The sequence below is a fragment of the Sphaeramia orbicularis genome, chromosome 14 (assembly GCF_902148855.1).
Source record: "Sphaeramia orbicularis chromosome 14, fSphaOr1.1, whole genome shotgun sequence".
NCBI classification, from domain to species: Eukaryota; Metazoa; Chordata; class Actinopteri; order Kurtiformes; family Apogonidae; genus Sphaeramia; species Sphaeramia orbicularis.
Window position 1 is genome coordinate 31,602,502 of NC_043970.1, and position 267,155 is coordinate 31,869,656.

The following is a 267,155-nucleotide window of genomic DNA, read 5'->3' on the forward strand; positions in this document are numbered from 1 at the left end:
CAGATGTAGTGACACAGCCCTGCTCATCGAAGACCTCAAACAGAAAGCTGCAGAGTATCAGGCAGAGGGTGAGGAACTGGGATGGATGAGGTCAAAACTGGACTGAGATCAGAAAAAAACCTCTTACTAGTTTATCAAAATGTCAGGAACAGTCCTTTTCTGCAGAGGAGAGAGATCAACTACGGACCAAAAATCCTTTATTATAGGTTATTATAACAAGCTGATTGAATACTAGGTGTTTTTTCCTTATCTTTAAGAAATATACTTTTAATAATCTGTCTCCTTTGACTGTTTAGATAATGAATGTATTGTATGTAATCTCACACTATATCACTTACATTACACTTTAAATAATACACATTTTCACAGACCTCATGTGTATTTCGATGTTCTAGGGGTTCATTTCCAGGATGTCCTTCTACAAGGAGTTGGTCTGTCGTGTGCAAGTCTGTCAAAGGCCTCCACAGACTACCTGTCTGCTTTAGTGGACAATGCTATGGTACTTGGAGTCAGAGATACATCACTTTGTAGGTATGCTGTCATTAAAATTGTCAAGGTCAGATTTATTTGTATAGCACATTTACAACAACCAACGATGCCCAAAGTGCTTTACAGCCATATTAAAAGTTCCAATGCAGAAATTAAGAACAACACTAAAACAGTAAAAACAAATACAACAGGCAAATAAAAACAGATAAAATGTCCTGCTGAGCTTATGTTAGAGCAAGTGCAAAGAAATTAGTTTTTAAAGAAGATTTAAAAATGGTAATAATTAATAGACTGGGCTTTTCTGATGTCCAACAGGAGACTGTTCCAGAGTTTGGGGGCCGCAACAGTAAAATCCCAGTCTCCTCTGATTTTTAGCCGTGATCTTGGAACATGTAAGGTCAGCTGGTCAGTGGACCTCATTGTTCTGGCAGGAACATGGACTGACACAAGCTCAGAAAGATAAGACAGAGCCAGCCCATTAAGACATTTAAAAACCAATAGTAAAATTTTCATATGAATCCTGTAGCTGACAGTAAGCCAGTGCCAGGAGGCCAGGATAGGAGTTATGTGCTCATACCTCTTGGTGCCTGCGAGCAGTCGAACTGCAGAGTTTTGGACCAAGTGCAGGTGGTGGACAGAGGCCTATTCCGAGTTGCAGTAGTCCAACCGGCACGTGATAAAAGTGTGAATGGCGTGTTCAAAGTCAGTTCGTGGCAGGTGAGGCTTAACCTTGCTGAGGACACATAACTAATAAAAACAAGATTTAACTACCGAACTGATTTGTCTGTCCAGTTTAAAAGAGCTGTCTGAAAACACGCCAAGGTTTTTGACTGAGGGCTGGCAGTAGTTTTTAAGGGGCCCAGGGCAGCACTAGAATCTGGTTTTCCAAAAACAACAATCTCAGTTTTGGATTCATCAAGTTTTAAAGGATTAGATTCCAACCATTCCTTCACATACTGAAGACAGTTCAGCAGGGTAGGATGCTATTACATCACAAATAGAGCTGTGTATCAGCCAGAGTCAAGGAGTAAATCAGTCTTTTGTGATAATATTAAATTAAATGATTGACTGCAGAATAAATAAGGCTACATTCACACCGCAAGACTTAATGCTCGATTCTGATTTTTCACTGAAATCTTTTTTTTTTTTGTCCACGTGATTGTTCACTTTACAGTTTAAATGTGACTGTCGTCAGACTTGTGTGTGAACAGTTTATGACCCTGAAATGACCCAAATGCACAGAAGATGTGATGTCACATGTACCATACCGTGTTTACAAAAGTAAATATGAATGTCATTGGGTCCTGCTCCTTGCAGTGCAGAAATGTGACTTATGTTGCATTTCAATGATGTAAAAGTTGGATAAGATGTGACATGACTGTTCAGACTGAAGTTGCATTACAAAACATCAGATATGCATCCAATTTAAGACCATGTATGAAAGTGGCCTTTGTCTGATTTTATTAAAAAAAAAAAAAAAAATTAGATTTGTGGCATTCAGATACAAATCAAATATGGGACATATATGGGTTAAAACATCAGGTTTAGGCCACTTTTGCCTGCAGTGGGAACGTAGCCACCCATTATTTTTGAGGATACAGTGTATTGAATTGTCAAATGATGTTTCATTTGCAGTTCTTTTACAAAAAATAAGACTTCTTCTTTAAGCTGATAGAGAAAAGTATAAAATTGGTGAATAAAAATTTAGATAACTAAATAATTAAAATTACTGAACAGTGCACATAGGTTCCATTTCAATATATTTAAGTGTCAATTCACCGTCCATTACTTTTTATGTTAATCACTAAGTATAGTGTTCAAATATTCGAGTCTATCAGTATTTTCTTCAGCCCTAAGTATAAGCTTTTACAAGAACCCTGAATTTTGATGTCTTGTCTAGTTTTCTGCCAGCAATCAACAACCACACCAATGTACTTCTGGAAGCAGAGAAATCAAACAGGAGACTTGAGAGGGAGCTGATGACCCTCAGAAAGAGACTTAGTACTACTCTGGTCCTGCGGAGCAACTTACAAGAGTAAGTACATATTGTGTGTTCAGTCAGTTTATGTTTTGCCAGACCCGAATCACAACAGAAATAGCTCTATTTGTGTTTGATACTAAAACTGTTGTGCCTTCAGGGATATCAATAAAACTGTCAAAGCTCAGGCTGTGGAGAGCGCTAAAGCAGAGGAGAGGTTACTCAACATGGATTTTGTGACTACAAAAGCGAAAGAGCTCAGCAACAGAAGGGAGAGGGCAGAGGTATGTACTGTGCATTACCATGGGAATGAGACGTCACATGTTTAGAGTTGATGAGTTCTGTGTTATAGTCATGTACAGTATTGTTAGTGTCAGAATCACAAGGAAAAAACAGCTCATAATAGTACAAAGGTTTCTCCGCAACTCATGAAATTAAAAATGTGGCAGGGCTCATTTCGCCAGTTACGGCTCATGCTATTTCGTCTAAAATGCCCTATGGAGTCACCTGTATGATTTTGTTTAAAGTGACAGACACCAGTTTGAATCCGCAGCTAACGTGGGTATCATATAATGCTTTAGAGCACAGAGATGATGCCAAGGACTCCTTCAACCATTAAGGGGGTTCTATTTAGTACTATCCAGTATTTATGTAGTATTTGTACAATTGCTGAAGAATGGGGGGGTCACGTACCAGAACACACTGATTACTACCATAACCACTAATGATTCAATGCAACACCTCCACAGATTGTATCACTCACTGAACAATATGTGAAGCCCACAGTTTAAAGCTGTGAACATCTGTATTATGGTATTTTCAAGTTTTATCCTTCAAATTAAAAAAAAAAACAAAAAAAACTCACAGCTGGTTATTTTGACAGCTGGTGAACATAACATAACGACATTAGGGGATTGTTTACATTCCTGCTCTGTTAGCTTATCTCCGTTTTCATGACAGAGAACAGCCACAGTAAAACCACAAATCACTTCTGTTTTCTGTACAGTTTGTGTTGTCAATAGCTGCAGTAAAGATCTGGTTGGAATCATCTAAACGCAGTCAGAACTATCTCAGTTTATTCTAAACTACATATCAACAAACAGCAAACTTAGCAAAGATAATAACATCACATAATCCATTTTTACCTTCATAAGCCTCATAATAAGACTCTCCCATGTAGAAGAAACACTTCAATTTCAGCATCAAACTTTATTCTTTTCATTAACAAAAACAGTGCAGTCGTAGCTTTTATCACTTTGTCATTTTATTCGAGTCTAAAAGTTGTTTCTGGTGGTTTTCATCCCCATCTTCTGACACTTCAAAGGCCCGTGGTGATAATTTCTATCATAATGAGAGACTGACAGTGACTCACTAGTCCCTCTAGTGGTCACATAAATCCATCAGACAGTTTGGGTGAATAGATTCAGTGCATATTTCTAAAATCTAAAAGGGTTTATGTGGGTCATTAAAAAGCATTAAAACTCATTAAATACATTTTGTGAAAATTAAGGCCTTAAATGGCATTAAAAAGCATTAAATTAAATGTCCAGAGGCATTAAAAATTTAAATACACTTGATGGAAAAAAAAAATTGTTATTCATGATTTATTTTGATTATATAAACATTAAATAATTTTGATCAGAGGTATAGTGTGATGATTGACAGGCAGAACCCTTTAATTGGCTATTGTTTATGCCCGATACACAGTCACAACACCAGATACTTGGAATGCAACGTGCTGTGAGCAGACTCATGCTGTAGCGGAAGAGTGGAGGGAATATTAGCAAATGTCGGGAAAATGCAAGTTTCAGCAGAAGTGATTGGAGGAGGAACTATTCAGAACCAGGTTAAAGCGTGTCGACGGTAAACTGTCATAAAACTGTATGTGCAGTTGGACATGGGCATTAAATTTGTTTAAAGTGGCATTGAAAAGCATTAAATTAGATTTGCTGATACTGGGAAAAACCCTGAAAATATGCTCACATTTTTGGTACAACTTCAGGACTCTTTTATTTTCAACACTAATGATGCGTTTAGGTCATATTTGAATATTTTCATCGAAACTATGACGTGTTTAGCACCCTGTTTTAATTGTGTGGCTTTTTAATCTATTCTTGTATTTTATTCTTTTTATTTGGGTTTTATTTATTCTTCTGTGTAGAACTTTTTTTCTTTTTTGTACAGTTTCTATGTCTTTATTCTGTATTTTATTCTTCTATTTTGGTTTTAATTATTCTACAGCACGTTGGTCCACTGCAGTTGTTTTAAAGTGCTTTACAAATAAAGTTGGATTGGATTGGATTGGACTGTTTATCAAGAAGCAAAGTATCACACTGTTAAGGAGCTTCACTGACTGTTTAATTTTGCTCTAAAAATCCTCCAGGCTCAATTTGCATCCAGAAACATGGACGAGTCTCTCACCCACCAGGCCATTGTGCAGCTCTCAGAGGTACCTCCAGCTGTCACTGCCACACACTTCAAAATTAGAAAACATAACATGCTCTTTATTCATTGCTTTAAATGAGTAATATTATTACTACTTTTGTTTTTTTCTCTGTAGGAAGTCACTGCCCTGAAGCAGGAAATAATGCCCTTAAACAAGAAACTGGAGCCTTACATGGACTTGAGCCCAGTATGTTTTTTTTTTCTTTTCTTTTTTGAGTTTTTCATTGATTTGCAAAGGTCTGAATGACCATTAACAAAAAGACACTAATACGTTAAATTATCGGGTAAAAAGATGCTTGAAAGTACCATCAGAATTTAGATTCACGGGTGAAGTTGTGAAACAGGTTGACAAAAAATGGTCATATTATGTTACATTTAGAAACAGGTGTGTGTTTTTGTATTTGTCTTTAATAGATGTCTTTTCTTCATTGTAACAGAGCCCCTCACTTGCTCAAGTGAAAATAGAAGAGGCAAGAAGAGAACTGGTGAGTAGTTAAAAGATGGTGCAATGATGGCAAAGATAGTTTCTTTTTTTTTAATGCTTTTTTTTTTTTTCTTAATTTCAGGCTGCAATTGATTCCCAACTTGAGATGGAAATGGATTTCAAATAAATGGATCATGTGAAATGTAATATTTCCTGTTTATATGTTTTTGCTTTTGATAATAATGTAATAATCTAACCCTTAATTGTGTGTCTTGGTATTTCAGTGTCATACACCTGTATCATTCTACAAGTATATTAAAATTATTTTGAAAGGCTCATATTTTGCTAAACCCACTTTTATTATTCTTTGGTACATTTATTGTGTATTTGGACCCTAATAGTTCTAAAAGTTTGAATTTGAGCCCTCCAGGTGCTGCAAAGCTATCTTTATAGTCGTTTTGGCAAAAATTGAGTGGATTTCGACAACCCGTTTTAATTCCTGCTTAATTTGTTACGTCTGTAACTAGTTACGTCACAACATTTGCACAAATAAGGTCCAGACTTCGGATGAACATTTCTCAGAGTACGCCATAATTGTTTGTCAGCAGATTGTTTGTCAGTTGTAGTCCAAACTGAAAATATGTCCAAACTTTGAGCCACTTACCTAAAATGTTCAGTTGTTGGCTGAACGGGACAGAGTGCAGAGCCAACAACCTGGAGGGGGCGGGGCTTGAAGTGGCTCATTTGCATTTAAAGGGCCAGCGCTCAAAATGACCTTTCTGGTGTCATTTGTCAGAAACAGGGTTGAAGATGGACATGTGGAGTTGATTTAATGAAGAATTCAGACCCAAGCATAGCATTTACAGTTTATGTAGACCACAGGGAAATGTTTTAAAATGCATAATTCCATTTTAAAAAGCAAAATATCACTCCTTCAATTGAAAGTCATACTTAATATTGTAAATATACTTATCACTGCAGTTTTTAGCCTCTGGTTAAGTGTTAGTTGAATGAATTAAACACTGGTACTATATAGGTAGAAACATTTCATTGATCAGATGATCAGAAACCATCACTTGTTTTACTTTCATAGAATGAAAATGAAATGTAATTTGTTTTTATATTCTGCTATAAAACCTTTCAACCTAAATCTCTTAATTTGTTTCTATATTTTTTATTCACCTATATATAAATGTCCAATCCTCATCACAGATGTTTAGGATTAGGAAAATAGTATTATGTAACTGATTACTCTATGTTTCTGAAAACAGCACAGGTGTATTTTCCTCTGTAAAAAGAAGTAAACTAAAAGTCTATATCAGTATGTACAGCAGGTTCTCTGTCTGGTCACATTTGTTCTCTTGCATCAGTCTTTATTTGTTCCTCTCAGGGGGAATCTGTTTTACCTCCCCTGCTTCCTGTTTGCTACAAAACATCATTAACACTAATCAAATGTTGTGTCTTTATTTTGTAGTTACCGCTAAAATATTTAAATCTGTTTTTTCCACCACACCTCAGAACATCAAAAATACATTTACTCAGCTACAAAATTACCAATTTCACCTTCCTGTTTGACCATCACATGGCTGAAACCCGCCTTAAAAACAACTTCTTGGAAATTTTTGAAGTTGACAACAAAATTCCACAGGCTTTGGAAGGATAAGGGCACATGAAAGGGTTTTGGAGCCACTCCCTAGGTGCCTAAAGCTAAACTCCAGCTAGGAGGCCCGCTGTCCAGTTTGTATGCAAAATATCACCCCTCACTTCCTCCTCCTGCCACGTCTCCCCCCTTAGATTCAACCATGGAGACCCCGACGTCTCTGTCAGTTTGACTGTTGTCGGTCTGCGCTGTGGTCTGACATGTAGATTGACTGGTTACCATGGAGGGGGTCATGGATGTGGGAAGGGGAGCAGTGTACCCAACAGGCCCCCTTCTTCATTCAGAGGGGCACTGTTTGGAGATCTACATAGAAATCCTAGAATTAGCATTTAACTTAGTAATCCTAGAAGATCTATTTAGTTATTTGTCCTTTTTTATATACTGTGTCTATATTATTCAACTACAGCCAGTGCATTTCTATCAGCTCCAGATTCAGTTTAAATCATACATGTGTTATAAACAAGTAATAATACTGAACAGTGCCGCATAAGGTTTGTGATGAAAAAATACACAACATGCAATTGTATGCCAAAGTTGGATGGTCTTTTCTTTTTATGAGGTGTCTAAAACATTACATTTTATTTATTCACAAAGCACTTATTGGTCTTTTCCCTCCTTCTATCACCTCATTATCATTTTTTAAAACAGGCCCTCATAGAAAATGGCCAAATGGTTTTATTCTGTTATAACTGCCACCTTTAGTTTTACTTAATATGCACTTCCAATATAGAACAGTGTAGAAAATAATTATTATGGCATCACTTGTGTCTTAATGTTGTTAAACTCTCAAGGATGTAAACAGCTGTCATCAACCGTACATATCATAGCATTTGTACTTTTACTGAAGGAAATGACCCTACCACTTTTATTCATGTGTTTCTGTAGCAGGGCTGTGGTCAGTTCACACTGGAATCTGATATTGGTCACATTAAAGAAACAATAATAAGGACAGACAAACAAAGTAATCATATCTCAGCTGTATATCAGAACTGAGCACTAAGACCGACAGTATACATGTGTTTGAAAACAGTGAGGTGATGATTAAAGGATAAATTGGGATATTTTTCTCTCAAGACCATCATGTTTCTTAGGTTTGGTAATGGATTTATAAGCTGTGTAATTTATTTACAGATTACATTCATTTATATACAGTCATGGAAAAAATTTATTAGAAGGATTTATTACAAGGATCTACAGGAACAGTAAATTAAATATAGGAAAATTCTTGGTTTCGACTGAACCCCCCCCCCCCCCCACACCCACACACACACACACACACACACACACACAAAATACAGAGGATAATATTAAAATGAATAGTGACAATTTACTTAAAAAAGTTTAAACAGATAGAAAAATTCATTTAGGACCTGCCATTAAAGTGACTCTGGGTTTTAATGGGTTAAGAAATATCACATTTTTGGAAAAGCACCAAAAGAATAGTGTGGAAAATGCAGACAGAAAAGGAAAGCTAAAAGTCTGGAAGCATTTGCCATAATCCAAAGCGTAAACATGTGCTTGGTATGGGGGCCGGGGGTCGTGCCAGTGCGTCATACCGGAGTGCGTCGACCCTCTTCCCTTTAAAATAGTTTGATCTGCCACGCCCACTCCATAATTTCCTCTCAGCTGTTACTGTAAATCGCTTTCAGTTTCCTCATGCATCCATTCACAAATCGGTGTTCTTGAGCAGGAGGGAAAGTCGGATTGCACGTTTCACCCCCGCGTCGGATTAATCAGCTCGTCTGTCACTTTGGAACAACTTGTTGCGCAGCTGCTATTTCCAGCCTCCTCTGTGGTCCAGGGCTGCACACAGACGAGGGGATACTTCCATTCTGCAGCAAATATACACCCTGTTGTGTGTTCCTGCTCTGATCTGGACACTATAGTGGACTCCTGTGGGAGCTGAGGCATGGATAAACTGGTGCTTCTGGTGTCCAGGTCACATACGTCGTTTTAACGCGCAGGCCAAACCTCTGAGCGTGGATTTGGTGTTGAAATAAAAATGAGTTTCAGTTGAAGTCCTGTAGTCCGCAGTGAAGTTTGGAGTTTTGTTCTAATATGATCGCAGTGAAGGGGGATGCGAGTCATGAGCTGGACGCGTCCTTTCCACGGACTGGACTGGAGCCACAGCCTCTTCTACCTGACTTTACTTCTGTGGACCAGACGCATGAGTGGACTGGCTGACTTCTCAAGTAAGATGATGATGATGATGATGATGATCCAATCTTTTCACTTAATCCATAAAGACCCAAGCATCCACCAGAGACCTTTACCATCTTCTGATCTAAACTGTTTAACACCTGTTGATCCGCTAATCTAGTGGAGTACTCTGGAAGTACATCTGTCTCAGCAGATTTTGAATCATAAAAGTCTTTGCATTTCTAGCACTTGAATTTTTTTTTGCACTGAAATTAAGTATCTGAATTTTTTGTCTCTCAATGTAACTATGTTGGTAAATTTAGAATAAAGAAAAATTCAGATGCAAAAAATTCAGAAGCAAAAAATTCAGATGAAAAAATTCAGAAGCAAAAAAATCAGAAGGAAAAATTCAGATGAAAAAATTCAGATAAAAAAAAATCAGATGAAAAAATTCAGATGCAAAAAATTCAGGTTAAAAAATTCAGACGTAAAAAATTCAGAAGCAAAAAATTCAGATGAAAAAATTCAGATGCAAAAAATTTCGAAGCAAAAAATTCAGATGCAAAAAAAATTCAGACACAAAAAATTCAGAAGCAAAAAATTCAGATGCAAAAAAATTCAGAAGCAAAAAATTCAGAAGCAAAAAATTCAGATGCAAAAAATTCAGAAGCAAAAAATTCAGAAGCAAAAAAATTCAGATGCAAAAAATTCAGAAGCAAAAAATTCTGATGAAAAAATTCAGAAGCAAAAAATTTAGGAGCAAAAAATTCAGATGCAACAAAATTCAGATGAAAAAATTCAGAAGCAAAAAATTCAGATGAAAAATTCAGATGCAAAAAATTCAGATCACACATCTGGGACTCCAAGGATAAGCAATGGATTCTGTTTCAAGTCGAACCGAGAGTCAGCCAATTGAGTTACGTTAGGTTGGTCATGTGACGCAGATGCAGGAAGACAGTCAGCGCGGATGTGTGATCTGAATTTTTTGCATCTGAATTTTTTTTGCTTCTGATTTTTTTTGTCTCTGAATTCTTTGTATCTGAATTTTTTGTATCTGAACTTTTACATCTGAATTTTTTGCTTCTGAATTTTTTGTATCTGAATTTTTTTACATCTGAATTTTTGCTTCTGAATTTTTTGTACCTGAATTTTTTTATTCAAAATTTATGAACATAGTTAAATTGAGAGACAAAAAAAATTCAGATACTTAATTTCAGTGCAAAAAAAAAAATTCAGTGCTAGAAATTCAATGGCTTTTATAATTCAAAATTTGATGAGACAGATTTACTTCCATAGAGTACCCCCTGAAATATACTTTTTTAGCCAAGTACCCCCAACTCTCACTTCAAATTTGTCCCTGTGCCAAAGATGTCTGTTTATATTTTCAAAACAACATATTTTTAACTGTAATATATACAAAAAAAAAAAAAGATTTTTTTTTTTACAGTAAATTTTGTGTGCAAGATATAAACTGAAAAGTGCCCTCTTTCATTGATAAGAAAAATAAATAAATTGGTCATTAATTAATAAATGAACCTTTCATCACCAAAAAATAACAAGTGTTCAGAGAATGCAAACCTCCACCAAGCACCCCAAACAGTGTGCATGTGTGGATCGACTATTTCTTTTTAAATTAAACAGTTTCAAGGTTGTTCCATACAGCAAAAAAAGTTGAAGCTTGGTACCAGTCATGTGTTTGTCAGATTACATTAAATTCCAATCAAAATTTGTTGAGTTATAATGAAAAATGTGTCGGAAATGGGATTTTCAACGTTAAATTGAAATGTCCACATAGTCCACATTCCACAGTGGGTGTGGACAATTTTGTTCCAGATACAAGATATTCTTATAAGCTACAAGTGTATCAAATTGGAGGCTAATCAGAGTCATTTTAAATTTTTTATGAATTTTTGAAAATTGCTCAATGATGTCAGATAGGAAAATTGGAGATTTTGTGACCTTGCTGTGACCTTGAACTTTGGCCTACTTGGCCCAAAATTTAATGGGTTGGTCCCAGGGCCTAGGCCTATCTGTGGGTAAAATTTGGTAAAGATGGTTGTAATAGTTTCCCTGTAAAGTTGCTAACAAACAAACAAACACACAAAGCAAAGTGATCACAATATCTCCTGGCGGAGGTAATTACTTAGCTCCTCAAATAAACTCATTTTGAATAATATAAAATAGAAATGTTCTTAAAATGTTACCAAAGCTTAAACAAGATGATCGACAATAAAACTATTATCTGAATGTATTTAATGTGTTTTATCTTTCAGCATTAATTCTCATTAGTACATGATGACTTATTTAATGTATTTTTCCAAAAAAATGTTCAAGTACCCCCTGGGCTTCTTCCAAGTACCCCAGTTTGGGAACCCCTCCACTAATCCTATCAGTACATGTAAATAAATACAGTTTGTCATCTTTTCATGGTCATCAGATATGACCCATTTGGACGTTCAGAGGCTCAGTAGTGAACATGGAAACACCATTATCTTCTACAACATTGATTCACCAGTAAAACCCATAAAGTCTGATAAATGATGGATGGAGACACTTGGTTTATGTTCAGGTAATGATATATTCTACTGAAAAAGTCACTACTTCTTCAGTTTTCTCTGCTTTTTGATATAGTAACCCTCAACTTTAATCTGAGTGTTTATGAACATCTATATCATCAATAAATTAAATATTGGAAAATACCTGATTTTTGCTGGAAAAATGCAAAATACCGTGGATTATTTTATAATAAATGGTGACAAATTACTTAAGAAATGTGAAATATAGAGGAAAAAAAATCATTTGGGAACTACCACAAAAGTAACACTGGGTCTTTATGGGTTAAATGTGTGACTCAAATCTGCTTTTTCATGACACCACAAACCACATGGAACCTAGTCTTTTCAGTTCTGATCTGGTCCACTTCCATATGTGGTACTGGATCAGATACAGATCTGATCTTTTTCAATGTGAACTCAGTCTGAACAGCCAGATCGGAATTTCAGGAGATTTGAAGATTTGGCACAACTCTGCACTGAAGTCATAGACCTTCACATGCAACATAGATATGAACGTAAGAGTTAAATGAATCCTAAACATAAACACTGATATTAAAACACCATTTAGCCTAAAAATATGGTTTGGTTACACAACTTTTACTTGTGCTAGAGTGCATTAGTACTTTTACTGAAGGAAATGACCCTACCACTTTTATTCATGTGTTTCTGTAGCAGGGCTGTGGTCAGTTCACACTGGAATATCATATTGGTCACATTAAAGACGCAATAATAAGGACAGACAAACAAAGTAATCATATCTCAGCTGTATATCAGAACTGAGCACTAAGACCGACAGTATACATGTGTTTGAAAACAGTGAGGTGATGATTAAAGGATAAATTGGGATATTTTTCTCTCAAGACCATCATGTTTCTTAGGTTTGGTAATGGATTTATAAGCTGTATAACATATTTACAGATTACATTCATTTATATACAATCATGGAAAAAAATATTAGACCACCCCTTGTTTTCTTAAATTTCTTGTTCATTTTAATGCCTGGTACAACTAAAGGTACATTTGTTTGGACAAATATAATGATAACAACAAAAATAGCTCATAAGAGTTTAATTTCAGAGCTGATATCTAGCCATTTTCCATGTTTTCTTGATAATAACCAAAATCACTTCAGTTCTTACATCAATAACTATGGCATTGTACTGACAAAAACAGTGCTTTTAGACATTCCGTGTTTTCTTTACTGTCTGTTTTAGTCACATGATACACACAGGAGTTAGTACTTGATTGCATAACCATTGTTTTTTGATGACTTTTGATGGTCTAATAAAGATGATCATTATCTTATTCACATCTCTCTGGGTCCTAAAGCATCTGCACACAGTTCAGTCTGATTTTTTAAAAATCATTTTCAGCAATTTCATTGATTGTTTGGTCATATTCAGCTTCTGTATGTGTTTATTGTAGCTTATGTGTATGATTGTTTTATTACAGATACAGATGAAATTGGTTGATCCCCAGGGGGAAATTCACTTTTGTCATCAGCCCAATAAAAGAAAAGAAAGAAAACTAAGCAAAAATGAGCAATCACCAATCCATGAATCATCAGACTGAGCGGTTCTGTAGTCGGATATTACTATAATAATGGATTTGTTGACCTCTACAGTGGTGAATTTGTCTTGATATAAAACTAATTATTATATATTTCACAGTTTTCTTTAACTGTATTATATTATTTTAAAACCTCATTCATCACTTTCCTGTATGTCCCTGTTTCTGACCATGTAAATCACAGTGGACTTTTTTTCCAGATGCCATGTTGCTGGTGGGTCTTGCCCCCTGTAGTTATTTTTGATGAATGCAGCTACATGTCGAGTTAAAGTTTTTAAGTTTGTATTTCCCTGTTACAGATTACCTCTCCAGAATCATCACCAGTCACTCTGCTCACGCGTGTGACGGACAGCCTTTACGCCTTCACTGTCCACGTCACTCCACCATCTCCATCCAGTCCGCTTTCTATGGCAGCGGTGAGGCCAGGCTGTGCAGAGCAGACCCGGACCCTCCACTGAGAGACCACAACCACAGCTGTTCAGCTTTTACTGCTCTACAGGTGCATTTTAAGTATAGTATATACAGCGTTTTTCACTTTAATGGGTCAGCAGTGAATATGTGGGTGTTTTCACAGTTTTAGTAATTTTATTTCGGGATCGCTTCCATATGTTGTGATGCTTAAGATATGTTAACCCTTTCATGCACAGTGGTCACTCCAGTGGACAGTTATTCTACAGCTGTTCTTTTGTATATTCACAGGTTTTGTTGTTTTAGTTGCATAATCAGCCAACAGTGGATACTATGCACCATCCAATACACTGACATTCATACCATTACTGTAACTTTACTGTTCTTGATAAACCTGATCTAGAGTGATTTGTTTGAGTGTAAATCAATTGTTAATTGTTAGACTGTAATTAACAGTTTTTTTAAAAAACAAAAAGTTTTTTTTTTTTTTTTTTTTTTTTGCATATTATCTCCATGAACTAGGAAGATTATTACTGTTATTAATTATTTAAGGAGAAGGGGTGGGATTTTATAAATTATGCTTCTTCTCACTCCTTTTCGAATATATATCATATGTCTTATGTTTGAGTGTTTGGTTTATTTATTTTCATCTGTTTTGACATTCATATTCGAAATAAATACATCAATCAATCAATCAAATCAATCAATCAAGTGAGTCATAACTAGTATTAGAGTATGTTAAAATGTGAGAAAACATCAGATTAGCAGCATTAAAAATGTTTTTATTTCATTGTTTTTATATCACTTTCTGGTATTGGGCTTTAAATACATGTTTCTGTGCTTCAAAAATAAAATGCATGGTGTAGCCACGTGGACATTTTTGTAAATCCATGAAAAAAAAAAACAAACTCAGTTGCATTGTTTTGTCATGCCTAATGAGGAATAAAAACACTCAAGAAAAGATCTCGACAAAGGTTCTAATAATTCATGCATGAAAGGGTTAAAAGAATCTGACCTTTCAGGGTCCCTTAAAGGGGTCATTTTTTGCTAAACCCACTTTTATTAGTCTTTGGTACATTTATTTGTGTATTTGCACCCTAATAGTTCATAAAGTTTGAATTTGAACCCTCCAGGTGCTGCAAAGCTATCTTTATATTTATTTAGGCAAAAATTAAGTGGATTTCTACAACTGTTTTAATTCCTGCTTTAATTGTTACATCTATAACTAGTTACATCACGACATTTGCCCATATAAGGTCAAGACTTCTGGCGATCATTTCTCTGACTGCACCATAATTGTTTGTCAGCAGCAGCAGTTGTAGTCCATACCGAAAATGTGTCCAAACTTGGAGCTGATTACCTCCAATGTTCAGTTGTTGGTTGCATTAACGAACACAAGTGGCTGAATGGAACAGAAAACACGGTCGACAACCTGGAGGGGGTGGGGCATGAAGTGGCTCATTTGCATTTATAGGGCCATTTTTGGTGTCATTACACAGAAATAGGGTTGAAGATGGACCTGTGGAGTTTAATTAACCCTTTCATGTATGAATTATGAGATCCTTAGTCGAGATTTGTTTATTTTTTACTGTTTTTCTTCCTCTTTAGGCATGAAAAAATGATGTGATTCTTTATTTATTTATTTTTTTATGAACTTATTTTTCATGGAGTTACAAAAATGTCCACACTGCTGAACACCATGCGTTTAATTTTTGAAGCAAACAAAACATGTATTTAAAACCCATCATCCGAAAGTGATATACTGTGTGAAAACTATGAAATAATAATATTTTTCATGTAGCTGATGTTTTCTCACATTTTAACATACTCTAATACTAGTTATTACTCACTTCATGGAGATGATATGCAAAAAAAAACCCCAACTTTTTGATGAAGACAACTTTTATTATTAGTCTTATAACAATTACCAATTGATTTACACTAAAACATATTACTGCAGATCAGGTTTATCAAGAACAACAAAATTACAGTAATGGTGTGAATTGCAGTGTATGGGATGATGCATGAAGTATCCACTGTGTTGGATGATATGAAACTAAAACAACAAAACCCATGAATTTAACAAGAGAAGAATAGCTGTCCACTGTAGTGACCAGTATGCATGAAAGGGTTAATGAAGAATTCAGACGCAAGCATGGCATTTACAGGGAAATCATTTAAAATGCATAATTCCATTTAAAAAAGCAAAATATCACTCCTTTAAAACATGTTGAATAGAGGATCAGAGTGTACTGCTGGTGTTTTGTAGAAGGTAGAATGCATGTCTTTACAGCTGTAATGTTTGATACAAGAAGAAATTCCCCACTGCTCTCTTGGCACAGACCTAATTCGTTGCCATATTTGTTTGTAGGTAGTGCATGTTTGGTGTTTAAATTTACCATCTTATGTACACTGTGTATCATCATCATGTCAGCTTCAGCCTAAATTCTGTCAATGCTCTGTGGTGTTCTGTGGTGTTTGTTGTGTAGAAGCTGCTGTCAGAGTGTCAGAGCCATAGAGACTGCCAACTGCCTGTCACCCACCTGCTGTTTGGGCGAGACCCTTGCCCTGGCACCACCAAATACCTCCATGTGGACTACAAGTGTAAACCCAGTGAGTTGAGGAGCTTCAGTTTTTAACATGGCATCTTTCCCAAGTAGGCTTATTTCAGCATTTATGCAACACTTAGAAATGGAAAGCAAATAGCACATACACAGAAATGTAGTCACAAATAGGATATGCAGAGATTGTAACAGAGAAGAGTGATTTACAAATTCACTGTGACTTGTATTTCATTGCAGACACTATAAAGCAGTGGTTCCCAACCTGTTTTGGCTCGTGACCCCATTTTAACATAAATTTCTGGTGACCCCAGACATTCAAAACAGAGATTTTTTTTTTTTTTTGTTGGTTAAAATTAATTTAATTTTGATCATGTAATAGTTTGCTATACTATGTTGCAAATAAATGTTAATTTTAGATGATATCTAGTCTATACATGTTTATTATTATGGATGGAGGCAGAAAAGCCAGGTGTAGATTACTGCACAAAGTGAGAATTTTATTTTCCTTGGTCAGGATATGTACAGTCAGTCCAGCTTGGATCTGACAATTAATACTGAACAAACAATAACTCAAACTATGAATTATGAAAGAGCTGCAGCATCTTAACCCTTATGGTCTGAGCCTATTTTGGCCATTTTTGAGTACTTTTGATTTTGCCTTTATATACTATCTAAAGAAATGTTTACTATACCCATGTTTGATATCTTTTTTTCCTCAGCATAACTTCATCTATAACATCTGCATATTATTTTTTCACTTTAACCTATTTGATCAACACAAAAGGACAAAAAACACACAAAAAATATTAAAATCTGATTTGAAAAATGTATATAATCAACAATGAACATCTGAAAGATAAACAGTACCATAGTGCTTCAGTTTCAGCTTCAGTTTGTCATGTCTTTCATGGGTTGTGATTGTCTCCCTCGACTCACCATATATTTTTTATTAGTACATTTTTTTTTTCTTTGTATATAAATTACTAGAAATTTCAGGTGACCCCATTTGAATTCCAGGCGACCCCACGTGGGGTCCCGACCCCAAGGTTGAAAAACACTGCTATAAAGCCACATATGTAACATTTTTTTCAGTGGACTTCATGTCACATCCATTTGTATGCATAAATTATCATGGGGTCAGTCTAAGATGAGAAAGAAACTGATTATAAACATCCATTCAGTAAAAATGAGAATAAAGACAGGCTGACATTTACCAATTTGCACAGAAATACATTAGAATATCACTGAAAGGTTCCACAGAAAAAACAAAAAGAAAATCATTTGGATGTTTCAGCCTCTATAGCCCAATTTACATGCGACAAATATAACCTGTGAACCCCCATGTCTGTGTTTAATGCTGCATATTTATACATGATTTGTGAGGTTTGTTTTTCACTCAAATTTACTGACATTATTCCCCAGTTCTGATGTCAAAGCTTAATGCTTACAGATCAAAATGTGTCTTACTATAGGTGCCATGGATGTCATACATCTCACCATCTTTTGAGATTTTCAGAATGATTTAAGTTTGCTCTTTCAGTGAGTTTACATCTGAATTCCCAGTTTTAAAACTTCAATTTATTGTCACCTTACACATCCTCTGTAGTCATTTACCAGGAAATAAGGTGAATAAATGTGAACTTTTTTTTGTGGTTTGGTTTGTACATCAATCATTGCACTTTGTACAATAATTATAATAAACATAAAAACCAAAAAAGGAATAGGCTAGAAGCAAAAGCTTATTTTTTTGCCTATCCATTTCACCTGATACACTGCTTACATTAAATCAAATGTGTACAGCATCGAGCATTCACACCATAAACAGAAAAAAATCAACAACAAAAACATATTTACCATTTCAATTCAATACTCCTAAATAATTTAAAACTAAAGGCATTTTTTTAAACTTTGCCAAAGGAGTGAATAACTTAAATACTTAATGAGGTCCATTCCATAATTTCACACCCATTGGAAACAAAAACCATTACAGATCACTCAGAATCATACAGATGTCGATTCACACCGAACCAATATACATGGAATTCTTACTGTTTGATTTCCAGACATGGCAAATTGGCACAGGAGTAAGATCACGGAAAACCTCCACAATTTTTATAAATAAGCAGAGGTCCAGAGGTAACAGTAGGCCTGTATGAATAGGGCTGAAGTTGAAGAATATAATAAAAGCATCATCTGAACACATGTGATCTCCCTTCACTCAGAAATCACCGTATCAGGAACTGTCATTTTTCTCTAAGGATATAACCACATGAGCTCTGGACAGTCCTACCCCCTCACTTTCCCACCATTATATCCTCCTCCTCATCCTTTCTGCCTTTTCTCCTCATTCAGCTGAACACAAAAGACAAGTGGCATGTGACGGAGAAACCATGGTCCTGCGCTGTAAGCCCCCCAGGGTGCTGAACATCTACGCAGCTGTCTATGGCAGAGGCCTGGGCCAAACTGACACCTGCCCCTCACAACTGACAAGACCACCCCCATTTGGTGAGTCAAAGGGAGTCTCTATATATTGTGAATAAGACTAGTTCCACCACTATAAGAAAACATAATGAAGAGGAAATGAATCTTTACAGCACTGAAAAGCTCTGTGAATGAATTATTTGCTTTTCCTTAAATAGGATTTGACTTTTAACCCTCAAAGACCTAAATGGCCGCCAGTGAACGAAAGCATCTGTTGAACTCAATATCTTATAGACCACTGAGTCTGTCAATGCTTTTTATTAATTCAGATAAAAAGCAGTTTCTCAGCTTTTCAGCAGCTCCCGATGTGTCTATTTTGGATGTTCAGAGGCACCGTAGTGAATGAGTGAATGAACAACTGTTTTTATTATTGTGTCTTGCATAAAAAACATGCCCAGCCCTTACCTGGGCTTATAAGACACCAGAAATACAAACCAAAAATCAAATACCGGACAATAGGCACAATAGATATGAACAAAACAAAGTACTGACCTATGTAAACAAACACATCTGCCGCTTTTTCCAGGCTTTACGAACAAATAATGCTAATTTATATACATTTGAACTAAACAACCATTTCATCTTGTCATCATCAGTGGTCCAGAACATATCAGGATTTCAGATAAACATATCATCAAACAAAGAGGCTCTCAGTTCATCATATAGAGGACAATAGAAAAGAAAATGTGATTCATTTTCCACTTTCCCCACACAGTCCACAAAGTCTGTTTTTGTCTGGGGTTTGGGTATATCTCCCAGTTTCTAAGCCAAGGGAAGGATTCCTGTACGCAACTAAGTTTGTGCTGACATAAAACTCTGTTTTATATGTGTTTTTTAGTTGAATGTATGTCCGCAGCTTCAGTTTAGTCAGGATCCCATTCACCCATTTTTCTTCAAAAGCAGACATTAGGTTAGCTCTGATCTTGTTAATGCTACATGAAAGGTTACTGTGAAATATTGAAGTTGTGCTTCTGCAAAGACAGCTCTGACCTCTGCCGCCCAATGGGACCTTGTCTTACCCCAGCCAAATACTTTTTTGGTTATTCGATATTCTGGTATATTAATAATATGAATAGCAAATGTGGATACTCATCATCTGCTGCAACATTGATTCACCAATAAAACCCATGTTCTTTATGTTCAGTTAATGATATATTTAGCTGAAAAAGTCACCTTTTCTTCATTTTGTTTTGTTCTGATATAATAAGCTTTGAAATGACTCTAAGCTTTTATGAATATCTATATTATCAGCAAATGAAATATAGGAAAATACCTGATTTTCATTGAAAATGCAAAACTAAGGAAAATGTATATAATTAGAGTCAATAAAGAAGTCCGATAAATAGTAATGATTCATTTATCAGTCATTTACAGGAATGCAGCTGCAACAACTCTCCACTACGTAGACACAGTCTGTCATAGTGCTTTATGTTTCATTACAAATGCTGCATTCAGGACCCATCACTGTGACCTGTACATATGGTCTCCTGGCCTTCACTAAGGCTCAGGAGGCAGTGGTATTGGCTTGTATTTATCTACAAGGCTGTATAGGGCAAACTACCCCCATATCTCTGTCGTCTCCTGTCTCCATACACGAGTGGATACAACTCCCGCTCATCACATCGGCTCCTCCTTAGAGTCCCCAGAATCCACTCAGAGCTTGGTAAAACAGCTTTTTCCCGTGATGGACTTTGGTCATGGAACAATTTGCAACACTCAGTTCAGCTTTAGCATTTTATTACCTTGGGTGAATTCAAATCTGTTCTGTCAGACTGTCTAACAGAAGTGTGGAACTGCTATCCTTAAACTGGTTTTCAGTTTTTGTTTTTTTTTGTTTTTGTTTTTTTTTAATCTTTTTTTGCCATTTTATCCTGTCTTAATTGTATGGAAGTTTTCTTAATTGTATGTAGGTTTGGTGTGTTAGTTCATTTGTATTGTACTGATGTGCCTCTTGGTTAGGTCTCCCTCAAAAAACACATTTTTTCTCCAGGGACTTTGTGGTTAAATAAAGGTTAAATAAATAAATTATAAATAAATCATTCTAAACTTCCTTCCACTCCTTTTCAAATATTTCAATTAAGCCATTATGTGATCAACAGTTTATTTTCTGCAAAATATGTTATGTTTATATTCTCTTATATTTCTCCTTGTCTGTAAATCTGTATTTTCTCCATTGTTTTTCTTCTACTTCTACATGTTAAAAATACATTTCATTTTAATAATAAAAGATAAATCACTTAGGAAGGATAAATGGAGGGAAATATTCATTCCAAGGTTCAACTAAAGTCAAACTCCTTCAAATCAAGGGACTGTTTTAAGTGTCATAGTTTTATCTCTATGTTTTGTGAGCATTATCACGCTCATACTTAGCTGCTGTCTTTTCCTTTTCTTCCCCCTGCAGAGTGTCTGAACCATGAAGCCTTGCATTTAGTGTCTAAGTCCTGCTACAGCAAACAGAAATGTGCCGTTGCCGTCAGCAACCAAACTTTTAGGGACCCCTGCTTTCCAGGAACCAGGAAGTACCTCAGTGTCATCTATTCATGTGGTAGGAATCTTTCTGCTTTCTTAGACATGCAGTGTTGTTGTTATTGTTGTTACAGGCCTGATGATAAATGACAGGTTTTAAAATAAGAACAGGCTTATGTGGTATTATGGGTAGTTTACGTCACCTCTGTTCTTGCTTTATTCATTATGTTACTTCGGACTCTTATCCTCTGATCTCACCATCAGCCATTCTTATTGTATCACACCCCCCTACACAGTAGCCGAGGGTAATAGATTGTGAGCTCAGATTTGCGTGTTGAGACTGACATCCTGGTAAACTTCCTGTGATTGGCTGAAAGGCCAGTGAGGTCATCCAGCTGCACTGTTCACACATCATACTCCATGTGAGATTTGACTTCAGTCGGGTGCTGAAAGAATCTTTTTTTTCTCTGTCGGCTCAATCTAACAAACAACAATGAGAGTTAACCTTGTGGACCGCTTATCAGCACAATTGGACCAAATGTATTCATATTCATAGTTTGAGAATGTGAGTCATAACATGGGTCCAGAGTGCAGAAGTTTAGATGTGGGATGAATGGTGCACTGCAAACTCAGTGAACAAGTCTGAGTCTAAAGCATCCAAGACCAGCATTGGGATCATCTCCTTTAACCCATAAAAGACCCAAACAGCCACTGGCAACCAAAATCCACTACTGGTCTGAAATGTTTAATACCTGTTTATCCATTAAACCTATCAATACATGTAAATAACTGGTGTAAAATGCAGTTTGACATCTTTTCGTGGTCGTCAGATCAAGTCAACTTTATTATAAACCACTTTAAAAACAACACAATAGGCCAAAGTGCTGTGAACAGACATAAAAACAAATAAAACACATAAAAGAATGAATAAAAACAATAAAAGTAGTTATACATGAAGACAATAAAAGCCAACCTCAAGCAAAAGAGAAAAAAATGTGTTTTATGAGAGGATTTAAAAATAGAAATTGAGGTATAACCCATCTGGACATTCAGAGCCTCCATAGTGAACATGGAAACACCATCCTCTTCTACAACATTGATTCACCAGTAAAACCCATGGAGTTGGATATATAACAGTGGATGGAGGCACTTGGTTTATGTCCAGTTATTGATATCTTTGCTGAAAAAGTCATTTTTTCTTCAATTTTCTTTAGTTTTTGATATAATAACGCTCAACTTTTATTTGAGCTTTTACGAACTTTATGATCAGTAAATTAAATATAGGAAAATACATGATTTACACTGAAAAATGGTAATTACAGAGGATAAAATTATAATAAATGGAAATAAATCACTTAAGATAGGTTAAATATATAGAGAAATTCATTTGGGAACTGCCACAAATGTAGCTCTGGGCCTTTACGGGTTAAAATGCATTCCACTGTAGATAACAGAGTACATGTCCTTAAATATAATTTGTTAGATATTCTGTTACATTGACTTAGACTACATTGCTAAACATTGATTTTGCTAGGGGGAGAAAAAAAAATTCAAATCTGAAATCAGAATTTTTCCAGCACAACAGGACTTTGAGATATGCACAAGTCACTATACTTTAGCAGCATATTATGGGAGTGTTTTAGTTTTATAAGTTCTAAGTGACCAAACTGTATGTGGATTTCAATGCCTGAGAGAAAGATCTGGTGCAGTCCACAGTGATGTAAAGCTTTTAATTTGATCCCTGATTGGAGAACCCATTGGTGATTCTGTATTATCTTCTAAATTCCGCTCTAAATGAACAAGGAGTTCATCTGTGCAAGTGGTGCAACATTTTCTGAGCCACGATAGTTAGAGATAATTATGATCAACTAGATGAGGATGTGATGAATGTATAAGAACAGATGGGTCACAGAATGTTGCTCTGTCATTTCCTCCACTCACACCTTGATTTTTTCCCCACCAAGTTTGGGTGATGTTAATGATGAGCATGGTCAATGTTTTCATCTCACAATCACACAAGTGAGTGTAAGAAACATTTTGGAACAATTCTGAGCTAATTTGACGGATTCTGATACTGACGTTTATTCATTATTGGTTCATTATAAGTAAATTTGCCCAGTTTAGTACATAGAGTACATATAGCTAGAATGTGAACACACAATAAAAGGCCTTTAATTGGAAAATTGCTTTTGCGATCACATTCCTGACACGCTAGAGAAATGCTGATTTCCAATTTAGAATCAGCATGCTTCATTTTTTTCACTTGTAGATGAAAAGATTTTTTGTTGTCCTTTTTTTTATTAGAGTATCCCAGGATTCTTTCCAAAAGTATTTGAAAAACGTGTTTGTAGAGATAGAAGTTGTAAGTGTATGTAAAAATAAAGCCATTTGGTATGTTCTCTGGCAAAAAGGATTAATATCCTATTTTTCTTTGGCCTTAGATTTGTAGCATCAATTTAGAGTGAAAACTGGAAATGAAATATGAAAAGAAAGAGGATTTAATTTAATTTTTCCCTGCATTTTATTAAAATAAAAACGGCCATTTGGTGCTTTTGCTACAAAAACAGAGACAGTAAAAGTGAGTGTTGTTTATTCTTTGTTCACATTGTATGATATATGCACTTTTTTAGCGCTTTGTTCTAAGATAAAGGGTACTGACGCCTAATGAGGAATGCCAGTAATCTGTTAGTTTCAAGAATGTAACCATATTCTGATTCTGACCTTTTTAAACTGTAGCTAAATAGTTGCTCATATTTTGTATTAAAATCACATGTTTTCTGTTAGTTCCCAACTCTATTCAAGACCATCCTTTCTGTTTTCCTTTCACTAGTACCGCAGAATTTACTAAGGGAAGCAGACCCGAGCATATTCAGCTCCACGTCTTCGCCTTCTGTGGAAACTGAAAAAGGTGACGTCATTATGCAATTTGCTGTAGTTTCAGGTTTTCCTGTGGCATTTTTTCTTAGATTTTCTCCTCCTGCAGATCTGAAGGAACCTTCTCCCAAAGGTTCACCAAAGCCAGACACCTCAGGAGCTATGATGAGCAACTCTCTCCTAACTTATGCTTTCATCAAAGGTAAAGATAACTTTCAGATTCTTTATTACCCCGTTCTGAAGGGGAGGCAAGGGGTCTTGTTTTTGGTTCAGTTTGTGTGTTTGTTTGTTAACACTCTAGGAGCAAAACTATTGGTTGAATTCATACCAAATTTGGTTGTAGATTGCCAGTGACCCAGAATAGATCTCATTACATTTTGGGAACAGTAGATCACAGTTCAAATTTTTTTATGAATTTTTTAAATCTTTTTTTTTTTTCCCCAGTTACTTTTAATCTGCAAAATTTCACATCTGTAGCAACAAAACTATTGGTTGAATTCATACCAAATTTGGTTTATGGATTGCTAGTGACCCAGAAGAGATGTGATTACATTTTGGGAAAAGTAGGTCAAAGTTAAAATTTTTTATGAATTTTAAAAATCTTTTCTCTTCTCCCATTTACTTATAATGGGTGAAATTTCAAATGTCTATAAAAACATCAATTTTGATTCAATTTACTTCAAACTTAGCACATATATAGAAGCAACTGATATGCTGATATCAGCACATGCATAGACATGATGACATCAGCTGGATCGATGCTAAAATAAGCTACAATATGTGTGAGGGATGAGGTTTGTTATGCCTGGCACCACTTGTTTGTCATGTAAACATTTCCATCATAGGTGTAATGTAAAGACGAAACGATGATGCAGTGGTCTTTTTAAAAAACACACGGATATAACAGAATGAAATAGTCAGTATAAAAATATATAAAAATCCATAAATAAATGATGCACAAAATAAAATCTGTGATAAAAGAATAAAAAAAGGTATTAATCCAATGTTAAAAAGTATTGCACTGAAATAGCCCAAGTCAATCAATATTGTACAAGGTTGTTAAGATCCCTCCATATAATGCACTAACACACGAGAATACACAACACAGAGGCCTCATCCAGGTTTTATTACATTTCCTTCTTTGTTTTTTTACTCCAGAGCATCCAGAGATGGCAGCGTTATTGTTCACGTCCAGCGTGTGTGTTGGTCTTCTGCTCACACTGTTGGCTCTGTCGGTCCGAGTTACCTGCCAGTGGCGCTCACCCCGAGACCACAGACTCACATCCAGATCTCACAGGCAGACCACCGGCTCCCAAGAGGATGATGATGATGAGGATGATGATGAGGATGAAGAAGAGGAAAGAGAAGATGATGAAGAGGGAACAGAGAGCTCTTTAATCTCTGCCATAGAGAGGAAGGCGATCCAAGGTTGGGAGGAGGTGACTTATGTGTGCGAGGCGGCGGAGCGGGCTGAGAGGATCGAGCGCAGAGAAATGATCATACAGGAGATTTGGATGAACGCTTATCTCAACGGCAGCTAAACTGTGACCCTACGTAGGCTGCTCAGCAAATTCAGGATGTTTTTCAGACTTTCTACAACATTTCCAGCCTCTGACACTGAAGAAAGTTTTGGGTTTATTTTCATTGTTGTGCATTTTGAAGTTGCAGTCATGAAGTACTAGCCATTTTTAAAGGATTAACACCTTTATGTTTGATTTGACTAGTTTAGCTAAATGAATACATTCTGTGGTTAAGAGTTTTGTTTAATCACATTCACCACCAAATTAAGCTACATTTTCAGGTTGACACATTGTTTACTGCTGCAGAAAGGGGTGTATTCATTGGGAACAACAGAGGTCATGAAGCTACTTTGTGTTATATTAGAAATAAGAAAAAGTTCCACGAGCAACAGTGTCAGTGAAAATGATAAATGACTACTTTACCAAAGAGCATGTCATGTGACCTGAATGTGATGTGTCATGTGACCTCAATGGGAACGTGACCTGCCATAAAACCTACAAAGGGACTATGAAATGTTTCGTATATATATCTCTATCATCTCTTAATCTGACCAATCTGGGCTTTTACGCCAAGACTAGTTTTAATTTTAGCAACATGAAACTTTTCTAAGAATGTTACAAATGTTTCGGTTTCCTTTTACAAGTATTTAGCCACAGGCACTGTCTTGGAGTATGTGCAGGCTGGTCCAGAGTCAGTTCATCAGTTTCCTTCATTACAAATTTCACACAATTCACCGTTTCAGTTGAAACACTTGCCATGAACTTTACAGCTTCCCCATCACTACTGAGACAAAAGCTGGAACAACGATCTAGTATGTGTCAGCTTCCTGCCTCCGAGCAGTAGCGTCTTTTAGAGGTGCGTGTGTGTGTGTGTCAGTGACACAAGACAAAGAAAGGAAAGGTGTTGCATCCTTATCCCTGCACTCCAGGGGATGTTAAAATAAGCTGAACTTTGATTCTAAGACTGTATTAAAAGTTGCCCCATCCTTATAAAAACTGTGTTAAATATATGTTTTGTATAATCATGGCTCACTGGAAACTTTTAATAGTTTTTTTTATTTTTTATTTTTACACACAATAAAATTTTAAGACAAATTTAAAGTGTAATGTATTTGCACAGCTTCAAAAATGTTGCTTTACAACAATAAGATGGTGAAAGAATACAAAGATCACATTTCAGTCAAAATAAGCCAGGTTTATAGTGACATCATATGTGATATCATTACCTGTTTCATAATACATTTTTTCCAGATGTCTTCTTCCATTTCAGTTTGACTGTTGTCCAGAAACCCATAAATATATTCACCCTAAGGACAACATCTTTCAACACCTGCCGCAGTGAATGAACACAATAAACACAAAACAGATTTTTACATTGTGATAAGGCATAGTAGTCAGTTGCATACAGAACGTTAAACCGAGGTGAACATCTGAGTGCTCATGGTCCTTATCTCGGTCCCCATTTGATGTTTGATAGGCCTTGAAATTGTCTTTTGAGTGCTTGTCTGTCCGACCAGTCGGAGTCAAGGTAGCTATCATCGTCAGCTTCTTCCAGTTTCTGGAAACGTACCAGGAGAAGGTTAGACACTGAACAAGGAAGTGGTCTGTAAAAAATGTGAAAGAACATGTATTTGTGACGGAGTCTCCACCTTGAGTTCCTCCTGTCTCCTGTAATAATGCATCATCATTTGTTTGTGCTGCTCATCTGTGACCAGAGGTTCTCTCGCTGGTGCCCCCTGGCCTTTCTAAAGGGAACAGAGTCAAAGTGTGCATTAATAAGTGAAGACTGTTAAAAAGCAACTAAAATGACTACAGAAAAGCCAAAAATTCTGCTGTCAATAGAATTCTAACCTTCTGTATTTTGACCACAAGCTTTGTCTTTTCATTTTTGCCGATGTAGTCCTGCAGTTTCTTCCCTCTCTGCATCTCTTTGGCAGCCCACCATAGCTGGCACTCGTCCTCAGTGATCACCTGTAGGGATGCCTGAGGTAAGAAGACAGATGGCAGATGAATGCATGGTGACAGAGAAAGAACATCAAGGAGAAATTAACTCAAGTCAACTTAACCTTGAAAATTATGGAATTATTTAAGCAGCTTGTTAATTCAAGAAAATATGATACCTTAAGTGTTTTACCTGTGTTCCTGAAAGGTCTTCCCTGTCCTCCAGCTCCATCCTGACAGGGTCATGAGGAGGCAGACCCATTGGATATACGATCATAACTGCACCCCTTAGCTGGTCTTGGGCTTCTTTTATCATCTCCATTGTGAGACAAACGTTAGCTTGTACTTGATTCTGCAACATGGAGAGAAAGACAGGCTACATAAACATTTATGACCACTAACCAAAACAGCAACTGATCACTTAATATTTATGCTCATACTCACCTTTGAGATGACTGCCTTTGCCTCATCCACTGTTTTAATCAGGACCTCTTTCATTTTGTCATTTGGAGCTGGTATAAGATAGACAGATGTCTTTGTGAGGATCTATATCTTATCTACCATACAAATCCAAAATTCAGATACTGTTGAGGAAGACCTAGATGGATTCTAGTGTTGCAATTATTCTTACTTTATCAACACTAAATAGACATTTGAAGGGTTAGTATGCTATAGACATTTTTCGCAAGTAGGTGGTATTTCTGGATAGATTCTGTGCAGCTTCACTTTTGAATAGTGTAGCCTATGTAGAATTTTAAACTGGATCAGACGGTGTTTAGCATTAAGGGAACAGGTATTTACATACTGTGAGCCCTAGTCCCAGACATCCTCAGCGATTCCCATTCCCAGTTCTTTTTCCCAATCCTTTTTTATGCGATCCATGTTCACCTGTCCATATTCTTGTAATATTTAGTATATATATGAAATTGCACTTTTTTCTCCTCTACAGTCTCTAAGACATTGATCTAACTTATCTAATATTGCGCTCTCAAAATTTTTGAGGTGAGTCTTTACAAAATGTCTAATCTGGAGGAATCTGAAAAAATCTGTTCCTGGCAGGCTGTATTTTTCCTGCAGTTGCTGGAATGATGCAAATGTACCTTGGATATATAAATCCCCAACAGTGTATATTCCACTTTCCTTCCACCTGTCAAAGCCTCAAACAGAGGGAGTAAAAGAGGGATTTGCTGACAGGGGTAATGCAAAGGATAGTGGATTTAACTTTAGCTGTCTTCTTATTTGTTTCCAGATCTGAATGGCACTGTGAAAGATTGGATTATAATTGTAGTTTGATTTCTCGAGAAGTATGCTACAGACAAAGGGTTAGTCTTACCTTGTCCGTTCCTCCTTCCAATTTTGTCCTTCCTAAATACCGCTCCTCCACTGGGTATGCACTTATCCTCCCATTCATCTTTAAGTTTCAGCTCCACAACCTGCTCCTCTGTCAGCCCCTGCATGTTGACTGGCAGTGTGATTCCATGTTCTGCCAGGTCTGAGATCTCTGTGGGAACATGGATGAGCAAATTAAGTCTAGAAATATTTTCAAACTCAGTAAGATTGTACCATTTTGAAAGAGCAGAAAGAGATTTTTAGTGGCTTTCAGGAGTAGCAGCACTTAGTGTTAATAACTTACACAAGCAGGATGAGAAAAGTTCATTTGCTACATGCAATACGTTTCAGTAACAGTTTCTACCAGAGGCATTAACTATGAATGGAGCCTGAGAGCTTTTCAGTTCCACACAATGTGTACAGACAGTACTGAGAGTATCATTTTCACCTGAACATATTCTGTCCACTTTGAGTCTCGCATTGTAAATAGCTGCAATTTGCTGGATCAGAGTCTCCAGAGGCGCGTCCACTGTGGTGTTGAACAGAAACTGGCTTTCATCTCCGCGTTTCACATGCAGCTGCACCATCCTGCCAAGTGGGCTAGCTCACTGTCACTTCAGCGTTACCTGAAAGACAGACGGTTAGGAGCGAAAAGGCCAAACCTGTCTTTAATAAAAGAAAAGAAATCTGTAACAACACGTATCGAAAGACAAAAAACCGTCTGGACAGTGTGAGCCAACAGTGTAACCATGGCAACAGTACTACACGCTTCTAGAAAACACGACTGCTAGCTTTTAGCTAGCTAACATGTGTGTGTTCCCATGTAATTTCTCGTTTACAACTCACTTATGTTAATCTTTATGTAGTAAAAATATTAGCAAATACCTTTATAGTGCAGCGACTGTACAATACAGTTTATTTACTGTTCACAAAGTACCCATGCTTTATTTAGTACCAATAACGTTATTAGCTAATAGTTGGAAAGTCAGACCAGCTTCTTCTTCGAGTGAATTTTGTAATAGTCTAGACTAACAAAAACACCAGTGCTGCCCTCTAGAGGTGAATGTATTTACATACAGGAAAGGTAAGGATCTGTTACTGATAAATACTCAATTTTAACTTTTTTGTTTTGTTTTGTTTTATTTTTTGTTTTTACGTTTTTACCCCTTTAGAGAGCATTTAGCATCTGGAAATATAACCTTTTCACATTTTAAGGTAGAAAACTGGTATATTTGGTATCATTAATTTCACTGACCTACAAAGAAAATGCCTCCAGGATAAAATAATTGAATTTTACCAAGATTCAATCACTAAAAAAAAAAAAAAAAAAAGAAAGAAAAAGAAAAAAGTAAAACAAAATGCTGATTGGTTGTCGTTTTCACAAAAATTGTCTTGGGTCAAAATATGAAATTCTGAGAATAAATGAATGAATTAATGAACCCCAGAGGTACCAGATCTACTTCAAAACAGTCTGTACATCACAATACATTCACTTTTTAGGTTATTTCTAGTGGTAGATTTATGAATCCATTGTAGAAATGAACATAAACTAACAACACTTCATCATAAAATATTAATTTGTTTTCCAATTCATCTTGTTAGAGTGTGTAAAGTGTAGCACATTCAATGTCTGAGGCAGATTATTTCTAAAAAAAACAAAAAAAACCCCAAAAACATTGTAAACCAGTGTTTCAGGCCATGTTATTGTCCATTGTGGTTCACACGAATGCCCTCCTGGGACAACAAAATGGAACAGAACCATTAATGTTACCATCAACACCTGTGCTTTGCCTGCTTTTACACAGGTGTTGTGAAAAAGGTTTACAGCAGGGCATACAACCCTGGCTGAACTGCAAAAATATAAAGTCTAGTCTGTTGTACATACATAATAACACCAGTAACAAACAACAGCATGACAATAACATGAGATAATTTTACTCTATTTGCAATGTACAGTCAAAAGAAAACAAAAGTCAGTATTCAGGTCAACTTACATTTATTTTGCATACATACAACATAAATTGCTTCACACATAAATGTGCAATCAGCTGTGCACTTAAAATATGGAACCTTGGATATTAACATGAATCGCAGCTTCATGTTTTCACTTTGATACGTACAGAATATGTTCAACAACACAGACTCTTATTTACTATGGATTATAGTCATAAAAAGGGACACCGACCTCACAAAAGGAGCAATTTGTTTCCTATAAAATCTCATCTTGAACATGACATGACACGAAGCGCTGGCTAGTCACCTACTGTTAATGCAGATACAGCACCTACTGCACACATTTGGATAACACAATTAATGCATTTTAGAGATGACACTGACTTTGACCTGGACATGTAAGCGAAGGCAACATTAACACACCTGCTTACATGGCTACTGCTTTTTAGTGCAGTGAATGAAGAGTATTATTTACTTTTACTTATTTTACAAGGTGTTTAAATAAAGCGCAGAAGCATCATTTAGCTGGTCCTTTCTCAGGTCTGATGTTTTATCCTCTGTGAACCATCAAAAATGTTTTTAAGACAAGACTTTTCAGGCTGTTAACATTTTAAGATCGGAAGAAAACACCTGATTAGACTACAACAGTGGGTGTGTTGTAGGGAGGATTGTAACGTCACTGATCCTTTTGTGAAACTATTGCTCATCATTGCTGTCAAACAGCGTCAACACTGACGCTGACTTTTAAAACTTAACAGCAGTGAATTAGGGGAAAAAAAAAATACTGACACGTCACCTCTGATGTCACCACAGACAAACCTTACGAACCGTCACAAACTCAGCAAAAGTTCAGTAATGACTACTTTTAACAGGAGGAAAGAGTTTCTAAGTTATGCATCACAGGTGGATCTGCAAATGCTGAAAGGAGGTTGAAACCCAACACTCTACATTTGAAATCACACTGTTTGGAATGTGGGCCAAGAACAGAACACAAAGTCAACTGGAAACTGTCAACTTGTGAAAGGTTTGGGTCAGAATTAGCCCGGTCTTCAGTCAAAACTGTAATGAAATACTCTCCCACTAGTGTTGCTACAGTGAAATTCTCTCTCATACTGTGGGTGCTCTGGAGGAAAAGTCTTTTGTTGTTTAGTACTGTTAATATTTTTGCATACAGTGACACCACTCTGTAGCCCCTCTGGTGAACGGGGGAGCAGAAATACACTGTTACAGCCCCGAGTGAGTGAATACAGTGGTTGTTATTTCAGATCCTGTAAGCAAATACACGAGAAGACTTCCTGAGGGGGAAAAAAAAAAGTCCACTCTGCTATTCCGCTGCCAACTCTGCACACACACTCACATCCAACCACAAACACAATCACATACAACAACAGACGATATGCACCTCAAACACGGCACGTTACTTGTTACCACAGTATTAACAATAGATCAAAGTTTCTCAGAAATTAAAAATGTTTGTTGGAATTAACGAAAGTAAAAAAAAAAAAGTTGTAATGTGTGACATGTACTAGGTGACATGTCCACAGACCCAAATGCCAGTCTTGGTATTTAACAGAAGTATGCACACATTCACACACAAACCACATTCTCTGATTTTAGAACAATAGTATTATATGATGCTTTGGATGAATCAAGAAGGATCAAAACACTACAGAGGTTGAACAAGTTAGCCCTCTCATCTGTTCAGTCCACAGGCTCTCACTTCTGTCACTCCATCTATAAGAATCAAACCAAGAGAGCACATACAGCATTTCAGTGCATTTCAGTTACATTGTGCAAACCACTGATACGGTCATCACAAACACACACGTACACACATTTAGCGAATAGTTTCCATATTGAAAACTTACATTTATACATAATCACTATGTATAGTTTTTGATATAGAGCTACAAAATATAGTTAGCTAAGCGTAACAGCCCACAGACAAAGAACAATGACTGAACAGAGAGAAGAAAACGACGACTGCCAAGTGAGATGGTGTTGGAGCGTCAGTCCAGCAGCGGTGAACAGTGTAGACTGACTTTGAGAGACTCGTACTGCTGTTGTTCACACTGTGGCATCGGCAAGGAGGCAAAGACAGAACCCAGTGCAACATAAAGTACATTCATGGTAAAAGCACACCTACAATATGACTTTTCAAAGTGAACCCTTTTAGTCACAAAACAAAAATAAAAAAATCAATGCCAAGTCAAAGCAATCTGATTGCTGCAGAAAGCAGCAATTCTAGGGGTAAATGTATAACCTGCAGTGCATAGCCTTCTACCACATTAAACCTGACAAAATTCAGAAAGAAGAATATTGCCCTCCACTCTAATAATCCCTCTGTATGTGTGACGTACAGATCAGTCACAATGATAGATATGATCTGTAAATGTAATGCTGATTAAAGTGAAATCTTGAATGCAGTGCTGCACGGCCACACAGACATATTTGATATTGCACAGGTGGTTACACACATGATTTGTGCGTATAATATTTATATATATACTTTATATAATTATATACTGTAGACACAGGCACATGTTTGCTGCCAAACAAAAAACAAACATCAGAATGATTCATATTAAAATAAATGCTGATATCAGAGAATGAGCAATCATCTCTTTTGTAAAGTTAAACACGTTTGGGCTCATACATGTCTCATGTTACTGTTGGATATAGAAATCCTGTCCTGTAACTCAGTGGGTGATCTATACTTCTTAAATACTGTCTCTTTTGTACATACACACACACATATACACATGTATCATAGATCTATACACATCTGGATATGCCCTTTACATACTGAGGGTGATCCTATCTCTCTGTCGACTCCCTAGAGAAGAAGCAGCTGTCACTGGTACCGTCTGGGAGCTTTGGGTTATTGGCTGCAGTCCTAGTGGGGATAGGTGGAGGAAGGGTAGGGAATACTGAAGAAGCTGGGGATAACCAGTCGAGCTCCGAGTTAAACACAGAATGAGAAGGCTGAGCCTGCGTTTGGGGCATTAGGGTGTTTGAAGGGAAGACAGGGGCCTGCGGTGTCTTGGTTGATTGGGGAAATTCCAAATCCTCATCGAAAGTAACCCACTGCTTGTTTGGTTTCCCTCCTGGGGGAGGCAGCTGGTGACGAGGTGCAAGGGCAGGTGGGATGGAAGAGGGTGGTGCTAGAGGTAAGGCAGGGACATGAGATGGATCAGAGGCAGGTGGAAACAATGGAGCAGGTGTAGGATTCAGAGTAAGTGGTGGTCCAAACAGGGACGTGGCTGTTTGGAGTTTTGTGGTGGGTGCAGCTGCAGGGGTGGGAACAAGTGGCTGGGTCAGAGCTGACATGGTCCTCTGAAGGTTAGCTGCAGGAGCCGGACGCTGGATGCTGAAGTCTGGAGTGAGCGAGCGCTGCTGTTGATGCTGCTGTGCGAGTGGTCCGGTGAAGGGATTGGTGCTACTTGGTCGCACAGGAAGAGGGTCAGCTGGGAAAGGCCCTGGGGAGGCACGCAGCGTCTCCTGAGAGCGGCTACGAGAAGGAACTGGAGGAGGAGGGAGCAGGGACGAAGCTAATGGCGATGGTGTGGACAGAGAGGATGAGGAAGAGGAGGAGTCAAGTCCCAGCAGGTCTGACAGACCGGAGGACTGGAGAGAGAAGGATGATGGGAGAGTGCTGGTGGAAAAACCAGATGCAGGAACAGCGGGAGGAGCACGCAAAGAGGAGCCTCTGGTCAGGGACTGGGTGTTGTGCCAGGTGGATGAAGAAGAGGAGTGGAAGTCAGATGTGAGACTGTCGAAGGGGTCGGGCTTCCATTGTGCTTCTCTTTGGATTCCATTTAGTCCATTTGTCTAAAGAGGAAAAAAGTGAAAATGCCATTGAAGTATCACACTAAATACAGGAATAAAACTGTCTGATCCTTTAACTAACTAATGGGTCATATCTATATACTATGATGAAGATACCCTGTGGAGACTTATTACAAATAAACAGCTAGATCAACCAAAGTTATCATTTCTTTGAAACCATTTTAAGAGCATGACTAAAACCATTTCACATATTGTCAAACTGGGGCTGATGCTCTGGATGTGAATACAGAATTATACTGGATAATGTTTGCTGGTCTTTGTTAACAGCAGCTTTATGCTTTTAACACTTCCCATGTGACTTTTCACATTAGTTATTTCAACGTTTTCCCTGCACAAGATACAGGATCCTTTAAAGTAGTTATTTTCAAGATGCATTCAGTTCTCAATACATATACAAATAATATTAAAGACATTTTAAGGCTTAAAATTCAGGTGAATGTTTTTTAGACTCCTTACACTCTCACAGAAACCCTGTTTTGTCTTTCTCATAAAGCACTGTCAAGATAATACTGATGTTAGCATTGGTGAGCGGCCTTATTCTTCTTTTTTTGACAACATTTTTTGCTTCATAAGCTAAGAGATAAATAACAATTTACCAACACAGTGCACAATTTGATGCACAGACTTAGAACTTCCCACCCTGTATATGTCTATCTTCCATCCATGTAGTCTTCTTGTCATATTCCAGTTATGGAATGGGGTCATGTGTGCTAAACATTTCTATTTTTACCTTTTATAACATAATCCACAGTTATGTATTTATACATATCTCCACAGAGCCCAAAATACAGACCAAGCAGCCAGCCAAATCCAAGGAGTTTTCCCACTCTTCAAGTATTCTTTATCGTGCCAATAGCAGTCATGATCTCCACAGGGTATGTTTAATATAACTTACTAAATGTAAACATTTAAAACCACATACTGTAGTCATTTACTACACTGACTACTGCTGAAAACGGGTGTATGTTTAATTGTACACAATCACTATTGCTAATACATACAAGCAAAATAATGTCAAATTAAATTATGGGGTCGTTACATATGAGCTCACTTGAATAAGAGTGAGCAAATATGAAAGGACCAATGAGGGAGGCGGCAAAGACCATGTAGGTCATTATGGCGTGATGTGTTGACCAAGAAAAATAACTGTCCAGTGAACTTAACACAACACAACACATGGCCTTGAGGTGAACTAAAACATCTAGGTTAACATAACTCAGGAGGAGATGATAAAGGCAGAAAAGTAAATGATGAAATAAAAGAGAAGGGGTGGTGATTATCGGGTGTATGAATGAGAGGGAATAACATCAGAGTAGAGGGCTGTTGTGCTATGGAGGATGAGACAAAGAGGGGGTTTAATATCAAGTACCTGTCACCCTGAGGGCTTCTCCAGCTTGTGAGAGAGAGACAAATGTATCAGCGAGATAAAAGCAGGAAGAAAGAGACACTACGCTCATCTGATGTGATATAACGGAGCAGAAAGAGGCTGTTCTCCTCTTGTCACAGTCTCTACTTCCCAAACACATTTGCATCAAATATACGGTTTAAAAAGTAGACGCTGAGCAAGAATCTTTAAAATATTACATAGGAAAGTTTGAGCTCAATTACAGTTCATTTTACCTCAGTGGCACTCACCTGGGCAGCCGGGGCCGTATCAGATTTGGCAGCATCAGGTGGCAGAGCGTGAGATGAGCGTGATCGTGGTGGGGGTTTAGGGGAGGCTAGAGCCTGTGGGGGCCCAGGAGGAGCAGCGGCACCAGCGGCAGGAGGAGGTCCTGCTTTAGGACCTGCTGCTTGCTGTGGTTGAAGTGGAGCTGGAAGGGTGGGCTGCATTGGTGGTGGTAGTTGGGTCTGAGCAGAAGGTGCAGGAGGTTGAGGCTGCATGGGGGGCTGCATGGGGGGCTGCATGGGAGATGCTGCTTGTGACCTCACTGGAGGGGTAGGCCCAGTGGGAGCTGGTAAGGAGGGTGGAGGACCTGAAGGAGGTGGCCCAGATAGAGGGGGGCCTGTAGGAGGAGGACCTAAGAAAGGAGAAAAAAAAAAAAGCAAGTGATTACATTCAATTTCATATTTAACTTGTTTGTGATTTCTCAGTTGTGGGTGCGAGATCTCCTCTGGACTCCCATTCCAAGCCAAACCAAACAATGACATCTTGGTTGAATGGAAAGAGGAGTCCAAATAAAAATGGAAAAGGAAACCACAACAGTAGTACATAACATGAGGATAGGGGAAAGTTTAAAAAAAATATATGACAAGATGAAGAATAGGATTCAAAGCACATAAAAATACAGATATCTGTCATATTTACAGAGAAGCAATGAGAGGACAATACAGCAAATCCAAATGAAAGTCTAGAAACTGCAGTAACACATTTGTTCATTATTGTTTCAAGTTATTGTTTTTGCAAAATTGTAACCTCAAACCAAGACTAACTAGAGCAAATGTACACAAGGTAACAAAAACAAGAACTAGGGTCAAGTAGGTTTCAGGTGTAAAAGGCCCTAAGAATGTAACCGCCTGCCTAAACACATTTTCTCACCCAGAGGCAGGTCAGATGGTTTAGCCTGGGGAGTTGGCACAGGTCGTGGGGCTCCAGGATGAGTGTCTTGAATGGGTCGAGGGGCCCCAGGATGCACCTCAGGGATTGGTCTGGGGGCTCCGGGGTGGGAGGGAGGTGGTGGGCGAGACTGAGGGGGCATACTAATCACCCCCGCTCGAGGAGGAATATTCTAGAGGATCAAAAAAGCAGAGAATGGTCACCATTGTCAACAGAGACATGATCGAGATGGATTAAGAGTAATGCAAGGGCAGAGAAATAGAGACTCACGGGTCTGGGGGCACCTCCAGGTCCAGGAGCTCCTGCAGCAGTCTGACCTCTACCTGCAAGAGATATGATACATGAGCAACTGTAATAAAAAGGGATATAGACCTGATTTAATAACTCTGAGTCAAATATAAGGGGAAGCAGGAATGCCAAGGGACATTGGAAGTTCAGGGACTAAAAAACCTAAAGGATAACTTTTAATCACCCCGAATTTGATTGTAAACCCACATAGACTCATAACAGACAATTTCCCTTTGGCTGACTTCATTATTAATGATGAACCGGCCATTCCTGAGCTGCAGAGGGTCTGGAAGAGAGGCAGGCCTTGTTCTGTGAGATCCAACAGCTTACCACACAGCTCCAAACACACCTTTTTCTTTCACTATTCTCTTGCTGAGACTCTCTGTGAGCCTGTGAACATGTTCCCACGCGCCTTAGATGTCTGCTTCTGTGTAATACTTCACTGTACAGTCACCAAACGTAAGTCAAGCCTGCTAACCACACACACCCTTACTGTGACAGAGGGATTCAGCTAACCACACACACCATACAAATAGGTCAGGTGAAGACAAGCCAAGTCACCGATAGGCAATACAGCCAAATCCCATCCTGCACCCTGAGACAGGCTTATTTTGTGTCAGTCCATAAACACATAACACATGATCACAGCAGATGGAGACTGGTAATCTCAGCCCCCTTTCACTTCCATGTAAGTCCAAAACAAAAATGGCCTTTCATGGGAAACACACAAACCTGCACAGTGAGAAAACCAACACAGTGCACAGGTAAATTATTGCTCAAGGGGTGGGGGCTACTTCATGCTTTGTGGCACTCACCTGCTGCAGCATCTGGCCGAGGAAGAGCGGGACTTTTTGGTCCTTTGCAGCACAAAGGAAACCAAACCACATTATTGTTATGTGCAGAGTACAACACTGGCCACAAGAAGCAGGCGCTCCCACTGACAACACTTCACAAAAAGCACTAGAATAGCGTGTGTAATTATGCAGCAGAGAGGTGAAGTCTGAGTTGCTGTGAGCCTGACTGTTTCCCTCCTTGAAAAGGATTTCCCCACTAATCATGAGGGATTACCGAAGTCAAACTGACTTAAAGACCAGCGTGGACTAAAAGGATTTTCCTTTAATACACATTACTCCCTAATTAATTAAACAATAGAATTTGGCACCCTCCTGGGCAACATAATGAACTTCAGGCTTTCCCATTCATTACTCTGTAAAATTACATAACTCAAAGTATAGCTGTACGCTGATCTTAAATGTCTTTTTTTTTATTAAGACTGACACTTCTGGGATTAAGTGGTGGTAATGTCTTTTTTTCCTGTCTGAAATTCCCACCAGATTATATTAATTGTCAGATGATAAATGGACACCACCCCTTCATTCCTTTAGCCTTTCTGCTGTAAGTCAAACAAAGTCAACCAAATACGCTACCCGTGATTGGTCAGAATTTTACAAAGCACAGTCATAAAATTAACAAGATATATGTTTCACAAATACACACATCCTAAAACTGAGATAATCAGGAAACTGTCAACAATGCACCATCAATGTCAGAACAAGCATTGATGACTGAATGCAATGCTATAGGGATCAGACACTTGTAAAGCACACTTCCTGGCCAGTTACCTTCACTGCCTCTCCTACCCAACAGCGGGCTGGGACATTCACCACAGTCTTAAAGTCAAAAGGGGGAAACATTTTCAAAATCAAGTACAAAGTCAGTTCCAAAAGCAGCGTTAATACCTAACTTTATCCCAAAGGTTATGGATAAATGTATTCAACTTCAGAAAAAAACATCAGTGACAGTCATAAACAGTACTGTAAATCCATTTTTTTTCTTGTAGACTTAAGATTATCACCAAATAAACACAAGAAACAAGACTACAACATTATGAGAAGTGGTTTAAATAACCATGACAGATTAGTGTTTTGGGTTCAACTTTTACCTACAGTAAGCAACCGCTCATCACCTCTCAACACCTCTAGTTACAAACAAAACTAGTAATAAAGCATAATTAAGGATCCCAATTCTGCTTTTATCATCTTATGACTGTATTAAACTTATATTGGTGAAGAGTTCAGTTTTAAGAATGTGTCTTGTAATGACTACATCCTGACTTTCAACAATAATCTATGATATTAGCATAAAGGAGAGAGCAGATCATTTTGTTTAGCGTTGAAATGGATTCCAGCAGGCACTACTAACAAATGCAAACATTACATTACTCTGCAAATTACATGGTTTCAGCAATATAAGCACACAAGCACACAATTCAGCACCCATCACTTTACCTCCAGCGTCCTTTCTAACAGGCAGAGGGCTCATGCCTCCTTCAGAGGAATGAGAAAAGCAGTGGGATAAAGGTGACAATGTTAACACCATATCACACATTACCTGCCCATCTGCTTTAGTGTCTCGGGGCTGATACTGTACCTGAAGGTGGTGGTGGGCGTTGAGGAGGTGCTGGCCGTGCTGGAGGGGCATTGGGACGAGGTGGAGGTGGACGTTTGGGCTCCAGAACTTGAGATGTGGGGGCACCAGGCTGGAAGTCAACAGGAGGTCCTGCAAGACCAGAGATGCAACAGTTACAGTTACAGGTGAAGAATGTAGTATTTCTTGCTTGTGGTTATAAACAATTTGTTCAAACCTGACTCCTCTACATAATGAAAGAGACACAGAGTGGTAGTCAAGGGAGCAACAGACTATAAGGAAGAGCGAGTGACCATGGCAGGAAAAGAGCAGTGAAACAGAAAAACAAAATGTTATTTTCTTTCTATTTTTTGTTCCAGCAGTTATGCTCTAAAACACACATACACCTGCCCACTCTGTTGCATAACTCCAAAGGAATGTTGTACACTCTTCATTTTTCTGTGTCCAAATGACATGTATGAGTGTCTTTTGCCCCGAGTATGTTTTCCAAACAGAACTATGCCATGTTATGGGCAGTGCATGGATTTAAAAGAGCAACATGAACTGGGCAGTGTTTCCACTGGTGAGGTTTTGCTGTGGCTCTGTGCTACGGCAAAATCCTTGCCACCACACCATAAATTCGATACAAAAAAAAATCATCACCATCTCATTAGACTTATTATACATAGGTATAATATATAATAGGCCTACTATTTTCAATAAGAAGCTGCACACGCTCTGTGCCGCTGTACAATTTTTACCCTCCTATTTTTTATTTTTTATTTTACCCCCTAAGAATTATGAGCATGCTCCAAACCGTCGGGCATGCACAACCGCATTCTTTTCAATGTAAACATCCAGTAGTGAAACCTGTTGTATGAAATTTACCCTGTTTATTTACCCTTTACTATAGTAAATTTCACTTTATTTGGATGTTCAAATCTACAGTCAATGGGGGTAAAAATAATATGGCTGTAAAACCAGCACGCTGTGCACTGTACCAAGTTTACCCACATAGTGTGCATGTGGGAAAACACCGTAAGTACAAAAATAATATGGGGATAAAAATTGTACGTGACACCACACCTTTCTGAGCTAATCGGAAGGTCGGTGCATGAAGGACTTTTTTTATACTGTGTAGGCCTACTTATTGAGTAAGTAGGACAGAAACTGGCCGACCCGTGTGTGCTCCCACCTGTTGATTCGCTGGAAGTATAAATACATTATCCAAAAGTCAATAAACAGAAACATCCCAAACACAGCAAAACTACAGGAAAATAGACAAAAAAGGGAGAGGGCAGAGTCTCTACAGACAAAAACAACACCACACACTGACAGTGGGTCAGAAGTAATGATTGAGAAGGATTATTATTTCATGAGCCTATATCATTAATTTATTTTATCAGGTAAAATGTTCCAAATGTTCCAGCCTTGAACCATGAGGAATGGCCAATGTTTATTTCAGGAAATGTGTGCCCCAATTTAATAAACATTTGTTTTAATCACTGTCCCCCTACCAAAGGGCAGAATATGATGCTTTCTTTGAAAGATCTAAATGATACATCTTCAAAAGTAATATGCCGTTTCACCCTAAAAGTCCAGTCTCTAAACCGTTTGCAGAGCTTAAGGCCTCTGTGCCAATAGGATGTTTTACAGCCTCAGTGCCAATAGATCTTGATTCCAATAATGGCTGATGGATAATATCAGGCATCTCAACTGGAATTACTGGGTTTGGGGAAAATAACAATTAAAAACAATAACAATTGGTTCCTTTTTACAGTTACTTTGGTACTGAGCCATTTATTTAGGTATGAACTTCTTTTCAGTCTCTAGTTTTCCAATTTCTGATAGTCAAAGACGAGAACTCCTGAACACTCCTCAACAAGAGTGTGATATTGATCTATGCTTATAACATAGAGCAAAACATAACTTTACATCAGCCTTAAGTTCAGATCAAAGATTTACAATGCAATGACATCATCTTAGAAAGTTACAGAAAAAAGGGAATACAAATAGATGAAGGCTAATCTTGTTTTTTATTCTTTTGTCATTTTACCAAAACAAAGAAATTTGCTTGTATTCAACTATATGAAAAGCCAACAGAGAGAACAAAACTAGAGTCATTGCTATGGAAACAACACACTGTCTTGGCAGGTTTTCAGACACATTGCAGACACAGTAATCAGAGGTTTCAACTCATTTTGTTGTAAATCTTTGGTCTGAACAGAGTTTTACATATCTATGATACAGTGAATCATGGAAAGTATTGCATTAGTCAGCTGTTAATGTGCATGTTAAAACACACTGCAAAACCTCTAATACAAAACATAAACTACATCTTCACACGCTACTGTTTACCTGGTATTTCTTCACTGGGCGTTGATGGACTTAAGTCTGCTCCCATGCATTACACATAAAACAAAATTACTGTTTACACTCCAATAGAGTAAAACTGGAATATAAGTGGACGACTAAATCTGTACCTAGTTACAGCTGTGCATTTACCTTGTGCCGGTCGAGAAGGTTGTGGGGCACGGCTTGGCCTGCTGGGGGCTGCAGGTTCCCCATGAGTGGGGGAGGGGCAGGGACTTCCACGGGGAGAAGGCAATGGGGATGATCCAGGGCCACAGCCTGCTCCCGGCTGCAGGTGCTGAGGAAGAATCTCTTCTACCTCTTCATCCACGTCACCTGGTAGAAAACACAAGAGGAAAGGAGTTCATACTGGTAAAACCTACTGCGCCCCATCAGCACTAATATACACATAAGGATGAAACCTGCAAATGATTGGTCATCAGTCCTCACCTTCCATATCGTAATCATCATCACCCATGTCAGTGTCCTCCGCTAGCAGCGTAGAGCTGGCAGAGGTGGGAATGCTTCCGCAGATCCTCTCCACACTCATCTCCTCCTCCAGACTCTTGATCCAGCCTGGACTCTTCAGACGAATGTCGATCACCTTACCAAGGACCTGTGCGGTCAACAAGACACCAAGAGAGTGAGAGATTCAGATCATTTCCTGCAAAGGCCTGTATAATGAAATAGGATTTGGGGGGTACAATGTAACTTCTGATTTAACCCTGGGTTTCCAGTGCCACTCGTACTACACACCTACACTGAAGTACTGGGTCAAAATGTATAAAGCACCACATATTGACCACTACTGACCAATCCATAGGTTTTACGACTATCCTACAGAATTTGGTGCATGGACTATAAAATGTTTAACCGAATGTTGTACTTATTGACTGAAATTATTTGACAGAAACGTGAATTTGCAGTTTGAATTTTGTTTTTATGTTTGTTCCTACTCCTAGATGGTGGCAACTAAAACAAAAATAAGACTAAAATTGTCCTACATGCCATAAGAATACACCTAAGCAACACAGCATATACAGCCTTATATTCAGATACAAGTATGTCTTACTGACGTGATATTGATAAAACTATGAAATCACACATTCACTCAAGGGCAGTTTGTTCAGATTTCTGTGATTTCAGTGTTGCTTTTAGCCTGCATTATATATAGATATTTAGGTTTGTTTAGAATTATAGTTAATTCTTCTTCTGAGAAATATGCAGCTATAAGTTTGTCCTTGTTTGCAACTAATGATAACCATCATTGTTAATGCACTTGGTGATTTTTAGGTTTTGTCAAATCTGTTAACAGAGGACATCCTGGGTATGGTGAACATACATTATAATTTACTGATGCTTCAATGTGACAAACATAAGTAGGGATGACTTACAGTGGAAGCACTGAGAGACAGGGCAGCAAGTGCAGAGTAACCTTCCAGGAAAGTGACCCACATCTTCTCCTCAACGAACCTGAATGAAGAAGGACATTGTCAGGGTATTCAGTCAGTCTGAAGGGCATGCTTGACTGTCTTAAAATGTCAGACTCACCTAATCAGGATGACTTCTCCAAAATTAGCAAATTTGTCCAGCAACTCATCTATGAGTGCATCATCAAAATAATCGTCAGGGCCAGAGGTGCAGAGTGACACCAGGATGGTGCCGTCTGGTGGACCCTGCAGGGCAATGACATCTTTATAAACCTGGTGCCGAGCCTCTGGGTCCACTTCAAGGATGTCCACGTCTATTACTGCAACCACAGGCCTAGAGACAACAGGGAAACATAGCATACTGGTTCAGACAAGGATGGCTAAACAACTCCATTTCTTTATGAAGAGTTGGTTGTACTTAAAATATTGGGTTATTGCAAATGCATCAATGTGATATAAGAATGACATACTGTCAATTGTACTGAAGTGAATCTAAAATATCATCTATTCACTCCAGTATCCTCCTAAAGTTACCTGTGATCTGAGGTCTTAAGCTCAGCTCTGCCGTAGTACTTCAGTGTCCCAGGGCTCCAGGGGTAATTTGGATCATCTTCATTCTCCGTAGAAGTAGAAGCTGCTCCTACTACATTCATTTCCTCAGCTACAAAGCACCCACAAGCACATTCATGTTTAGAAGCAATACAATAGATACAATCTTTAAGATTCTTAGTTCATCACACAAAGTATAGAATAGTTTTGTTGTGATAACATTAAGTTGTTTCAAGGCAAAAGGTCTTCTCACCTGTTTTGTCAAAGTTCCATTTTCTCCTCTTCCACAGTATGCGGTCAGTCCAGGCTGGTGTGCGACACTTTTCGCTTGTGTCATAATCATCGGAGAAGAGGTCATACTTATAGGTGGGGGCAAAATCCAACTTTCCCTCAATGAACCCTCTGAATATCTGTAAAACAGGGATTTTATTAGTCATTTAAAACACAAAAAAATTTATGTTAAAGTATATGGTCCATTTCTCCCATGCGTCTTTTAACATTATACACTAATGGGAAATAGGCTCTGATATCCAAAAATATGGAGAATAGTTACTATTATTATTATTATTATTATTGCTTTGTGTAGGTTAATATGTAAAGTGCAATGTAAATCATACCAAACCAGCATTCTTCTGGTCCAACAGTTGGTCCCCAGCTGTCAAAGCATCCAAGTTCTGCTGTTTGATGAGCTCCTTGACTTCTTCATTGGGCAAGCTGATACGATAGTTGAAGTCTCCACACCAAAACACGTAGTCATGTGAGTACAGCAGGCGACCCTTGGGGACACAGTTGATGAGTTAATTGTGTATGAAGATAGCCACATGGTTTTTAATTTTAATTCAGTCAAATCACAGTTATTACCATTGGGAAGCTCAGTCTACGTGTGATCTCATTGTAGTCATCGTTCCTCTCCTTGACCTGTGATTGGCCAGCAGCAAAGTGGGAGCAGACGAAGCAGATGCTGGTGGTGTGGAACAGCAAGCGGATGGCCACACCACCTTTGTTGCCTGTGGCTCCACCCATTCCAGTTTTTACTGTATCTACAGCAACATCCCTGGAAAAGAGGAAACATAAATATTACATCTCTTCCTGCATCTTAATTTTGCCTTTCAAATGTAATTTCAGCAGGTGACAAAATAATACTGTGTCTATTATCGTATGTGATCACTCTACTCATTTTCAGTATATAATATAGTTGTATCCAATGATTCCTGATGTAAGTCCTACCTGATAAAGGGTGCGTGCTGCGGACGTATGAAAACAAACAGACACACTCCGACCAGTTGCTCTGAGGCTAACAGCACATATTTATGGTCCCGTGAGATGTTTTTTTGTAGCTCAGCTGCCCACAGTTTCTGGTTGGTCGTGCTGAGAAGAACACAGAGGTGTAGCAGAAAAAGAGTCAGTACTGTTCTTTAAGACATTGTCAACACACAAAAATCTGATCTTTATCTGGGTCAAATATTTACAAACACAGCATTTCAGGCTTTTACATGTTTCATGTTTGTCATTACTTATTTAATTAATGCATCTACTTCTTTTTTAGATCATCCTCTTTCTTTCTTAGCTTCAACAATGTTATTTTTCATGATACTGTCAGAGCCAGCTGGGTAAAGAAGAAGTATGTCCTTTTGCACAAAGGTCAATACCTCTGGTATGCTGTGAGCTGATGAAGACAGGTAAGTTATCTCAGTCTGGAATGTAGCACACATACCTGGCACTGACAATGTTTCCAGCGTTCAGTTCAACCATTTCCTCAAAACCAATTGCAAAGATATCTATAGGGTTGGCTTTGCTGTCTGTAAGGAGGAAAAACACACACTGTTCACAGGTACAGAAAATACAACTTTAGCTTAGATCCTAAGATTTATCTTTTGTTAAAGTTTACTGATAAGACTACGGTGTAGTACACACTTAGTATCAGCTCAGGGTTGTTTCAGCTAATGGTAGGTGGGTAGCTGCATGAGTAAGCAAGTGAATAAGTGAATAATTCTATCTTTAGAAGATAGGAATATTTCTTATTCACTCAGCATAAAGCCAAACCTATGCTCACTGTATCTTCAACTTCATTAGCTGTCTTATGCCAGATAATAGTACAGATAAATCATGACATACCCTGAAACTCAGGATGTCCTGCCTTCTTTGGAGCATCCAACAGCCAATCATTGAGTGTCTGGTTGCGAAAGGCGATGCTACGAAACTGTTTACCCCCGTTGACATTCCAGGTGCCAACACACACACGAATCTGCTTGGGCCTCGTGTATTTCTGGTAGCTTTGACACATTCCCAGCAATACTCTAGGGGAAGCTGCAGTACAGATGAAAATAAGATTAGAATGTTTACTGGTTGAGCATGCATGACTGAGGGAAATGTGGGATACAGGGAACAGAGTCAATGAGGGAACACCTAAGTAGAACAGATGACAAAAAATGTCCTAAAACATATAGGAAACTAACGAGAAAAATCCTCACTAGGGTACAGATAACATTCAGTCAACCTTGGTAATGGTTCATCTTTAGTGTGTAAAACTATGTTTTTTGCAGAATTTAGTGATTTCTTTGCTTTAATCACTATTGCAGGAGTTAGATGACATGCAAAAGGAAGATAAAACCACTACCAATGCTGAATAATAAATACACAAATGAATGAAAAACCAAAAACGAGCAGCGAATATGCATGATATAACAACAATGTGACAGGGGATGACGAGAACCCTCCACTGGGTGATTTCTAACAGTTACTGTACCTGATTGTAAGACCGGCTCAGTGACTAAGATTGTAGGCAAGAGCAGCAGGGAGAGAAGGGAGAGAGGGGTGGGTTAACCAGTGTTTCAGCAGATAATGTTAGCAGAGCAGTCAGACAGCTTTAATCTCACTGGGACAGAGAGCTGACACATAGGATGACACATCCTACTTGAAGCAGAGCAGACAAACTGCTGTGTTCTGTATTGTAGCTTCTGATTAATCAAGCTACAATAAAAAAAAATATGCACCTGAAATCTGAAAAGAAACTTTATCATAAGCATCCATGGAGTAAATAATTACCGTAAAGACTGGAAGTGGTGAGCAATGCCCGAGCTTTGTCTGCCAGATCGCTGTTGAGTGTGGAGCCCAGCCTGAGGATGTCTATAGCCTCCTGCTTGGAACTGTCAAAGAAGTTGTTCTGGATGGTTCTAGTCACAGAACGAGCTCCGTCTTTCAGCTTTCCAGCCTATAACACAGTCACATCAATAAAAAAAATTACAAACTAAAAAACATGCTGTATGCTTCCCACTCCAAACATGGGAAAGAATAAAGGAAAGAAACTTCAAAGATCCAAGAAGTATAAATGTTGGAAATAACTGAGGGATCAAAAGTCAGTCAAAATTTCATGACTGATGTGTGGTGTGGTGTCATTTGTTGCAGCATGTTAAATTTGATTGAATTTCAATGATGACAAAAGTGGAAAATTTAGGCAATGATTTGGCATAAAGGAAAGTTGTACTCAACAACACAGCACCAATGATTCATTTTTCTTGATATTTCTGTGGAGCAGGAGGGAAATCTCAATTTCGTATTCACGGGTAGTCAGGGTAACATTAACATCGCCAGGCTTCTTCGAGGGAAATACAATTTGCTTTAATGAAGAGTTCCCACCTACTCCATACTCCATCATGATCTGAACTGAACCCAGAGACACTGAAACCAATATTGCACCAGAAATAGACCCACGGCTCAACAATGACACCAACGGGGGGTATTTTCACTTACCACACAGGAAGAGAAGTCCAGAGGACAGCAGAAAGAGATAGCACACAGGGGTTAAGAAACTGAAGCACACAGTCCTGAACACACAGGTGATCATCTAGTCATGCAGAGCTCTGTTATCACATGCAGTTACCTTTTATATTTTAATTCTAATTTTTCTTTAAAGATTTTTAGCTTTTCTGTGCAGTGAACATTTTTCTGCATTTTGTAAGAGGATTTATGCTTTTATAGACTACATAATACTTCCAATATTACACTTTTCTAAACAAGCTTTAGCTTTAACTTAATAGTTATTTTGCATTTTGTGCTCTGAGCATGCTCAAACTTAGAAAACAGGGCATATCATTGAACTGTGTAGGGCTGGGTAATCATTTAAGTAAAACTGTGAACCATATATAACAATTAAGAGAATAAATTTGCCTTTTGTTACTGATGAGTAGAGCCTCGGTTTTGACCTGTTTAGTCACTTCTACACTAGAAAATGCCTTACAGGCACTTGTTAGAAATTTTAAATAAAAATCCACATAATGACAGCTGCTTGGGTTAATTCTTGATATAACCATAATAATAAACCACATTAGATGTCTCCTTATACAGTTTTCAGCATTATTTCTTTTTCATACCCAAACTAAATTTGTATTGTAATTGAAAGATCTCTAACTGAATAAATATTGAATCTAAATGAAAAATCGAATCAAAGTGGGACCTTGTCAGCTGCAATAAAACCAATTAAAGAAGTCAGTGGTGCCCTTCCCAACAATTCAGCATTACAGGCAGCTTCAAATACACATTATAGTGTAAACATTTTGCTTTGTGCCACTGTGAAATGTTTATTTAGTGTGGCTGTATTGTGTACCTTAGCCTTGCCGTCCAGTGCACCGGTGCCTGCATAGATCTTACTAACGGAGTCTCCATTCTGAGACCACATGGTACGGAAAACCTCCTGAAACCTAGCCACCAGCTGTGGTTTTTCAGTCAGACCCATTTCCTCGAGCTGCTTTGACAGCATCTAAGGAGAAGAGGTTCCAGAGAGACAGACAGAAGGAACAGACTAAGACAAAGTAAACACATATTTTGTAATAAAACAAAAGCAGACTGTATAGTATCAAACCTCGAGGGCAAAGAAGGCTTGAACACTGTTGGTTCTATCCAAACAGTCCAGACAGTTGGTCCTGATGGTCCCACTTTGAGTCCTAAATGAATGAGTCACAGTGTTAAGCAAAAATGAGAGTAACTGTGTCTCTCTTCCTGCCTTGAGCGACACATTAGTTACATTTCTCACCTGGTAATACCCGTCTCTCCTGAGTAGTAAAAGAACCCACACTCCTCTGTGAATTTGCTGAGCTGAGGTTTCAGGACACTGTGAAGTTTGTCTGCCTTGCCCCCTTTTACATTTTGGTGGTAGTCGAAGTTCACCATCTTTACGAATGATGCATGCTCCGATGCCTTCAGATGACTCTGAGAGTGACAGAGAAAAGGAGAGGGTTTATTTTTCAACAACTTAACCTACTTGCAAACATCAAGATGTGACAAATGATTCCACCTACTGCATCGAAGTATGACTTTTCTATTATTGATTCACATGATTACTCCAAGTCTCAGGAAATCTTTGTCATTATAATTATAAAGACTGTTTCCAGACTTGTAACCACTTTAACTATAAATTGTGTTTTATAAGCTAGGTTTGACATGACAGGTTGATTGACGAAACATTTTTTAGCTTTAATTTTTTCTGCCAGACAGATGAATTGGTGCTAACCTAGTGGACAACCTTTTGTACATCTTGATTGTTGGGAAAGCATGCACAGCAAACCCGATACAGAGCTCATAACAGGACTGTGGCTTTCTGACCGCTATTACAGAAGAAAATGTGGCCTGTGTCATAGTGCTGCCAATCTACCCACTCAAAGAATTCTTAAATACTGCTAGTGTGTGGGTTTGCACTCACAGGGAATAAAAGAAGCAGCTGTTTTGGTACATGATATATGCAGTCATTGCATACTGTATCGGTCAGTCTTTTTAATAAAAGATTAAACATAATTCTTCAATGTTAGAGGATATGAAGCTGTTACTCTCACCTGAAATGCTTTGCTGAGCATGTGTTCTCCTTCTTTACTCCCAAGAAGGTTGATGATCACCTGTTTCCCATACAGCCTCCGCAGAGCAGTGAAATGTCTAGAGAACACATACAAAGTTGTAAGAAAACAGATAATGGGATACATATTACTATAATAGTGTTCTTGTTTCCTACCGACCCCTTCAGGAATGTCAACAGAGGAATGTCTAAAGTTGAGTAATTTCCACAGGCACTAACATGTTTCAGTAACCTACTGAATCAAGTTACTACTAAAATGAACATCTGTGTATGTTCTTTACTGAACCATCTGGAACTGACAGTCTGCAGATGTCTGAGGTAGATGTAATTTTTTAAAATATGTTTTTTAAATTATGTTCATCAGTTCCTAATATAACATATTAAAAATAATGCTTTTACAATTGTGTTTTAGTTTTTGTGGTGCAAAAAATGCATATAACTGTAAATCCACCATAAATGGAAAAAATATGGTTAAAATTTAGTTTTGACTCAGTTATTTTTATTTATTTATTTTGCCATTGTGCCATTTCTGCCAATTTTTTAAAAATCCTATGAAGATCAAGGAACCTATACTGCATTCATGCTTGGAAGTTGGTGAACATGACTGCTCTGAGACTGAAATGGCAGCTACAAAAAGATAAGGATGGTGCCAGTTATGCCATTATCAAGGTGTGGCATGGAGATTAGGGTCATCTTTCCTCCAGGGGGCCTGGTTTTAGGCCTCAGCGACAACCCATTAAAGCCAAGTCTTTAAACAAAAAACACAATCCTTACCAATTCTAAAATGGTACTAGTCTGCTGAGGGAGGCAGAAGTGTATATCATTATATTATCAGTTTAAAAGTTAAGGCTGGAGCTGAGCGATAAGGCAAAAATACTGTACTGATATCTCGATATCCTTAAGAGAAATAGTTAAATAGAATACAATATATATGTGATACAGTGATATGCATTTTATTTGTAACACCAAAACAGGACATTGTTTGTGTTAATAGAAAAGACAGTTACCAAATGCACAGTCGAATGTGTATCTTACATTGTATTTCCTAAATGTTGCTAATTAAATTGTGTAATAATATTTAAAGACTATAGCATAATTTAAGTTTAAACATATTATTACATTATTACATACTGGATGTATGAGTTTGGCATTTAACGTGTTTATTTACAGCTCCCTTTTCTGAAAATAGCTAACTTATATGTCATTGTTTCTGGTTTAACAGATATAAGCCTGACGGTGTTTGTACAATGTGTCCTGCTGGGGTAAAGATGTGTTGTTACTGTCCTGCTATGTTGGTGTTGAATAAAGATAAAGTGCTCAAACAAAACTCAGAATGACGGGATAATGCGACCAGCAAGGAAATCAGAGTCACACTAGTAAATATCAGAAGAGTCTTTTAGTGTTCAGATGTATTTCACTAACTCTTCAAACTGAAACGGCTGTTATTTGAGGTGGTAACATGTTGCTGTGGTTGCAATTTTCTTGTGGTAAAATTTGCACAACACTGTGCTTGGAGGACGGTGGTCAAAGAAAGGAAAAGGTTACAAAAAGCAATGCACACGTTTTTAGGAACTAACAGGCCATTTTTCTCTGTTGTTGACTCAGTTTCATGAAAGAGGTCAAAGGTATTACAGAATGTGTCTGAGTTTGCACACACCAATAAGACAGAGAGGACAGAAAAAAGTGAGTTTTCTGTTCAGCTGCACCATTCTCCCCTGTGAAAACTGGTCACTTTAAAACATAACATAGGTAGTATGAAATAAAATGTATATTCAATACAACAAATACTGTATTTCAATAATATTGATATCCCACCCAGTCCTTGTTACAAGTTTCTACTAGAATTAAGTGAATAAAATTGTACAGTAGATTTTATTTCAACCTGTAATATGTTCATTCATGGGCCTGAAAAACCCCAATGAGAATGGAAACTGTTGAAGTTCTATGGGAAGACAAGACAAAAAAGTAAATTATGTGTTCACTTGTGACTAGATATGGATAGCTTTACTTTGTCAAGCAGAATAGGGCTTCAGTAGCCTCGTCTGATTTGGTGATTCATCATAGTTTTATCTGTGATTTTCGTACAGCTCAACTACTTACATTGTTTAATATTATGTATTTACAAAAAGTTCAAATTCATGTACAAAAATTCATTTTAAAATGTGCATGATTAAACTTAATAGCAAATTTAGAGTTATTGAGATTGCCATTCTGTTCTCTGCAATAAACTCCAGGGACACACTTCAATTAACATTTATTCTTTCAAGAGTCAGGATTTTTTTTTTTTAGCATGTTTTCCAAGCAGTGACTCAACAGAGACATAGCATTATAATGTCAAGTCCGAAGAGAAGTGGCAATCTATGTCAGGCCAGATGAAATCAAGGCGACACATACATGTTTACACACTTCAAAGATGATTTTAATTACCTTTCAAATGCTGGTGCATTTGCCTCAAATCCTCTAGAAAGTTTGACACGATGAGAGCCAACCTATAGGGCACAGACAGCCAAAGAAGACAAAGAAGATGCAAATTACAGTGTCCTTTGGAACAAACTAAATGGAACAAAACCAAAACACATATTGCAGATGGCCAGGAAACCTGGTGAAGAATGGATTTAGGACAGAACTTCAGGACAAAGTTTGAACTGTGGAAGTAAGACCTTTATAGTGGCAAAAAATGGCGCAGGACAAATTTCAACACAGGGACAGCGAAGGAAGATTTGGTCGTACAGACAACAGTGAGCAGCTAAGAAACCTTAATTTGAGGTCTTTACAATGTCTTCAGGTCATTCATAATTACTTCCCTACCGTGTGTCACTATTTTTCCTCCATTCTTTTATTCTGACAGTACAATGAATCACTATAAACCCACAGGAGCTTCACAGAGAAATAAAGAATGGCATCAGAGCAGCTAACACAGGATCAGCAAGACAAGTTTCCACTTGTTCCCTGGTTCATCTCTCCCTTTGGATACACATTTTCCCAGTTTCATTAATCTTCCTTTCCTCCTGTAGTAGGATTTAAATGCAATAAAAGAATGCCTTGTCCTATTCTATTTGCATGACACTCTGTACATTCCTCAACACACACATTCTTGTACTAACCAGTTACTCCCTAACACCCTACTGCTCTGCTCTGGAGATGATAATGCGTCCCCAGAGTGCAAGTCAACCATCACCTTCCTTGTCCCTTTTGTCCTTGTAGGGTCTTTCTCCTCCTTTCCAACAACTCCAGTTTTTTCACATTGTCTCTCCCCTTTCGTTGACTCATTTCTTTGAGTGTGTCTATGATCAGATGTTAGCAGGCCTGTGTTTGGCAAGACTAGACATTTTGCACCAAGCTACTGCCATTTTGTCACTCGTTCCTCTCTCTACTGTTGCAAGTCTATGCAATGCATAATTAATAACTTCCTGAGATGGCATCTGACAGGACTCAGGTTACAGGAGCATACCTAAGCCCAAAACCTACTTACATTCACCTCCTCCGGCTAAAAGTTAACCCATTTTACCTTCAACAAAACTTACACGTCAATAGTTTTTGTCTATACTTCCCTATATCAGTGAAAAACAGAGATAAGTGCTGCCATGCAGGATTGCTGTAAGTAGGACTATGATAATAACTTTTAAAGAAAACAATATGATTAACGCGAGATGTGATCACTTCCAAATAACATGTTTTCCTACTGATGCTACATTTACACAAATAACCATAAAAATGAGGGCAAATGTGTCATCAACCAAGAATCTAAGAGCTAATTAACAAACATAGAGAAGCCCTACAACTTAACTGATTTCCCTGTGGTATTTCATGATACTACACTACAATATCGCTCAAAAACTATGATCAAATATATTCACTAATGCTGCACTGCTCTGTAATTCCTCTTCTGGACAAAACTGCAGCTACCCTGCTCAGGGAATGGTTTAGAGTATGGTGAGGAGAAAGGAAGCCTACAAAGCCACAACTGGTCGAAGGGGCTAACAGCTAAAGCAATGCTGTAAAGCAGGAGGACTACAGTTTTGTCTGAAAACAACCCCAATCCCACCATCCTATGTTTGGAGCAAACCAAAGTAAAGGTGACCTGATATGTTCTTGGTTCCTTTGACACTTAAACATCTCATTCTACCATATTTATCAATTAATAGCCATCCAGTAGCCTAAGCAGCATCAGACCAAGTGAGTGACAAGTGGTTGGGGGGTGTTTTCAGACCAGGCTCTCACCTGACCAAAGATGTCTGGGAGCTGAGGAAAACAGAAAAATGCCCTTTACCAACTGCTACAACTATAAATAATGTCCCCCACATCTGATTCAATCCACCAGTCTGTGCAATGTCAGGACAAGGGCAGGAAAATCCCAGTAACATTATTTATGGTGTTGCAATTGAGGGCGGCCCTAATTCCTGCTGTAAATTTCCAGGATACTGGGATGAGTATTGTAACAGCAATATACATACGAGGGCCGTTCAATAAGTTCATGGCCTCACCCAGAAATACTGGTTGTTATAATACAGGATGTTACATTCTTTCGTGATGGGATAGTGATGCTTGAACATCGATGGAGCAAGTGCATTGCTGTAAATGGAGATTATGTTGAAAAATAAAATATAAATTATCAGTCTGTGTTGTTCTGTTCTGGGTGAGGCCATGAACTTATTGAACGGCCCTCGTAGATGGAAAGTGTTGTGGTTGACCTATGACATTGCACAGACAGTCCTATACGCAATAATGCCACGTTTCCACTACGTGGTACCAGCTCGACCAGACTCGACTCTGCCTTTTTTATATTTCCATTACAAAAAAGGATCTGGAATCTGGTACCCAGTACTAGTTTTTTGGTATCACCTCCGCCGAGCGCTGACCCATCGTTTTATTAAAAAAAAAAAAGATGCGGAAGTTTACAGTAAATATAGCAGTAGGTTAATCCACACGATGACAGCCCGCAAAACTACACCATGGTCGGTCGTGAAGATTCAGATGTAAAAATTCAGCATGAGCTTGACAAGACAACACACAACGAGCGAGTTTATCAGCAACTCTCTGAGCAGATGACACGGAAATAATGCGCTGCATTGCTATGACGTCCAGGTACTCTAAAGTTGGTAGTATCCTGTAATGGAAATGGTCTCCAGGAATAGGACCTGGTACCCGAGTCGAGCCAAGTCGAGTCAAGTCGAACCAGTTCCACGTAGTGGAAACACGGTACAAGATAGCACCAATACCAGCAGAGCCAAAAAGGGAAATGCACATTTGGAGAATTGAAATTGATTATACCAGATGGGGGTTCTCATCCAGTCCATTAGGGTGCCGACTCTCATTCAGTTGCAACAAAACACCCTTAATAGACTTTTTCTAAACACAGCACGGACAAAATATGTTAAAATAGACTAGATATTTGACATCCAGTGGTATGTACCTTGAGAATATGCATGTACATTGCTTAGAATTTTATATTTTGTATGAGATAAGTTATAATAAAATTGATTAATTTCAATTGCCAGACCTTTACATGGATTTTGAGGAGACTAACTACAGAGTTTTAGCAGTTTCTTTTTTTTTCTACACAAACACTGAAATTCATAAGACACATCACCAAATTAACACACTTCCTGAACATTCATTTCAGGGAGTTTACTTTCATTACCTGAATTCCTGGCTGTTCCCAGAAAAGTGGAATGGACCCACGGATTTGTATGAAGGACGAGACTTTATCATCCAAGAAAATAACCTGTTAGAGGAAAGAAAAAGCTTTGTTTAGCTCATTAGAAATACAGAAGTATTCCTGAAAACTGTGTATTTAAGAACTGAAAGAATCTAAATGGGGTGGACAATGCAGAAACATAATGAAAACCAAAAAGAACTAACAAATGGTTGTTCCTCTCTGTGTGAAAGGGAGGGGAAACACCTCTAGTAGTGTATAAACACATTATTACTAGCTTATTTGTATGGCTGACCTCTGGTCAGAATACCAAAAAGGAAGGAGAGTCTCAGAAGCAGTGTGGAGAGGCATTCACTGACTTTTCTGCGATTTTCAGTGAGACAATAAATTGCACTGTTGTTGATGTTGGTGTTGTTATATTGTAATTGTAGTAATTCAAGTCAGCATTCAAAGGGTAGCTTTATGAAATTATAAAAACAGTCAAAATGCATTTGCATGTTTTGACATGGAAATGTTTGGCCTCTAAATTCAACAAGGTTCACAACAAAATGATGTATGATCATCAGATTAACAGCCTTAACATAAACAGAAGTAGCCAAGTTCATACAGGCAGATTTGCATGTGTGCAGTATGCAAAGATGTTATAAGCATATTACAGCTTTTTGCATGACTGCCCACAGCTTTGTGCTTGTGAGGATATGACTGTTCATCAAACGAATCTCATGCATCTGCTGGATCAAACATTTTTCAAACACCAACCTATAGAGAGATTGTAAATCAAGATGAATGAAACTCTCAGATATTAGATTCACCTGTTCAGTCTCCACAAAGTTGGCCACCTGCCCATCATCATTTGTTCCCCTGACGTTGAATCGTGTGCCGGCTCTTTCTGAGCTGAGGCGGGAAAAGATGCAGGCCTTGGCCTGTTTGTGGCCTGCGTAGATGGTCCTGACCTCAACTCCACCACACATCAGCCTGAGCAACCAGTCATCACAGTTTACTCCGTAGTGTTTCAGGTGCAGGTGCAGTGATTGGTTCCTATTGGTTCATAAACACATTAAACAGTAGATGAGTGGAGCCAGTGGGCACATGACAACTTACACCTTGTTTCCAAATCACAAATAACAATTTTGTCCCAAATGGGAGACCATGCTGATTGCAGATCCTGTACTTAATTTTCATATATAATACTTCAAATATTTTAAAAACCACATGTGGTATTTTGAGCTGAACTGGTTAGTAATTTTAAAAAAAATAGGGATTTTTAATTAATTTTGAGGTATACTAAACATATTTAAAATCTGATTGTATACTTGTATAAGCTTGAATAGGAGGACTACAACTGAAGCAACCAAATATGTATGGCCTGCCAATAGTGATGAATATTAACATATAGACAGAATATCACTGAGGAACACTAGAACCTGTCTTCAGACATTATTTTCTATCTACTTGATCAAAGACATCTTAATCTTCAAAATCAACAGCCAATTAGTCTATCACGAAAACTGTGAGATGCCGACTTTGATTAGATTATACAGGTGTACACTTGATTATGTATATTAACTAATTCTGAGTCCCTATAAATGGAGTTTAGACATCGATAATGAATTAATTTAATGCATTTACCAGAAGAAGCGGTTGTCTGTAGTGTCTTCTAGGATCCGGCGATGTGCATTGAGACTCAGGTCCATGCTAATTCCAGTGGCAGACCAGGCAAAATAGAAATGCCCTGAGTTAAGGACCTTTCGCACCTCAGAGATCCGGTCCTCATCTCCTGGATCATTCTTCAGCGATATAAAGTCTGTTTGTGTGACTCTAAAGACCTCTGAATCCTGGACCTTCCCCACTGAGCTGCATCCTGTAACTACTACCAAGCTGTGAAGCATGGAGTCTCCTGCAGAAGAAAGGTGGAGAAAATGTACATATGAGCATCGAGAAATTATACATGGTATAATTATACAGAGAACAGGAAGGAAAAAAAGGTGTGGCAATAAAGAGGATGCATTTAATTATGAGAGGATACATAAAAACAAGAGGCTAGGTGAGAAACTGTTAACTAAACTTCCATGCCACTACTTTTAGGAAATCATCAGTCAATCTAAGACTAATGTTTAATCTTTAACAAAGCAATCCCTTTGTTGTGATAACAGAATCTGTCAAGGTCATGTAGAGGACAAGATAAAGCAGCTTATAAGTAAGCAGCAACAGAGCCACAAACAAGAGGAACTTCAGTCCAGTACATGGACAGTTTCTGAGAAACTTCAAAAACAAAGTACAATAAGTTGTGAATTAATTTTTATAACCTACCCAGGTTTAGGCGGAGCACACCCAGAATCCCATAAGCATCAACAATCCTGGTGTATGTGTTTTTAATTGCCTCCTTTTCTGCTGCAGCTAGAACACAAATAAAAGCAACACAATGTCACAATAATGCTGTTTATTGCTTTTCCTCAAATATCATGGTCAATGTAGCCAACTTTAGTGACCTTGGCACAACATAAAATGACAGTCATTATTTGATAATCAGGGATGTAATATAGTTCTACTGGAGCTGTACTATTTTTGCATCATTTCTTTCCAGGATGCAATATTGTTGAGTATACAAAGCATTCATCATTATAGTGCTATTAATCAAAAGGTCTTACACAAAACAGCAACAGCCCCTGATTCAAACATCAGGCATTCTTCTCTGGTCCTGGTTTCTACTATGACACTGTAGGGGGGTGGGTCCAACTTGTGGTAAATGCGATAACCTTTGCTGAAGGCCATTGTCGATCCAAGATAAAATAACCTATGTTGTGACCTGGAATAAAAGAGAAAATCAAGAAAGCACTTTTCAGCATCATTCATCACACACAAATGTGCAATTTGTAATCACATCTGTCATTTGATAATTACAAGAATATAATGCTGTATTGATATACTACTCAAGGAGAGCTGATCTGACTGTACCATATGAGTAGACATTTACAGTAATGGTTTCAAAGCAAGTGGATTATGATGGGCCTAATGTATGAACTGCAATACACGTCAAAACTTCAGAAGACACTGTATCAAAACTAGGAGATAAGATTATTATTATTACTAGTTTTGATTACTAATGAACTCCTTATCGGATATTATCATATTAGGCAACGGATATTTCGCGCAAGTGGGTATCTTGCGAAATCACACTTAATATACTATCCGTTACGGAATCTGTAGCCAAGCCAGACCCATATATATAGCTATCTAATTTGATATTACAGGTAGCTCTGAGTGGTTTAGGCCGTTTAGGCCAGGGTACTGAGGTATCATCCATCCCTGAACGGCCAGTCACGACTTATAATGCAACTGCAGCAGGCAACGCTAACGCTAACATTAATCCACCAGCTAGCTGTAAGCTACATTTTGTGTAACTGCTTGGTACCACGGGGAATGAAATAAACAATACAATAAAGCAAAACCAGCCTGATTTTTAGTCACTCTTGTTGCAACGCTAGCTTATGGTGTGGAGTTAATTAATCACAGGGATTGTTAAGACTCGTTAGCTTTCAAAGGGTATTTTGATGGTGGTACTAACGTTACCTGAATCCTCGGGATGGTAAGCTGTCATTAAGGGATACTTAAGTTTGAGTTATTTACCGAGCTAAAGCATATAAAGCCGAACATCTATGCGATGAAAACTATGGTCTTTAAAAAACAATTTAAGACGTCAATTAGATAGAGGAGGGATATTGTATTTCGCCTTACCGTCCTCCGCCGCCGGGATCTTACTTCGCTGCCTGTCACAACAAAATCCTTCCCGGTGCGAAGGTAAAATGGTACATTCCGACGCAAAGCACGTACTCTACGTTACCGTGGTATATCGAGCGATACAAGCGTTCGTTTAATTTTTTAAAATAATACATTGACTTTTTACACGTAAAAAAGCGTCCACTTTAATCCAAAACACTTTATTTTAGAAAAATCATAAACAGTCGGACACAAGAGGGGGAAAGTTGATCTCGTCCACTTTGACTAATGACTGACAGAATGTTCTATCCAATAGATGGGCACCTGGCATATCATGTTCCAATCATGTGTTACAAGGGGCGGGGCATTAGCATGACACTGCACTGCATCTCAACACATAAGACAGCCTGGACGCGAATCTCTAATTAAAAATATGGGACAAACTGTTCTTTAGAGATTACAATGTGATGCTAGCGACTTTTTAACAGGTAGGTAATCTTTCTCGCTTTTATTTGCATGTCGAGTCGCACAGTGAGACCAAGCTAATGTCTCTGTTACTGTCACATAGTTTGTGGAGCGTGTTTATGAAAACAGAAGGTGTAATGCAGGGTTATCTAACGGTGACACGTTGAATGTCAAACTAAGACACTGCAGTCGATAATGTTGTCCAAACTTGTCTTGAAATGATCGAATTGTAAGAATAACCAAACAAATGCGATCGATCATTCCACAAAGAAATGTTGACATGACTAGCATTTTGCACTATTTAAAAAGGAGGGCTGTAGATGTTGTTTCCATCTGTCTTGTTCCCAGGAGCTTAGTTACATTGCTCAAGGTTACAGTAAGAAATAAATGTATTATTAATTGTATTTTTGATTCCACTGTCTTAAAAGATCCAACTATAATGTCTTTTTATTATCTTTTTTTCTCCATGTAATATTGCAGGAATACAAAATGAAGGGACTCTTCCTTGTGGAGCCTGTGGTTGGCCTTTATGCTTTCTCCGCCTTTCTCATCTATCCCCTGGTGCAGCAGTATGTGTACCGAAGGCTCTGGCAGGAGCTGACAAACACCACCTACCCAGCATCTGACAATACCTCCAGGTGTACACCAAGCAACAGCACCAACCACTCGAGCTATCATGAGGTTAGTTATAAAAGTGACTAGGTGCAGGAAGAAAGTGCTGTATGGTTGAGTTAATCCAAGATGAATTGAGTATTTTTGATGAAAGATTTGCATTTGTTGTCTGGACTCTTTTTACATATTACTACTAAATTTACTTCCATCATCTCCTGTAACTGACCCAAGTCACTAACTATTTAAAAATGTATTCTCTTGAGACCCATCAATGCATTTTTGTCCTCTGTTGGGGATAATAGCTTTACTGAAACAACAAAACAAAAATGCTATCTACTGCAAGGGACATTCCATAAAAAAATAGAAGATATTGTTGCATCATACTGTTTACAATCAAGACAATTATTCTCAGTTATTGAGTGAAAAAAAGCCAAAATGTTTACTTTTCTCTGTCTCGGGACACATTAGCATGTAAAGTATGATTTGTTTAAGTATTATTTTTGCTTTAGAGAACTGGCTACTGATTACTGGCTATTGGTTACTTTTTAAGAGTAAGCTTGAGTAAACAGAAGTGAAAGCCACCAGGGAAAACATGCATGTATCTAATTCCCTCCCCTACACCTGTTACGGCACAGAAAACGATGCACTTCCTTTTTCCTTGAGCAAAACAACTTAGTCACAGTTGGTAATTTTTTTCCACCTTAACCTTGTTCTGCTGCAGGTGCACTGTTAATCATATTTAAACATGTATATTTAGTCATGTTCTGTCTTTCTGTGTTTCCAGGAAGTGCAGAGGCAGGCATCTCTCTTCTCCCTTTACACAGACCTCTTTTCCACAATACCTTCTCTGGTTGTCACCATCATGCTGGTGGCATATAGTGACCGTGGCGGGCGCAAGATTACCATCCTCATGCCCTTGATTGGCACATTGATCTACACCACATCCTTCCTGACAATTTCCTACTTTGAGCTGAATGTTTATTTGCTCATTGGCGCCTCACTTCTCAGTTCTCTGTGTGGGGGCTTGGGTACTTTTCTGGGAGGCTGCTTCGCCTATATAGCAGACCTGTGTGAGACTGATCGACAGAAGACGCTGCGCATGGCTGGACTGGATATGATTATTGGCCTGTTAGCAGGGATAGCATCCTTATCAACAGGCTATTTCCTGAGAGCTGCAGGATTTAACTGGCCTTTGCTGACCTCTGCTTTGTGTCAGTGTTTGGTTTTACTTTATGTAATTTTTATCCTAGAGGAAACTGTGAAGAAGGCTCCCACTGATGCCATTATCCTGGACGGGGCTCCCCAGGGCTCAGCTTTAAAACAGATGTTTTATGGAGTCTATCACCTGTTTGAAAGGGCCAGTAGCAAGAGTAGAACTGTTTTGGTTCTACTTATTCTCACATTCATCACCTTTGCATTTGCTGAATTTGGTGGCCTATCCATAGTGACGCTTTATGAGCTCAATGAACCCCTGTGTTGGTCTGAGATTTTGATTGGTTACGGCTCAGCACTATCCACCATTGCGTTCCTGACCAGTTTCCTGGGGTTGTCAGCATTCATGTACTGTGGTATGCCACAGCTCGTCATCGTCCTTGTGGGAATTCTGTCTTGTGCATCAGGCATGGTCCTGGTAGCTTTTGCTAACACCACTCTACTGATGTTTTTAGGTGAGAAAAACATTCACTACATCTGTACTGTTTAAACTAATGCTTATAAGATCTGATGTATTTCAACCATGATTAATTTATGGCCCAAGCCTTGATTAATAGCACTCACGAATATCCTTCATTTTGCCCATTTGTTAGAAAATATCAACAGTGATGAGATTCATTTTAGATAATTTTCTGTATTGCATGTACAGGGGTTGGACAAAATAATGGAAACACCTTCACCTCAAGATGATAATGCCCCAATCCATACAGCTAGAATTGTTAAAGAATGGCATGAGGAACATTCTAATGAAGTTGAGCATCTCGTATGGCCGGCACAGTCCCCAGACCTCAACATTATTGAGCATTTATGGTCAGTTTTAGAGATTCAAGTAAGACGTCGATTTCCACCGCCATCGTCTCTAAAAGAGTTGGAGGGTATTCTAACTGAAGAACGGCTTAAAATTCCTTTGGAAACAATTCACAAGTTGTATGAATCAATACCTCGGAGAATTGAGGCTGTAATTGCCGCAAAAGGCAACCTACACCATATTAACTTATATTTTGTTGATTTTTTAAGGTGTTTCCATTATTTTGTCCAACCCCTGTAGTTGATTGAAATCCAATTGGCTATCTATGAATAAATGTTTCAAGTAATATGTGTGTAAAAATAATGCTAATGAAAATAAGTTGTAAAATATTACATTATGGTCTAAATTACATAATCGAACATAGACATGCTGCACCATTTACATATTTACAAAATCTACCAATTTTAGTCCTAAATATTAATATTTGGGCTTTATTCTGGATCTTATAATCTACTGTACACTGATAATAAAAGTACTGTCACTGCATTTTTTTATCACTATGTCACATTGTGTTTCATGCATATTGTTTTGTTAATCAATGTCTGTCCTCTATTATTTTTTTTCACTATAGCAAGAATACCAATGCTCTTCACTATCATGCCTTTCCCTGTCCTGCGCTCCATGATGTCAAAGATTGTTTCAAAGTCTGAACAGGGTAAGTGGTTCAGGGCCGTACAAGCACAAATAACTGTTTTTTTCCCCATGTTTGTAGAGTCGGAGTCCACCGAGACTTTGCCTGTTCAGCAATCTTGAAGTGCACTTCAGTACAAAGCACTTAGAGATTCACTGGCTCAGAGTAACAAGTGCACTTGAAATAAAACTCTGGTTTTGTTAGTCATTGTTGAGTAAAAATTGCACTTCTATTTGTAGCCTGTACTGTCTGAGTTACCTTAATTTATAACTCATTCTAAATTGTTTTCTTGTGTCTGTTTTTTTTCCAGGAGCGCTGTTTGCCTGTGTTTCCTGTCTGGATAGTTTAACCAGCAGTGTGGCAGTTGCTGTCTTTAACAGTGTCTATGCTGCTACAGTGACATGGTTTCCTGGATTTATTTTCTTGTTGGCTGCAGGACTCTTTGCAATCCCACTGACATTTCTAGGGTAAGCCAGTACAGATAATAGTGCATCAGAATGAGCTCTATTCACCAAGTATGTAAACGCATACAAGGAACTCTCTGCTGGCAGTTGTCTGTCTAGTACAAATAAATAAAATATGTAAGAAAAAGTTAAATAAGAAACTCTATGTACACTACGTATAAAGTGTTTATACATAAAAACAGAGGTATCTACATACATACAATACATATAAATGCCCCAATGGTTGTCATACTTGCAGTCTGTTTTTGAAAATGCTAAATTTTCAGATTCCAACTGGTCTCCATTTTAATATGCTATGTACGTAGATATGCTTCAATTCTAGAGCTGTACTCTAAAGGTCAGGTTGCATTACAAACTATTAATATCTTTTTTTCTATGAAAGTGCTGACTAAGTTTGCTGAACAAAAAAAGAAATGTGGCTTATTGAAGTACCAAGAAGATGAGAACACTCAGTTCTGCTTTCTTAAAGCATTACATTCAGCTTCCCCAACAAATGGGTTTGCTTTTTATAAAATAATATAAATCGCACAATTTTTGTCTTTGTATTTTGAATAATACACAACAATACACAATACTGGAGCTTGGTTAGAGTTGTAGTACATAATCCTTATCTGAGTACACTGATGCACAGTGACTCTTAACATTTTTTATTCGCCTGACTTGACAAAGTAGTGGTGCTGAGTCAGTCTGTTTGAAGTAGCATGAAACATAATATTCAGTGGAGTCACATGCTCCGCCTCATCTGTTACATATGGGATGTTACAAAAGAAGTTTATTGCTTCAGCACTTTTTCTTCCAACTGCCTTTGCTTGTACACTACCTATGTTAAAGAGTTTCACCAAGCAGTTGGATCCAAAGCTTTTCTTTTGCTAATGTACTGTTGCTGAAAAAATTATTAGACCATCAAAAGTCATCAAAAACAATAGTTATGCAATCTAGCACTAACTCCAGTATGTGTGTGTGCGCGCGCGCGTGTGTGTGCGCATGTATGTACGGAGCTGGGCCAGAGCTGGACCATTTCTGTAGAAGATTCGTTTTGCGGAGCAGTATCTGTTTTGGCCTTTGGCGTTTGGACACTGGGACGGATCTGCCAAGCGGTTTCAGGCCGAGTCGGTCAGCGATTCTGTTCCAGATCCGTCCCAGTGTCTCTTTGCTATCTGGGGTGACTAAAACAGACAGAAAAGAAAACATGGAATGCCTAAAAGCACTGTTTTTGGCAGTACAATGCCATAGTTATTGATGTAAGAACTGAAGTGATTTTGGTTATTATCAAGAAAATATGGAAAATGGTTAGATATCAGCTCTGAAATTAAACTCTTATGAGCTATTTTTATTGTTATCATTATATTTGTCCAAACAAATGTACCTTTAGTTGTACCAGGCATTAAAATGAACAAGAAATTGAAGAAAACATGGGGTGGTCTAATAATTTTTTCCATGACTGTATTGTAAAGCCTGGCTAATGCAATGGTGCATTTAGCTACCTTTTAAAGATGCTCAAGTAAAAGTGTCATTCCACTGAATATGTATGCTCAAGCAATTTTAGATGTTGTTATTATTTTTTAATACTTTTAATAATTTTCATGTTTATTTTACCTTTTTGATTTAGGGAAAATACACTGTTACATTTAATTTGACATTAATGGTACATTAGAACAATAAATTTGCCTTAGACTTTGACAAACTGCTTCAAAATATATGTTTTAGTGTTTTGTTTAGTGTGTGTATGTTTTGAAAAACACATAGGAAAGTCCAACCCGAAGGAAAGCTCACATAGTTATATATTTTTTTTAAAAAAAGCTATTGTTTAGTTGTTGTTGGTTGAGATGAAACTGAATCTGTTTTTTGTTTCCCTCTCTTCCATCTGTTTTCTATGTTTCAGGGTGTTGGGTGTAATAGGACTGGATGTTTCCACAGAGGTCGAAGAGTCAGAGCCGCCGAACTCAGGAGAGGAGAAGCTTGCTGAAGATCAGAATGACAACGGACGTCTTTTGATCTGAACCACACAGGCACTGCCAAAACTAGCCAGCACTTTGTTAAAGCTTTCTTTAGTCATTCAGTTTGAATTACCATTCCCAAAAATACCTCAGTGACTCTTGTTTTCAGGCTTTCATTGTAGCAAGTAAATAATGCAGGTTACAGAAATATTTCTCTATTAGAATTAAGGGAAACTGATTCTAATTGAAGTTTTTGGACTGTTTTAGTAAAGGGATATGTTTAAACTTTGATAAACTTTAAATATCTTTAATTTGGAAATATAGATGCATTTTTATACAGACGTACCTCAGAGCGCCTTTACTGTGACATAATGTACTAATATGCTCAAAGGAATATTAGGGGTTTTTGTATACTGTGTGATATGAATTATTTTCTTTTTTCTCTGTATATATCTTTCTTAATGATCTGTGTTTGTTGCTCTTTCACATGCTCTCATATCAAGTAAGAAACCAAATATGCAGTGATATGCACTTATTTTTAAGTATGAAAAGTGAAGCCCAAGTGTATTCTCAAGAAAACCACTGGGGAGTTTTTTTGTAAGAAATAAGGTTTTTGTTTACGTCCAACAAATGATCAGAATACAAATGGGAAACAGCAGTTGATCAAATGACACCAAGTTACGATTTAAGGTTTTTCACACAAACCTCAAAGGAGTTTCATGTTCTGTCTTTGAAATGGTGTTTTACTCATTTAAATAACAGAAGAACCCTGTACTTTTCATGCTGGCCACTAGGTGTCACACATGCTTCACACTGAACTAAAATATCTTTAGCCATAGGTCTATTGGTCTAATTTAATTGCCAGTATGTCATTGCTTTTCCACAGGTAACAAAGGGACTTTTGACACAAATTAGACCTTCATTATGTTCTCCAAAACAAGAAAACTCTTATTTTGTGCCTAAATAATGGAAATATCCCATCTATAAGCTAAAGATCTATTAATATGTAAAAAAAAAAAAAAAAAAAAAAAATTGTGGTTGTGATTTTTTTTTGATTAAAGTAAGCTAAAAAAAAACAAAAACAACCTTGTTTCCATGAATACATGCCCCAAACACTTCATCATTTAAACTTAACAGTTTCTTTTGCTTTCCAGTCCAAAGTTGTTTTATTTTCCTGTCCTGAATTTTCCACTTCCCACCTCCTGTCTTTGTCCTTTTACAGAGAAGGGGTGTTAGCGTGCACATGGATCTATGCGGAGGTATTTTTCTTAGACTCGCCCTGTCTCTGGGAGAAAAGTGAGATTCTAGTCTTTGAGCATGCAAATAGTGTGTGTCATACGGATGATGAATGGTCATCAGAAATCCAGGCACTGATCCCATCAGATTGCATGGCTGCTTAGCTACAGGACCACTGGGTTGGTATGGTAACAGAGAAGTATGTAAGCAATGTCTGCCATCGTAAAAGATGAATGAGATGGCTGAGATGTAATACAATTCCCCCACATGAATCTGCATCAAATACGCTACGTGAAATAAAATTAGACACACACATGATGCTTCACAGGGTAACGATATCAGATTTGAGCTGGAGATGTTTGTAGTTATTGGTTTGCTTTTGCTGACAAGTGATTCTGTTTGTTCAAGTCAACTGTTATAGTAAACTGCATTGAATGTGACTTAAACAGTAGCTGTGAAAGAAGTTAGAAGTGGTGTGATGGACATGGTGCTCTTTAACTATTACTTTTGTGAAAATTAAAAAAATATATATTATGCATCAAGGTGAATTAAGTTACCATATTTGGCTCCTTACCCATAAGTGGTAAAAAAAAAAAAATCAAGAAGTATATATGAAAAATGCAAGAAAAACACACGTAATGTGAAAGGAACATGTATTTTAGAACATTAGAACATCACCTTTAGAACATTCCAACAACATAAATGCTGATCCAGACCCCTGTCAACATCCACATTATCCCTTTGAACGTCGTTCCTTACATTAGTACCATTACTTCATGGTACTGAACAAAGCAGTTACACTCACTGTTCATGCAGAGGTGGACCTTACAGACTCTGTAGACCACATTAGACCTGAGACTGTTGACTCACTGTCCTCACTGTAACTGTTGCTGTCACTGTCTTGTAATGCATGCGGAAATTCCCAAAAATAGTCACTTGCCCAATAAAGGGTTAAATAAGGACCAAACTGGTTCCAAGTAAAAGCCTGTAGTAAACCTCCTTACTCACAAATGGAAGAAAATTGTTTCTTTTGAACACTGTTGTAGTAGAAACATGCCAGTGAAAGTGTGTGCAATTTCCTTTTTTTACTTAAACAGCACGTCAGTTTGAATTGGCTTCGTGCACGGAAACCCAAATGACGTCGGATCATAATGTGTAGTTATTTGATTTCCATCCTCAGTTCTTGAGATCCTTGACTGCAGCTTGATTGTAAGGTAAAGTTAAAACTGAGGTGGAATTAAGCTCCATGCTGGAGGTTACACGAGGGATCATCTGTGGAAGGGGCTCGCTTGGCACCAAAATGTGAGGTTTTTGGTCAAATTAGAAATGGAGGTGTGGTGAGCAGTGACGATAAGATGCAGAGGCTGCAAGCAAGAAGAAGGTTTTCCCAGGGGTCACTGGGTGGTGGTGGTGGTGGTGGTGGTGGGGGAGGGGGGTTAGTCGTGGTGGTGCCGGCTTGTGTGTGTCTGGCATGACTGGGGTTGCTGAGGATGAAAGCGAAGTGTGGAGTATGGTTGAGGTTGGAGGCAGGGGTTCGAGGGTCTTTGGTTTTTGGTTTCCAGATTAGCTGAATCAGCAGTACAATCATCTGCACCGTACCACATCACATCACAAACTGCCTATCCCATGATGTTGATCCACTAAGTTGCTAACAGACCTCTCTTTATCTCAACCTTCTGCTCCCTTAGAAGATAATTCACTGTGATATAAAAATCCATTTGAGGTGGTTTGTGTCACTGAGGCAAAGGGGAAAATAAAGACGCTTCCCAGTCTGGATTGATTTGATCTATGGAGGCTGATTTGATCCACAGCATATTTATTCTCAGGTTTTATGCTGTGTGATTTTGCTTACCGCAAAACAGTTTTTCCTCATATTTCTCTCTTGTTCATTTGCATTTACATGTAAACTGAAAAACACAGATAAAGCTTTCAGCTAAGTCGCTTCACTGGAACCGATTCAGCTTCACTCAAAGGCACCTTGGCAGGGGTTAAGGCAGAGCCAAGCTTTACACACACACATACACACACACACTCAGAGGGCATTTCCCGGGCAGGTTGTGAACTTAATGGTTTCATGCCTGCATCTCTGTAGTTCCCTGAACCAGAACTGGGACTAAACTGATTTGTGCACTGGCTTTTTTTTTTTTTAAGTGAGTTTGTGTATGTGTTTTTATATGTGTATATATGGCAACTCACAATCCAAGACTCTGTGTTTGCATATTTTAAAGGATACTGTGTAGAATAATGGTGTGTCGACTTTGACCCTTTCACTTAATGTTGTTATGGGGTGGCCATGGCTCAGGAGGTAGAGCAGGTCGTCCAATAACCAAAGGGTTGGTGGTTCGATGTCCTAGTCGGTCCATTGTGTCCTTGGGTAAGACATTTCACCCTCCTCACCTCCATCGCCACTCACACTGGTGTATGAATGCGTATGAACGGTGATCAGAGGGGCTGTAGGCACAAATTGGCAGCTACGCTTCTGTCAGTCTGCCCTAGAGCAGCTGTGGATACATATGTAGTTTACCACCACCAGAGGGGGAATGTGAGAGCGAATGAATAATGTAAAGCGCTTTGAGTGTCCCAAAAATCACTATTGAAATCTAATCCATTATTATTAAATGTCATGTCAATGTTTGATTCAATTCTGTGTATAAGATTTAGGCTGACTGAGGAGGCGCTAAGTACAGAAATGGGATATACTGTAATATTAATAATCATACCTAATATCTTATATTGGGAAAAAAACACACTGAGCTCAAATTATACTCCATGCTACAACATGATTGAAGGGAGTCTACAACCTTTAGAGTCCTGGAACTATTTGTGTGGCAACTTACAAATGATGCTTTCTCTACATTTAACCTTTCATAAGTGATTTATGACTATTATATTATCATCTGCATTTTGCATTTGTCAGTGAAAATCAGGTATATATTTTCCTATATATGACTAAATTACCTTGTACAGGTTTATGAAATCTCAGTATATTCAAAGATTATTCTATGAAAGTAGAGAAAACTGAAGAAAAAGTGACTTTAGCAAAATGTTAATGTAAACACAAGTGTCTATACTACCGTCATGGGTTTCATAGACGATTCATTGTTGCAGATGATGGTGTTTCCATGTTCACTAAATACACAAAAAAACACTAAAATGCTGTTAGACATCCAAAAACGATGAAAAATACACAAAAAACCTGCTAAAATGCTGTTAAATATTCAAAAACTATGAAAAATACACGAAAAACCCGCTAAAATGATGTTAAATATTCAAAAACTATGAAAAATACACAAAAAACACTAAAATGCAGTTAGATATTTAAAAAATCTGAAAAATACACAAAAAGAACACTAAAATGCTGTTAGATATTCAAGAACTATGCAAAATACACAAAAAACCTACTAAAATGCTGTTAAATATTCAAAAACTATGAAAAATACACAAAAAACATTAAAATGCAGTTAGATATTCAAAAACTATGCAAACTACACAAAAAACCCACTAAAATGCAGTGAGATATTCAAAAACTATGCAAAACATAAAAGTGCTCCTCATGCAATTACAGTCTTTTCAATAAAGAACAAATACAAATACATATACAGATCAACTTTATTTATCCCCAAAATGAATCAGGCATCAGACTAAGGTATTTTATAGTCCGATGATACTGATGGCTCTTCTTTGACATTCATTTCTGCAGTGTAGTGAGGTGGGTCATCCACTTGTTCTGCGTCTCTGGTTGTTTAGACTGTGATGAAGAGGATGATCTGAACTGTGCAAGATGTCCTCCACCTTATTCAGTGTCCATTTCTTCAGTCCAGCTTCTATACAAACACTGAGCCATCTTTCTTTATCAAGCAATTCTGTTGCATACAGTAGCACTCACTGCCACTGATAGGTTAAACATGTGCAAAATCTTGGTGCAGATGTCAAAGGACCTGAGCTTGAGGAAAAACCAACACTGTCCTTTTGATACACCGCATCCGTGTCCAGGAACCAGTCCATCTTGTTGTCCAGATGCACATCAACCCCACCTCAGGGTTGACTCGCTGAAGGGGGGCTTTAGACTTTTGAAAGACAATTATATTCCAGTTATATTGATATTCTCATGTCCTGTACTCCGGATGGTTGAATGCAGGATTGTGTTTTGTATTGTCTCCCCTCTGAGTCCAAAGTAATTGGTATTTAAGGCTTGAAGGCTGTGAATGTAATTCTTGCTGAGCAGTATTCTTAGAAGCTGGAGCCTTAAGAATGGCAACCCCCACATTTTGAACACAGTGGCAAATAAAAGGTCACTGGTTAAAATCAATACACTCCGTTCATGTGGTTCTGCCTCAGTGCATCAGACTAATCAGCCTCCCAGGACTGGATGAAACCTCAGGACCTGATTTTCACAGCAATGGAAAGAAGGAGGCTTGACTAACAAGTGATAGTGCATATCTCCCTCATTCAGAATCGACACTTTTAAATGATAAAAAGAGGAATTTCCCTTTGACACTATTGTTGTAATCATCTTAGCCACGGCTTCATCACAATCATCCTCATCTTCTTTAAAACCAACGAGCATAGATTCTTCTCCCTTCTTTAAATCTACAATCTTTTTCCTCTGGTTTCACTTTTCCTTGTAAAGATTTTACTGCTTCTTCGGGTATATTAACAGCACCGTGTGTCTTAAGTGGGTTCACAATAATTGCATTTGGTCGGGGCGTGCTCTTAAAAACACGCAGACACATGCACACAAACTAAGTCAGTGAGGTATCTCTGGTCAAATCAGAAGCTCTCCAGTTTCACTCTAACATTACAGGAACCACAGAGCCAGTAAAACTCCTCTTTTGCCACACTGGCAAAAAGTAAGCCAGCACTCTGTGGAGTGATGTGAGAGCACACAGTCACATCTGTGTTTATCAGCTTTTCTCTGACCCAGCCCATGCCTCTGTTCTTTACAGTGAGCTCATTTTTATAGCCTCCTCTTGGCAATGTCTGGTTTTTGCTGGTCTATTAATAGGAATTTTCATTTTATTTCACATTAGCACGATTTCCGCAGAACACACAAGCATCGAGTTTGTGATTATGGCTTTGGATTTTAGATACTCAAAAAAAACCAAAAAAAAAAGACTTCAATATTAAACTACTATCATGCAAATTATTCCAAAAATTCTGACTATTATATCATAAAATTACTGATGCATTTAGTCTTTAAGTGTCAGAAGTAGCTGGTTATGTTGATTAATTTGAGCCCCTTGCAAATCCTACAACACTATTTATACAAGTCATTACTTTATTGTTGTAATTTTTCTATCTTGAATGTATTAAACATAAAGAGCATGTTGCTGTAGCTAAACTATTTGTAGTTTTGGGCATTTCTAGAAATGCTTAAACCATTGTTATGGTTAAGTTTTTTGTCAAGGCTTCCACAACAAACAAACTCTGGCAACAGATTATATGTCGCAGACCCTTTAGGCATTATTGTTTTGCTTTCATTTGTCAGAGCGAGCAAATCCCTCCGTGGTGTCAAATGATACATCTGGACCATGTTTTGAGGAGATCGGTTGTTTTAGATGGACTGCATTTTGTCTGTCAGCACTCTGCCAAGAACCCAAACATAAGGGAGGAAGTTCCTCTATCAGATATGGTATAGTTGTAGATGATATTAGTTTTTTGGGGGGTTGGAATAAAGACGTTTCAGGGGTTATTACGGTGTATTTATTGTCAGTGCGTTCCCAAGGGGCTCCTCCCACTTCCTTTCCAACAACAGGAGAAAGCTCGGAGGGGAACTCTGAGCTGGAGTGGGACCACCGAAATGTCCTTGAGCCCGTCTTTGTTCTGACTGTCATCTGGTTCTGACAGAAGCCTCCTGGACTTTGTTCAGCCTCATAGCAGGGGTATTAGCAGAGGCATATTGGCTTCCTAAAGCAGAGAAAGTCTATCCCAAGGGCTGTCCTGCCCTTATCTTCTCTTCAAAGGTCTTCTCTGCCAGCTGTTGGGACTTAATTGTGTCTACTGGAACACATCTAACATCTGTCCCATGTCTGTCAGTGATTGATGGCAGGCGTGTGAGTTATGTCAGCAATATCACAAACGCATATGATCAGGAAGTGTGTGTATGTGCAGCACATGAGAACATATATGCCTGAATGCATTCGACTAGACACACTTCTTCAAATTGAGCTCTTATTTTGGGATTCTAGGATTCTTTTAGAGCCTTTTTTTTTTTTTTTTTTTTTTGATAGGTTCCTGTGGTCAATTATGTAGACATGAGCTGCTGCCAGTTTTTGGATTTCCAATTTAAGCAAGAATAAAAGCCATGACCCTCAAATTTCTAATTATTGCAGTTTAATTGAATTGTTGTAGTTGCCCAAACAAAGCGGTAACCCTAAACCTAACCTTTAATTAAGCTGTTAAGGTTGCCTAATCAACATTTCCCCACAGTTATTTTTCCTGTTGAAATACAATCACAGTCTGACCCTTCACAATCCACTGTCCCAGATATTCTCACTCCTGTAACCAGTATGGGATGTTCTCAGTTTTTGTTATGAGGCAGTGATGTAACCTATGTTTATGTTCTTATGGAAGTAATTTTATTCAGTACCAACTCATCAACACACACAAAGCACACAATTAAAAGAGGAATTAAGTACAATAAACAGCTTGACATTGAGATATTGCAGACCTTCACCCCATATGTTACAAAAAAAAATCCTTAACTCCTGGCATATTTAGGAATTAAATGAAAATACACTCACAGTTCTGTATTGTCTGGCAGATCAACAAGACATTGATGTTGTAGATATTGACATGCAGCATGTGTGTGATTTTTTTTTTTTTTTTCCCAAGCAGAAGCTGCCTTTTACAAAAACACCTTAAAATGCCCAATGGTGAAGGCTTTTTTTTTTTTTTTTTTTTTACAAAACAGAACAAAACAAAACAAAAATACTACTCTACTCTACTACTCTAAACTACTCTTTAACAGTCAAAACATTGTATGTTAGTTAAACTAAATCAGAAAAAAAGAAAACATTGGCATCTCACTTAAGTGTTTACTTTTTATTCACTTCTGAATCTTTTTAGGGTGATGACATCACATTCCCAGGTTACATTGAGTGTTAAGGTGCATCAATTTATTTAATCTCCTGTGCAAGAATGACAACTAAAAACACAGTCTGGTCAATTTGACATCATCACACACACACACACACACACACACACACACACGCACACACGCACACACACACACACACACACACACACACACACACACACACACACACACACACACCAGTCTTCTTTTGTATTGTAATTTTACCAGCATCGCTTGCCGTAGCTCGCTGTTTGGACTTGCTTCTCGGCAAAAATAAACACAGATCTGTCGCTGTAAACCAAAAACTGACCTGAAATAACCTAAAACATCATTTATCTTTTTGCAGCCATAACAGTTCAGCCACTCCCTCCTCCTGCGAGCCCCACAGAGTCACCATCTTCATCATTCTGTTATAGTGCTGCAGCTTGATGTATATACAGCGTTCAGTTTGTCTAGATGATGCCAGGCTAAACAGATGACAGCTGGTGTTCAATTGGGAGGAAACCTCTGGTCAAATACCAATCTGTGTCAGTCTTCTTCTCTAGTTGTGGCTGAAGCGCTTTAGGAATAGTCTTTAAGACAAAAGACACATATATGCACACAGACTCACATACAAATCAGACTGGACACAGATTTACGGTGTCTTATGCACATGCTTCACCCTTCAGTCTAATGGCCTTGACTGTTGGGTCGAAGGTGCTTTTGACTTTCCCGCACCTGGAAATGTACAAACTCTGCCAAGATGTTTCCTGGATTTCAGCTGTAACGATCCAACTGCCACTCCAGGGGGTGGAATAAATGCTTTAAGCTGAACAATTTAATCCTTTTCTTCCAACTTTCTTACTGATAAATCAGGAATGACCCACAGCACAAAACCCCTGAATAATGAACTAAAATAAAGCCAAATCCTGCTAAGTGTTTGCAATCGTACCTTTTTTTAGCCTAAATGTCTTCATTTTGAAAAATCAGTTGGGGTTTCCATCAATTATTATGAAATATTTGTTCCTGAAAATATCCTGGATACTTGTCAGGTTGAGACTGTACATGTGTTGCCATTTTAAAAAGTGAACTTATGTGACCCAAATTACCCAGCAGTGCATGCATTCTATCAGTACCAGATGCAGATTTGTGATCGAGGTTGCTTGCTGCTGACTATGATATTTAGCAGTGATGCAGATAGGGATGTTTAGCCCACATTTGACCTTATTGATTATCCCTTTATCATCCCGACCCACATGTATTTTTTGGAGCTGCCCTATTGAAAAAGTAGATGCCCAGAGGGGCAGTAAAACACTGAATTTAGACATTTCAGAATAAATGTTTTTTTTTTTTCTTTTAAAGATGGTAACAGAAGTAGACAGAGACACTAAAAAATTTTCCATGTGAAACCCTGACCAGTGCTTTTAATCATTAGATCTGATTATTAAGCCAAACTCTCCATAAAGGAAGGAAAGGTCATTTTAGCTGTGATATAAAAGAAAAGCAATATACGCCATTGGTTTTTCCACTCCTACTGCTGAACAATGGTTATGGTTTCCTAAAATCAGCATTCTCAATCTGTTGAAAAAAAAAAAAACAGAGAAGTTTTTGGAGCCAACTACCTTCTGGTCCCCAAGTCAGCCCTACAAAGAGACCACAACGCTATTGTTTTTCAAGATTTATGGACAATATGTCGTTGACAGACACACTGAAATATTTCCTTCCACTTAGTGACTGAGTCTGGGGTTGACCTCTCAAACTGGGCTCAACAAGCCTTGACTAATTAGCCAAAATTCCTGTAAAAATGCATTGTTTTCAGCAAATGTGTGTTTTAGGCAAAGAACACATTAAACTTTACCCGACCTGCATGAATGTCACAGTTTAAAACACTTTTCAGACCTGATACCAGAACAGTAGGCTCAGACTTTACAAAAACATACCCTGACCAATCGCTGTTTTGTCACAGTTTTGAGATTTTTGTGATTTATCTCATGCTGCATTGTTACATGGTAGGTGTGTGGATCTCTTCATGTGTGTTTATAAGAAGGTTTCTCGAGCAGACATGACCTTTGGGATACACTAGGGAGTAAGTTTAGCAGGCAGCCAGAGTTTACACAGTAGTCAGAGCTTTGATGAGGTCTGTTGCTGCCCTCTGTATATAAAAAATAGCCCCATGCTAAAAAGCCAGGCATTGACCCTGCTCCAAGCACACATCCTAAACACAGATTTTGTAAATTACAGCCTATGCACAGACCTCCTTTGAAAGGCTAACACTCACTGATGCACTTTAATGGAAAGCAGACCACATGCCTACATACATATACTGTATGTATACATGCAGTGGACTAGGGTCTCCTGAGGTCAGCAGTGTTGTTATAGGATGTCCTGTTGATGTCACTTGAAGGATGAGGATGGTGTTAATAGGGAACACACAGCTGGAGCTCCTAAGAGTGGCTCTTTGATCTGTATGTTTGTGGGCAAAGCCGAAGGTGCAAATTTAATATCTCTCAATCAGTGTAATTCTTTAATTTAATATCACTGGCAAACTGAGAACTTGAAATCTCAAACAACACACATGAAAAAATTATTTATTATCACATGTCTGCGGTTTTTAAGCTGCTATATGCAAACCTTGAAGTAAAATGAGAGGAAACCAACAGAATAATCACAGACCCAAATTGTTCCAAATACCTGGCTTAACCCAAAGGAGATTTTTTTTTTGATAAGACGTCCTTGATCCTCGAAGAAAGAAAGCTTTTCTTTCTGGCTTCGTTTCCCGCTGCTCGCTCTAATAATTCCTGTTCAGACTTCAAATGTTGGAACCTAGAGAACAGCAAACCAAAACCTTGTGCTCTCTCTGATCATATTCATTTAATTGTGTTGTAAATATCTGTAAAGCTATGCACTGGAGTCATTCAAAATGCAGCACTCCTGCTATCTCCATGTGGAGGTTGTATCTGGAACAGGAATTTGATTGTAGAGGATGAAACTTTCCAGACTCCTTTGGTCCTGCACAAAATGAAATGATATAATTAGGTGAAGGAGAAAGAAGAAACAGATACAAAGTCCGTCGACACAAACTCGTCCATGGGCTAGCGTGCCCAAACTATTATATAAACAAAATTTGATCAGTGAGCTTGAGTTTTGTTTTTTGGATTCATCTGTGGAGACTTGTTGTTTTATCTCTTAATAACAGATTGGGGTTCAGTGAGTGATAGCCAGATTTATCAATGACTGAGGATGAGAAGATTTAATTTGTGCGTACATGGACAGTTTTGCAGCCACACACAACATTCTGACTATCTCACAGCAGTGGGAGCTTACTCTGACCACATTTTCCATAAACGTCTTTCCTTTGCTTCGTTGGTTTTCTTTGTTTGACAGTGATTCTTTGCTTTGCCGACAAAGATACAGGCGGATGTCACTAGGGGTCTTTTAACCCCCCCATTTGTCACAATATGTAACTATTGCCCTGTTCACACTGTAGGAGCTGAACCCTCTTCTTAATTTAAATCATAAAACGACCCATGTGGTGAATTCTAACATGGAACACAATTTGAGAAATTAGTTTAGACAATGCTCAATTCTCAGTCACAGTCCTTGTTTTCTGTTCACAGAAATATAAAGGCATTTTTTTACTTTGACCCCGCGATGATTTGTTGATGTTAAAATGCAACACTTGGCACCGTGTTAAAGCTCCTGAGTGTAACTTATTTGTCATCACTCATGACTGACTGTGCCTTCTTTTTAGTTCCACTGCACAGAATTAGAGTGGCGCAGAGATGAAGGAAAGAAGGGAGAAAAACAAGACTTTGTAGAGGGTAAGTGGGGTCATGAGTTAGGTAATGTTGAGGAGGGAGGGGTGTGTCCAGGAGAATGGGGCCAGACAGCCAGAGAGGACAAGAATCTGAGGATGATACTGTCACTAAAATGAAAACCACCTGTGAATTAAAATGACTGAGGCAACCAAATCTTCCCTGTAGCCTGGGACTGATCACACTGTGGGGGTTACATTCGCTCTACAGAATGAGCTCCAAATTAAACTCTCTCACACTAACAGACAGATACACAGCAGGAATGAACTACTTTACCGAAACGAAGCTGCTGTATATTAACCGTAACACGCACACATGCAGAATAAAGGCACAAAACCTGCACGCACAGGCAATATACAAAGCCATGTTGGTATATTTTGGGTAAACCCCTTAAGGTTTTGTGGACCCTTTCTTCACTTGCCTATTATCAAGTATGATCTGAAATCCACTTGCTTGTCCCCCCCTTCAATATACTTTTTTTTTTTTTTTTTGGTGAGTCACCCTCAGAGAACCACCACATCAGAAGACAAACAGGCCTTAAGCATTAGCCAGAACTGAACAATGCTGGCATGTTCGACAGTGTGACAGATGGACAAAATGAAAGAAAGAACATGACTACCCACAAGCCATATGAGGGGTCTCGTAAAAATCACAACCCCTTACCGGCTTTATTGGGCAGCAATCATCACAGCGGCTGCATGAAAGCACGGATGCCTGATAAATCTTCATAGAGAAATATGTTGCTTTCAGTTTTTCAAATTATTTAAACCAATAATGCAGTGAAATGTTATTGCATGATTCAATTAGTATGAACAAGAAGTCCTGTGTTCAGAGATTTTTATGGACGCGAGAGCACCTGGAACATGCTGTGAGGTGCCTCTGGAGTCATCAAAGCTGTTGCAGTGTGTGTGTGGATCTAATGGCGTACAAATGAGAAGGTCTGTTAGGCTTCTTCTCACACCTCCAACCCCACATGGCAGCCATATTTCCCCTCACCCACACTCATACAGGCATAGAAAAAGTGCTTGCTTTGCACAGTAAAGTCATAACTATCAAAGACTTCCACTTCTCCAACTCTTTCCTGTCTTTGTTGTCAAACCCACCTCGGTACTCTCAGATGTGGGGGAAATTAACCAGTTGCATTGCAGGTGAGTGTGTAGCTGCTCAGCCTGAAAAGTGATTAGAGGCCTGGTCGCTTGCTGGAAAACTAGATAAAACGGACAGAAAAAACACCCAGTAATCACCTTAAGTGATGGCATGTGGTCAAAATCCATACCACAAAATTTCACACATAACCAAATGAATGGAGATGTGAGAAGAAAGAAAGAGAGTGTGAATGATGCTTTCAGTTCCAGTCTCTGTTCCAAACATGCAAAAATGAGAAGCGATGAACAGAAAGTGATGTCTTGCTATGTGATTCATTTATTTAGTTATATTTTGGTGTGGAAGCTAATCATCAAAAATGAGGGAATCGAAACATGGGTGCAGCCTCATTTAGTGACTATTCCAACACTGACCCAGTTCCTGCTGAGCTGAATCATTACATGCTGATGTTTTCCCCTCAATTATTTACACGACCATCACTGATAGTGCCAGAGCAGATTCTTTCTTTTTTGGCATGATACAAATGCCATCTGCATACAGACTTCTGGAGTTTACCAGAACTCTGGATCTTTTGTCTTATAAACAAGCTCTGACATGAGGTGGTTATATAAGGATGAGAGAAAAATAGCTTAATATATCCATCATGCAGTACAATTTCATTGTAACTTAGAAAAAATTCCATGCAAAGTGGAAAAAGATGCATGTCTTCTTCAATTGTTTTTGTTGAAACATTACACTGAAGTTATGCTGAAGTTGTGACAAGGACTATATTTTGTAGCTGTGGTGGATAGGAAGCATCTGACAGGAGATGTAGCAATGTCAAGGAATGCATGTTGAGGTTTTCAGCTCAGATTTTTCTGTTTGTGTGTGAGAGCGTGTTTTCATAGTTTATTCCCCTCCCTGATGCTCTGAGTGATGGTCCACATGTTAACTATATATTTCTGTGGTATATCTATGCATATGTGGGTGAGCATATACAGCATGAGTACCAATCTCTCATCAAACTGACAGATGATGGAAGCCACATTTAATAAATGTCACTCAGTGTAGACATTCTGACAGAGTTTTCATAATTTTATTCATTAAAGAAACTAATTGCTGGGTTGGACTGACTTCCATGACAGTCAGGACCACAAACTCTGCAATGAATTCAACTTTGAGAAGACTTTGGGTACATTTATGGGTCTATGATGCATATGTGTGCCTGACGGAGCGTAAACATTTAACTGAGTCAGCTTGTCATTACACTCGACTGATTAATAGTCAATGAAGAACAAGTCATCAGTTAAGCGTCCACAAATGAGGTGATTATGTGTGAGGGTAAAGTCGAAAAGTCATCTTTGCTCTGCTTGTGTTGCTCCCACGTTAACATCTACTCGCTCTCTACCATAGGCTTTTAATAATCACTCGCCGTTGCACACAAATACACACCCGCACAGCTGCCACCGCTCTTCGACCGTCATGTCTAATCTTAATCTAACTCTGTTTATTATTCCTTACAAGCAACTTCCACCCTCTCCATGGAAACGCTCACTATCCCTGGCAATTTGCTGTCTAATCCATAGTCCAATTGTACCAGAATAGCCCAGTGTACGGTGATTACAGAGCTCAGAAATCAGTGGTCACTGTGATGTGGACAGCCGGTGGGTATCCTAAGCGGTGCAGCAGATTTTCTGGTTGTGGTTATAAACACACACACCACCTTGCTTTTCCATTTAGGGTTATCTATGTATGCAGAGAATGATGGGAAATACAGTGACCGCTCTGTCCCCATGTACGCCTGCATGGCTTACACCGCTGACTCTATGGGGATGATGGAGTGCACATGTATGGTGGATGTGAGTGTGTGAGAATGAAATCTGCAAGAGCTAAATATCAAGTGGCTAATTCATGGAAAATTTGAGAATAAAACAGTGGAAAACCTGTTAAAGATGAACTGCACCTCTGTGCCACAACCTCAATAACCCAAAATCCCTTCACTTCACACCCGACACCCTTCTCCGACGTAAAGCAGACGCCACAAAGGGATATTTCAGCAGAAAACATTAATCAGTGCCTATAAGGCAAACTCAGGGAGAAAAACAACAATTAGGCTAGGAGAGAGTGACAAATGAGTAAGGACTTTTTGAGCAAGGCAGAATAAAAGAGCAGAGGGGTGCCAGGTGGTGCAACAAATGTCAGGACCCTTGAGCATCCACGTTTGCAAATCTCTCTGACTTCCACAGACTGTGAAAAGCAGAGAGCAGGCAAAAATGAAGTCATGATGATGTCAACCTTGTGTTCAAAGGTGCCTGGCAGCTTACTGTCTGCCTGATAGGCACCATCATTACAGTACAGGGACCCTGGGAAATGAAGTCTGCCTCATTAGGTTTCATGGAAAGGATGAAGAAATGGGTGGATTGCGACCAAAGCATTTAAAATAAACAATACAAAGTAATTTTCTCACAAAATAAGCATTAGGGTGGATCCCACACACACAAAAGGAAGTTCAGACATCGCGTGTTGAATTAAAATAAGCCAGTGGAATGTCTTTTGGGAAAATTAACACATTTGACTTGGTGGTACATACTATCAGTGTTAGCTATTTAGTACTGTATGACACTAGGCACAAATAATGTTAAGTTGCATCCTCTATAGTGTATATATGGTAGTAGCATGCATTGTACTGACATCAAGAGATATTTGACAAATGAAAGTAAAACCAATCCTGCACAAAACTGATCAAAATGCTGTCGTACAACTTTGTCAGAGTGACCTTTTAAGATATGTAATATCTTAGATTTGCTGACCCGTGTAATCGTATGCATTATGTTGCAATTTCAGGTGTCAGTACTGGCTTCATTAAGTGTTCACTTATTTAAAAGAAATACCACAAAAATAAGAATTGTTGTAAAAATATTAAATTACTGCAGAACACACCCTAATTATTTTCCCAGGTTCTGGTTGTAAAAGAGTACTTGGAGCACTTACATACTTGCAAACTTGAAAAGCTCACTGCCATGTGTTGTAGCCTGACTTTTCATGAACTTGTAGATGAATGCATGCTCAATACAAATGTTCAATAAAAGAGAACTACGACTGTAAATCGGGGAATATCTCCCCGGTGGTAAGTAATCACTGGTAGCTCATACAGTGCTCTTTGTAAAGCCAAAGGCTTGTTTCCAAAAAACACCTCACCACACTGTCTGCTCCAAGCATACCTGGACCTTGAATCGTGCAAAAGTAGTGTTTATGATTTCCTCACTAGTCAAAATGGTTTACGGAGAGTATTTAACAAATGTCATACATGCATCCAAAGGCTCTCTCCGTCTGTTCTGAATCAAAGCCATGGGGACTATACAGTTGTTGGTGGAAAATGCTCACAACTTGGCCAGAACCTGCAGTACTCTTTTTGTCTCTGTGAAATGAAGCGTAATTGAATAAATATGTCATGTAGAAAGGGTGTTTAGATGGCAGACAAGACGTTGTAAATATTTAGGTCTCATGACTGCCAAGCTGCCAGGAGAGGAGAGAGTTAAAACCTCTGAGGACAGCCTCACCGATTGAAACTCAACATGAACTTGGTACAGTTCCATTTCATTATATCTAAAATCATACAAATATGTTCACTGATCTTATTTTATTCATTAGACAATACATATCGAGCAACATTACTGTAAAACTGTAAGCCCTAATGGTCAATATTCAGATGTTGTCTCTTGCCCAAACATGAAATTATCCATAAAACATTCAAAGGTAGTAAAAGAAAAAGCAGCCAAATAAAGACGACGGTTTAAAGGACTGAAAAAGGCAACATGAGGTGCAAAACAAATATAGTGTACATCAGCATCATCCTATACTAGAATGTGCTATGAGTTTTAGTCATTTGCAAGTGGACTCTTCGTAGTCTTTTTTTTTAAAAGAACAAACAGAAATGGCTCCTGTTTGTCTCCTGCTCTTATCAGTGTGGAGTCTGGACTTAACCTTGTTTACGGTGTTTACTATGCATCCAGACCCATCTAAATATGTTTAAAACATTAGGTTTGTGACTCTCTCTTTATGCGTGTCCATGAACCGTTTAGTAAAAGAAGACTGTGGATGATGCAGACTCTACGGTCAAGGTCACATGTTTTGAGGGTCACATGACTTGTCTTCAGAGATGTACACGATAAAGCATCGATGAATAACCCCGCTGTGCTGAAGTCTACAGGGGCACTCCAAATGGCTGTAGATCCAACAAAAATTCTTTGCATCGCTCTTTCCAGAATCAAAGTAAATCAGTCTCAGCTTGTTATTCGTGCTCGGTTATCGGCCTGTTGTGGCTGTTATTTGGTCTTCTTCCTCTGTTTCCTCGTGTAAACTTTGTTAATGGCTGCAGCCTCTGAGAAAGCAGTGAGTGTTTTGTAAGAGTGGTCCAAAACAGATAAAACATCCGGCTTTTGAAGTGGAGGTTCTAGAGGTTCTCACTGTACAGATTTACAGTACATATGTGCAAAATCTGAGCTGCTCAAGTTTGACTTATTTCTAGCTGTAGCCTCAACTTAACTTTACTGTTGCTTTCCATCTTTCTCCAAGTCTCCATATAGGCTACTTTTGTCAACTCGCCAAACTAGCCCAAACATCCTTATGAACAAATATGACCTCTGTTGGAGTGTTTCCATCCCCTGGCTTTAATCCCACTAAAAGCTCAGAAAGCCCTTTCTAATGTAAACATGTTGTGACCCTTACTGTGTGTGGCACTGGTTTGGAAACCTGCATCACCTTATCTTGATTATTGTTCTCCTCCATCCAGTAAGCAGTTTATTGGAAAAGTAATTCCAATCTCTTCCAAAAAACAAACAATCAAACAAAGTCCGACCACTGGGAGAATCCTGGACTGGACATAAATCACACTCTAGGAGGACCGTAGGAAATTCTCCAGCTTCTGCCCTGACTCCAGCCACAGACAGCTGTGAGAGTTACAGAGGAGATTTTAGTTTTTCTTGACTGTTTTCCAGACTCAAAGTGGCCTTAAGTTTCTGGTCTCTGATTCCAAGAAGATAGGCAAAGTTTGAGAACACTGTATCATAAAACTTTGAATACAATCCATCAACTCCTTCTGGCTGAAGATAAACTTACGCTCTCTCTACCTTACTGAAAAAATAACATATTGTGTGAAAGCGATAGCTTCCTATGCTCGGCGCTGAAGCCAAAAATGTTTAATACATGATATGAAAAATGTAATCAGATCTTTTAAAAATAACAAGAAGGTTGCATTAATTCAAATATACCTTACTAATTTATCATTATTATAAGCAATATATTGGAACCTGAAATAAAGGTTAATTCACGCTATTATGATTGTGTCTGCATTTTTCCCATCCTAATACACACTGCACTTCACATTAGCATTAGTGATTAGCATAATTTAGCATTATCATTTAGTACATTAGCAGTGAGCTGACGTTGAAGGCGCTCAAGTAACAACTTCAAATCTTTATCAGTACCTTGGTCAAGGAAAGTGATAAGAGAATACAGCTATGTATACCTGTTTTTAACAACAGGATGAGGAGGAAACCTGCGTCGAAATTTTAGCCCACCGCGCTGGCCCAAAAAGATAAAAGGTTGGTTTCAATGGCTGACAAACATTGGAGATTTTGCCACTCTTCGATTCTTCCAAGCATCACCCCATTTAATAATCTTTACTTATAGAGAACTTTTAAAACAATGAAAAAACTAAGGGGTAAAAGCATTAAAATACTACATAAAAACCATATAATAAACATGAAGCTCAGATATAACCAGGATTTGCTCTTCAGTAAAAGTATGTTTTAAGAAGAGATAGATGCAGACTGGCTGATGTTCTTGGGTAGGTCATTCCAGAGCTTGGTTCCCTTTAGTTTTTTGGCTTGAACATGGGGATGCACACAGAGAACCCCTGCCTGAGGATCTCAAGCTCCGCATCAATTGATACGGAGTTAAAGGTCTCAAATATATTCATGCACCGTGAAAAGATGAGCTTTAAAAATGTTCAGTCCATCCTGAAACAAGATAGGTAGCCAGTGTAAAGAAGCTAATATGGAAAATTTTCATGTCTTTTTGTCCTGGGTAAAAGTTGAACAGTACTGGTGACACTTCCAGGACGTACCCCACCTTTGCCCATTGGTAGCTGGAATAGGTTCCAGCACCCCTGCAGTACTCTCAAGGACTATGGATGGATGGAAAATTCGACCAGCTGAGTTCTGTACAGTTTGTAAGCATTTCATGGATTATTAGTCAAGTTTTGTTGAGTTAACAATGACTTCTGACACCTTTTACTCCAACACACTCATGTCTGAGGATGAACTAACACTGATTTGTTACATTTTTGACACAGTACACACTAATGGAACTCCATGTAATCATAATATTACAGCATGGTCCACTGTGATGTGTCCAAATATGAGCAGATCCCAGGTCAAAGTGGCTGATATATTAAAGATTTGAGCCGCTGAACAATATGGCATCCGTTACAGGATGTGCTTCTGTTCCGCTGGAGTCAAAGTGCAAAGCCTTGTTATCTCTGTAGGACAACACTTCAGCACAACAATAAATAGGAAGCAGCTGATCAACGACAGCTACGTGAAGGATGACTTATCTCCCCCGACGCACTTGACCTCCTCATCTTCCTCTTCCTCTGAAGTGTCTGACACACGCTTTTACAGCCCTAGCCAAGGTTCATGTATCCCAAAACATGCGCACTGTACACACGCATGAACATAAACAAAAGAGCAACTGCTGTCACATAAAGCAGCAAATTTTATAACGGAAGGAAGGGAGTGTGTCCATGTGTAACGCTCCACAAATCCTGTCCAGAACATTAACCTTCGACATGTAAAGAAAATTAGATAAAAGGGAAAAAATAACAAAATAGCTCAGAGCCAAACATCAGCCTTAACAGTCCAACTCTCCAATAGGCATGCATCTATATGGGCCATTCCACCGAATGGGTGCCATTTCCGTCCCCAGGACATTATATGTATAAATGTGCATGAAAATCAACTCTAAAATACATTTTACTATTAAGCAAAGTGTCCTGCACATTGATCTAATTGCAAATTTCAAATATTTATTTGAAAACATTAATAAAAACTACTTAGAACACTGAAAAATAGCATTTGTTGCCTGTCCCCACTCTCTAATGCTACACTTTACCATGAAATATAATGATTAAAATACTTCAGAAAATTTTTTTTTTGCATTGTTGTGTGACTCCATATTCCATCTATGCTTTAATACATTTTTTTCATGAGAAATCCATAATATTTTTGTGAAAATATACATTTTAGTCGTGTCCCTGGGTTCTCATTCAGTCCTGTTACCCTAACACATTCTCCCCTCTGAAAAATTTGGAATATTCCACAAGTCCCATGTTCAGCAGGAAGTTACATCAGCTGGATTTTCTGAAGGCCATGGGAAGATCAAAACTAAGTTCTTTCATTTTTTTTTCTCTATATTTGATGATACTGTAACTGTGACTGAGAAGGTTAATCTCAACACTCAGTCCTGTTACCAAAATTATTTCTTAGATGTTATTTGTTTATCTTAAAAATACATATTTTTTGCAAATCACAAGAATGTGCTCGGTGTCCTCATGCTATTACCATGAATGCCATGTGGCTGTATTTCATGAACTTGCTAATTCTATGCTAAAAACTCATTCATTCAAAATGCAATCATGTTCCGCTTAAAAACCTTGTAAAAAATGAAATAAAGTTGCCTGAGATGGACCAATACACATTTTGAATAGTTAAATATGTGTGTTATTAGATTCAGTCTTGAAAAAAGATAAAAAATGAAGTTTAATTTGCAAGAGTTATAACAAGCAAATGACACCCATTCGGTGGAATGGCCCATACTCTCACTATCATTCTGTCATTAACTCTAGAGAAAAGAATATTTGTAGCACAAAATCGGCGCAAAACGACAACACATGTGCTTCAAGACACCCATTAAAACTGTCCCAGTCTCTGCTGCTTTATGTATGTGGTGAGTGAGCGAGTGTGGCGCGTAGAGGTGAGACTCAGCCTTTCCCACGATGCCGACATCAGCAGGCCAGAGGCGGGGAAGGAAGCAGAGGGGATGGAATGCTGAATGCCAAACACGCACACACACACACACACTGAAGTTTACCACACATTCATACGCAGGTGCACGCATTCACACACATTCAGGAACCTCCGGTGCCCATAGTGCAGAAGCTGGCCAGTAGATGGGCTTATACAGGAAGTTCTCAGCTCTGGCCACTTCCTGTTTGCTTGACGCTTGTATTAGGAGCACATTGTGAAGCAAAAAAGGCTTTCAACAGCTATTCTGTAAGTGTAATGAACCAGTGTATGTGTACTGACCAGGACTAGTATGGACACAAGTGTTCATGTAAACATTTATCTATGATCAATGAAAGTGACCATAAACTTTCTTTTCTTTTTAGAACTCAATACTGTGAAACACTAAGTAATGTAAAGTAATAGGTTTAAACTACCTATTACATCTATGAAATCATTATTTTGCCAGCTGAAATCTTAAACATGTAAAAGAGGAAAAATAAAAACCACAAGCTAAAACAAAATACAACTGCAGCTTTAGTTTAATTTTATTCTCATCAGGTAAAACTGTTGTAATTTCCCTTAATGTTAGAATAAAATTAGTTTACACACAACAACAATTTTGTCATTTTAGATATCATTCAACTTCAACTTCTACTCTATTCAGCTTCGATGAATTAAGGATTTTTCATTAATACTGAAATTAATAATGGAAACTAAGCTAACAAAAACTAGTCAACTGAAAAAATCCAGACAAAAGTAAAACTAAAGCTATTTATACAGTCATAAAACTAAATAAAACTAAACTGAAATCAAAACTGAAAAACTAAGAATGAAACTTGAAAAACTACTGTAACTTTTGTTTCTACTAGAATATGCATTGAGCTGTGTGATGATGCGTATATGTGTTATAGAAACCTATTAATTAATTAAATAAACAAACAAGTTTAAGAATTAAGAATTTTTATTTGGTCACACAATGAAATTTGTCTTCGACCTTTAACCCATCACTAGCTCATGCATGCATGCATCACACACTGCATACTAGGAGCAGTGGGCTCGCCATATCAGGTGCCCGGGGAGCAAATGGGAGGGTTAAGTGCCTTGCTCAAGGGTACATCAGCCAACACTTCCCACAGATGCTCAGTTGTCTTTAGACTGGGATGTCCTCCCTTAGTTCATTTATAGTCGGTACTAACTCCACTGCAGACCAAGAACACCTAACAAGATCTGCAGTTATGAGATGCTCTGACCCAGTCATCACTGTTACAATATGGACCTGGTTAAAGTCACTCAGTTCCTTACGTTGCTTGTTTTGCTGCTTACAACAAAACAGCTTCAAGGACTAAATGTTCACTTGCTGCTTAGTATGTCCTACCCATTTACAGGTCCCACTGTAATGAAATAATCAATATGTATATGTATATATGTATATCAACATAATATCTCCCCTCCTCCTTCACACACCCACCCTCACCTACACAGGACTGCTCCAATATGCAATATAACTGTACAATATTCACTACTGAATATAGTTTTTTTTTTTTAATCAGAGAAACATATTTTTTTTATACTTCACACATAGTTTTTATATGCTTATTCATTCTATCCTGTGTATATTATCCTGTATATATAGTGCCTGTTGTATTTATTGCTGCTACCTGCTATGCTAACTGCATCGAAATGTCATTTTTGATGTAAAATCTGTAATGACAAGTGAAGTCTATCTATGTCTATATGTATATGTATACGTATATAATAATAATAATAATGGAAGGCTCAGAAGTAAAAAATAATTTATGTTGAAGGAATGTAAGGTTTAACAATGGCATAAATTACAGGGAATAAGTTAATTCATGTATTTGTTAAAAAATATATATATATTGACAGTGTTTACACAAATAACTATTTACATTTATGTTTGCAGAATTATTATTTACACATATACACATTTAATTATTTTCGCTTGTTGTATATAAGCAGCTAAAATAACCTGTTGAATGTGCCTTTTCTAAATCACTTACAGTTATTGATCTAGGTACTGTTAGTTCCTGATTGGCTGGTTCGGTCATGTGAGATGATGTTTTCAGGAAGTGTAGTTGTAGCTGTTACGGTACATGAAAAGTAGAGCACTGTTGTAAAAAGAAATCTGTCTCCATCCTGCAGTCTCATTTTATAAAGAATGAACTATTAACCACCAGCGAACCCTCACGTTACAACAACAACAACAACAATAATATTAATACTACTACTACTACTACTACTACTACTACTACTACTACTACTAATAATAATATAATAATACATTTTATCAATTAGCGCCCTTCATGACACTGTACAGCTAACGATAAAACAGACAATGCATATAATACAAAGAAGTAAACAAATAGATAAAAGAGTAATTACAATACATAAAAATAAAGAAGTGCAGTACAAGGTAAAATGGAAAGTATAGATATATGTATGCATGTATTTATGTGTAAAATTTGTCTGCGTTCCTTTTGTTTTCTAATTTCATATGCTTGAAATGAATGATAAATCAATCAATCAGTCGAAGGTGTTTAAGATTAATGATATATTAGGGCCACTCAGTCATTGTATTTTAATCAGGTGTCAGATCCTGGTCATGTTGAAATAGTGGATCAGCCTGCTTACTGCATTTGCTTTGATACTATAAAACATTGCGATAGAAGCAGGAAGAGAGATCTAATGGACACATAAATTAATGAGGAAAGGAAGAGTCAAGTACAGAGCAGGAGGCTAAGATGCAGTCTGCAGGTACTGTGTTGATGTGACTCCATGTCATACCGAGAAAAAGTCAAGACGTGATGAGAAAAGAGGAAAAGGAGGGAAGAGGTGAGCTGTAAAAGGTGTCATCGCAAAAGGATTGTTAAGCTAGGGGATGTACAGTGTTAGTAGCCAAAACACCTCTTAGATCATAGATCATTGACACTGATATTTAAACCAGCTTCCGTGGATTCCATCATGATTTCCTTGGAGCAAATCCCGACCTTTTCACAACAGCTAAGGGATTGCACAGAAATGCTGAGGATGTCAAAAGCAGAAAAAATGATTAGTGAGATGAGAGAAACAAGTGCAATTATCCTCCCAAGAACCGAAAAGAACCACGGATTGATTTTGACATTTCCTCCATCATACAAAACCTGGAAGCTCGTCAGAGGAACAGTTGAATCTCCTGTTTTGATATCGGCCCGAATGTAAAGATAGTAAGAGAGTAGAGGGCATTAGAGCTGCAGAGCAAAATCTGGACTTTTGCTTTCCTGTTTTCACTCTCTACCTCATGATCGTTTCTTGATAGGAGACAGTTATGACCTCCATGCTTGAATGTATGAGATAAGTTTCTGAGTAACTGTTTAGCTAATGCAGGGAGGCCTTGTTCAGGTAAGGTTTGCCAAGTGGAAGTAGGCCAGCCTCTGAGGTTAGAACAGTTGCTTTACTTAAAAACAGATTTGAACATTTCTCTCAACTCTATGCACATTATAAAGATGGCGTAATTCAAGATAAGGTTAAGATACAAAGCCTGGAATTAGCAGAAATCATAGCTGAGTGAAAAGGGGATTTAATGATGAATTTTGGAAAGTACTGTATGTATCAGGCTTTTAAGGGGTGAGTAGCAGCCTTGATGATATCACTAATTTAAAGTATTTCTTTTCAGACATTATATCTGTTTGGATGTGGAACATTTTGTGTGATTTAATTCAACAAACCTCTGGGGAAAGATTTTGAGCTCCTAATAACAATGCCATTTTCCTGCTCTGTCATCTCTGTCTATTTATCCTCATGGTCTTTCCCTATTTAGTCCAAAAGAAAGGAAAACTGACAAAAACAATGAACATGTAAAAGCTCTGCAAAAGCTAAAAAGGCAGCCCACTTCTCCGGAGGAAACCACATATAACCAACAGGAAATGGGCTGCTAACACACAAAAAAAGGAAGCACTTTTTTTTCTTCTTCTTCTTCTTTTGGGTTAACAAAATCAATTCTCCTACACTCCAGATTTACTTTCAATTGAATTCATTCTCATACACTTTCCCTTTTTAGTGACATCTGCAAAAATGCACAATAGTAACTTTGAAAGAACAGCCAAAGTCATTGAGCCGGTGTGTGGTTGCATGGTAGGAAAACTGGCCTCAGAGTAAAGGAGGCTATAATAATCTCCCTAAGAATACTCTGCAGGCACAGAAGAACACAAATGCAACACTATTTGTTACCAGGAGAGAGGGAAGACTCCTAAAATAAATAAAGAAGCCTGTGATAGTGCACATAGAGGTATAGTGTGTTAATGAGTTCAAATAGCACTGTATCAGCACTGTACCATTTTGTACTTTATCATTATAATATAGGCCTTTTATCATGGCAAAGTTTGTTTTCATGCACTAGTTTTATGCATCTAAATCCCATAATATAAACTTATTTGTACATAGGTTCAATAAGCCTGAACTTCTCTGTTTTGCTACGTTTTAAGGCTAATTTGTGTTTTTAAGATTTTGATTTACGCTGCTGTTTTGCTAGTTTAAAGTGTATTTCAAATAGTGCTGCGTTCAATGGACATAGGATCTAAAAAAGATTTTTAACCCATAAAGCCCCAAATCTCCACCATTAACCAAAAGCTTCTACTGATCTAATATATTTAATAATTGTTGATTCATTAATCCTATCAATACATGTAAATAATTGATGTAAAATGCAGTTTTTCATTTTTCATGGTCATCAGATATGACCCATTTGGACGTTCAGAGGCTCCATAGTTACCATGGCAACACAGTCATCTTCTACAACATTGATTCACCAGTAAAACCAGTGGAGTTGGATCAATGACAGTGGATGGAGACATTTGGTTTATGTTCAGTTTGTGATTGATTTGCTGCAAAACTCACTTTTTCTTCAGTTTTTGATATAATAACCTTTGAATTAACCCATAAAGACCCAGTGCTACTTTTGTGGCAGTCTCCAAATGATTTTTTCCCATCTTTTTTTTACTTTTCTTAAGTGATTTATCCCCTTTTATTAAAATATTATGCTCAGTATTTTGCATTCTTAAGTAAAAATCAGGTATTTACCTACATTTAATTCAGTGATCATGATTGATTTCCATCAAAGCTAAAATTAAAGTTGAGGGTTATTATATCAAAAACAGAGAAAACAGAGGAAAAAGCAACTTTTCTGGTAAAATCTATCATTAACTGAACATAAACCCTGTCTCTCCTTCCACTGTCATTCATCAAACTCCATGGGTTTTACTGGTGAATCAATGCTGTAGAAGATGATGGTGTTTCCACGGTAAGTATGGAGCCTCTGCACGTTCAAATGGGTCATATCTGATGACCATGAAAAGATGACAAACTGTATTTTACACCAGTTATTTACATGTATTGATAGGATTAATGGATCAACAGGTATTTAACTTTTTATATCAGTAAATGATTTTGGTCACCAGTGTATGTTTGGCTCTTTATGGGTTAACTGAGTTTTCTTGAATACGTAAATCAAATATAGCAGGGGTGTCAAACTCATTTTCTTCTGGGGGCCACATTCAGCCCAATTTAATCTGAAGTGGGCCGGACCAATAAAATAATAGCATGATAGCCAATAAATAATGAAAACTCCAACTTGTTTTAGTGCAAAAAATAATGTTCATTAATGCCAATATTAATGTTTACAAACTTTCCAAATAAAATGGATGTGAATAACCGGAAAAAAAATGCAAATTGTTAAGAAATATAAGTAAAACTTTATCAATATTCTGCCTCAACTTATGATTTGTACATATGCATTACAGATCAGATCTACAAAGGCACAAAACATTTAATAACAGGCAAAATATTGTTAAAACTGCACTTAATTTTCTTTAGACATTTCAGGTTGTTCATATTTGTTCAGGTTATTCACATTTTATTGTTAAAGGATAATACAAACATTTTCATAATTTAATGTGTTTTGCACTAGATCAAAGGGAAAAAATGGTGTTGTCATAGTTATAGGTTATTATGATATTATTTTTGAGTTTGATGCCCTAACTTGCACTTCCCAAATTCATCTTGCGGGCCGGATAGGAACCTTTGGCGGGCCAGTTTTGGCCCCCGGGCCGCATGTTTGACACCTGTGAAATATAGGAAGTTAAATATAGGAAAATACATCATTTACAGTGAGAAATGCAAAATATAGAGGATAATATCATAAAAAAAATTAGATAAATCTCTTAAGAAAGGTTAGATAGAGAGTAAAATTCACCTAGAAACGGCTACAATAGTAGCACCGGGTCTTTATGGGTTAAAAAAAGCATTGAACAACTACAATGGTCCCTAGTTCCTGCAATGCAAACACCAGTGCAGAACCGTCTAATGCCAGAAACACATCCATTTCTCAACACTGGCTGACTTATTCTATCTTTAGCCCTATGATAGTCAAAACATTTACAAACTGTTAATAACCCCCTAAACAGCCATGCTTTGTAGTATGATAATGATTATAGCAAATGCTTCTGAGATCATAGTAGAATCGGTGTGGAATATTTTCAGCTGTGGATCAATGCACACATGGCAGTGCATTGAGCAGCACAGTGTATGTGGGATTGATTTAAAATACTTGCACATATTTATTGTAATGAGGGAACGTGTCGCCTAGTGCAATAACTCATTCATATTTTGGGAGAACAATAGAGCTCTTTGTGGAATGAGCATTAGCCTAACACAGTAGCTACACAAGAATTACTAGTTTACTGGATTAACTCAGTATTTGTTTTGGATTTTGATTTGGTTTCTTTTGATTCTGATATTGCCAATAACATGTTTTGCGCAGTTATTTCTGAATTAAACCTTTTTTAAGGACAGGGAGTGATATTTTGGCCATGGGAAAGGAAGGTCTGATGAACCACCACTGTTTCCTGTCTTGGCACAAAGTCAGTGAGTAAAGCAACGACCTCATCTCATCCTGAAGCACAGGAAAGGTGATCAGACAGCTGGGACAGACACCTGCGTGGGCACAGGGTCATATGTACGCTTAAAAAAGAGACAGAGAAACCCAGAGGTGACAAAAAAGTTCACGCATGATTTGCACTTGTGCGTCAGGAAAGGAACTGAATCCAGAGAGATGAAGTGATAAGAGCTAAATGAAATAAGACATGGTGGAAATAGACCCATCAAGCCCCTTTTTTGGATAGAGCTGCCAGGATATACAGGACTCAGATATAGTGTTGCTTGCCAGTAGGAATTATTTAAGAAATATTTTCCAGAGGATTTTGCTCAGAGGAAGAATAAGTGTTATGTTAAAGTCTTCATCAGCCTGTTATTAAAAAGAAAGAGATGTGATGAAATCTGAAAATTAGCTTTGGGCCAATGCATATGTAAACATGTCCATTAGCTAATTTACTGGTTTGATTAACATCAGAGGCATCACAGTCCTGCGGTCAACTGTGTGTGTGAGTATTTGTATAGAGAGAGGAAGAAGCCCAGCCAACAAGTCCAAGTGTACAGCCAACATAGACAGGCCCCTCCATTAGCTCCTAATGATTCATTTCCAAATGACCTCACAGCTACTAGTTGTAAAGCTAACCACCAGCATGTCACTGTTATTTATATGTTGTATTCATCATAAAAAAGGTCAAATCCAAAATTATTGAAATTGGTGTAGTTGGAGACGATGGTTGAAAAATCGGATTTACTCATTTCTAAGCGGTTTCCGGGAATAACTCTGTAAATGCCGGTTTAATTACTTTTGTCGTGATTGTATGGAGTTGGAAGAAATGCAAATCTTATCTAAGTCTTGACACACTATAAATCGGAGAAGTGTGCTGAAAGTTTGCAATGTGGGCTGGGGGTTATCATGGTCATGGCTGTGGATTTTTAGGTTAGAGGGAGGAACTGACAAAACAGGATAGACACAGGAGCCAAATGAATCCTTTTACTGTATTCGCTGTTCATGATATATGTGTATGTAAGTGTATGCATATGAGCGTGTGTGTTTGTATTTGACGTAGAAGCAAAGGGTGATTTTACACTTACGAATGTGTGCGGCTGTGTAATAAATCTTGCGCTGGTTTCCGCCATCGACGGGAACCCCACCAAAAGTGTCACTCCTCAGCCATCTGCTTTCAGTTAAAGCTGTGTAATTGCGACTCTGTGGCAAGTGTTCACACAACAAGATCGATGATGAATAAATTTGGCTATGCACACAAACACATGCAGTACATTTGCTTGCACGCAGGCACACACACAGACAAACGGCATCCCTACAAGTACATGAGCGGCGACGAGATGTGAGACAGTATTTTGAGTATGTGAGATCAGCAAAAGAAAAGGCATGTTTGTTTACATATTTATTCATTTATTTATTCAGTTGGGTTAAATCTAAAGACGTTATTAATTGGAAATTAAAGAAAAAAGATCAGTTCTTAAGCAAATGCTGACGTTTGTGAAATTAGTAAGAGTTTTGTGGATTTGTGCTGCTGGATCTTCTTTCCAAACAGTCTTTTAATATTTCCAAATGTCTACATGTCATTTATAGATAACAGATGCAAGTCACAATGAAGTGGTGGATCTTCCTCTATATCTCTGTAATAAATTTTAACTTTTATGTTAACCCTTTAGTATGTTTTGTCTTTTAGCAGTACAAACATATTGGTGGCCTGGGGTTCAGTTAAAGAGTGAGAACGAAAGGAGAAACACCAGAGTTTTATCAAGTGTTAGTCTTATCTCCCACATCTCATCATCACAAAAATCTAAAATGAGTTTGCAAGGATAGAGATTGCCTCTAGCTTAAGCCCTCGGCCATTTGTTTATGGTCGGAAACATTTCAACACAACACAAAACCATGGATTAGTAGAAAACAGAGGGTTCATTCATATAAAGACAAGTTATGATCAGAAAACAGCAAAGCTAAGACAACATTGATAATCATCACTTCATAATGCAACCTTTATTCTTGCACTTCTTTGGCATGTTCAATGAGTTTTAGTGTTGCTTAGTGTTAGCTTAGCGCTGCAAAGTTTGTCGCATTAGTCTGTTTTATGAAATTATTCATAACATATGCTGATGTCAGACTGTTTGCTTGTTTTATATATTTGCTCATTTAAGTACTTTTTGTTTGGGTTGTGTTCTGTTGTCTATTGGTTTTGTTGAGTTTTTAGCTGATATTCCTATGGTTACATAGAGTTATGGAATGTGTATATTGCTACAAGTGTTGTAAAGCATTACCATGGCAACACAGGCGGAACTGTGTCTGCCCCTGATGCTGTGGGCAACTGGGCATAAGTAGTCTGTCCAATGCAGGCCATTTATGTGTTCTGCTGCAATGAAACAGACTAAATTCATCCAAAAATTAAATATTCTTACATCCAAGAAAAACTTTTCACTTCTCACACGTCTGTGATTTAACTCATTAGTTCTTATTTCACTGTTTGACTTACTGTTTGTAAATTCACTGGAACTATTTCTTGTATTAATCATTTTAAACATTCATTAAATCATATTCCTCTTCGTCATGATTTTATCTGTTCTGTGTTTTCTTCTCGGTATTTCTATCTTTATAATTTTACTGTCCTCTGTGTTCCTTTTATTTATTTATAAGAATATTAAACTGCCTTTGCATATGAATTTCCACATATAATGTAAATAAACCTGTATCATCTTGTCTAATAAGATCACCTCATAATTCTATTTGTCGGCATTTTGCACTGGCTCTTTATTTTTCTTCGTCACTGAATAATTTGTGGTTAAGACTGGTTCATTTTCATTTCATTTTAAACAGACTTGCGCAGAGGATTGTGGGTATTTCATCAGCACTGAGAATCCATGGATGTATCTTTGAAATTTCTCAGATGGTGGAACCCATTCCTTGGAAGGATCCTACATACTGGAACAATCCTCCAGATAAATCTGATGACGTAGCTTTATGTAAATTAATCCTTGAAGGAGCCTTACTTGAGATTATGAAACAGCCAATACGCTATTAGAAAAGTGGAAATATTCAAAGAAAATTTCAAAGTTAAGTGCTAAAGCAGCTAAGCACAAAACATATTCAATTGCTAATGGTCAGTAGAAATGGCGCCACAGTTTCTAGGTTGTTTTTACAGATAACTGAGAGTGATTTTTTTGCTGAATTGGGTTCCAGCTGTGGTAAAGCTCTGAGGTTATTTCAAAACTCAACTACAGTAAGAGCAATAAATGTGATTTCTTGCTATAAATTTGTTTTATCAAAACATAGTGTTTAACAGAGCATCAAACCTCTTCTTGACTTAGAAACTCTTTTTATACTATGTTCATTTTACACCATGTGATAAATGGCTTCTTTCCCTTTAGCCCGCTGTCACAATGTGAGAGAGCACAGACGTTGTGTTTGTTGCTTTTCATAGATTATTGCAGTTTCTGTTGTTAAGTGGGTCTCCTGCAGAGTTAAATGAGCCTGAGTCCACGGTGTGTGGTCATCATGTCACGGTCAGTGAGGTAAGTATATATACGCTTACCACTAACAGTGAAAATGTACCGTTTCTCAGACTTCAACACACTGGCTCATAGGGGACACGGATTCGCAAAGTAAAAGGGGATGGATTGATTGCTGTCCTTGTCCACTGACACCATCACCCTTCACACCCACTCATACACCCCCCCCCCCACCTCCCTGCCCCATGTTCACACCTCCCACACCCACACCATGACTCCCTCCTCCATCTCCTGCGCTCTGCTTCAGTGATGCAGGTGGAGGCTTGACCTAAAATCTAGGGTGATGAATGACTCCCATCTTGCTGATGCTAGCAGTCCAGTGTGTATGAGCGTGTGAAAATAGATTTGTGTGTCTGAGCCTCAGCCTAACCTATTCTTTTGCTTCTTCTTTAAGGTTATGCTCCTGTTATATCCTTCTAAACCTTTATGAAAGTTAAATTAATACAAGAAATATAGACTTATTGGACTATACAGCTTAATTTAATGAGGTTACTTATTAACTTTAACTAAATTAGATCTATATAGATTTAAAAATATATATATATGTACATGTGTTTACTTGTGACGGGAGGTACAGACTTCCTTCTTACAACACGACAGATCAATTAATCGGTTTGGCTGATAGGACATTTTTGAAAGCAGTTAATGTCAGCAGAAGTTGACATCAGTCGGGACTAATGGCTAATGTCAGTCTTCTAAGCAAGAAACACTGACTATGAGCAAAATAAAAGCTCATAAGATTAAAAAAAACTAACTATCACACTGATTTATTAGTAATGAGTATAAGCATTTATGACTTGGACTTAGACGTTAATTTCAAAAGTTTCTCATGACGTTTCCTTTTCAAACATGCGTAATGTGCTTTCTGTGTCATTTTTTGGAAGCAGCAGCAGCCAGGATAATATTGACTGATTAATTAATACTGGCCTCTTCCCTCTTCAAACCATTGTTCTTATATATTGGCTATTATATTAGATTTAACAGCAAGTTTTACACAAGTGCAATACTGGTACTGAACACATTACAGTGACAATACCTCAAAAAAGGATATACATTTAACATATATCCTCAGTGTCCAGCCAGGGTCAAAGTGCAATATATGTTTATCTCTTCTGTTACTTGGTTGGTTGATGTGTTTGTTTTTATTCTGTAAATATATTTACACTTTTTTTTGTTTTAAACTGTTTTGCACTACGCACCACAAGATAGTTGTCTCTTTTAATTTCATTGTACATATGTTAAATGACAAAGGCATTCTATTCTTTTTTTTTTTTCCTCCAGTGTTTTTATTACATATTGAGTCATCCAGAAAAGCATAATACAGTCATTGTTTTTTGTTTTTTTTATACCCAAACCCATGAACATTCCCACCCGGTTGCACCATAAAAAAGATAATTGGAAAAAAAAAAATAAAATAAAATAAATAAATAAATAAATAAGGGACACAGATATTAGTCACAGACTCGTATTAATAAGACTCCTCTGGAATAAGTGAAGGATCTACCTCTTTTATGTGGTTCAGAACAGGTTGCCAGGTACTGACAAACTTATTGGCACATCCTTTTATAGAATATCTATTTTTTTCTAATATTAAATGATGTAAAAGATCCAGAATCCAAATTAAATGTTTAAATGTTGGAGGTTGTTTATCTTTCCATTTAAGTAGTATTAGTCTTCGAGCTAGAAGAGTGGTGAAGGCAATCGGATTTTTAGATTTTTGGTTTAAATGAAAAGAATGTGATGTTATGCCAAATATTGCCAAAGACATTCTATTCTATTCTATTCTATTCTATTCTATTCTATTCTATTCTATTCTATATTAGCACTGTCATATAAATTTCATGCATATTTTGTGGCTTTTCTTTTGTGCCACATGGTTTGACATCTGAATATTGCAATTTTTAATAAGAAAAGTTAAAAAGCCCCAAAATCTTAACTGAAGTCATAGTTGGAATAAACCAAAAATGACATGTGGTTTTTATTTTGTCTTCATTAGTAAAAAGAAAATCATGAAAACATATTTGCAGAGTCTGACAGTGGAGTGTGGTTTGCATGCTTTTCCTGCAAAATTACCTTATATCTGCAAAAAACAGAACACAGACACGGTGTTATTAATGAGTCATTTCCATGCATAATGTGCCAGGCTGATCTGAAGTCGTCTTTTGATGGTGCATGGTGCTCCTTTGTTCACAGACTACTTCCACTGAGCAGAGCTTGGGGGCACCAAAGTCTGCTCTCCAATCTCCTCCCTACTGTATTCCACAGCTACTCTCTCCTCCGTCCGTCCCCCCCTCTTTTGTGTAGCTACCCGAATAAATTAGCAACCCTAGTCGGAGGAGGGAGGAGGGTTAGGGAGAGCAAGAGAGAGAAGGGGGGCTGGGCCTTGTGGCGGAGGAGTCGGCTTTCATTCGGTGAGGTGCACGGTGCCCTGGAGCGGCTCTGTCTCGCGCATACACGCACCGCGTCTCTATGGGTGAGTGGATGCTGAGAGAGAAGAAGACTGTGACTGAGAAGAAATAAAAAAAAAAAAGACAGAAAGAGGAGAGAAACCTTAAAGATCAGCGACAGACCGGGTAGAGCATTGCGGGGCTGGTTTCTGCTGCAGACTGTGTGAGGAAACCATCCCAGCTGATCCAAACGCGCTCACCTGACAAGGGGAACGGAGACGCAAGAATACCCTTCATTGGAGGAGTAAACCCATCCTTACCCCAGATCTGTGGAATGGGATCAGCTGTCATTTTTGGATTGGATATTATGTAAAAAAAAACAAAAAAACAAAAAACAAAAAAAGAAAGAAAGAAAGCGCAGTCCAGCTGGCCAGAGCGGCTCCATTCAACATTTTGTCCGGGAGGATTGTCTGTCGTTTGGGGGGGAATTGGAAACCCGTTTGCATACTAATCAGGTTTTGGAGGGGATATCCATAGCGCACATCCAGAGCAGCGGAGTGGGTCAGATGAATGTAAGTGACAGCTCCTTTTATTCTCATCTTCTGTGCGTTCACGTTTCTGTTACGAATTGATGCCTATGATCATAAGGGGATCAATGGAAATGAGAAATGCGCTCTGGTTTTCCATACTGAGGGGTGCACCCAGCATCTGCAGCTCACATGCATGATCTGGCTGCTCTGTGATGTGGGGGACACCATTCCAAACGGACTACTATAGTAAACCATGGTGATGCTGCATAGGCTCAGTATTGATTATTGATGAGCATTCACAGATTGGAAAGCTAAACAAACCGGTTTGAATAAGACTCTCAAAGTGAAGATCCTTCAAATGTAAGCTAAGTATGACAGGGAGTTTAGTCTAACAGGCCGGTATATGGGCCTGGTGTGTGTTACAGAACAGTTTAATATCAGTGAGTCAGTGGTTTCTTCCTCGGGGTTGCCAGTTTAGAATGAATACACTTTGTTTTGGAAGGGGGACAGAAACACTTAATGGGAAACCATGAAGTGCACAAAAGTAGCCACCATACTTTGAAGAGACCCAGTGATGTGGAAGGCTGTGTAAAGAAGGGAAAAACCTTTAAGCAAGGCACTTTTAAACTTTCTCTAACAAGTCTGCACTGATGATGGTGTACGGTAGATGTGCTCTTTCCTGTGTGACTTCTTCCAAACAGAGAAAAGACTACATTCAGAAATAAGGAGTACAAGATGATTGCTACCCAGCAAATCAATTCTGACACAATTGTTTTTTTTCAAACATACAGTGTATTTATAGCAGCTACTTTTGGTTGTATATGTTTACATGGCCAACAGCTAAAATGGAAGCCCAGAGGTATATTTAAGCACCTGACCACAATAGTTATTCTAGTCATATCTGGTGTCTACTGGCATCCGCAGCTCCTGGTTTTGTGCTGTAAGAAGGGATACGGATCTTTGCATTATTACACTATCCACTTACATGGTCCAATGTGATCCAGCTTTGCAGTACACTGGCCTCAGCCTCTGGTCTGCACACAACCATTAAGAGTTTGGTTTCTCCAGAGCGATGAGGCATGCAGCAAGACGGTTCTAACAGGAACCATATGGACAACTGTTGGTGCAGCTACGACCAGGCATAGCTTATGTTTGTACAAACAACTTATAATTACTCACATCAACTCCATAGAGGAACAGGTTCTCCTTTACAGAAGCTGGGCTCAAACAACATCAGGATATCCTCAGGGTATTTAGTGAAATTACTTTTAACCCATGAAGACCCAAACAGCCACTGGCGACCAAAACCATCTACTGATGTAAAATGTTTGTAAATACATTTATATAATTGGTGTAAAATACAGTCTGTCATCTTTTCATGGTCATCAGATATGACCCATTTGGACGTTCAGAGGCTCTGTGGTGAATGTGGAAACACTGTCATCTACAACACTGATTCACCAGTGAAACCAATGGAGTTTGATCAGTGACAGTGGATGAACACACTTGGTTTATGTTCAGTTAATGATAGATTTGACTGAAAAAGTCACTTTTTCATCAGTTTTCTCAGTTTTTGATATAATAACCCTCAACTTTAATCTAAGCTCTTATGAACATCTACATGATCAATAAATTAAATACAGGAAAGTACAAGATTCACACTGAAAAAATGTAAAATACAGAGAATAATATTAGAATAAATGATGATAAATCATTTAAGAGAGGTTAAATCCAGAGAAAAAGTCATTTGGGAGCTACAACAAAACATACTGGGTCTTTATGGGTTAATTCAAGGAGTCACAACGGAAATTTTCAGTGGTTTAAACCATGAAAGTGGACATGAGACTGTGCATTTGTAATATCCTGCCCGTAGTGTCGTAGACAGAGGTCCGTTGATCAGCTCAGTGTCAAGTCCTTCTCTAGAGCTTATCAGCAGAGTAAATAGTGGCCTGTTTACTTTGCACTTCATATGGTTCTGCTGAACAGTTAGAGCATCATACAGACTCTGCCAGGGTCAAGGACTTGATTAATGTCAGGGTCATACTCTAAAAATACACACTCTTTAAAACACAGCATCTGCATAAAAACCTCATGTTACAGTTTTTGGATGAGATGTCTTAGTTGTGTCACCCATCACCCTCTGACCCCCCTCCCTCTTGTATTGTGAATTGGATTATTTGTGGTGCATGCTGGCAGCGTCTTGGCATCAGACTTGGCTTGGATTCTGCATCTCATTTGATTCCTTGAATCTTGGAAACTTCATTTCTCATATCTGAACCAGAGTCCAGGCAGACAAACATTCTTAAATGTCTGCTTGAAGCTTTCATCAGTTTGGACTATTTTGAAGATTAAATATAATACCACCATTCAAAGTCTTAAGGGATCTTTTTGTGTTTATTCTAATGGTTTTCTTTAGGGGATGTACAAGTTGGGGTTTTATTCTTTGCAAATCTCATGCAATCTTGAGAGTTTACTTTATGCACTTGAGATATACAGTGTAATCAAATTGCACATTTGCCACCCACATTGACACTCCAATACTGCGTGTGCTCTATCCACTGTTGTCCTTTTTGTGGTTGTCACAAAACCCACATAAGAAGAAAAAAAAATGTCCAGTATTATGATGTGAATAATTTTATCCCAAACCTTTCCCAACAAAGTTATAAGTTTGTTTAGCTAATTAAAAATATAAGGACATTTGGAGAAAAGCTGATGGGACAGAAGGCTTTTGTATAATATCTGCTTCAGCTCATCAGCTCAAATCATGGATAGCTGCCAAGAGAGAAAAAAACTGAGGAGAAAACAGAAATAGAGCATCTTCCCACCCAAATGTTGCAGCTCAGACAAAAATCGGTCTAATTGTATCGCAGAACTGTATTTCTTTTCCTGGGTTTTGTTTTCACGCATGGGAAGTAAGTCTGAGTACAAATATCGGAAAGTGACTCAGACTCTTTCCCTCTTTTTTCCCCCCACACATTTCCCTCAGTCCATTATCTGCTTAACAGTGACTTGCACACCACGTAAAACTAAACCCTGACCTCAACACTAAGTCCTTTAAATACTAAATTTGTATCTTGAAATGAGCACAAGCAAAACATCCATCTGATCCTCGCAAGTATGGAAGTACACACATTTGCCACAGTGTTGAATGGGTAGCAGATGACAGCCAACAACAAACTACAGTAACATAAATAAGATTGTTTTCCTCCTCCCTGGCTCCACAAGTAGCTAGTGGAAATATTTACTCTCCATCTTTCACTTACTGCACATTGCTGATGCCTGGGGTCTGTGTTGGTGTTTGTATTTACCTCTCAGACCACCATCCTAGACACAACACAAACCAAACACTCGATATGGACAGGATTTCATGTAATTTAACTTAGCACGTGACCTATAACCAATGTTACTCCAGAACAATGTGATGGAGCAGCTTTGGTTTCCTGAAAAGCTGCTTCTTTTTGCGTCATCCATCCACAGGAAGGCCACGCGGTTATTAATAACTTTAGTAGTAGAGTCAGAAAATAAGATTCTCATTGATAAGGAATTCCCATTGCTGATTGCTCTGTATTTCATTAACTTCACCCTTGGGGGGATCTTGGTTACCATGGCAGCTACAATCACTATGTCTGCATTGTTGCTGATTAGAATCGTGAAATTTAATTACAGTGCGCAATTGTATAATTTGTGTTGTATGTGTGTGTGTGTGTGTGTGTGTATGCATTGAGGGAAACTTTCCAAAATAGCAAGAAAAATATAGTGTTATCATTGCAATGACTAGCAACACATTGGTTGACAGACAAATTGGGCCTATTTATATCAAATGAGAGTTTACACAGCATTTATCATTCTTGCTCCGTTGCTTTCCAGTGTTTGGAGACAAAGCTTAAAATATGGGGTACAACTTTGTATTTTGCGGCTCTTTAAAAATCATTACATGCGGTCGTAACACACAATAATTCAGTGTAATGCATACAGTTACAGAATGAACCTATTACTCAAAATGTTAAATGTTTTATTCAGTGTGCAGTATGTCTCTGTACAGTCTAACCCCAGATAGTTGCAGACCTCACCTTCCAACAGCACACACAACACGAAGACCCATTTATCTGCAGCTCTGGAAAAGATATTACAGGATGACTGACTCACCCAATCAAAGGAAATTACTGGAGTCTCCTGTCAGATGTTGAGTGATTGACTAGCTGGAGCTTCGAGATGTTCACTTTTTGTTTGTTCTGAGGCCCAGTTATGATGTAACCACCGTCATCATTATTCATGGTCTTTGTCCAGTCGGTCGAGCTCTTGCTGGTCAAGTCAGCTGCACTGGAAAGAACACAGACAGTGGCCAAATTATGAAAAAAATAATACAGGACAGTAGGTGGGTGGACCGTCTTAGCGGCTGCTCAGAAACATTAAGTTTGGATTTTGTCTAATTTTCAAATGTGATAGCAGAAGTTGATCCAAACCAGCCACCATATGCAGACTAGGACTTTAGCTGGCTCATGATTAGGATCATGGATAATAACTGCTGGAAATGGGTTGTTATATTCCTGGAGGAAGCTGCAGATGGAAGTTCTCTATAACGCCTGGTGTCTCATGTTTCCCCATTCTGTACCGCTTCACAGTGGGTTGGACCTGTGACATTGGCTACTGACTGCCAAGATGTGGTTAGATCATTGGAACTGTGTTTGGTTTCTTGCTGTAGATGAATGGAATAAGTGTGTCGGACTGCGCTTGCATGTGTGCATCCTAGCACGTGTGTGACCTTAGGCTATACCTTTGAGCTGATGAAGATACGCTAGATCTGCACCAAACTGTTTTCATTCTGCATATACATCTCTTTTTTTTTTTTTTTTTTTCATCAATATAATAAAGTGAATAAATTGCCAAACAACTGAAAAGTTCCGCAGAATTTTCTCAGAACCTAGTAATTTAAGTCTTCAAAGTAGGGATTAGACATTAGAGATCACTTATGCGCCAATAAAATTATTGGATCTGATATTAAGACCTTTTAGAATTATCAGTATCAATCATTTTTAATGTGCTATCTGAATAAAAAAGTTGAAATGGTTTGTTTTGGCTCTGATGCAGCCTCCTCTTTCTCTGTGGTCTTGAGCAAAGTCCCATCTGCAACTTGACTGGTTATAAACCACATGGCTTATCAGCGCAGAAAGGAGAAAATGGCATGTGTGAAAACCTAGAATGAATATAATTGAAATATTACTGGATTGTACTTGATTCAGCAGTCATCTTAAAGGCATTTCAAAAATTTTTTTATTTTGGAGTCATTCATAGACTGTATGTAATTAGTGAACAGTGGGATTGTGATTCATCCATTGTTTTCTTAAGCCTTTGAACGCAGTAGTTTGCTATTTTGACTTATTAAAGCTAAAAGTGACCATAAGTGGACAAAGAATCTGAAACTATAGGTGCCCAGTGGGTCAGAAGTGAACTAATGTAATGCAACAAATGGATTTTACAATGTTGTTTAACCACACCTGAATTTGAGCTGTCCATCTGGGAAAGAAAGAGTTTTATTAAGTAAAATGAAACACTAAAAGTCTGACTCAGTAGCAGTAAGCTGTCAAACAGACCTGTCAGTCAAAGTCTGACATGGCAGGCATCAAAACCTCTATTTGACCTGAGATCTGGTTAACAGAGGAAAAATGTAAAGGTGGACCACCAGATCACTATGGTTTCAAATGAAACAAATGAGGCCAGAATGAGTCCTGGAAAAAATTATGGTTAGTATATTTAGTGAAGTTCAGTGTAAGTCTATGGGAGCTATGGCTTTTTGGACCATCAGCGCTGTTACAAGCATAAAATGCTTCCATATTGGCTTTTTTTTGGAGCTAAGGTCATTGCCCTTTGGAGCTGCTTTAACCCATGAAGAACTAAATATCCAATGTTGACCCAAAGTATCTACTGTTCTAAGATGTTTAATACCATGTTGATCCACTAATGCAATCAAATACATGTAAATAATTAGTGTTAAATAAAGTTTGTCATCTTTTCATGGTCATCACATATGACCCATTTGAACTTTCAGAGGCTCCGTAGTGAACGTGGAAACACCATTATCTTCTACAACATTGATTTACCAGTAAAACCCATAGAGTTTGATAAATGACAGTAGATGGAGACACTTGGTTTATGTTCAGATAATGATAGATTTTTCTCAAAAAGTCAACTATTCTTCAGTTTTCTCTGTTTCTGATATAATAACTGTTGAATGTACTCTGAGCTTTTTTGGAACATCTACATGATCAATAAATTAAATATAGGAAAATGCATGATTTTCACTAAAAAAACCCACAAAATACAAAGAATAATATTGCAATGAATGGTGATACATTGCTTAAGAGAGGTTAAATATGGAGAAAAATTCACTTGGGAATTGCCACAAAAGTCGCACTGGGTCTTAATGGGTTGAAATGAACCACAAAGATTTTAATGTTAATTGTAAAGTATCCATTTTCACTGTTGTATATTACAAATAATGAGTGTTAGCCCTGAGGAAAACATCATCTATCCCTATTTTTGTCAAAACAGGAGGTTTCTTCAGTTAAAACAGAAAAAAGAGAAGCTGTATCCCCTCTGTGGCTTTTTTTATTGTTATTGATCAAAGAATCAATAAATTGAAACAGTTTTGTACCTTTGATTGATTCGTTCCCTTATAGAAGATGATTGGTTGAGGCGTGTGTGTATGCTCATATGTTTCCGGATGAAGTGAGGTATTCATTTCATTAGTCATATGAAGAGATAAATGTAGGCATGACTCACAGCGGGGATGAATGAAACATGGTAACTGCTGCCTATCTGGGTGCTTGACAGATGAAGAAAGAGTCTAGGCTTTGAGGCGAACGAGTTGAGTAGAAAGAGGAAGAGGGAGAGCCTGTCGGTGTAGGGTCTCATGTGTTTTTAATGAAGTAAGTGAGATGATCTGAGCTTCTGGTAACTTCAAACACTCGCAACGAGCTGAAAGCCGCATGTAGGGCATCGCAGCTCAGGTAGTGCAATGTGTTATGTAAGTTAAGGGATTCAGAGTCTGGGTGTGTGTGGGTGGTGTGAGAGAGGGGTGGAAAAGGAAAAGTGAGATGAAGTTTTTTTTATTTTTTGGTAACTTGGAGAACAGGTATGGCCTTAAGTAATATCAAAGATGCATTTCTGCTTGTAATTTTCTAATTTTTATTCATTTACTGACGGATATTGCGGCCTGTTTAATCCTCTAAAGCAAATTAAAACAAAGACAGACAGACTTAATTCCCAGACTTACCACAAGAAATGTAATGGAGTAACATAATACATAAGCATTCTCTAGCTGAGCAGCTGTTGGCGCGCCACTAACCAGGGAGTTGATGGAGGATTTAATAACTAGAAAGCAAACTCAGTCTTCCATATTCATTGGTTTGTGATGAGTAATTACAAATTTAGATAGTTTCCCAGATCTGTCAGCTAAAGAAGAATAACCAGTTGTCGTCTGACTTTGTGAAATTAAGTATGTCGTATTTCTTTTAGGAACATGACCCCTTTTCACCTCAGTGGAATTTACTCTACTAGCTGGCTATCTTTTCAACAAAACATTTTATCACTTTAATTAATATTTATGTGTTTTCTGAAACAATAACATGACCTGGTATGATTGGTTGGCTGTAAGTCCATCGCTGATTAGCTCATTGGGTGGAATGCAGAAGAGATTAAAAAGTGTGTGTGTTATTTTGTGTGTTACACTTACAGGATGGCTCTTTAGTTTCCCTTCTCGTAAGTCTGTTTTGGCTATCAGAAGAGTGTTGTGTCTTTGAATGTTTCCTCTGTTTGTTTATCACTGAAACCTGTGATTTTTCTGACGTGATTGAATGTATATTAGTGTCTTTAATGTGTTCAAAACATAATGGAAAAAAAAGACATATTGCCACATATGGGGACTCACTTTATGTGTTTGGATAGAAATCTGGTCTTTATAAGGTTAGTTTGCTTTTTCTATTAGAGACTGGGTTAAGGCTCAGGTAGAGGTTGAATTTAACTATTTAAGGTTAGGGTGAGTTCACATGGGACTTCACCGGGGAGTGTGTTACAGTTATTGAGGAAAGAATAATTACAGTTGTAACTCAAAATGTTGGGGATTACATAGGAATTACATCTGTATGAAGGAGAATCAGGAATGCACTGAAAAAAAAAACACATTTTGTGGCTGAATATAATGAAAAAAGACAGAAAAAAGTCATTATAATGAAAAGAATAAAGGCATAATTATTGAGAAAAAAGTAATTGTAAGAAAGGAGTGAAAAAATATGTCTTGACAGTGAAAACCAGCTGAACCTGTGAAATCTGTGAATATCTTTGCAACTTAACTCCTAAGTCCAAAAAACTGACTATTTTTTTAGTTGTGAAACCTATAATAATGGATAATTTGATCAAATACTACACAAACAACACACTATTTCTCTGATATTTGCCCTTCTTTGTGAGTGTATGCGGTAAAATACTACAGCATTATGACTTTTTCTTGAAATATTCTAACTTTATTGGCAAACGATCATATTTTTCAATCTTCAATCTGGCCTTAATCCTCCTTAGGACATCTGAATATATTCTTTAAATTCAAAACTTCATCCATATATGGAACATAACATGAATTCTGTTGCTTTGCATCTTTTCAACTTCTTCTGGCATATGTCCAGGTGACATAGGTTAACCAAACTGTTGGGGCAAATTTGACAAGTTAATATAAGTTTGACACTCAGACTCAGTTTTATTGTCATTCGATAAATGCTACATGATAGAATGAAATGTAGTTACCCAGGTCTTGGTTTGTAGCATAAGAAGGTAAGACTAAAATCTAAAATAGAATATATAAATGGCAAGTAGGGTAGATTAACTACCATGAAAAAAATATGCAAAATGAAAAAAAAAAAAAAAAAAAAAAAAAAAAAAAAAAAAAAAAAATATATATATATATATATATATATATATATATATATATATATACATATATATATCATGGATTTAATTCTTAATATGTGCAAAATTTCACAGTATGCAGGAACAGTAACACTAATCTTCAACTGTGATGACAAAATAGCTGGTTTAAATTTTTAGGTTTTCATCACTTAATTTAAAACTTTTGTTAGAAAAGTTATCATAAGGTAATCAAATATAAGTTCCTTTGACAAAGAAAGTAAAATAGGTACCTTACTTTTTAATAAAGAAACTACAACATATTACATTTCCAAATACTGCACATAATTATGGTATAGATTTGAGTATATTCATTATCTCCAATAAGGAATATTTGTATTTGCATCCCATGTGCAAGATTAATCTCAATATATATAATGGCAACTTATTTTTTTAATTAGTAACAAAAGACCTAAACACTAACAAACAGCCAGAAGCAGTGTGTGTGGGTGTGTGTGTGTGCTTCGTCGAGTGTTATTTTATTCCAAATAGCCAAATGGAGCCATAAAACCCCTGTGTATTTTAATGTCTTCCACATTTCACACTGATAAGACTATTTCCTGATGTTTAATTGTTTCCAGTCAGCGCTCTGCTTGTCATTACAGATAGACATGGATGAAATGATGTCCTGATGCATGATTGATGCAAAAATTTCCATGCATAGTGAAATCATTTGTTTGGGCCCCTATAAAGCTATTTATCTCAGTTTCACCAGTGAGGTAATAGTGTTTGACACAGTGTCACGGTCAAGGTTCAGCTCAACAACTTGCCCTTGTGGGATTCAACATGCTCTGATGGTTAGGCGTGATGAGTGATGGTAGATGGCAGCTGCAGACACACCTTGAGGGACATCCAAGCACGCCATCCTTTTTAAGTTTTGGCTGTGGTGCTCATCTGCTGTTCTGTTTTGCTTCATTCATTGTTTTACTCTCTGTCTTTATATAAAATTTTCTTGGCCTGCAATCAGATACATGCTCATACAACGTGCACAGTCACTTGGCAGCACGGTCGAATGGGTTCAGGAGTCACTTCACGCTGTGTTTTCTCTTGCCCTTTGGTTTCAGTGAAGGTTCAGAGGGTACATTATTTATGTGTGTGTGAATCAGCGGCGTGTCTGTGTGTCAGCGCAGCTACGAAGGTATTGGTTGTACTCCTTCAGCTCGCTGCAAAGTTTTTACTAAAACTGCACTCAGGATCAAACTTTTGTTCTTTGTTTCTACTTCTTTTGTTCCTCTGCTCCATTTGCATTGTTCCTTCTCCTTCTGGCCTGTCGGGCAGTAAAATCTAGGACGTTTTGTCACAGGGGACATGGTGCAAGTGTGTGACTGTATTCCAGTTTGTCAGCCTCTGTGTGAGTAAATAAACAAATCTGAATCATCGCACCAGCTTTGAAATGTCATGCTGATGCTGCCACAGACTTTCCAAGTCTTCAGCAAGTTGTTTTTCCCCAGTTAATATCCCCGCAAAGGCAAGGAGAAATTTTAGTGGAGGAAAGAGAAAAATTCAAACATCTCAAACTTCTGTAGAAGCATCATGTGGCAAATTGAGGCAGATTTGATAACATCAACCTTAATTTAACAGTTGTGTCTTGTCATAATGCTACAGAATAAGTTACGGTTGTCAAAAATAGCCTCATTCTCAGAAGTAAAACACATTTGTAGTGAAAGGCTCCCAATCATGAAACAGAAAATGACTGTTATACTGTTATACGCTAGTGTGGGATGTAATTTTATAGAAAATGATTCTAAATGCATTTGAAAATAAATAAATACATAAATGCAACCAGAAACTATGTTTTATGGCTTAGAATAAAACACAATTTTAACAATAAATCAGCACTTGAACCTCATTTTCATTGCATCATTTCTTATCCTAATTAAAGATATGCAGCCAAAACCATGAAAAAAAAATCTCACTCCAAATTCCTTTGGATTGGAACTAAATTGTTACCATCTGATCAACATTAATTTTCTTCACCAAGAAATTGGTCAAGTGTCTTCTGTTTTACTCTGTTTCTTTTGTTTTGATTGTGCTCTGCAGAAAGGGTAAAACCTGCAGTATAAAAACAGTGTAGACTTATATTTATGGCCACAGTGGGCTTTTGGCTCTCTCTCAGTCTTAACTGACTTGCCTGCACGGTGACGTCACCTGGTGCAAACTCACTGATGTCACTGACGTCAACATTTATAAAGGAAATAGGTAATAAAATAAAACTCCAGACTAATATTTTATGGACAGGGTTAAAAACAAGGGTTTCACAGAATTGCAGTAATCTGAAAAAAACTGAATATATTCCTGAATTAGATACATAAAAAAGTAGTTACACAGATATCAAGTGTGAGATGAGAAACAGATCATTGTTTTTTCTGAGTGAAATTTGAACCTTCTATGAGTATCCCTGTGTTGTAAATATTTAAAACAGCAGCTTGATTTGTCGTCAGTCTGTATCAGGTCAGGCAGGTGAGCTACATCTGTGGTCAGACAGTCTTAACTGTAACCATGAAATGGTCCTCACTTCATCATAATTAATTCAAACTTACTCACTTAGTTTTGACTGCTCACCACAATCTAGATAGGTTGGGTTTCGCAAGTTGTGAAAGCATTTACGGCTGCAGGCTTCCCTTGGGTGAATTAACCCAGTTGAATGGCACAGTCATGAACTCTCTAAGTGCAAAGTGGTATTAATATTGATTGTGCTTTGGTGCAGCACATACATGTATATTTCAGTGTGTGTAACCTTCCAGACAGTGGCCGTCTGGCTGTCTGAGAGGCGGGTGCTGAGATATAATAACAGGATTAGGGTCTATTCAGTTTTAATTGAGTCAGTAATGGAAATAAATTGAAACTGATATCCACCATCAGTGTGGGCGCCTGAAAGGAGGAAAAAGTAAAAGGGGAATTGAGGAAACGTGTGCATATGTGTGTACAAAGGGACTTAAATATACACACAGATAACACACATACACACACAGAATGCTCACAGCGCTGGTGACAGCTGGGGTTGAGAACAAGACGGTGAAAGGCAACTCAAGGGGAGACCAGGGTCATAGTTGTCGCCCCACTAAACACACACAACCAAACGACATGAAAACTGAGATGCAAAGCATCCGCCCCCCTCCAGACTCTCCACTTTCCCTCCCTCAGAAGACTTTTTTTATTTCAACAGCCTGACTGTTTCACCACAACCTGCCCAAACCTTTCATTCTCAGTCATTTAAAGATTTGGTGTTGCTCCAGCCACCCTGTAATTGTACACTTGCTAAGAACTGTCATAAAAAATGTTTTTCTTTACACCAGGCTCATGCATGACACAGACTGAAGGCTGTATGGCAAAGAATCCTACAAAAATCTGACTTTTGGTTGTTGGAAGGCAAGGCTGTGTCTCATCTTTGTCTTGACGACAGCCACATTACAGATGAAATCCTTTGCGTTGTATTTTGACAACTTTTCCCCATTTGACTTTCTTGTCAATCACAGTGCTGGCCAGTGTTTGTTCTGGGTGACATAGAAGTAGTTGCAGGGCTAAATGAGGAGCTGCCAAGCATCTACACGGAATGCCAGACCTCTCAACCACTGAGGAACTCGCTGAAAGCATCCAATGTTTCTGTGTGTTGTTCTTTAAATGCACAAGAAACATGGCAGAGACAGAGGCAGGATGGAGTGGCCGTTTTTTACTTGGAACTTTGTGACTTTGGGTGCTGTTTAGCTTGGCCACGGGTATCTGTGGCGTGCCCAGTTAGATCTGCTAAATCCATTAGAGGGGACGGACAGAGGGAAGAAGGAGGGGGCGGACACGGGAGGGATAGGGAGATACAGAGGCCTGTTTGGAATTGGCACTGCATGAGGAAAAGCTATTCCTCACGACTGAGATATGACAATGTAAACACACTTGCACACAAATCCTTGGACACATACAATGGTGCTTTTAATGGCCATATCCTATAGAAAACACTATGGTTTTCTATTATATGTTACAGCACTTAGAGTGGAGGCCCATGTATTTGAGGCTTTGAGGCTTGTGTGCAGCACAGGCAGATTATGGGGGTGCAATGCCAGATATAATGTGGCTGAGACTCCATGGAGCCCTTTAGGCTAGCCCAGCCATGCTTAGTGTGGTCGCAGAGAGATGATGTCACTGCAGATGTGCAAACATCCTGTAAATGAAATTTAGTCACTTTTTAAGATGGCTCTAATTTATCTTCTTTATCCCAGTAATAGTAAAAACATATAGTGAGAAATATCCTAAAATGTATTAATCTAATGAGAAATCTATTTACTTACTTACTGAGCAAAAACTCTACTCCTTGTGCTCCATGTGGTGCCTTTTCTCTGCAGTCCAGTCTGATGTTGTATATTTTATGTCATTTATCTTGTTACATTTGTTGTGCATGATATGGATGCACCTAGGCATCGTCTTTGTGTTAGTGTCTCATTTATGTAAGTTGTCCCTCTAAACCAGTGGTTCCCAACCTTTTTTGGCTCATGACCCCATTTTAACATCGCAAATTTCTGGCAACCCCAGACATTCAAAACAGAGACATTTTTTGGCTAAAATTAATTTGTTTTTGATCATGTAATAGTTTGCTATACTATGTTGCAAATAACTGTTAATTTTAGATGACATTTAGTCTATATAATGTATATTATTATGGACGGAGGCAAAAAAAACAGGTGTAGATTACTGCACAAAGTAAGAATTTTATTTTCCTTGGTCAGGATATGTACAGTCAGTCCAGCTTGGATTTACAAGGCTGACAATTAATACTGAACAAACAAGAACTCAAACTATGAATTATGAAAGAGCTGCAGCATTTGAAACCGACCACAATGAACATTTGACAGATAAACAGTACCACAGTGCTTCAGTTTCAGCTTCACAGTTTGTCATGTCTTTTATCTATTATGATCGTCTCTGTCAACTCACCATATATTTTTTATTTATAAGTATTTTGTTATTTTGATCAATTACTAGAAATTTCAGGCGACCCCATTTGAATTCCAGGCGACCCCATGTGGGGTCCTGACCCCAAAGTTGAAAAACACTGCTCTAAACCATCAAAACCAAGAGACTGTTGCAAGCAGGAGCCAAAATCAGGGAGGAAAAAACCACATAATTTGATAACACTCACCTTCCTTCTGCAGCGTTCCTCTTCTCTTAGCCCAAGTCAAAAGACTAAACATAAAGATAGTTGAACCTGACGTCATTTCATGCTGTTATGGAAAAGTGAAGCAGTTTTTCCAAGCTTCCATGTCAAGATATGGAACAGAAGAGTAGCGTCCAGGTTGTGTCTGACAAAATCTATCAATCGGTAATTAACCTCACACCTGTCTGAAAACACTTGTGATTATACAGACCTCCTGAAGTGTCACGCCCTCTTAAAACACTTGAATTACCTAAGGCTGGAAAATAACTAAGGAGTTTTTGCCCAATGACGCTTAAAAACCATCAATCACTGCCGGTTTAAAAAGGGAGTAAAGTAAAATAAATACAGCTGTAATGTACAGATATCTGAAAATTCTACTTATACTTATTTATTTCCCACCTCAGACTCCAGAAAATGTATTACAGTTGCTATAGCTGAATTTTATCAATCAGTAAATCACTTTACTGTGTAGTACAATTCATCATGCCTCACAGATGATTTATAGGCAGATAAAAAGGCTGAACAAACTGTAATAGAGTGAGCTGAAATAGATTAACATGACAATAAAACTAAACTGAAACATACTAAGGCATAAAGAGTAGAATAAAACTAAATAAAACAATGACATAAAAAGTATAAGATCATATTCAGTAAAGGAATGAATGTCTATAAACCATAAAAGAGAAGAATAGAATAAAACATTTGAAAAATAAAAACAATCCAATACAACATGAACACAATAAAGTAAGTGTGTAAAATGTGGCCTGTGATGTCTGTAAACCATGCCAAACCACTAAAGCCATAAAAAGTGCCACTAGGGGGAGTGAATCAGGTGGTTGTCTTTTACTCAGGCCATCTGTTAAAACCAGTTTCCTTGCAGCGTTAGTTATATTTTAAGCCTCTGCTCTCTCTGTTCTTTTCCTCACCGGCCTGTGTTTTCCAGAGTAAACACAAGTGTGTTACAGCTCATGTCAAACGGGAGATGATGTCATGGACCGACTCCTCATCGACAGTGATAGACTGCAGTCGTGCAATCCGCTCATCAATACAACCTTTCACTGACACACATTACACACACTTTGGAATACAGACTCTCTGACTTTTTATTTCAGTTGTAAGTTTCTCCCACACAATTCAGAGGTCTCTAAAGACAGTAAGGATGTGAAGCCAAAGCAAATGGACTAATCACTCCTCCGAAAGTTCCTTTTTTTATATCACAAATCCACCCTTTCCCTCTTCATGCTTTGTTCTTTTTGTGTTCTCCATCACCGTTGTTCTGTAGTCTGGGTTTATTTCATCAAAGTGGGGTCTCTGAAGACTCAAAGTTTTGACTCTTAAGTTTCCCTTTATGCAGCACAAGAACGTCTTTTCATGCTCCCACCCCCATTTGTCTCTCTCAGACCTCTTTTTTCAACTTTTCTCCCTTCTTTTCTCTTTCCCTAACGGTTTTGTTTAAGGCCGGCAGCTCCACAAACACAAACACACACAGACACGCAGCAAACAGAACAAAAGGGTGAGTGTGCAGACTCTTTCCAGCCAAAGCCCTGCTTCCTTTTTTTTGTGTAGGAGTGCAGCAACTGTCCAGAGCAGCCGTCTAGACCAGATGTAGAGGTCAGCGACCATACCAGTGGGGCCAGTATCAGTGTCCCTCTCACTTTCCCAGTGGAGCTGTAGACTTTATTAATCTTTCCTCCTCGAAGGTCTCATAAACTACCGCAGGAGGTCAGGGTCAGTGGAGAAACTAGAGGGGAGGATGATACCAGAAGGATTCATTAGATATAGAATAATGTATTTTATTTGCTTTATGTGTTACATACAGTCTAAAAAGGCTTTTGGGAGACATGTAAATCTAAAACTAACAACAGAGTTACAGTCACTCAATGGACAGAGGTTTTTTTTAGACACAAAAAGAAAGGGAAAACCCCGCTCAAAGAAAAGCATATAAGAGGAAACACAGGCATATATTTCAGCCCATCTATGTTTGTTCTTGTTACATTGACTGATCTGCTAAGTATGACATGCCAGCGTGTCCATAGTTGAGCAGGTCATGACCCACAAGTTAGATTTTATTTGTGACACCAGATAAATTTGCATTCCAAGCATTTCTGTGCGCTGAAATAGGTAGGGTAGGTGGAATTTTGTGGTGGGATTTTTAGTTTATGAATAACAATCATGGAAAATTCACATGGAATTAAGATCGCAGACACCCTCTGCAGGTATTAAAAATTTTCTGGAGTTTACAAGTAACACTAGTCCAGTGTAAGTAGGGCTTTAATGCATCTATTGCAGTGTTTTTCAACCTTGGGGTCATGACCCCATGTGGGGTCGCCTGGAATTCAAATGGGGTCCCCTGAAATTTCAAGTAAGCAATAAAAAAATTACAAATAAAAAATATTTTTAATGATTCAATATATATTTCATCATAAGTAAAAAGATTTGGAAAGATTTGTTCGCCTTCCTGGCCCTGCTAAGTCATCTCCAAGGGAAACTGAGAAGTGGACACCAAAAAGATGCATTATATAGCCTAAATGTCATCTAAAATTCATGCTTATTTGCAACATAGTATAACAAACTATTACATGATCAAAAATGTATTTATTTTAGTGAAAAAAAAAAAAAAAGGTCTCCGTTTTGAATGTCTGGGGTCACCAGAATTTTGTGATGTTAAAATGGGGTCACGAGCAAAAAAGGTTGGGAACCACTGATCTATTGGGTTGCAAAATGTATTTAATGTGTATTTGTTCTCATACATATGCATAAAATGAATGAGGCCTATGTCTCTTAGCTGGTTTACCTCTTCGAGACATTATTAATGGTCCTGCAAAAATGCCAATAAAATGGTCAGGAATGTTAGTTTTAAACATGAATTCACACCTTTGTGTGTAATGTGATTATGTTTTGGTAGTTTGTCAATATTACAAAAAAGTGGGTTCCCTCAAAAAATGTTTGAGAAACACTGAAGGGGTGATGAACATTGTAAAGAAGGTGGTTTTCATGGTCTTGTAGAAGATAGCAGTCAACCTTACTAAAAACCTCAGCAGAAGAATCAGTCTGTGGTCTTTTGTGAGTGTGTGTAAATGCCTCAGTTCAATGTATGTGCAAATTCTGCAGCCGACTGCAGGCTGGCTTTCTCTCCAGAGGTGGAGGACATTCCTAAAGTTAACTGTCCAGATTATACTTGCACTGAGGGAGTGATTGTCTGGGTGAATGTGGCCGGCCAACAAGGACCAACACCCTCCATCTACAACCAACCTCCTGTCTGCTACTGGCCGGATGCCTGCACCACACATCTATTTGTTTGGCTTTGATTCTTCGACAAAATATTAGCTAATACAGGCAAGATTCATTCACATTCCACACAGTTCAGGTATTGATATTATTATCAATGCAGGAGATTGTTGCAAAGCCGCATCCCTCTGCTCGCAAAGTGTGATGAATGAGCTATGTCAGCGCTGAATAGTTCTCCTCATTGTGGGATGTTTTGAAGAGTTATGTGCACAATTAATCTTTCCTTATAAATACGCAAGGAATATGCATAAACAGTTGTTCTCATTTGGAAAATAAACTAAATATTTGTAGACCTCATCAAGGAGTAACATGTGCGTCTACCTCGTGAGAGTTTAGAAAGGCTGTAAAGGTTTAACTTGCCAGAACAGTTATGAGTGTATTTGCAGAATTTGGTAGTGTGCGAAAGTACACTTGTCAAACCTGGGTCAAATTCCATTTGCAAATAATTATTGGTGTTTGTTTTAACTTGCTAGAAGTACCAGATGTTGGGTTTGCTGTAGGATAAGTGTGTCAGGTGGGTTTTTAAACTGGTGATAGCCTTTCATGAACTCAGTATGACATGTAGTGATGCACTTTCTCTGTTTCAGCACAATGAGCAAACTTAAACAAATGTTGACAAAAAGTGTTTGATCCTGGGCTTTTGGACAGTTACATTATGGGTAATCTGTTTGTGATTTGGTGCGGTGTATGACTGATAAGATTGATTTAACATTAGCATGAGGAGGATATTATCTTTATAGATTTGTGCATGATTTAGAGTTTTGGGAACACAGAGTCTAAGCTTACAGTCTTAAATGACAGCCTTTCCCTATAAAAGCCTCGTTGAAGCAGCTACAGACCTGTTTTCCCATGCATTCCATGTGTTTGTGTGTGTGTAGTGTGTGAGCATTTTCTAAAGTAATCTCTGCTGGAAACAAAAATCTTATTGAATCTTGATGCCCATTTTGGTGTATTTAATTTGTTATCCCTTTAGATTTTAGTGTGACTGTTTTAGATGCTTAAAAATGTTCTCACCCAGTGGATAAAACTTGTTATCCTTAAGAAAAATATAGTTTATGATTCTGTCCTCAATGTAGTTCAAGCCGATGTGGATCCTGGACAGACTCAGACTGCATTTTCATGTTCTTTCAGGTCATTCTGATCCAGCTAAGGGGCTCTTTCCAAAATATTATATATCCATTTTATGAGGTTAAAAACCTGAAATTCATCAGGCACTGTCTGCGATACAGGTTCTGGATTGTAAAAGTGTTAACGCATTGTCATGGAAGAATTTAAGATGCATATTCCACTTTGAAAAAAAAAAAAAAAAGATTTGTTTTCATTTTGTGTTAAGAGAGCAAGTGAAAACTCACATGTAGATATATTCATATAAAGAATTCACAAATCATAAAATACATCTGTTCTTCTGGAAATAAGTCACTTCTAACCATTGACTAAAGCTTTTCTCTTTTTTGCTTTTTCTTCCTTTAGGTGTAGCAGAACCCAGCCATGCAGATAACAAGTAAAGGGTCAAGACGGAGGCCTTGGGTCAGTCTCTGGCAGAGGAAACAGCTTTTTTATTTTTGCATCACTCTTGTCCTTGTTCAGTTCACAACAGTCCATGGAACATTGGAACTCCAGCTAGATGAAGAACAACCAGCAGGAACAATCGTTGGTGACATTAGCGCTGGGTTACCGCCTGGAGAAACTGCAAGCCTTTACTTCATCTCAGACCATGAGGGCACAGGTGTCGGCAGTGACCTTAACATCGACGAGACCACAGGCATCATTACCACTGCCCGACGCCTGGACCGAGAGCAGAGGGACCACTACAGCTTTATCGCCGTGACGATGACCGGAGTCACGATCGAGGTCTCAATCACCGTCAACGACATCAACGACCACGCACCTGTGTTCCCCAAAAAGAAAGCTCTGTTAAAGATACCTGAGCACACAGCAGTAGGGACACGGTTTTCCCTGGAACCGGCAACTGATGCAGACAAGGACCAGTTGACCACCCAAGGTTACACTATTCGAGAAGGTAACGTGGGCCAGGCGTTCAGACTGGAGACCAAGAGAGCTGCTAACAAGGTCCTGTATCTAGACCTGGTGGTCAATGGACCGCTGGACAGGGAGAAACGCTCAGCATACACCCTTGTCTTGGAGGCCTTTGACGGGGGTTCACCCAAAAGAATGGGATCCATGACCCTGGACGTGACTGTGACTGACATCAACGATCACGCTCCAGTTTTCAATCAGAGCCGATACCACGCTATTATCTCTGAAAGTCTCCCACAAGGAAGTAGCATCCTACAGGTTAGTGCTGTAACTAAGCGCATTATATTTGTGTATGTTCGATATTAGTAAACATAATGCCAAGTTGTTTTTTGTCTGAAATATCTTTTCAGGTGTTTGCAGCAGATGAAGATGAGGGCGATAATGGTCTAGTGCTTTATGAAATCAACCGCCGTCAGAGTGACCCTGACCGCTACTTTGTGATGGATGTTAAGTCAGGGGTCATCACACTCAATAGACCCCTGGACTATGAGCTAAAGAGGGTCCATGAACTAGTGGTTCAGGCCCGTGATAATGCCAGCCATCCTGAGGTAAGTGCATTATGGGTATTCAGCATAGTGCATTCAATTAAATAGGGGTCAACTGATGATAAGATTGTTATTTTTTTACGAAGTAGAATAATTAGAAAACTAGTTGATGCTCAAATTTCAGCACAAACATAAGTAATACTCGTATTTTTTTTTTAGTATGTACTATACTACTAAGACTTGAAGAACTGATCTGTTATCTTAATTTGATTAGTACTATTTACAGTTAACTGAGCAACAATAACATAATTCTGTAAAATATCATCAGAAATTACATTATATCATTTTTACTGAAGGAGAACATTAACAACAATATTCATATTATTGAATAATGAATTATTTGTGTAATGTGATGAGCATTATCATGACTATGCTCTGTCATCCTTCCTCAGGTGACCAATGCATTTGTGACAATTCATGTCCGTGACTATAATGACAACCAACCCACCATGACCATCATCTTCCTCAGTGAGGATGGGTCTCCAAGGATCTCCGAAGGGGCTCAACCAGGCCAGTATGTAGCTCGGATATCTGTCACCGACCCAGACTATGGAGAGTATGCAAATGTAAATGTGTCCCTAGAGGGCGGCGATGGGAAATTTGCTTTAACCACCAAGGACAGCATCATTTACCTGATATATGTAGACCAGGTTTTGGACAGAGAGGAGCGGGATTCGTATGATCTCAGGGTGATGGCCACAGACTCCGGCACCCCTCCCCTCAGAGCGGAGTCATCCTTCACCATCCAAGTGACAGATGTCAATGACAACCCCCCTCTGTTCGACCAGCAGGCCTACAAACAGACCATACCTGAGGTTGTCTATCCGGGTTCCTTTGTTCTCCAGGTTACTGCCAGGGACAAGGACCAAGGCCCCAATGGAGATGTCCGATATAGCCTCCTCAAAGACAAAAACTCGCACTCTGATTGGTTTTCCATCGATCCAGTTACAGGGATCATTACCACAGCCACTGCTCTGGATTTCGAATCAGAGCCTGCACCCAGCATCACTGTTGTTGCAACAGATGGTGGACGCCCGCCGCTGTCATCCACAGCAAAAGTGGACATTGTGCTTCAGGATGTTAATGATAACACACCTGTGTTTTCCAGCAACTTCTACAATGCCTCCATTAAGGAGAACACCCCAGCTGGGACCTGCTTCTTAGAGGTAAGGGAAACCCTGAAGAAGAAAGTCTTTCTGCAGCCTTCTGCCTCTGTTTCCTTAGTAGTCCTCTTTTATCTTTCTCCTCTACTCTCTACACTCTACTCTTCTTAATTTTTCAGAGAGAACTGACATTTTTAATTCTCACGGTGCTCAATCTTGTAGTATGTTGGCCACAGCACTATTGTCCTACTTATGAAGCCAAAACCAAGTATTCACTGTCTCCCTTGTCCTCTCATCTCTTTATTCACTCTCCTTTTTCACTTACACCCTCCCTGTAAGCTCCCTCTGATTACTCCCCTGGCAAAAGCCTGATTTATACATCAGTATAAATGAGTCTGGAAATCAAAGTCATGCCTTAAATGAAAAGCAGCTTCAAAGTCCTGGTGCAGAAAAGGAGGGTGTATTTGGAGGCAGTGGCATTTTGTAATGTGATTCATAAAAAAGTGGGCTCTGAGAGGAGAACTGCAACCATTCAGTGTTTTCATTTAGGACTGAAAGGAGATTTATAAAGGTAGGAGAAGAGAAAGACAGGGAGGAAGGCTTCACCTGCATTCCTCAAGCTACTGTGAGGAGATTTACTCTGTGCTGGTATGTCCTCTCTCTCACCTCCCATGGTTGTCACGGTAACCAAGCCAACAGCATAGGGTGAGCGCTTGGTATCGGTGCAGTATCTCGCAGCAGATTGTCTGTTTTTGCTTTTATCTTGATTCCAGCTCTTCTGCATAAAATGGACCTCTCCTGAGAAATGGACAAGCATGACGACCTGTTTGACTTCCAGGAAGATATTAAATGGCTACTGCGCACCGTTCTCACCAACCGTTTGTACAGGGCAGATGGGGGGAATAAAGGGAATCAAAATTAAAAATTTATGAACAGTTTTCATTCATCGATTCAGTTCTGGTTAGCAAGATCAAGTAACTGCTGCACTCTCTGTTCTAATAAATCGTATATGTTGTTAGTTGTTATGCTTATTTTACTTTTTTCCCAGTATTAGTCAGCCTGTTAGACCATTTACTGATGAGTTACTGTTGTTTATAATTGTTGAAAAGGGAGCTGGATACAAATGCAGCTATAGAAACTGAGGCTTAACAGTAAAGTTATATATGAGCTCATTATTTGGCAAACAAGAGGTTGCTGTTTTCCTTTTTTTCTAATGCAGTCAGTAATGGTTTATAAAGTGTTTACAACCTAATTAGTAAGGGCGATCTTATTATCAATCAAATCAATCAATCAAATTTTATTTATATAGCACCGAATCATAACAAAATTTATCTCATAACACTTTACATGTAGAGCTGGAGTAAACCTGACTCTCATTATAAAGTGGTAACAAAAACAGCCCTTTTCTCATTCTCAGATGTTACTGCTAAGGTTGCACCAATCTGATATTAGGATTGGATATCGGACCCTTTATCAACATTTTAGCTGGATCGGGGATCGGTAAAAGCAACCGATCAGTTAGACCGATTCGTAAGACCGATCCTTCCCCTTTAAATTTTAGCGACACGGACTTCATAATGCATGCTGAACGTAATTCTAAAAGTAACACGATGGACCTGTATGTGGAGGATGTGGTGGATTATATAGCTCTGTAGATAAAGCTGTGAGAAAATGAAGGTAAAAGTGAGCTCCCTTCACGTTATCATTGACAACCTGCTGTCCCCCAAAAACAGATTTGCGACTGGGAGAGGGACGATGTGTCGGACAATATGCCAGACCCCCCCCCCCACACACACACACACACACTGACTGATTTATACTGTTGGGATGTACAACAGTAGTCGCCATTGACTCATGCCCCCCCGGGAGAGTGTGTCCCCCAGTTGAGAATCTCTGCTCTAAATCAACGATATTGGATCAGTATCGGGTATCAACCGATCGGCAAGGTCCCAGCATCGGTATCGGCATCGGAACAACACTGAAAAAGTGAGAGTGGTGCATCCCTAGTTACTGCTAGAAATACAGGGTTTGGGCAAAATAATGGAAACACCTTAAAAAAATCAACAAAATACAATTTAATATGGTGTAGGTCCGCCTTTTGCGGCAATTACAGCCTCAATTCTCCGAGGTATTGATTCATACAACTTGTGAATTGTTTCCAAAGGAATTTTAAACCATTCTTCAGTTAGAATACCCTCCAACTCTTTTAGAGACGATGGCGGAGGAAATTGACGTCTTACTTGAATCTTTAAAACTGACCATAAATGCTCAATAATGTTGAGGTCTGGGGACTGTGCCGGCCATACGAGATGCTCAACTTCATTAGAATGTTCCTCATGCCATTCTTTAACAATTCTAGCTGTATGGATTGGGGCATTATCATCTTGAGGTGAAAGTGTTTCCATTATTTTGTCCAACCCCTGTAGATCTTCAAGTGCAGTGATTTTAGTTCAAACTCAAGGCCACATGCACAGATTTTCAAAGTCTATATTTGCTGACCATTTTGTTGGTTTTGGAACTGGCAGAGGGGTCTGTAATGACTGATGTAAAGTTTGAGAGGGAATAATAAATAATAGTGATATGAGATGCAAATAGAATAAAAGGAAATAAAATAGGGGAAAGATGTGGATTAAGTGGCGGAAAGAGTTTAAAATGAATGAAAGGATGCAGATAAGTACAGCTTTAACATGATTGATTTCCAAACTGTCTTCAGAATCACATATACAGCCTGTCTGTTGCAGAATTATCGAACCCTGTAATTTGCCCCAATTAGGCTGCTCTGTTGAATTATTATATCCCTCAGCCTAATAAATAAACCCCCTGGACCTCAACTCCAGTTGTTGCAACAGTTGTAATCAACTGTTAGTCGTTTTTTTTTAACCCCAGCCAGCAGTTATTCTGGCACTTTGAGCAGGCCAAATCCCATGACAGACATCACGGGTGGTTTTCCACTATGGCAGATCGAGTGAATAGGCTTGATTTTCTCATTCCGGCACGTTCTTAAAGGTTTGCTCTGACTGAGCCAAGACTCTGGGCGAGAGTCCCCCCTCATGAGGGCTGTGATTTGCACGATAATGGTAGATGTTTGGTACTTTTTTTTTCTGGGCCAGTGGAATATTGGGCCACTCACATAGGACACACACACAAATGATGTTAGACCTGACATCATCTCCTAATGGATATCGTTTCATATTTGTTCTGTATTTTCTCCATTTGCTCGCCAACCAAGTGTCAAGTTTATGGAGCGTTTGGTATTTTACTCTGTCAAGATAGTGACAAAGTGAAGCATTGGGTCAGCTGGTCCAGAAGGCCTAGTTTACATTTTTGTGTGATGTGTATTTGGCAAATAAGTTCAGGTTATGAAGTTTTGTCATGTGACTAATAGTGTCAAGATGAAGGCAAAATGTTCTCACAACTGCACTAATATTTACAGTAGATACGACTGTTAGAGTTGTGGGAGTGTTATTGGTCTGGCTGCATTTTGGACATCTCATATAAAAATATAGGATAAAAAAAACAAATGACTGATATCTAATCATTAAACTGTGTCATAAATATCATAAGTGTAGCATGGACAGAGTGGACACATATGCTAAGTGGCTTGTTCATCTCTTTTCTGCTTTTCTTTTCCCTTTTTTTCTCACATTTGCTCAGTCTGTTTCCAATATTTGCTGTAATTTTCTTTTACTTTTCTTTTCATCGTGCCTCTTTTTCTGTCATTACCTACATGAACACATCAAACATATTATGCAGTAATAGTGAATAAGAAGTTTCTTATCAGTTCAACCACGATACTAATCTGTAATGTGCTGAACTGTTTATTTAATCGTGACACAAAGGAGTTATTTATTTCTTGGTTTCCCTGCTTTCCTCTTCCTCCGCTTCCTTTAAGTATTTCCCAGGCAGGAGAGGTTACGGTGCCTCTGTGTGTGCGTGTGTGTGTGTGTGTGTGTGTGTGTGTGTGTGTGCTCACACATCCATTCATGTTTATATCCTGTGAAGGTAGAGGTCATGAGAACATTCTGAATTAAGACTCGTGATGAAAAGTGACGAGCATAACACAAAAACATAAAATCTAAAGGTACATTCAGCTCGTTTTTTTACACTTTATAATTTCGTGCTGACAGATACGTTTAATACTGGGGTGGAGAGTGTGTATGTAAAATTCACACGGAAAGAGTATTTGGTCTGCGCACGCTCTGTGTGAATGATTATAAATGGTACTGAGTTGATATGATTGCTTTGAGGTCTGTCTTTCTATTTCTTGGGCATAATCTGTGATTCAGAGTCTAAACCTCTTTTCCTCTCTGTGTGGGTTGTGCCTTGCCGAGTCTCTGCCAAATCCAATGACATGCTCACTTCTAGCATGACCTGGCCTCTGGGAAGCCACCGCTGATCTCTCAAACAGTGACACAGAAAATATCAGTCGATAAACGGCAAGGCCAAAGGAAGACATGAATATACATAAAATCTGAAAAACATGTTAAAATCTGGTTACAAATAATGGGAATCTGCTTATTGCTGTGAGTTTGGAACACCTACATAAAACAGGACTGCATGAGAACCTGCAACCTAGTTAAAAACAAGACAGTAGTACAGGAAGCAGTGCTGTCACAGCCTGTATGCATCAACATCACAGTATCCATGCCTGCATACATGTGCATGCCTGTATGTCAAACATCTGTGTATATGTTCTTGTGTACACTGGTAGAGCCAAGAAATCACTTTCAGCAGGTGATGCATCTCCCCTGTGATGTTCACCATGTGTTTTCCTGGTCAAGCCTGTTAAACAGTATTCAATCATTTAGACAGACACACAGATGTGCACAACTGGGAGATGTACAAAGGTAGGGAGGGGTTTGATCTACAACAGAAATGCATTTGGAAGAATATAGTTAGACGCAGATTTAACAAATGAGGAAGAATAAGAAATAATGTATAGAAAGAACATGAATCATTCCTTAAGGGCTTAAGTCTGAGCTGTTGCTCAAATGTTTAAAGAGCTAAAAAAATTTTCATGATCCATTCCATTGATTGAGCATTAATTGGCAATTATTTTTGATAATCTGTCAATTTTTTGGGCTGCTTTCCAGTCCTAAAATACCAAATATTGATGCACCTATGTTCACAAATTTGACACAGTACTGTAGGTTGGTTACTAGCCAGTATACTAACAATAGTTTTTAAGGAAAAATATCAACCCTGGAAAAATAGTAAAAAAAAACAAACCAAAAAAAAAAAAACAACTAACATAAATATACAACAAATGAATGGATTTTTATAGACTTCAGTCTACTTATTGCTAAAAAATGCATTTCATTATTTTGGAAAAGAACTCATAAACCAACTGTTAGTCAGTGGATACAGCAGATGCTTTCTACCCTTCCACTAGAAAAAAATTCCAATATTCTTAAGGGCAAACAGGACTCATTTGAACGTGTTTGGAATCCTTTCATTGTGTATGCTAAGAATCTAAATTTATTGGAGGACAATGCAAACATTTGAAAAAGTTACCACTGTAGCTTCTAAAGGTGGATGCTCAGATTTCTGTATTTTGTATATATATATATATATATATTTTTTTTTTTTTGGTAAACATGATAATGTTTGTGTTTGTAGTCAACAGGTTGCTTGGATCTGATATATGCACTGTTTGTTGTATGTTTGTTAAAATGATAAAAATTTAAATAAAAACATTTTGGCAAGAAAAAAAAAAAAGACTAAAATATCAGTAACTTCATCATAAACTAGATTAACTACTGAACTGAATTATAAGGTAAACATAATAAATACGTAACTGGATAATTCAGTAAATAAATCTCTGTCAATAAACATAAAATCTTACAGCAGTTATTCAATAAATCTTGAATTGAACATCAAACTCACTGCAGAAGTGTAGCTAAATCTATGTATAATATTTGTTTTTATGCTAATTCCTCTTGAGAAGCCTGGTATTAGCTGATTATTAGAGCCAAATTCTGCTGCTACTATTAAAATATTAATGTAAAGTGTCCTATTAGTTCTGATGAATATGTTTTGTCGATTCAATAGGATATCTCAGACTGTTAGCTGAACAAAAAACGTGTATCTGTGACACAAAATAAATGAGAGACAAGTGAAATTCAACATATGGTGTAGCCTTATTACACAATGACCTTCACAGATGTTTTTAAGAAGTGCTGGTTAAGAGGAAAATTTGACCTTTTGGAGGCAAATCAAGATCAGCTATTGGAGATATCTCATTCTGTGACAAATAGATATCATCTCTCACCTACTCAGTATGCTTTGCAGCTAATGAAAGTAAGAAAAAAAAAGTCACGAAAGAACACGTGAGTGTGGTGTGAAGGTGACTGAAATAGAACAAAAACATGTAAGGAGGGAGACAGGTTTTCTTTTGACAGGTGGAGTTAGTCCTTGTGAACTTCCTGTATAACCATTTAAACAAACACAGCACGTCTGTCAGAGCGATCAGCCTTTTTTGGTGTGAATATACATCGCTGCAGTCCATAAAGCCCTATAAGGAAAGGCCATTTATATTTACAATCCACACAATGAGACTAATCACATTTTCTAGAGCAGAGATAGAATGGTGGCGTTCAGGTTAAGCTTCTTGTATCGTTCTTTTCCTGGTTTCACTCTGAATCTGAACCCTGTGGAAACCAGCGCCAGACCAAACCACAGCTTCCACTTGGAGCTCGCACATTCTCCTCCAGGCCAGACTCTCAACACGCACACTCTAATTTTTATTAAGCTTGAAAATGTAAGGGGAAGATTAAATTTATTGTCTGCCCGCTTGTTAATGTACAGTGGCAGCCGTGCTTCAAATACAGGGCCCGGTGTTGAAACTTTTGCCGCGTGTGTTTTAATTATTCTGTCAGTGTGTTTAATGTGCCCGGATCAACGGTTGATTGAAGACGCTACAGGTTGGAGGCGTCACTGCCACCACACGCCTACATCCAACAGGTGATCGGCGATGACAAATGGACGGGTTAACGCGCAATCAGCCAAAATTTGGTGAATCGTCTCATGCTGTTAACAGCTGGCCCTTGTTCTGACACGCTTGCACTCTGTCTCGTCGAGTAGTTTGTGTCTCTGTCCTCCGCTCATTCCCTCTGACTCGGACGTCTTTCAGCTGCCAGCTTGGCCGACAGTATGTGTGTGACGAGGGATCAGGATGGGGTGTCTGGTATGCAAACTATTCTCATAACATCCATCATCACTCACTGTGTATTCGTCACCTGTTTGCTACTGCGGGCTCAGTTACCAGGAGTAACATCCATCCTGGTTTATCCATCTGGGTTTTCCCCCCTGGTTTCTACATAGTAAGATGGGCTTTACTGGTTAAATGTAGGATAGATCTAAACTCATGAGATGTTATAATCCCCCAAAACCCCATTTTCAGTACGACTTACACATATGGTAGTTTTGCAGGGTATTTATTTATTTATTTATTTCTGTTTTGGTTTAGTTGTAGTTTTGACTGATTGATCCAGGATTTTTACAGTTAGTATGATGGTTCATTCAATTCCACTTTAGGGTTGTGTATCGGCAAGAATCTAGCAATATGATACAAATCACAATAGTAGGATCATGATATGATATATCACGATATATCATGATACTGTTAAAAAGGCAATTTTTACCTCCGCCAAGTAGGTTATGTTTTTGTTGGCACTGGTGTGTCTGTCTGTCTGTCTCTCTGTGTGCAGGATAACTAAAAAAGTTATGGACGGATTTGGATGAAAATTTCAGGAAATGTTGATACTGGCACAAGGAACAAATGATTAAATTTTGGTGGTGATGGGGGGTAGGGGGCACTGATCTGCCTTGGTGGAGGTCTGCGCTCTCTGAGTGCTTCTAGTTTTGTTTGTTTCTTTTTTTTTTAAAAGATTATTTCCTGGAAGAATTGAATTACATCAGAAATATGTACAAATGCTAAACACATTTTTATTTGACCAGAACAGGATCTAATGCTATATCACAATATTTTTCCAGTTCTCCTAGTTTCCAAAGGAACTAACATCTGCCTCTCTCAGACAGTAAAAAGTGCTTTTAGGATGCTTCAAATAACCATTATTTCATAAAACAGTGTTAAATAATAATAAATAGGATATTAACAATAAAGAAAAACAACAAAAAAAAGAACCTGTGCCATATCTGCATTTGAATAAATACCTAAAAATATCAATGCAGTACTTTTCAATATCGATACAGTATTGTGAAATGAAATATCACGATATATTGCAGAACTGATATTTTCCATATTTTCCAATACATGTCGAACATCCCTGTTCGACATGTATTGATTTATTAACTTGAGTTTTATTTATTTATTTAGGTTTCATCACTTAAATGTTATGTATCTGTAATTTGTAAGATTGTGTAGGAAAAGCTATAAATGCATTGTCTCTGGGGTTTAGTTTACCAGCAGGTTAGATAAGGATTTCTCCTATTCTTCACTATATGCAGAAAAATATCAGAACACATCACATTTACAACTTGTACAACTTCCCATTCCTGTTGCTTTGCAATATCAACCTAAAAAAATGTTCATCTCAGTTCAGGTCAGTAATAATAATGTGTCTTGATAAATGTCAAATTAGTATTTCTTCAAATTTAAAGTCTCATATTTCCTCCTGAGTGAGAGCTGAACAAACCAGTTTATAATGATTATTTATAATCAGAATTTGACAAATATTTTGGAAATGTAGAGATACAACATTTAAAACAATTATAATGATTAAAAAAATCAATGTTGAGCAAAACTAGATGAAATAAACTGAAGTATTTTGTAAGTGTAAACATATATAAACAAAATTAATACTAAACATGAATGATTATTGTATTATTTATCACAATAGTCAGTCATATGATGGCATTTATCATCATTGTTTTGTAGCTTAGTCCCTTGTTAACGATGAAATATATGAATTCAATATGTCCTAATGTGTTTGTCTTTATAGTGTATGTCTGTGTTTGTCTTTATAGTGCATGTCTATGTGGTTGAATCCATCATAACTGTAAACGAAATTTGACATTTTGATGCAAGACCAGTTAGGTAACATTGCAGTAGATCATCCACAGATGTTTCAATAACTTTTTTTTCCCATTAATAGTTCTCATAGATTTCACATAGAAAATGTTATTCTTCACAGGTTTGTTTTTGTAAGAGCATTTCAATCAGAGTCACTGTTGGGTGTTTAATTCTGGCACAGGTCGAATCAATTCCCTTTTTCTTCCCAGAAGCAGTAGTTTGGTTCCATATCACTAGCTGTTGGCATATGCTGGGTTTTAAACCTATCAGAGTGTTCATTCATGTGTAATCTGACTGGCCTATGCCTCTGCGGAGAGGATGGCCTTACGCCTCATTAAGCCCAATACTCTGTACCATATGGCAATGAGGGGCTTTCTCCACTCTCACTTTCTTTTTTGCTCCCAATTTACTGGTTTGTGTTCCATTTCTTCATCTCATCTGGTAGTGAGTAACTGCCTTTCCATTCTTTTCATTTTTTGCCTTGGCTTTTACTCTCATGGCTCCGCAACCGATCTTGGCAACTTTATCTTTTTTGCTTTTCTATTGGACATATGTGCAGAACTTTACTGATATTTACTAAATGTCGAAAAGTGCATAGTTTTTCCATTAAATCATTAATTTGTTTATTCATTATCGTGATATGTCACAAGAAATCATTCCATAAACATGGCAACAAACATAAATTTATCACATTGATTTACAGATATATTTATTAATATATTACCCCTCTGTTCCATACTAAATTCAAAAAAGATTCAGTTTCCTTGTGTGTCCACACATACCATGTCGTGTTTGTTTTAAAACTCTTCTTCTTCACTTGTTGTAACATCCATCAACACCCGTTTTTTTTTTTTTTTTGGTCATGTGAGGTCTTTCAATTGCAGTTTTGCGTGATATATAAATTTTGCTATGCCTGAAAAACCACTTCTTGCAAGCGCAAAAACTTTACATCAAAAAATGAGCGTTTTGGTGAGTTTTCATTTTTCCATTAGGCAAATTTTTATGTGCAAGTTATATTTGTGCAATTTAAGGGTCAAAGGAAAAGTGACTAGAGATTGAGGCAATAAAATATGGGATTAATTTATTCCTTTGCACCACGCTGCTTCTATGTGTTATAGTTTGCAATAAAAAAATACTTCTACATCACTGGAATCATCACTTTTCCCTGGAATACAAACCAGCTGGGATGCAGTTAACCTTTAAAGACATTGAACTATTTTTGAGGCATCTTCTAAAATGTTTTTTTTTTCTAGATTTAGCCTTTTCTAAGTGATTTATCACCGTTCATTATAATATTATCCTCTGCATTTTAAATTTTTCAGTCAAAATCAGGTGTTTACCTACATTTAAGTTATGGATAGTGTAGATGTTTGTAAAAACTTAGAACAAGTTATTATACCAAAACAAGTTATTATACCAAAATAGAAAAAAATTGAAGAAAAAGTGACTTTTTCAGCAAAATATATCATTAACTGAATGTAAAAACCCAACTACCACCCATTGTCAAGCATGATTTTTGACAGTAGTGAATCAATGAGTCTCTGAAGTCCAAAAACGACACATCTGATACTGCTGAAAAGCTGAGAACCTGCATTTTACCTGAATTATTAAAATGTACTGATAGGTTTAGCGGTTCAAAAGTTAGTCACTGTTTTAGATCAGTAGATGCTTTTGGTCGCCAGTGGCTGTTTAGGTTCTTGAGAGTTAATGAACAGAACAGATTATCAGGGAAGTAATTAATTCACTTAATGTTTCAGCACTGCAAAACTGATAGAATAAAGAAGCTAGACTCTGGGCGCCCTGACAGACGAGTGGTTAGAGCAAATACCTGCTGCAGTTCATTCCCTTACTCTTCTTTTTTTTTTTTTTGCTCTTTTTCCGCCTTGTCTCCTGTCTCTATCCAAGAAAGCCGTAAAAAAATTGAAACTACAGTCTGTTCTCAAATGTACAAGATAAAAGTGGTGTTTCTGAGTATCAGCAGATTTTCTACTGAGCAATGACAAAGAAAAAGTTTGGCGAGTTGCAAAGTCAGTCGGAAACTGACAAGGTGGACAAGTTCAGTTCTACCCAGAACACTGTTGAGATAGCTTCACCGTGTAGCTCACAGCTATCAAACAACTGCAGGCACAGGAGTTCCATACAAAACCCAGACAACAGCGTACACACAGACACAAACACACACAGATAGGTTTTCTATCAGTCTTCCCTCTTGCCTATCTCTTTATTCCAGCTCTCCTGTGCCGCTTTTATATTGTGCGTCTGTACAAACTTATCTGCCGTCCAGATGTCTCCTCTATCTCTGTCTGGGCCTCCATTTTGTCACCGTCTCATCTCTTATTGCTTAAATCCGACTTCTGGCTGCAACAATGGAGTTCAAGAGGGAAAGAAGCAAACTAGCAGACGTACACACACAGTTAGGCGTTGTGCTCAAATGCATGCGTACACAGAAAAGTGCACGTATATTCTGCACATGAGCAGCAGGTGATCCCGAGGCCCTTTGCAGTTCATTAGGTCACACTAATCTAATTTCATGACACATTGAGTTAAGTTGGTGTAAATTATCATCCTTCCTGTGTTTTTCTAAATTGTGTTTGCTTTTGGAGGGGCTCTGCATTTGGGACAGCAGGTGGTCAATAGGAAAGGGGTGAGGGGCGATGCAAGTGCTTGTTTCCCAGTGTATCGAATTCTGTCATTTTGGCTTTCCATAGACATAGATGTGAGACTGGAGGACACTGTAGTATGTGATCAAGACATTTCTCTATGAGTCTGAATGGGTGTCGACAACATCTGTGCGTCAAAAGATCTGATTGATTAAACAAAGCCATATCTCTGCATTGCCTTTCGCAGTGCTCTAGGGCATGACTTCCACTAGGTGTGTTTGTTGCAGCAGCAGAAGCTCTGCAGTTGTTATCTGGCTGACTCTGCTCCTCTGGTGTTGTGTCTATGTCCCAGCTCTCTTCACTCTATTTATTTTCCTTTCGGGGGTCAAAGGCAGTGTAGCTACAGATATTTGTTTTCCCAAACGAATCATCCATTTAATCATTTCACTTGTCGTCTTCTTTTTTTTCTCACCTCAGGAGCTCAAACGTGGAAAAAGATGCTGAGTGAAGCAGAGCAAAACAGCAATGGGGGAAACCTTAGTATTCCAGATCTAGTGTTGCGTTTACGCTGCCAAAGACGCAGTATTAAACAATACCACTGACCCCACCTGGTCAATATGAGATCACAGAAATGGCACCAACCAGTAAAAAGCATTTTATATTCAATATGGTCCACATCACATCTCCCGCTCTCTTTACATCTCCCAGATGCATTTCTTTCATGCATGCTCCTCATATTGTCTTTTCCTTGGACCTCAGCTTTTAAAGGGATAGTTCTCACCAGGAGATGTCTATTAAAGGTTAGAGAAACATCAGGAAGAATGAAAGAAAGTTTCCACTCTCCTAGAGTGGAATTTTTTACAAGGAAATCTCTTACTACTTCCCACCTGTCCACATTAAACTCAGCTACTCCTTTTTGGATCCTTTTTTTTTTTAACTCACTGAGCAGCACATATATGCTGAAGGGAGTTTTTTTACACCGCACACATAGCCTGGAAGAGAGATTTTTTTAGATGACAGTAGATGTAAATGTTTAAATTAAGAAAATACATCAACAGACATAGAGAGGAAAAGAGTTTGTGCTTTACAGGCTTTAAGAGTATAAACCACAGAAAAGTCAAAGACTTATTTCCAGTGTGGGCCTCTGCATGTGAGTGTGCATGTGTGTTTGTGGTCGCTGGCTGCGGTCTGTCAGACAGGGTTGGAGAGGCTGTCGGAGTGGAAATAACTTTACTGTTTGCATGGGCAACTGCTGTGATTTGTTTCGATGAACTGAGTAAATCTTGAAGAGTGAGGATGGCGGGATGGGGATGAAAAAATGCAGGGAAAAAGTGATGACAACAGGAGGAGACGTGATCAGAAAGATTATAAAACAGCTGGAATAGAAAATCAATAGAAATGAGGAAACTGATTTATAGAGCCTGATTATTAACTTTTTCTCCCTCTCATTGTTGCTTCAACTGAAACGGTCCCGTCTACAGATATTCTCTGGAGGTTAGTCAGTATTCCAGCTTACCGCACTCAGTGAACCCATGCATGTAGGGAGAGTATTAATTTAATAAGCAGCTTGAAATGAGGTCTAAACCTCAGTGTTTTTTCCTATCTTACAGGCAACCCGCTCTATGCCCACCAGTGTGCCAACTGCAAAAAGTTTCTCTCATGTCTCTGTTGATGCTTATTGGGCTAATTCATTCATTCAGTAATAATAATAATCATATGTTTGAGTTTAAGCAAAGACAAAGTATGTAGATTGTTGATATTTTCATCATTTAAATGGTCAGCTGCTTCAGGGTGGTCTATCCTTTTCTGACCAGAAATACTATAACGTTATTAAGGAAAAAAGATTCTTCATCTTGCCTGTCACTGAGGTTTCCATCTGCAGTTTGGACAACATCAAGCTCACACAGGGACTATGACAGAGGCTTCTTTTATTGCAGCATGTCTTGTAGTCAGATTACTCTTAAGGTGTTTGTGTTGGAGTCATGTAAGGACTCAAATATGAATCTTTCTGACATGAAACAGTAGTAGCTACGTGTTGTTTTAACCTCACACTGAGTACATTTACAGGCATTTGGCCTGGCCTATAGGTGTTGGCTGAGGTTAGGTAAATCATCTGATTTGGACTGTGTTTTGTCTTGTAAGTTATAAGTGATTTAACCTTAAGAATAAGGATGTGTCAGATTTAATGTCAATTTAGGAGAACCAACGTTTCTTCTGCATGTCGCCCAAATTCAGCCCTGTGGTTTTGGATCAGATTTACTGCGGCCAAACACACCCTGGTGTGCAGTGTGCAGTTTAGGAAGTTTATTCTACTACTTGGAATAAATCTCTGGGTTTTGAAATAACATGTCCATCTTGCAGAATTCAGCAGTAAAAGTGCCACATGTTGATGTTCTACAGTTGTACAGTGCACACAGACATGAGAGAAAAAGGTAGAAGTAGAAATTTAACAGATGAAAACCCACATTTTCATTTTCAAAGTTACTTTTTTTTGCTCTATAGTGGTGGAAGACTTTTCCAAATGCATCAAAGGGATAGCAGCAGGGAGTCACTTCAGCCATTGTTAAATGTCCACATCTGGTGCTTTAGCTAATGTCAGTCAAACCAGATTAAGGTTTTCACATCATGGCTCAACAGAAGGATTTTTGTGGCAAGCAGGAGCAGTTGGTTGGGTGATAGATGAAAAGATGTAAGAAAATACAATACATTTATCACTGAATCTGACACACAGAAAGAAGGGAAGATTTAGTTCTGGTCTTGTCAGGACCAGTAGAAAAAAGAGATGTCTGCTTAGTTTAGTTGATGTTCTGAATGACAGTTGTGGCAGCTTGGTGCAAGATCCACCGCAGAACTGACTCTTATATCTTGTATCACGATCTACAGTCGTGTCTGTGTCTCCTAATGCTTGTACAAACCATTCATTTTGACTTGGATTCTTAATGTGAGACTCCTCTTTTGCTTTCGATGCACAGTCTTTCATAGTCTTTCTCCGCCTCTGTGTCTAGTCGAGGTAGACACTGGTATCTTGGCTAGAGTCCTACTCCCTTCAGGGAAATATCAATTTAGAAAGCTGAAAGTGCTTTCTGATGTTCACACACACACATGCATTTTAGGCCCGTGCATATATACATGCTTCCTTACAAATTCTCAGACACGTGCACAATGATAAACACTCACACCACTGGCGGGCTGTTGAGAGTATTTTGTGTCCTGCTCCAGGGGATGATTATAGAGGAGCTGCTTGATTGCAAGAATCTTAGAGAGCCGGATCTGCCTCTCTAATACCGGATACAAGGGCTAATGTGAATCCATCGAAGAGTATTTTCTCATCTAAAGCCTTTATTTCTTATCTTAAGAATGGTTCTTTCATGTCATGCAGACGGAGAAACCAAGATTGCAGGAAGTTGACAACAGATGATACTGCTTACTCTGTAAATACTGTGTAACTCAATGTATACTTTGCTGTGTGTTCTAATGAGGCGTAGAATGAGATAATGAATTGCAAAAGACTGATATGCACTCATCAAAGACATCTGTTACCTTCATGCAGCTGTTCTAAAGATAGTAAAATGATAAGGTTATCGCTGTGCATTCAAGAAAATAGAAAACACACATGTTTTGCCTTAAAAATTACATTTTCTTGGAGCGGTTTATCTAGTGCTGGCAAGAAATGTCATTTTAAAAGGAAAACTTGAATAGTGTTTTTTTATTTTTTGTATAGTTTGTATGTTGGAGAATATTGTGGTGAGTATATCTAGCTTTGGTTTCATGCTGTGCAATGTGATATGAGAAATTACAGAGTAAAGCAAAAGCTCACAATTATATGTTATTCACACTGAATACTAGTTAGTGCCACAGCAGAGAGTGTGAATGGTGCAGCTGACTTTTACAGGCACCATTTTGCTGATGTTTTATCTTGGGTTTCTTGTTCATCACATTCTGACCTAACCAATACAAGCAAAACCATGATTTTCTGGACTCCGAAGCACCAAATATGTATAGAATCAAATGGACTTTTATTCATGCAACACATATTTTGATATAAGGACAATTCATAGGTATCAGGGAGAGATGATGAGTGAGATGCGGTGCAAAAAGAAGAGGGAGTGATCACACTGATTGCTGCAATGTGGTATGAAAGCAGGAATGCAGGATGCAGTGGAGGTGTTGGCGGTTACCATGACAATGAGAGACGTGGAGGGGACAACCATACGAGGCGGAGCCAAACCAATTTATCACCACTTAGTCTTGCGGGTGTGTGTAAGCTTGGTTTGTGTGTGTGTGACTTCACCTCTATCTGTCTGAGTACGCCCTTGAAACAGGCCATTTCTCTTTCTCCTACCTTGCTTTATGCACACATTACGCACACATTAATAAAAGTAGAGCAGGACAGTGGAGAATTGGGTATCAGGCCAGAGCAGAGTGTATGGAGAATATAGTGGCCAGACAAAGGTGCAGGTTGTCTACTTCACATTTTCTTATATTTTCAAGTGATTTTCAGTCTAACCAGTGTTTAAAAGACATTATCTGACAGAAAATGCCATAAGGCTACACAAGAAATGGTATTGATTATATGATAATGGCCACAGTGAAGGGAATTTAACCTATCTCGGCAAATTAGCAATGACTAGTGGGGAATGAGTGCAGATTTGACTTAGCGTGTGTGTGTTGCTACAAAGGATTCTTCCATCGAGAGGTATTTTTCATTGCTGTCAGGGGGAGAGTGGGGTCATGTTATTGTAACTGGGCACAGACAAGAACAGACAGACAGTCTTCATATGAACACTCACCCATGTGAAGGATGGGCTCCATTACTTCATACAGATAGCATGTGCGTTTGTGCATGTATGTCTGGTGTGGGGGGAAGCATGATGATTTCGAAAAACGGTTTGGAGCCATTGTGCAGCGGTAACCATGGCAACTGGACTCTCAGGACCACAGGGAGGCAAGAGGGAGGAGTGGGGGGGGGGCAGGGTAGACAGAAGAGGGAATTATTGGGTGTCGGGGTTGGCATCTGTATCCTATGATAAGCAGAGATGGAAATCTGGGTTTCACAGAGTCAAAGTGGAAATCCATTATGTTTGTCTCCTCATGTGCAAAATTAAAGTGACATTTGAAAGAAATTTCAATTAAAGGAGGATTTGCATGGATCAATACTAGATGACAGATGTTAAAGTGTAGTAATAACTCCAAACTATGCTGTAATTGAGGTTTGTTGGGTCACATGGAACATAGTCAAAGATAAAGACACTTATTCTAAATTATGTAGCAGTTGATTCTACCTTCAGGTGAGTGTAAAAATAAGAAATGCTTGACAAAAAAAATTACTGTACTTTTCAACCACTTTCTCAAATATTACCCTTTTTAACTTTAACTGATGATTTTTATGGTAGGTTTCTGCCATAGTGTAGAGTGAAGGGAGTAAAAGATGTTCTTAAATTCTGCCTACTGATGTAAAACAGCTCTTCAAATTGGGTTGGTTAAAGCATTATAACACTGATAGTGTGAGAAATGATGATATAAAGCATTCTTTTGGTTCTGACATGAATTTGTGGTTCGAAGAAACCCAAAAATTTTGTGAAACATGTTTTGTCTGCCTATGTGTGCAGTACTTGTGTAATATTATTTCATGCACACTCGCAGACTAAATAATGTGTGTGTCCATGTGTGTAAAAGCGTTGTTTCTTTTCCAACATCCAAAGTGTGACTTAATGTGAGGTTAACGATCCTCAGCCAGCTAGAGAGAAACACCATGTGCGGCTTTTATTTGCATCACCTTTAAATCCCTGCGGTCTGCCGCTGCTTTGAGGTAAACTGAGGTAATGCTTTCCCTGCTTTCCACAACTGTAAATATGCTAAGCATGAGCCAGATTGACTGGCACAGCTGTGGATCGTGTGTGGTGGTTTGAATTAGCGGGAAAGTAAATTCAGGTTTAAATTCATACTGTTTTTGTCTGCTTTTTCTCACTGCCTCTTTTGTTTTCTCACTTATCTAAACCGACAGCTCAGGTTTGCTCCAGCTTTTTAGGCTTCTGCATCCACAATACTTCCCCTTCTGTCTCTCTCAGTTTGGTGGAGGATCTTGACGAACACACACACTTGTACACGCAGTATACACAACCTCCAACTGTGGCTCTAAATGGAGTCCTTTGTTTTCTTAATTGTCAAATTAAACATGTCACTCGACTTGAATGGGACTCACATATGCCAGCTGCCAGCTCACCCTATGGAGATACAGGGGGTTTAGGCCTCATCTATTAAAGATACAACCCCCCCTCCCCTGCTTAAACTACTTGAACATGCTAGATAAAAGTATTTTTTCCTCCACACATATGCATAGACACATACTCCAACAGGCACAATGAGGAAAAGTCTGTGCAATCTTTTGTCTGTCACAAAGTGAGGCTGGATGGACAACCCCCCCCCTCATCTGGTTACAATCACCTCACAGGCTGCCTCAGTGTCTTGCTTGCGTTAGCATGTGCAGAGCCCATGAGTATGTAGATGTTAAAGAAGCGTGTGTATGTGTGTTTCTAATCCCAGTGTGCCACTAGAAAGCCCCATCCATCCCAACCCTGTCTGTGAAATATGAAGGAGGAGGAGGGAGGGCCCTTTCCTTTCAAAATGGAAAACTATAACATGGAATAGAGTGGGTGCTTTCTTTCTTTTTTCCCTGTGGGTGATTATTCTTTTATATTTATTTGCCCAGCAGACACCCTGTTCTTGGTTCAATCACACATGCTCCGTTCTACACATTAGCCCGGCCTTTCTTCCAGCTGCCTCTCTCACACAGTGAAGTGGACGTGAACCCTGCAACATTGTCTCGGCTGCCCACTGCCTCATACAATGCACACCTATATTTCACGCAGCGGGATCAGTTCTCCTGCTTGTTCCTTGATGAATGCTTCGAGATGTTTTGTAGTGGCAGGATCATTTTGCTTAGTTAATGTCCTTCTGCTGCACGGCCCTGAAGACACATAATTAGGGCTTAGGATTCAAAGCAGCTTTTATTGGTTTAGATTCAAGAGGGAGGACTTGAACTTGAGCTTGACATCCAATCAGTGGCTCATTTAGTATTTCTGAAGCAGGTGTAGGTTCTCCATGTGAACCATTGTGCAGAAAATGAAGGGTCAGGGAGTTAAAGAAAATCTTGAGTTAAAATAAGACCAATCAATCTTTGGATCTGGAAAAGGTGATTTTTCACTGAGCAACTGGGTTTAAGCCATGTCCATTCACTTAGGCTTACATTTATTCTAAAAACAAAACAGGTTCTACTATTTTTGGAGTAAAAGATTCTATTTTCCAAACCACCCTTTTTCTCATTTTCTCTTTTTGGTTTCACTCATGGTTCACTCTGCTTGTGCACTGTGTAATAAAGTGATTTGGCTTCTTCTTCTCCCTGTCATTTCATCCCGGTGATTTAGAGGGCTGTAGTCAGGTCCACATTTTCACAAGGTTAGGTTTGATGAATAAGACGTCTCCTGGCACAGCTCTTTCTGGGCGTCTGAGAGGGGCTGTGTGTGTGTGTGTGTGTGTGTGTGTGTGTGTGTGTGTGTGTGTGAGCTTTACCTCTTTTCCTTTCGACTTACATCAGTGAGGCATGATATACACCAGAGAGCATTTGGCTGAAATCCTAAATGACATACACTGAGTCACCATGGTAGGTAACAGATGAAATTATGCCTTAATCTGGACAGGGGAGTGTGGAGCTGATACAAAAGTGCTGATACATTTCCGAAAGAAGACCAAAATAACTGATGTAAAACCTGCAATCCAAAAAGTTAAAAATAAAAACTAGAAAAGCACTCGGAGAGCGCAGACCTCCGTTTAGGCAGATCAGCCCCCCCCCCCCGATCAGCACCAAAATTGAATCATTTGTTCCTTGTGCCAGTATCAAAATTTCCTGAAAATTTCATCCAAATCCGTCCATAACTTTTTGACTTATCTTGCTAACAGACAGACAAACAAACAACCTCCCCCCTACCCGATCACCACCAAAATTTAATCATTTGTTCCATGTGCCAGTATCAAAATTTCCTGAAAATTTCATCCAAATCCGTCCATAGCATTTTGAGTTAACTTGCTAGCAGACAGACAAACAAAAAATCCACCCCCCCATCACCACCAAAATTTAATAATTAGTTTCTTGTGCAAGTATCAACATTTCCTGAAAATTTCATCCAAATCCATCCATAACATTTTGAGTTATCTTGCTAACAGACAGACAAACAAACTAAAAATCCACCCCCCCGATCACCACCGAAATTAATCATTAGTTCCTTGTGCAAGTATCAACATTTCCTGAAAATTTCATCCAAATCCGTCCATAACTTTTTGACTTATCTTGCTAACGGACAGACAAACCAACAACCTCCCCCTTCCCCGATCAGTACCAAAATTTTATCATTTGTTCCTTGTGCCAGTATCAACATTTCCTGAAAATTTCATCCAAATCCGTTCATAACTTTTTGAGTTATCTTGCTAAGACATACAGACAGACAGACAATTAGACAAACCCTGATGAAAACATAACCCCCACCGTTCCTTAGCAGAGGTAAAAAGACTGAGAGATAAAAACTGAGGTGGACAGGCGTGCAGGTGGAATCGCAAACAGACCTATTTCAGCTTTACACACAATTTCACGGTCTTTCTGTCTCAGTATCTTAGTATACAAGGTGAACTCAATGCTGGTGGTCTGCATGAAGTTAGCGTGCTGAGTGTTCCATTAATCCTGCTATGTCACACATAACCCGGTTCAACACGCAAACATACGTGCATGCACGCACAAACTGAACATCCAACAGAGGCCAAGAAAGAGGCGAACTGTGGCAATTATACACCTAATAAATCAGTCACTCACTCATTTTTGTATGTATGTGCTCACTGTGCAGCCACCCTCTTACCCTGACACTGCTGACCTTCACACACACACACTCATACATATTTAGACACACATATCTACTAAAACGGCTCACAAATATAGAGGCTCATAATTGTGTTCATTTAGAGGTCTCCTTGGAGTGAATACAAATAAAAACTGGTTTATGAAGTGACTCTGAACCGTGGTATCATTTACGGTACAGTTCTGACATCCTTGTTTGTTTCGTTTATCAACAGACTGAGAAATACAAGTTTAACATCAAAATTTAGTGTTTTTAATTCTAATACACTTGTAATTCACTCTGGTAGTAGATGAATTTGCCTTCTTGTTTTTGTTTTTTGGTTTGTCGAAATCACATGCTAGAAAAAAATAATAGTATAAAGCATTATGGAGGATAGTGTCGATGTTCTGGTGGTTGAAATTCCCCTGTCCCTCTGTCAAACTTAATGTAGACTGAATGATTTTTAGGGGCGGCTTGAACGGAGACAGATGGAATTTGCGGCTGCTGACATGCTTCATAGCATCGGGCTAAAAAAGAGGTGAAAAAAAGGGTACTAGGAGAAGTTAGCCTTTAGAGCCTTCTACCAAATAGGCTGAAAGCTTAAAGCTGGTGAAGAAACACCAGAATTTTCCTTCTGCATCTCTCTCCTCTTGGTCCAAATCAAAAGACTAACTGTAAATGCAAATGACTCTTATGCAGTTTCACCTTCTTATGGTAAAGGGAAGTTGCTTTTCCAAGATTCTATGTTGAGACACAGTGAACAGTAGTAGATTGGGGTCTAGCTTGCATTGTACAGAATCTCAATTATGGATTTTTTTTGCCCTGTGACACTAAAAAACGATCAAACACTGCAGCTTTACAGTTTGAGAAATTAGGGAGAAGCTGGTGATCGTCTTGAGAAAGTACAATTTTTAGACTTTGACTTGTATTAACTTGTTTTTTGGTTAAATTTTGGCACCAAAATATTTAATCAGTTTTTGTCAAAGATCACAGCTCGCGTTAAAGTAGATCTTAAAGGAGTGATATTTTGCTTTTTTAAATGGAATTATGCATGTTAAAACATTTCCCTGTGGTCTACATAAACCTATAAATACCTATATAATCCTATTTTTGAGTAATGATAGGAAAAAGGTCATTTTGAGCGCTGGCCCTTTAAATGCACTTGACCCCAACCCTTTCTAGGTTGTTGGCTGTGCGCTCTGTCCCGTTCAGTCACTTGTGTTCGTTAATACAACCGACAACTGAACATTTTAGGTAATCGGCTCCAAGTTTGGACATATTTTCAGTATGGACTACAACCACTGCTGCTGACAAACAATTATGTCGTACTCTGAGAAATGTTCGTCTGAAGCCTTAACCTTATATGTGCAAATGTCGTGACGTAACTAGTTATAAAACGTAACAAATTAAGTAGGAATTAAAATGGGTTGTAGAAACCCACTCAATTTTTGCCAAAATGAATATAAAGATAGCTTTGCAGCACCTGGAGGGTTCAAATTCAAACTTAATGAACTATTAGGGTCCAAAGACACAAATAAATGTACCAAAGACTAATAAAAGTGGGTTTAACAAAATATGACCCCTTTAAGACAGTGGTACAAAAACACTTCTACCAGAGATTCTTAACGGCAAATTTGTCCCATTAACCCTTTCATGCATGAATTATGAGATTTTTTTCTGACTATTTTTATTCCTCTTTAGGCATGAAAAAAAAAACAATGTGAATGAAATTTTTTTATGAACCTATTTTTCAAGAAGTTACAAAAATGTCCACTCATCTGGACACCATGTGTTTCATTTTTGAAGCGACATACTGTGTGAAAACTATGAAATAAAAACATTTTTAATGTTGCTAGTCTGATATTTTCTCACATTTTAACATACTATAATACTAGCTATTACATACTCAGATAATATGCAAAAAAGAACATGTTTTTTTTTTTTTTTTTTAGAAAAACTGTTCATTACAGTCAAATAACAATTACCAATTGATTTATACTCAAATGTGTCACTGCAGATCAGGTTTATCAAGAACAGGAAAGTTACAGTAATGGGATGAATTATAGTGTATGGGATGGTGCATAAGCGTTCACTGTGTTGGCTGATATGGAGCTAAAACAACAAATCCATGAAAACACAAGAGAACAGCTGGAGAATAACCACTATGCATGAAAGGGTTAATGACAAAAATCAGACTCACTTCTTGGTGTCTGTATCACTGCTGATGGGAACTGATGCAATAAACATTGGTGACTAGAGCAGCATCATTTCACCTGCAAATATATCGCAATTTTATCAAACTGAGCCTTGTCACAGTGAAGACAAATAAGTAGATGTATGTGTGGAAATATACTCCACTGGATTCCGTTGTTGGGTGGTGCAGTGCAGGACTGAGTATCAAGAGATCTGGTTCATGGGTGTAAACATTCTGCCTGGTTTAGCCATCAGTCTCTCACACTTTTAGAAACTTAGAAAATAGGTGGGGTTTTCCTTGTGCCTTATGTTAAGCCGAGGGTTTGGCTGAACTGGACAAAACAGGATAACCGAGTCAGAGGAACCTGGATTTCTCAGGTAGGTGAAACACAAAGGTACATTTACATCCCAACACCTGCGACAGAATTACAGCTGACAGCTCCGTCCTCAGGGCTTAGCCACAGCCTCCATCCAAATTCATATCCATTCTGGACAAACAGGGCTGTACTGCAGTATGTGAAAAGAAATACAGGAAGGTATGACTGACATGCAGGAGTTGCCAACATTAATGTCAACCCAGATAAACTGAAAACTTTAATAATTGGTATGACAGGATTTAACATAATATATGCTGTTATTAGATAGGTGATAGCGTAGTACAGACATCTTTGTGCTATGAGTCTTTATTATCAGAACTGACTACTAAGCTACAGGATGGTACATCATTCTTTTTAATGAAAGTGGTTTAATGGGCCATATGTTGAAAAAATCTGCAGACTTTTGCAGTTTTGAGCCCATTACTCTTTTACATTTCAGTTCTTTCATGGCTGAGCGGCAAAATCTTTGATATTTGCGAGCTTAGGGAATTAGGCATACTGACACGTCTTTAAATATTATGTCACTGTTCTAACAGCTAGAAACAGAAATATACAGTAAATGGGTGACTATTCTTATTCCTCATCTGATTTCGGACCCTTTTAGCAGACCCTTGCAATACTCTTGTGGTGTCTGGGCCCCAGTCCGGGAAAACACTGCATTCACCCCAGAAAGAAATAGGAGGTAGGAGTCAGGTTTGGTTAGCCAGCAGACCACAGAGCCAGGACAGAGGTAATGTGAGATGCAGGCTATAGCAGACCTATGGAAACAGAGATATGTCCGTTTATAGTCCAGCTATGGAGATTTAATCTGTGCTGTTAAACCGGCCAGCAGCGTCCCTCTGTTGGTCCTTTTCTTATGGGAATTTTCAAAGAGAACTATTACTGTGATTTACTGTGGACAGGTCTCAAATAGTGCCCACTCTTTGTCTGTATCTCTGAGTCTATATTTGCCCTTCTGGTTTACTATGCCTGTCGTATCATATCTATATTTCTATATCTACACAGCTTGAATTCAAAACTGAAACTATCAAATGCAGAGCAGCATGTCATGTGTTTATACATGCAGTAAACCTCAGAGTCTCCGTGTACACATATGCGACTGTGTATTTTTCCTCTGCAGGGTCTCTGAGGTTAGGGTCAGCTCTCATGTAACCTGCCCCTCCATGTTTTTAACTTCAATGCCCCCTTCGACCTCACTCCAATGTCCTTATCAATTACAACAAGTATAATCACATGAGGCGCCTCCTGCTCTACCTCAAACTCCCCCATCTTCCCTTCTTCCTGCATCTCCTCAGACTTTATACTCTCTGTGAAGTTGGCAGCGTCGCAGCAAAGTGATATATGTGTTTTTAATTCGTCTGTGATGAAGGACTGGGACAGCAGTATAGCTGAATGTTGGCTGCATATCAAATAAGTATACTCCATATCTGCAGTGGCAATGGTTTTGTAATGGTGGTTCAATATTTTATGATTCTTTAAGTGTTTCCATACATGAGATCTGTCTTTTCACTTGACATGATTTGAATTTGTCCTTTTTTTTTTTTTTGCATCAGTGGTTTCTTATCCAAGGCAAAAAATCTCCTTTAAAGTAAAAAAAAAAATTGTGATAAGTAGCTGAATATTTTGGCCATCTCTGCCCAATTTTCTCTTTTGCCCTTTTTATGTGCACACTTGGAAACAATCATATAGAGCCACACGAACACTCCCACATGTTCCATCACTCTATGTTTCTGTTCTTGTATTGAATGGTGGGAAAAAGTGAATTATCAACAATGATCTCAGCGTTCTATTCTCCATCTGGCATACTGTTTAATACTGACCGCCTGCAGGGTGAGTCAGCTATGAGGAAATTAGTCTAATTACTGCTCCGAATACCTTAACTAACTGCCACAGGGACCTGGAGGACAGAAGAGGACACACAGATGAAGCGAAGAGAAGGGAAGACAGCAGAAGGCTCAACCATCGTCAGGAAGTGGAACAATCCTTACAAATTCATATACCCCCACTGTCTTTCATCTTTGTTCCACCTCATGTCAATCTATTTGTCCGTCTGTATCATCCCATCAGTCCGCTCTCGCCTTAGGGACAGATTTGGCAGATGAAGGTAAATATCCACATATGTGCGTCTGGTTTATCCATCCCTCTGATTGGGTTAAGGCCTGCAAGGGCCCAGGGCAGAGACTGGGGTGAGAGCTGGGTCTGTGGCCCGCTACTCACGCGAGGTGGTGAGTGGGGACCCTAAGCCATCTGTCAGCCCTGTCTCCCTCACATAATGCACACAGACACACCAGCAGAAGAAAAGCAAAGGCAACTTAGACCTTGAGACAAAACTCCTGTTACATAATGTTACTATTTACTGGAAAAGTTTGCAACTGAGATTGTTTTTCTTGGATTGAAATATTACATAGTAATTATGTGTTGATTAGGTTTCATGGTCAAATTTATTTTGTAGAGGATGTCACTCATTGCGAGGGGTAAAATGTTATTTTTAACTTTTAGATGTCGGCATTCAACTGTTCCACTATCAAGATGAACTTTAAGGTGATGTCTCGAGTTTGATTACCAGAGTTAACAACTAACGAGTCCCAGCACTGGGTGGGTTTCAATCCAAATGTATCACAGTTTAATGTAAATATGAAAAGTTGGTTCATCGTCATCATGGTAAAACTAGTTTTTCATCATTTTTGGGCATTTCTGCAAATGCAAATAAAACAAACTGGTCGGAATCTCACCTACTGTTATGTTCAGTGAGCAGAAAAAGTAAAGGTAATTTAGGATGAAATACGGAATATGTGCTTGTATGTGTCTTTGGAGGCAGGAATCTATGGTTAATGCATTTGGAAATTGCAAAGGGTCAAACCTAGTCTGACAGAGGGGGTACACTTACTTCCACCCAAACTTAAATGTAAGAACACAAACTTTTAAATTCCTAATCTCCTCATCTTCTTTGGCCTAGCTTCCTGCTGAGCAGAGATCAGGTTCCTAAACATATAAAAACTCATAAACATAGCATATAGATTTACTTCTGTCATAAAGCTGGACTCACTTCAAATACTTGGAGAAACCTGAGCTCAGCTTCTGCGCAATTATTTATACTGGAATTTACCTGAGGTATACAGCATATATTTACAGTTGGTATATGAGAAGTTGTGTTTGGGCTTGTGTTCATTTGGTCTAAATATGTTTAAGTAAATCATTTGGAACCAGCGTTGAGTGGAGTGTTTGGAAGTGAATGGGAATGGTAAAATGAGTCGAAGTGGTAACATCCCATGTGAGCTGTCGTTGAATGGGAAGCTGGAGCTTGAAGCTATGTGATGCTTTACATGTAAATAGATAATCTCTTTGCATGCATTTGTGTCTATTTCTATGTATTATACACTGTGGGGGGTCAAGTGATGGAGAACTCAACCTGGCAATGTCTGAGCCATTATTCAAGCTCAAGTTTTATTAATGAGGCGGTGAAAATAAAATACAGTTTGTCTTCTTATCAGGGGATGATTTACTCGCCAACTTAAAGATCAACGTAAACTGGTTGAAAGACACTTTTAGGCTAAATGGCTCTGACTTTTACAATCGCTCTTGCCAGGCTGTGGCTCTTTCTTTCATACAAACACTGTGGTGTAGAGTGACTGATCGCGTAGTTTATAACGCTGACTGGCTCTTTGTGGCCCCCCACCCCTGCGCACACACCCACACATCAGCACACACCAACACACACAAAACTCCTCCCTCATCCAAGCTTGTGTTTCACTCTGTCGCTTCAATATTTTATGCCTGTTGTAGCGCCAGTGCTAAAACATTTACAGACCAGTTGATCATGTGACAGTACGAAGGGGCTGTTTAGATGACCACCTTCCCTAAACCTGACATGAGGCATCAACGACGTGAATGGTTACACAACGGTTATACAATGTCTCCACTAGCTGTAGCATCTGTCGGAGTTCATAGACGTTACAGTGTGTCTATGTGGAGCTCAAGTGCAAGGATTATTCCCTATCTTGCTGAACCTATCCACTCTGGAAGCCATTACCTGGAATTGCTCGTGCTTCAAAGGCGTTCATTTCTTGCCCCCAAATTGCGATGACAAATCAACCCAGTCAACTGTTGCCTCCTTGTTCTATGTTGTGATAGAAGGAGGAGGCTGTGTGTTTGAAGTGAGAATTTTCTCAGAAACATAAGAGATAGATTGTAGAAAAATATCGTCCGGTCTTTTCCTGGGGCTGACTTTTTATTCCAAATCCTCTGATGAAATCAAAGTTGTATTACATTTCTATTTCATATCTTATTTCTGTATGGGTGAGCATCATACCGACTGAAGGCTTTTGATTTGAAACTTTCCGAACTGTGAGATTCAGACCTCAAACAACCTTGAAGTTCCTCTGAAGAAATGACAGAGAAGCCCACGAATATTGCATGCTGAGAGGAGCTGTTACATACTGCGCTGCATTTTATCAACAGAGAAATCAAACCATTTTCTCACCAGCAAATAGAAGAAAAAGAAGAGATGTAAACAAACACAGGGACTGGCCTATATGTTGTTTATGTCTATCTACCGTTTCTACTGTTTTATTAGATAACAGGACCAGTGTCATTGAACAGCATGAAAATAAATCTGTGAAATGGGGTAGTGGTGTGCCATACTGCATATTTTGGTATTGATCCAATACCAAGTAAATAAAGGGCCAGTATCGGCGATATCGATACAGATACATTTCAGTAATTAAGGTGGATGCATAATTGAATTGCTAAATCTCAATTAATTTTCATGACCGTTAAGTGTTTTGCGATGTTTCCTTTTTTATTATTAAATAGTTAAAACCCAGGACAGAATTAGGGCAAAGTTTATAAGAAAATAGAAAATACTTTAATATTTTTAATATTTTTTTTCAGAAACAATAGAATAATAACAAAACATTTTTCCCCATACATTGTCATGTCTGGAATTTTTTTCTTAAATTAACAAATTGCACAAAATGATCCACAAAAAACAAAGTAAAACAAAGAATTTTTTTCAGGAAGTGTTCAGAAACTGCAATACAAAAATTAAATCAAAATGATCTGTACCTTATAGCCTTTTTACAAATTATTCAACTTGCTGTTGTCTCATTCTCAGCCTGAAAATATAACCACAAGGCATACCACAATGTGTACAAGAGAAAAACTGAAACTAAAGTAACAATCTCAACACGCTAGTATCGATCTGATACTGACTTGGTATCGATACTATCGATATTTGGATCGATCCGGCCACCACTAAAATGGGGCTTACATGGGGATATAATCATGTCAATAATATTTGTGTTTTGTTTGGGGTATCAAACAGTTTATCCTGTCGGGACTCTTAAAAGTGCCTGGTGAGGTCTAAATACTAGTTTCCTATCGTTGTTGAAACCCATGTGGCACCAAGGCAAGCTAAAACAAACATCCAAAGGAAATTTAAAGTATTTTTAATCGTATCTGACCCAGTTATATTTCATTTTTGTCAGTAGAAGACAGTAGCTGTATGTGCCTATCCGGTTGCCATAGTAACAATCAAGAACACAACCACATCATCGAGGGGCCTTTTCTAACATCTCCAAGGATGTCCTCACAAGTGAAACATGGTATTTGCACATTAGCCGTATTAGAGTATGAAACTGTCACTTTAAGTAAGATCCATGGTCACATATAGTCACAGTAACATACATCAGCAGTGGCGTCTCAACCTGCAGCTGTTTGATTAGAGCTCTATGACTAAACCAGATGTGTTCTCCTGTGAGTCGGCTCCCATAATGAACCAATGAAAGGCCCATTTCATCTCAGCCTCTGTCTGTAAAGCTTTTCTTCTTTATTATTTTACAGAGCTTTGGTCATGGCTGGTCGATATTGGTTTTCATACCTAATCCCTGACGCCTCGTACAGTCTGGCTGTCACTGTCGGGGCTCACTTTTATGCTTGCCATTATACATTTGCACACTCTACACACTTTCTTTCAGACACAATTTATCTGTCACTGTGGGTAGCATGAAGAAAAAATCCCATTTAATCATGTTGTGATTGACAAGCATCCTTTTTGTCCTTGCTCATAATGAGGTTTTCCTGCATGTGAATAGAAATGTCAGATCTGTTACCTAGAGCACAGGAGAGCTAAAGACAGAAGGATGCGGTAACACCCGCTTGTGTGAAGACATTTAAGGACTCCATGCTGTGTACGCCTGTCATATTTTCAACATGTCTGTCTCTCTGTCTGACTGGGAGAATATGAGATGTTCATAAGGAGTTTAAGTGTGGCTTAGATGTGTAAATCAGTGTTGTATAACATAGAGACGTAGGTATAAGAGTGAAAACACTGCTGTCAACAGTCGATATATGTGTTTAAAAGGGAGGGATGAGAGGAGGAAGGTGTGTAGAAGAAAGCAGAGTATGTAAGCAGAGATGGATGTGTTTCTCCTGGGGCAATACTGTAAAAAGGTTTAATTGAATGTGTGGAGGAGAGGTGTGAAATGCATGTCAGCAAACTGTAGTGATTGTGAATCAGACCCAAACTGCCAGGGTTGTCAGGAGGTTAAGAAAAAAGTAACAGTGACATTTCTATTTGTGTGCAATTTGTGTTTTTTTTTAAACACATGCATGAGAGAGTCGATCTGTCAATAGATGTCAACTGATAATCCAGTGACGTTGTTCCTCTGAGGAAAAATCAAAACTTCCTTCAGGAAAATAAATCCTTTAATATGAGCAGTATTGGTCTGCGGATTCCTCTAGGTTCGATGATATTACATGTTTTTTTTTTTTTGTTTTTTTTTTATCCATCACCCACACATCATATCAAGACTGGGCAATATGTCAAAGTAATTTCAGTAAATGAGGTTTTCTGAAAATCATGGCAAATTCCAGAATTCCAAAATTGAGATCATTCCTCTGGAGACCTTTCCTACTCAACATAACATCAAAATGCAGCCTGATTGATTCTTAAATACAGTAAATTCATTGTGAATGTGTTTCTCCAGTCAGATATGACATATAGTGCCAGTAAAGAGTGTTTTGTTTTTTTGTCTTCAGTTCATATAAGCCAGAAAAAAAATCAAAAAATGTTCTAAACAGTAAAAAGAGGGAATTTTAAAAAAGTTTTTTTGGCCGTATTGCCCATTTCTACTTCACTAGAAAGTCTGTTTCAGTAACTGCTGCGTTCCTTTTGCACTAATCATACAATAACATCTCTGAAGGGCATTTATATTTTCCAAAAAACCTTATTATGTAAGCATCATTCTGTTCTTTTTTGTTACCCATGCTTTAACAGTGTTTTGCTGGGCCACTGATGAACTCATCACCACGCCTTATTTATTAACCATTGTTTATTATAGTGACCTCACTGCGTCTGTATTGGTTCATTACAAAGCATGAGGAATTTCAATAATAGGAACTAGATGTGTGCTGAAATGCAGAGTATGAAGCTGATGTCCTTGAGGAAGTTACCGACCACCACCTTAGCTTTATCTTCAGAAAGAGTGTGTGAGGGTGTGTGTGTTTTTGTGTAGGCTGTCTTTCCCTGCGCTTTCTTGTGTGATTTCTGCATAAACGTCCAGTTCCTGAGCATATCGTCTGGAGCAGAACTTCCGCTTTTGCTTCCAACAATAGTGGCAGCTTCCTGGGTTATCACATCATTTCCTTTCTTGGTTGCAACATCGTCTCACACTACCGTGTCCGGTCCAAGAGGCTAGAAATTCACCCAAGTAATCAAGGACAGGAAAAAAGTGGTAAAGATAAAGTAAGGTTCAGAATGAAGTTTTTTTTTTTTTTTTTTAATAAAATTAGCTTTATTTCCTTCATATCTTGTAAGAACACTTCCACTTATGTCTTTTTTACAGTTTTTTTCTGACCTTTGGAACATATTCTTTCATGTTCATGGTGTAAAGAGTGTCTGAAAATCTAATGTTTCACTTATTCTGCAACAGTTCCCCCTTTATGCTACTTCTAAATGCATCCCAAATTTAGATTAGATTTAGGTCAGCTATTTCTGGGAGAATGGAGAATGGAAAAAGGTCAGCCTTGTTTATTTTTTAAACCCCTGTATAGTTTTTGGTCCTATATTTGACACCCTTTAAAGATATATTAAATTAAAATCAATGGAAATTCAAATAAGTATCAAGCATATTTACTGTTCAAATTAAGAGTACAAGCTGACACATACACGCATTAGTCGGAAAATACAAAAAAACTTTGACATGAGTATCTGATGGCTCCTCTCATGTCTCCTGTGTGTTCTAGAGGTTATCTGTATGGTCACTGATCAGGTTTGGCATTCTGCTCTGACGTGTTTGTATGTCTGTGTACATGTGAGATCTCAAGACAAGGGCTTTCACAGGGATTATCGGCCATCTTCACGTTGTCTCGGATCAAAGTACACTGGCCGGGTGGTCTGCAGTGTGTCCAAGAGAAAGCACGACTCTTCCAACTTTTAACGGTTCAGTTTTCTCTGTCTCCCCTTTCTCTGGTTTTATTTCAAAGTCCAAGTAAGGCAGTCATTCAGGCTTACTCCACAATGACAAAACCATTGTGGCGTCCCACTTAGCTGTGTTTCATCATTGTTGAAGTAAATCATGCCAGTAAGGCTGAATCCCACTGTAGGTTTTGACTGAGAAGTCACCAGATACACCTGGCCCGGCGCCGTGTTTATAGCAGCTGCAGAGTGTGATGAACGCTCTAAAGACTCGGTGTGTGCTGCGAGACATGATTCAGGCAGGTCAGAATAAGACGGGCTTAACTAACACACTGCTGACAAGTTAATCTAGTCCTGTTCTTCATCCAACTCTCATTCCCATGCCAGGGATGTGGAGCAAACTGGACCCAAGTGTAATGACAAGGACACGGTTTTCTGCTGTTCTGCTCTGCATGGAATTCACTCTGTCATGCATTTCATCATGCCTGGGGACCTCATTTATTGAAAACATTCTTACAGTGCCTTGTATATGAAGCGCTGATTGTCTCCAATCTTATGACCCAATTTTCCATCAGATGTAATCATAAAATTTGGCATTCTTCTTCTAAATATAAAATTACTTAACTGTTTACTTGACGGTGCATGGCTTGTCAGAATAAAGTGCAGGGCTGCAGAGCTTCTATTACTAAAGATTAGGTCAAGATCAGCAGGTGGATCTCAGGAGATTTTCTCATGTTGCTTTTCCAAAATGCATTAATGTTTATGTGTTTATAGCTCTGAAAATGTGGATTGCGCTGATAGTAGTTACAACAGTGAATCTAATCTGAAATACTAACGTACAATGCAGTTGTTTTACTGATGGAAACAAGAGCCTGTGTTTGTTTTCAGTGATATTCAGAAAACAGCTTTGATTTATCATGAAAATAGTTGGTTTACCTATTCTAGATAGTGTGACATAACATCGAAATGGCTGTAAAAATGATCTCATATGCTTATGAGTTAAAGATGCACTATATGGACAAAAGTATTTGGACTTATTGAGTTCAGGTGTTTCATCACTAACAGGGGGCTTTTACGTAAATTTACTTAAAGTTGATTTTTTTTTAAATCAGTATAATTGTTTTAATAATTGACTTCTAGAGATCTACATCATCTTTGTCAAATTCTGACCATAAACAAATAATTTTCTAGATCATCTGTCAGGAAGAAAAATTAGCTGTTAAACTTATAAGAAATATCATGATAATATTTCAGATCAACAAAAATAAGAAGTCCTACAAGCTGTAGATGTGATGTGTCCTAATAATTTTGTCCATATAGTGTATATTGTGAATCTAGTCATGATAGTTTCTCAATTAATTTACATTTCAAACATTACAAACAACACTACATGGTACCTTGTATGTTGATTTGTTTGGGTGCTTATAAGACATCGACATTACCACATAAGCACGACAAAACAACTAATGCGCCATATGTAGGCCTACATGTATAAATGCAACCCATAATATCAACTAACTTAATCTGTTAATTTAATTTTCACTTTTCTACCTATACATGCTCCAAGATGTATTTTACAAATCCTTTAAATGTGTTAACATGCAGTGCAAAATCTGTATATTTGTTCTGAATAGAAACAAAGCAGTAAATTAAAGCATCAACCTTGAATTCAGGGTGTCATCAGTTGATGCTTTTTATGGGATATGCACAAATTCAATTACTCAGTCTTTGCTTACAGGGTGTTTTTCAATAAATATTAATGTGTGTGTAAAGCTAAGGTCCAACTGTATTTTGCTTAAGGTCCAGATATAGGACTATAACTAGTATATGCTGTAACTTATCATTTATTCACCATAATCATTGCACTTTTTTTTTTTTTCTGAATTGACTTCATATCTTAGAATACAGCTCTTTACGTTTCCATTTTTGTATTTTTATAATGTTCATTGCGAGATTCAAAAATGGAAGCAGGATAAAAGTAAAGAAAAAGTCACATTTGTTTGAAAATGTGCTTCCTTGTGTTATTCCGATCTGTCATGATTACCCAATCAGAGACGGCCATGATGATGATGTGTGTTTTAAGTGAAGCAATCAACTGTATCTGTGTATGTGACTCCACTTTTCCTTTCTTTATTCTCTGTGCTGAGGTTTTCTCAAACTGACACTTGATTCGCTGCACTGGCTGAAAGCCTGAGTGATGGAAAACAGTATCTACTGATGAAGCCAGTTCTTTAATAGAAAACGCATTGCAGTCAGTGTTCTGCTGCTGTAAGCCCAAAATATGAGCTCTGATTATGCATGAGGCTAATGTAAAGATCGTATTTTGCTTGATCATTTTGTCCGGTCTTTTTTTTTTGTTTCTCGTGCAATTACAGCATCTGGTGGATTTTGTGATCTGGTTTCATTGAGTCGTACTGTTCTGCTACTGTATTCCAGCTCTTTGGTCATAACAGTTTTATATGTGCATGACCGTATGTAGGTCTGTGCCAGTATGTGCCACTGTGACTGCCGGAGATTAGTAAGAGCATCAAAGCTTCGAGTCAGTGAAGCAGTGTTCGAACAGGGCCTGAGTTTACTGCCCCCTAGCCTTCTGTCATCGGCCACACCTAGTGGAGAACAAAGGCAGTGGAGGCTGGCACTGAGTGGAGAATGGACAGACTAAGGGAGGAGGAGAGCGAAGATTATAAACAGAGGGGATAAAATGACCTGGCAGTGATACGAGTTAGAAAAGAATTAAGGCTTAACAGAGCTTTTCCTCATTTTAAAGTTTTTTTTTTTTTTAGCAGTTCTTGTGTCCGTTGGGGCCAGATGATGTCACATGTAAATTTCCACATTGGCATCAGATGCTGGATCTTGTGAGCTTAGTAACAGTAAATACATATTTCACAACCCTGTTACTGCCACATAAATGGACATTTAAGAGCAATGTCACCATAATAAACAGCTTAAATGATTAAAGGCAATTATTTTTCTTCACTCTTTTTGCCAGAACATCCTTTTTTTTTTTTTTTTTTTTTTGTCAAGGAAAGAGCTGCCCAGATGTCACATCTTTTCTGTGTTAAATAAGCCTTGTGCAAGATCAATGCTACTGTAGAAATTTGGCATTTTGTGACGAGTAAAAACTAAAGCAGAAAAAAAAAAAAAAACTTTAACAGAACAGAGTGTTTCCATCTGCTCATCACTAAATTCTTTGTTTATGGTATGTTTACGAGGTGCATGTGTTTTTAAGTCAATTTTGGTTTGTGGTCCTTTTAAAAACTCCAGTGCCATCTTATTTATACTCAGAGGTGGTTTCAGTTTAGACACAGCAACACAGCAAAATTTAAGTGTTTATTAAGATGAAAGTAAACAACAACATATTTCATGTTTTCATTGCAAAGGCAGTAACATTTCAGAAGATGATTCTATGGGTAATTTTCCAGTGGTGCCACCGCTGCTGAATGAATGTTCAGCTGAGGAAACGCAGTGCACCCTAAAGTAACTGAAATAAAACAAAAATCAACCAGAAATATTTTTGGGTTCTTTTTTTTTTTTTTTTTTTTTTTTTTTTTTTTTGGTCGAAACCAAAATGAGAGTGGACTGTAGCATAAAACATCCAGAAATGTGACACACCCTGTCTGTGAAGGAATGGACAGTAAAGTGTAACTGAAAACCAAGAAGAAAGAAAAAAAACTGAACATCAGCTATAAATATGTAAAAATGAACGGCATAAATACAGCTTTACATAATTATGAACTGATAAATAAAGATGGAATGGGTGTGAAGGGTTAAAACTGCAGGATGGAACTTGAATCTTACATTAAAAAACAAAAAGGAAAACAACACTGGAGCAGGCAATTACCCAGGCTTTCTAGGTTTTACTTTCAGCAAAAAAATATTGCACATGCTGTTGTTGGGGCTCAAGCTGGTTTGGGACAGATTGTCAATAAAGCTCTCAAGACATAGGGGTCGAGACAGAAGAGGCAATGAAGAAGAGATTGAGGTGACAAGGATTGAAATGGCGATGCAAAGACGAGAAGGGGAAGTGAAAGGTGAACAGGAGGGAAAAAGCAGGTATAAAAGGAAATATGCTCTGCCAGTACAAAATGGGTCAGTGAGGAGACCCCGGGTACCATTTTGGTTGGCTCCTGCATACAAGGCACCATTGTGTGTCTATAGTAGCTCACTAACCGGGTTTGACAGGGCTGTTTTGACTGGCCCCTCGGGGAGCAATGTGTTTAAGATAGAAATTTACAGGGGCATGTTGTTTCTACATCGTCCAAGCAGCTGCTGTCTTTTCCTTCACTGCGATCACTCCCCTTTCATGCTTCACTCATAAGAGACCCAGGAGGAATATTTACCCTTTTGTCATATGGAGGCAAGTGACTGCCTGCTGAGGGTTCGCTACCAAGTGTAACGTCCGGTCCGGTTCATACTGATGCTCTGCAGCTGAAACAAGTGGTTATATTCAATGTTTTTTTTTAAATTATTTTTATGACATTTACCCAAAAGAAATCTATATGCAAGGCTGAATATGTTCTCATATGTGTGTTTGAGCATACATGAGTCAGTGCTTCAGCATGTGTGTAAAGGCAGTATAGTTAATCCATAGGTGGCAGGCAATGTGCAGAGTCAACACAGTGATTGGTAATGAAAGAGAAAACCAATAAGACTTTAAAGACAGCAGGGACCCCCCCTGTGCCTGTGTCCCCCTCCCCCAGTCTTTGTACACATCCATTCCCCTACTCTGTCTCTGCCTTTCTCTCATCTCTCCACTGTTAGATCTAGTTCTTTGTTTTTCTAATGCAGTTGTATCAGTTGTCTCTTCGTCATTCTCCTTCGTAAATGCTGAGCTGAGCTAAATGTGACCCTGCATGGGGAGGTTTGCTGGCTAAGGTATGGTTCAGCCATCTGAGCTGGGGGTGGAGGGGTGGGATGGTACGGGTGGGGGTGTTAAGGGAAAGGGGGGGGTGTTTAGGGGTGACAAAAACATTATCATGTGCATGCCTCTTGGAGGTCAAGTAAATGCATTAAGGGGTAAGCAAACAGAGGAGAGGCGTTGGCAGAAGCACATTTTGGCACCAAAACAAGAAAGTGGGGGTTGGGAATGGGGGGTGCAGCAGGATGCAAATCTGTCATAGCAGGTGCACGCTGAGAGAAACTGTGAATACTGTACAGTTTGAGGGGTAGTCATAGAGGAAGCATACTCCATGTCACCTAAGTGGCTGTTTTACATTCTTATAATCACTGGTATTTACTTGCTAGTTGGTAAAATTTGGAAGTACTGCTGTTTTTTGTGATTTTAATCCATTAATAAAAGGAGAATAATACCTGGGATGTAACATAGTCCAGGGTTTTTTTTTTGAGGGGATTATAACACTGATCATATACTACCTTAACTCATAAAGACCCAGTTTTACTTTTGTGGCAGTTCCCAACTTAATTTAACCATCTTTAAATGATTTATCATCATCTATTGGAATATTATCTCCTGTATTTTGTGGGTTTTTTTTCAGTGAGAATATGGTATTTTCCTAAATTTAATTTACTGATCATGTAGATGTTCATAAAAGATCAGATTAAAGTTGGAGATTATTATATCAAAAATAGAGAAAACTGAAGAAAAAGTGACTTTTTTGGCAAAATCTATCTTTAACTGAACATAAACCAAGTGTCTCCATCCACTGTTATTGATTAAATTCCATGGGTTTTACTGGTGAATCAATGTTGTAGAAGATGACAGTGTTTCCACGTTCACTACAGAGCCTCTGAACATCCAAATGGGTCATATCTGATGACCATGAAAAGATGACAAACTGCATTTTACACCCATTATTTACATGTATCGATAGGATTAGTGGATCAATAATGATTTAACTTTTTATATCAGTAAACAATTTTGGTTGCCGTTGGATGTTTGGGTCTTTATGGGTTAAATAGAGGCTATCACCTTTATAAAACAGAAAAAAGCAGAAGACTAAGACGTTCATTCGTAGCTACTGTAGAAAGATCATGATGCAGCATCCTAGGTCCATGAATCTGTAACATGGCCTGCTCCATTTCTACACACAAATGGCTTATTCAAAGATAACAAAAAGACAAACCACTTAATGTATAATAAATGACATATTCCATTTCAACTTCTCCATCTAAATCCCCCAAATTCTTATACACTGAATAGAAAACTGGAAAATTTCAATTGGGATTCAACAATGCTATACCCTCTTTATTATTTACAGTATCTTTAGATCTCCACCCTGTCTTCGTCTTACATTCTGCCTCTGTTCTCCTCCCATTTCTGAAACCCAAATCCACTCAAAAGGGGCTTTGATCTAAGTAATAATCTACACCACCCCCTAACCCCCTCTCCCATGCAGCCTTGGTGTGACTTGCCATGTGATAGCCCAGACCCCATCATTTCCCATTACTGTGTGGCTTAGTGCATCTTAGTCAGCACCTCCTTCCTTTGGCCTCCTGACTTACTGCGTTGGAGGTCTGTTTACCCCGTGACTCTGAGTTAATCTCCCTTCTATAACCCCCTACTAGTCCCCTTGACTTGCATCTTCCATCTTGATTTTTCACAAGGTTCAGTAATTAGTTGTAAAACCCTCCTTGAGCACCAGTTATACAGTTTGGCTGATTACTTGGCACCAATAGAACCTCTAAATTATTAATATCAGCAAAACTGCAACCCGCTGGTTAAGATGCGATTTCTATCCCTGAGTCCATAAAACATATCCAGTTGTCATTCTACCACTTTACATGTGATGATAAAGAGTTGAGGAAGTGGATGAAATTCGTAAGTAAATTGCAATTTTTAAATATTAAGCAGAGTTTGGTGTTATCTAACTCATATTAGCACCCCTGCATCTTCTAAACCACATCCTTATGGATTCCCCTGATAAAAAATAAGGCTTTTATGAAGTTTTTTTAGTTTCATTTGTCACCCCCTTATCAGTGCTGTCCAGTTCAGCGGAAGGTGATTGACTGTTTGGACCTGGAAATGAGTTTTACAGTTGCATAACATCAGACTTAATAAGCAGATCGAGCTGTTAGAGGTTGATGGCTAATGTTAGGCTTCCGAAATGGATTTAATCTCATTGAAATAAAGCAACAGCCCCCAAAATAGAATGAGTTCATGATTAGTGTATCATTTTTTTAAGGTACATTTATGCCATTATTTATTTATTTACCTTGACTTAGATGTTCAGTTCAGCAGTTTATGATAAAATCAAACATCATTTCTAGAGGATAAGATTAGCCAGTTGATTTATTCACAGCTTTTTCCTGCAAACTATCCTTTTTTTTTTTAAATCACATTTTGTACTATCAGACCCTCTAGAGCAGGGATGTCAAACCCATTTTAGTTCAGGGACCACATTCAGCCCAATTTGATCTCAAGTGGGCCGGACCAGTACAATAATAACAGGGAAAAAAGTAAAATCATATTATGATCAGGTTTACATCTACAAAGTTTCTTTAAAAATCTGAATAACATGAACAACTTGAATGGTCTTAAGAAAAACAAGTGCAATTTTAAGAATATCCTCCTGAGAGCCAGTAATGCATTTTTGTCCTCTGTAGTGGACAAGAGTTTCACAGCTTTACTTAAAAAAATAAATAAATAAAAAAAGTCTACTAAAAAGGACATTATATAAAAAAAAAAAAATAAAAAAAATGTATCTGAAAAAACTGTTGCGTCATGCTGTTTCCAATTAAGGCAATTATTTCATGTAAAATGGTGAAAATGTTTACTTACTGGGTCTCAGGAGGATATTATGTCTCAGTTTATCAGTTTATCATTTACACATGTGCGTTACAGTCGCACAAAACATTTAGTAATAGGCAGAATATTGGGGAAAATTGTATTTACTTTTCTCAAGACATTTCGATTTGTTCATATTTGTTCAGGTTTGTGTAGTTTGGTAATGTAAACGTTTTCATGTAATTTTACTTTTTTTACACCAAAAAAAAAAAAAAAAAAACAAAGAGAAAGAGAAAGAGAAAATTTGGGGTTGTCATTATTTATAGGTTATTATAACAATATTTTAGTGGTCTGACCCACTTAAAATGTAATTGGACTGCATGTGTCTGGACGTGGAACCTAAATTAAAATGCTTTTGAGACCATTGATTGTTAATATCTTCAGTGTAATTTTTGCATTTCACAAATTCATCCCATGGGCCGGATTTGGCCCCCAGGACACATGTTTGACACCTGTGCTCTAGACCCTGATTTTACCTCAGATCTTAAGCCTCTCTGAATCTTCCCTTTTTGGACGAACTGTTAATTCTCCTCTGCTTCCTGTAACACTCTGTCCGTCCACACTGTATTGTTTCCAACTCACCCTTCTGTCACTTCTCCAACGCACCACATTAGTTCAGCTTTCTGCCTCCCTCACTTGCTATCCACCTTTCCTCACGCACCCTTCTTATCCTAATAATTTCCACCCTTCTCATCGCGTACTGTATCAGATTCTTTTACTACACGTCATCACCTCATCTCTCAGCATTGTACCCATTAGTGGAATCTTCTTTTCATCGTCCATATTTAACTCCAGATTTCTGTTTACAGGACCCCTTTTCATTTGCTCTGGGGCAGCAAAGTGCATCATGCAGTAGATCTTGTCCATTGAGATGTGCGCTTCCTAGAAAATCTGGGAAACAGCTGTTTTTCTCCTTATTTTGAACCCTGCAAGAGACAGACTCCATTTTATCTAAATCTACAGTTCTCGTGGACTTTGACAGCATCTTTTTCTGTCTACTGTGAGCAAAAATTAGGCAAAACTTTTTGCAACACTAATCAGGGTGTGCTTTTTTTTAAACTTTCTGTTTAATGACGTCAGAAATGCTGTGGTAATGAGTCTGTGCATTGAATGAAAGCAGCTCAGATATAGATAGTGGATGAGATGGAGTGACGAAGATAGAAGTGGGCCCTCAATTAGTCAGAGTCACTGGAGTCTCATTATTTCTTTTCAAGCTTTGTGGAGACTATTCAGCTTGTAAATTAATCTTCATTCCAGCTTATCTCTCCTTCTTAACCTCTGTTCAAGCAATTAAGATTTTCATTTCCCCACCACTCAGATAAAGTAACTGTCAGAACATTCAACATTCTTCTGAATACCTGTAGTGTGCTTTTATAATGTTTTATTGGGGACAATGGGGTAATCTGTGGCTCAGGCCTTGTCTGCTCAGTTAATGTGTGCAGTGTTTGTGTTTAACGCTACTACTGTGCTGTGCAGTGCTTGCAGTGGGTCTCTGTGTTGAGAAGTCATTTCCCAGTGAGTTGACTGATGAAGTGTGGACGTGCAGCTGATTTAAGACTTCTTTCCACATGCCTGTAGGTGTGCAATGCTAGCCCTCGTTTCCCTCGTCTTTTTTTCTCACATTCTCTCTCTTTTCCCCTTTTTTTTTCATCCCCGCCTGATTCGCTCACTGCAGGAGTTGGCTGTGTCTCTGACCCCAGGGCTGCATCATGCCTGGCCAACCTGTTTTTCTTGGAAATTCCTGATGGCTGAGCTGGCTGTGGAGGATATGATAATAGGAGGGAGGGGGGAGAGAAGTGTGCATGTGTGCAAGCTTGTATACCTTTGTGCACATGAATGCTTCTTTAATGGATACTTCACATCACTGACAACCTGGTTTGCCAAGTGTGTTTTGGGTTTTATGAGGCTTCTGGCGCTCGCTTTAATCTGATAGGTTCCCTGCTGGTTGGCTGAGCCATCACTGTCCATGCAAACGCCTTTTGTTTGTGCTGAAATCAGGGGGACAAATGAAAGAGAAAGTTGCAGACGCAGAGGAACAATTAACTCTAATCCTCTCTGAAGAAACAGCAGATGAAAACCATGAAAAGAGAATAAAGACAAAAAACATAGAAACACAAAGATGATTTAAGCACCTAAAGTGACTGTGGACTGAACAGTTTATCCGGAAAATAGCTTGGCTGCCTGTTGTGAGAATGGTCGAAATTCAGGAGTTCAGGCCTTGGTTCTGCACGAACTGTGATTTAACAGGTGCTTTAAGAATCAGGACCGTGTTTCTTCCCGCTTCCTCATATTCACCTCACATGTGCGTAGTCAGGAAATTAATTTAACGAGGATAAGCTACTTTTTCACCCCCTCAGGCTGTGTATGAATATGTAAACGCAGTATCTTATATCCTCCCACATTATGTGCACACCGAGGCTGTTCATGTCTCTCTGGGTCAATTAGAGTGAAATGTGTGATATTGTAGGCACGTGTTCGTGTGTTTGTGTGAGACATGGGGTTTGTCTGTAATGTTTGGCAGCATGAAGTTAATCAGTCATTTATTAAAATGCAATAACATAGGCTACAAAGTGACAGTTCAGCAGTGTGTGTCAGCATGAGGGCATCGTGTGCCTTTGCATTTGTGGGTTAATAAGAATTATGCGTTTTAACAGTCTCTATCCTTCTTTAAATCATTAACACATGCCACGTGCAGCAGCCGGAGTTCATGACCTTTAGGGTCTTGTGCATGGCCCAAATAGTTTAACCTTCTCACTAACTAAACTCACTCTGTTCAGCTTCATCTCACTGGTGACCCTGATGCTAATGAGTATTTACACAAACAGAAGAACCTTTATAAGTTTTTCTTCACCGTTTCTGGCTGGATGACCCATCTCTGACTCGGACTGCGGTTCAGCCTCAGGTCAATGGAGAGTAATCCAGTTATCATAGCTGGCTGTTATTTCTAATTGCACAATCAACTTAGCTCCATTGTCAATCTGAAGGCCAATATTAGCTGCTGAGCTTTTTTTGTTTTTCTGCACTTACCATGCACATGACAGACCAGGCAGAAGGTCAAAGCCATGTATAGAAATGCACAGTATTTTCGACTCAATCAGATACAAATGACTGCTCATGTGGTAGGGTTATCGCAGTTCTAATGCATTTATACTTCACATCATTGACTAAAGGCTGCTTGATAATGTAATATGCCACCTGTGTCTCCTGATTACCTTTTCAGTGTTTAAAGTACAGCCTTGTTTCAGCTCACAAGCTTTTATTTGATTCATTCATCATTCACTTATTCAGTTTTGAATGTTTTGGCAGCTTGTCCACTCATTGTGGTATATGAACATTAAGACTAGAGTTACAAGCTTTCAATTTGTTTATTTAATTATTTCACATTACTCTGAATATTATGTGGCCTAGTTCCTGGAGGTTTCTGTAATCAATATACACTTAGACTTCAAGAAGTAAATGTACTTCTTTTCTGTTTGAAGGGCTTTGTATTTGTGGAAAAAGCATCATAATAAAATGTCACTAGTTGCATGTTCACAAATCCGTACAGATGTGACACAAAGACAGGCACGCAGAGAGTGAGGAGCTACAGTGGCTTTTAAATATGTGATTGTGGTTTTGTTTGTTTTGACTTTTGTTTCATCCAAGGAGTAATGAATTGTTTACCCCCAAGGCGTTTCAGACATGTTTTTAGTCACCTCACATCTGTCCAACAGAACAAATATGCTTTCATGCAAAATTAACGTTGTTGTCAACGCATACTTTGAAAATGGTAGTCAACAAAGCAGAGTACCTTTTCCAAGTGTTTTGTTTTATGCTCTTTTCAATTTTTCTGTTTTTGGCTAAAAGGAGAGTTCAGTGTGCAGGTCACCTGTGGAATAGTTCTATACTGAGATTTCTACATCAAAATTTCATTGTGCATGTGCATTAGCTGGTGTATGCTTCTTTCAATAGCAATAAATTCTGTTCTATTCTATTCTATTCTATTCTATTCTATTCTATTCTAGTCTAGTCTAGTCTAGTCTAGTCTATACCTGAATGAATCATATTCATTTAAAAAAGAAAGATGTTGCTGCTGTCCTGTACAGAGGTTTTACACCTACTAAAAATGACAGTTTAAATCAAGTAAAATATGATATAACATTCAAATCAAATGGAATTGAAAATATACGCAGCAACATTAGCGATGTGATAGCTTATATGCACATGAATTTTAAATTTACTTCATAAATATGCAGTTGCATAAAAGAGCACATATCCTACAGTATAAAGCTGTTATGCCTCTCTTAAGTCAACAACTATTAGCGTAACCCAACTCCAGATGTAAGCTCAAAGCTCAGGGGGTGCTCCTGCTTTCGTTTATTATTATCACCTCCCTGAAGTGGAGGTCGCAAACAGCCTGACCTCAGGAAGAACAAGGTAAGGAAATGACATGGAGAAACTACAGATGTGGAGCAGGGATTCAGGTGTTAAAGCAGAAACAGACAACACGGAAAAGAAAACACTCACTGAATCCTTTTGGTGTGCTCATCTGCTGTTTTTCAAAATCAAGCAAACCTAAGAGGCGCGTCGATGGTCAGGTTGATCAAACTGGTTTGTGATCACGAATCTCTTTCATCATTTCTCTTTTCTCTTTGTGCACACGTTACACAAATTTGTTCCTGAGTACAAAAGGTCAAAACATGCACAAAGATAACAGGTGGTATTCCCTCTTTGTCATTGTTTCATTTATTCTCCATCATCAGTGACCTGTTACACACACAAATGCACACACTTGAACTGCTCTCCAGGGGTCAAGGAAAGAGAGGCCCAGCTGGAAGTTGAACTCACCTTTGACCCTTAAGACTGACAGTGATTTAATCATACACACACACATGCACACATGCCACACACATGCACAGACCCACGCGCATAGATGCAGTTTGTAAAGACTTTTATCCTTGAAACTAATGCCATCAGAGGAGTTTTGCTCTCTGAAAAACAATTTCTGCAGGGCTGAAAAAGGTGATTTAGTCTGTCTTCAATAAACCCTGGCTTACTTGTAATGATAAACACACTCCGTCTTATTAGTGTGAACCTCCCACATAGTCCCATGTTGGTTTACAGATTGAGAAATAAAATGACACTGAAACATAAATGTTTACATGAAGAAAATCAGGCTTCAACTTGAAAAAAAGTCTGCTATTCCACAGTGGGGGGACTTTGTTCCAATCAGATTTACTTTATACACCCATGATTTAGTTTGAATTGGAAACATGTCAGTGTAGAATCCTTTAACTCAAGTTTGGCAAGATTTATTGTATTCTTTGCCCCTGGGCAGAGATAGTAATAGATAAATAATGTAATAAGTCTTTGAGCTAAAGGCTTCCATCTGGCACCACACAACAATGCCCTGACTGTGGCTGTGCCGTAGGTGTAACACACAAGGAACCATTGTGGATGTGACAAATGGTTTTTGGAGTTTAGTGCCATGTTTGCATGAGGACCACCGGCCACAAGCAATTGATACATTTAGAAAAATCCAAGTGGCTTTGGCTTCTATTTCACTTTTCAATCAGAATGACAAAATGTTTAGACCAACAGTTCAAACCAATGTAATGCTTTTAACTAATATTTTTCTTGGATATGATTTACTTGCCACAAAATGTTGAGATGCATTTTAAGTGAACATGTTTGATGTTAACTGTCTATGCTTCATACTTTTAGACACAATAATATACACTATTGTACTTTTTGCTGAAGTAATATTTAACTCTTTGTAGACATTTAAAATACTGAAACCACTGTGATAGCTAGACATGTTCCACACTATATGCACAAAATATTGAGTTGTATTCATGTATTTCATTACTTACAGGGTACTTTGTTGCAATACTGACAAATTTCATAAAACAATCTGAATCTTACAATAAGTATTATTGAAATAAATGTTTTTATTTCATTTTTGGGGTTGATTTTGCTTGTAGTGACATCTACAATTATAAATGTATTTATAATTTATAATTTATTGAGTTCTTTTATATCACCATAATTGTTTTAAATGTTCTACCTCCAAATTTAGTCACATTAGTCATGCTCTGACAATAATTAATCATTTTAACCCATAAAAAGCCATCTGGTTTCCTCAACTCTCACTCAGGAGAGAAACCCAGTCAGTAAGCTTAATAGAAATATTGATTTGACATTTATCATGAGAATTATTGACAACTGACATGAGCATTTTTTTTTTTTTTTTATCATGAGTATATTTCAAATGAACATGAATTGGAAACCCTACAAACTGTAGGTGTGATGTTTTCCAGAATGTTTGTCCATATAGTGCACCATCTCAACCAAAAGGTACCATTATTTGTCTGGACTCTAGACATAATACATTTGGGCCTTGGTGTTAGAGGTCACCATTGACACAGTGATTGACCGCAGAGACGCCGTCCCCGTGGCCTCAGGGATCACATCCAGGAAGCATGACTAAATAGACGTAGGGATGTAGTGGTTTAGACACACTATTTAAGGTTTGTGGACCAGAGCTGAGCAGCCAGCAGAGATAAGCCTAATCCTTTTATGTTTACCAGTTTTGTATGTATCTCTATTTGTGTATCAGCTTGAACCAAAGTATTAAGAAGACACAATTTGTTCTTTTGGCTCCAGATAAGAAAAGTTGGTCTAAACATCTCAGACTAATATAATGACTGTGCTAATAATGTTTATTTTAAGACTGTAAAACATCAGCATTATCAGGACGAATTCACTCACCAACTAAACATAAAGATAAAGGCTGGAATTTTCAGCTGTGCGTACCTAAATTTACTACCAGCAAGTTCAAATATTCACACTCATATTTTTTCTCTTGAAGTCTTGTTGATCACATAGTCCTTTTCATCATATTTTAGCTATGTAGAAAAAAAACTGAAGTTCATTCCTTCAGCAGCTGTCTTCAAAACAGGTTTTTCAGCCATATTGATATTCTATTTTACATGCTCTTTGCTCTCACAGATGAACTAATCAATACATATCATAGACCTGCTCACTTCGCCTGACCAAATAACACACTGACACACACAGATTGGGTGTCATAACACAGCATTTGTCAATTTACCAAACCCACAAGCTGAAAAATGCCCCAGAGAGTCAGTGTTTGAGTGAATCATTTTTGCTCCAGTATCTCTCCCTCTCACTGTCTTTTCTTCCAGACTTGCTCTGAACATAAAATACAAATTAGGAACAATAACCGTCAACAAGATCCGAACCCTTAAATTCCAAGCGCCCGCTTTCAATGATATACTATTAACAGTTGTCTGAAAGTCCCACACGCTGGTCAAAGAAAGCATAAAATCCTGTGGTGTCCCAGTCAAACCCCTTGGGAGGAGAGGAGGAAAAAACAAAACAGATTCCACTTGCGCTCTCGGTCTTTGTCATGTTTTTATTGGATAAACCACCAAAATGCCCAAAATTTATATATACGCACACAGATGTCTGCACCCATTCGAGGAGATGTCGTGAAGCAGAGAGACGCACAAACATATACTGCTGTTTAAGCTAGTTATAGGAGCAGAAATTACCCAAAGTGGTGTGTGTTCCCAAGGCAACCGTGGACCGCTCTCTCTCTCAATCATTCATCCTCTCATTCATCCAAAAACACAACAGCTCAGACAGCAGTCCAACTGTAGTTCGTCTTTGTACTCTCTTACTTCTTAATTATTGTTTTCCCTTCATCTCTGGAGCTGAATTATAACTGGAGGACAATACGTGATAATCACCACTCACTTCTATTATAGAACACTGTACATAAATCAGAGATGAGGGCCTCAAAAAGAATTTTTGCTGTGCATTTTTGTTTCAGCTTTTCATTGTGTTCATTTTCAGAATACAGAAAACAGAACTCATTAAACATATAATAGTGTTAAGCCTCATTAAGCCCACAAATGTCTGCATTTGATTGCTGACCAAGGATCACTTACAAGGGTTTTCTGGTGGTTTCCTGAATCATTCTCAAACAAGTGAGAAAAACTGCTATGCTGCTGAGCTGCACTTGATCTTGGTGACTGTGGTGAATAAAAACACAAACTAGTTCAGGTAACTTCAACAGTCAGTGTGAGCTACTACAGCTCAACTAAGCTGTTCATTTGGACTATTGTTTTTGTCCCTGTCTACATGCATGGGTGTGTAATCAGTTTACTGCTGAAACCGTGCTGCTTCTGCTACAATAAGTGGCAGTGGCGGATGCTGGTCTTTAAAACAGAGGAAGCTCATCGTACGGCTCCATTATAAAACTTGTTGTATTATAGCAAAGCAATTAAAAATAAAAGGAATGCTAAATTGAGGCTGTTATGCTTCATCTACACCATAAAACCACAGCAACACACACTTACAGGTGTATGACTTAACCCTTTTTCTCTTCAGCTGATGTAGTCACGCCACTTGACATGGGACTTAGCTCCAACATGCTCCAGTACATCACTGTCAGTCCAAAGTTCAGCCTTTTGGACCAATACCTACTCTTTCAAACAGTTCATCCAATCCAACGTCCAAAGTCCAGCATTCTGGCTCGCCTACTGACCCATTCACCCCCAGAGATGCTGAACGTCCATAGGAGGGTTTTGAGTGGAATAATTTTATGCATTTAGCCAATGACCACCATATGCTTCCCTGCAGTGAAAAAACTACTCGGTGCTGCCTCATAGACATCGAGCGTCAATGGGGAATTCAGCAGTATAGGCTACTGATACCAAAGTGTATCGGGGAATTCGCTTCTGAAAGTAAACGATATACAGCTAACCAGAACGACATAGCCATAAAATTAAGTGCATGCTGGTGCAATTTTACTATAAATGACAGTGTAATTCTGCCCATTCATTTCCTGAAATATTAGGGGAAGTTCAGCTTCCCTTGCTGTCTCAAACCAATCACCTCTGATAGGTGGCAATATAGGCTCTTTCAGCTTCTTAACAGTCACCTTCACAGACCACAATAGTCAATAGTGAACTGAGAACATGGTTTTTCTGACAGCTGTTCCTCAGGAGACAGAGCAGGCCATCCAGTTACCAGAGGGTTGGTGGTTTGAATCCTACTCCATCCCAGTCATGTGCTGTTGTGTCCTTGGGCAAGACATTTAACCCACCGTGCCTCTAGTGTTGCCCACACTGGTGTATGAATGTGTATGAATGTTTGTTGGTGGTCAGAGAGGCCATTGGTGTGGATTGGCAGCCATATTTCTGTCAGTGTGCCCCAGGGCAGCTGTGGCCACAGATGTAGTTTACCACCACCAATGATGGTGATGAATAATGGATTCAGTGTAAGGCCCTTTCAGTGCTAGAAAAGTACTATAAAAATCCAATCCATTATTATCATTATTATAAAAGCAAATGAACAATCCAGAGGTAAACTGGCACAAATATAAACAATGTTGCAAATTTGTACATAGCTTACTTTCTGTCTGCTCTACTTTTTGTGCAGTTGAGATGCCTGATGTTACACTTCCAGGCCAGGATGTGGGGCAGAACACCTCTTTCAATTTTAGTCAGATTGGTCTGTATACATGCAGGCATAGATTTACTTTCAATCGCATTATTTTGGTTTGTTAGTCCGACTGGTAAAACTTCAATTTCAGTTGGTTACATGTACTCTTAAAGTCCAGTTTTAGTTGGACTAACACAATAATGTTTTTTTTTTTATGTGTCATATCCACTGAGTGAACATTCAGGGCCAGTTTCTGTCTGTCTCTGTGGGAGGTGAACATGGGCATTCACCCTTCAACTTTCACACCTACCCTAAAGCTCCTCATTAGCTTCCCTGTTAGCAGATCGAGACAATAAAACGCCTGGTATTTCACAGATATGCAGATCTGTTGCTTGCAGCTGCTGCACTGGCCACAGTGAGCCACGGATGCAGACACAGGCAGACAGGGTTTAAACAGCTATAAATATTTAACAGTAAGTAAAATATAGGGCTGATTTCTTTCCTGATTAGGCCAGCTGTCAGTCAGGGCCCACAGGACTCACAAAAAAAAAAAAAAAAACGAGGAGGTGGCAGTGATGCACACATACAGTAGACAAGCACGCACTCAACTGCACACCCGGGTTAAGAGTTGCCACATTGCAGGGCTTTGCACAAGATAGGATCGCTACACCAAAATCCCCAGCAGCTCTTATCACTCTTCAGAGTCCAGTAAGGTGATGTCATCCCCCATTGTGCTTCTCAATCCCTCTGTCCATCCCTGTAACTAGCTTTTTATCTCCCTCTGACCTTACTTTTAACCTCCATTCATGGCAAATGCCCCTTCTCTTCTTTCTCTACCTGTTTTTCAGACAATAGTGCATTCTCTATCCACAGTATACATACTAATAGATGGTTTCTAGTACAGTTTACATTACACTACAGTGATTTTCTATTCACTTTATATGTTTTAAATCCAAATTAACATAAAAACATTGATCTGACACTGGTATGTTCTTGTACTGAATTGTACGTGGGCATTTTTTGCACATTTGTTTAACAGATGACAGTACAGGAAACAAAGGTAGACAAAGATGAGGAATGGAGTCGAATCACAGACATGTTCATGGCTCCTGGAACATCCCTTTTTTTTTTTTTTTTGGTCTTTAATGTCCTTTGAATATCTCTACCTATCTTATGTTTGTCTTGGGAAAATGGTCCACAAATCTTTACCTTGATCTTTATTCCCCGTGACTCAACCTTGACTGCATTCGACTTCTTACACACTTGTTTTTTTCATCTCGATTGCCTTACAAGGTAATAGGAACTTAACGCTAATTTCAGCAACAGCTGCTCTTGTGAACTTGCTGCTGTTGAAATGGTGAAACAACTTGCCCTTATTTAGAGTATCAGATTCCAGAGGTCCATCATTTGTGTTTGTTGATGATCCTCAAGTGTAAGCGGGTACTGGGACTTACAGCATGTTGTTAAACCAACATGGGTAAAACCAGTCCTTGTGTCCTTCAACATGAGATGTAGCCTGAAGATACACTTCCTAACACACAACACATGTCCGCATGTTAAACCCTGCTGGCAAAAGCTGTAACTCTACGGCATAGTTTACTGTTTAGCTTTGAGAGTGGAACATCTACAAATGTGCCCTGCTGTGCATGAGAGAGAGAGTGTGTGTGTGTGTGTGTGGGGGGGGGGGGTGCAAAAGTATGCACATTTGTGGGAGACAAAAACAGAAAGGCAGAGTTTTGGTGGCTATCATCTCTTATTAAGTTCATTAATAATATTAGCATTCTTTCTTCCAAATATAGAAGTCAGTCTCCTTGCTTCGTCTCTTTCGCCTCCCTCCCCTTCTCCTCCCTTTAGTGGTTTGATGTTCCTAATCATTTCCAGCCGTGAACTCCACATGAAAGACAAAAAGCGCTTGCTGTAATAGGGTGCTGAAAGAGCGAGCGAGTGAGAGGACAGAAAAGAGGGGAGACGTTGGAAAAGAAAGGGGAGGTCAAGGGAGGAACGGAGATTGAACGAGAGGCGAGATGAAGTCTTGGTCCTTCTCGTACTCATTTCAAGGTCTCATGTTATCATTAGTCTGGCCTTTTGTTCCTCTGCCAAACCCCCCAGCCTTCCCTCTCCCACCCTCCTTTCCCTTCTTAACTTCCCTGCCATATATCTTAATTGCATCCATAGTGCCTCAACTCATTGACAACAGGGAGGCAGAAATTGATTTGGAGATTTGAGAATGCCTAACGTGAGGAATGTAGCTCACAAGAGAGCAAAGGAATGTGTCAGTGGAGAAAGAGAAACTAAGTTAAATGATTGTTTTAGTGGTCTGTGACACTCTGACACTAGTTATATCCTTTAAGTACATACTCCTATTTCAGTTTGTTGTAAATAACTCCAGCTAGTTTGCAACCCTATAAAGATGCATTCTTTTCTCAAGCTGCAGGTCATAACGCCAAATTTCAGGTCCATCATGTTCTTTTATGGTCATTGCTGCTGCTGTTTTAAAAAGATAATTTTGGTTTATTACAGCTCGGGTCTTATTTGCATAGTTTCAACCATCATTCCTGTTCTACATTGTTTTTGCCAAGTTAATTGCAGAGGTCTCATTAAAAAAATGAAGGCAAATCCAAAAAACACACACTAAACATTCTTCATCATTGGTTTAGTTTTCCTGTCTAATTAGGGTTTTTCAAGAACATTTCAGGTGGTTTACTGGAATTTTACCTTGTAAAATAGCTTAGATATAATCATGTCACGAAGTTTATCTTTCTTGAAAAAAAAAAAAAATCAGTTTAAAGTGACTGAAATGATGATTCTGTAGAGGGATGCTAAAACAAAGTAAACAACACAAATAATTCAGACTTTTAATTGATCTTTTACCTGATTGTTTTGTGTCATTTCTATAGCAATATAAGGAGAGTAGGCTAACAGTTGTGTTTCCTTTGGTTTGTATTATACTGTATATAAATAGTGGACAAACCCTCTGTGATATTTCCCATCGATTTGTGAACTGTACGTTTGACAGCTAAAGATGTGACCGTCACCGTATTGGATTTGTAGAAAACAGTGGAGTTGAAGAAGAGCGAGAGATGAAACTGGAACATAGTGAAAACACAGACCATATTGCTAACATTGTAGAATAAGTACAATAAAGTCAGTTAAGTTACCTACACTGCAAAAATCAAAATGTTATGAAGTGTATTTTTCTCATTTCTAGTCAAAATATCTCATCCCAAGATCATTTTCACTTGTTCTATTGGCAGATTTTTTTTTTTTTTTGCTTGAATTAAGCAAAAAAATAAATAAAACAATTATAGATAGATAGATAGATAGATAGATAGATAGATAGATAGATAGATAGATAGATAGATAGATAGATAGATAGATAGATAGATAGATAGATAGACTTAAGCTAAAAAAAAAAAAAATCCACCAACGGAACAAGTGAAAATTATCTTGGTAAGTTTTCTTGAAATAAGATTTTCAAGATCTATTGTCTAAAAATAAGTTCTTATATCTCACTTACAAGTTACTCTTTAGGTGATTATGTCTTATTTTAAGTGCGATGAGATATTTTGACTAGAAATGAGAAAATTCAAGTTCAAGTTCAAGTTGACTTTATTTGTACCTGTGGGTAGATTTGTTTGCAGTAAGCTTTCGCTCACTGCCGGTCGCTGCGTGCGCAAGCGCCCAACACTTGGTAAGATTTTGATTTTTGCTGTGTAACAGATGGTAAGACATTCAGATGTGTCTGATAGCAGTGATGCTGAAGTAGTGGAATATATAATCACACAAATTAGCAAGCTAGCTGACAGACCATATAATTCAATATGTAATAATGCTAACGTCAGCTAATGTAGCTAACTTATGCAAGCTATTGTAAACATACAGTCTGCGCTTAGGGGGATGAAGGCTGCCGGCCCTCGGATCCAGACAGTGTTAATGTAAGTCCTTAAATACAATTACAACAGAGCTGCCTGTCAGAGAGAAAAATAGATGTTAATCAGTATAAAAACTCTGAATGTGTGACTTGGCAGCCATGCTAATGCTAATAAAGCATTAGAGGGTAAAGAAACACTGATGGATCTCACCTGTCAATCACAGGAGCCACTTAATTATGTACAAGTTTTTGGTTTTGGATAATCAAAGCAGGAATGGACTCGAGACCAAAACTATTCTTTGTTCCATCCTGTAAACAGGTTTATTTGTGCTGGAACATGGTCTATATTTGCATGGTCTTTTAGAGAGACTGACTTTGCTGTGGAGCCAGCCCCCCAGGTGGACGTTCACTTTACTGCAGATTTTGACACGTACACAGTGGCTTCACTTTCTAAATCCCGGCAGCTGCAAAGGTTACAAAGCTACATTTGCAACCTTTACTTTAATATTAGACCTTTTCTTGGTTTATATTGCTCTGGAGATGATGATTGCTTTATGGACTTTCAGACCAGGTACCAGTCAGTAGAGGAGAAAATTATATATATCTTGGTGTTTTACAGGATTTTCTATAGAAGCTCATAGAATCTCCTTCTCCTTTTCTATCCTATCTCCCTTTTTTTTCATGTGAAACTATAAAAGTCCAGGGCCAACCAGCTGGGGCTGAAAAGCCAAGTCCAGACTCCCTCTAAAATGAACTGATGTTTTACAGAGACACACTGTGCAGGACAGCAGGATCCATTTGGACCAGCACCCACATCTGGAGAACTTGAGAATTAAGTGGAGGAGATGTAGTACAGATAGGGATAAGGGAGCAAATTTACTGGAACTGTATGATTAAAAAGGCAAAGATGTAAAAAGTAGCTTCAGAGAAGGCGAAGCCAGTAAAGCAGTAGAAACAAATACATCTAGTCTCATTAGAAGTTTGATAACATATTAGTCATTAGATACCACTATTTACTCCACATGGCATCCCAGACCAGCCTTTTTCTGCAGCATAAAATACAACTGAAAGACCAATCTGGAAAATGTTTGAGTGTTCAGCAGCAGATAGAAAAGTGTGAAGTGTCTGTCTGAGATGTTCGTGATCCCTAGGAGAGCTATCCAGTTATGTATATTTAGATTAAGAATGAGTGGGAGCATATGAAACAGGCTAAGTAGAAAGGTAGAAAAACACAGAGGCTGAAAGAGAGAGGCTACAAGGAAGAGTGAGGGGAATGAGTGATGAGGTCTGGATCTTTGCTAAGGCTCCAGTGAGTGATCGCTGCTCTTCTGTCCCAGCCAGGAATGAATGGCTCTCTATGGACAAAAAGCTCCAGGCCTGAGTCCTGGCTGAATTTGATACTCGGCACGCTCTACTTGAATGTTTTTCACATAGTTCTTACGGGGCTGACGTGTGCTGTGTGAGGTTTCTAGGTCTTTCAATGAATATATTCTATCTGGTTGATGATTAACACTATGCGTAAGTGTAGGAAAATTCAAACTAAATTCATGCCGGATTCATTAAGTTGTTACAAGATCAGATGGTGGGCAGATGTTTTAACTAAAGCAGTGCATTTTAAACTGAGCTTGTGTTTTGATGGGAGTTCCTGATGATTTTACCATTGATAAAGCTGTAAAAGGCAAAAGTACATATCTTCAAAGTTGGAAATGAGACTACACAGCTGGTAACTCAGATAATGCACTGAGGAATGATAATCAGCTGCCAATGCATCGTCGTGCAGGTCAGTAATCCTTATCATAAGAACATGACCCGTAAAAAGTCCATACACGCTAATAAAAAGCTATAAAATTGGATAACATCATTTTTGACTGCAGTGACTTAGCCTACAAATGTGTTAACAAACTGGAGAATTTTCTTTTGGAAATAAATCAAATCATAAGATTGGTCATTTTTGCAATCTTGGCTATTATGTTCGCCATGTTTTTATCACCTTGGCTTCACGATGCAGTTTTTGACATGAGGTGGGAAAATTTCAACATAAAACCTCTACACCGGTGGTTTTGCAAGTTTTAGCTCATTAACTACAAATTGTGTATTGTTAACATTACAGCAGACCATTTTCCAAACTTTACTGTTATTTACTTCTACCTAGACACTTATTATTTTCACTTGCTGCCAGTAATGTATGAAAATCAACTTGCAAATGCACTACTATTGTTTTTTATAAGAAAAAAATAAAAAATAAATCTCCAACTCACACTGAGAAGTTTCAGCAAACAAACTTTTGACCTTTCTTTTAAAAACACACACTCGTTTTAACAACCAGACCACAGACAAAACTCCCACATCCAAAAAAACTATATATGTGTGTGTGGAAGATCCATGTGACATTGTAACCACAAATATCATGGAGACGTGTTCTCATTGAGCATATACTGAACCATAGGAGAGATTTACATGTTGAAAGGTATGGACGGCTGTATGTGTTTGTGTTGCTATGTAGATGTATGTTTATCACTGCGGGATACCTCTGGAGAGTATGATGAGGAATGGGGGTGCAGAGCCGAGGCTGGCTGGCTGGTCATGGATCAGAAAACCGGCTCCGGCGTGGGAGGAATTCCTCCCTGGCAAACTCTCTTGTCTGGCCTACCAAGAAATGTCTTGATTTAAGAAGACATGTAACTTGTGTGTGTTTACTAGATTACCTTATCGGCTCTTGGACTCTTAATGCTGACATAAGCAGTGTAAATGCAGGTTACAGCAATGAATTGGAACAGGAAGGAGTCAGGACTTTTTCATCCAGATTTCTTGGGTTTATGATGTAAAGCACACATTGATGCTGTCAGATGGACCGACAGGAGGAAACTATATTGATGACAGAGTTGATCCTTATGTATGATTATCTTAAGTTGCATGTTTCAGATTGTTACTGCAGTCTCTGTTTTGTCCTGCTGCACTTTTTATTGTATTCTGCTTGAGTTTTTTTTAAGTCCAGAACCACAAAACACAACTGCTACATGTATAGTTGCAGCGGAAAGTCCCAAATCATCCATCTTTAATTTTATTGCTCTCCAGGTTTCCATAAAAGTGTGCTTGCATAGACTTTTTCATAGTGTAAATTTGTGTTTGTTTTGTATACTTTTCCCTAAGCATGAAGAATCCATACTAAACTGCTGAAGGTTTTTAAATTTTAGGGTGTATAAAGAGTCAGTGTCCTGCTCTTGTTCCCAGTTTTACCACAACTCCTTTTTTCAGCCAGGTCTCTTTTCAAAGAGCATCTCCAGATATTTTCATGTCCAACTCATCCAACTCCTGCATTGCATATAAACCATAAAAACACAGTCATGGTTGCTCTGGCTTTGTCTTTGTATAAGATCTGCAGATGTTGTGGGACATAGATAGAGGTGGCGATGAAGTCACCCTCTGACCAGGTGGGCGGTCATAAGGGTTTAAACCGCTTTAATTAGATTTAGTGAGAAGGACGGGGCCATCACATGTGCGAGTGACTGTGTGTGAGTCTGCACACATTTGTACAGTTCTCATCACCACAGGTGGTTAATCCATCCCTGACAGAGATATGAGGAACACCCAGACATGAGCTTAGATCCCAAAGATTACACTAGTCTCAACACTGTACTCTATAGGAAGTCCCAGCCATGATCTAAAATCCCCAGTTGTAAACAGTGACCAAAGGAAGAGGTAAGGTAGGATCGTGTAGCCATGGAAACGGTGACTCAAAACCCTTAAGGAGCACTTCTAATATTCTAATGTTTTCATATCCTATAGGAGCATCGGTGAGAGCCAGTATTATAGAGTTTCCGTCTGTGATGTAGTGATGGCGTAAATGTAATGTTGAGGACACGTGTCAGTCTGGATGGAAGGAAAGTCAGCGGCGGATGTCTATGATGACATGCACAGACATAACAAAAATGGCCTTTTTCCTCTTCAGTTTTTGAAAGCTAGACTGGTAATTACCCTTAATACCAAAATTTTAATAGACTTTCTCGCTTCTTCACATGGTGTATATTTTTGTGTATTATAAAGAAGGATAGCAGGTAGATGAGACAAGAAACAGATGAAGCTCTGCTGCACGTCTTAAGAGGTAAACATTTTGAAGTCTTCTGTAGAAAGGTGAGGTGTTTGTTCAAGCTCCAACATGATGTATTTATCTGTACTTTGCTCAAATACCAGCTGACAACCAGTTTTTCATTAAAAGTCACCTGATCTTCTGATGTAAAGTGTTTACATTAATTACACAAACCTACCTTTTCAATTATTATCCTTTATTTAATCAAGTGAGACTGGAGTCTTTTATTAGCAAATGTAGGGCTGCACGATATTGGAAAAAACTGACATTTAAATTTTTTTTAACCCTGCGATATATATTGCGATATGAAAAATACTCAGGAGGATATAATAGCTGTGTGGTTCCGACGTCAAAGGTCAAACAAATAAGTTGTTTCTTCTCGATGTGGCAACAGGTGCAAGACACTGTCGACACAGAACACATGTTTTAATAGCATCCTTCTTGTAGCTGAATTAATTCCAAATGAGTGACGTTGCTTTCTTTTTGGCACCGAGTCTTCATTTTCAGTGATTTTCTCTTGTTTGTTGCTCATTTTTCAGTGTTGTTACCAGCGACTCACTCCATGTGCAGGGGCGTGGTCTGCTTCGGCAAAATGATTAAGAACGCTTGTGATTGGCCGATCACTGTGCGTAGTGTTTGTCAGGTACCCAGGTTGAAATTAGATGAGAACATGTTGAGTTCATTTGCCTCCTACTTTGCAGGACCTGCGATGTGACTCTTGCGCACACGTACACTGCGATGACAATGCTCAAACAATATATTGTACAGGTCTAATCAAATGTGACCTGGTCAACGAAGCATGTAATGTCAACTTACATGAAAAAAAAAAAAAAAAAATACATCCAGGATGACACAGGTACAAGGTCTAAAACAATTTCAGTTCTGATAGTTTTACAGTTCTTCTATAAATTACTCCAACAAGTTAGGGAGGTATTTCTAAAAGCTTTTTTGCCTCAGTCTGTTGTGATGTAATTGCTTTTAGTTTTTATGCTTGCATGAGCCATGGGAGAAATTTATAAACATCCCAACTGGTGTAAATTTGTGCAGACATACAGAGATAGTCACTTCGCAGCATACACACTGGTATAGAGGTGTATGCAGTTTCCACAGCCAGTAATAAAAAGACCATAAAGAACAATGGTGCACAGTAACTGACTCCTATATGCCTCTGTCAGCATATCTCCTCACTGTGCTGTCCTTCATCATGCTTATCTTCATTGTCTTCCTTTTAATGTCTGTTTTTCCCACCATAACCTTGGTTCCGCAGCACCACGTGTCTTTCGACCAGGTTTTCAACCACAGAGATGGTCTCTTCATGTTTTCTTACATACAGTATATCTGTAATCTATAAAAATGAATTACTCTCACAGATGCTCAGTTTTTATAGTACTCTGGAAATCATAACAACTCGTGCTATGGTGTGTGATATTTGGACAAGTGCAGATGTATGGCTCGGTGTGGTGACTGTATATTGGGATATTATTGCGATAACAGAAAGGCTCTTCGCTCGTATATAACATTTGTGACACATGTAAGTTTTGCTTCATGCAGATTTCGTGACCTGCTGGGTGCACTGGTGTGATGCTTTTTGAAACCCTCGCATCTCACGGGCCGTTGGGCACCACTGGACCATCGTCGTCTCACCTCATGTCCTTTTCCCTCAGGTGTCAGCCACAGATGAGGATCGCGGTTCCTTTGGTGCCATTTCCTACACCCTGGGCTCTAGCTCTGCTGGAGGAGTGGTGCCAACACACTTCACCATCGACAAGGAAACTGGACAACTTTGCACCAGCACAACTCTGGACCGGGATGACGGATTGGACCACTTTGACCTGACTGTCACTGCAACAGATGGAGTAAGAAACTTTTACTGTTCTCTGTGATTTTCCATGCAGCAGGAGGAATAACTGTTTTAACCCATAAAGACCCAAACATCCACCGGCGACCAAAATCATTGAGTGATATAAAATTTTAACTCCTGTTGACCCACTAAACCAATCAATACATGTAAATAATTGGTGTAAAATGCAGTTTATCTTTTCATGATCATCAGATCACCCATTTGGATGTTCAGAGTCTCCGTAGTGAACGTGGAAACACGGTCATCTTCTACAACATTGATTCACCAGTAAAACCCATGGAGTTTGATAAATGACAGTGGTTGAAGACACTTGTTTTATGTTTAGTTAACAATGTATTTTGCATAAAAAGTTATATTTTTCTTCAGTTTTCTCTGTTTTGCATATAACAACCCTAAACTTGAATCTGAACTTTAATAAACATCTGCATAATCAGTACATTAAATATAGAAAAATACCTGATTTTCACTTGAAAATGCAAAATACAGAGCATAATATTAGAATCAATGGTAATATATCATGTAAGAAAGGGTAAAAATAGAGAAAAAATCATTTGGGAACTGCCACAAAAGCAGCACTGGGTCTTTATGGGTTAATATTTTTACCCTTCTGTATTATCTTTATGATCCAAGTTTGATTAATTATAAATGCATCAGAGATTTAAAGGGAACCAAAATGAGGCTAGGTGGTATTTCTTAGCCTCATGGAGGCATATTCCAGCTGATTTGTGTTGCTCCGTGACCAACACATTACCTGCTGAGTGTATGATGCTTCATGTGATCAAAGCTCAAGGCCTCTAGGTTGAAGGCAAATTAAAGATCTGTGCAGCTGCACTTCAATAAATCTCATCAAAGAGAAGCTCAAGACATGTTTAAAGAAAACAGCATCCTGAGCTTTTTTTTGAGTGTGTTAAGGAAACCAAGAAAAACAGGAACAGCATGGCAAAGCAATCAGGACACGCAGAGAGAGAATGTAGGGAGAGGGAACAGTGAAAAAAAATTAAAATGTAAGTGTTGATTTTAATTAGTTTTTAGGTTTATTTGAGTTAATCCTGGCATAAGTGATGGCATTTGAGCACAGTGGAACATTTGTTTATGTTCCCAACAGAATCATATGCACTAGACGCATCAGTGAATCATGACAAAGAGGCTTTAGACCTGCGCTCATGGTGCTGTAAAACTTCACCACTCTCTTGAGCTGTGCTGTATCGTTAAAAAATCAGAATATGTTATTACTTATTAAATGTTTTTTGGGTTTGTCTGTCTCTGTTCAGATAAATATTGAATTTAGTTGTATAATTTAGCACCTAACCCACGCCTTGCATCTTCCTTCCCACCCGCATCACATTCCCAGTTGGTCCCAGCTGGTGTCTGTTCCCTCCGTCTCGACTATGCCAGTATTTAACGGTCTCGTAAAACTGAACCCACAAATACAAAGTAATGAGCACAAACTCTTCTCCTCACTGACAAATGTATAAGACGATAGACCGGCTCTTCAGCACAGAAGTCATCTTTCTGTCTCCTCTTACAGCTGCTGCGTCTTTACAGTGTGACATAAATCTATTGCCACACTTTCATAACATGAAAGTCCTGGGCTGTCATTTTTCACAGAGGAATAAAGAAAATTCAGTGTTTGTCTGCGGGGTAAAAACTGTGGAAGAAGGGGGAATGTACCATAATGAAACGTGTGTTCTCAAAATAAAAAGTCTAGACTCAAATGCAATTACATGTTTAAATGTTTGTTTGTTTTTTCAGGGTGGTCTCAGCTCAGTGGCTCGTGTAAGGGTCTTAGTGGTGGACATTAATGACAATCGACCCACCTTTTATCCTGTCCTCTACACGGTCAGTCTCAGCACCCATAGTGCCCCGGGAACCTCTGTTGTCAAGGTAACAGCCAATGACCCTGATTCAGGGCAGAATGGTAGGGTGACCTATCGCACGGTACCAGGAGGAGGCTCCGCTTTCTTCACCCTCAACAAGGACACAGGTGTGTGTTCGACTGTATATATTTTGGCTTCTTTTTCCAGACAAAGAATATAGCTTAATTTGTCTTCGCTGGTCGTCTTTGTTCTGCTGCAGGTGTGATCTCTCTATCGCGTTCACTTCATGGCAAAGCCAACACTGTAATCTCCATGGTGATATCGGCTGAGGATGGCGGAGGCCTGACAGCGCCGGTCAATGCCAGAGTGAACGTGAGCGTCGTGGCGGGTTCAGTGGCGTCTCCCGTCTTTGAACAGGCACATTACTTCTTCACTGTGTCGGAGGATGTCCTCAGGGGGACAGCTGTGGGAGTGGTCCGTGCTTCCATCAGGACAGGTAAGGGCACTGTAATCACAAGATTTTTTACTTTGTTCTAGTCTTATGTGATCACTCAGGCAGGTTTCTTTTTTATCTGACCTACCTGTTCTCATCTTTCTGACAAGGAGCAGGACAGAAATGCACTAATGGGCTGTAAAGTGTATAATTTTTTACTTCTCACTCTAGCAGTAGTGCAAATATGCAGGCAAAATGAGCATACACTGCATTAACAAATCACATCCATCAACAGCTTCACCATAGATTATTTTCACTGTGGATAGACTTTCATTTCCTCTTAGGATTAATGATGGTGAAATGAATTTGGAAAGGCTGTAATTCTGAGTGGAAGTCAAGAATAAGATGTACTCCACTGGTGTAGTGGGCAGAAGCACACTTATCTATGTCTGTGTGACTGTGCAAAGCTTCCCATGAACCTGTCCCCTCACCCACTTTGAGTGTTTCCAGTGCTGCATTACCACCGTGATGTAAACACACCTCATCCCTGTCCACCAAAAATGTATATTAGTGTGTTGTGTAAATTTGTATGTTAGATATATGTGCACTTACCTATGAAGAAAGCATAATCGATGGTTCTGTACAGAATTAATGCATTTTTCCAGCCATTTTCGTGCTGAAATGTTTACAGAAGTAGGTCAAAGGAAAAATGATGTAGTCTTGAACTTGCGTTGAAACATGGAGAAGGCCAGAGGTCACCTGTTCTACATTTTATAGTGAATAATGAAATAGAAAATATATAATCCACAGATAATAAACTTAGTAAACTTGTTACCCTTCTTTGTTAATGTTACTGTCTGTCTCTGTGCTTTAACAAGGTGGTGCTAAGGAGATTTCCTACTCCATCTCCTCTGGAGACCCAGATGGTTACTTCATGGTGGACAGTGCTACTGGCACCATTCGCACTGCTCTTTCTCTGGACCATGAGATCTGCTCTAGCCTTGACTTGGAGATCCAGGCTCGCACCGGCTCTCCTCCAGCATATGGAACCAGTCGAGTACGCATTACCATTTCAGACGTCAATGACAATGCTCCCACATTCTTCCCATCCTCATCAGAGTCCCTTCTTTTACCTGAGATCACCAAAATGGGAGCTGTCATCTACCGCATTCAGGCCTCTGACAAAGACTCCGGTCATAACGGTCAGCTCAGCTTTGACCTGGTGTCTGCTGGAGCTGCAGGCAGCAGCGGTCAGCGGACATTTGGTGTTGACCGTGGGAGTGGGGAGGTACGTCTGATTGGCAGCCTGTCATATGAAAGTGTCCCTCGCTATGACCTTCAGGTGGTTGCCAAAGATGGCGGGGCACCTCAGCTTAGCTCCACATTCACTCTTGTGGTCCACATCCAAGCACAGGATGCACAAGGCCCTCATTTTGACACCCTGACCTACCGTGTGGAGCTCCGGGAAAACACACCTCTTAACACACGTTTTCTTCAGGTTAGAGCACTCAACAGGGAGGCGTCTGGGAATGGTGGAAGCTCATCATCATCTTCCGCCTCTTCTATTTCCTACCGCCTCAGACCAGACGGTGATGCTGCTGGGTTTGGCATCATGCCTGATAGCGGTTGGCTTTTTGTTCGTAGTTCTCTGGATCGTGAAGTCAAAGACATGTACCTACTGACTGTCCTGGCCACCTCGGGCCTGGGCGGGGTGGGGCGGACTGGCAGCGCAACAGTGAGGGTAACAGTGACCGATGAGAATGACAATTTCCCCCGACTGAGCCAAGAGAGGGTGTTCCTGGCTGTCAGAGAGAACCTGTTGCCAGGAACAGGCTTTGGTCGAGTGTCTGCGACAGACAGAGACGCAGGACTGAATGCTCGGCTCACCTACAGGCTGCTGCACACCGACAGACACTTCCAGATCAATTCACAAACAGGTAAAGATAAACTTTGTTACCAGGATTGAAACGCAACAATGTTATATTTAAAGCTAAAATGTAACATTTCCACATTCAAATCAAAAAAGAAAAATGACTAAGCCTATGTTATACATTTAGTTCACTTGTATCTTGTTTATTATATATCAGATGTTTTAGTAATGTTAAAATTTGATGAAAATGGTATCATGTCACCTGTAATAACACTAAAACATAATAGAATCTGAAAACTTTTGATAAATTACTTTGTCTCTAAACACATTTCACTCTCTTGGTCTCATGTTACTCAACAATATCAACCACTACACTGCAAATAATGTGGTTCTTACCAAAATAATAATAATAAAAAAAAAAAACGTAGATTTAGAAGTGTTAGATCGTTTATCTTCTTTTAAGTATTAATTTCTTATTTTAAGTGTTCATACATCTGCCCTTCTTATCAGGTCAAAATGTGGTTCAACAAAACCCAAAATAAAGACAGTGGACTATCAAGGGGAGCCTCATATACTTTATGAAGTTCCGCTTGGTAAAGCAAATTTGTTCAGCACAACAATGCAGCCAGACCACCAGTCTGCTGTTATGATGCTGGACAAGAGGAGTTAGAAAAAATAATAATAATAAAATACATCTCTAAATATGCTTATTTCCAGACTTAATCTTAATTCAATAAATCTTGTCAAGTGAAATCTTGCTGCATGGACAGATATTTCACTTGTTTTGAGTACCTTTTTCCTCAGATTTAGTGTTTTTATCTTGTTTTAGACACCCTTTTTTTTGCTGTGTACTAAGTCTTACATTAAAAACATATTTGTGATAATTGTGCTTTCTATCTTTAAGAGCTCCCATAAACAGACAAGTCATCAGTACATATAGAGGATGCTACTTAATAACCAGCACTAATACCTGCACAATTTCCCTTGACAAATTAGTAATTTACTGTTTGTATATTTACAGTTACATGGTAATCCCGCTCTGACCATTGCGGTTATCACAAGCTAAGGCCATCACATCTGTTTGTACTCCTCTTTGTGTTTAGGTGAGATCAGCACTCGTCTTGCCTTGGACAGAGAGCAGCAGTCAAGCTATCAGCTGGTTGTTGTCGTACAGGATGGAGGCACGCCCCCTCGCAGTGCGACCGGCACCGCTCATATCACTGTGCTCGATGAAAATGACCACGCCCCCACTTTTACTCATGCCAGACCAGACAGGGAGCTGCTGCTACAGGTAATAAAAGAATAAAGGAATATTAGATACCCCTGTTAAAGTTAAAATGAAATGCATGTGTGAAAGGAGTTCAGGAGCCAGAATCTTTCCATATATATTCTGTAAGTAGATAGAAAAATATGTGCCCACTAGTTTATTTTTGCAACTTTCTTTCAAAGTTAAAATGTTTTTATACTAGCTTATATCATTGTAAACAGACTGAAAAAACATGGGATAATTGTAATGATTACATGGTACTAGACCAGACTGGGAAAAAACATAGTTAAGAAGAGCAGGTAAAATAATATAATGAATATAATAAACAAAACATTAAATGAGAGTGATTATTCCTTTGGCTGTGGGTCGATGATGATTGAAAAAGGATTTCATACGACCCCAGCAGTGACCCTTTTGATAGACTTTAATTTTACAGCAAATATTTTCTGAATAATTCATATTGTTAAAGCTGTTTCTGAAGATTCTCTGCTTCCTTCTTTATTATAAGGTTAGGTTATATGTATGCTCAATCAGGTGACAAAGAGAAGAGTATTATATAGTACTGTGCAAAAAATAGAAGTACAATGCTATTCCTTTTCATTGTAGGTTATGGAGGGGCTTCCATCAGGAACAGTCATAGAGACATTAACAGCTAAAGACCCAGATGAGGGAGAAAATGGCACAATCTTCTACTCTTTATCAGGTAATCTCTACAAATCAGTCTACATCTGTAATTTAGTGTTTCATCTTCTCGCTGTATATTATTCCTAAGCTGACTTTGATACATTTGTCATGGTCTTTAGGTGCCAGAGCAGAGCGTTTTTCTCTGAACCCGACCAGTGGTGAGTTGAGAACCGCCTCACCTCTGAGATGGGCAGAGCGGGCTGAGTACACTTTTACTGTGACGGCTGCAGACCACGGCACACCAGGTCTGAGCTCCACCTGCCAGCTGCGGATCCAGGTAAATAGGATGTGTATATTCTGCACTGCAAAAATCTAAATCTTACCAAGTGTATTTTTCTCTTTTCTAGTTAAAATATCTCATCACACTTAAAATAAGACATAATCACCTAAAGTGTATCTTTTCTTTTTTTTTTAACTTTATTTTTAGTGTTTGATTTCTGTACATTACAAAACAAAACAAACATAAGAGACATTTGGGATACATTGACCATAATAAACCTTTGTGACTACCAATTGTTTTTAGTAATGTGACGATGAAATGAAAATTATCCATTTCTTCCCCTTATCATGACACTGTTCTTCTTGAGTCCTCAATCTATGGGTCAGAATCTCCATCTCAAATATTCCTTTCACAGTTTGTATCCAGTCGGTAGTTTTAGGTGGTTCTAATCTGCACCATTTTTTGGTAATAACCTTTTTACAGGGTGCTAATAGTATTTTAAACAAATATCTATATTTTTTTTCTTACATTATTACCAATAATACATCCAAAACAACCCAATATCATAACAATTGTTGAATATACATTATCCCAGAATTATGCAAGTTTCGGACATAACCAAAAGACATTTGCATGATTTACATTGCCATCTCCACATTCTCTCCAACAAGGTTGAACTCTGAATACATATTTAGCTGTAATTTTAGGTCTTATGAAAAAATTATATTTTTCCAGCAATGTTGCCTCCATGTTCTTGAAGAAGTGGTTGACTGTTGGGTTCTCCAGACATTGAGACAGATCCTCTGAGACACACACATTCCTGGTTCTTTTTCCCATTTCTGTTTCACATCCAAAGTGTTTCAATTTTCCATTTTTTTTGCTTGAATTAAGCAAAAAAGTCTTGAATTAAGTAAAAAAAAATCTTGAATTAAGCAAAAAAAAAAAATCTGCGAATGGAACAAGTGAAAATTATCTTGGTAAGATTTCTTGAAATAGAGATTTTCAGGATCTGTTGTCTAAAAATAAGTTCTTATATTTCACTGAAAAGTTACTCTTTAGGCGATTAGGTCTTATTTTAAGTGTGAAGGGATATTTTGACTAGAAATGAGAAAAACACACTTTGTAAGATTTAGATTTTTGCAGTGTGTCTGTTTCATATATTAACACGTAGATGCTCAATATGTGTGGGTATTTGAGCAGCTCTAATTCCACCTCAAGTTATGTTCCTGTAATTCATTTCAGCAAAACATACTACGTACACACACAATCTTCTTATTTATATTTTTACTGCATTAGGTAATTGGACGCAAAAGCCATTCTGGTTACAAACATTAAAGTACTTCAACTACCATTACCTCAGTCCATTTGCATTCCTTGCTGCGAGTAATTTCCTCAAACTGTGCACATAGTGAGCAGTATAACTGTCAGAGGAATTGGAAAAGGAGGTAAAAAAAAAAAAAAAAGAAGCGGAGAAACTAAATCTGTGCCTGTACAAACAAAAGCATCAACCCAATCTAGTGTGTGTTTCCTGCTCCAGAGGTTAGTGGGGTAACCAAAACCCAAGGTGAGAAACCCTGAGCTGCAGGAGGGAGCTGGTCTGGACTGAGTTATTTTTCAGGACCTTCTGCATGAGGGTTAACCCTGCATATCAACGTACAATATCAGGGATTAGAAAAAAAGTAACAGTGGGAAAAAAAAAGGTCCAGTTGAGGTCTTTAGTCAGAGGAGGGTGGTGGTTTGCTTTGACTGTGGAGCTCGGAGCTCAGTGTTTTTATGTGATGTGATTTTAAAAAGGAAAAGGATGCTAATTACAATGGGTGTGCTTGCCTTAAAATTTGCCTGCACCCTGCTTGTGCAACACTGAGATTAGACAGAGGGGAAACAGGCACCTTGGAATCAAATACTCCCAGATGCGTTTTGATGAGAGCCAGCTGCATCAAATCACATAAAGAGAAAGGGAATACACCACAATACGGTAGCAAGCTGTAATACATACATGCACGTAGACGCACGCGATGTAACAGCACAGTCAAGCACATTCATGAGGTAACATTTCACTGTAATGATTTTGAGATAACATTTCACATAGCTGTGTTTAAAATTGGACACAGGGGATACCATTGTACACCACATGTTAACTTGCTTGAAAAGGAGATAAATAATCAGTAATCAGAATACAAATGGGTCTGTCGTTTCAGGCGAATACGATGACACTTGTTAATATAAGTACAATTTTGTGACATACTTGGTTTTATTATTCAAGGTCGAACAGCAGCGGGTGTCTAAACAACTGAGCCCAATCATCAGTGGGTGTGTGTTTTATGGGAGTCATTGACCCCTCAGTTTATGGCTGTGTGTATTTCAGCTGAACATACTGTACATTAAATACAGTCTCTCTTTAATGGTGCTCTGTGCACTATCGAGTCAGGGGGTGAAGCTATATATAAAATATGCTCATTATCTTAATAACTTCCTTCTTTTACATGATTTATAGTTGCTGTTCATGTTCTATAAAGCCAGCAGGAACACGCAGCTAATTGTAACAGATCTTTGCGACAGAATGTAAGAGATGGGGTGGCTATGGATTCGTCGATGATGAAACCAGAGCTTGTTAAAATCTGCTTGTGTGTGCTGTCTTCAGCGCTTTTTGATCTGTCTTAGAACAATATCAAACGAGGCCGTTGCTTAGAGTGGCGATAGCGCCGTTGCGTGCATTCGTTTCCCATCCGACCTGACTGCAGCATGTGGAGGTTGCACTTATTGCTCTATGTTACTTGAACTGCAATATTTACAATTTTCCTTTTCCATCACACCCATCATTATTTTGTCAGAGGTCACAAACCCTGACTCTCATCTTGAAGCCAGACTGCTGCAGTGTCAAGATATTTACTGGAAGGGATGTGCATAATGGCTTCATGCACAATGAGAATGCCTCTAAGGGTTCTTATAGTAATAACAACAAAACAGAAACAGACTACAGCCCAAGGCTATGTTTAGGGATGGGCTGGAGTGAGAGACATATAGCTTTGTCTGCAGAATACCAAAGGAAATCAGATCCAGTAAGTACAGTCCATACAGTACAGAGCTGAGTTCTGCTGTGAGATGTTCCAAAACATGTTCACTGTCTATTTGTTATTGATTGATTGATTGACTTTTATGGGTTATATTTTTTCTGAGTTGTCCTAATGCACTTAAATTTAGCTGTCTATTTCAGTAATCATGGACACCAACAGTGTTTAGAACTGATTAAAAATAAAAATAGACAGATAAAACTAGTAATACCATGAATGTAGTATGAATTAGTAGTCCCAAATCGTTAGCACAACACAATAACACATTTTTAGTTTATTTATTTTATCAGATATTGCGTAAAAACAAGTAAATTCTGAATATCAGGACTGATAATCAGCCTCTTGATCTGGACTTGATGCTGAGATTTTAACCCTGTAAAGCCTGAACCATTAAATCATGAACAGAAAATTCCAGTTCTTTTAAATTGGAGTCTTTATTGGTCCTTCTGAACAGTCAAAATTTTTTTTTTCAAATATCAATTTCCATGTATGAGTTCCAATTTTGTATCATATCTGATACATCAGGTCTCAATGCTCAAATATTATTATTTTTGAACAAATGAAAAGATAATATAACACAAACATGTCTAACAAATTGGTAATTCCTTTTCAACATTGGCAAAGTTCTGCCTCTTTCCTCATTAATGACAATCTTGTAGTGTCACTGGAAAGGCCTCTGGTGAACGAATTCCTCCCCCCTGGTGGATTATCCATGTATTGTATGTGTCTAATTGTATACATCAGGTTTTTCAAGAAAAAAAAAATCACACTGATCATGTAGAGGGTTTCAAAACTCATGTAGCATATATGATACATTTGGCGTTATAGGGTTAAAAAGACTACTCGTCCTACTCATTTTCTTTCTTTTCGTCAGGTTCTCAGCTCATCCAGGTCAAACCCTAAACCCAACGTGCTTTCCATGACACTAAACACTGTTGAAGGGGCAGCTCCAGGATCCGTCATCGGCTCAGTTCGCCCACACGATCAGCATGACTCTGCTTTACTGGACGGCCAGGTGACCTATCTGGTGGTCGGGGGGACGGACCGAGACGGTACCTTTATGGTGGATCGTTTAAAGGGTGACGTGTACCTGGTGCGTGAACTGGACTATGAGAAGGGATCCAGGTATACCCTGCAAATCGAAGTGTCCGACTTCTCCCAGGCATTTCCCAGCAGTCACCTGGTGCAGCTGGATATCAACGTGCAGGACAACAATGACCATGTACCGCAGTTCACAGAGGATCCTGTTACTATAGTGATCCAAGAGAACATAGAGCCAGGGGCCTCTGTGTACACCTTCCAGGCAGTGGATCAGGTCTGCATTCCCTCTGTACTCATGTACTTATAATGAGACTATGTGGATTACAGTCATATTTTTTTTATTAGTCTTTCATTTTGTCTGTTTTCAGGAAGTTTTAGGTATTATTAAGAAAGCCTTGAATTACAGAAGTTGAAAAGTGGTTTTGTAAATCACATTTACATCTGTATTTACCATGTAATCTGCTTTAGAAGTCAATGAAGTTTACAACACAACCAAAACTGTTCCAATGAAGTGTGATTTCTTATTAATTATTGTCATTTTCTTATTAAATAACAATTTTTTAATGAGCTTCATGTCAAACTTCACATTAGAAAGTAAATAATAACAGGTAATAATAAATATAATAATAATAAAAAAGAAAGTAAATAATAATGTATAAATCACAATTCCTAGAAAATGAAAATGATGTTAACTGCTCTTCTCTTTTGTTTGGTTTGTGTGGCATTTTTCATAGTTTTCATAGTTAGTTTTTTAGTTTTATGTTTTTTAAACGGTTACTGCTACTCCATAAAACTCCATTTGCTTATTTTTGTTTAGTCCGAAACATGGTTGAAGGCTCCTTATTGTAAATGCATCTTGACTTGTTTGTTCACACAAGTATTTAATTTGTTTTCCTTTCTCATTAGCAGTTGAATGTATGTGTTTTCCTCTTCATAGGATGGCAGTGGGCCCAACAGTGATGTTCGGTACTCCATTGAACACTACTGGCCCGACACTGCGGACCTACTGACCCTTGACCCCGTCACTGGAGTCCTGACTCTGGGACAGAAGTTGGATCGTGAGACGACGCCCTCGCTCTATCTTGTGGTTCGAGCCACAGACCAGGCCGTGGATCCTTCGAAGCGGCGCTGGGGTTCGGTCACAGCTCGGGTGTTTGTGACAGATGAAAATGATAACGCTCCGGTTTTTAGCTCTCCATCTGCTGTCAGCGTTATGGAGGATCAGCCTGTCGGGTGAGTGGCATGTCTTTATGTTTGTTTTGCTTGTGTTTAGAACCTCATTAAAAAGTAAAAGCACCTTATCGCTGACTTGTTTCATGAGCATGTACAGAAAGTTGAATATATAGAAATCAAGTCCATTTGATTGTTGAAAGCTTTAATATAAGCCTCCCCTGTCTGTTATAATCCAACATTTTTTTTTTGTGCTTGCATTGACAGCTTTGTGATTTTGTACGTGATGGCTCGAGATGACGACGAGGGAGAAAATGGCCGTGTGTCGTATAGAATCCAGACAGGCAACAGCGCTGGTCGTTTCAGTCTCAACCCCAACACCGGTGAGCTTTTTTTAGGATGTGAGACAAAATCTAAAAATATCATAATGTAACAATAATAAAAACACACTCTGTGGAGACTGGGGATTTCCCATAAATATCCAATTTACACTCCATCAGCGGCCTGGTTAGAGTTAAAGTCACCACATAATTTCTCAAGTTTACAATTCAGCTTTGAGTGATTTAACACAAGCTGGGACATTCAGTGCTGTATGTGTGATTTTTTTCTGTGGAGCTTCGTGATTGATAGATAATCAGCTTCCCACCCATGTAAGTCCACTGAATGAACAAAACTTTCCAGGAGACTGTAATTATCCACTGAAGTGCTTCGTCTACAGGGTCTCAACTGCTAAAACAGTCATAACCTTCTTTAATAGATGATCTTTCAATGCCTCAGAGCAATATTTCACTTGAATAATGCTTTGGTGTTTTTTCTCATGATGGATTTGTTCATGGGAACCAGTCTTTATTTGGACGGGCTTTGATATCTTATATATGTGTATGTGTAATTTCTTCATCACTGGAGCTGGGTGGCTGCGTGGTGTAGGCGTGCTGGGATCTGGCTGAGATGGGATTAAGAACCTTAAGACAGACAGTTAATGCAGCTTCCAGATGGAAGAAAGTCTTTACTTCATTACTGTCAAGTGTCGGGTGCATTAGCAGGGTTTCATTTCACTTCTGGTTTGTTTCTTAAGCTATGCAGTGTTAAGCTTTTGGTTGATAATAGCTGTAATGGCAGATTATCATACTGCTAAGACATTTACCAAACCACCCCACTGATGTAGGGGGTATCATTAGCCTGATGACTGTTGGTAAATTATATGTCTTCTCTGCCAATATGAACTTTCTGTTATTACACATAACTGCAGCTTTGAGAATTTTATTGACCACTTTAAAGCATTTTATTCCATCTCCTGAGGCCTCAAAAGTAAATAAAACATTTTACTCAAGCTTTTGGAAGACAGAGTTCTAATACTTCACTCGAGATTCAGCAATTTATGTAAAATATATCGCTCAAATCCTACGGTCCCAGCATTACATTCACATGGACAGAGTACTGTAACAGCAACACTAAACTGGCTGCACAGGAAGATAAAACATAAATGTGTTGCATCTGTCTGCATTTTGGCTGGAATAAGCTTAGCCTTGAAGAAACATCAAAGCTTCACAGAAGTCTCCACACGATGTATGTGTTTGGCATGCTCAGACATTTCTAAACTACACTTGTCTCTTGTGAACTGTTCTAGACTAACTTGCTGGGAACTGTACACACATTCACATTTCTTGTTTCCAATCACTTTGGCTGACCCTTCTTGTAGTCGGGGTGATGACAGGGGTGTGGGGTGTACACATAAAAGGTAGGCGAGTAACTGAAACCAGTCACAGAAGTGGTGGTCTGATTTCTCTATCTGAACCAACTTGATTTACATAAATCACACATGTAGATGAAGAATAATGCTTTACAGATTTAGAGACTTTCCTACGCTAGTGTCCTGTGAAAAAAACAAAACAATAATCTAATTTTAGCAGTGGTTATACATTGATTTAAATAGTTTGCATTTAGTGTGTGTGTAGCATGGATTATGTTTGTGTGTACTAATATGTGCCTTGCATTAATTAGATAAATTATAAATTGCAGTAAATGTTATACAGGTCCTATCTTAAAGGCATTTGGCATGAAATAACACAAGGCTTTCAGTGGAAACTCCCGTAAAATAAAGCTGTAATGGTTTTGCTTAACTAGTCCACTAGGCATATCAAAACTACCTCTCACAGGAACACAAAATTACATTTGGACAAAACCACACCTACATAAATATCTCAAGGTCCAACAGTTTAGATAAAAATGTAGGTTTTTATATCATAGAAATTCAGGAGAGATTTATCCTTGAAAGCTCTCATTTGTTCTTCATTATTCCTTTTCCAGGTTCTCTGTCTATCCTTAAAGCCCTGGATCGGGAGGAGCATGAAGTCTTCAATCTGACAATTATAGCAGAGGATCATGGGATACCTCAGCTTTCCACCTCTCAGGTGTTGTGTATCCAGGTGATTGATGTAAATGATGAAGCTCCAGTGTTCCAGCGACCAGAGTTTGAGACCCAGGTGATGGAAAACCAAGGACCAGGAACCACAGTGCTGATCGTCACCGCCACCGACCGGGACCAAGGTCATTTTAACATCTAAATTCTGAATTTTTTTTGAGCTACCAAATCAATGGGAAATCCAGAGGAGAGGCTCCAAAGACAGAACTAAACAAAAAATCCTATAAAAGATCTATGAAGATGAAAGCATTGTGAGACACATGCATGATGGTAAAAACCTAAAAGACCAAACAAGACAAAAATTGCACAACATGAGGAAAATGTAAAAGATGTAACAAGATGAACGCACGATAAGAGACACGAACAATAAAAAAGACAAAACAAGTCAGAAAATAACATGACAAGTAGAAAATAGTTTAAGAAATGAAAAGGCTTTAAGTTGTTTGAGGCACAAAACTCATCATTTGGGTCAGAAAAAGTACTGTAGAGATTCCAAATAGAATTTGATTTTATAGTTTACAAAGTTTCCATATTTTTTAGTGAAAGCAAAGATTCTCCATGCATTCTCCACAATTTCACAAAATATTAAATTCGTCACGGAAATTCATCACAGGCACACGATTTTAACTTTTAGAAAGTAAGAAAATAAGATGATTGTTTGTCGGGCAAAGATTTAAGAAAATGCATCCAAATAAGAAGACAAGTTCGAAAAATTAACGCAGTAAGAGAATAAAAAAAATCTTTGTGGTGTACACAGACAGGCCTCTAAGTAAGGATGGGAATCTAAATTATAAAGGGACATGAATGGGAACCTAAATCATTTGAAAACACAACGGAGGCTCAGCTGTTAATGAAATATGCAGTGGTTAGCAGCACCCAGGGCCTTGTGTTTGTGAAGTCTCATTAGGACTGTCAAGAAGCACTGCAGTCTTGAATTAATATTCCTGTTTTATTAGATTTAATGTATTTTTCCTGTTCAATGTAGGATCTAATGGCCAGGTGACGTACGGAGGAGTAACAGAGGAGGGCTTTGTCATCAACCCTGTTACAGGAGTCATCACCACCACCAGGGAACTAGACAAAGAGCAGCAAGATCACTACATACTCACAGGTAATATGATGATCAGCCTGATACACATTTTAACCCATAAAGACCCATTGCTACTAAAATGTTTTTTTCTCTACTTTTAACTTTTCTTAAGTGATTTATCACCTTTTATTAGAATATCATCCTATGTATTTTGTGTTTTGTTTTTTTATAGTAAAAAGGTATTTTCCTGTATTTAATTTACTGATCATGTATGTGTTCATAAAAGCTCAGATTACAGTTGAGGATTATTGTATCAGAACAGAGAAAACTGAAGAAAGCATGACTTTTTCAGTAAAATATATCACTAACTTAACATGTACCAAGCGTGTCCATCCAATGTCAATGATCAAACTCCCCGAGTTTTACTGGTGAATCAATTTTGTAGAAGATGATGGTGTTTCCATGTTCTCTACAGAGCCTCTGAACATCCAAATGGGTCAAATCTGATGATCATGACAAGATGACAAACTGTATTTTGCATTAATTATTTACATGGATTGATAAGATTAGTGGCTAAACAGGTTTTGAACATTTTAGATCAATTGATGGTTTGGGTCACCAGTGGCTGTTTGGGTCTTTATGAGTTAATTTAGTCATGAATGAATCACCTAGGTGTACCCTTTGCCTGTTGATAGTGTTGGTAACCTCCAGAGGATGAAACAGTTCAGAAAATCAATGAACAGATGAATGAATCAGTTACAGATACCAAAGAACTAAATCTAAGACTGAGTTACAAATCATAATATTGGTGATTATAATCCAGATTCATACTAGTACTCTTTAAACACAAAGAGCTATTTTGCTGGTGTCTTCCAAACATTTTTTTCTCTACATTTAACCTTTCCTAAGTGATTTATCACCATTTATTTTAATGTTATCTTCTGCATTTTGCTTTTTTTTTTTTTTAGTGAAAATGACATATTTTCCTACATTTCATTTGCTGATTGTGTAGATCTTCATGAAATCTGAAGGGAAAAGTGACTTTTTCAGCAAATTATCATTAACTGCACATAAAAACAAGCATCTACCATCACTGACATTTGTCAAAGCACAGATTTTAGTGGGGCATCAGTGTTGCAGAAAATGACAGTGTTTCCATGTTCACTACAGAGCCTCTGAACCTCCAAATAAGACACATCTGATGCCACTTAAAAGCTTAAAAACTGCATTTTACCTGAATTAGTTAAATGCATTAATAGGGTTAATGGTTGACAAGTGATTAAACATTTTAGATCAGTCTTTTTGATCACCAGAAGCTGTTTAGGATTAAGTTAAAAAGTTAAATGTGGAATATAACAGTGACCACACCAAGAGGGTGGACATGGCTCAACAGTCATTTCCTTCTAAAATCAGGGCGAAAAGTTTGACATTGATCAGTGTTGAGTACTGACTAGTTAAAATTTATGTTTCTAAGACTTTCAAACTCAAAACATTTGTTAGAATCATTATTACATTATCACATTTCTTACAGGATATCCAATAATATGTAACCTTTTATACTTAAACATGAATCTTCACAACACTGATTATTATCATCGACTTGACATTTTATTTATTTTCCATTTCTCGCCAGTGTATGCCAGAGATGGAGGACTGCCCTCTAACTTTGCTAAGGCTGTAGTCCGTGTGGAGGTGCAAGATGTAAACGATAACACTCCGGTCTTTGCAAAACCGTGGTATGGGTTGGAGGTGCCCGAGAACCAGGCTCCTGTAGAACTTTGTTTTCTCAAGGCCACAGACCCTGACTCAGGTCCTAACGGAGAGCTCGAGTACAGGATCACTGGTAAGAAACATGTCATGTGTCCGATTCAATCCTGACATTGTTCTGTATTATTTCAAAAGTACTACATTCCTTCCGTCTCTCTAGAGCACATTCAGACTTTGACTTAAGTGTGGAGTTGGCACAGATGTTCCCCTTTCCTTGCTTCTTTCAGCACTCATTTCGCAGAAAAGTCGTGTAATTTTTTTCCTGCTCCATCGACTGTTTTCTCTCCAGCTGGGGATCCAGATGGAGATTTCAGCCTCCACGCCAACACAGGAGCGCTGTCCACTTCGCGCGCTCTAGACAGAGAGACGAGGGATGAATATACTCTGGAGGTTGTGGCCACAGATAAAGGCAGCCCTGCTCTCAGCGCTACAGTCACAGTGGAAGTCCGAGTGCTGGATGTGAATGACAACAGCCCCGTCTTCAGCCGCAGTAGTTACTCAGTTGATGTGTCAGAAGATGCAGTAGAAGGCACACAAGTTTTGGAGGTATTATTTATTAACATCTAAACATCTGTCACAAATTCACACCTTTACTGAATGACTTTACTGTACCTCCACTTAATGAGACGATGTATTATATCCTTATATTTCACTAACTTTTACTATGAAAGTCTTATGTTGATTACACTGATAGATTCATAATCACTTGTTTGGGTGTTTCTAGGTCAAAGCTGTCGATAAGGATGAAGGTCTGAATGGGAAAGTCCTGTATTTCCTCAGCCGAGATGCACACGGGGCGTTTACTATCGATGAAAACACTGGGCGTATCACCACATCAGCTCCTCTGGACCGAGAGAAAATAGCCTCATACACTTTCCAGGTGTTTGCCGTTGACCTTTCACCTGCTGCACCGAGGAACACCTCTGTTCAGGTAAAAAAAGAGATAAAATGTTGAAAAAGACTTTTATGTGTGTGCTGACATAATTTTTTTTAGTATTTTTATGTTCACAATTTATTTAATACATTTTGCTCTCACTTTCTGACCCTGAAGCTTTAACATTTCCATTTCCTGTTGTTATTTTTTGACACTGCACTTACATTATATCAGATTTTTCAGTGTTCCATATCTGCAGTTTTGGTCAATCAGTGGCTCGTTAATGGCATCTTATCTCCTTTACTGACTTATAAACATAACTCTTTCTTTAGAATGAAAGGAAACAACTTAAACATCTTTACATGTAATTGGAATAAATTTTGATACATCGTCTCATATGTAAACATACTTTCTACTTAAATAATTTAGATTTTCATTCTCAATGGTGGTGAAACACACGACTATGACTACTCTACTTACTACAAGGTCCTATATTATAAATTGAGAGTCTCTCAGAGGCATCCAATATGTACAGAACATTTAAAAAGTGTTTTACAGGTATGTATAAATTTGTTTTATTCTGTCTTTCCAGGTGATAGTCACCATCCTAGATGTCAACGACAACACTCCCTTCTTCATCCAGGATCCACTGATCATTGAAGTGTCCACTAGGCGTTCCCAGCGTGTTCTGGCCACCATGAAGGCTGAAGATAAGGATTTTGGAGCCAATGGTTCTGTATTTTACCGATTTGCCGCACCGGTCAAAGGTTTCAGTATCAACTCTCTGACTGGGGAGATTCAGGCTACGGAGCCCCTCACTGAGCTGACCCAGGCTCAGAGGACCCTGATTGTTGAGGCCATGGACCAGGGAAGCCCAGCTCAGTCAGCCCAGGGCGTGGTGGTGATCTTTGTAAAGGAGGTGGAGTACAATGGCATCCGCTTCTCGAGGAATGCTAGAGACGTCAGCATACAGGAGAACGCTGCAAAAGGTTTGATATTAATATAATGTAATCACAAAATAAAACAAGTGTACCGTGTGTGTGTGTGCATTTCATTACCACTAACTTTATCCACTTTACTCTCAATCTTTAGGCACAGCTGTGGCTCAGGCTCAGGCTCAACACCCAGATGGTACACATAAGGGTATCAGCTACAGCCTCTTCAGCGGGAACAGAAGGCAGGCCTTCAGCATCAGCTCTTCAACAGGTGAAACTCATACTATTTTTTTTTCTAAATGTTTCCATGTTATATTCCTAGTTCAGATTTTTCATTCATATAAATGTTTATGTGTGTCCTACAGGTGAAATCTCAGTACAGAGCTCTAAGGGACTGGACTTTGAAGACACACCCAGACTCCGTTTAGTCGTGAAGGCTGAAACTGTGGCCTCCACATCTTTCATGGCTATAAACTTAATCCTGCAGGACGTCAATGACAATCTTCCTCGTTTCCAGCTCCAGAATTATGTGGCCTACATGAGAGAAGCACAGGGATATGAAACACCCATTATACAGGTGCATCCAAATGTTAAGCCTGAACTGTGTATAATAAAAACACAGTTATTTGCTTACCTGGTCACTAAAGTAAATTATTTGCCTTTATTTCCTTCTTTACGTATTCTCTTAGGTGGTGGCTGAGGATGTGGATCAGGGCCAGAATGGTCAGGTGACCTACTCCATCCAGTCATCGGGTATGAGCGGCCTGTTCAAGATCGACCCGATGACAGGAAGCATCACCACGGCAGCCATCATGGACCGAGAGATCTTTACCCAGACCAAGTGAGAACAGATCTGTGGTTGCTTAATCCCAACTCTGAATAGATATATATTTTACTGAGTGTATATATATTAAAGACATGACCTTTGCAGTGTATATTTAGATCCAGGAGAGCATGTGTTGGAGAAAAAAGTAGATATAGCACATCATGAATCATATTCAGTCAGCTAGTTTAAGTTTATATAGCTGGTGAGGAGGCTGACATAACCATACCAGATGGACCAGGCAGCAGACCTACTTTTTCACTTTAGCTTTTTGAGTGTTGATGAGATGAAAAAAATTGGAAAAATAATGTGTAGCAGCAAGAAAGTATAATGTATATAAGCATCTTATCATTATCAAAACTGCAGATGCAATGAAAAGAACTTGACAAGATGTTATTGTTAGAGGTTAAATATCATTTTTTACTCTTCCACAGACTGGTAGTTACAGCAACTGACAGAGGAAGTCCACGACTGGCAGGTTCGGCTACGTTAACAGTGATTATTGTGGACCAGAATGATAACAGTCCTACTATTCCTGTGCCTCAGGAAATCCGCATCCCAGAAAGTAAGAGAGTGGTTTTATTTCATACTTTTGTTTGTTCTTGCTGACAATGTACTTGTAAAAAATTAATAGAACATTCATATTCACTAACGGCTAAATGGAGCTAACACGGTGTTTTCTTTCCATTAGATACGTTGATTGGCACAGAGATTACTTTGGTGACGGGTAATGATGTCGACTCCAGCCCTGCTCTGTCCTACTCTTTGCATCTGGACCCGACAGCCTTAGGGAAGTTTGGGATCCATCGCTTCAGTGGAGGTGTGGCCCTCACTGCCCCGCTGGACTTTGAGGAGAAGACCTGGTACACCCTGACTGTCAGAGCCACTGACAGCCAGCACCAGACCGAGGCCAACATTACAATCCTGGTGGAGGATATAAACGATAATGTGCCTACATTTACCCATGATCTCTATCAGGTAAGTTAAATCCAGAAGATGATGATGTTTTTGATTTTATACCTCATAAAGTTTGATGGGTCACCACTAAAATTGATTCCCAATGAGTTAAATACAGTATATGTCAACTAGAGAATTAAATATCTTCATCAAAAGACTGCTTCATAAATAAGGAAAAAAGCTACACATACAGTATACTCTATAAAAACCACACACATACATTCCACCATGCTCTCAATGATGGTGATAAAATTTAACTGCCTAATATTGACTGGGGATACAGACTGGGAGAGGTTGCAGATATGAGCCCATATAATATTTATTGCCGTTTCTCATGAAATAAGTTCAGCTTAAGCTCAGGACAAAAAAGTGGTAATATAATATAAAATGTGCTGTTCCCTCTGTGTGTTTCGTGCCAGCTGACCTTCAAATAATCAGTCTGGGGATTTTCACTTTGGAAGTGCGTGCCTTGTTTGGATCTTTTGCTTCGATACTCAGGTGTTATTAATATATATATATATATTTGCTCCCTAGGTGACTCTGCCTGAGCACACACCACCAGGAAGTGCAGTTATCACAGTAACAGCAACTGACAGGGACTCTGGAGAGAATGGAAAGATCACCTACAGCGTCATGTCATCCACCCAGGAGGGCTTCTACATTGACCCCAACAATGGTACACAGTCCTCCCTCCTGACTCATTTTTGCATTGTTCATCAGATGTGTTGTTGTTACTGTACATCAAAATGTTTTCCATGTAAGAACAATCCCAGTAAAATCTTGTACTCCTTGTCCAGGAACACTGTTCATTAATCAGAGAGCTGAATTTGACCCTGAACGTCCATCCGTCAACATTGTCATCGAAGCTCGTGATGGAGGCTCACCTCCACTCTCCTCCCTTACCACCATCCAGGTCCAAATCTCTGACGTCAATGACAATGCTCCTTTGTTCCACCAATCAGAGTACAGGTTTGTCTAAAACTATTTAAATTCTAGTTGTATAGAGATGCAACCTTGAAAGCTGTCTCCTGCAAGTAAAATGTCCTTCTCTCTGCAGGGCTACAGTTTCTGAAGACAGCATCCCAGGGTCCACGATTCTGACTTTTGAGGCATTTGACAGTGACCTCTCTAGAGAAAACTGTGGCTTTGACTTCGCTATTGCTAATGGCAATGAAGGAAATGCCTTCCAGATTGAAAGCAGTGTACGGTTCCTAGAGGGACGGGGCTTTCAGACTGTAGGGACCCTGCTGTTGGCTGAGGGTCTTGATTTTGAAACCAAACCACTTTATAATCTCACTGTGGTGGTGTCAGACCGCGGCGTCCCCCAGAGGAGCTCTAGTGTTGCTGCGGTGATAGCCATTGGTGATGTGAATGATAACCCACCAGTGTTCAGCAGAGCAGAGTACACTGTGTCGCTGAGTGAGGGAGCTGCTGCCGGGACTGAGATCATACGACTGACTGCCACAGGTGAGCAAAAGTACATTTTATTTTGTTGTGTTTAAAAAAAAACTTGCATTCAAAGCCTTCCCCAAGAAAAAGTAAAGAAGAATGAACATCACTAAAATTAAGATGGATAGATGGAATAGAGTTATAAGGTTAATATTTACCTCTGAGATGTGGAGGACAAGTATAAAGTAGCAGAAAATGGAAACACTCAAGTAAAGTACAAGTATTTCCAATTAGTGGTTCAACACTTTAGTTAAAGGTCCTAGTTATTTTCCACATCTGCTTTCACTTTCTCTGTGACTTGTATTAATTGCACTGCTATTGTCTTCTTTCCAGACCCAGACTCAACGCCCAACGCTCAGGTCCAGTACACCATCAGCTCCGGCGATGAGGTAAACTTGTTTGCTGTGGACCAATGGACAGGAGCCCTGCGACTTCAGCGAGCACTCGACCGTGAACACCAGTCGACACATGTTGTCATTGTCCAGGCCACAGATGGACAGGGTCACTTTGCACTAGCTCCAGTCACTGTTGACGTCAAAGATGTGAATGACAATCATCCGTACTTCCCTGTGGAAGTCCTGACAGCGAGCATCAGAGAAAATCAACCAGCAAACTCAGCAGTGACTGTTCTCCATGCCATTGACCACGACACAGGAGTGTTTGGCCAGTTGAAGTACTATATGATAGAGCGCTCCAGTGGGGGAAAAGACAGCTTCATCGTGGACCAGAACTCAGGAGAAATCAGAAGCAAATTGTCCTTTGATTTCGAGAAGGTCAATTCCTTTAACTTCGTAGCAGTGGCCGTCGATTCAGGCAACCACTCAGCCACTGTGACTGTGCAGGTGTTTGTTACAGGGGAGGATGAGTACGACCCACTCTTCACAGCTTCTGATTTCGCCTTTGAAGTCCCAGAGGGAGCCAAGAAGGGCCAGAGCATTGGCCACGTTCAAGCTAATGATGAAGACGGTGGAGTGGATGGTATTGTTCTCTTTTCTCTTCCTACCCCGTCCCCTTACTTTGATGTGAATAAAACCACTGGCGTTATTTTCCTTAAACTGGACGGTTCAGGCAGCAGCAGTGGCAGTGGTTCTGGTCGAGCCAAACGGGAAACCAGGCTGATGACTCTAGACGTGAAAGCCCACAGTCCACTGGATACTTCTCGCACTGCCACAGCCCAGATTTCCATCGATGTCACAAACACTAACTTTGGCCTGGCCCCTGATGTCAACATCCTGCTGATCAGCATCATTGCTGTGTCCCTGGGTTTCATCATACTGCTTGTAGTCATGGCTGTTGTGGTGTTCCTGGTTAAGTCACGCAGGAGAAAGAAGGACCAGGACACAGGTAACAGAAATGTTGCTTCAGGTACTGCCTTGCAGAAATTGGATGAGTGTAACTCAGGACCAGGAGAGAGGATCTATCACCAGACACTGCCGGGCTATGCTGCAGATCAGGGTGGGGCAGGTGGGGGTCCTTACACCAGGGGAGGCTCTCTGGATCCCTCTCACTCCAGTGGCAGAGGTTCAGCTGAGGCAGCAGAGGATGACGAAATCAGGATGATTAACGAGTACCCACGTGTCGCTTCCATCACCTCGTCCATGCAGGAGCACATCTCAGCTAGAGGACCTGACTCTGGGATCCAGCAGGATGCTGATCAGCTGTCTGATATCTCCTGTGAGCCTGCAGCTTTGGAGGGCAGCACCTGGTTTAAAGGAAAGAAACTGGGAGGCAGCCTCAGTGGGACCCTGCTCTCTGGCCAGCTCCCAGTCTATAGAGATGAGGGAGGTGGATACCTCGGAGTTGGACGTGGCCTCAACATTTCCCTCCCCAAGGATTATGCCTTCCCAGAGGATGGTAAGCCTTCAGTGGACGGGTCCCTCACTGCTATTGTTGCCAGTGATGAGGAGCTTCGTGGAAGTTATAACTGGGATTACCTTCTCAACTGGTGCCCTCAGTTCCAACCTTTAGCAAACGTCTTCACAGAGATTGCCAGGCTGAAAGATGAAACAGCTCAGCAGACACAGAATCCTCGCCAGCCTTTCCAGCCCAAGCCCAAAATAGATCCCAAACCTAGAATTGACCCTCCACCACTTATCACATCAGTGGCCCACCCAGGGGCCATGTCTGTACCCCCAAAAGTCCCTGTGATTGGGCGGACATTCCCCCATTTAGCTTCACTTCGCAGGTCTCCAATCAGTCATGAGGGCTCCATTTCATCAGCAGCCATGTCCCCCAGCTTTTCCCCCTCTCTTTCTCCACTGGCAGCTCGATCTCCAGCTGTTTCTCCCTTTGGGGTCAACCAGGGGCCCTCAGCATCTATGATCAGCACCAGGGAACCTTCACTGGACCAGAGTCCTGACCATGAGATGAGAATATGATGGTCAATTCAGGAACATATTTAAGAAAAAGAACTTGTAAACAGACACCATGAGAATAAGACAGACTGTCCTTTTGACTGTTTTTTTTTTTTTTTAACAAAACAATAGAATGTAAGTGGAGGTTGTATTGTCTTTCTCAGAAATCTATACTTTTTAGAGACTTTTTAGAGAGACTGGAGGTTTCACTATTGTCCATATAGTGACATTGGTTCCAAGTGCCGAACTACATTTTGCCCACTGATGGGTTTCCAACTTCCCAGGATTTCCTGATGTGGGTTTTGGACAATAAGCCTACATAAATACATACTTTTACCTTCTTTGGTAAAATATGGACATTCGTTAAAGTATTTTCCTTTTGAATCATCAATGTTGACACACAAACGTGGAACATGTGCTTGGGTTGACAGGACCAGCCCACCCCTTCATGTCCGCAGTGACGCAGGTCTCTAGGAACTGAACAGGGTCTTATGGAAATGTGCACTTTCCATGCCCTGCAGTCAGAGATCCCTTAGCTTGTAGATAATGTAGTTTTCATGTTACCTCACTGGCTGGCCAGAGAATTCAGGACCTTGTTCCTCTCTTTGTGTCTGTGGACATTTTTACACATCAGTATTAAACTCATCATGCGGCTGCTTTTAAAATGGAATATGGACATATGTAAGATTCCTATGAACAGAGAAAAAAAATGTGTGTTCACGAAATGAAAACAAGTTGCCAAACATCTTACAGTTGAACAACAATTGAGATTATTGCGGCCCTACCTTTTCTGATGACATTTCTTTTGATTTGATTTTTTTATTTTTTATATATTTTTATATGGAATTATGATTTCAGACACATCATTATTTCACATGGAGAGGTTATCATTTTTGTGTATTTGCATATATGTATATGTGTATGTATGCAGGTTACCCTACGTACTGTATGTACATGTACTAGGTTTTTAGAGACTTTTGTGGTTCCTGTGTGAGTGACAGAGAGACTTCTGTGTTTTAAGCATTATTTATACAAAACGTGGATTTGCAAACACATTTAGGACTGTAGGAAACAAATTAAGCACTATCCTGTGCTGTCACCGGAAAACCTTTTGTTATTTGTCAAAATGTATATCAATCCAAACTCAAAACAGCAACTGGATGACAACATGTGATCAGTCTACGGCTGCTTCTCCAGCAGTTGTGGTGTACAGTTATGCACAACAGCACATCCCTTTTGTTATTCAGGGATTACTCAATTTGCTTGTCACCTCTGTGTCTTTGAAAGAAAGTGCTTCCTAAATTAACTTACATCAGTCATTAACTTTAACTGCATTTAACTGTGAAGTTGGTTCATCTCAGCACAATGGAAACATGTAAGGAACAGGCTGGGATTTTCAAGTGGCATAACTAACCAAAGGCAGCCAGTACATGAAATGTTTTGGTAAAATGTAGCACATGAGCCAGATAAGTGGGAATTAAAAAAAAAAAAAAAGTATAAATGCATGAGCCCTGATGAATGTACAAGGATTTAGCAACCAGTTCAGTATTTATTTCCCATGTTACCTCTGTGTTCTATGCATTTTACTTCTGTATGACTCACACATCCAGATTGTTAGCAACATAACATGATGTTTTTAGCCATTACCATCTCTGATTTTTCTGGTTCACATACTTTTAAGAATCTAGTGTAGCAAGAGGCTTTAAATATCTCCTTCATTCGCTCAGTGTTTTTGTTCTTTCAGGCTGTTTTCAGTCTGTGGGGATAATTACAGCGATTTGATGTCTTCTTGTTTTCAAGAGATGGCCTCTACCTCTGTTCCTTGTTCAACACAACCCTACAAATCGCCTCATGCAAAGCTGGCACTGGTTCAGCTAAAAGCTACACATGCCATAAGCCTAACTCCAGCACAACATGTTCTCAACTCATAACCATGCTGTATAACATTTCTATATTGGAGGATTTCCATTTGGACTGCCAGTGATTGATTGGTGGAGCAATGGCAGAAAAAAAACAAGCTGTACATGTGTTTTAAAAAAGCAAATAAATTCCTACTGATCCCTTTTTGACAAACTGGAGTCAGACTTCATTTTTTAAGGTATTAAAACCAAGACTTGGAGAACGACTTATTAAAGTATAAGAGTGTTCTAATAATATTTATTAACAACATATATTCATATAGAGGTAAAGCAGAACTCTATGCAGCGCATGTTACACTACACACAAAAAAGCAGAGGAATGTGACATGATACTAGGGATGTAACGATATGAAAATTTCATATCAGGGTTATTGTGAGCAAAATTATCACGGTTATCATTATTATCATGGTATTTTTGAAACTGTGCTCAAAATGTTCAAAAAGTACTTATACACACACTGAAATAATTTAACCAAGTTGTATTTTAAGAAAAAAACAACAAAAAAACAAATAAAATAGTAGGCATAATGTACCTTCTGTTGCAGAAACGTTCAAGTATTAACCCTTAGTGGTCTGAGCCTATTTTGTCTGTTTTTCAGTCCTTTTGAGTCTTTTTATTCAGCACAACTTCATCTATATCATCTGCCTATTATTTTTTCACTTTAACCTACTATATCAACATAAAAGGCTAGAAAACACAAAAAAATATATAAAATCCTATTTGAAAAATGTATACAATTTATTACGTAAATAACACAAAGATGCTTAACGAACCTTTTCAAAGACTTTAAAAGTGAATATTGGTTCCAAATATTAGGTATAGAAAATTAAAATGGTAATAAATGAAAACTATACTCAAATATTTGACATAAAAGCAAATCTTTACATAGGCATTTTCTCTGGAAAAGTGCGGTAATCAAACACGGTTATCATGACAATTAGAATTTAAACGATAATACTAACCATTGGCAGTTTTACCGTGGTTTATCGTTATACCGGTAATCGTTACATCCCTACATGATACCACTGTAATATGCAAATATACTATGATACTATTCAGCAAGATTTTTGAGCAACCACTGGTAACACATAATATAACAAGTCTTTGTGTTCCTCAAACCTGAGATGTTGCCAAAATTCAGTCATCACCAGATTCAGTTCTTCCACCCCATATAAAATCATATGATGTTGATGTAGCTGAATAATTACAAAATGTTTATTCCATATGGAGGACAGACATGTTTGCATAGCTGCTGGGGTTTTCTGCCTCATTTGGTCATTGCACACAGCAGTACAGTGTTTCTCTGTTATTGTTATATACAGAAGGAGCTGGACATGGATTTTGACAAGCTGCAAAAAAAAAAAAAAAAAAAAAAAAACGCCAGACACAGAAGCTCCTGTGATACAAGTGATACATGCAAGACCTGTTGTGAAATGAGAGGTGATGATGAATTACACATTATACACATGAACCATATTAAGTTATTTATATAATGGATTATTTTCATTTGTGCTCAATTAAGTTGCAATTGATATTCTACAGGAACAGGAGACAGTGCTTTGATGCATAAACAACTGCAGTTAAGCTGACTAATACACAAATATGTTTACTGCAACTTCAGACTATTCTGCTGAAAGAAAAGAAAAGGAAAACAGACTCTGAACATGCAGCCCTCCCTTACATGGTCACCTCAACACACAGCTGTGTTTACAGCCTGCCCGCCCAGGACTGCTCTCACAGCCTCGGCCGCATTAACCCCTTACAACTCCAAATAATCATTCGCACACAAATGTACACACACTAACACACACAGAGACTACTACTACACAATGACACGCAAGGCCCACAACAATCTCCCCAGCTGATATTGGCCCACATCCAGCTCCTACAGGCACATACTTGGCAGGTTGTTCAGATGAAAAATCTGGGAGAAATCTGTCTGGAGCAGAAGTCTATACCCTGGAGGAGTTTGAAGGAGTTGTAAGCCTAAGAAATATGAAATCATTGTCATAGTTTAAGTAAAAATAATGTTGGAAGAAATGCCTCTTTTATAGATGTTGCAATTAAAATGGCGGTTAATTGGAAAGGTGTAATCCACTCAAAAGCATCTATCATTTGACATCATGTGATATTTAGAAGAAACGTGGACATAAATGATACTGTGATGGTCTTTGTAAGAAACAACTTAGAGCAGGGGTGTCAAACTCATTTTCTTCCGGGGGCCACATTCAGACCAATTTAATCTGAAGTGGGCCGGACCAGTACAATAACAGCATGATAGCCAATAAATAATGACAACTCCAAATTGTTTGAGTGCAAAAAATGACATTAAATTATGCCAATATTTTACGTTTACAAACCATCGAAACAAAAAGGATGTGAATAACCTGAAAAACATGAAATTTGTAAAGAAATATAAGTACAATTTTATCAATATTATGCTTCTGCTTATCATTTATACATATGCATTACAGGCCAGATCTACAAATACAAAAAACATTTAGTAACAGGCAGAATATAGTTAAAATTGCACTTAATTTTCTTTAGACATTTCAGGTTGTTCATATTTGTTCAGGTTATTCACATTTTATTGTTAAAGGATAGTTTGTTAATGTAAACATTTTCATAATTGAATGTTTTTTGCACTAAATCACAGAGAAAAAATTGGTGTTGTTATTATTTATAGGTTATTATGATATTATTTTTGAGTTTGATGCCCTAACTTGCACTTCGCAAATTCATCCCATGGACCGGATTGGGATCTTTGGCGGGCCGGTTTTGGCCCCCAGGCCGCATGTTTGACACCTGTGACTTAGAGCAACAGTCACATTCAGCGTAAAAGATGAACAGGTTTGTAGACGATTCTGGCTTTAAATCAAGTTCACCTGTTCACCTACACCAGTCATTTTGCATATTTAAACTGAATAACAACTATTCTTACTCCACCTTCTGTTACCACCTGGCCTTTTCCGTTCATGCTGTTCTCTTTGCACAGAAGTATAAATCAAGAAGTAACATTTGATCATCTGGAGAGAATCACATAGACAGCCTGTCGAATTTGTTTAATGGTAAATGCCAGAAGAGCCATCCCTTGAGTTTGGAATTGAGGTTAAGACTTTGGAGAAATACCGTTATACTGTTTTATAAATCTTATTCTCCACAAATGTCAAATATTGACAAAACATTCCATGAAAGCACACTTTGTAGAGACCGTGTTTTCTTTCCAGCTGGTTGGGAAAATCTACAGCTGGACTTTCTGGAAATCAAAGTTCTAAACATTATATTAGATTTGGCCTGTGTTGCAGTTCCAGGTGCGTTTTGTACTGATTTTCATCAGTTTAACTTGATAAATGATGATAATTCTTACATGAATGAGTGTATGAATATATGCAGATGTTGAAAAGGAGGAGAAATGGACACTAATACGCCAGTTGATACTGTTTTCATAGTAATGTGAATGTAGGTCAGGACACAGAGAGTGAGAAGCAGCAAAAGAAAAAAAAATGATAGTCAATTTAAAACACTGTTCTGAGAGTTACAGTCAGGTTTTCAGAAACCTTTAGAGTTCCACTGAATGTGTTGTCGCCAGCTAAAATTGCTCGAGCGAAATAAATCGATTTCACATTGACAAAGATGAAAACAAAAACAAACGGAATTTTATCCATGTTTTCATATGTTTTAGTTAGTTTTGTAAGCACACAATACAGTTTCAGTTAATTATAATTTTTTTCTTCTAATTATAATTTTTTATTTATTTCAGTTAACGAAAATGTTTTTTTCAAGTCTAGTTTTTGTCATTTCGTTAGTTTTCGATAATAACCTTGGATTTTACTCACTGCATCAGCTAGAATTAAATGACTTGTTGCATCATATTAATTACTGAGGTAAAAATGAAATATGAAATGGAAGGGTTTTAGATATTTACTTAAGGGCATTATTCAAAATACAATCCAATTATTACAAACTGTGCTTTGTCATTTACCTCAAAATATCCATTTGAATTTCAGTAACTCAGTGTTTTTGTGTTAGATATCAGGTGATTACTCCTCATTTAGCATTTGAGCAGCAAGCATCTGAGTTTACCATGCGAGGCTAGGTAAAACTATCTCAATTTAATAATCAGTATTGTCCTATTCACCCTGAAATGGCTTTGAACAGAGTCCTAGAACTATAGACTTCTGCTGTTGAATTTGGCTTAGACATCTCCTGTCTTCAGGGTCACGGAGACCCAAGTGAATCAGAGCCCCCTCTCTGATATCAGGCGCCCTAAGGCGAACCATGAACGCATACATCTTCACACACTGACATTCAAAGGTTCACAACAGGAGCTCTGGTACCAGGATCCATTTTCATGCTGTTTATCAGTTGTTATCTCCGCTGGCACAGGAAAATATTTTGTTTTTCATTGTGTTGTTAGGGAATTGTGTGTGTGTGTGTTGTCAGGGTGTGATTGAACATGATTCAGTCGGTTTGATACGCACAAAGAGTTGCACAATGGAAAACTAAGGTATATTTACCACAACTGACGTGACTGGACATCATTACATCACGTCTGAGATCTATGGGAGCGTGTGCATTTGCTGTGAACGTGCCGCTGAGCTTTTTTGAGAAACCATAAATTTACCATTTACCTTTAGCTCTGGATGGTTTATATTCCCTCTAAAGACGCTGTGCAGAATTTTGCCTCCCTTTTGTGTCGTGCCACTTTCCCTCCATGAATCCACTTGCGTGACCCAATGGATTCACGGAAGAAAAACAGTCACAGAGGTTCTTTGGCTCCATGGCTCTGGTTTGCTATTTTTAGGGAGGTTTCACTTTTTTTTTTCTTTTTTTTTTTTTTATGGCGTCGAGCAGAGAAAAAGTGACAGGAGAAAGGAGCCAGCTGAGTCAGTATGAGCCTGGTTCTCATTTGTGCTGACCTTGCGTTACGGGGCTTCCTCGCCGGTGTCAGTCATACTTCACACTGTAGGAGAAGAGAAAATGGAGGGCAGAGATGACAAGACAGACTATTGTTGAACAAAACAGGATATTTATCATGACTTGAAGATAGAATCAGATTCCATGTTTCAGAGCCAAAATAGAAAGGTTAGAATTTGATCTCTTGCTACGTTGTTAATCAGCATGAAATTACATAAATATCTAAAAATTTGGCTCAGGTTAGCTTTTGGCATTTTGACTCATTTGCTGGACATTGTTTGTCCATTGTTTAAAAATAGCATCATTAATCAAGTATGAAATGCTAAAAAAAAAAAAAAAAATGTTCTTTCAATTTTAATGCAGCGCAATTAGTCACTGAACTGCAGAATGAACTCTGAAAAATGCTGTGTTCTTAAGAAATGCTAATTTCCGTACGGCTCCTGAACACTTCCATGTGAGACTGTGCAGGTGTCAGATACGCTGTTGAAAGCCTAAACATTTCAGTGTATGTTCAGTCAGTCACTTTGTTGGCTTTCAGAGTATTGAAAGTACCTCTGGAAAGAAGGGAAATATAAAAACTGCTCTGGGAAGTGCAGTGTGTAGGATTTAGGGGGATCTATTTGCTAAAAGATTTCATTTGTTTGTTTATTTCGAGCATTCATGGAATACATGCAAATTCAAAATTCCAAAATAAATAAATAAATGAATAATTCATTTATACTCGAAAAGGAGTGGGAAGAAGAAAAACTTATTTAATCCCACCCCCATTCTCATCTTCAAATAACTTAATATAATAACTTTTAAATACTCACCCCTGTCCTTTGACTTCGAGCCAGAACAATGAACAAAATAAAACAAAAAAGGCCTATACCAAATTAGAATAAATTCATTTGACAGTATTTACATTGCGTAACCAAAATGTGTGTAAAAAAAAATAGAAACAATGTACATTCCTGGTGGTGTTACCACAGGTAAGAGTTAACCGTCAATTTACATGATAATAATTATATACCAACATTGGTAAAAACAAAAAACTGCAATACCACAAGTGGTAAAGAACAGCAATAATTACATACCAACAATGGTAAGAACCCCCACCCCCACCCCCCCCCAAAAAAAAGATGATATAATTTAATTGGTGGATTATCGCAGGACAATAGTGACTATTGGGTTTTAGTTACTTTATAAAGCTGTGTATATTTACAGATGAAGCAAGTTGCAAATATGCTCTGTCAACAAAGATGATGCAGTGTACTCTTCAACAATGATATAAAATGAGATTGCACACTTCCTGTTTCCTGAGTGGGTTGAGAACATCATATGGATGATTGAAAGTGTATCAGAAAGGTGTAAATACAATAATAATACATGCATATCAGAACTATTTTTTTCAAATTCATCACTTGCATTGTTTTCCTGCTTGTTTTTACCTCCTTTGGATGAATTTGTTTGCTACAAGATCTTGCAAGAGAATGAGATGAAACATCAAACAAAATTAGTTTTCTCCTCATGTATGTCTGAGAAATGTCATTTTGATATCAGAAAGTTCAGAAGATTTTTGCCTTGTCAAAAATCAGCCCAGCTTATACTCAGGTGACTTTGCGAAAGAATCAGTAAAAATCTATAAATCATGTTTTCTTTTCCCATTGGATTGAATGGGTCATAATCTTCCTCTAACCTCCTAAAGGGGCGGGACAGTCGAGAAATCCATGAGAGACCGATTCAGGAAATGACTCTACAATGAAGCGTCGTTTCCCAAAACTGGGTTACCTCCATGAAGTCCACACATAGACTATATAAATAGCCGATTAACTTTCTGTGACGTCACCCATTGGTTTGGGAACTGTAGTTCTGAAGCCTTGTGATGTGTCACCATGTTGGTTTTATGGGAACAAGTGGGGGGAGTTGGAAAAGACCAAGGGATGAAATTAAAAACTATCAAGTCATTTCATCTACTTCGTTAAAGTGAACACCTACAGCTGTATTTAATAGCAATAATGTCAAAGTTGTTAAATGTATAAACACACTAGTTACAGACACTTGAGCTAAATAGCAGGTGAGCTGACATACCATTCAATGAGAATCAACACTAACATCAGTCAATGGAACTAAGTTACATTCATTATTGTAAAAAAGTGACAGTAAAGTTCATGATAGAATCCACTGATCATCATATTAGTTTAACTCCTGCCTGTCAGAGTTTAACCCTTTCATGCATAGTGGTCACTACAGTGGACAGCTATTCTACAGCTGTTCTCTTGTATATTCATGGATTTTGTTTTAGTTCCATATCAGCCAACACAGTGGACGCTTATGCATCATCCCATACACTGTAATTCATACCATTACTTGATAAACCTGATCTGCAGTAACAAGTTTGAGTAAATCAATTGCTTGGTATTGTTATTAGATTGTAATTAACAGGGTTTTTTAAAAACAAAAGTTGTTTTTTTTGCATATTATCTCCATGAAGTGAGTAATGACTGGTATTAGTGTATGTTAAAATGCAAGAAAACATCAGATTAGCTGCATTAAAATGTTTTTATTTCATAGTTTTCACACAGTATATCTGTAAATATATGTTTCTTGTGTCAAGCTGAGTCGACATTTTTGCAACTCCATGAAAAATAGATTTACAAGAAAATTTTCTGTAGGCATGTTTTTTTCCACGCCTAAAGAGGAATAAAAACACTCAGGAAAAAAAAAAATCTTGATTAAGGTTCTCATAATTCATACATGAAAGGGTTAATTTAGAGTGAAAAATGGGTTTTATTCAGTAAACAAGACCCTGTGGCAGGAAAATATACACAGCACAGCAGACACAGACAACACACACCTGTTAATGACAGGAACACTCCATTTGTTCTGCATAATATGTATAACAGTGCAACAATGCATAATGCAGTGTATAGAGTTTGCTCTTATGTATATTTGTCTTTACTCATGTTTTCTGTGGTTTTATATTATTATTGAATGTATGCCATGTTACTGCTACACTGTAATTTCCCAGTTTGGGATAAATAAAGTCCGTCCGTCCACCCACCTATCTATCTATCTATCTATCTATCTATCTATCTATCTATCTATCTATCTATCTATCTATCTATCTATCTATCTATCTATCTATCTATCTATCTATCTATCTATCTATCTATCTATCTATCTATCTATCACTTTTTGGTGTAATATAATGTAAATAGTTAAGGTAGTCTATAAAAATTCACCCCCTGTTCAGACGTCACACGAAGAGAAATTAACTTTAAAGACCACTGCTGTTTTTTGACCAGGCTATAAACATGTTTATTTCAGGGGAAAGATGTTAACATAGGGTTCTGTGGACTATGACTCCAAAAAGACAATGTATTTGGAAATGTCAATTTATTGCAAATTTATGTATTGCAAATTTTGATACGTCTGGATTGGCCTCACTTTTCACCCTTAGGGGTTTTTACACTGCTATGTTTCTACAGTAGCCCATGACAGACAAATTAAATACTGACTCTAGGACAGCCTGTCATGTTTTTTGTGTTTTTGAAGAACAGTATTCTGCTACCTACAAAGAAGGAGAGGACAAAACAAGGAATAATTAAATTGTTTGCAGTCTGTCGTGTTAATGATCATGTGATACATACTTTTATGCTTATGCGATGTTTGTGTTGGAGTCTGTGATGTGTTGGTTGTTTGTTGACATGAGCGAAATCCATTTCTAAGGCAACAGTAGCTAATGTGCAATGTTGCCGCTGTGAGGAGGAGAAGAAAGGAGATAAAGAACTTGGAAGGGAATGTAAAGGTTTTCACCGGAGAAAAAAAAACAACATTTCAGTCCTTTACCTAGAAACCAGTGTACAGGATGTTATCGTGTACGTAGGCAATCCAGACAGCTGTAAGCTTAATAGTGGTATTAGCTAACGTCAACACATGACTGGCTTCTTCCATAAAACACTCTCCAACACAATGTTCACATAAGCACATGTAATCTCACACATTGTTGTTCAGAGTATGAACTTGGACGTGGACTAAAACCCATTTCCATTTAGTCTGTCATGTGAAATGTGAATATTTGGTGGATAAACCAAACATGTATTAAAACAGTTTAACTATTTTGACTCAAAAGAAGCTCTAAATTATAGCGGTGTTCTAAAAAAAAAAAAAAAAAAAGAAAGAAAGAAAAAATCAATACCAGACCTTAAAAGTACAAAGAGATTTTCTGACAAACACTGACGTCAAGGTTTCTGAAGCATTGTTACCCATTTATTCATGATTTCATGGTCTGTGTCTGAATGAGCCATTCAATCCTGCACAGGTTGTGGTGTTGGCCAATACATTAAGCAGGGTGGAGTGCTTTTCTAGTTAGTAATTCTTTATTTGCATGAATTATGGGACATGGTTACTAGGATGAGGTTCAGAGGTTGTGTGGATGGCACCCAGTTGGAACATACAGAGGAAAAGGGAGGGAAGCTGAATGAGCGAGTGCCAGGATTATTCAATCTTCCCTGCTCTGCAGAAGTCCTAATGGACTCCATACTTCTTGCGCTCTCATCCCCTTTACTTTTCACTCCTTCCTGTCTAACTTTCTCTGTGTTTCTACAGTAGGCGACGGCAGCGGGAGAGCTGGTTGTGGTCCGACGGCCTGTCAGCCTTTTAGTCAGTGAGGATTATAAGAATGTCAGCAGCAGCTTAGGCTCGCAGTTCACAGCAAGGTTTGGATTCCCCACTTCCCGTTTAGATATATTTGAGTTTCATTCTTTATTATTAGTCTAGCGGTCCTTCTATGTTATTGTGTCTACTTTTTCTATTCCCCCTCTGTCCACTACCACAGTATCCTCCATCTCTGTTTTTGATTCCGTCTCCCAGATGTAGTCCTTCCCTGCCCCTTCATTCATGTCCAAGATGTGAGCCAAAGGTCTGACAGAGATACCAAACTTAAGAAAACACTCTTGGCCCTCAATCAGAAAGGTTAAACTAACACCAAAGGCAGCAAGGGAAAGGAACACTACTACAAAACTATTTGATTTCAATACTACAAACAAAGCAGCATTCCCAATCCTTTAAAGGGAACAATTATGATTGTGACGGAGGCAAAATATGTTCCATATTATGAGCCATTACCCTGATTTATGATTGATGGATTGATAGACTTTGAGTCAAAGCAAAATTTAATCTTTCACTTTGTCCATAAAAAAACCCGCACTTAACAGAATTGTTCCCTTTGGCTCTGCTTTTAACAAATACACCTGATGTTTTCCCACCGTCACTGACCCCTCACTGTCAGGAAAGATCAGATTTTAAAAACAATAACGACAAGCTTTAGTCGTAGGGTTAGAATCTCATTCCACCCAGATTATGTGTCTGCATTTTACTCCCATGAAAAATGTCATGCATCAAAACCTTCAAAAAAAGTTAATAAAAGCAGAGCAAATCAGCAGAAATATCCAGTGTCGGAGAATCTACTTGTTGTTTTGCATTTTGGCCTCATGCATAAGCACAAAGTATGTTCCAACATCACTGTGTTCTCTGAAAGTCCCTATTTAAGTAATTTTACTCCATAATGAACTCATTCATAGAAGCAAATTACTCTGATATTTTAGGTGGAATATCTGTAATTATATTCTAAATGTTTGATATATGCTAGTATTTTAACCCTTACATCTGGTCTCAGAAACGAACTAGTATGCAGCCTGGTTAGTACTCAGCCCTACAATGAACCGGTGACATGTCCAGGGTGTACCCCACCTTTGCTCAGTAGTAACTGGGATACACTCCAGGACGCCTACGATCCTCCTGAGGCTAAGGCAGTTTTAGAAAATAAATGAATGAATAGTGTTTGCGGTCCAATTTGACCCAATCTGACATTTGAAAGCTGTAAAAACACCCTTCTGAAATTTGGTGGGTTTTCCTAAACAGACCTAAAATGGAAACTTTTATACAATGACACTGTTCTCAGTCTATACAGATGGATTTTAGATCCACCAATGTGAATCAAATCAAGGAAATCTTGAAATTATGAAAAGCCATGTTTATTCTCTTTCTGTTTTCCACACATATTTCAACACATCATCTATTAAAAGATTCTAAACAGCCAATCTGACCGCATGGGAAGATTAAAATAACAGATATAGCACATTTTTGATTGTTGTAAATATTATAAAGTATTGTATAACAAACCCAGTTGGTTCGACAAAAAAATTCTTGGTTGTTATGTTAGGATATTGTGTGATAGTGGATGTGTTTTCTCAATGAATGACTGGTGGAAAACTTTAAAACACAATCTCGCTGCTCTCTGAAACACTGAGTTAGGCTTACATGACCTAATATTAACCCATAAAGACCCAAACAGCCACCGTCGACTAAAAGCACCTACTGATGTAAACTGTTTAATACATCAATCCAGGTTAACAATTGGTGTAAAATACAGTTTTTTATCTTTTCATGATCATCAGATAGGACCCCTTTGGATGTTCAGAGGCACTGTAGTTACCGTGGAAACACCGTCATCTTCTATAACATTGATTCACCAGTAAAACCCATGGAGTTGGATCAATGACAGTGGATAAAGACAGTCGTTTTATGTTCAATTAATGATAGATTTTGTTGAAAAAGTCAGCTTTTCTTCAGCTTTCTCTGTTTCGGATATAGTAACGATTGAATTTACTCTCAGCTTTAACCTCCTACAACCCAGCTATGGGTTTTCTGTCCACATCCACCTTTATACAAAAAAACAAAAAAACAAACAACTGTCCACCGCAAAGGACATTCTAAAAAAATGCTAAAAAATGTATCTGAAAAAACTGTTGCATTGTAATATTTCCAATATAGGCAGTTATTTATTTTTTAAAAAAGCCAGAGAAGCCAAAACTTGTACTTTCCTATGTCTCAGGAGGTTAATGAACATCTACATGATCAATGGAATAAATAAGACAAGACAAGACAAGATAAGATAAGATGCCTTTGTTTGTCCCACAAGAGGAAATTCCAGGTTATAGCAACAAAGCACACAAGAAAAGCACACAAGAGCAGAAGAAGTGCAAAATCAAAGAACAAAGACAAATCGAAAAAGCTATATATACTATTTACAGTTCTGCATATGTTGATCATGCTACAGGTGTAACAGGGATACGATTTATTGCACAGTCTATTGCACAGAGTTATTTGGAGCAGTTTTTGTTGTGGAACCTGACCACTGCAGGAAGGAAAGACCTGCGATACCTCTCCTTCACACACTTTGGGTGTCTCATCCTGTCACTGATGGAGCTCCTTAGTGCAGTGAGTGTGTGTTGGAGGGGGTGGGAGTCAAGGAAAATACCTAATTACACTGAAAAAAAAAAAAAGAAGCTAAATACAGAGGATAATATTATCATAAATGGTGATAAATCATGTAAGAAAAGTTAAATAGAGAGAAAAATTAATTTGGGAAGTGACACAAAAGTAGTGCTGGGTCTTTCTAGGTTAATGTCAGAGATGCTGATTATACTTTCTAAATACATTTAAGGTTCAGACTTTGGTATATAGGGAATAACTGAGTTAAAATCAATCCACACCATACTCTGAGGGTGTGGAAAATACGGAGGTCTCTGTCTTTCCAAGAAAAGTTTTTAATGTCTTGCGTGTGCTCATTAGCCTGATGTGAAAACTTCATTTCAGTTGAATGTATCAGGGAGATCCTGGAACTTTTTTCTATTGTTTTAGTCCTCAAGTCTATTCATGATATTTTCCTCTGTCTTCACCAAACCTGGTCTCCTGTGAATTCTATTATGAGGTAATTCTGCAGCCCCAGGAACCCAACGTACCTCCAATCATCCACAATGAATAATCGTTATATTGTTGTATTTTCCATCCAGAGTTAGTTTCTAAACTTTCTCTCTCACACTCTGAGAGCTCAAAAACTTCGTAAACCTCCTGTGACATTTAGAAGTAAACCCCCCCCATCTTCCTGTCATGGATGGACAAGTCTTAGCTTCAGATGAGTCTATGCAAAGTAAAGAAGTTAAAAAAAAAAAAAAAATCGGAATTAGGGAGTAGTTACTGCAAGAGGGAGATCAGTTGTGTGAAGCTTTGGGCCAAGAAGAGAAGTGGATCCGGCTTATCACTGAGACGAGCCAACTGCTTGTCATCTCAGCTTAAAGCGTTGGACCGCTTAAGTTCTCTCGGCACAGAAAAATTTGCTTAATCTAAACCCTTTGTTTAGATTAAGTTGGAGGGAAAAGCACTGTGGCTCATATCCACATTATTTACACTTAAATCATTTGATTCCAGGGCCGTAGTCGTTACTTTGGCAGGGACGCTTTGTAATCATTTGAAGGATTTTAGTCAACAGCTGAGGAGACACTGACTCATCTGAGTGAATGGCACGCTGGCAAAACAACACACTGTAGGATCCTTTTGTTATAATCTGTTGATCAGACTGTAACTTTCTTTTACTTTTTTCGCTGTAAACACTTAATTATGATATGATTTTTTTATTCGAGGCTCATCCAATACATTACAATCACTAAGGGAAATTCTGATTGTACAATGCATTTGGTTGATTAGATGTAATCCAATGCAAACTCATTTTCTTTCACAATTATTTAGTTTTTCTTACAGTCAGATTATGTCATTGTTTGTCCTGATGGAGTCCCAATCAGTTGATTAAAACAAAATATAGCAACAACATTCTTATCACAAAACGTTTCCTTGCTAATCACTTTGTAAAATGAATTGGTGCTGGTCAGTGGTGGAGGAAGTACTGAAGCTTAGTACTTTAATGAAAGTACAAATATCCTGTAAAATATATACTCAAGTAAAAGTAAACGTACAACATCAACAATCTTACTTAAGTAAAAGTAGTAAGTACTTATACATTTACTTTAACCCATGAAGACCCAAGCATCCACTGGTGACCAAAATCATCTACTGATCTAAAATGTTTAATACCTGTTGATCTAGTAATCTTATCAATACATGTAAATAATTGTTGTAAAATACACTTTGTCATCTTTTCATGGTCATCAGATATGACCCATTTGGACGTTCAGAGGCTCTGTAGTGAACGTGGAAACACTGTCATCTTCTACAACATTGATTCACCAGTAAAACCCATGGAGTTGGATCAATGACAGTGGATGAAAACACTTGGATTATGTTCAGTTATTGATATATTTGCTGAAAAAGTAACTTTTTCTTCAGTTTTCTCCTTTTTGATATAATAACCTTTAGATTTACTCTGAGCTTTCATAAATGTCGACATGATCAGATAATTAAATATAGGGAAAAATACATGATTTGCACTGAAATTACACAAAATGCAGAGGATAATATTACAACAAATGGTGCTAAATCACTTAAGAAATGTTAAATACAGAGAAAACATTATTTAAGAACTGCCAGAAAAGTAGGACTGGGTCTTTATGGGTTAAAGTAAAAGTAAAAGTACTCACACAATAGGGTTTTGTCAGTGTCTGGTCTGTGTCATTTTGATAAAGAATGTGGATATACTGACTAATGCCTCTGCCGATGTCAATGCTCATAATAATTACAAGCAACTATACAGTATATGTGTGTTAAAAAGGCTGGTGTACTTATTGTGTGTGCTCTCTGCAATACTCTGTGTAATTCTATGGATGATAAGTTATCTACTAGGTATTACCCACTAAGTTAAACCAATTAACACATGATATATCTTTAAATAATGTATTTACTTGCAAAACTATGCAAAACATTGTGCTCTGTTAAGAGCAGTAAAAGGAAAACACAACAGTAACCAAACACTAACGGTGGGGTGGAGCTCTCAAGAATATGGCAGTACAGGTATGAGTGCCATTCCGAGCTTTTTAATCAACTGTGTGTCACCAGTACATTCTGTTTAACAAGAGTTGCTTTCCAAAGTCCTTTACACTGCCCTGCAAGAAAAACAAATGTAACCTAATTGTAGAACTAGTGAATTGTAGTACAAAGTTTCGGTTCCAATGATTGCAAAAAAGCAAAAAACATCGGCCTAATAACGCATAACACAACCAGCTTTTGAGGAAATTGTATTCATAAAGTGTAACGAGTAACATACGTTGTAGAAATTTGGTAGAGTAGAAAGTACAGATAACTGCAGAAAAAAAGGAAATGAAGTAAAATCAAAAGTATGTATCATTATTTTTACTTAACCCCCAAAGACCCAGTGCTACTTATTTGGTAATTTATCACCATTTATTATACTATTATTCTCTATTTTTCAGTTTTCAGTGAAAATTTGATATTTGTGCTATATGTTATTATAACAGAAACAGAGAAAACTGAGGAAAAAGTGAATTTTTCAGTAAATATATCAATAACTGAACATAAACCCAGTGTCTCCATCCACTGTCATTGATCCAACTCTATGGGTTTTACGGGTGAATCAATGTTGCAGAAGATGACGGTGTTTCCATGTTCATTACGAGTGTCTGAACATCCAAATAGCTCATATTTGATGACCATGAAATGATGACAAATTGAATTTTACGACACTTATTTACATGTATTGATAGAATTAGTGGATTGGTAGGTATTAAACATTTTAGATCAGTAGATGCTTTTGGTCACCGGTGGCTGTTTGGGTCTTTATGGGTTAAGTACAGATCCAAAAAAGTAAAAATATACTTAACCTACAAAGACCCAGTGCTATTTTCAAGTCAGTTTTTGCATCTTATCAGTAATATCACAGCACTTTACCACTTCTTCTTGTTGGCTTCTTGCTAGATTCTGTTATGCAGTTGCAGGAATACTAAATTTGTTGGCATCCAGTCAGGGGTTTTATTACAGTCAGCAGTTTTATAAGTCAGTAAAGTCATGATTCACAGTGACTGAATCCAGGTGAGTAACATCAGAGCATCCTGTCCGTGATCAATATAATCACAGCTGATCAAGGAAAGTCTGATGAAAGAGAGAGCGACTTTAGAGAAACAAAGAGACCGGCTGTTTTAAGGTGTATGTATTAAATAAAAAAGCAAAACCATTACTGTAAATGACTGAGTCACTGCAGCTGTCAGCGGTAGTAGCAGCTGACTCAGAATACCAGGTTCCTGTGTTTGATTATAAAGCCATGTCTCAGGACTCCACATGTCTCCTGGGGTGTCTCTCACAGGCTGTTTCTGTGAAGGAAATAAGACGAAAACACACATTATGTTTTGGCCTGCATGAGTAATAAAACCACATTTCTTCTCTCTTGCACGGAAAAGGAGGGGGAAAGGGAGGCTGTCACACTGCAGGGACGTAAAATTACATAAATGAATAAAGTTTTGGGTTTTCTGCATCCAAAAATCTGATTTTAAAAAATGGATCCGGTCAGTGATTTATAGCGGTGCTAAACCCTCTGCAACGGTTATTCTCTAGCCATTTAAATGCTTTCAAATACTGAAAGACACAAATGGACTGTCCCAGTCAAAGTGGGTGGCGTGGCTGTAGATAAAATGAGTCACATTTCAATTGGGTTGTTTTTGTTGTACTTTTCTAACGAACATTTGGAAGAAATGGCTTGGCTTTTTAACCAGCGACAGTCACAAACCACATAATAGAGATATCAGACATAGTGAGTTGTGAATAATGAAGATGTATGGGGGTGCTGTGGATAGCTACGAAGGGTCCTGCATGGCCCCCGCATTTCCTGTCGTGTTCAGAAGGTAGACTTCCTCCGTAACCTCCACACAAGAGTTCAGCCTCATCACTGTCACCTCCCCTACTGAGTCCTCTGCTGCTAACTCCCTTCACCTCCCTTCTCCCCAGGCTACGACAGTTATGGAGATTTAGATAGATGCATCAGGGTATTACACCTTTCCAAAGCGCTCCTCCATCATACTTACAGTGTGTAGTCGTTCTGAATAATATCTTTGGTGGGAAAACGCAGATTACAACGCTTGATGACTGAAGGAAAACAAGCACTGACTGGATCTCGCAGCAGGAAAAAGGGAAAAAAAAAAAGTATTGTTAGTGCATCTGTGCTTCTGGGGAATGTTTAGGTCCATCATTATCTTCATGCAAATCCACTGTTTGGCTGCATTCACTTGACACTGGTCGGTTTCCTATCAGCCATATTTTATTTTTAAGTCTTTACACAGTGGTCAGTGCTGTTGAGGTTTGTATTTCAAGGGTGGCTGTAAGAAATATGGCTACACGATAAATCAATGCTGTGGAAAGAGACTTCAGTGTCGACTCCATCGGCTGAATTATTAACAGTGAAACAGAAACATGACAAATTACCTGGGGGTGGATACACAAACAGATATCCTTGAAAATGTTTTACATTTGATTAAGCCATTTTGCAGGTCATACTGACATGAAAAAAGTGAAGGAACACAGAAATTTACTCAACTGGCACAGTAAAATTTTTGCTTGTACTAGAAACATCAGTCTTTAAACTCACTCCTTTTCCTCTGAGATGCACCTACGCATATTTGGTTAAAGGTTTATTGAGGATTTTAATATATGGCTGCAACCTTTGTCTCAAAGTGCAAAGGAGGACAAAAGTAAAAGGCTTTGTCTTTAAAGGGATATATGTTGTTTTTCTACTTTCACATCTTATAAAATTCAATGGTGGTGCATGTTATCCACCTAGGCCTTCAGTGGTGTTCTACCTGACTTAATCCACCTTCTAATATCAATAATATGCAAAAAATGCAATATAAAAGGATGTAATATCACAGGTAGGTATCTCACATAGCAAGAATGAATGCCATTACTAAAGCAGGAAACCCAATGAGCACGCCTAAGCAGGTCTATTTTCATTACAGCCACACCTCCATGTACATCATCTCAAGCAAAATCATCAATATTTACTTCATAAAATGCCAAAAATAGAAACATGTTAATAAAGTACATTATTGTAACCAAAACTACTGCTTATATTTTCATTATGTCTGCCACTAGATCCATTTCTTCTCCCCTGTCAGCCATTGTGTGTTGGGAAAACAGCTATTAAATCTAACCGATATATGTCACGACAGATGTGGTTTTCTTGTTGAACTTGCTCTGACTCAAATACTTTTTGACCAAATGGTGTGAAAATACCGACATTATTGTACACCTACTAGATCACCCCTGTGTGACCAACATGAAATCTGCAACAACTTCATTTCCATTTCTTTAAAGCTCCAGAGGCTGTACTGTTGATTGCAAAGGCCCCAAGGCAGATTTTTTTTTTACCCAGCAACATATGATGGAGAATTATGATTGGACAAACACTCTAATGTACACATACACTATTGGAAAAACTATGAAATAAAGAGAATAGACTATTGGGAATTATTTGATATGTCTTCAAATCATAGGGCGTAAATGTAGGTCAGTGATTCTGATTGTTGAAGAAGAGGCCTGGCTGGCCCTGACAACCCACCACTGGAAAATTACCTAAAATTATCACAGAAGTGTTAGAATATTGATTTATTTTTTTTTATTTCATTTTCTTATTTTGAATGTCAAAAACCCCAAAAACAAGGAAAATTTTTTTAAAGTAAAAAAAAAAAAAAAAAAAATTCGAAAAGAAGCGGGATGAAGTACAACTTATATACTCCCTTACCCTTACCCCATCTTTTTCTATTGATCACAAAGTCCCATATCAGTTCCTCAAAGTACCTTCACAAATCTCACACATGTCAAAATAAATTCTAAGCAATTCTGCACAAAACACAAAAATATTATACATACCAAAAATAAAACATATTACCCATATAGATAGACTTCACTTCAAACATATAGAAATATGAAGTTATGCTAAAGACATCAATGTATTTGATGATAGAGATATATAGTGAGATATATTCCGATGGCCTGGGGGATTTATGCGACCACTAGAGGGAGTACAGAGTCACTCTGTTGGTCTCCTATAATGGGGAAAACTAACTTTGACTAAGGTATCATGACAGTGTCAAGATGGGATGAGAACCACTAAGAAACAACTTTAAGAGTCAAAGAAAATGTCATAGTAACAATAGCTAGAAGCACTGTTGTTGTTTTCACCACTGGACACAACTCTTAATTTAAAGAATGGAGTTTGATGCTAAAATCAAGGTTTCTTCTACGTTGGTGAGTTTGATTATGAGGTCTAGTTATTATGTGATGCTATTACTGTTGCTAAATTTGTCACTGTTAAACTAAACCAGGGGTGTCAAACATGCGGCCTGGGTTCCTGTTCGGCCCCTGGGATGTTTTTGCCAAGTGCAAAAATTCCACAATCTTGAATTGAATTAAGCAACAACAATTTAGCTTGAATTAAGGAAAAAATCTTGAATTAAGCCAAAAGAAATATTCAATTAAGCCAAAAAAAATCTAAAATTTAGCAAAAAATCTTGAATTAAGCCCAAAAAAATCTTCAACTAAGTAAAAACAAATCTTGAATTAAGCCAAAAAAAAAATCTTCAATTAAGTAAAAAAAATCTTGAATTAAGCCAAAAAAAATCCAGAATTAACAACTTAATTTTTTTTTTTCTTTATTTTAGTGCAAAAAATAACATTAAATTATGAAAATATTTACATTTACAAACTATCCTGAAACAACTAAATGTGAATAATCTGAAATGTCTAAAGAAAATTAAGCACAATTTTAACAATTTTTCTGCCTGTTCCTCAGTGTTTAGTGTCTTTGTAGATCTGATCCATAATGCACATGTAGAAATGATAAGTTGAGGAATAATATTATTAAAATTGCACTAAATTTTCTTAGGTTTTTTTAATTTAAATGTCAGTTTTTTCAGGGGTTTTTTTGTTGGGTTTTTTTTTTTTTTTGGCTAGTTTATAAAGTAAGTATTTTCATAATTTAATGTTTTTTTGTTTTTTTTTTACACTAAAACAAGACAAAATTTGGAGTTGTCATTATTTATAGGTTATTATGCTATTATTTTACTGGTCCGGCCCACTTCAGACCAAACTTAGCTGAATATGGCCCCTGAACTAAAATGAGTTTGACACCCCTGAACTAAACTGAGACAGTTCTGACCTTGTTCTGATTCCAAACAGATCTTTAGTGCAGCTATTGACAACACAAACACTGAGGTGATTTCTGTTTTTACTGTGGCTGTTTTCTGCCACACAGAGCTAAGCTAATAGAGTTTTAATGTAAACTATCAGCTGACGCATCACATGTAGATTATAAGACATATAGCTATTCTGACTGACTCAGTGCTTTGGATTGAAGAAGGAAACTTGATGATACCATAATATAGATGTGTGTAAATAATGAGCTTTATACCTGATACAGTATGCAGATACGTGGTGTTTACTCGTCCGTTGTTTTGATAGTACGGTGTACTGGTACTGGACCAACTGCTGAGAGTTTGGAATATCAATACTACAGAGAATTAAAGTTTGCTCTTGAAAACTTTCCATTAAGGGCACACATTTGCTTTTCTAATAAGAACAACAGCCCCCAAACCTCCACACTCAGCACTGTTTGTACAGATACACGCCATGCCATTTAAAGGGGTCAAATCTCCCCTCACCTGTCAGGAAAGCAGCAGTGTGGGTTTTTGACAGGAGGCGAGCCCACCCGCTGTTAGTGTTGGACCATATTCTGCCTCCCTCTAAGGCTTCTCTTGGCCTCTGCTGCATGCTGCATCCAGGTTGTAAAGGATACGGTTTGCGGCTATACATAGCTCAGATGTCCAGAATTCTTGGCAGCGTGGCATGTCACACAGAGGAACAGTAAGATGTCAAGGCAAGCCAGCCATGAATGAAGAAGGGAGAGCAAGAGGGAGAATAAAAAACTGAGCCCAAGAGATTGTGTTGGAATAAGATGGATGAGGTGAGAATTCCATTTCATTACAGAAGCTGGTCAGAGCGAAGCAGTTTAGTTTTTTCACTCGCTCTTTACATAAATAATTTTCTGCTTACTCTAAAATCTTTTGCACACCTGGTAGTGAACATCTATTTCAGCAGCTGTGTTTTACAATCAGTCAACCACAGTATTTTAATCACCAAAGCTCAAGATGAGGTTATTGAAGATAAGCATATGTATATTTGCACTATATTCATTTTGGTTAAATCTAAACATACAACCAAGGATTTTATGGTTTATGGTCACCACTCTTAACCATTACATACTGTTTATATTTGAAGCATGAAAATACCATAAATTACAGGGTTTTTTTTTAATTCTTAAATTTGCTTAAAAGAATGACCCAAATAATGCAAAAACATTTTTTTTATATATGTATTTATTGATTTGAAATATTTTTTCAGTGTTTCTACAAATTTTTGTTTGTTGAAGCTGTTTGGGGTCAAATTTGACTGAATGTGAAATGGATTTTAAGTGATAGTTTCAATAAAATTTAAAAATCCTCATGGCTGTTAACTTCTCATGACCTAGATGAGATGTAAATGATATTGTGTGTTTTTCCACACACTACGAGTTATGTAAAACCTGAAAAATACACAATGATTTCTGAAATGTTAAGGATTATTCACTTATTTACTGATGTCAGAAATGCTATTCAGACATTTTAAATAGATCTGAGTTTAATAAAACTGACATTGATATTTTATGTTGGTGTCAGATGTGACCTGAACCAAACGCTGAAGATAGGAACAGAATGCAAGGATTAAAACCATTTGACTCCCTACTGAAAAAGTGCAGTTTCAATGAAGTTAGTGCTTTAGGTTTAAGTTCAGATATTTGGGTTTATATATATATATATATATATATATATATATATATATATATATATATATATATATATATATATATATATATATATATATATACACACACACATATGATTTAGGTGTTCCACCTAAATTCCACATAACTTTTATCATATGTTCCTTGACCACAGTTTGTACTGAAATTCTGATGTTATGATGACATTTTTAATGTTCAAGGGAACATTAAAACCGTGACTGCATATTTCTGAAATCTTACTAAATAGAATCCCTACCACTGACTAGAAACTGCAAGATGTATTCTTATCAGTACAATAAGACTCAAAGTGAATGCACGAACAGTGCTTAGTAACTAGCGGTTCTCAAAGACAAAGAAATACATCATCCTTTTAGACCACAGGCATATTACTGAAAAAAATAAGCTTAACTAAATAAATAATCCCACACATAAACACTTTTTAAATTTGCAGTTATTTTATATTAATATCAGTCTGCCAACAGATGATCCAAAACACTGTATTACAGCCTATTCATCCTAGTCCCTAAAGTGAAGAGGCTTCATTCTACATGTACTGTGTGTTGCTTATACATAAGATAAACATTTCACTCACTCAGGGCTGATTCAACAGATGAAATAAACATGGTGCTCTGAGGCACATATTACTCTTTCCTATCTTGCATTTCATCTGACATTTTCTAATATGCAGCTATAACGTCTAATCTAGTCTCTCAGTCACAGATACCTTAAATCACGATTCCACTGAGTTGAGATGAAAGGAAGCTTCTGACTCATAACTTGAAATAAGATAATTTATTAAATAGACATGTACTTCAGAAAACCAACATTCTATAGGATGCTCTACAGAAAAAAAACACTCCTACCTACTTTTCCTCCTAAATATTTTTCCTTGACCTTGGTTGAAAATGCAATGGAGTTAAGGAAAGATGGAAAACATGAAGCACTGTTGAAGGAATCCAGCTGCACTCATGTTACATAGGTCAGCTGTGGTTGAACTGCAATATTCTGAAGCTGGACTGAAACAAATCTATTTAATGCAGAACACATAAGCATAGACAACATGGTTACAAATTTGACATCATTGTCAAGGTTGGAACTGGAATAGAAATACAGAAATGCATTCATCTGTTCACTTGAATTTGTTAAAGGAGTGATATTTTACTTTTTTTAAATGGAATTATGCATTTTAAAACATTTCCCTATGGTCTACATAAACTGTAAATGCTATACTTGGGTCTGAATTCTTCATTAATTCAACTCCACAGGTACATCTTCAACCCTATTTCTGAGTAATGACACCAGAAAGGTCGTTTTGAGCACTGGCCCTTTAAATGCAAATGAGCCACTTCATGCCCCACCCCCTCCAGGTTGTTGATCATACTGCTCTGTCCCATTCAGCCACTTGTATTTGTTAATACAACCAACACTTGAACATTTTAGGTAACTGGCTTGAAGTTTGGACATATTTTCTGTATGGACTACAACCACTGCTGCTGACAAACAATTATGGCGTACTCTGAGAAATGTTTGTCGGAAGTCTTGACCTTATACGTGCAAATGTCATGACGTAGCTAGTTATAGATGTAACAAATTAAGATGGAATTAAAACAGGTTATAGAAATCTACTTGATTTTTGCTAAAATTAATATAAAGATACCTTTGCAGCACCTAGAGGGTTCAAATTCAAACTTTTTGAACTATTAGGGTCCAAATACACAAATAAATGTACCAAAGACTAATAAAAGTGGATTTAACAAAATATGACCCCTTCAATATGAATCGTGGATTAGCATGATTGAATCAAAATAGTAAATCAATGTAAAGTAAGCATAAAGCTATAAACTATGGCTATAAATCTGCAAGCCTATATGTGGTCATAACTTGTGTCATAAGATGAAAATGTGCATTCTGTCATGTTGATCATTTATCTTTATGAACAGGTTGCTGTTGCAGTGAGCTGTGGGATGCCACTCTGTCCTCTCCTCTGGTAAAAGATGGTCCACTGTATCCTATACTAACTAGCGCATTGACCTGTGGGAACCCACAGGTTCTAGAAGCAGTAGAGTTGATAAAATGGGGAGCTGACTTTTTGTAGAAGTCGATCATAACTTGAATAAAAGTGAACTTGCTGAGTTTGGTAGATGGCAGCGATGATAGTTGGTTATTCATAGTTACCTTATATATTTGTTTGAAAGGGCTTTACATCATTACTGTATGACTTCATGACATTGACATTACTTGATGTGTGCACTTAGAGGCCTGTAAATAGAAAACATAATGTTGTAAGATTACAATGTGAATAATCTTTGAAAGAAATGACTTTTTCCAACAATTTGATATATAATTTGTTGCTTAAATCCAAGAAATGTGAGAGTATAAGATTTGTTGTAGGAGAGGAAACGTGGCGTCTGTGTTGAACTCACTGAAAAACCACCTCTCAAGCAAATTGCTGTCAATCCATAACTGGACATCCTATCTCAAAAATTCATGAAGGTGAGACTTGTGGAGAGTCCTCTGAATGTATCGATGTAAAAAAAAATGTGGAGAAAAAAAGTCAGAAGTGAATAAGCAGTGGTTGTGGGAACATGGTGTTAGTCAAACATGTTAGTGAGAGAAAAAACATTGGAGGGAATGAAAAAAACCAGCACTCTGTGCACTTAGAGGCATGTACGTCTAAAACAAAACGTTTTAAGATAAAATAAGAATAGTCTTTGAAAGGAAAGACTTTTTCCAACATTTTGATGTATAAATTGTTGCTGAAATGTGAGAGTTAAGAAGAGTTGTTTGTAAATTTTCTGACATAAAACCCCCTCTCCACTCTAAGTTAGCATGCGAATGATTTCAGCCAATCAGCTGTCAGCATTCTGTTCCCCTTGTATATGAATAGGGTTTAGTGTATCACGTTGTTGTGCCAAAAATCACTAATAACTAAAATAATATTGGCCGTATCAATAAGCAGTTTTTGCCTCTCTGATCCTTGAGCCAAAATACATAAGTACTCCAAAAGGCAAAGGCTAGCTCTCTCCAGTTTTTCAGTTATAAATCAGACACACACACGCATGCACATAGAGGCCACTTGGCTTTTATAATATAGAAGATGGAGGTACTAAAGGAAGGTCCTTGAATCTCCTTTCTTTTACATTTAGAGAATTCAGACAGCTCTTATCATGGTTGACACTTCCAGGTCATTTCACTCAGTTTGGAGGTTCCTAAGCCTAAGGACTTTTCAGACACAGCCCCAGTCTATGACAGCCTTGTTTAGAAGGTGCAAACAAACAACTATAGGTCAGATTAGGAAGTGTAAATGCATATGAGCTGTTGAATCTGTTTATATGATACAAGACATCAGCTAAAGCACGTGCAAGTGTTATTCCTCATAGTGATGTGAATCGTTTGCAGGGGATTTAATGTACTATAATTACTGATTTCCTGGATAGGGGGTGTTTCCCAAGTGAGCTGCACTATATTCATTATATACTGCCGTTTTATCCAAAAATAAATATAATGAAGATCCAAATATGTAACAATGAGTTTCAGTTTGTTTAGATACCTAAGTTATGTCTCCACATGTAACCCATGCAGTGAGACATACTGTAAAAATCCATAGGTGCAGAAAACAGACAAATATTTTACATCATCTGCTCATTAATTGTGTTTCACTTTGTGGAAAGAAGATATGAGAGTACATGGCAGTGTAATCCTCAGAGTAAAAGCCTCTATTTGGCCTGTAAAATAATGCATACCATGAGTCTGGAGCATGAACTAAATCCAAAAACGTGTGAACAGATTTGTTCAGTATGAGCACAGACACCCTGCAGAATTTTGTGTTCTTCTTTTCCACTGAATAATGGGCTTTGGGGAGACTGTTCACAAAAGAATAGCTTGTGCCATTAATCATTGGCTAAAAATAAAACTTACAAGCACGACTCTAATGATGGAGAAGGTGACCAAAACAGTGACTCTCCAGAGTGCAGCTGGAGATGTTGAAAACAGCTTAATCTTTCCCCTGTGCTGTGTGTGCATGAGCTATACAATACACATATAGTCAATGTGAAGAGCTGGGTGATCACTCATAATCCAGCCTGTGCATGTTTAGAGAACCCAACAGACACTGATTGCACCTTTATTTACGGACGGCTATAAATACGGATATGCATCTTTTAACAGTCAGTTTAAAATGTACAGCGTGCTCAGAGTCAACCGCACACTCTCAGGCCTGTTGAATGATGGGAACATGTTTTTTCTGTGGAGCAAGTGGAGGATGCAGACTGCAGACATATCACAAATTCCCATGGCACATTTCAAATGTCATAGGTTACAGATTACCCTATTAAAATGTCATAAAATTATTACTTTTTGATTAGTTTTCTGAACATTGCAATAAAACAGACAGCGTTCATTAATTTTAAAGCTCTTTTCTGACTTTAGAAGGAAAATATTCTTGATTTTCCAGCATAAAGGCAATAAAAACCATTAATCATGGACACTTGTGTTAGTGTGATCAACTGTTATACTATATGTACAAAAATATAGGGACACATCAAATGCACAGCTTGTTGGGCTTCCCATGTATTAATTTCAAATATTATCATGATAAAAATGTTCATGTCAGGTGCTGTCAATAATTACCATTTAAAAAATTAAACAAATAAATAAATACATAAATAAATGAAAATAAAGTAAAATAAATAAATAAATTTTAAAAACACATAAAAATAAATTAATACAAATTTAAAAAAAATAAAGTGAAAAAATAAAAATCAAATGAAATTACAAAATAAATAAAAAATAATCACCATGATAAATGCCAAATCAATATTTTTTTTGAAAGCAAAGACATATTTTTACCCCCGCCAGGAGGTATTGTGATCACTTTGCTTTATGTGTTTGCATGTTTGTGTGCATGTTTGTTTGTTAGCAAGATAACTCAAAAAGTTATGGACGGATTTTCATGAAATTTTCAGGAAATGTTGATACTGGCACAAGGAAGAAATGCTAAAATTTTGGTGGTGATTGGGGGGGGCGGCAGATCTGTCTTGGCGGAGGTCTGTGCTCTCTGAGTGCTTTTCTTGTTCTTACTGAATTTGCTGAAGAAACCAGATGGTTACTTGTAGTTTAAAATGAGCTAATATTTATTTCATAAGTATTTATATTAATTGCAGTCAGAACACGATAAATTATGATGATATTTCAGTAATCTAAAGGTAGATCAGTTAAAATAATGATAATGAAAAAAAAGCGAAAACTAATTTTGCATTTTGTAGGCAAAATTATAAGACTAATATGCTCATTGTAATATTATTTATCGTGATATAAACTTTTACTCTGACACTTCACATCATGTTAGCCCCGTCCATGTCTTCTATTCAGTTCCATGTAGCTGTAGTTGTTCCTCAACACTGCCTTCATTCACTTTTGTGTTCCTTGTGGTTCAACAACAGATGACTGGTTTAGACACTTTGTGCAACTTGATACGCCAAACTACATTGTGCATGTACACAAAGATAAATACTACGGTTAGTTATTGACGTAACTTTGCTTCTTGGAGTCTCATTGCAGATGTGCATGATGCAAACATCATTCTTGTCATGTAAATGGAACCAAAATAAAGCACCTCAGCATTGTAAGCTGTTACTGCAACATATTGTGCATCGGCTCAGCGAAACTATCAACTGACCCCTCGAGAACCTCAATCAGCATTGTTTAGCCAGAGGAAAGTTTTATTGTTTTTGATTTTTGAGTTTGTATCTCACTCACCCTGTGACTGTGGAGGGTCTTTCCCATACCACCCAGATGACCTCAGCTGAGGCTTGGTCAAGAGGAAAGTACTCACTACAAGTCTTTGTATTGGTCAGATGTCTGTGCGCAGGTATGCTAATCTACATTCATGTAAGCACAGGCAGGATTTGTATGTATGCTCCTGTCAAAACCTGTTGTTGGAGACCCAAAACGCAGGTTAAAGAAAACTGGAATGGGCTCAGAAGCAGCAAGCAGAGCAAACATGAGTCCAAGACTTCAAGTGGAAACTATTCCAGACTGTAGTCCCATCTGCTTTCACTTTAGAGTCTGAGTCCTAAACTAAATAAAGATCCCTCCTGAACACTTTTATTGCCTTTCTCTTTCTATCCATCCTTCTTTTTGTCCGACTCTATTCTCTGTCCAACCTTTTCTTTGCACAGATTGTTTTTATTGTTACGTTGTTTAAGCTTCAGTAAAGGTGAACTGTAAGTGCACAGGCTACACTTATCTCCATCTTTCTCACTGGATGCGAATAAAATTGTCCCCTGGTGAGTTAAACGTCCAAAGTAAAGACCCAATCTGATTCCTCTCATTTGCAACACGGGGGTTTGTTTTTTACAGAACCGCATAGAAGTATATTTCAGATGATCATCTCACGTGTTTTCAGTGCATTTTTGTTTGATGGATGTGTATCTGATGACCCCCAGTGAGGCTTTATCTGTGAGTAAAGACACCAAAATGAGACATCTGTATTTCAGCACAGGTCCCATTTCAGCTGTTCTCATCATTTTATGTAGCTTTATTTTTTTTAATTTACTTCTTGTTGTGTAAATTACATTACACATCTGCATTTAAAAAAAGCATTTATTAGGTTTTTTTTTTTAAATTACTTCAAGCATTGTAATTTATTCCATATTTCCATATGTTTATACAGTTAGTGAGCATGTGTGTGCTCCTGTAGTCACAGCATCTTGCTCTTTCTTCCTACTGTACCGTCAGTGATAAATGACATATGGGAAAAGAAGGAGAGATAGATGGAAGCACCAACAAACAGATGCCAAATAACCCACTGAATGCTTCTTTATGATGGGTCTGAGTCAGTAAACAAAGCAAACATGTTTTTGGGATGATTTACCAACCCTTCATTTATGTGCACTGCAGATTGTTATTTAATTATTGCAGTAATTGTTTTGGTTGCATCATGTCATTGCTTCTTTCTGTGGCCAAGATGACATATATCAAAGAAACTTTTGATGTTTTTAACTTTCTGCTCTTCCCAGCATCACAAACAACCACAGAGCTGCACAGCAACACTAAATATTCCCAATTAACCCATAAAGACCCAAACATCCAAAATCATCTACTGATCTAAAATGTTTAGTAACTTCTGATCCACTAATCCTATCAATATATGTAAATAATTGGTGTAAAATACAGTTTGTCATCTTCTCATAGTCATCAGATATGTCTCATTTGGACGTTCAGAGGCTCCGTAGTTACCGTGGAAACACTGTTATCTTCTACAACACTGATTCTCCAGTAAAACCCATGGAGTTTGATAAATGACAGTAGATGGAGACACCTGTTATTATGTTCAGTTAATGATATATTTTATTGAAAAAGTCACTTTTTCTTCAGTTTTCTCTGTTTCTGATATAATAATCCCCAACTTTAATCTGAGCTTTTATGAACATCTATACGATCAGTATATTAGATAGCGGGAAATGAGTGATTTTCACTCAGAAATGCAAAATACAAAGCATAATTTTACAATGAATGGTAATAAATCACTTAAGAAAGGTTGAAAATAGAGAAAAAAATCATTTGGGAACTGCTACAAAAGTAGTACTAGGTCTTTATGGGTTAATTCAACAGTTGAGTGGAGTATACGCTCACAGAGCCCTACCGTAATGAGTGATTACTACACTAAACCAAGGCAATCGTACTGAGTCAACACCACAGCTTGAAGTCCTGTTAAATTCTTGCTGGGATGAAAACAGAAGTCTAGTGCTGCTGGACGTAGACCAAGAGCTCCACGTTTAAAGCTCTGTGTGTTCGGTGTCGACCAAGAGAGCTCCTCCACAGTGAATTATATCCATCTGCTAATGTCATTCCAGCCTGCCGCCTTCCCCTGCCTCACCCTGCATGGTATGGTTTGGATTGTCACACTCTACAGCCAATACAATCACTGGGCTGAATCCCAGGCATGTGCTGCAAGCCGTAGCCAATGGAGGCTGTGTTTTTGTTTGTCTAAACAAACACGATTCATTTTTGATGTTAGGATTGTTTGAATTTTCAATGAAATACACCAAAGGGATTTGAAATTTTGGGCACTGAACAAAGGCTTCTCCAACCATACAAATAATTCACTCTATACGTTTGCATGGATCTAGAGAGGCAGATGCCGAACAAAGAGATGATGACGAATCTGTGGCCGACCACATACGCCAGATAGACATGTTTATAGGGAGGTAATTCTGTTTACTAATGTGCAGTCTGTCTGTCTCTGGGTTTCTGTTAGGGGTTAACAGGGGGGAGACAAACAGAGAAGCTGCCGACTAGTGGGGTCACATGTGACTTCATGGTGTTGGAGACATCCAAAGGCAGAGCGCACTGCCTCCCATCCATCTAATTCATCCCATGGGACTGGCACACAGAGTGCATGAATAAGACATGAACTACAGATATCTTTTTGTCTAAGGTGCCACTTCTTTTCACTCCCATACACCCCCTTTTTTTCTACTCTCTGTCTGTCTTCGGTGATTTAAATTAAAAAAGAAACCCCTAGCCTAAAAAAAAAAAGCTGGTGCCTCTCCCACACTTGCCCTTTTCCACCCTTGTCTCCTATTTATCCTTGGGGTCCTCTTGTGGTGAAGAGGGCAATTTATTCATCTATTGATTTACTCATTTGTATGTTAGCTCCGTGTAAGGGAGGACGATGCCTCTGTGGGGTTCTCAGTTTGCTGCAATGAGCCCATCTCTCAGATTAAATAGAGTGAACTACTACAGATGAAGAAGAATGAAGAAGCAAATCCTAGATGTGAATCAATAATCACATGCAAAAATTTAAAGGTTCACACCATTAAATGCTCCATATGTTTGTGTCTGTAAGCTCCCGTTCCGCTGGACTTTTAATTTCTGTATAATATTTCAGTCTGGGCTTTTCCTAACCTCCAGGGAACACGATCAGCATGTTATGGACACAGAGGTCAAAGGTCAAAATACAAAGTAGTTAAGAGAGGTGAGAGAGACTTCAAGAATGATTGACTATAAGAAAAAGGAAAACAAACTAAGCTGGTAACCTGATGCCCTTTGGAGCTAATTTATGTAAAAATGTGCAGAATGTCAGAAAAAAAAGACCATGCACCTTAAAGTTCAGAATGCAGCATGACTGGAAAGAAGAAATACTGCCCCCATATGTACCGTTTTTTACTTTTACATCACATTCCACAACAAACTTCGCACACCTGGGGTTTTCTGTCAGGTTTGTTCTGTGTTCATCTTCACTTAAAACAGGCTTATAGTGAGAACTGCAATGGCACTGTAATTATAACACTTACAGCATTTTGCTATTAATGTTATTCTTATTTTATACTAAGCTTTCATATTAAACTTTACTGATATTCTGAAAATCTGTCTTAACATTTATTGGGCTCTTATTTTTTTTATTTATTGGTTTATTTAACAGGGACATTCTACATTAATTCATACTGCTGTAAATGCAATAGAGTTAGCGTAATGACTATTTTTCATCTGCAGCCCCTGGACAGATTTCACCCTAAAAGGTAGCACAAGGTTATAAACTTACAATTTTTAAAGCATAAGTTCAAAACACTGAAATTCAGATGGGTACAATACAAGTTTGGCAATACAAAATTTACAAATACTAAAGTAGAAAGTTATTAAAATACACTTGGTAGTAGAATGTAAAAATTGGATGCTGTCCACTCTTATTTCTATGTATCATATATGATTCTTTTGTTTATGTATGATATGACCCCATTCACAGTTGTTTTGGTTATTATGGATGTTTTTGTCTAAAACAGCATTGTTTGTTTGTTTATGCGCTTGTCTTTGCTGGTTTGTGTCTATGTAAATTTGGCTGTTCATAATAACATGTTGTATAGGTGAAGGAACAGAAACTGTATTTTATTTTTGTTATACATGGCATAACCTTCCATTCATGTCTCTCCAGCCTCTTGCTTTATTTGTATTTATTCTTTTTTGTGCGTTTGTTGTTGTTGTTGTTGTTGTTGTTGTTTTTGTTATATGAAAAACTCAATAGAGATATTGTCCAGAAAAAAAAATAAAAAATACACTTGGCACTTTGACATGTTAAAAAATACAACAGAGACCAGACTAAAGCATTTCTGTTGGCAGCTCCAATTATTAATTCACCAGTGTTTTAGATGCATTTTGAAAAAAACGGAAGGCAAAACATTATATACAGTCACATAGAACAGACTAATAAATCAGAATAATGGTAAAATATGTGGAGTATGCTTGTGGCATGTTGTGTGGGTGTGCATGCATGTAAGATGGTGATGAATCAGCTGCCACTGAGCTAAAGCATAGAGATGAACAACCAATCCCTCTCACAGTCACAACTAGAGGCAATTTAGATTAACCAATTAACCTATTACGTGCATGTCTTTGGATGGTGGGAGGAAGCCAGAGTACCCGTACAGAACCCACGCAAAAACAAGGAGAACATGCAAACTACACACAGAAAGGTCTAAGTGGCTAAGTGTGCATTTATTTTATGTGAATTTCTTTACTTGTACTTGATAACAAACCTATTTTACATGTTATTCCAACCTTACTGTGGATTAAATGCCAAAAAAAAAACACTGTTTGCATCACATATGGCTTCTCTTTGTCCACAAACTCAGCCTATTAAAAAAAATATCAGACAATAAGCAAAGATTCTCTGCAAGTGACATACATTCCTTGATCCATTATGAAACATAACTTCATTAACTCTCAAGTTTTTAAGATGATGAAATTTTCAGTTTCCAGCCAGTTTCTGCTTTCTTCTGGAGGCTAGATAAAACCTCTGAGCTGTCAGTTGAAGAGTCATTACAGCACAAGCCATCATTGGTACTTTAGTTTCTTATTTTATGTTTTGTTGTTTTTATTTTTGATCTCTGTATATTTAACCTTTTGACCATTTGACCCATTTCTGAAAATGGTAGCAACACAAACTAGAGTTCATAGAGGAATTTTGAAAGGAGGACAAAGAAGTTTACTTTGCAAATTCTGGCTATAAGTGAGGATATATATAAAAAAAAAAAACTTTGAGTGGCTCAGCGCTGGCAGCCTAAGCCTCAAACAGTCAGAGGTATTTAACTGTTTCTTAAGCTTTCGCAGTGGGATACTGTGCGCGACCCTTGTCTACTTAGCCTGAGTGTGCTCTCTGAAACTGTAGATGAGACTGTAGGGCACAATAAACAGAGAGCTGAATATATGACTTAACTGTGAAAGACAGATGTCTCAGCAACACTGGCAATTGCAGGGATAAGATGAACTGCTTTCACTGCAAACCACAATGAAAGGCTCTGAATCCTCCATGATAGTAGTGTTATAAGCTGCGTTTTCCCAGATTGAAGTAGAAGTCGTTTTCTTTTTTCCCCTTTGGTATGATCAGGATTTGCGCAAGAATGTGGGGATCACTCAGGTCTTATGGCTAGTTTTTATTAGTATAATCTGCAGCGTTGATTCAGTGAACATCCTGTCAACATCCTGGGTTTCAGAGGATGGAGTCTGAGCTTACAGAAAATAAAACACTTAGCTACTACCAAAAATTTTAAATGTATGGTTTGACAAAAAATAACCTAAACCTGTACTAGAAACCCTCAACAAGCAGACATCATAAAAATCAAGATAAGTTAATTTTGGTAAGTGATAACAGTGAGTATTTCTACTAAAATAATCACACTAGTAATACTGGCATTTAGCCTAACACTACAAACACTGGTCAGTTCTTCCTCAGCTTTGATTAAACTCAGTGTACAGTTATTTTTTTCCTAAACTTTGCAATCATGCTTAGAGTCTGCGCATCCAGCAGTACAGAAAAAAATGAGTGGAATACAACCTCAACCATATAAGGACATGTATCTCCTGATCTGCAATCCACTGGGTATATGTGTATGTGTGTGTGTGTGTGCATGTGTGTGTGTATTTGGACTTCTTTGTGATGACCAATTTGGACTTCAGACCTTCTCCAAGTGAGAATGTGTAATCGGTCCTCACTTCTTCAGAGACAATAGAGTTAATAGGATTAACTCTTGACCTTAAAGTTAAGGTTAAGACAAGGGTTTAGATTTGGCTTGTTGTTCCCATGGTGAGAAATAGTGAGAAGTAGGGGCTAAAACATGGTTGTGTGTCACTACTAGGTGTGTAAATATGATTTTTTTTTGGTACATTTTAGTCTGTTGACCTATTTCTGAGAACAAGAAAATGAATAAAAAAACAGACAGTACGAGTTCACAGAGTCTAATCTATATTATCTTTCACTATGTGGAAAAAAACAGAGTATTATTGTATTTCCTGACTAACAATTTGCAGCTTCCTGTGACTTTACCTAACGCAATAGAGGGATAAATCTTCAATCCTTAGTGTCTAAAAGAGAAACAATGCAAACTGTCACTGTAATTTAATTTCTCTACTATATAACATGTAATGCTTTAAAGCCAAATATGTCAAACATTACCGTTGTCGAGGGTAATGTTCCAACGACGCGACAATTTTTCATCGACTAGAAGCTTTTCTGGATCCTTTATTCACTCTGAAAACATGGGAATGGTTTGAAGGGAATACAAGAATGAGAGAGGGGGAAAATCGAGAAAGTGTAAAATCTGTAAGTGGGAGAAAAAGCAGGTGGGCTAAGCGCTCAGGTCTAAACTGTAAAACTGCTATTAGGAGAAAAAAGCGGCCGTTTATGCCAAACCTGATTTACTTACACCTCACGTGAAGGTCGCAAACGCATTCAATCCTAGACAGACGACGGAGGAAATAAACAGAGGTGTTCTGCTGAGAATGCATGCTCCAGTTTTGTGACTCATCAAATACTGTTTGTTTTTCCCTTATTCTAATTTTAGGTTTGACAGGTAAGTTTGATGAACTCTTATCCACAGGAGAGGGGCTTAGGAAGGGGTTGTTTGGGTGGCTGCACTCCCCTGCACACCTAAATCTTTAAAAGCTCTCTATAAATTTACCCCCTTAGAGAAATTCTCTTCCAGATGAGCTTGAATGTCTTCCACAGTCCTGCTGCTCCCCATCGCGAGTGTCTAAATAAACTCAATACGAGTGCTTATGTGCAGCAAAATTTCCAAATTTTTGTTCTACAAAGCAGGTGAAAAGTTGATTATTCTTGTTCTACGTTCATTTTTGTTTATTTTTTCTGCAGCATCCTATATCTGCAGACAGATCTCCATGCAGTACATTTCTATCTATGCAATCACTTCAACAGCAGCCAGAGAGCAAAGGTCAACAACTGGCTTTTACTTAACGTATTATCCTTTCCATAATGTTCCAAGTGAAATTTGGTTAGAGGAACCAGCACAGGGAGAAAGACACACAGAGTAAAAAAGAACCGGTGAGACTATTTGATTTTTTTTTTTTTACTTTTTTTTTTTAGCAGGGGAGAGATGGTCTTGTCATTTTAAAGGGTTTCGAGGGGATGTTTGCTCACCCTCTTAATGGCTTAAAATGGATGGAACCATCTATCTTTCTCTCCATGCTTTTCAGGGGGGAAAGCCCAAGAGGGATGGACCTATTTTGCCCTGTGACGGATTGCGCAAAGTCCAACAGATATGGCCCAGCGCACATGGAAAAATACCATTATTAAAGTAAATATCACAATGGAATTTCCATTATTCTGACATCAAGCTGGGATAAACTCCTTTTTAATAACATCCCACGAAAACGGTTTATTTATCAAAGTGCTCATCAGATGTTTTAGAGTGTGGAATTTTGTGTTTTCTTAGAACTGGGTCGACCTGAGTAAAACGATGCAGGTGTATCTTGCAAATTTTGGACCACAAATGAATAGATTTATTTACATCCGCTGTTTGGGATGCAGTATGCATGTGGATGACAGTACATTTTGCAGCGTAGTATATAATAGCTGGACAGATCTCTTTGCAGTATGTCTCTAGAGCAGGGGTAGCAAACATATGGCCCGTGAGCCAAAACCGGCCCACTGAAGGGTCCAATCCGGCCATCCATTCATCCATTGATGAATCTGTGAAATGCAATAATTACACTGAACATACTAACAGTCAATGGTGTCAAAATCATTTTAGTTCAGGTTCCACATTCAGGCCAATATGATCTCAAGTAGGTCAAACCTAGCCTGGCCAGCCATCCGTCTGTCTCAGTAAGAAATCCGTCTGGAATTGCAGGGCTTGAATCCAAATATGAAGGCGGGACTAACAGGCACCTAGTAAACCAATCACAGATAAGACGGACATGACGCTTTTGTCAGAGAAACTTAAGAATACAGGGTGTAATATGTAATTCCATCCTTATTTTTTAATCAAGCAACCGACAACAATTGTAAAGAGATTTGTGGACTTGGGACTGACTTTGACTCACAACAAAAAGAAGTTGGTGCCTGTGACACATTGCGAAACACCTCCCCCAAGACTTGTGATATTCCGATATAAAACAGGCATAATTCACAGTGAATGAACCAGTTCCAGACTGGTTTCTCTGTATTGAATACAATGAGAAATGGCTGGCCAGACTAGGTCAAACCTGTAAAATACTATCATAATAACATATACAGGGTGGGGAAGCAAAATTTACAATGAACATTTAGTTCTTTTTTTCTCAGCAGGTACTATGTCAATTGTTTTGAAACCAAACATATATTGATGTCATAATCATACCTAACACTATTATCCATACCTTTTCAGAAACTTTTGCCCATATGAGTAATCAGGAACGCAAACGCCAAAGAGTGTGTGATTTGCTGAACGCACTCGTCACACCAAAGGAGATTTCAAAAATAGTTGGAGTGTCCATAAAGACTGTTTATAATGTAAAGAAGAGAATGACTATGAGCAAAACTATTATGAGAAAGTCTGGAAGATACTATTAAAGAAGAATGGGAGAAGTTGTCACCCGAATATTTGAGGAACACTTGCGCAAGTTTCAGGAAGCAGGTGAAGGCAGTTATTGAGAAAGGAGGAGGACACATAGAATAAAAACATTGTCTATTATGTAAATTTTCTTGTGGCAAATAAATTCTCATGACTTTCAATAAACTAATTGGTCATACACTGTCTTTCAATCCCTGCCTCAAAAATATTGTAAATTTTACTTCCCCACCCTGTAAATAATAACAACTATGAATTTTTGTCTTGTTTTAGTAAAATTAGTAGTAAAATTACACGAAAATTACATGAAAATGTTTACATTTACAAACTATCCTTTCACGAAAAAGAGAATTAGCTGAACATATGTGAATAACCTGAAATATCTTAATGAAATGGAACTGTAACTTCACCAATATTGTGCCTGTTACTAAATGTTTGGTGTATTTGTAGATCCAGTGATCTGTAAAATGTGATGTAGTGTACATGGTAAACTCAGGCATAATATTGTTAAAATTGCACTTTTTTGTGATTGTTTATACTTAATATTCAGATGGAATTCATATTCACATTTTTTAAGGATACTTTGTAGATGTAAACATTTTTACAATGCAGCTTTTCTTTTTTTTCCGCTGTTATTATTGTACTAGTCTGACCCATTTGAGATCATATTGGTGTGAATGTGGCCCCTGGACTAAAATGAGTTTGACACCTCTGCTCTAGAGCAAGGAATACTTTAAGGAATGTAGCTGTGCATGTGCTATGTGCATGTATGAAAGCAAGAATGTGAGATATACTGTATCATGAAAGACAGAGATGTCAAAACAGAAATGGAAATTGAGAAAATCTGGATGTAGGGAGACTATGCACACTTCCACATACCCACACAAATCACTCTCTAAATCATTTACACTAGCCGCCACTGAATGTTAGCAGTGACAGCATTCAGGTCTGCCAGGTCTACATCATGTGGAGCCTGGCACTTGGGTTGACAGTTTGGCCCGAAATAAGGGAAACCAAACAATCCTGGAAACCTCTCGAGACTGGATAGGATCTTTCTGCACCTCCAGGTATCTGACATCTGACCTTCTGCGCTATGGTTGTACACTGAGGTACAGAGTTGTGAGAAAGCTGAGTTTGTATACTCCATGGATAAGAGATGAGCTCTGACATGTTACAGAATCTTACAGCTGTTCTGTCATTCTTACTTTTTTCAACTATTAACTATTTTTGAAAAACTTTGTAAATCTGTGAGGCTTAAGCATTACATAAAATGTGGTTCATTCTGTCTTTGTGGTGAAAAGAGGGATGGATTCTAAGACATTATTTATGAGCCTATGCATCTATAGTCTTGTACACTTTACAAAGTTGTAATGTCTATAATCACATTCAGCCTGTCAGAGGTCTGTTTGTCATAAATTTGGACATTATCCTGGCTTATATTGAGCCGTTGCCTGGTAAACAGAAGCATTCTTGGCATCTCAGAACATTACTTAATGCATCTTTGGATGTGACATTAAATGTGGCTACAGCGTATGGAGAAATGCATATACTTGCATAGGAATAAATATTTAGTTGAGTTGCCATTCTTTGTCAATGCCAGATGATTACTTTCAAGGGTAACTATTCATCCCAGTGGTTTAACGTCACAGCTACTCCTACTGTTCATGCATTAAGTGTATATTTTTGTGTTGGGAACAACTCCGAGATAGAAAAACATTCAGAGAAATCCACACAGAACTATGAGTTCAAGCATTGACAATTCTCTCTTCACCATTGTTCATCTGTCCTATATCTGTCTTTCCTCAACTTTTTCCTTTTCTCCCACAAGCATCTCCCAACAGTTCCAGCTGACCGTCGTAATGGAAAGCTCCACACTGAACTGGACTGGACTCATGCAGGGCTGTCAGACTAATGGTTCTGAGGCAGAATAACACAAGTGTCACCAAGGAGCTCAAATAAAGACCACAGACAAAACCAAGAGGGTAACTTTGTGTGTGTGTGTCTTTCTTCCAGCACAGTGCACACACAGACATACAACACAACACAACAGAACGTGACGGCACAATATAAAAGGGAGAGCCAAGGATCTTTAGTTGCTTTCAGGCGCTGTGAACAAACAGAGGATGTCAATTTCCTTCAAATGCCAAAAAAGCAATTAAGAGTCAATAGACTGTCCATGTATACTGAAATACAAAACACACCAAGGACTGATGCTCATGTCTAGGAAAGTTAAAAAAAAAAAGAAAAAGAGTGGAAACACAAAAATATTTATTCTACTCAATGCTTTATCAGGTTTATACCCTGTGAACAACCTCATAGAGGTAGCTTATAACTATGTATAAAGTAAAGTATAAAGAGATGCCCTTTTACTGTTTGTCCATATGTGTTGGTACAGATAAACATTGATTTTTTTTCCATCTGCAAAAATTAAAAGTATTTGAAAATCCTGCAATAGAGGTTTTATCTTTTAAAGAATGACTGAAAATGATCCAATGGATGAGTGCAAAATATATTACATATGTTTGTAAGCACTAAAATACATAATACAATGCATGACTATTATTATATAGTAGGTTATTATTATAAAACTTAAAATAAAGTATGAAGGATCAATATAGAATATTTCAATCAAAGTATGATGGCTGTGCAGCTTTAGGAGATGCCTTTCTCCAGCATGAATCACATATGAAATTGTTATTCAGAAACTAATGCAATGAAGGGAAAAGCCTTTTGCATCTTCTACAGAAAAGCACAACAAGATGAAACACTTTATGTCAAAGTGGTTTAATTCACTTTTGTTATTAGCTAATCAGGCCAGTAGTATTCCTTATTAACACGGTTAGGTGTTTAGGAGACTATAAAAGTAAAAAAAAAAAAAAAAAAAAGATTCAAAAAATTTTATCTGCCATTTGTGCATACATATACACACAGGAACTAAAAAGTGTGTCTATAAAAGTGTGAATATAGCACCATAAATATATTTATAGTTGGATTATTAGACATTTATAAGTGCTCATAACAGACTTTAACATTTACTTCTATTACAAATAAACTTTTCTTATATTTGTTTATTACAGTGTAATAAATATATCACACACTTTATCGTTTTAACCAGTTCATCTACTGTGCCATTGTTAAACTTTAACTAGCATTAACTTGATTGGTTGAGAGGGATTGAAAGAAAAATCTGAAACATACAAATGATAACATCATCAGCACCAAAGAAGAACTTGACCCTTTCTCTGTGGGAAATGAAAGTCCAAATTAATCCAGATATAAAGGATGTATTTACATGTGACTGATTAAAAGTACAATGACAGTTTCAGGTCTTCATTTATATCAAGAGGCTTCACTGTGTTATGCGTTTAAGATTCATATAAGTGTAACTCCATGCCTAGAAGGATGAAACTCTTCAATACACCAGAACCTTAGAGATACTGCAGAGCCACAGGTAGCCTGGACATAGTGTTCAGTCAGAACATATTCCATGGTTTTAGCTCATATTACAGTCTGATGTTCAGAGATATGAGTCTGGAGAACTCTGTTGGTTTATGTAACAAGTCATAAGGGATTTCATCATATGTACAACATGTGTGCAGCTTGTCTTACGTATCCTCAAGCATTTTGTTAATCTAATTCTATCATCATAATATCATCAATACAATTTATGCATTTTTATACATACATTTAGATAAATAGATGTTTTTTGGAAAGTGTATGTAAGAATGGTGGGCACTGTGAGGTGTTACTGTATTGAGTTTTGAGATATTTATATTGTTGTAATATATTTCTATTTATCACAGCAGTAATTATCCAGTAGGAGGCTCTTACCTACTTGATTACTTAAATCCACGTGAAGACTGTAGCGACATCAAGTCTAGTATAATCATAAATCTACACACACATTACATTAGTTTCTAATGTAGCTTTGTTTGAGATAACTGCTGATAAATCTCAGTAATAATAAATACATTGAGGTTATAGATTAGATTATATACCCCATTGTTGTGTATTTTTGTTGATGACTGCCCCTTTTTTTTTTTGGATCATTTGTTAATTTTGTTTATAATTTTTGAAACAGACCAGAGGAGAGAGACCACAGGATCAGGACCAGTCCAGACCAGCTACAGATCAGGACCTTCTGACGTAGAACAGGACCCACACAGGTCTGGGCCACATCTTCAGTTGGATTTAATATTTAATATGGTCAAAGCTCAAGTGCAATGGGATTTCATCTTCAGCTTTCTTGTTTTTTTGTTTTTAGCGTCATCTCTAAATGTAAGTCAACGTGTTTGTCTCTCAGGATGCATTTTTCTGTATCTGTGATCAGGAATGTCCACCACAGTTGTACATTTGTGTTGTTGTGTGTCAGTGGATGTCACAGTGGATCACCTGGGTCTTATTTTCACTGTGTCTCTGGAAAAACAGCAGTGATGCAGATCCTCTGTGAAGGAGGAGGCCTGTCTGATGGAGCCGTTCATCCATCGGTGGTCATTTTCCAACAGAACCAGTGGATCCAGAGGTAGGGACAAATCCACTTCCTTTCTCCTAAGGACCCAAATTTACAAAATCACATCATGAAATCACTCCCCTACATCCAAAAAACGTTTGTTTATTAAAAAAAAAAATACAGTTCAATGTAAAGGTCATTTCATTTGGAAAAAATTAAAAAAAGAAAAGGTGTCTGAAAAACTGTTGCATCATGCTGTTTCCAGTTAAGGCAATTATTTAAGGTAAAAAAACAACAACAAACATTTACTTTACTGTGTCTAAGGAGGATATGACTGAGCTTTGAACTTTGAGCCTGACCTTGAACTCAGCACCACTTACTGAGCCTGAATTAATGAACATAGATGACTGTGAGTAAAATGAACTAGAAAAATATTGTCTTGTGAACTAAAAATACATCTGGATGTAGAAGGACATCCTGGCATTTTGAATGGACTGCATTTGACAAAATGTTTATCATACTAAACAGTATTGCTTTATTAGTATTGGTGCACAAGGTCAAGTCAATATAAATTCATTATATGTTTGTTGTCATTTTTTTTACCTTCCAATCTAAATGACTAATTTTTTTAAAAATAAAAAATCAAGTCTTTGTTATTTTGTTGTGTTCATTTTATTTTGAATACAACTCAAGGGCCAAAACATAAAATGTCACCTGCACCATGGTAAATGTAAACAATATAAATAACTAAAATATTACCAAACAAAAAAATTACAAAGAGGGATATTTTCCACATTCCAAAAAAATGCACAAAGTTATTCAAGCAAATGGCCAGCTATATCAATATCAAACAATATATTAATAGGCCCTTGCAATTTCTAGTGAGTTTTTGCTTAACAGTACAAATATATATGGTACAAATATGGTCTCATATCTCTGTCAGTCATTTTCAGGACACTGTCAGTGAGTACTGATACTAGTGGCATGCAGTCCTTCATTGGAAGGATGAATTCAGTCAGACTACTTTGCCTACAACTGACAGAAAGAGAAGAGAAAAATACACAAGTAGCCTACTGATGGAGACATGGAGAGCTCATTCCTACTATCCTGTCTGGGCTTTCACCTGAACCTTCACAGCCTACTTTTGTTAGATGCTCATTAAGTAAACTGTTTAAAACATTATGTAGCCTATTAACAATCTAAGCATAAGCATCTGCATTTCCATTAGGCTATGCCATATTAGTCAGAGTCTGGACTAGACTATTACCTGAACGGAGACAGTGGGCACATATTGAGGCACCGGCATAAAGGACACCTGAAGACCACACAGATCAGCTGACCAAGTGTGTGTGTGTGTGTGTGTGTGTGTGTGTGTGTGTGTGTGTGTATGAACCATAAGAATGAATGAGCTATGGACACAGACCGGGGTAGGGTGGGGATATCTAAATTACTTCACTGAGCTCAGTGTCACAACAGTAAAATGCAATATACAACTGTAGCAGTAAAATGAATTCAAACTGTATTAATATAATAGCATATTAATAACCACTGACCATTTTACAGGCACAACTGCGAATAAAACCTAATCTATTTAAACAGGTTTGTCAGTATCTGGATATGTCTACTGTGTGTTGCTCCGTCTGGTTATTTCTGTATTTGTTTAATTAACTATTTTACCATTTGTGCTTAAAACAAAAAATAAAATTAGGAAACACTTCAGCTGAAAAGTGACTGACCACAGTGAACTGGTGGTTTAGCCCACAACACAGTTTCCACCATTAGCGTTTGTAGCTGTTTAAGTTTAAAAATATATACGGACCATAAAATGTATACATTGCATTGGAATTCTACTGTTGCTAGGTTACTGCACTGGATAAATAACGACTGGACGGCTATTAACCGTTACTTTTCAATTCTTGTCTCGAGAGTGAAAAGCAAATATCTGAGCTCTGCGAAGATAATCCCTGTAAGCTAACAGCAGCTAGCATTTACCGACGACAGAGGAAGAAGAAAAAGAAGAAGAAGATAAAGAAGAAACCAGAGAGGATCCTACCGGGGAAGACCAGACCAGAAAGAAGAACCAGAACCGGGACCGGACACCGGCTGAGAAGGACCAGGACCGGGACCGGACTCCAGTGGCATACATCCACTGGGAGGCGATTTCCAGCATGAGGACGGTAAGAACAGACATTTGAACTTCTGAACTATCTTATGTTCCGGTACCGGGACACTGTGGTCAAGCTAGCCCCTAGTGTTTTTCATGTGGCTATTTATCTGATAAACACGGTAAAGGAAGTTGGCTAAAATGGTTTTAAGGCTATTTTTTCCTCCATAAGTATTTCACTATTATGCTGCGTTCCAGTCCACCTGTAAGTCACGTTTTTCCAACCTTGTACCGGTGAAAATGCACTATAATAGCAGTCAAACCTGGGACTTACCACCCGTGAACTTGTACTAGATCATGGACTCCCAGCTCCGAGTTCTGACGTCACGTAGCAATGGCGTCCCCCATGGATACGGTGTTTATGCAGATTGTTTATTAAAACAAAGTATCGCTCTGACATTTATCCGCAAATGTTCTGCATAATCAGCAGCTACTCTAGCGTTAGCTAGTTTTCAGTCCATTGAGTGCAATAATAAATTAATACCAAATACGTATCCAAATATACAAATGACATAACATAAAAAGTATAACAGCTTCTCTTGCCTTATGCGCCGTTTTTACTCCTCTGTTTCCCTCAAATAACCACGGAGCAAGCACCTTTGGCGATAGAAATGATTGTAAATGAACATAATGTACGGTCCACCATGCTGGTTTGTTTACATCTAGCTACCACAGTTCCTTGCACTCAGGCAGTTTGGCTTTCCTGGAACGCTACAAAGTCATGAGTCGTGGTTTGAAAACGTGACTTATGGGCTCAAAAAACGGCCTGGAACGCAGCATTAGCACCAATACTGTGACCTACTTTTACTCTGTACTTTTGGAGTAATCATACTGCAAATACTTACTGGAAAAATTTATTATTTTACCTCCGCCAAGGAGGTTATGTTTTTGCCAGGGTTTGTTTGTTTGTTTGTCTGTTTGTTTGTTTGTCTGTCTGTTAGTGTGCAACATAACTCAAAAAGTTATGGACAGATTTGGATGAAATTTTCAGGGTTTGTTGGAAATGGGATAAGGAAGAAATGATTAAATTTTGGTGGTGATCGGGGGTGGGCCCATTTCCAACAAACCCTGAAAATTTCATCAAAATCTGTCCATAACTTTTTGAGTTATGTTGCACACTAACGGACAGACAGACAGACAGACAAAACAAACAAACCCTCGCAAAAACATAACCTCCTTGGCGTGGGGGGGCCCACAGGGGGGGCCACTGATCAGCCTTGGCGGAGGTCTGCGCTCTCTGAGTGCTTCTAGTCATCATTGAATTTAGTCTTTTACACTATTTCAAACAAAAACACTTGTAGCCTGGAAGGGATTTTGGAGTATGATTACTCCAAACGTACACAGTAAAAGTAGTTTGTAGTATTTGTGCTGATAATATATGAAGTAATAATACCAGATATTCCAGATTAATGAGGTACTTATTGGATAAATTAATTTTAATCATCATTGAACCTAGTCTTAAAGCCTATTTCAGATGAAAACACACACTTTTGTAGCCTCGAAGGGATTTTGGAGTATGATTAGTCCAAAAGTACACAGTAAAAGTAGTTCATAGTGTTTCTGCTAATAGTATATGAAGTAATAATACCAAAAAATACCAAATTCATGAAGTACTTATTGGACAAATTAATTTTATTCATCATTGAATTTAGTCTTTTACACTATTTCGGACAAAAACAAACACACTTTTGTAGCTTTGAAGGGATTTTGGAGTATGATTAGTCCAAAAGTACACAGTAAAAGTAGTTCATAGTGTTTCTGCTAATAGTACTATATGAAGTAATAATACCAAAAATACCAAATTCATGAGGTACTTATTGGACAAATTAATTTTATTCATCACTGAATTTAGTCTTTTACACTATTGCAGATGAAAACACTTTTGTAGTCTGGAAGGCATTTTGGAGTATGATTGCTCAAAAAGTACACAGTAAAAGTAGTTCATGGTGTCTCAAACTAAGACTGATATTGAAGAAAAACTGAGTTATATGTGGAAGAACTAAACTCATCAAACATCATTCAGTTCATGTAAATAATACTCAAAATACAAGTAAAACGGAAGAAAAACTGAGAAAACCTTTAGATAAAACTGGAAAGGGAAAGAGAAAAAATATGGATCAGCTGACTTGTTAACACTGTTTTCAACAACTAAAACCAGAAAAATCACCCTGCCCTGAAACAAACCACATCCAAATCACATGAGATTAATAGCAGAATTGGTAATTAATATGAAAAACTTCAATGATCCAATGCTTACATTATTTCTTTTCTTTACAGCGACCAAGGATCAGCACTTTGCTCCCAATTGATGTCAGCCGTCCACCTGCAGGGCCTGTGCCCTCCACCTCCAGGGACCCCCGGACTCACCACAGCAGAGTGGAAGCCCCTGGGCTCTGCCTCTGGCTGACCGGCTGTCCCAGCTAAGGCGAGTGTATGGAGGGACGGCCCCTTGCCCTCCACCTCTGGCTGTCCGGAGGCAATGTACTGTCCAGAGTGGACCAGCACCCTGCCCTCCACCTCGGGCTGTCCGGAGGCAATGGACTGTCCAGAGTGGACCAGCACCCTGCCCTCCAAATCGGGCTGTCGGACTACCCCGACTGTCCAGAGTGGTAGACCCCTACCCTCCGCATCCAACTGACTGGACCGGAGCAGCAGCCTCCTGGCCTCTGCCTCCGGCTGTCCGCTTGTCCAGGCTGAGGCAAGTGTATGGAGTGACAGCCCCCTGCCCTCCACGTCCGGCTGTCCGGAGGCAACCGAGTGTCCAGAGTGGACCAGCAGGCCCCTTCCCTACACCTCCGGCTGTCTGGAGTTTGTTTGACTCCCCCAACTGTCCAGAGTGGCAGCCTTCTGCATCTGCCTGGCTAGAGCAGAGTGACAGTCCCCTGCCCTCCACCTCTGGCTGTCCAGAGGCCCCCAGCTGCCCAGAGTGGAGGGACAGTCCCCTGCCATCCACCTCTGGCTTTCAGACTGTACCCCCCCCTCTTCCACCCCTCCCCTCCGTGTCCAACAGCAGCCCCCTGTCATCCGACTCCAACTCACAGACTACCCTGACTCTGCCCCCCCTCCTCCACCCCCCCCCTCCATGTCCGACAGCAGCCCCCTGTCATCCGACTCCAGCTCACAGACTACCCCGACTCCACCCCTCCCTCCTGCACCCCCACCCTCCATGTCCAACAGCAGCAGCACCCTGTCTTCTGACTCCGGCTTTGTTGAGGCCCCCAACGATGTGGTGTCCAGCAGCGTCTCCCCCCCTACCTCCTCCCCTGACTATTTGGAGACCCCGGACAGTCCGGAGCGCAGCACCTCCACCTTTCCCTCCTCCTCTGATTGTCCAGAGACCTCGGACAGTTCGGAGCGCAGCGTCTCCCCCTTTCCCTCCTCCTCTGACTGTCCAGAGACCCCGGACAGTTCGGAGTGCAGCACCTCCCCCTTTCCCTCCTCCTCTGACTGTCCGGAGACCCCGGACAGCCTGGGGCGCAGTGTCTCCCCCTTTCCCTCCTCCTCTGTCTCTCTGGAGACCCTGGACATTCAGGAGTGGAGCGTCATCTCCCTGCCCTCCTCCTCTGACTCTCTGGAGACCCTAGACACTAAGGAATGGAGTGTCATCTCCTTGCCTTCCTCTTCTGACAGTCCAGTGTTCCCTGATGATGACAGCTCCTCTCCCTCCCTTGGCATTTCTTCATTTTTTTCATTTTTCTGTTGCTGCTGTTGTTGAATTTATTTGCCACTTTTAATGATTAACTTGATATTGTGCAGCTGTCTTTTGTATTTCAGAATGTGTTTCAGAACAGGATCCAGCATCACCAGTGAAGAAGCCCCCGTTTTCAGCAACAAGACAAGGAAACAAAGTGGACTTTGGTTTGGATCAACAGCAGCAGACTTGGTCTCTAAATGTAAATCAAAGTGTTGATGTCTAAAGATGCATTTTTCTACATCTCTGATCAGAAATTTCCACCACAGTTGAATATTTGTCTTGTTTTGTGTAGACAGGTGACACATTTAGTTGTTTAATTGGAAATTGCTGTTCAGTTGTTGGTCACTTTTGTGTATATTTGTTGATAACTGTCCATTTTGGAGTCATTTGTTCATTTTGTTCATAATTTTTTTTTGCAGACCAGATGAGAGAGACCACAGGAAGAGGACCAGTACAGATCCAGACTAGCCACAGGTGTCATGTCCAGTCAGGACCTGACGATAGGGCATGGGACCCACAACGGGTCCAGGTCATGTATTCAGTTGGATTTAATATTTTTTTAATATTGTCAAAGCTCAAGTGCAATGGGATTTCATTTTCAACTTTCTTGTTCTTTTTGTTTTCAGCAGCAGGACAAGGAAATATTTCGGCATGAGAGGAAACAAAATGGACTTTGGTTTGGATCAACAACAGCAGACTTGGTCTCTAAATGTAAGTCAAAGTGTTGGTGTCTGAAGATGCATTTTTCTACATCTCTGATCAGGAATTTCCACCACAGTTAAATATTTGTCTTGTTATGTGTAGACAGGTGACACATTTAGTTGTTTAATTGGAAATTGCTGTTCAAGTATTGATTTTTTTTGTGTATTTTTGTCGATAACTGTCCATTTTGGAGTCATTTGTTCATTTTGTTCATCATTTTTGTTGCAGACCAGATGAGAGAGACCACAGAAAGAGGACCAGCACAGATCCAGACCAGCCACGGGTGTCATGTCCAGTCGGGACCTGACGATAGGGCATGGGACCCACAACGGGTCCAGGTCATGTATTCAGTTATATTTAATATTTTTTAATGCTGTCAAAGCTCAAGTGCAATGGGATTTCATCTACAACTTTCTTGTTCTTTTTGTTTTCAGCAGCAGGACGAGGAAATATTGCGGCATGAGAGGAAACAAAATGGACTTTGGTTTGGATCAACAGCAGCAGACTTGGTCTCTAAATGTAAGTCAAAGTGTTGGTGTCTGAAGATGCATTTTTCTACATCTCTGATCAGAAATTTCTACCACAGTTAAATATTTGTGTTGTTATGTGTAGAAAGGTGATACATTTAGTTGTTTAATTGGAAATTGCTGTTCAATGGTTGGTCACTTTTGTGTATATTTGTTGATAACTGCCCATTTTGGAGTCATTTGTTCATTTTGTTCATCTTTTTTTTTTTTTTGCAGACCAGATGAGAGAGACCACAGGAAGAGGACCAGTACAGATCCAGACCAGCCACGGGTGTCATGTCCAGTCAGGACCTGACGATAGGGCATGGGACCCACAACGGGTCCAGGTCATGTATTCAGTTATATTTAATATTTTTTATTATTATCAAAGCTCAAGTGCAATGGGATTTCATCTACAACTTTCTTGTTCTTTTTGTTTTCAGCAGCAGGACGAGGAAATATTGCGGCATGAGAGGAAACAAAATGGACTTTGGTTTGGATCAACAACAGCAGACTTGGTCTCTAAATGTAAGTCAAAGTGTTGGTGTCTGAAAATGCATTTTTCTACATCTCTGATCAGAAATTTCTACCACAGTTAAATATTTGTGTTGTTATGTGTAGAAAGGTGATACATTTAGTTGTTTAATTGGAAATTGCTGTTCAAGTATTGGTCACTTCTGTGTATATTTGTTGATAACTGTCTATTTTAGAGTCATTTGTTCATTTTGTTCATCATTTTTGTTGCAGACCAGATGAGAGAGACCACAGGAAGAGGACCAGTACAGATCCAGACCAGCCACAGGTGTCATGTCCAGTCGGGACCTGACGATAGGGCATGGGACCCACAACGGGTCCAGGTCATGTATTCAGTTGGATTTAATATTTTTTAATGCTGTCAAAGCTCAAGTGCAATGGGATTTCATCTACAACTTTCTTGTTCTTGTTTTTTTCAGCAGCAGGACGAGGAAATGCAATTGTCTCCAAATGTAAGTTAACGTGTTGGTCTCTGAAGACGCATCTGATCAGAAATATCCACCATAGTTGTATATTTGTGTTGTTGTGTGTCAGTGGGTGTCACAGTGGATAACCTGGGTCTCATTTGACTGTGTTTCAGGAAAGACAACAGCGAAGCAGATCCTCTGTGAAGGAGGAGGCCTGTCTGATGGAGCTGTTCGTCCACTAGTTCAGATCCAGTAGATCCAGAGGTTGGTTTAAATCCACTTCCTGTTTACTCAGGACCCACATTTACAAAAACAGATCATGAAATCAACTCTTCGACATTCAAATAGTGTTCAATGATTCATTTTGATGTTTGTAGATGTGCGTGTAGATGACATCAGGAGGGGACGTCAGCGATGGACCTGTGAGGACCAGAACCCAGACCACAGACCAGACCCTCCCACAAAACCTGAATGACCCTTCTGTAATCTGAAACTTAACTACAATAAACTGCATGAACTTGATCTTTATCTTCTGTCTTTGTCTTTTTTCACCACTATTTCACCTATATGATCTGATCATTCTTTTACACTTTATCTATTATCTACCTCTGGACTCAAGAATAAAAAAAATAACACAAATACATTTTTTTTTTAATTTACTATTTATTACAATGAAATCCACAATCATGGTTAATGATCTGTTTTGGAAGTTAAGAGTAAAACAGGCTGCAAATATTACATGGTCGATTGTTAAACAAAACTTTTTTCTTTTCTAATGCTAAATCATTCTGGAGGGATAAAGACCAGAGTTCAAGCGTTTTTCAAGGTGTCCACCACAAACTGTAGACCTAGAAACTGTATGTTTAGTGTGTAAGTGTAGACTGGTAAGCAAGGAAGATAGATAGATAGATAGATAGATAGATAGATAGATAGATAGATAGATAGATAGATAGATAGATAGATAGATAGATAGATAGATAGATAGATAGATAGATAGATAGATAGATAGATAGATTCATTGTGATCTTTTGTCACGGGTGTAAGACAAAGTTAAAAACCACACTCAGGCATTAAAAACATCCCAACACTATCAAAAGCACAATGCAATGTATAAAAAACAAGTAAAACCCATAAAATGAGTAAAAACACTAAAACCACAGTGTAGTCTATTTTGTGTTGTTAAGAGCAGCTATTGCAGAGTGGATGAAAGATTTTTTGTAGATGTTTTTCTTGGCTGGTGGGGCTCTGTAGCGTCTGCCTGATGGCAGCAGCATGAAGCAGTGGTGGAGGGGGTGGGAGGGGTCCTCTGTGATGAGAGTGGCTTTCCTTGTCACTGAGTGTCTGTACAGTTCACGCAAAGGGAGTTGGGCTGTTTGAGTGATTTCACTGGCCTGATTCATTATTCAGGATAGTTTTGTGTTGTGTTTGATGGTGAGAAAGTTGAATCAGTTTGAGATGTTATAGGTGAGGATGAATTCGATGAGTGACACAGGGGTTAAAATGTCTTTATTGATGTTAAAGGATCTGGGCTTCCTGAGCAGGTGGAGACACCGTTGTGCCTTCTATCACACAGAGTCTGTGTGTTGGCCAAAGGACAGGCAGGTGTCAATGTCTGTCTCCAGGTATTTCAAACTCTGCACCTGCTCGACACACAGACCATGGATCCTCAGGGGGTGGAACAGACCTGGGCTTTTCCCTGAAGATCCACAGCATAGCTCTTTAGTTTTTGATACATTGAGCTCCAGTGAGCTCTCAGCAAATGTTTGAACCAGGGTTTGGACCTCCTGCTGGTACTGTGTCAAGGCCTGGGTGTCGGTGACATGTGCTACCAAGGCCATGTTGTCCACATATTTGAAAAGTTTCAGTCCTTCCTTGCAACTGGTGATGTTGTTGGTGTAAGCAGAGCACAGGATAGGCGACAAAACACAGCCCTGGGGAAGCCCTGTTTTTAAAACCACTGAAGTGGATTTAAAACCATTTAAAAACATATCCTGTGGCCTGTCCATTAAAAAGTCCTTTATCCATTGTTGTGGCAAATAATCTACTGAGGTGCTCCTGCTTCTGCTATTTTTGTGTGTCTAGTGGGGCTCAGATTATTTCACCCAAGTGGAATGTACTGTTGGACAGAAGGGAACAAAGCACCAACACACACACACTCAGACTCACATATTGAGTCTGAGAAATCATATGATCATACACACACATCCAACAAACCCAGAGCATGGCACTATAAAGACCAGACCCTTTCAGGGGTTGGGGCTTTTTGCTTGTCTGTCCTTCTTGTGTGACTTTTGCTTTGTCTTGTCTCACTCAGTCTATGCAGTAAATAAATACGGAAATTAATATGTTCGTCTACTTTCTGCCACCACACCATAGAATCAGTGTGGGGTGAATCTGGAGGTCAGAGAGGTGAAGGTGGTGTAGCAGGGTGTTGGTATTTACAGTGTTAAAAGCTGATGAAAAGTCTTTGAATAAAATCCTTGTGTGTGGATGTGTGGAGTCCAGTTGTTTAGTGACTGTATCTAAAAGCATGAGACTTACATCATCAGTACCTCTTTTTGTTTTGTAGGGAAACTGGAGTGGATCCAGTTTGCCTTCAAGCTCCCACAACAGCTGACGACACACTACTCTTTCCATGCATTTACAGAGGATCGATGTCAGAGCCACTGGTCTGTAGTCCTTCAAATCTTTTGGTTTTGTCTTTTTGGGGATAGGAATGAGGGCTGATTCCTTCCATTGTTTGGGAACGACGCCTGAGTCCAAGAGGAGCTGAAACAACCTGGTAAACACTCCTCCTACCTGGATGGAACAGTCTTTGAGTACCCTACCCCTGAGTCTGTCTGGGCCAGCAGCTTTGTTGGGGTTTACTTTGCGTAGGATGGAGGTTACCAGGTGTTCACTGATGTTGAGGGCTTGTGTCAGGGACTGAGGGTTGGAGGGGTCCAGGGGATTGGTGAGATGTTACAGTTAAAACGGATGAAGACGGTGTGATCAGGAATGTCCACCACAGTTGTGCATTTGTGTTGTTGTGTGTCAGTGGGTGTCACAGTGGATAACCTGGGTCTTGTTTTGACTATGTATATGGAAAGACAGCAGTGATGCAGATCCTCTGTGAAGGAGGAGGCCTGTCTGATGGAGCCGTTCATCCATCGGTGGTCGTTTTCCAACAGAACCAGAGGATCCAGAGGTAGGGACAAATCCACTTCCTGTCTCCTAAGGACCGACATTTACAAAATCACATCATGAAATCACTCTCTTACATCCAAACATTTGTTTATTAAAAACAAAAAATATAGTACAATGTAAAGGTCATTTCATTTTTTAAAAAATAAAAAAAAGAAAATGTATCTGAAAAACTGTTGCATCATGTTGTTTCCAATTAAGGCGATTATTTAAGGTAAAAAAAAAGAAAAAAAATTTACTTTACTGTTTACCATGTACATCAGGTTGGTTTGCTCTGGGTGTGTTCCCGCTGACAAACTGCTGTAGATTGTAGCTGTGGTGAAGTTTCAGATTAAAACTTTAAACAGCATCTCAATGGACAGACAGACAAACAATTCAATAAATAAATGTATGGTACATTTAGCCAATTTGTGGTTCATCCAATGAGTATTTGACGTGATATTATTGCTGGTCTTCATTTCAAGATTTCATCAGATGGTAATGCTCGACCTGCTGTAAAATTTAGAAAAAAGGTGAAATAGATCCAGTCTCTTCAGAGTCTGAGTCACTGTGGAACAACTCAGTGGAAGTGACCTGCTTCTCATTGGAAGGTAACAAAAACACAATGATCCTTATTATCAGGTGATACATATGTGAACATATAACAATAACAATTAGATATATATACATTTTTGTAATTAGACTCATAAATCCCTCTAAAATTTAAACAATGAAAAAGGAAAAGAGAATGAGACTCTACATAGACATAATTTTGTGTGAATTCGCAGTATGTGTGCTTCAATACAGATTGGAAAATAAAAAATAAAAAATTCCTGTACTGTAGAACAAATCTGGTTAGTGCTGGATATAATTCATTGAACAGTGAGACATGAGCAGAGAGGTTATAGAGCTGAAAACCAGCCCCTTGCACTGTGTCCCATGGGACCTAATTCAACAAAAAATAATATGTACAGTGATCAGTGGTGACAAGTTAATTTTTGATCCCATTTTAATTCTATCATCATTCACACATGTGATGTTTGTCAATTTAAAAGGCGATTTTACAAAGTTTGTAGTAAAGATATTCAAGAAAAACCAAGCTTTGTGTTAAGAAGGTCCATGGATTTCATGTCTCAAAGCATATGATACATGTCGACAAAACCAAAACAACATTGCACATTTTAACCTAATCTCTACAAGTGAAGTGGAAAAAGTGTTAAAAGAAGCTAAAATGGTCATCTTGAAGCAGCAGAGACATCTTCATTGTCACATCGTCTCTATATTAACAGACTTTCATAGTCATAGATTAACAGTTTTATCACACGCTATGATTTTCTTTGCTTTTTCTTATTATCTGTTAACTGCCGAATACCATGTGTATAAAAGAATGACTTGTCTCTATTGTCTTCTAAATGGGGCACAACCAGAAGGGGTGGGGCTGTGGGTCTCTGTGTCAGCTCACCTTTAGATACACTGACATGTGTATTTTTAGCCCTCATCTACAACAATAGTCATGAGTTTCCCCATATTATTTTTGCAGATTTGTCAATGTCACTAGAGAAAGAAAATGTTTTTTGTAGCTCATTTAACATGCCACCAAGTAAAACAAAGAACAACATGTGACGTCTGTGAAAGAAGGTGTTTCCTCTTTACCGGTCAGTGGTTCATTGCCTCATAAACCCAGTGAACACTCTGTGTGCTCAGTGTTTCTGCAGCAGTGTGTTTGAATCCAATCCATTTCCTTCTCCCACAGCCCCACCAGGTGGTTATCCGGCTCTCCTCTGTGAGCCAAGCCCACTGTGGACATGCAGTCCTTAAATCTACTGAAGTAGGGTGGTTTAGGGGCTTTTGGACTCTCTGCAGAAATGATGGGTTCGTCAGAACTCTTTGGGACACAAAAACATCAAAGAGCCTCTAAGCTCTGTGATTTGGGAAAGGATTCCTCAGCATACACAATATGTTGGAGGTCCTAAAAGCCCCTAAACATCAGACTGACAACTTGGTTTGTGAAGAACACCCAGAATGAAGTTTTTGAAATTCCCTAGTGAACTGTTTATCATATCAATTTTGAACCCTGCATGTCTTTAACATCTAAAAATATGTACAATAAATCTTTGTACATTTAGTTCCTGCTATACCCATGTAAAAATTAATCACAATCAGGTCTTCAAAATTTCAGAGGGTTGGAAAATTTTTCTACATTATTTATGGAGCTTATTATGAGTTACTGCAATACTTGAATTTAACGTGTACACCCACAGTGAAATCTTGTTTTTCTTTTTTGTTTTATTGGGGCCGATTGAGCATGAGCTCACTAATCCCACAGGGACGCCATTTTTTGAGGAATCTTTTTGAAGACAAATCTCCTTAACGGTCTTTTAAAACATCACCTCAGTAAAAACAAAGTACAGGCAAACAGTCTTAACTCTCATTAACCACAGATTAACTACAGCTGCTATGAGTGTGTATAAGATAGCTCTTATTTATTTTTATTCCATATGCATATTTTTTCTGCTTTCATGATGAGGTTTATAGATCGCCAGCTTCCTGGTGGGATTAGTGTGCCTGCTTTGATGTGGGTTGTACCCCGCTTAGTGTGTGTGGGCACAGCCTCTCACTCCTGTGTGTGTGGTAGGGTTGAGGTGAAGGGGTACATACAAGCCCCCTTTCTACTTTGGCAATGTTTAGAAGCAGTGCGTGACCTGGAGGGCACCATAAAACGGCGGATCCAGGAAAAAATACAGCTGTAAAACACCAGTCCTGGCAACTAAAGCAAACACTTCTGATCACAGCTCGCTCATCGGTGTGTGTTCGTGCTTGTGTTTCATTATGCTAGTGTAGAGTTTTCAGATGTGTGGTTTTAACTAGTTTCAGTGAGTTCTGCCAAATAAAGGTAGCTGATTTAAAAACTAAATAAACTCAGGAAGCATTAATGACATATCTGGCACATGCAGCAACATTGAATGCTTCCAATATTGCAAAAAAAGAAATAAAACTTCCTATTAGTGAAATGTTCTTCAGTGACAGAGGCAAAGTACCCCCAGGGGTTTCAGTTTTATAACAATCAAATGATATTTTGTTATCAATCATATTTTTTCTGGTAAAGGTTATGACACTATCCCTTCAATTTTTGTTCAAGAGTCTTCTGCTGCGTTGTCACTATCAGCCTTAGTACTCAATTTGGATTAGCTGGTTAGATCTAATTATTTTCTTTGGCTGTTCACATTATTTTTATAATGTGGTCATGATCAGATTCCAGTGTGAACATGTCACTGTCCTAATCTGAGCCACGTGTACAAAAGCAGTGGAGTTAGAAGTGTTGGGATACATCCCTTCAGTGAACGTACTTATACACACAGTGAAAATACTCCACTATAAGTAAGCTTTGTGCATTCAAAACCTTCCTTTTATGTTGAATTATGTATTACTGGTATTTATTATGCATTAAAAGGTGTGTGTCAGAGAAGTCCAATTATACATAGTGAACAGTATTAATTTTACTGCTGCATTCAAGAGCATGTGGAAATTGAGCCACTTTATGAGTGACTGTCTCCAATGCAGAGATGTGACTAATTTCTATTTAACCCATAAAGACCCAAACAGCCACTGGCAACCAAAAGCATCTACTGATCTAAAATATTTAATACTTGTTGATCCACTAATCCAATCAATACATGTAAATAATTGGTGTAAGATGCAGTTTGTCATTTTTTCATGGTCATCAGATATGACCCATTTGGACGTTCAGAGGCTCCATAGTTACCATGGAAACACTGTCATCTTCTACAACATTAATTCACCAGTAAAACCCAAGGAGCTGATAAATGATAAATGACATGGGATGGAGACACTTGTTTTATGTTCAGTTAAAGATATATTTGCTGAAAAAATAAAATATTTTTCTTCAGTTTTTTGTTTTGATTTAATGACCTTTGAATTTAGTCTGACTTTTCATGAACATGTAAATTAAATATGGGAATTTAAATATAGGAAAATACATGATTTACAGCGAAAAATACAAAATATAGAATATAATATTTTAATAAATGGTGATAAATTGCTTAAGAAAGGTTAAACAGAGAAACAAAAAAATCATTTGGGAACTGCCACAAAAGTAGCACTGGGTCTTTATGGGTTAAATTAACATAAATGTCAGATGAATTCTAAACTGATCACTCTGACTGATTTTGTGTTGCAAAAGACCAGAGTTATAACAGCATGAGGAATACATGAAAATGGATGAGATCAGAATTAGAAAGATCACATTCCACAGGATTTGTGCTGTTCACACTGTCATGAAAAAAAAACAAAAAAACAAAAAAACTCAGTCACATGAGTGAAAACATACAATTTAATCCACCTGTTAACCACATAGATATCCCCCCAGAAAAGTCAAAGTTTGTTTGTTTATTTTTTGCATCAAATAATTGTCTTGATTGGAAGCAGAATAATGCAATAGTATTTTCAGATACAGTTTTTATTTTATTAAGGAATGTCCTTTGCAATGGACAGTTTTTTGTTTTTTTTTTGTAAGTAAAGCTGTGAAACTCTTGTTCCCTACAGAGGAAAAAATGCATCGTTTGATCTCAAGAGGATACACCTAACACTTTAATATGGCAGTGATGCAGTTGATGCCGTACAAAGTACAAAGTGAGCAAGTAAAGGTTATATTCTGTTATTTTTGCTATATACGTCTTAAACCACATCAGAAGAACTAAAACAAAGCCACTTCACTGGAGATTTTATACATAGCTGTTCCATAATGTGTTCTTAAAAAAGCTATACATTTGGAATAAAAACACAGTTACTTATCAATGGGAACAGAAGGCAAACATTTACAGTGTGGACCTCTAAAAGCTCCAGTGCTAATATCTTAGCTTAACAACATACTCACTTTCCAAAAACAGCAGTACGACACCCTGCAAGGAAAAAGAAAAACCTTGAATGGCAATGACCTGTAATATTTACCTATGGTTCCTCCTGAATGGCTCACTCACAGCTATACTGGGCCCCGTACACCTCAGGGCAGAGGCCAGTGTTTCTGCTGCTCCTGATGCAGAACAGATGAGGATGACTTTTTGGAATTTTTTTGTTGCTGTGTTTGAGCTGAACACCCGACATACAGTAGCCTCATGGTCAACCAAAACTATTAAACACTGATATGATTTGTGTTTCATGTGTTTGTGTGCTTCTCTGGAATTTGCCTTTATTAAGAAACAAATAAGAACACACAGCTTTAGTGTTAAACAACCACTGGGAGGTCGGACACTGTTTTGAAAAGAGGGTGGGGTGTCTCTCAACTATGTAAACTCATCTAATAAAACATGAGTCCATTAGCAGTGTTTCTGATTAACCCTGGTGATTAACAAAAGCAATCAAAGCTAGTGTGGAGATTAATGTCATTTGTGTTTGGAGCCTGTGGCTGATTGGCATGATCATTAAGTATGTGTTTACACTGAACTAAGAAGCCCACATGTGAACTCAGCAGAAGATTTCAAGTGGTTCTGTATGGGCTGTTAGTCATCCACCAGGTCATGAAGATGATCATAAAAGCTGCTGGAGACATCATGTGGCCAAGTCATTCACAGGGATGACATCCTAACAGATTCCAAAGAGGCTTCTCCAGCTTCTGAACTGAGTTATGTCTTTAATGATGAGCATCTTATTGGTCTGCAGTGGCTCGCAAGACCTCTGCTATTTGTGTATTCACTGTATATGAAACAAATATGAGCCTTATTCAGTTGCATCTGTTTACAATTTGGTGCCATCATGAGGACACACACAGTATAAATTGTACCAAATTTTTTTTTTTTTTTTTTCCACTCACCACAAGTTACAAATCAGGTATGAAAGTACTCTACCAGTGCTGCACCAATATTAAAAGACCAAGGTTTGACACATATTTTTGATAATTGATAGTTAAAAATCTGCAAGATTTCAGGGTTGTGCCAGCATATAACATTTCTACAAATAGTGTAAGTGTCATATCTCTATCTGTTTCTCTGCTCTTTTTCTCTCTCTGGCCCTTTAACTCTGACACACCTTCTCATCAGCCTCATTCCCCTCACCTGTGAGTGCAAGCTGCAGCTCATCAGATGAGGGGTACATATTCACTGCTCTGCTCTTTGTTCACTGCCAGATTGTCTTCAGCTCTGTGCGAAATGTTCCAGTGTTGTTCCTGCCTGATTATTTTGTTCCAGAACCTGACTGTCCCTGATCTGCCTGCCTGATTCCATCCCTTCATCTGAGCCCCAGTCAACTACTTGCCTTCGTCCCCGACCACGTCTCGCCGTCTGGTACTCGACCTGCCTTTCATCCCCGACCACATCTCTCCGTCCACCACCTGGTAATCGATCTGTTTCCGTCCCTGACCACATCTTCTGCCTCTGCTCCTCTGGCTTCCTCTGATTCTCCTGGTTCTGGATCTCCTGCCTGTCCCCATCGTCCCCCTTGCCTTTTCCTTGTCAGATCTACAGTGACTCTGTGACTGTGTGTTGGACAATTGAACCCTTGTTGCTCCTGAATAGTTTGAATAAAGACTGTTTGAACTATTACCTCTGTGTTGGTCTGCATTTGGGTTCCAACTGTATCTGTTACAATAAGTCTTTACTGGCCATCATGATCATTGCTGAATTTGCAGTTGATTTCAGAAACTACTTATCATTCTGCTTAAATGACCAGATATAAGAAACTGCCTAATGGGTAAAATACTTCCCTTCTGTTTGGCTGAGAGTAGACGGAGCACCACAGAACTTTAACTTTACCTGAAACTTTGAAAAACTTAAACTCTTGAACATATGCATCGAATGAGCTCAAATGAAATTCAGTGGGACTGAGCCTGATTTCAATACATTTCCTATAATACTGAGGTGCGGCGCAAACCACACAGATTACCCAGATAAATAAATTCCTAGCAGTGTTAGTGGAAAAGAGGCTAATGACTCAGTTCTCAGAGGTACAAAGTGACATTACAGAAGGGATGGTTAGATTGATTTCTGGTTAGGACGGTAGCTGGGAAGTACAAAGAAACTGTAAATTGTGAAACACTTTTAAAAAGACAGATGTACATTTTGGAGAACAATTCTGCATTTCATAAAACAAAATTGGACAAAACAAATTTATATTGTAACAGATACAAGATGTAGATGTGCATAAAATACAAAAAATGGTACCAGCAGTGATTAACTTTACTTTCAATGGTCCTAAAACAAATGAACAAATGACAATCTTCAGAGAAAGGGATTGTACAAAATTCCAGTCGAAGTGGCCCCTTCACTGGGACCCTCCCAACAGAGGACTACATTATGTTCTCTATCAGCAGACACGTGAAATGTTGACTTTTTGTCAGTACTGCAACAGGACAGTATTTGTGTAGTCATCAGGTCAATAGTTGAATTCTCATTTATAGTCTAATGTTTCATGTCATGAGGTGAGTATTGAAATCCTCTGTCCTCCTAAAGCTGAAATCCACTGCTTCTCACTTTTCATGAGGAAAAACTTGCAATATGTGTTTTTAAGAGCGACATAAGGAAGACAGAGCTGCACGTCAATTATAGACTTGAAAAGCACGTTTTACCTTGCAGCTGTCACCTTGTGTGCCTTAAAAATATTCTTTCTTGGCTATGTTAATCAGCTGGAGAGTATGCATAAGCTTTTATGTACCTATTAACATCCATTCTTGTATTGTGGTCAAACCAATTACTCTTCTGGTGTTTTTGTAAAGAAATAGACAATGTGACCAGAGATGAAAATAAGGGGTGTACTAATATATTGGCTGAACAGCAGATATTTGCCATAAAGTCTGAAAAACACACACTTCCTACAGCATCACATATTGAAACCAGAGACAATTTGATCAACTGAGTATACTGAGAACTAGAGGTGACTGTCTTATTTATCTGTGCACAAAGGATCTGGTTGATATTACGAGGTTAAATATGTGTCTCTGTCCTGTCAAATGCAGTATGTGTGGTTTTCAAACTCTTAAAGCTAAAGTAATGTACTTTATCCTCAAAGTCATTATTTTTTTATGTTTCTTTTAAATCTAATGAGCTGCCATAAAAAGCCAAACCCATTAGGTTACTCACAAACTGTAACTGTAGTACATTTGCCAAGATGAACCAGACTCCTTATGGCCAGTTTGAGATGAGCTTTAATGTTTTTCTTGTTTGTCACATATTTTATATATGTTTCTTTGTGGTCGAGGAGTAATATATATTAATGACAGATGCGCACATTTGGGTTTGGGGTTATTCTGCTATTGGTGAATGAACGATGTCCAAGATGTTTTGCTGTTTGGACATGGTTCTTATATATGTGTATGTATACAGCGTTACTCTTGTTTTTGGTTAGATGAAAACCTTTGAGAATAAAAATCAATTACTTCAGCTGTTCCTAGCTTAACTAGAGCTGCAGAACCAAGGTGTTTATTTTTTTTTCTTCCAGATTTGTGCTCCTGCAGGGGATAATATGTTTATATTAGGGTTGACATGTTTTAGCACTAACATCAGAATTGATACAAGTTAAACATTAGACCGAGGATATATCAAATATGCATAAGATTGCAGTTTTTCGAAAAAGATAATGTATTTGTAATTTTTTTTTTTTTTTTTATCATAAAAGTGAATTAAGTATAACAAAACCCTTCTTCTTGCTGATTCCTTCTTGAAGTTGCAGACAGGTAAAAGTGGTCTGTACTTTGACATTTTTGTCAGAAGATGGCAGTATAAAGCAATTGAAGAAAACTCAATTTGCATTTTGATTAAAAATCAAAGCACCACACAAATACTGAAGAAATGAAAATAGCCAGTGTCTTAAAAATGAAGAAAAAAAAAAATTATTTACTGGGTCTCAGGAGGATATTATACCCAACCTTATCAATTCTATTCATATTATATGTGCATTACAGATCTCTGTGGATCTACAAAGGCAAAAAACATGGAGTAAAAAGCCTAATACTGCCAACATTTTACAGTTTGGAATTTACACTTGTCATTGTTTATGCGTTATTATGCCATTATTTCACTGGTCTGACCCACTTGAGATCAAATTGGGCTGAAGTAAAACACTTGATTGTTGAGGTCTACAGTATAATTTCTGCACTTTGCTAATCCCACAGGCCAGATGGGAACCTTTGGTGAGCCAGTTTTGGTCCACGGGCCGTATATTTGACAACCCTGATATATACTGACAAAAGATAGATTGTTTGATGACCATTTTTCATTGCTCCATTGTCCCATCTCTGTACCCTTGCAAACTGATGATTATTTAAA

At 38.3% G+C, this 267,155-nt stretch overlaps 6 protein-coding genes and 1 long non-coding RNA gene across 21 annotated transcripts in view; 4 read left to right on the forward strand and 3 right to left on the reverse strand.

The window, feature by feature from the left end:
* Positions 1-5,634, forward strand: part of haus1 (HAUS augmin-like complex, subunit 1) — a 5,952-nt gene extending 318 nt beyond the window's left edge. The window contains exons 2-9 of the mRNA XM_030154425.1: positions 1-68; positions 396-531; positions 2,390-2,524; positions 2,628-2,751; positions 4,851-4,916; positions 5,028-5,099; positions 5,350-5,397; positions 5,479-5,634. The exon at positions 1-68 is cut by the window's left edge and continues 107 nt beyond it. Of these exons, the coding sequence (XP_030010285.1) occupies positions 1-68; positions 396-531; positions 2,390-2,524; positions 2,628-2,751; positions 4,851-4,916; positions 5,028-5,099; positions 5,350-5,397; positions 5,479-5,523 (694 nt within the window). The 3' untranslated portion in view covers positions 5,524-5,634. The remainder of the gene's footprint in view (positions 69-395; positions 532-2,389; positions 2,525-2,627; positions 2,752-4,850; positions 4,917-5,027; positions 5,100-5,349; positions 5,398-5,478) is intronic.
* A 2,996-nt stretch (positions 5,635-8,630) lies between these two features.
* Positions 8,631-26,630, forward strand: eva1c (eva-1 homolog C (C. elegans)). 2 transcript variants are annotated; one of them, XM_030154954.1, is made up of 8 exons: positions 8,631-9,188; positions 13,559-13,758; positions 16,157-16,280; positions 18,584-18,736; positions 21,114-21,257; positions 24,009-24,086; positions 24,162-24,254; positions 25,211-26,625. In XM_030154954.1, exons 1-8 carry the CDS (start codon positions 9,074-9,076, stop codon positions 25,591-25,593), a joined length of 1,290 nt encoding a protein of 429 aa, XP_030010814.1. In that variant the 5' UTR covers positions 8,631-9,073; the 3' UTR covers positions 25,594-26,625. The 2 variants fall into 2 exon arrangements, with proteins under 2 accessions (XP_030010814.1, XP_030010813.1); XM_030154953.1 differs by having other exon boundaries at positions 24,009-24,254; positions 25,211-26,630.
* Positions 26,631-26,677: 47 nt separating this feature from the next.
* Positions 26,678-29,850, reverse strand: cfap298 (cilia and flagella associated protein 298). Of its 2 annotated transcripts, none has more exons than XM_030154955.1 (8): positions 29,726-29,850; positions 29,291-29,470; positions 28,847-29,014; positions 27,958-28,025; positions 27,707-27,865; positions 27,424-27,555; positions 27,222-27,317; positions 26,678-27,130 (listed from the first exon to the last, which is right to left on the reverse strand). In XM_030154955.1, exons 2-8 carry the CDS (start codon positions 29,427-29,429, stop codon positions 27,020-27,022), a joined length of 873 nt encoding a protein of 290 aa, XP_030010815.1. In that variant the 5' UTR covers positions 29,430-29,470; positions 29,726-29,850; the 3' UTR covers positions 26,678-27,019. The 2 variants fall into 2 exon arrangements, with proteins under 2 accessions (XP_030010815.1, XP_030010816.1); XM_030154956.1 differs by having other exon boundaries at positions 29,291-29,463; positions 29,728-29,838.
* Positions 29,851-30,821: 971 nt separating this feature from the next.
* On the reverse strand, positions 30,822-59,586 carry synj1 (synaptojanin 1). Of its 13 annotated transcripts, XM_030154726.1 has the most exons (35): positions 59,460-59,586; positions 58,373-58,530; positions 58,035-58,121; positions 57,354-57,621; positions 56,537-56,762; positions 55,710-55,793; positions 54,290-54,310; positions 52,496-52,557; positions 50,052-50,148; positions 49,256-49,431; positions 49,085-49,166; positions 48,830-48,982; positions 47,272-47,437; positions 46,973-46,996; positions 46,342-46,533; positions 45,941-46,025; positions 45,454-45,594; positions 45,088-45,280; positions 44,844-45,002; positions 44,480-44,636; positions 44,212-44,338; positions 43,799-44,011; positions 43,642-43,720; positions 42,698-42,863; positions 42,401-42,583; positions 42,254-42,289; positions 39,920-40,048; positions 39,778-39,816; positions 39,112-39,159; positions 38,305-38,346; positions 37,472-37,524; positions 37,184-37,373; positions 36,280-36,665; positions 36,014-36,037; positions 34,512-34,626 (listed from the first exon to the last, which is right to left on the reverse strand). In XM_030154726.1, exons 2-34 carry the CDS (start codon positions 58,494-58,496, stop codon positions 36,017-36,019), a joined length of 4,209 nt encoding a protein of 1,402 aa, XP_030010586.1. In that variant the 5' UTR covers positions 58,497-58,530; positions 59,460-59,586; the 3' UTR covers positions 34,512-34,626; positions 36,014-36,016. The 13 variants fall into 13 exon arrangements, with proteins under 13 accessions (XP_030010573.1, XP_030010572.1, XP_030010574.1 ...); XM_030154713.1 differs by lacking the exon at positions 36,014-36,037 and having other exon boundaries at positions 30,822-34,626; positions 47,272-47,428; XM_030154712.1 differs by lacking the exon at positions 36,014-36,037 and having other exon boundaries at positions 30,822-34,626.
* Positions 59,587-59,810: 224 nt separating this feature from the next.
* LOC115433351 (solute carrier family 46 member 3) lies at positions 59,811-66,623 on the forward strand. Its single transcript, XM_030154706.1, has 6 exons — positions 59,811-59,929; positions 60,387-60,587; positions 61,303-62,185; positions 63,110-63,193; positions 63,480-63,636; positions 65,516-66,623. The coding sequence occupies exons 2-6, from the start codon at positions 60,396-60,398 to the stop codon at positions 65,631-65,633; spliced, it is 1,434 nt and encodes a 477-aa protein (XP_030010566.1). The 5' UTR covers positions 59,811-59,929; positions 60,387-60,395; the 3' UTR covers positions 65,634-66,623.
* Positions 66,624-99,692: 33,069 nt separating this feature from the next.
* Positions 99,693-206,035, forward strand: dchs1b (dachsous cadherin-related 1b). Its single transcript, XM_030154634.1, has 29 exons — positions 99,693-100,238; positions 119,053-119,877; positions 119,970-120,167; positions 120,557-121,330; positions 179,589-179,780; positions 181,538-181,769; positions 181,862-182,098; positions 182,914-183,972; positions 185,009-185,196; positions 185,779-185,875; positions 185,976-186,133; positions 190,022-190,462; positions 191,126-191,421; positions 191,626-191,741; positions 193,666-193,905; positions 194,766-194,891; positions 196,444-196,653; positions 196,867-197,123; positions 197,302-197,508; positions 198,044-198,440; positions 198,544-198,657; positions 198,752-198,963; positions 199,076-199,227; positions 199,644-199,774; positions 199,901-200,187; positions 200,701-200,842; positions 200,964-201,135; positions 201,224-201,633; positions 201,949-206,035. Exons 2-29 carry the CDS (start codon positions 119,071-119,073, stop codon positions 203,991-203,993), a joined length of 9,897 nt encoding a protein of 3,298 aa, XP_030010494.1. The 5' UTR covers positions 99,693-100,238; positions 119,053-119,070; the 3' UTR covers positions 203,994-206,035.
* Positions 206,036-223,147: 17,112 nt separating this feature from the next.
* LOC115433304 (uncharacterized) lies at positions 223,148-242,783 on the reverse strand. Its single transcript, XR_003937338.1, has 3 exons — positions 242,675-242,783; positions 224,646-224,654; positions 223,148-223,161 (listed from the first exon to the last, which is right to left on the reverse strand). It is a non-coding gene; the product is annotated as an uncharacterized LOC115433304 (long non-coding RNA).
* Positions 242,784-267,155: the final 24,372 nt, after the last annotated feature.

Coding starts and splice junctions, on each gene's coding strand:
- LOC115433351 (XM_030154706.1), top strand. CDS start 60,396: ATGAAGGGACTCTTCCTTGTGGAGCCTGTGGTTGGCCTTTATGCTTTC. Junction 60,588..61,302: donor ACCACTCGAGCTATCATGAG/GTTAGTTATAAA, acceptor CTGTGTTTCCAG/GAAGTGCAGAGGCAGGCATC. Junction 62,186..63,109: donor CACTCTACTGATGTTTTTAG/GTGAGAAAAACA, acceptor TTTTCACTATAG/CAAGAATACCAATGCTCTTC.
- eva1c (XM_030154953.1), top strand. CDS start 9,074: ATGCGAGTCATGAGCTGGACGCGTCCTTTCCACGGACTGGACTGGAGC. Junction 18,737..21,113: donor GACAAGACCACCCCCATTTG/GTGAGTCAAAGG, acceptor TTCCCCCTGCAG/AGTGTCTGAACCATGAAGCC. Junction 24,255..25,210: donor AACTTATGCTTTCATCAAAG/GTAAAGATAACT, acceptor TTTTTACTCCAG/AGCATCCAGAGATGGCAGCG.
- cfap298 (XM_030154955.1), bottom strand. CDS start 29,429: ATGGTGCAGCTGCATGTGAAACGCGGAGATGAAAGCCAGTTTCTGTTC. Junction 28,026..28,846: donor TGGAAGGAGGAACGGACAAG/GTAAGACTAACC, acceptor ATCTTATACCAG/CTCCAAATGACAAAATGAAA. Junction 27,318..27,423: donor TTGTGGTCAAAATACAGAAG/GTTAGAATTCTA, acceptor TGTTCCCTTTAG/AAAGGCCAGGGGGCACCAGC.
- dchs1b (XM_030154634.1), top strand. CDS start 119,071: ATGCAGATAACAAGTAAAGGGTCAAGACGGAGGCCTTGGGTCAGTCTC. Junction 191,742..193,665: donor CAGTCTCAACCCCAACACCG/GTGAGCTTTTTT, acceptor TTCCTTTTCCAG/GTTCTCTGTCTATCCTTAAA. Junction 197,509..198,043: donor CGAGGAACACCTCTGTTCAG/GTAAAAAAAGAG, acceptor CTGTCTTTCCAG/GTGATAGTCACCATCCTAGA.
- synj1 (XM_030154712.1), bottom strand. CDS start 58,496: ATGGCCTTCAGCAAAGGTTATCGCATTTACCACAAGTTGGACCCACCC. Junction 55,794..56,536: donor ACTTTGTGGAGACTGAACAG/GTGAATCTAATA, acceptor TTCCTCTAACAG/GTTATTTTCTTGGATGATAA. Junction 40,049..42,253: donor GCCCAGTGAAGAAATACCAG/GTAAACAGTAGC, acceptor CTGGTCTTGCAG/GACCTCCTGTTGACTTCCAG.